At 32.2% G+C, this 288,358-nt stretch overlaps 5 protein-coding genes and 1 pseudogene across 9 annotated transcripts; 4 read left to right on the top strand and 2 right to left on the bottom strand.

Moving 5' to 3' along the window:
- The first annotated feature begins 3,614 nt into the window (after positions 1-3,614).
- Positions 3,615-9,556, top strand: LOC139502777 (mesotocin receptor-like). Of its 2 annotated transcripts, none has more exons than XM_071292362.1 (5): positions 3,615-4,444; positions 5,615-5,955; positions 6,723-6,858; positions 8,498-8,562; positions 8,842-9,556. In XM_071292362.1, the coding sequence occupies exons 1-5, from the start codon at positions 4,387-4,389 to the stop codon at positions 8,848-8,850; spliced, it is 609 nt and encodes a 202-aa protein (XP_071148463.1). In that variant the 5' UTR covers positions 3,615-4,386; the 3' UTR covers positions 8,851-9,556. The 2 variants fall into 2 exon arrangements, with proteins under 2 accessions (XP_071148463.1, XP_071148462.1); XM_071292361.1 differs by having other exon boundaries at positions 8,498-8,566.
- A 94,527-nt stretch (positions 9,557-104,083) lies between these two features.
- On the top strand, positions 104,084-108,446 carry LOC139504051 (putative nuclease HARBI1 pseudogene; annotated as a pseudogene).
- Positions 108,447-117,199: 8,753 nt separating this feature from the next.
- On the bottom strand, positions 117,200-124,089 carry LOC139503383 (uncharacterized). Its single transcript, XM_071293156.1, has 4 exons — positions 123,623-124,089; positions 121,019-121,214; positions 120,073-120,234; positions 117,200-119,699 (listed from the first exon to the last, which is right to left on the bottom strand). Exons 1-4 carry the CDS (start codon positions 123,896-123,898, stop codon positions 118,756-118,758), a joined length of 1,578 nt encoding a protein of 525 aa, XP_071149257.1. The 5' UTR covers positions 123,899-124,089; the 3' UTR covers positions 117,200-118,755.
- Positions 124,090-139,872: 15,783 nt separating this feature from the next.
- On the top strand, positions 139,873-146,815 carry LOC139504050 (uncharacterized). Its single transcript, XM_071294109.1, has 8 exons — positions 139,873-139,975; positions 140,805-140,967; positions 141,206-141,517; positions 141,879-141,945; positions 143,542-143,600; positions 144,590-144,625; positions 145,629-145,682; positions 146,541-146,815. Exons 1-8 carry the CDS (start codon positions 139,952-139,954, stop codon positions 146,813-146,815), a joined length of 990 nt encoding a protein of 329 aa, XP_071150210.1. The 5' UTR covers positions 139,873-139,951.
- A 6,150-nt stretch (positions 146,816-152,965) lies between these two features.
- LOC139504049 (uncharacterized) lies at positions 152,966-229,490 on the top strand. Its single transcript, XM_071294108.1, has 10 exons — positions 152,966-153,219; positions 158,035-158,292; positions 163,769-164,029; positions 164,607-164,858; positions 174,977-175,186; positions 176,875-177,011; positions 184,935-186,113; positions 186,522-186,546; positions 228,159-228,177; positions 228,740-229,490. Exons 2-10 carry the CDS (start codon positions 158,037-158,039, stop codon positions 229,488-229,490), a joined length of 3,090 nt encoding a protein of 1,029 aa, XP_071150209.1. The 5' UTR covers positions 152,966-153,219; positions 158,035-158,036.
- A 19,502-nt stretch (positions 229,491-248,992) lies between these two features.
- On the bottom strand, positions 248,993-271,154 carry LOC139503920 (cytochrome P450 3A24-like). 4 transcript variants are annotated; one of them, XM_071293934.1, is made up of 15 exons: positions 271,044-271,154; positions 267,258-267,352; positions 264,468-264,564; positions 263,874-263,926; positions 263,265-263,361; positions 261,434-261,550; positions 260,319-260,407; positions 258,641-258,789; positions 257,653-257,780; positions 256,956-257,070; positions 254,247-254,404; positions 252,499-252,587; positions 251,186-251,323; positions 250,542-250,704; positions 248,993-249,306 (listed from the first exon to the last, which is right to left on the bottom strand). In XM_071293934.1, exons 2-15 carry the CDS (start codon positions 267,329-267,331, stop codon positions 249,232-249,234), a joined length of 1,542 nt encoding a protein of 513 aa, XP_071150035.1. In that variant the 5' UTR covers positions 267,332-267,352; positions 271,044-271,154; the 3' UTR covers positions 248,993-249,231. The 4 variants fall into 4 exon arrangements, with proteins under 4 accessions (XP_071150035.1, XP_071150036.1, XP_071150033.1 ...); XM_071293935.1 differs by having other exon boundaries at positions 267,258-267,349; positions 271,044-271,153; XM_071293932.1 differs by lacking the exon at positions 271,044-271,154 and adding an exon at positions 268,724-268,911 and having other exon boundaries at positions 267,258-267,349.
- Positions 271,155-288,358: the final 17,204 nt, after the last annotated feature.

Below are 288,358 nucleotides of genomic sequence, written 5' to 3'. Positions count from 1 at the left end.
GCGAAGTCCTCAAAACTAAATGTAGATAGTAATTCAGGATTATTTTCTTTCAGTTCTGCGTCATAAACAACCAGTTACCTTGCATTTAGTTGATACTTAACATATAATAACATAACGCTATGATGAGTAATCCAAAGTGAGCAATACAACTAACTTTAAATATTGAAATTGTTTTAAACAACAAATATAACGTGAAGCTTCAACAACTAATATTTGTCTCCGTATTTAAAATGATAAAAGTTTTGATAAAATTGTAAATCAATTGCTTAGAAAGTAAATCAATTCGTTTGGAAAATTTACAAAGGCTCGTCAAATCATAAATATATGGTAAAAAAGGTTTCATCAATCTTAAAATTATAATGCAGCACTATACTAACTGTAAACTTTAAGTGTATAATTATTTGAAAATTGAATAAACTTAAGAGCTAACATTTATTTTACAGTTGACATCATTAGTTTTACCTTTTTGAAAAAGTAAGGACTCACAAGGGAGTTTTATTTGAATTAAGTATAGAACTAGTCACCTAGAGCATTAAAATCGTGTTATTGATACAATAGTACTGGAATTTTGAAATCCTGAAAATCAATAAAAGGAAGTTATTCAAAATGAATTGTTTCAGTTCAAAATATTTTGCGTCATCGACAATCAGTGACCTTGAATTAATTTAATACTTAACACGAAATAACATATCGCTTTGATGGACCAATCCAACGTGATTTTTTTTCTGTCTGAAGTTAAACGAATAAACGAAATCAAATACTGAAATGTTATTGAAAGAAAATAGAGCGTAGTTATATTATATATGGTGCTTTAATTAATTATCATAGTAGTAATTCATGTTCAGAATGGTGATCAAAGTATTCTGTAAAGATATTCTTGACTCGACCATTACCGAACAGACTTTAATTGTCGATATGCGCATCTGAAGCATGTCAATTGTTTATGGTCTGTCAACTATGCTATAACAACTAATAAATGTTTTCTGCAAAAAAAATATTTCCTGGAGTAATTCAAAACAGGATCATCAAATATTCTTAAGTAACACAAAAAAAGTAAAATAAAATAATTCAGCACTAACTTCAAAAAGGACAATTCTTTGCAACTTGAATAATCTTTTAGCTTATATTTATTGTACTATTACATTTAATATTTTTCAACACAATTTCATATATATTTTTGACTCACAAGTGAGCTTCATTTGTATTTAATATAAGAATCAACACACACAAAGATCATTGTAAGAGTTATTAATATAAAAGTATAAGAAATGTCAAATACTCAAAACTACATATATTTTTCTATTTTCTTTCAGATCTGCGTCATAAACAACTAGTTGCCTTACATTTATTCGATTCTAAACATATAATAACATAACGCTATGATGACAGATCCAAAGTGAGCAATATAACTTAATCAAATACTGAAATTGTTTTAATCAGAAAATAAAATGTAATTATATAATATATGTAGCTTCAACAACTAATATAGTTCTCCGTATCTGAAATGATACAACGTTTGATGAAATTGTACATCAATTGATTAGGAAGTTAATCATTTGGTTTAAAGTTTTTTAAACATGAAAGTCAAATCATTATTATATGATATAAAAAGTGGCATCAATCTTTAAAAAAAATAATTCAGCACTACCCTAACTGTAAAGTGTATAGTTTCTTTGCAAATTGAATAATCTAAATGGCGTACATTTATTGTACTGTTGACATTAGTAAATTTTGTTTAACACAATAATAAAAAATGATATTAGAGTAAGTACTCACAGGTGAGTTTTATTTTAATTAAGTATAGGAATCAACATACACCTAGAACATTAAAATCGTGTTATTGATACAAAAGTACTGAACTCGTGAAAATCAATTAAAGGAAGTTATTCAGAACAAATTGCCACAGTTCAAACCATTTTGCGTCATCGACAATCAAAGACTACAATTGTATTGAAAGAAAATAAGTCATAGTTATAATATATATTTTGCTATAATTGATCATAGTCATCCATGTTCAGAATAGTGATCGAAGTATTCTTTGTGTGTGCAATACTAAATGATACAGTAGGAAATACTTTAGACATGTATCTTGAATATAAAATAACAAAAGTACGAAATTCCGAGGAAATTTAAAAGGGAAAGTTCCTTATCGCAAATTCAAACGGATAAACACATATCACGAATATATATAGTTTACAACTGACATATGCCTGACTCGGTACAGGCATTTTTTTTATGTGCATGGAAAATGCTGGATTTCACCTCTCACATGTATATGTTGTATGTTTTAAAATAAATATTGATATCAATCCAGTCTAACACAGTTTTTGTGAGTAAAAAGCCCGAAGCAGAATGATGTACTATTATTTTCTAAATGCAAAAATGTTAAAAAATATTCTTCTTTAATCGATGGTACAACAAAAGGATCGACAATAACATTCAACATAACATTAAAATCAAACTATAATGTAGAGAAATAATGATTAATAGATAAATGTAAAACATTGGTGGTCCATATGAATCGCCTTATTTTATTCTGTCTGTTGTATTAGTCATCAATTTAGTAGGTGTGTTTCTCCCACATTTTGTCAAGCCGGGGACTTTTAAAGCACCCTAAACGATATTTGTTCATCGTATTGTTGACATCTGTGCAAAACCTGGTAGACGTTTTTTACATTATCAACTGTGGTTAACATGTCTTTCATCGGCGTTTGTATCACATGTTCTTCATTTTATTTCGAAATTTTATGTCATACTTTGACGTATCAAACGCCTTCCTGATTTGATTTTCTTTTACAATTACAGTAACTACTCATCCTGTTCTAAACAAATGATGTTATTTCATTTAAGGAATGACTGTTTTTTTTTTCTGTATATGAAGAAATAACATCAAACATGTGGTGCATACTGGAAAACATGCGTAGCAGGTTATTATAAAGTGTGCACCAAATATTTCATGTTATTTCGAATAGACAGAAAAAATATTACAGTCATTTCTTATAATTTAATTCTAAATTTCATTTTAAACCGGTGAAAACCATGAAAAAGCGTTGTTGACGTCATGGTCACATGACAAAATTATGTATATGTGCTGATAAACATAACGACGTCTGCCAATCAGAAAACGCGTTACATCCAAAATTAAATTATTTTCTTATGTTTTTCAGCTAACATGTTTAACAACCATGAATGAAGACAATACAACGCAGATTTATACCAACAAAACCATCTTCACCAATGATGCAGCAAATGAATTAACCAGAAAAAAGAAAGTAAACTAAATTAACTAACTTAGTTTTCCCCACGTATTAAAACACAATAATAAGCGTCCACATATTTCAAATAAGGCTGTTCTATGTTTTAAGTAACCTTAATACATATTAATTATCTTTTTCCATATAATTATAATGAGTTCAATTATTGCAAAAGAGTGTCGAAAGATAACAGAGGGACAGTCAAACAGGTCGAGAATAAACGGACAACGACACCATGGCTATACAATAAAATAAAAACAGAAAAATAATAGTACACTACACACAACAAAGAAAACTAAACACTAAGCAACACGAATCCCCAGAAACACTTGGGGTGATCTCAGGTGATCTGGAAGCAGATCCTGCTCCACATGTGACATGAAAAGAAATATCATAAACTATGGCTTGCCAATCATAGTTCGACTAAATAATAATTGGAATGCAATGTAAGCAGTGTGTACAATGTTAGGGACAAATATGTCTTGATTGTCTTCTATCTTCTTTAAAATACAAGTTCTAAAATATGGTTGTTAGAGTAAAGAACAGTATACAAAAAAGTATATCAAAAATACTGAACTCAAAGGCAAATTAAAAAAGTCCAAAAAAAAAAACTGACAAAATCAAACGCTATCAATCAAAAGACTAAACGAAATACAGCTTTTAAACTCCTAAATTGATACATGCTTTGTCCGAGGAAAATGGTAGGTTATACTTTGTTACACAGAAGGTTCAGCCGTGTGACAGTCGGGTAAAGTTGCGTGATATTGATAACATTCGGTGGTCAACTAAAGAGGACAAAATTGAAAAATGATAATATGACAATAAGTAGGATTCAGCAGCTAAAACTGTAGATATACATGTATGGTGAAAATTAGCACCGGAAATTAAAATACCTGTCAGCTGAAATAAATTCTATACCTCATTTTTTATAACTGAATTTCTAAAGGAATATTTAAGTGGATCTTCTTTAGTATATTCATAAGAAAAGTATGAACTGTCTGTCCTATCATGTGTATTCCATACGCTATGTTTAATAACTTTACCTTAGATTTTTGAAGGAATATTTAAGTGGATTTCCTTAAGTATATTCGGTGGAATTGTTATATTGAATATTATTGTTATTGGTTTATTGATGAAACGAAAGGAAAAATCAAGAATGGGATTCTTTGTCACTAATTTAGCCTATGCTGGTAAGTAGCATTATTATTAAGAAATAGAGAAAAAATATTTCTTTATAGCTTTTTATATAGATAGATAAAGGAAGATATGATTGTGAGTGCCAATGAGACAACTCTCCATTCAAATAACAATTTAAAACAAGGTAAACCATTATAGGTCAATGTACGGCCTTCAACACGGAGCCTTGGGTCACACGGAACAACAAGCTATAAAGGGCCCCAAAATTACATGTGTAAAACCATTCAAACGGGAAAACCAAGGGTCTAAGCTATATAAAAAAAACGAAAAACGAGAAACAAGTATAAATTACATAAACAAACGACAACTACTGTACATCAGATTTCTGACTTAGGACAGGTGCAAACATTTGCAGCGTGATTACACGTTTTTAATGGAGCTAAACCTTCTCCCTTTTTCTGAAACAATAGCATAACATCACAACATAGAAAAACACACGATAAAATATCAATTGGCAGGCTTAACTCTATCAAAAAACTTAAATTAATACACTATGACCTTTTATTGATTTATTTATTATTATCAAAACTGTATTTTTCATACAAAACCTTCACATTTAATCGAAACAGGTTAAGAGTCAATATGATTAGCAATGTCAATAATTAGTACAATAATTACCAATTTGGTAAAATAATTATTAAATATATATGAATACATTCATCTTTAATTCCAAACAGTTATACAGATACAAGATATTTTATCAGCAGTTAGTTAGTTAATTAGACTTTACCATGATTGCTATTTAACAAAAATATGTCCTAACTAATTAGAATACATATCATGTGTACAAGTTATGCTTACAATGATCTGACAAAAGATAATTCTACCATCCGTTAATTAAATCAATCAATAAAAATTCTGCTTGCATATTTTCTAAGGTGTCCTCATTCGGACAAACTCATTGGATCCCGGAAGACCTTTAAAACAAAAATAAGACATAGTGTTTACAAATACTTGTAATCATACAAATCTATAACATTTTATCAATACAAATACACTTTACTAGAGTAACTATACTATATCATATTTCAAAGTTTTTAGATATTCGTTATACAGATTTTCTCACTCTAATTATCAATACTTCAAAATTTCTATTTAATTTGTATGTTATGTAAATGTTTATTTTTGACACTATGGTTAAACAACTAAATATATTTTTTTAGATTTGTGTGTCGGACTTTTTCATGTTTTGCCAGAAACGATTCATGTTTGGTTCGAGGTTGATTGGAATGAGTTCACCTGTCATATATGTTATGGATACCTCGCAACGTTCTCATTTTATGTGTCAACATATGCCATAGTTGTTCTCTCTATAGACCGAATGAACGTGGTAGTGAAACCATTATCACCCGTGACTAGATTTAAGATATATAAATATGGATTAGCACTGTCTGCATGGATACTTGGGTCGCTCCTTGCAATTCAATATTCTTTGCATACGACATACTACCCACCACAAACCTTTGGCAAGGATGCATACCGTCACGAATTTCCCTACGACCTAGTAAGCAAGATAACATTATAAGTCACATTTACTTGTTCAGTAAACTCGCCTCCTACACTAATATGTAGTCCCCGGTATTTTTTTTTTATGATTTCTTGGTCTGTAACTCTATTCTTATTTTAAATCTAATCCTTAATTCAGAAAAGACCAATTTATAAGAATTTGAACAGCTTTTAACAATAGCTTTGTTTTTAAAACCATTTAGTTCAGAGTCAATGTGCTGATCAAGGCTACTTGATACATTGTTTTTCGTCCAAATGTATTATATGTCATCTAGGAGTATAGTTGAACGTTGCATGAATATGAAATAGACTATTTTACCAATGAATCATTGTTTTAACCATGTAAGAGCTACCAATAATCATTATTTTATAACCACAGATTTATTCAATCAAATTTATATATAAATCATTGGTGAAGGCAACACCATTCAATACATATATACCAAAAACTTTTTTTTCTAATTACAATTTTGCATTAAATCAAAGTCACTAGATGTAAACATGCTTTATAAGACTAAAAATGCATGTCTGCCTTGTATATTTCTTTCGGATAATTTCAAAAAAATAATAGAAGGACCAATTTGAATGAATGCAACTTATCATATCTAAAAATGAAATTCCTTATTGAGTTATCAATGATCACCAAGGTCCATCGATATATAATATTGCGCTTAAAGTATTCAGTTATTAATTTGCAATTCGGTGGTATCTAAAGTCATTTACTCGTTATGTCTTCTCAATAACACCAAGAATATTTTTTTGCAGGAAATTCGATATTTTGATGTGTGTGTCCTCATTATAATACCGATAATATTCATTATAACTTGTTATATAATGATTTATATGGCGATCCGCAGAAGACATACGTGCACATTAATGACAACAAACTCCAATAGCGACGGTAAGAATGAACTATTTATAACTTTTTTGATAAATGAGAATTGATACTAGCAATGGTTTCAACTCATACCTCATCATATAACGCTAACATGATTTATCGTAAATATTTTATACTTGAATCTTTCTTTATTCAACTACATCACGTAAATTAGAAAACAGCGAAAATGAATATCTTGTAAGTGGACTACAAAGCGTAAAATGTGAGATCAAGAATCTGCGAAAATAAGTCGTTCGAGGTTACATTATTCAATTCAATATTTTGACAAACTAACCGTTTGCAAGTTTATAGTGTATATTGAATCTAAATAACAATAGTTTATCATAATGTTGATATTACATATACTAATTTTCTATCAGCGATAAATAATGTTCTGTAGTTGTTAATTTTATTTTACTTCTAAAAGGTAAACATACCTAATGATATTAGAATAGTCCATACAAACAATTTTTAGTCCTTTGCAAAAAATGGTAAAACGTCGCGAGTTAACTTTTAATTTCATGCATTCTATTATGAGTTATTATCCGTTATTTGCATCATAGGTTGAAACATGTTATTTTTAAGCAAACAACATATATGCTCTTCAAAGTGTTATTTTGGTTTGAATATTTTTGCTGTATAACATGTTGTTTTAGGGGGTACAAAAATATGTAATTAGGGCCCCGCCTTTAGGCGGGTCGCCCTATAGTGATCAGTCTGTCCGTCCGTCCGTATCTACAGAACCATTATGACTTTATACTTTACATGTTTATTAACCACCACCAGAGGGCGTGTCATGGCCCTATAGTCCGTCCATCCGTCCTTCCGTAGGTGGGTCGCCCTATAGTGACCAGTCTGTCCGTCCATCCGTCCGTCCGTAACACTTTAACTTTCGGTCCGCTCCATATCTAGAGAACCATTATGATTTCATACTTTATACTTTACATGTTTATTAACCACCACCAGAGGGCGTGTCATGATGTATGTATAACTTCCTAGGTCAAAGGTCAAGGTAAAAAAAACTTTGGTTTCAGTTGACAACCCTGTGTCCTGTGGTGAAGATCGTGTCCGCTCTATATCTTGAAAACCGTTATGGTTTCAAAGTTTATACTTGACATGTATATGAACCAACACCAGAGGGTGTGTCATAATTTATGAACGACTGCCTAGGGCAAAGTTCAAGGTCAAAAACTTTGGTTTCAGTTGACAACCCCATGTCCTATGGTAAAGATCGTGTCCGCTCTATATCTTGAGAACCGTTATCATTTCAAAGTTTATACTTGACATGTTTATAAACGAACACCAAAGGGTGTGTCATAATTTATTACAACTTCCTAGGTCAAAGGTCAAGGTCAAAAACTTTGATTTCAGTTGATAAACCCATGTCCTATGATAAAGATACAATTTTTTAATGCACATTATTCAAAGCGGGGCCCACAGAGATGGCTCCCATCTCAATGATATCTAGTTAATTCAATTAAGCGAGTAGTTTATTTTCTTTTTAAACCTTGATCGGTTTCAAAATCAGCTGTTAATTCTTTTTTTAAAGCAAATAGTTTTCACGAAACAATTACGAAAAGTAATTAACGTAAATTTTATGAAGTAAGAATCATCATTTACTGTTTTAGACCTATTTCAAATACATAGTGTTTTGTTTTTGCAGGTATGCATGCACGTGTTAATTTCTACGCCAAGATGAGAACTGTAAAACAACTGTTTGTGGTTTCAGTAGGTATGACTTAAAGATTTTAAATTTGAATCATAAGCAATATTTTGGATTCATGGTTTTTCGTTGGATACCAATTTTCGTGGATTTCAATCACAAAGAGTCAACCACAAAAAAAGAAACTAATAGATCCACAGTACATAAGCTGATTGTTATTTTCAAGCAGCATTAATATTTACTTAGTAATACACAACGATTAATTTTTTTGTCACACAAATGCGTTATTTTGTTTTTGATAGAGTTATGCTGTACATATGCATTTACACCATTTTGTATTTCAGTGTACGTGATATGCTGGACTCCATTATTCTCTGCATCACTGCTAGCGTACTACAATGTGTTGAGATTTGGAATAACGTACAGATTACTAATTGGACTAGCACCATTGAACAGTTTAACAAATCCAGTTGTTTTTCTCTTATTTAATCATAACATGTTCTGCAAAGGTCGTAAATCTTCGAACAAAAATACCATTGTTTTAAAAACCAACAGTTCATCTACTAATGGTAACATGGTTAATGCTACGCAACTGTGAATACAAATTTTAAAAGTTTTCACTTTGAAATCGTTCACCATGGTATTCCATGGTACTTATTATGGTCATACTTGATAGGGAGGTTGTGTCTGGTAATTGACTTTGACTTTAACACTACCACAAACAGCTCAAATACATTTGTTTATATTGGTTTAGTGAATTTGACGTCTGACCACTTTTAAAAACGCAGAAGAATGCTTTGAAATCCGTTGTTTACATAACTTTGTCACCAACGACAAAATTCACTTTTTAGTTCAAATTTTCGAAATTAAGACAACACATTGAACATTAACTCTGTGACTGATATTCCAAAAATAAACGTTTGGCTCGATGGCACGTAAAACAAATGAAAAGAAAAATACCAACAAAACATTATAAAGTCAATTGTTTCTAATAAATAAAGTAATTTATTTATAGAAGCTAACATTTAGTTATAATATACTATAAGAAAAAAATGTTTACGCGGCTACCAAAGATGCGGAAAACTAAATTGTTTTCAGCTGCACACAAAATAAAGACTCCATACGCTGGCAGTCGTTTAATTTCATCAACTTTCTAGCGGAACAAGACTGCTTGAGAGATCGATAATTAATAGCAGAAATTGATAGAGCAAAAGTCAAACCTCTAAATTTTTTTGATAAGACAACTAGAAACCAAATTGCAAAACGTTTACTGCGCAGTAATGGATCTACAAAAAAAACAATAATGAAAAAAACAATCAAACAATTCAAACGAGAAAACAAACTGTTTGAAGTATGTATAAAACAAAGTTAAAAAACAACAATATAATATACATAAAAAACATCAGCTTTTTTTACCTAAAGTTTATCTTACGTCAGAGATATATAACGGACATATACAAATTATACCACTAAGTAACACAGTTGTCTCTTGAGTACTGACTATTTATTCATTAATTTTTAAGTTCAAGTATAGAAAGTTGATCGGTTTAAAAAGTTGAAAATGAAAGTCATAGCGTATACTTTTAAAATAATTGATCTGGTTAGCTGGAGTTTCCTGTCTGATTTATTAAAGCTGAATTGTCACTTTGAACAAAACACTACAGTTGAAATTAATTGACATCCGTTTTGTGATAATGAATGATTAAACGTATTATGACAGTTGGTGACATTGAGAAAATCTTTTCATATACTCCGTTGTTCAAAATGGGTTTCGATGAAAAACGCACAGAAGTAAACGAGAAAAAATATAAAAAAATTGCTAGCTCTTTCAAATAAACACTGATATAGTAAATGAATATATATAAGACCTTGAGTGACTTGCTGTGTTTAACAAAAACTTTTAAAATTTTCTAGATAGGAATGTGATGTTCAGTAGTTGTCGTTTGTTGATTGGCTTCATAAGTATTTCTCGTTTCTAGTTTTTTTATATGGATAACACCGTTGGTTTTACCGTTTGAATGATTTTACACTAGTCATTTTGGTGTCCCTTTATAGCTTGCTGTTCGTTGTGAGCCAAGGCTCCTTGTTGAAGACCGTACTTTGACATATAATGGTTTATTTTTAAAAATTGATACTTGGATGAAGAGTTGTCTCATTGGCACTCATACCACTTCTTCTTATATCTAAGATAAATTTACAACATATTGTATTTCACATTCATGTACGAGTGTGCTTCCCTGAAAGGGGTCAAATGTCAAAATATGGTACTAAACGAAAGTCCATGTCTTAGAGGGGTATATTAAGTAGATGGATATTTTATATCAACATGAGTTGCTTGTTGGTGTTGTTTACTTGTTATTGCGAGCGCAATGTCAACTCAACTGCTTAAAAAAGACTGTACACAAATGAAACAACAATAAGGTATATTAATCGTCTAATTTATTAATCTTACAATGGTGTAATGTTGCTTACACATTGACATATACACAAAATATTCGTTTATTCAGATCGATGTTAGCGATAATACTAGTAACATAGTGTGCAAGTGACATATTACGATATATATGGGGTCAGTAAATTCCAATGTCAAAATCAGAAGCTCAAACACATTAATCGAATAAAAAACAGTTGTCTTATTTTCAACTTTGTAAAAAACTTTCTCTATGTGGAAAATGGTTGATTTAACCTGGTGTTATAGCTAGCTAAACCTCTCGCCTGTATAACAGTCGCGTATAATTCCATTATATTTACAACAAAGTGAGCCCAACAGATAAATGAAATATTTGGTACATCGTTAGAATTTTAATGACATACAAAATGGCCGTTCATGCCATTATGTGCAATAGTTTCTTACTTCATACATTCATTATAGAAATGTCTTTCTATTGAAATATGTCTTTAAACACTGCTATGTTTTCTATAAATACACCATATGATATATGTGCAATACGGAGTACAATGTATATTGGATATTTTGATCAATGCATTGGATTTTAAGTCTTTCGCTCAGATGAATTTTAAGCATTCATAACTGTCAGGTAATATACACAAACATACTTTGTAAGTGTGTTGTTCGACGGACAGTAGGTATCAGTATGGGAAAACAAATATGGTTCTTCCTCGTTAGCTTCGAAATTCTTATGAGAAATAAAAGTAGCTAATTTTAGTCTATAACTTGTGCTTTCGCTAGATAAATGCTAGTTTTGACTGATTATTTTAGAGTTTGGTGCATATTTCATTTCTATTGCATGTTATTTTATGTTAGCTGCCTGACATAAGTGTGTTTCGAAGTGAATAACTATGCATTGAAGCATCTTACTCATTTTTTATCATTTCTTTTAAACTTTTCTGAATTATTTAGTGCTTAAAAGTATTATAGTAAAATATCAAAATTTTACAAAAATATACATTTAAAGGTGTTATCTTCAAAAAGAAAATATTATTTACGATTATAGTCGCACGTCCTCAACTTTCAAAGACAGAACGTCAGAAAACGAACTAAGAATTGATTGAGAGTGTATACATAGAAGTAAGTAAACATCTTAAAAGTAAATAATACGTTCTTCTGTTGTTTATATTTCAAAGTTGGATATGATAGCGTTTAGATTTAATCAGAAATGAGAAATCTTACTGAGAAATGTAGTTTTTTCCACAAATTGCTTGCGTACAATTCTGTATCATATCACGAAATAGATGTTACTTATTCTTCTTTTACTATCACTAGTTAATCATCATACACTAATGATCAAATGCCTTCTTCCGTCATCCTTTAGGTATACGTGATTAGATATTACTTACGCTATGAATAGTTTAATTGAATAATTTAGAGACTGCAAGGGTATCATAACCTGTCACGCTATCAAACTAATAAGAAAGTATTGCCTTGTCAGCACGCAATTCATGTATATCCATTTTCGCGCTATATGACATCAATAAAAAGTTAATCAACTTAGTCTTTAGTGTTGATTGCATTTGTTATAGAATATGAGGTTTAATTTACTGTGGCTGTTCTTTAAAACACAAGTAAAGACACTACATGTCCCACTTTATAAATCAGAATGATATGATTCTTAAGTGATTTTGTATCAATTGTTTACATGTTCAATTTTAACCTAGAACATCCGCTGAAAAAGATATCAATAGTTTTGTTGTGATGTGATACTAAAACAGTTTTGTTCATTGAAATCCTAAATTAGCAATAGAATTTGATAATTTCTCTGTCATTTTAAAAATAAATTATCTTAAAAAGTTGGCGTTTATTCATATCAAAACAAAAGTTCTGATTACTGGACTGGTGATATGCAAATTCGTGTTGATCCAAAAATTGTACAGGGGTACGATATTGTGGCAACAAGTGTAATATATCCGCAGTAATTTGTGACACCGACAATCCTATAATGGCGATTAAAATATTGTGACGAACTTGACTTACAATTTCTGATGCATTCAACGTTTAGAAGGATGCAATTTTAGCAGACGATTCTTTCCATTTAAGTTTGTTTTACGCTTACCTGTTTTATTTTTTTTCCCGACGTACGGTATGAAAAATTGTATAAAACGTAGCGTTATACTTTTTAAAAAACCAAGCTTTTTCGACGCTATTCAATAACTCACTAGCGACATGTGTTCGTGGTCTTAAAATCTTCATAAACCAGAAAAGTCTATTAATTTGTAAAATGTTATTGATTCTGTCATGTTGACCCAGTGCGGATACACATGAAGACTGATGCATTCTTGCTTTTATTATTGTGTGTCCCTCAGGTTTTGCATGTAACATTGTCTTTATCATCGATGTTTAAAATGTTAACATATGTAAAATAGCATTGTCGATATTTACGTTCTGTCCTTTTTAAAAGAACAAATACATAACGTATTGAGTGAATAAAGTAATAACGGTATGTCTTTCGTCAGCAGTTCGGTGTCTACTAATTATTAAAAAGAAAAACCAATTGTTATATTTTTCATGCACAGACTTTGTTTCATCGGTGACCTATAGAAACTGGTAGATGGCTTGGGTGACAGGAAAAGAACTGTGTATAATTATGATATTCTTGAGACATAGGTGATATTTTCACTAAATTCTAAACCGTTCTGCTCCAACAGAAAGTACAAGAGCTATTCTTAAACCTTACTATGTATTTTAGAATTTGTTTTAAAATATTGAATAAATTGTAAAACATGAGGAAATCTCCAAAAGAAATTTGTTATTCAAAATGTTTTCCCGCTTTTAAAATGATGTTGGGTATTATCTAGACATGCTAAATATTGCCTGGTGGATTTTATTTGGATATTAAACCATTTACCTTTAAAAACAAATATGATATTAGAGATTTAAATGTTTGATATCCATTTTTAATCACTTGTTCAAATGTACGAAAAGGCATGCTAAGACTAAAATGATGTATACCAGCTGCGCGTTTCGTCTAAAAAAGAATCAGCAGTGACATAAATTAGACAATAACGACACCAACAAAAAATAAGTTGTCGTCAATAGAACATACCGGTTCAAGTATACAAGTTCTCGATAAAGTGTTGTGTTAGAAAACATGAACTACAGATAAAGAAAACGAAAAAAACCATAATGTATAATCTCTATTCAAGGAAATAAAAATGTTGCTAACGTCAAGCTTGTCTGTAATAAATATAGCTATGATCATGTATGTAATGGTTGTTCTTTGAAATTCTTTCACGTGAGTTACATATTCGATCTTTATAAGCTTAGAATTGCATGTCACTAATATATTTAGTTTTTTTTTTTCATTTACTATACATCTCAAAATTTATGTTTGTACCTACCTCCATTTTTGAAAATGAAAAATATTTAAAATTCTGAATCATTGCTATGAGCGCCATCTTTGTTTCCATGACAACCAACCTCATTCCTACACAAACACGTGGTCCAAGTCTGAAAGGTTAGTAGCTATACATTGGTCTCATTTTCTTGTGTGAACCTTTTTAAATATAAACATAACATGCATTCAATTGAACGACACTCGTTTCTTTTTCTTAGTTTGCATTTTGCTTCGTTTTGAGTTGTTTTTAGTCTTTTCCATATTGCTATTTTCGTTTAGACTTATGTGTTTGTCTAATCAATCATTTAATTATATTTTTATTTGTTTATGTGTCTAGTTATTACCTTTTTGGACTTTCCCAATTGATCTTCCTCTAAGTTCAGTATTTTTGTGATTTTCCTTTTTTGTACGACAAAATGGTTGGATTCTGTTGTAAACTAGAATCTATATGCAAACTATTCCAATGAATTTCAAAATCTATTCTAATCCATATATCTTACTGCACTAAAATATTCTGCTGAACAGAATGAAATAAAGTAGAACACTAAGCAGACTCCGATAAATGCATACATATGGACGGGTAGGAAGTCCCTATTGTCGTCGAAAATGTAGAGACAGAAGGACTATGATGTCACATGACTTACAAATATCTTGATTATGGGGAAATGGTTTACTCTGTAAAAACGGTACTTGTTTAAACTAAACATCTTATACGTTTGGAGGTAAATACTGTCTAATTGGGTGGACATATTTCCCAACAGTCCATTTTCATTTCGACAAGCAACAATGGTTCACCATGCATTCGTTTTGTATATACATGTATTTACTCGTATCAGCAAATTCATACAACGGTTATCGTGGAAAAAACGGTCAGCTGTTTGTCCAGTCTTTTTAAGTTTTCAATATTATGTGTTTTTATACAACAATGTTTTATACCTAGACTTTTATCTGTAAATAAATAGCAATGAACGTGCGAAAATAACCTTTTTATAAACAAGATAAGTTAATAATTTGTCCACTTTCTAATATAAGAGACAATACACCTGTGTATAGTATGTGTAAGCCTTCCGTTTCAAGTGCTTATACCAACAACACAGATAATTTTCAAGAGATAATAATGTCTGTTTCATAAAAAGATAAGTCAAAGCTTACATTGATGCAGCTATCAAGTATACATCATGACTCCCATCATCAGCAATAGGTTTGATCGTTATAAGGTAGTTGAGTCACAATTCATCGCCGTACTCTAGCTTTAACAATGTTTCACCTTACGCGTATATGACTTATAGTTGTAATGCCAGGATTTGTATAAGTTCGAACCGGGATTTGAACCCATGCTACTGTGATATCGTGACACCAAATCGCCTGCACTGCAGCCATCCCGCTAGACCAAACGACCACCTGGGCTCTCATTAAAAGAGCTTTCGCTGGCCGTGTGTTACCTTTCCTCGTCAGTTTTAATCTAGCGGCGTAGTACATGATATATAAGGCATGAAGATGTTATTGTTACAGATCAGCTAAATTATCTATAGTAAAGGATCCTACAAATTAATGTAATATACAGTCACAGAAAATAATTATATTTATAAGTACGTCTGAGTCAGTGACAACTCTACAACAGATTTATCCATCGGATCGCCATCAATGATGGTGATACATGGCTGTGTACATAATGTATATACAACTCGTCTTAACATCAACCCAACTATGTTAGATCTGTAAATTTGCTTTCGCAAATTATTGGTTTCCCTCGTCGGGATTCGAACCCATGCTTGTGTGATATCGTGACACCAAATCGCCTGCATTGCAGCCGTCCCACTAGACCACACGACCACTTGGGCTCTCATTAAAAGAGCTTTCGCTGGCCGTGTGTAATCTTTCCTCGTCAGTTTTAATCTAGCGGCGTACTACAGTTCATGGTATATAAGGCATGAAGATGTTATTGTTACAGATCAGCTAAATTATCTATAGTAAAGGATCCTACAAATTAATGTAATATACAGTCACAGAAAATAATTATATTTATAAGTACGTCTGAGTCAGTGACAACTCTACAACAGATGTATCAATCGGATCCCCATCAATGATGGTGATACATGGCTGTGTACATAATGTATATACTCCTCGTCTAAACATCAACCCAACAATGTTAGATCTGTAAATTTGCTTTCACAAATTATTGGTTCTTCCCTCGTCGGGATTCGAACCCATGCTTGTTTGATATCGTGACACCAAATCGCCTGCACTGCAGCCGTCCCGCTAGAACACACGACCACCTGGGCTCTCATTAAAAGAGCTTTCGCTGGCCGTGTGTTACCTTTCCTCGTCAGTTTTAATCTAACGGCGTACTACAGTACATGGTATATAAGGCATGAAGATGTAATTGTTACAGATCAGCTAAATTATCTATAGTAAAGGATCCTACAAATTAATGTAATATACAGTCACAGAAAATAATTATATTTATAAGTACGTCTGTGTCAGCTGTGACAACTCTACAACAGATGCATCCATCGGATCGCCATCAATGATAGTGATACATGGCTGTGTACATAATGTATATACAACTCGTCTAAACATCAACCCAACAATGTTAGATCTGTAAATTTGCTTTCGCAAATTATTGGTTCGTCCCTCGCCGGGATTCGAATCCATGCTACAGTGATATCGTGATACCAAATCGCCTGCACCGCAGCCGTCCCGCTAGACCACACGACCACCTGGGCTCTCATTAAAAGAACTTTCGCTGGCCGTGTGTTACCTTTCCTCGTCAGTTTTAATCTAGCGGCGTACTACAGTACATGATATATTAGGCATGAAGATGTTATTGTTACAGATCAGCTAAATTATCTATAGTAAAGGATCCTAGAAATTAATGTAAGATACAGTCACGGAAAATAATTATATTTATAAGTACGTCTGAGTCAGTGACAACCCTACAACAGATGTATCCATCGGATCCCCATCAATGATGGTCATACATGGCTGTGTACATAATGTATATACAACTCGTCTAAACATCAACCCAACAATGTTAGATCTGTAAATTTGCTTTCGCAAATTTTTGGTTCTTCCCTCGCCGGGATTCAAACCCATGCTACTGTGATATCGTGACACCAAATCGCCTGCACTGCAGCCGTCCCGCTAGACCACACGACCACCTGGGCTCTCAATAAAAGAGCTTTCGGTGGGCATGTGTTACCTTTCCACGTCAGTTTTAATATATATATATATATATACTGAAAAGATTGCAAGAAATGAACGATGCATGTTCAACAAAAGAACATAGAGACATTCTAGCTCAAAGCAGATATTGTTTTTCAAAAGATCCATTTCACATGTGACAGTTTTCTATACTAGTTTCAGTGTACTTTTTAAAAATGTTTCATATGTGAAAGTTTTCCATACTAATTTCAGTGAACTTTTTAAAATTGTGTTTTCCAAACATTTTCAAAGACTTTATCAGGCCTGAGGAAATTTATATTTCTCATGAAACATGCAGAATTTAATAGAAGGGGCTTCGGATAAATGTGATATTTTCTTATCAGGAGAACCATTTTAAGAAAGATTGTATTGCCGTTCGTCATCTTAAAGCCGTAAAAATCTTATGAGAAATGAAATTAAGTAAATTAGTAAGTTAATTTTATTTAGAGTCATCACACATGTAGAGTTAGGAATAAACATGAGGATACGAAAGCTATTACAAAGCATATTTTAGCTATAGTGTCCCCCCTTTTTCCCCCTCAAAACATTCATATCCGTCGTTATCTGTGAAACAGATAAACTTACTTTTAGGAAATCAATGCTAGCACTGCATGCAATAATCCTATATCTATTAGTCATCAAATTGCAAAATATGAGAGTATAAGAATAAAGGCTGTGGATTTTCTATAAAATTTCCATATGTTTTGCATTGAATCAACACAAGGGTACATAATCCTTAAGAACATTCACAGTCATCTACATTTTCCGTGAAAATAGGTTTATGTCTTATTAATGTGCCAGTGAAACTTCGACGGTTTTTTTAAAAAGAGATTGCTAATAACAAATAAGTATCTATCATTTATGTATTGAAAATATTTAAAGAAATACGAAAAAAATGTTTAAACTTTACTGTCGAAATTGTAAAAATAAAATACAGTTCACACTTGTGCAAGTAACTCTAGTGTCAGTAGAGTTTTAACTATTGAAACAGAAAATTATCATTTGGATAGCTTGTAAAGTTATGTCTGTATTACTTGATTTATTTCACTTGACCGTGCGGAGTATAAACAGTTTGGTCATCATATACTATTCCATCTATGGCATGTATAGACATGTGTTTTGGGATACACTCATCAAAGAAATGTCCAGTTATGGTCATTGATCCGGTTTAAATATATAAACACTATACTTGAATTCGCAAAATAAACAATTAGACACAGCCGTTGGTTTTCTTGCAAAGCAAAGATTAAAATCATGTAAAATTTATCACATTTTGGAATTTGCAGATATGAAACAAAACTGTGACGACATCTGTTGCATAATATGCATATGGCGTCATTCAATAACGTTTTGAAATACTTATTTTCTTACTTGTATTGCAAATTCGTTTAGTTTTTTTTTTTTGTATGTGTGGGTTGGCGCGGGGTTGCATGGGGATAAGTTGGAAATAGAATTGATCATATATAAGAAAGGAAAGAAAGGGTCTAAATATTTAATTTCTTATATATAATTTTTATAAATCACGATTAAAATAAATCTCACAATCAGAACAGTTTCAAACATAATCAACAATAGTTGATACTTTAAAATACACTACTTTTGCACATATGAACGCTCTAAATCTTAAATTATTTTATTCGTCCCAAATTGTACATTCAGTTCTTTTGTATATCTGTTTGGTGACAATTAAAGATGAGTATAAATCAGTAATTAAAATTATAACGGCAATCATCCTTAACACACACATCTTCGAATATACTGTCGTTATGAAAACTGAAACGTAAGTTTTGCCCGATCAGTTGAAATAACATTGGTAATACAATAACCAGAAAAGCCCCGCGGAAACATGAATTTAATAAACGAGTTGTTTTCAATTTTTTATGCAAATGCATAACGTGTATAGTGTTTGTATTTTCAGACATTGGTATTCATGTTGATAACCAAACTTTAAATGCATCGTATCCAATATGTAAAGATTTAGCAACAGTTGGATTCTTTTTAGAGCTGTTGAAATGTGCTAAATGGAAATTTAATTTTTAACATTTCCATTAAAAGATTAATAGAAAAAAGATTCAAACGAAAACAAAGCATAATGAGAAATATAATATTTGCATTTGAATAAATACCATAAACGAAAACTGTTATAAACTTGGAAAAGCTAGTAAAGGTTCAGTTGAAGTAAGGGACTTTTATTCAATTAGTTTAATATGTTGTTACAGTGACGTATGTATTTATTAAAACCCAGGGCGGCAATTAAAAATAATAAATGAAATTTAGAATGGAAATGTGTAATATTTGAAGATGAGATGCATTTTATTTTAAAATGTCCTACTTATCAAGGTCTTAGATCTTATTTTATAAAACCATATTATTGGAGAAAACCTTCTGTGTATAAATATATACAATTAATGAGTTCTAATAATCTTAGAGAATTATGTAATTTGGGTAAATTTATATTTCGTGCACAAAAATTAAGATCTAACATGATGTTATATGTTTAACACATTACCTTCTGCTAACTATGTATACTTTGTGTAGTTTATATGTTGTATGCCTATAGTTGTTATGACTTTGGTAAATAAAGATATATAAGTATAATATGTCAAATAGACTACAACCCGACAATAGAGCAGACAACAGCCGAAGGACTAAGGGGTCTTCAATGCAGCGAGAAACTCCCGCCGCCGGAGGAGTCCTTCAGCTGGCAGACAAATATGTATACTATTTCAGTGATAATGGACGTCATACTCAACTCCGAGTTATACAAAAGAAACTAGAATTGAAAATCATACAAGACTAACAAAGGCCAGAAGCCTGGGACAGGCGCAAAAATGCGGCGGGTTTAAACATTTTTTTGAGATCTCAACCAACCTTTATTCATCTAGCCAATGTAGAAAAACAAAACACACAAAAATACGCACAGTAAAACTCAGTTTAAGAGAACTCCGATGTCAGAATAGGTAACAAAAGAAACTAAGCAAAATTACAATGATACATACATTAACAAAGGACTACTAGCAGTCACTGACATGCCAGCTCCAGACCTCAATTAAACTGATTGAAAGATGAAGTTTGTTAGTTTGACATATTTTTTTTATTTTGTATTGTTTTTCCCGTTTTTTTTCAGAATATATTGACTTCTGGCTTGATAACATACATTGCTACTGTACAGACAATAATAATACATCAATGTAATGCAACGAAGATGGGAATCTGAACCCACCTGTTATAATAGTTGGTACTGGAATCGACAAAATACCTCTTGTACGTTTACGTTAATATTGTAGGGTAAAGGCATGCCTCAAAAACTGGCATTGGTCGTTTCACGAAAGGGGTATTACGCATTAGAGCATTTACTTCCCAGCTTAAATTTGTTAGGAGTTACACGTCAAATTGTTAGGAGTTACACGTCTGTTGTCATGTTGAGCGAAAAAGGGTATGGATAGTATCCTTCTGAAGCTTCTGTCTTATACTATTAATTTGGATCATTATATAGAGAATATCATATGGCTTTTTCAATATTGCATCCGTATCAACCCGAGACACCAATATAATCCCAAGAGCTCTGCTCGAGGGATTATATTGGTTGAGGGTTGATATGGTGTGTGATATTGAAAACGCCATATCATATACACTTTATTATATACATATACCTCAAGTAGATGTTTTTTATGTAACATGACGTCATACATATAAGGAGGTTTGACGTCATAAAGATTATAGGTTTGACATGACATCATACAGATAAGGGATTTGATAAAGCCTTTTGCAACAGTGACTGCAATCGATGACGTGACGTCATACAGATTAAAGGTGAGATAAAGCTATTGCAACCGTGCTGATATCGATATCATCACGGGTGGCTGACACAGCACGCTTGCCATTGATTGTATTACATATACAATTTATCTGCATTTACTACTAAGTATATAAAAACATAGAATAACAAATTTCAAATCTTATAGAGAAAGAGGAAGAAAACGTAATTAAACGTTACTAGGTCTGCGTCCGTGTACATTTACGCCAAACATTTTTCATTTTAAAATGAAAAATAAATTTTCAAATTACTCTGAAAATTTTAAATGTAGTTGGTTAGAAAAATGTAACAAAAATCTATTCAAATCACTTTCGAAAAACCAATTTCTCTATAAGATTTGAAATTTGTTATTCTCATGAAATTACATTTTTGATTTTACGAAGATATTAAAACAAATAACAATAAGTTTGTGTAAAAAATGATTTTATTTTGTCAAAAGTTTTAATATATTTAAACATTTGCATTTGCTTGCTTTAGCAAACAAAACATATTTCAAACTCATTCTTAAAAGCAAATATTGAAAATACTGACCTTTAGTATTTTTCAATTTAGTTTACAATTTTGAAAAATGAAAAATGCTCTAACGTGGAGCATTTTTCAATTTGACTTACAATATTGAAAAATGAAAAATGCTCTAACGTGGAGCATTTTTCAATTTGACTTACAATATTGAAAAATGAAAAATGCTCTAGCGTGGAGCATTTTTCAATATGACTTACAATATTGAAAAATGAAAAATGCTCTGGCGTGGGGCATTTTTCAATTTGACTTCAAATATTGAAAAATGAAAAATTCTCCAACGCGGAGCATTTTTCAATTTGACGTTTGAAAATGAAAAATGAAAAATGATTCAATTTCTCATTTTTCATTTTACAGTGCAATATGAAAATTTGAAAAATGTTCATTATTTAAATGTTTAATAATGAGAACGAAATGTAATTTGTTTCAATATAGGCGTTTCGAATGTTTCAATTGTTGACACTTTTTATTAAATGTTTTACTATTTCCGTTCTCTTCTTTCTTGTTTTAAGTCAATATATCTTAAAGATCTTTTTAAGGTGTGTGTCACTGTGTGTGTGTGAACTATGTGTGGTATCAACAAATTCCCAAAAAGAATGGTACACTGACAAGTACGATAATGACCAAAAAAAAATCATTCTTTCTTTTATATTTATATAACTAGTCGTCTTTGTAGATACATTTTCATATTTCTTTCGATCTAGCAATCTGTCATTCATTGTATATATCTATCTGTCTATCTATCTGATTTTTTTTTCTTTGTCTTTTCTTTCTTTAAATTGTCGGGGTCGAAATCTTTAATTCAGTTCTCTCGAAGTGAAAAAATCTCTTGCTCACATACATGTACATGTTGTAAGAATGGTAGAAACTTTAGACCATTGATGTTTGATTCAACAAATGATACTTGACGAAAGAACACACAAAGACATTTCTCAACACTTGACTTCTATAGGAATCAAACATGCATCAGCGCGAACAATAAGTCGATTTTTGTTCTGAAAATGGAATAACTAGCCGATGAGGAGTAGACGAAGGAGTTTTAAACCATATCGTGGCTGAATGTGTCAAACATGTTAGGAGAGAAGGGAAAATATTAGAATATTAGATAGTGTCCATGTCAGTTTCTGTACATGCTCAAGGAGCAGGGTTCGCGGGTGGAGATGGATGGGTGTAGATGTTATAGTATTCTGATCACTTCGCTAGTATTTGTCTTCAAATTTGTATTTTTCTGCATTGTATATCATTTCCTAATTTTAAATCTGTTTAATACAAACTTGTTTTCCCAAGCTTATAATCTTCACAAATCTCGCAGAATATCAAATAAGCAGTATCTTAAAATAAAATATGAACTTAACTTGCATGCATGTAGGTGTGGTAAATGTATATTTCGAAGGAGGAATGACTTTTTATATTTGCTTTTACCGAAACAAAATGTAGCAAAGACTATATCATAATTATGTGAATAGTATTTCAACAAACATAAAACAGTTCCTATGAGGTTCTGTTTTATGTACATTCTATTACCTTTTATTCAATATGATTTTACATCTTTAATATGTGAAAGCAAAACGAGTGTTATAGGACAAATATGTCGACACAAAAAATGGGTCTAAGTCAATAACAATATTCTTTTGAAATAAAAAAAGTAAGAAAAAACAACCAGATCGACACTGATCGACACACACGTATTCAAAGCCATATGCATCATGTACAACTGTTTTGTTTTTTTACAGGGATCACGCAACTTTAATCCTGTTCCAAACCATGCTGATAATTTTGGGCATTAAATCCATCTTGATCAAAATGAATCTTGCAAGTAGCCCTCGGAATATATAGAGGGGTCGTGTTGAGGTTACAAAAAGGGGATGTTGGATATAGGATTATAAAAATTGGGGTAGTGAAATCAACGGGACATAAAAGGTGGGATCTGGATAACAACAAAAAAAGGAACTTAGGAAAAGGCGCACACCGAGTAAATAAGATTGTTGTGTTGTTTACTGTTTTTTGGAGGGGGAGGAGGGGCGGGCATTATGGGAAGATCTCCCGTCTCTGACTCAAAATATGGATAATTTAATGTCAAGGGTTTTATAATTCTCCCTGACAGCTTCAGACAAAATAATTGTGTATCTCCTATCTTTCTAAATAGACAATACCCTTTTCTAAAATTGAGAATGGAAATGGGGAATGTGTCAAAGAGACAACAACCCGACAATAGAACAGACAGCATCAGAAGGTCACCAATAGGTGTTCAATGCAGCGAGAAACTTCCGCATCCGGAGGCGTCCTTCAGCTTGCCCCTAAACACACATATATATATACTTGTTTAGTGATAATGGACTTCATGCTAAACAAATTAAACACAAAAAAATAAAATTAAAATTAATCCAAGACTAACAAAGGCCAGAGGCTCCTGACTTGGTACAGGCGAAAAAATACGGTGGGGTTAAACATGTTTTTGAGATCTCAACCCTCCCCTATACCTCTGACCACTGTAGAAAAGTAAACGAATAACCATATGCACAGTAAAATTCAGTTCAAGAGAGGTCCGAGTCCGATGTCAGAAGAGGTAACAAATTAAAATAAACAAAATGACAATAATACATAAATAACTACAGACTACTAGCAGTTACTGACATGCCAGCTCCAGACCTCAATTAAACTGATTGAAAGAGTATGTCTTCACCATGGGAATACCAGGCAACTTCCGTTAGGGGTTCAGTATTATACACATAAAATATTTAAGAGAAAAACATAACCCGTGTCATGCCAACAAACGGTTTTGTAATAAATGTGTTTAATTTCGATGTAAAGACTCTATAAGTGAATCAATATTAAAGCCAAAATATGAAAACTTGAATGACCTGACAACCGTATCGTAACTATATCCCTTCTTAATAAGTCTGTTTAAAGGTCTTGTTATCTTTTAATGTTCCTTGTTGTCGTTTCTTGATGTGCTTCATTAGTGTTTCTCGTTCTGTATATAGATTAGACCGTTGTTTTTCCCGTTTGAATAGTTTTACACTAGTCATTTTGGGGACACTTTATAGCTTATTGTTTGGTGTGAACCAAAACTCTGTGTTGAAAACCGTACTTTGACCTATTATGGTTTTTATTTTAAAAATTGTGACTCAGAAGGCGAGCTGTGTCATGGCACTCATACCACATCCTCTTATATCTAGAGAAACGTAAACTAGCTTCACATTTGAAGTTGATTTTTAACTGAAATGCCACCTTACGTTCATTCCAAATAATAGAGAAATCTGTCTCAAAATGAACAAAGTGATCAGCAATATCAGTCTCAAACCTATTTTGACTATACATTTACCAAATAAACCATACAATAAAAATAAAAGACCACAGGATCAATTAAACACTTAAATTTTCAAAACTTGTCTCCTAGAGACAGTCGTATCTAATTCCACCAAGCACTGACTCAAATGTCTGCTTCTGTTTTTCCAAAATAAAGTATTTCAGTTAAAAACAGAAAAATTTCTGTAAAATTCAACATCAACCTCGCGGGACCAAAATTTAGCATGGGTTATTCTGATTGAGATGCGGAGATGTAGACCACAGCTTGTTCTAGTTGTAAACAGAGACGAAGGATGCCAAATGTTAAAGCAATTGGTATCTAAATAGCTAAGTAAATACCAACCAAAAAAAACATAAAAAAATATAAAATTAATTTTAATCTAGTTAAGAAATGGAGCATTCAATGACTTCCAAAATAAGCCGTATTTAGAAAGAATGTGGCATATTCATCAACTTATACAGGGAGACTGGGAAAAGAACAGCTTTCCTAGGTGTTGTTTTTATATTTACACCTTTGCTAGGTTGTCAACGAGGGTATCATCAAACCCGTAGCCAGTGCATGAAAGTACGAAATTTTCCTGTTACAATATTTTTTATTTACTTTTCATTCAGGAATAACTCTCTCGGCTTCGGTTACACTATTCTGTCGTTGAGTGCTTTATAGGGAATATTGTAATTGCTTTCAGCTATGCATAATCCTTTGTAAGGCCACAACTAATACGTGTTATGAAGAACGGGCATGATTATGCTTTGATCAATATAGAAGCATGTTGCTCGGATCTTATATAATTAATGTACATTAACTTTTTAAAGAAGTTTACAAATGTTTTGCAACGATGCTATTACTAATCTTGGGAGTAAAAATAAATATCTCTATCAATGAATTCAACATACCAATATCTATTTCCGTTAACAAATATATAGAAAATACGTAGTTAACCTGAATGTAAATAACAAAATAGGGAAATATAAAATTCATGGTTTTAAACAAGGAAAATAACAATTGCATAATAATCCTGCGCCACATCACAAAATTTTGCTGGTGCGTTGTTGTTCTCCTATCTTTTCGGGGTTAGGTAATAAATGTGTATTTACGGGTTCACACATACACACATGTGTATTATATTTAAAGCATAAAAACAAAATTTCTAAAGTGTAAATAATGAATGAAAAAATAATTTGATTATCTATTTTCCAATATCTTTTATATCAATATCTTAATCCTTTTTAGAGCATTTTTCATTTTGTCAAACGATTACAAAAATGGAAAAATGCTACACACAAAAACATTTTCATTTTTGAGAAAATTTTCTAAAAATGAAAATTCAACCCATATGGGGCATTTTCCATTTTTCAATATTTCAAGGCAAATTGAAAAATGCTCCACGTTGGAGCATTTTTCATTTTTCAAATTTAAAAGTAAAATTGAAAAAAGCTCCACGTTAGAGCATTTTTCATTTTTGAATTTTTTAAGGCAAATTGAAAAATGCTTAAGTTAGCAATTTCAATATCGTGATTTTAAGAAGGAGATTGATTTTTTTTTTTTTTTTTAAACTATCAAATTCAAATGTTTTAATTTATTCAAAATGTTGATCAGATGAAGTTTTTTTAACACAAACTTATCATCATGATCATTACTTTTTATATTATCCTCTTGGAATAAAAAAATGTAATCTCATGAAAATAACAAATTTCAAATTTCATAACCAAAGTGAATTTTAAGAAGTGACTTTATCAAATTTTTGTTACATTTATCAAACAAATTAACTTTAAAATTTGTAGAGTATTTTGCAAAATCTATATTTCAGTTTAAAATGAAAAATGTTTGGCGTAAATATACACGGTCTGTAAATGTGATTGTAATTTATTTTCCTACTCGTAATATATAACAGTTGCAACGAACTTTTTTATAGCTTATTTAATCCACTTTTTCATTTAATCAACTGTCTTTGGGTAAATTTTAAATTGTTCACGTACTCTTTAGGCCATGAATTAAAGGAATTAATCTCTTTAGGCCATGAATTGAAGGAATTAATTTGAAAAACACTGTAATTTCTTCTAGGATGAAAGGGAAAAAAGAAAAAGTAGTTTTCTGCAACATCTGAATATATCTATGTCTAAACAAGAAAAACACAAGAGACAATAAAGAGGAATTTGAAGAGCTGCGACCAGATATTCTCCTCAATGCCAAAGTTCTCTCTGATTGGGAAGAAATCTTCCAATCCGATTGATAGTTCTTGAAAAAAGAAATGCACCGTAAACAAACAGAAAGAACCATTTTGTTGAGTGAAGCTGAAGGAGAAACACCAACATGTGAAAATGAAAAAGTTATATTATATACTGAAGCTCAAAGCTTAGCTAATGAGTGTACTTTTCCTGATGTCCAAAAAGAAACTTCTGAACTAGACTCTTTTCTGAAGTATGAACATGAGATCGGTAATATCGTATTTTTCAAAGAAGTAAAAGAATATATTATACTAGATCCGGAATGGTTGGTAGACGTTTTCAGATGTTTCGTATCGCATGATTATAACGGCGAGGCGTTGGGTATGCCATAATGGGCAGTACTAAACGAAACAGGCAAATTAGAAGATACATTAATAGAAAAATTACTTGAAAAGGTACCGAGTCTGATATTGACAAAGCATAAACAATATCTTTTAGAACTAATGGAAGAATTCGGCATCATTGTAAAACCGAAAAATGATGACTTTAAAAATGACATTTTTATGCCATGCATGATCAAATAAACCTAGGCCATTAAAGTAAATTTGAAGAAAGGTTTATGTTAAAAGTGGATATTGAAAAAAAGTCTTCTTGGTTCTGTTTTTTGTTCAATTTTTTACCACCGTCATATTTCAATCATATTTTAGTAAGCTTTGTGAAAAAACCCAGTTACTTCATGTTAAAAATGATAGTAAGCTGACTATATATCGCAATGTTGGAATATTTCAGCTCAATGAAACTGGTAGAGAAATACTTGTCATTTGCCTGTCAAAAAATTTAATTGCTATGCAAGTAATACAGTTGAAAAGTGAAAATGGTTGTTACGGTTACGTTAAAAACCGGCTAATAAATCTTGTTGATTTAATTAAACAAAGATATCGTATTTATACAACATGTTTCAAACATAATAAATACACATCAAGCGTATGATCCAAAGTTAATACCGACACAACAGACCAAAGCCAATTAACTAATAAAACCTCAATGCGTTGACCTTAATAGACCTTTGATAAGAGAATTACAGGCGTGAAAAATGATTAGAGATGTACAAATAAATATAAATTAACCTTGACCGCAGATAATTGATAGCTTTAAATGACCGATCACAGACAATATACCATAATTACGAAAGTAGTTATTGTTGATATAAAGCCTGTAAACGTTCAGCAGGAAGTATTTCAAGATACCCAGTCTGATTTGTTCGAGTACTGAAAAAATATAAAACATAATAAAATAATTATTTTTATTATACAAATATTTGGGCTTAATGGCAACACGTTATGTTACAGAAAACTTCCTTGGCGTCAGTGAATAAAAAGCGATGAATGTAAACTAACTGACGCCAACATTATACTTAACTATCCGAGCAGTGTGCGCGGCACACTGTGTGAATGCTTGAGGATATTTTTTCTCTAGTATCATGTAATTCACTCAGTTCTGTCATATTGTAAATCAAGAACAAAACAAATTACATGCTACCTGCAGTTGACACAAAACACACAGTATGTACATAAAATGATAGTGTGTTCTCAGATAATTAAGGATAATTTGCCGCTTAAATACTGTGCCTGAGCTAGCCACATATCTTTGACAGAAATGCGTCACCATAGGGGTATTTGCATACACGTGTGTGTACGACTACCAGTCTACTTGTCTCAGAGTACTTTAGCAAGCCGTTCCCGAGATGTATAGCCTTACTTGATTTTCCACGTGGTACCGCATAAGAGTAAATCTTTGTGGGCATAGACCGACGTGAAATAGAGCTGTTGAGCAATCAAGATGAGACTATTCCTCGTTAAGGGGAAACGATATTATATTTGGCCAAAATAAAATATCATAGCCCAAAACGAAATATGTAACGTTATGTTGCCTGCCCAAGTTGCATATTGAGTAACCCCAAAAAATTGAAGATGTTGTGCCTGATGAAGCCTTGTGTCTTGTTAAAATAAAAGTTGATCTAGGGAAAAATTAATGTCAATATAAAATTCCTTAACCACAATATTGAGATCAACGTGAGAAGAAAAGACACAAGGCTAGGATGGAGGACAAGTTACAAAGTTATAACCGATTGTAAAAAACGTTTTCTGCATTGTATCTTGTTATTTAATCTTTTCAAGCGCGGATTTAATATCCAATTTAGAAGTTCTAATGTAACGTTTAAAACAATCTGATTTCCAACGTCCCAGTGTTTGTATCATGCTGTCCTCAATACCTTGAGAACTAGCACTTGTGGCCGCACCTGATCGAAAAGAATTTCCGCTATAATCCTTGTCACTATATCCTAATGCTATGAGTATTGTTTTCAGCTTGCTTATAAAATAGTTCCGGGAAAGTGGTTTTCCGGTTTCTTCAACGAAAAACGAATCATTCTGCTTTGCGTTTAGGTTTAATCTTACACTCATCAGCTGGGATAGCAATTTATACGGACAAACGACGCCCTCTATCTTGAACAAGGAAATTATAATACCTTGTCGGAATATATCTGTCTTTGTAGCTTTTAAATTAACAGTTACTTCGGATTCTGAAACGAAATTTATGTCAGAAACGCATAAATTTGAATCTGGATCAAACACAGTTCTACATGTAAACTCATTGCATCTCAGGAAACCATAAAATGCCTGAACACACGCTGTTTTAAATGTTAAATCCATATAATCATGATTGAAAAATCCACATTGCAAACAAGTTACTATTTCCTGTAAAATTTTAAACGTTATTGGCAACTTTTGTCGTAATGGCTTACTCTCAGATTTTTTAACTCCATTTAACACATTTTTGCAAGCGTTGGTATGTATGACCAAATTTATCACAAAGTGGGTTCACATTATCAAAATTAACTCCATGAAAACGAACTCCAGCGAGATATAATTTGATTGTTGAATATTTCAGTTTTAACACTGATTGGCAATGGGCCACGAAATAGATCAATAAATCTTCCGAAACTTTAGACATGTTGAAACTCCTCGAGTTGAATCCAGTGATATGATTGCCACAGAATTGAATAAAACATTTATATCCTGTTGAATAAACATTGCGGGTATTCACATTGATACTTTTATTCCATAAGCTGTCGACTGCTTGATCTAACTCCGCAGAATTTTGGAATGAGGAGGGCAGGTGCATGGATTTGGCGAAGCGTCCGGAGCCAATTGTCGAAACCGCTTCATCTGGTAACGAGAAAGAGCATCGGCTATGTTATTTTCTTTCCCTGGTACATGTACCGCATGTACAACAAAATTAAATTTAGCCGCACACCAAGTTAAACGGCGAACAAGAATCATAATTACGTTACACTTTGAACGACCCTTATTAATAATGTACACACTAGACATATTATCACAATGAAAAAGAATGCGTTTAGTAGACCATTCATGCCCGCATGAAATAGCAGATATAACAATCGGATACAATTCCAAGTAAGCCATTGAGAAAGACTCCTCATCGGGCCGAATAAAATCGTCGGGCCAAATGCCTTGAAACCACCTTTTCCTAAAATAACCTCCGTATCCGATTGTTGATGAAGCATCCGTAAATAAATGAAAATCGGACGCATTAATAACGTTATCGCTGATAAAAAATGATATACCATTCCACTGACTTAGGAATTTAAACCACATTGCCATGTCATCTCTACATCCCTTTGTAATTGTAACGTGATGATACAGTTCTATAACGGAGTGTGCTAATGTCAATAAATACGACACAAACGATCTCCCTGGTATAATTACTTTACATGCATAATTGAGATGACCCAATAAACTTAACATTTCACGCTTAGTACATGAACGTCTATTAAGATAGCTGTATAAAATATCCTTAATTCGAACAAGCTTCTCATCAGGTAATTCAGCAATCATATGCATTGAATCGAGAATGATGCCGAGATATTTAATGAAGTAGATGGACCAACTGTTTTATGAGCGCTGAGAGGAATCTTTAAACTATTAAATACATATAATATTGTGTTCATATTCCTTGTAGCATCTACGTAAGGATTGTTAATCAGGAGAAAATCGTCTAACAAATGTAACACGTGCCGCAAACCGTAATTATTTTGTAAGATCCAACATATTGCCACTGATAATGTATCGAATATCTTGGGACTTGAACGGCAACCAAATGCTAAACGAGTATAAAAATAGTACATGTTATTCCATTTTAATCCATAAAATCGCCATAAAGAATTATGTACAGGTATTAATTTGAATGCATCGGTTACGTCACACTTACATAATTGACTTTTAATTCCTAATGACTTAATTATTTTTATAGCGTCGTCAATTCTTACATAGGTTAATGAATAGTCTTCCTTATTTATCAAATCATTGATGCTGTGATGCTCATCATTGTTGTGAGGAGCCGATAGGTCTAGAATTAATAGTTTCTTTTTTGAATATTTTCCTTCAACAATACCTATCGGACTAATTCTATAAGTATCAAACGGAGGTTTTGTAAATGGTCCAATAAGGTATCCTTTACGAAGTTCGTCATCTACCAGTTTCGTAACATCATCGGGAAATTTCTTGGTAGACAATAAATTCTCACATTCCAAAGATTTACTTGGTAGTACGTTTATGCCTGTGTCAAAACCGTATCGAAGTCCATTAATTAAATTAAAAACAATTTTTTTATCTGGATAATGTGTAAGTTCAAATTCAAGTTGATCGATATCAATAGGCGTAGACACTAGTCAATTTTTTGCCTGCGCTTGTTCTTGTGACGGCCTACTGTTCGTAGTAGCACCAGTAGATGATCTAGTATTGCCATGGGCGAATGAACATTTTGTCCCCTTGAAACATTTTCCTGATAAGAAATTGTTACACACTTCCCGACCACGAAAGAAAAGAACAGGGCGTCCTCGTATATCTGTATTGGAATCAACACGATCGTTACTCCCAACTTGTGATTTCTGAAAATGAGTTTGATTATAAGTTGGTTTGGATCGATTATTCAATTGACCAAAGCTTGGTAACGTTTGACAAACAGCTGTGAGATGCCCAAGACTACCGCATGTTTCACATTCCTTAATTATTTGTCCACTTGTGATGGATGAATAGAGTTTTTCGTCTCTGATGGACCAATCTACAACTTTACCGTGGGTCAGTTTGATAGCAGCTACCTTATTTGCGAAAGCCTTGTGATACTCGTAGAAAACGGGACCTTTATATCTTGCAGAGATATCAATGACATCTTGAATATACATATCGAATTCGATTCGTCGGTCTTGCTTTTCACAGATAATATTTTTGTAAATATTAAAAGCTTCTAGAAATTCTTGTATAGACAAGTTTCTTTGAAGGCGGGGATCGCGATGTTTGATTAACAGAACGGACCCGTCAGATTCATCAACGGTTTTGTAATCTTGTACGTTTTCTTGATTGTTAAGAAGGGTAGCCAGATTAATGTACTTGCCTTCTAAAATCTGCTTCCGAACGTTCGGCGCCACTGCTTGAACATGCGGAAACATGCCTGAGGAAACCTTGGTAGTGTGATAAGATCCTGCATCATGATGTACTCCATTATTTATATCACTAACGACTGCAGGTTGACTAATGATATTTGATTCTCGAACTAAAAGCGACTGAATTAAAGTTCCTTGATTTTGAACAGTTTGCTCCATGTTGTTTAAACTGGTGGTAAGTTGAGTTAATGCTGGAATTTCGGGCATAACTGTATTATCCTGGCCTGAATTCTCATTTAATAGTTCCAATAACTGCTCTTTTGTGAACGTTGATGGAGCCCTGATGCCTTGCTTCCTTAGTTTTTCTTTAACTTCGTCAAATGTCAATTCTGTATTGGAATTCTGTACAACTGGTGTGTCACTTTTCTTACTTTTCTTACTGGAAACACGCTTTTTACGAACTGGCGGCATTTTAAAGAAGTTGTGAAAAGTTGTGAAATAACCAAATAATATTGATTTGAATTTTGCACTCTATACTGCTACTAACTATCAATGCAACTGACTGAATAAACCTGACAAAGATTGAAATATTAACACGTGCACCAAGTCATGAGAAGGTTAAGAAAACATTGCCGTCTCTACCACAGACATCATTAATCTAGTAATGAAATGTGTATCGTCCACCTAAATAAATAATGATTTTAACAGAAGCCGAGTCGGACAGAACATGAAACATTAATATAAACATCAATTAAAAATTTCTAATTAATGTAATCTATAAAATAAGATTTAAATGTGCAGATGGAAGTCTTTTAGATAATGAGGGAATTGGCTATGACGAGGCAATTGTGAAAGGTGAATATCGATGCACAGATCATGAAGAAATGCATTCAAGTAAAGCCATTTACAGATCATGGTTGAAGGTGTTCTTTAATTCTTAAAGTATGAAGTGTTGTTTGTCACAGTAGAGAACGTTCCTAAACCTAGAACTTTTTTTTATCGTAGGATAAGAATGAACGTAAAGAGGGGATGTATGACGTACTATACATCTATATATGCATATGAAAATCATTCTTGAAAAAAAACATGAACCCGTAGGTCGATTTTTTTTCTTTTTTGGTTTGTTTGTTTGTTTATTTGTTTTAGTTTAATCAACACATATTCATTATGTCTCTAACTTGAACTATTTTGTTGATGACTCTTCAATATTAAACCCTTTTCCTAATTAGAAGGCATTGTGATTGCATCAATTATGCCCCTCTACTTGCCGACTTGTTTCTTTATTATTATGAGGCTGACTTCATGCAGGAACTTCTTAGGAAGAAAGATAAGAAGTTAGCAATATCCTTTAACTCTACTTTCCGCTATATAGATGACGTTCTTTCACTAAACAATTCAAAATTTGGTGACTATGTGGAACGCATCTATCCCATCGAATTGGAGATAAAGGATACTACAGATACAGTTAAGTCGGCTTCATATCTTGACTTACATCTAGAAATTGACAATGAGGGTCGGTTGAAAACAAAACTTTACGACTAAATTTCAGCTTTCCAATTGTGAACTTTCCATTTCTAAGTAGCAACATTCCAGCAGCGCCTGCATACGGGGTATACATCTCCCAATTGATACGATAGTCCCGTGCTTGCATTTCCTATCATGATTTTCTTGATAGAGGGTTACTGCTCACAAGGAAACTATTAAACCAAGAGTTCTAAATGGTGAAGTTGTAATCATCCCTTCGTAAATTTTACAGACGCCATCACGAGTTGGTTGACCGTTATGGAATAACCGTTTCACAAATGATATCGGATATGTTCCTTACGTCGTAACTACAATCCCCTTCCCTTTCATGAATGTGACCTACGGAATTAGACTATTTACCGGATTTGTAATCACATAAGCAACAAACGGGTGCCACATGTGGAGCAGGATCTGCTTACCCTTCCGGAGCACCTGAGATCACCCGTAGTTTTTGGTGGGGTTCGTGTTGTTTATTCTTTAGTTTTCTATTTTGTGTCATGTGTACTATTGTTTTTCTGTTTGTATTTCTCATTTTTAGCCATGGCGTTGTCAGTTTGTTTTAGATTTATGAGTTTGACTGTCCCTTTGGTATCTTTCGTCCCTCTTTTATTCATGTTATCAGGTTCACGATCTAAACAATACATTTATAAATTAAAATTCACAAATAACTGGTTAGAGAAATACATAACAATACTAACATAACCTAAAATGTCTGTCTTTTAATGATAAAAATACTGTTTTCCGTAGTTTATAGAAAAAGATTTTATTTGAATTTATTACGAAGTATATATAATAACAATGCTACCGACATTCCTAGCAATAAAGCTAATTATATGTACATCCTGATTTAATCGTATACGGATTTGCGAAAAAACATTTGTGAAGATATGTAGTAAAAGAGATGTAGTAAAAGAGACGAAATCATACTATATCTAAAAAAAAAAATAACAGAAAGTAATCATTAGATACCAAAAGGTTTCGTCGTTCTGTTGATATCAGTCACACATTACACATTCAGACGGGATTCGATTCCCAGTGAAAGCATATAAATTTAAAAAAAAAATTAAAGGTAAATTTTAAAATTATCCCATAAGTAAACAAATCAATTAATACGTTATAGTTTGTTCGTATGTGACCAAGGTTAAGTCAAAAAGTCTCAAAAGAACTTTTTTGTCTGATTTTGTACGAACTTTTACTCGACATTCTCTTTTTGTATGACATTTGTATAAAAATTCTTGACAAAGTCTAAATGTGACTAAAATAAGTACCTAGATTCTCGACATATGTCTTGACAGTATTAACATTGGCTAAAAACTTCTCGACAGTCTGAAAAGTGTCTTGATTAGTCTCGATCCATTCTCGACTGTCTTGAATTTGTCTCGATAAGTCTTGACATATTCTTGACATTCTTAATGATGTCCAATTATATCCCGAGACAATATTGACGGTCTTAAAGATGTTTCGACACTATCTCGACAGTATAAATTTGGTCGGAATTGTGTATCTGCACATTCCTGATAATCTAAACACTTTTTTTATGTTGGTTTATACTTATTTCAATAATCGTTAAACTAAACTTAGAAGAATTAGGATACATTAATGCATTGCTAATAATGAAAAAAAAATTCACAAATAACTGGTTAGAGAAATACATAACAATACTAACATAACCTAAAATGTCTGTCTTTTAATGATTATAATACTGTTTTCCGTAATTTATAGAAAAAGATTTTATTTGAATTTAATACGAAGTATATATAACAATGCTACCGACATTCCTAGCAATAAAGCTAATTATATGTACATCCTGATTTAATCGTATATGGATTTGCGAAAAAACATTTGTAAAGATATGTAGTAAAAGAGATGTAGTAAAAGAGACGAAATCATACTATATCTAAAAAAAAAAATAACAGAAAGTAATCATTAGATACCAAAAGGTTTCGTCGATCTGTTGAAATCAGTCACACATAACACATTTAGACGGGATTCGATTCCCAGTAAAAGCATATAAATAAAAAAAAAAATTAAAGGTAAATTTTAAAATTGTCCCATTAGTAAACAAATCAATTAATACGTTATAGTTTGTTCGTATGTGACCAAGGTTAAGTCAAAAAGTCTCAAAAGAACTTTTTTGTCTGATTTTGTACGAAATTTTACTCGACATTTTCTTTTTGTATGACATTTTTATAAAAATTCTTGACAAAGTCTAAATGTGACTAAAATAAGTACCTAGATTCTCGACATATGTCTTGACAGTATTAACATTGGCTAAAAACTTCTCGACAGTCTGAAAAGTGTCTTGATTAGTCTCGATCCATTCTCGACTGTCTTGAATTTGTCTCGATAAGTCTTGACATATTCTTGACATTCTTAATGATGTCCAATTATATCCCGAGACAATATTGACGGTCTTAAAGATGTTTCGACACTATATCGACAGTATAAATTTGGTCGGAATTGTGTATATGCACATTCCTGATAATCTAAACACTTTTTTATGTTGTTTTATACTTATTTCAATAATCGTTAAACTAAACTTAGAAGAATTAGGATACATTAACATGATTAATGCATTGCTAATAATGAAAAAAAAACTTTTTGGCACAATAATTGTTTATTAACCAATGTTTATATTGAACCTTATGCATTAAAAATGAAATGTGTTTACAGTCTGATTTACAATTTGGTTTATTTCAATCATTTATTACTTATTAATAATATTTATAGATCAAAATCCATATATTATATTGGTTGATATAAACATACTGACATTTGTATTTGTTAATATTTTCATTTCCCATATTTGTATTTATAAAAAAATACTTATATGACCAATTTGTTGTAATAAATGTAACTAGAAATAACAGTTTATGCTGAAATAAAGCAAAATATAAATCATGTATATTGGGTCAAACAAATTCAAGAAACACTCCAAAATGTTCAGAATATCTCAAGCTATACTGAGAAAAAAAACAATGTCGAGAACATCTCAAAACATTTCAAGACAGTTTTCAAATGTCAAGATGTTTCCAAGAAATTTTAGGACCACATTAAGGATGTTTAGAATGTCGAGAGTAAGTCGAGTAAATTTCAAACAAATTCGATATAAGTCATACTTTTTGAGAATGTCGAGTAATTGTTCATGCAAAGTTAGACAAAAATTAGTCTTTTCAGACTTTTGGACTTTTATAGTGATTATAGCTATGTTTATTCCATAGGAAGAAGAGGTTGAAGAAGAACGTTTCTTTTTACTTTGCAATTTTGAAATGATAAAAGTGTTATAAAAGAAAACATTCCATCAGCTCAATTTTTGTCCAAATCTTGAACATTCTTTTGGCAAATTAAAATCATTGAGAACCTATGTTTCTAGGGAATGGTAATCATTGACAATTTTCATTATAAACAGGTTTTTACACTTCCTGAGAAAAAAAAGAACACCTTTAGCCAAATTGATCAGGCCTGCATTTTCTTTTCTTTTATGTCTATGTTGTGTCGTGTGTACTATTGTGTGTCGGATTGTCTTTTTCATTTTAAGCCATGCGTTGTCATTTCATTTTTTTCGATTTATGGGTTTGACTCTCCCTCTGGTATCTTTCGTCCCTCTTTATCAAATATTTGAGTTTGACGTTTTTTTTATAAAAAAAATATCACGAAAAGCACTTCGGACGAGACAGGAATCTGATGTATAGGATGTTGATGTGGTTCATAAGTTTTTCTTGCTTCTCGTTTTTATAGATTGATTTCATGTTTGAATTTTTCACACTAGTCATTTGTGAGGTCCTTTATAGCTTACTGGTCGATGTGAGTCCAGGCTTCATGTCAAAGGCCGTATTTTTACCTATAATGGTAAACCATTCATATAAAATTAAAATGTTTGTGGTACACATGAAAATATTGTAGCAGTTTGTACCTAATAACAATCTTTTAATCAATCAAAACACTATAATCTGAGTTTGTAGGAAAAAAATGTTTTTTATAAATAAAGGTATGAAAACTTGAAGGTCGCTTTGAGAATAATGAATTCAGGTTCTTTGAGTAACTGTTTTAGAATTTAAAAAATAAAAGATTATATAAAAAGATTAACTGTAGATATATGTTAAAATGTACCATTATGCTAAACTTTTCATTTAGGCAAATTTGGAAGTAATTTTCTACTCTTTAAAATGAATCTAATGTGTAAATTCTATGCTATACATACGACAGAATCCACAGTTTTATCCTGTATGATGAAAGCATGAATACAAAAATATATTAAAACTTAATATAAAAAACAACTGACTTATTCGTAGTATTTGATCTAAAAAAAAATAGTTATTAAACCTAAGTTAAAAAAATCAAGTTCTTTAAATTAAGAGAAGCTAATCCAGTAGAACGGTATTATTTATTAACAAAAAAAACTAATGTATTAACAAATTGTACACACAACATATTTGACCAGAATAACTGCAAAAATAAACCAGATAAACTTAAACTAGTTAAAGGGGGCTCGCGGGTCTAAACCATTTTTTTAAATATAAGATTTCGCTATTTTTTTTCTGTAAATGAACTTTATCTTGTATTAGATTGAAAAATTAAATAAAAAAAATATGGTGTCACCGTTCATTTACGCTCACAATCTGCTTTCGAAAGAAGCATACATTTTTGTAAAAGATCTTTTTTTCTGTTGAACTAATAGACGAAATAGAGGTTCTATTGAAATTAAAAAAAAACTACATTACAGAAATCGTTCAAAATTAACAAAAGTTCAGTTTGAGTTCAGATTATTTGAAAATGCATTTTTAATAATAAAAAATATAGGTCACCGATAAGTTAAAAAAGATATTTCAATTTTAATGCCAAAAAATTGCATTTTTTCACCAAAGGGAGATAATTTGGAGCTGTATTCAATGAAATTTACATTAATAAAGTCATTTGGGGCCAAAATGAATTGATTGTTTTGAATAATATATGTACTATATAAAAAAGTAACAAGTAGTGGAGTTATAAATAAAATTTGAATGAAAAAAAAATGTTTAATTTTTTTCTGAAATTTTTATACGTTATACATCTTAAATGGATTCTTAGTTGTAACAGTAACACAAAATGAAAAACAAACTTTTAACGGTTTGTTTTATCACTTATGGCCACACAATTTAACGTGAAATATGAAGGTCATGTAAACTTGTACATATTTTCCTCTCCTTTATCTTATATGAAATAGCACTGAGATGTGAAATATTGCTAGTAAATGTTTGTTGCTGATGTAATACATGCATAATAGTTTCAACTGCATTTATACATGTATGTTCATTTCTATAAGTTATGTTGCATACGTTTGTAGAAAACAAAGGCCACAGAAAGTAAGTTTTATTTGTTGTTACTTTCAATTATCAATGATTATAACATAATAAAAAATATTCCAGAATTAATGGTATTTTCTATGAGTTGGAACCGAAGACATGTTATAGAATAAATAGAAAAAATGTGATAATTACTGTAGTGGACACAAATACTGTTGCGGTGCTCTTTGGAAACTATAGTATGGTTTTAGTTGACGTTCAACAAAACCATGTTAAATACATTCGGAGTAAGACAATACCATTTATTTCAGATACATTAATATACATAGAAAACGAATTCTACATAAGTGATGAACATGATATTGTCGTATTTGATATGTCAGGAAGTGTAAAAAGACGTATTACACTTAGTTTTAAGCCATATGCCATGTGTTACGATATTGATTCACAACATGTCTATTGTATCGGTAGAGAACATAGTAAGCTGTTCTGTATTGATCGAGATGGTAATGATATATTCACATTTACTGATCCGAGTATGACATATCTAGAAGATCTTACCATAGATAACGAAGGAAATGTGCTCTTGCTTTGTGAACCGGAAGATGATAATTCGAGATATGTTATCAAGGTAGATTCTAATGGCGAGAACAGTGAAGTACTGTAGTAATTACAAATATCGACGCGTTATATTATGACCCTCGTATTTGTTACGATCACTCAACAAATTCAGTAGTTATTGGATGGAATAAAAAAGTTTACATTTATAAGAAAAAAATAAAAGTGTGAATATATAATGAATACAATTACGTTTTTCTAAAAAATAACAACTCGAATGAACTTATGTGTTGTGTGGCCTATATTGTGTGCAAAACAGAACAAATTACTACACATTCCTGGTGTTGTTAAATATAACTTTTTTTGTTCTGATATGTTGTATATGTTCTACCTAATTTAATGAGTAGTCCTTAGTGAAATTGTTCCTTTTAATGAGTGGTGTCACCGCATACAATATACGTATCAATTTGACAACACTGTGCATTGTTTTTGTTACTCTTTTATGTCCCTTTTTGTTAATTTTTTTTAAAAAGTATCTATTCGTTATTGTCATATTAACTTTTCTGAACTATTTCAAAAACAGTGTAGTTTTGTTCACTCTGTTATCATCAATCACTTGTTGTTGGTTTTTTTTCTTTTACATTAGAGTAAAAGTTAATTATTGTGTTAATTTTTTTGTGTGTGTGATGTCTTGTTTATTTGCATTGCATGGATTGAAAAACATTGTGCATATGAAATTTTCTTTTGTCTTTTTAGTGTGTGATCATAATTAAAAAATATTTCCTAAAACTTGTTCCTATATCATTCATGCCAGATCTTCAAATAATTCGGAATCTTCGTGTAAAGTTATCATACTGTAAACTTTCAATGATTTATACATAGTGATACGCGTGTCATGTAAAACGGATAGTGCGAGAAATATAGATCCAATAATGTATTTTGTGTTTGTGTCAAGGAATCTGCAACCCTACGACAAGAAGAAACAAAGACGATCGATGGATTGATTTATTGGTTCATTGATTAGTTGAATGAAAAAATAAATAAATATATGAAAAAATGAATGAATGACTGACTGAATGAATGAATGAATAAATGAATGAATGAATGAATGAATGAATGAATGAACGAATGAATGAATGAATGAATGACTGAATGAATGACTGAATGAATGAATGAATGAATGAATGAATGAATGAATGAATGAATGAATGAATGAATGAATGAATGAATGAATGAATGAATGAAGGAACGAATGAAGGAAGAAATGAAGGAAGGAAGGAAGGATGGAAGGAAGGAAAAAAGGAAGTAGAATAAGGAAGGAAGGATTAATTGGCTGAGTTATTGATTGATAATTTTGTGCTTAACGTCAAATGACAGCTAGTTCATTCGACAGACTAAGGATTTTCTTATCCCAGACATAGATAACCTTATACGTATTTGGCACAATTTTTTGGAAGTTTAAGTCATCAATGCTCGTCCACGTTGTATTTGTTTGGCTTTCTTACTTTTTTTTATCTGAGCGTCACTGATGAGTCTTATGTAGACGAAACGCGCGTCTGGAGTATTGAATTATAAGCCTGGTACATTGGATAACTTGTCATGAATAACTAGGACACATTACAAAAGAAAATTTAGTAAAGGATGTCGTCGGCCAGTCTGAAGACAGTTGATTATGACTACTGTTTAAATGTATAGGCCAGTATTTACGATATGGATAGACGTTATGGGTTGCTAGGCAACATGCAGACTCATTAGAAAAGTTAAGTGTGGATGCCTAACTTTTTTTAGAGCCTGTCACTTTAACTATAGCGTGCGTTATATTTAATGACATCATTATCATTTAAACTAATGTCTCTGCTTAAGCTAGCGTTTTATATACGCACTAACATTTCAAAAAAGGTTGATGCGATCAGTGTAAAATTGTTATGTCGAATGCAAAAGTATGTTTATGTATCTTCAGTTGGGCATATTAAGGTACAAAATTATCTTTTTAAATCACACTTTTTTATAGATATTATTTCTAGAGCATGAAGGTTAACTTCTTTTCTAAGTTCATATCAAGCCACGAAGGTTTACAAATATATCAGATCAACATATGTAATCAAAGACTGTCTTATGAATGTAAGCCAACAAAAAAAATATCTAAAAAATACTGAAATAAAATACATAATAGTTAAGAGGGATTTGACACCATCAAACATGATTAACCCCTCCACATTCTGTATGTGCCTGTTCCAAATCAGTAGCCTGTAGTTCAATGATTGTCATTTGGTGCTATGTATCATAGATCAGACATCAACCTGAATGCAAGCGACATATGTTACCAGCATTTTATTCAGCCTGATAATTAAATCGTTACTCAAACCCCAGTAGTCAGCACTTGGGTGTTGACGTGAAAATTAAATATATGGTCATTTTTATAAATTTCCTTTTACAAAACTTTCAATTTTCCAAAAAACTAACTATTTTCGCATCCTAGGAAAAGACTACCTTAGCGGTAAAGGCACAACTTTTTGGAAGTTTGGGACATCAATGCTCTTCAACTTTGTACTATTTTGACTTTATAACTATTTTGATCGGAGCGTCATTAATGAGTCTTATGTAGACGAAACGCGCGTCTTGCGTATTAAATTATTATCTTGGTACCTTTAATAATTTTTTTCTATGACAGTCCGCATTATCGAAAAAATATACCACAGGACTAACAATCCTCATCTTGAAACGCCCTATGTAGACAAAAAAAAAAAAGACGACTATATTCGACAATTGGGAACTGCGACACCATATGGTTGCAATGATAAAATTGATGGTATAGGTTTTCTATCTAGTCCTGCCAGTAGCTCGTTGAATGTAATGAATATTTTCAACTCTACTCCTCGAAGTAGACGCAGTCATGGTCATATCAATTATACATCACCAGTGACCTACTCTACATGATGTCTCTATTAATTACTTGCTGCCATTAGTACAAAAGCCGATTTCATTGCATTCTCACAGAACTGTATTCATTACCCCTTTCAAAACGTCATTATCTGTTCAATTTATGTTTGGAAACCACTGTCTATCCCAAACCAATTGCTTAAACTAAAATTGGCAAAACTAAAATTTTCTCAATTACTAACATGTTTTGCATGATCTCAATATTGATGACTTCAAGTCTAAACTTCCTGATTGCACGTTCCCAATTCATAAATAATCCGGCTGGCCACGTTATTAGCGGTGACTTAAACATTGTCAATAATGCTTAGCTGCGAAATGTGTTATCCAAAGGTCCGAAATATCGTAACCCTAAATCCATATAAACACGGAGCTGTAATCAGAACGTTGTTTGATAAAAATGACAGTAGTGGGGTACACGTCAGCACAGAGGGCGCACAAAGAATTAACAGTAAACTGTGTGAGTTTCTAAATAGCCCAAACACAAACGTCGTCGTATCAAACACTCCGATTGATCGAAAACGCAACAGAAGTGACAAAACTACTCCAACATCTGCAGACCGGACATCCAAAGTATCAAGAAAAGAGACAGGAATAGATCATGATTAAACCCATGTGAATAAACACTCTGACTACTTAATCTGATTTTAATGTTAAAAAACAAATATTTAAAAAAAACAAAACAAACAAAAACAAACAAAAAACACAAATGTATCACTGTAAATATTATGTCCACTTTTTTAAACATATTTTTCGTATGTATATGTTATTTAAAAATAATTCGTTTATATGCCTATATGTATATATTGCAAAAAGTGCAAACATTGCTAAGCTATACCAAACTGTATTGTTAAATATTGAGAAGATGAATAAGTATCTGTTTATTATACCTTTTACGGTTTTTAAACGACGCTTAGTATTGTTATATGATGAGAACATGAATGAGTATCTGTTTATTACACCTTATACGGTTTTTAAACGACGCTTTATGATTAAAGTTTTACCTGATTTGTTTACACAAAGGTATACACATAACCGATCCGTTAAGTTTATTGTTCCAAATAGATATAATCAGGTTCAAAGCATTCAAGTGAAACATTTAAATGACGAAAGAAAGAAACAAAAAACTATTCGATCTTAATATGTCTTTGTCAATTGCTTCTATAAACGTAAATGGTTTACGAAACAATAAAAAACGAGATATGATTTTTAATTGGTTAGTTTTAAAAAAGTTCGATATTATTTGTCTTCAAGAAACACATTGTTCAAAATCTGATATTGATAACTGGGGTAATGACTGGAAAAAATTTGGGGGAGGGGAATCAGTTTGGAATTGCGGAACTTCTGATTCAAGGGGAGTGGGATTCCTTTTGCAAAAGAATTTTTCCGAAAATGTAACTTTTATAAATCACGATGAAAACGGAAGATGTCAAATGTGTGACATAAAAAAAGATAATGCTGTATATCATATTATTAATGTATATACACCGAACAACGGTTCCGATAGAAAGACTTTTTACGAAAATTTGCGCAACTTAAATAAAGTGTATGACGATGATAGCGTTGAACACTACACCGTATTATTAGGAGACTTTAATTGTACTTTAGACAAAAAAATAGACAGAATGCCATCACATCAAAATAATGACGTCGGTACAATTGAATTAAAAAATCTTTTATTGAGATATGAATTAGATGATATATGGAGATCTCGATTTCCAGATACAAAACGTTATACGTTTCAGAGAGGAAACTCTAAGTCTCGTATAGATTTTATTTTCTGCAGCAAATCTTTGAATAGTAAAATATTTAACACTCGTATATCTCATTTCCCATTTAGTGATCACGAAATAGTTACATCAAATATTAAGTTAGATGATATAGAAAGAGGGCCGGGTATGTGGATTATGAACTTAAATACAATTAAATCTGAGCAGTTTTCAAATGCTTTTAAAATCTTTTGGGAAGGATGGAAAAATAGTAAAGACAAATATAATGATATACAAGAATGGTGGGATATTACCAAAAGTAAAATAAAATTTCTAACAATTGATGTAAGTAAAACACTAAATCGAGTATATAATAACAATCACATTAAAAAACTTGAAAAACAACTCGAAGGATTAAAATTAGTAGAGGAAAAAACAAGTATCACCAATTCTAGAATAACCGAAATTGAAAGCGAAATTAAGGATATTTATACAAATTTTACAGAATCTGCGAAAATTAGGGCAAAAATTAAATGGTCAGAAGAAGGTGAAAAATCAACTAAATATTTTTTTAGTTTAGAAAAGAAAAATGGCCAAAATAAGTTATGGAATCGTATAAAAACAAAAACGGGTGAGTATAAATATGATATTGATTCGATATTAAAAGAACAAGTAAATTTCTATTCCACACTTTTTACGGCTGAAGGGTGGGACAAAAATAGCGGTGAAAAGCTTTGCCAATTTATTGAAAATAGGGTAAGTTCGGACGATAAGGAGATGCTTGATAGTAATATAAATATGGAAGAATTAGAAAAAGTGCTCAAAGATCTCAAGACTAACAAATCACCAGGTGAGGATGGCATTATATCTGAATTTTACATACTGTATTGGGATATAATAAAAAATGATTTTTTCACACTCCTTCAAGAAATATTTGATAAAAATGTCTTAAGTAAATCACAACATAAAGGGGTTCTTACGTTATTACATAAGGGTGGTGAAAGGGAAAATATTAAAAATTGGAGACCTCTTACATTACTTAACACCGATTACAAAATCATAGCAAAACTTCTTGCAATGAGACTGAAAAAAGTCTTACCAAAAATAATACATTCAGATCAAAAAGGGTTTGTAAAAGGAAGAAACATTAGTGATGCTAACAGATTAATTCAAGATATAATAGACTATATTGACAACGAAGATGAAGATGGAATAATAATATTTCTTGATCAACAAAAAGCTTTTGATAGAGTTGAATGGGAATGGGTGGATTTTGTATTAGAAAAGTTTAATTTTGGGGGGAAATTTAGACAATGGATAAAAATGTTACTCTATGATGCTATTACTTGTATAAAAACAAATGGACATGTTTCAAAATATTTTTCGATAACACGTTTGGCCAGACAGGGCTGTCCAATAGCACCCCTTATATATATTTTGCAAGCGGAACCAATGGCATGTGCAATACGAGGTAACAAGGAAATTGAAGGGATTCAAATACCTGGTGAGGGGGGTAAAAGTATAGAAACTAAATTATGCATGTTTGCTGATGACACTCAGCTTTTTAACAAAAATGAGAAATCAGTAGAAAAATCTTTTGATGTCCTAACGCTATACGAAAAAGCTTCGGGATCTAAAATTAATTTTGATAAAACCAAAGGTTTACTTATAGGATCTCTTAAAAGGAAAAAACTAAAATTTAATAAAATTAAATGGATCACAGGTAGTGTAAAAACCCTCGGAGTAAATCACGGATATGAAATTGATAATGATGCTATATGGCAAAGTATAATAGAAAAGATTAAAAACTGTGTCCACGTTTGGAAAAGCAGGAAACTTTCATTTAGTGGTAAAACCTTAATTGTAAAAAATTTCATATTGCCCATGTGTAGTTATGAAATTGAAATGCGGGGAATTCTTGAAAAATATTCAAAAGAAATAAACAATATTATTTGGAATTTTATATGGGATGGGAAAGTTAACCAAATAGAAAGACAGGTTTGTTGTCTTGATATAACAAAGGGCGGAATGGGCATGATTAGTATAGACTTATTCATTAGAAGTAAACAAATAAAGTCTCTTTATCGCATTCTCCATGAACCATTAGAAAGCTGGAATGCGATTGGCAAGTATTGGCTTCGACACTTTGACAACAAGTATAATGATCAGTATTTTTTATGTAAATGTTCAAATATTAAAGGACTAAATATTAAAAATATTCCTTTATTTTATCAGAAAATGATTTTTACATGGTCTAATTTTCTAAAAATTGGAGATAATCCCAAAACTAAGAACGAGGTACTTAATATGAGACTATTTGGTAATTCAAAAATTTCATTTCAAAATAAGCCATTGTTTTTTTCTTCCTTTCTAAATAGTAACATGAAATATATCAAAGACATATGGAATGTAGAAACCAACAAATTTAACAGTTGTTGTTCTATATTTGAAAAACTTGTAGATAAAAGAAACTGCATATCGGAATTTTCAAGAATTAAAAGTGCAATACCAATTGACATGTTACAAATATTAGAAATTGATAATGAAATTAATAAGAAACCAAACATAGAAATGAAACTTTCTAATGAAATGGTTATATTAGACAGATCTGGGAAAACAATCAAACCAAAAGAATTAAAACTAAAATATATTCGAGACATGATTAATAAGAATATATATCCAAAATGTCAACTTAAATGGCAAGAATTTTATGGCCACGAAATTAAATGGAAAATAGTATGGGGCAATTTGAAAAAAGTTAAAATCACCAATAAAATAAAAGAATTTCAATGGAAATGCATTCACAATATCATATATACGGAAAGTAGACTTAAAAAAATGCAATTGTCAAACGGAAAATGTCATATTTGCCAAACTGTAAATAATACTGAAAATCTGCAACATTTATTTTTCGATTGCAATACAACAAAATTAATCATTAGTAAAATCAAAGATATTTTTACATTATGGAATATTCAATTAGATGATGATAATTTAAAACAGTTTATGCTTTTGGGAGATAGCAGTGGTCACTCGAACCAAAATTTACTTGTAAATCTATTTTTTATTTTGACAAAATGGTCCGTGTGGAAAATAAGAAACAAAATTAAATATGATGGGATAAAAATGTCCTCGACATATATTTTAAATCTTTGGAAATCATACATGGTAACACATCTGAAATCTGTACCCTGTTACTTATCAATTAATACATTAGACAAAGAGAAAATAAACACATTAATTAATTTCATACTATAAGTACATACCTTGCAGGAGATAGCAGTCATGTTGTCTGTTTTTTTTATATCTCTTTAATTTATATTGATTACGGTAATCCATGGTTTAAAGATGCACTCGATTATGTTAAAATATTATGTGAATCTGGTTTATAGGTGCACTCGTTTATGTTTTTATAATGTTATATTATTTACCACTAGTAGTACATTCTATAAAGATATTCCTTTTTCACTCATTGTCATATAAAAGAATATAAGTATTATTACATGTATACTATTTTTTTCGGATAATATAGTACACATTTTTCAACCTCCTGCTTCCCGGACAGTTGGCTTAAATGTAAACGGGAATCCACAGTTTGCATCCTGGGCAACTGAGGAAATTGTAAACAGGAAATATTTGGAATAAACAAGTATCAATTTAAAAAAAAAAAAAAAAAAAAAAAAAAACCCTAAATCCATCAATTGGAAATACAACTTCAAAATACTGATTGATTTAGTCGAAGATTGTGCTACGCAATCGGCTTAACGCGAGAAAGAAGACGCATATACTCTTTCCGAATGGCTAAAGACTGTGAGGTCGTTGATACAAATCAGTTCTTACAGAGGGATAAATCCTCCTTTGTAAAGAAGCAATCTGATTAAAAAAAAAATCTGTGAAACTGGCATTATCAAGATGCTTGATTTCTTGATTGACAACATATTTGTAACGTTTTGAGGATCTGTTTTTCAACAGACTGTCGGTATTCTAATGGGAACCAATGTGTTTCTTTATTATTATGAGGCTGACTTCATACATGAATCTCCTTGGAAGAAGGTACTAAATTAGCAATATCCTTTACTTTACGACAAAAGAGATGATATCAGTTTCTCAATTGTGAACTTTTCAATTCTATGTAGCAAATTCCAGCAGCGCCTGAAGACGAAGTGTATATCTCCCAATTGATACGATATTCCCAGGCTTGTATTTCCTATCATGATTTCCTTGATAGATGGTTGCTGCTTACAGGGAAGCTATTAAACCAAGAGTTTCAAATGGTGAAATTAAAATCATGCCTTCGTGAATTTTACGAACGTTATCACGAGTTGTTTGACCGTTATGGAATAGCCTTGTCCCAGATGATATCGTTGGTTTCGTTTTGTCGTAACTACAATCCCATTCCCATTTTAAGAATGTGAATTAGACTATTTACCGGATTCGTAATAACATGAGCAACACGACGGGTGCCTCAAGTGGAGCAGGATCTGCTTACCCTTCCAGAGCACCTGGAAATCACTTCCAATTTTTTGTGGGGTTCGTGGGGTCAGATGATACATATCACAAAGATATATACACTGTACACTCATTTCATACACCAAATGTATTTGACCTACTGCTTATAGTTTAAGACCGACCGACTAAAACACAAAAACATTGAGCATTGGACCGTGAAAATAAAGCCAAGGTAAAATAAAACATGCCAGACTAACACATACATCGTAAAACATTTCAATACACCAAACACTATTAACTTATTGCATACAGTATAAGAAAAAAATCTTAAGGATTCAGGAACCCAGTGGCTCGCCTACTTTTGCTGTTAATCGCAGGCTCAACAAAAATGAGAAAAAGAAACACAATGAAAATATTCCTCATGATACTATCTTTTGATTCTTAGAAGATTCTGTCCAAGTTTGGTAAAATCCAGGATAGTTTATGAATCTAAAAAATGTTTCAAAAACTTTAACTGCAGACTGTATGTAATGTTAACTGGAATTAAAACTAAGTCCTTTAATAAGTTAAATACAGATACACAGGTACAAAATTTTGAAAAAAACTTCCTTCTATATACTAGCTTTTGATCATAAACAAGTTTCTGTCCAAGATTGGTACACATTTAAAATACTCTAAGAAAGTTATTAATATTTTAATAACTTTAACAACAGAGTGAATTTGTTGTTTCCTGGCAGAAAAATTTAAGTCCATTTATAGGTAAAATACGGAAAAATGGAACTTTAATTTTACAATATTTACTTCTGGATACTATTTTATGATTATAAACATGCTTCTGTCTAAGTTGGGTAGAAATACAGTGTAACAGATTAGTGTAATGTTTTCCCAGGTTCTCTAATAAACTGACGATTATTAAAGTCTATATATGTTTTATTACGTGCTTTTTACATGCATGTATTTTGAAGTTCACATTTGCAATACATTTCAATAAGATATAAATACTTAGAATACGAATGGTCAAGTTTACGGTTAAGTCCTTACCTGGTTAGTAAGATATATTGTTTTAGATAAAATGTAGAATATATTAAAGTCAACTATTTACTAGCGTTCAAATCCCAAAAGTGCACTCCCCCAAACCCTAGAGCTTACGTACTTCTATCCCCAAAATGACGTCATAGGCCCGGCCGGGCTACCGGGACACCGGAAGTGGCCCGGTGGGGGAAAACAAAATGGCCGGATCTACAAGAGTTATTAATAAAACGGAGATAGAATAAAAGAAAAGAAAGTTAACCAAACCCCTGAAATATTTAAGGACTAACAGTAAAGTGACTACCGTCACAACAGTATAATTTAAGAAATTTATCAAAATTTCAAAAACTTAACCACACTGAAGATAAACTGACTATGCAATGGAAAAGACAAACAAAATAAAAGTACAAATAACAGTCTGCAAAACACAACATATAAACCTGAAGAGCAACAAGAACACATAAAGTATACTTCAACTTTCTTGATCAGTTCAACATGATGATGTTAAGCAACAGACATTCTATGAAAAATTTCATGTCACTTAAAGCCAGGAAAAACTAACAAAATCTAACCTCAATGGCACTGAACATACATTTAGAAGTTACTGCCTAGCAGATACTAAAATTGATCACATAGTGTAAATGAACCTACCGAATTCCAGGATGACATTAAAGCAAAAATTACAAGGGATTACATTATTTGAACCATTTCCTTCAAATTTTCACCAAAGCAAATGGATAGAATTAAAATCCTATCCTTTAAATGTCCCTTCTGACCTCTGTATTGGCAAAAAGTATTCCATCGTTGGCAAATATCAAATGGTCACACAACATATATGTTAGCGGCAATCAGTGAAATAAGCCATTAAGCTTAAATCCTAGGCAATAAGCTAACTCCTAGGCACTAAGTCTAAATCTTGAAAAATGTGTCCAGGCATTAAGCTTAACGCCTAAAATATAAATGCGAGTAAATAAAAGAAATTTATTCCATTAAATAACAAAAATATACATTTGGTACATAATAGCATTACGAGAACTGAACTTTAAAATTTCATCTCCTGGAAATAAAATCACAGATAATCCTGGCTATCATAGTGTTTACCTGCTTCAGTTGACTGGCCATGGCTCCAGAACAATGGCGAACTCTGTTTGTATCAATTGTACAATTTGGTCATAACACCTTCCAACCGTATCCCTCTTCACTAACAGTAGTTCCACATATATCATGAATGTGTTTGTTATTCTCGTGGGATTTTGTCTGATGCTTGGTCCGTTTATGTGTGTGTTACATTTAAGTATTGTGTCGTTGCTCTCCTCTTATATTTAATGCGTTTCCCTCGATTTTAGTTTGTTACCCCGATTTTGTTTTTTGTCCATGGATTTATGAGTTTTGAACAGCGGTATACTACTATTGCCTTTATTTACTTCACATATGAACTCCCAATGTATCTTTTTCGTATACATAGAACTTTAAGACATCATGAAAAATAGTTTGAAAAAAAAAAATAAGAGAAAAACATTTAATTTGTAGTAACTATAAATATTTATCAAGCCAGACTTAAATAAATCTGTTTTTAAAATTTAGTTACAATATTTTGATAATTATGTTTTTGTTGATAATGATTGTTCGACTTAATACTCGATCTAAAAATATGTTATACATTAAATTGTACATGAAAATACTGTAATACTTTGTTAAAGCCCTCCAAAATTAAAGAGTCGCTTTAATATTTTTAAAAATATTTCTTATTACTTTTTACAACTTACCCTTTGCGTTTCATCAGTGACTGAAGTATAAGGTTCCACATTTTGGTTTGAATTTGATTCTGGTATATAAAGGGCATTGTCAATGTTTTCTGTAGTATTTGAAGTTATAGGTTGGTTATTTAAAGGCTCGGTCTGGAGCTGAAGTAAGTCCTCCTCCTTTTCTAAGGTCACCAATATACACCTTATCGCTATTCCCGGCTGACCCGTCCGCTTGAACTTTTGACGTCAACAACAATCACTTTTCCATTGTGGCGTCAGACATTTTGTTTTATGACGTCAAAATTTTACGGGAACCTGTGTGATTTCCAGCAATGGCGGACAAATAGCGATAAGGTGTATTTCTTTCGGAGTTTTGGTTTCTGATATTAATCCAATTGGAGCACATTTACCAAACATGGCTTCAAAGTCCAATGCCTTTGTTTAGAGCTGAATTCTTTTGAATCTGGACGAACTTTATACCAATCGACCACTTTGTTAATTCATTGTCCCTCAGCCATGCAGTTAGCATGTCATGGATATCTCCATTCGATCGCTCAAAGCTACCCTGTACTTGGGAATGTCTCGGTTTCCCATGAACGATAACAAGTTCTGGCCACATTAATTTTAACTCGGATATGACCAAAGCTGTGAATTCCCGACCATTGCCTCTTTGCAGTATACAGGGCACACCAAAAATTTTAAAAATATCAATTAGATAAAAAGCCACCTCTGATGCACATTTTTAGGTAAGAGCTTTAATGTTACAAAATTTTGTAAGGTGGTCTTGAAACACCATAATAAATTTATAGTTTCCATCTGGGTTTGATTGAAAATCCATCAAATCAACCTGTCCTCTACTGTTCAAGTTTTGAGATAAAATGGTCTTTACTACTACTCCTTTCCCTATATGTTTTTTTCATATTGCAATTTTAACAAAGTGGCAGAAATAATTCAATTGAATCACGGGAAATATTAGCATATCCATTATTAAGTTGTTTTATCATGTGATCTCTGTCGCCATGACCTGTTTCTTTATGTGCCTTTTCCAAAATACCACAGAGTTCCTCTAGGAAGACATAAATTTTGAAATTTCCCTCGTCATTCTCGCTGACTTTAGTTATCAACCTCTCAAAAACACCAATGTAAAAAATGTCATACCTTCTTAAATTATCATGATTATAGTAATCTTTTGTCACTTTCTTTTCTGATGATTCCAAAAGTTTAATCTTTGCTAAAAGATCATGGTATTTTACTCTAAGATAATGCTCCTTGTTTTCCCTGATTCAAATCTAGACCTCATAGATTCAAGATGTTTTTCCTCTATAGACATGGTGTCACGTAATGCAAATGATCAAGTTAAAGAAGTGAAAAAGATAAATATCTTAATTTGTGTCTACTTTTGACCAGCTTGACCATTGAAGTGAAAACATTTTCAAAAAAATATTATCAAGATTATGTTGAGTCTCACCCTTTTTTTTATTGGATACAATCACTTTTTAATTTTTTTTTTTTAATTTTTATACTTCCACAAAAAAGTATGAGTTAATTATATTTTGAATAAGAAAATTACTAAAATTTGAAGACTTGTCAGATCAGATGAATATATATTAATATTTGGAATATAATTAGGAAACTACTTTATTTCAAGAAAAAAATCACTAAATATACATAAATTACAGATTTCACTTATTGCCTAAAATCATGTTCGGCAATAGGATGAATAATCATCATCAGATTTTAGGTAATAAGCTTAATGCCTGAAAATTTCAGGCAATACATTAATGCCTAGGCGTTAGTTTATTTCCTAGGATTTAAGCTTTGCCTAATTTCACTTATTGCCGCTAACATATATACTAACCTCTGGAATAAGAATTCCCAAAGCAAGAAATATATGTCAGAAAAATTTAACCCTAGACTCTATCTAAATTATAACTGACATAACAAGGTCCATCTATTATTTAACCAGGTGCTCCGCAGGAAGCAGCTTTATACGACCACAGAAGTCGAAACCTGAACAGATGGGGCAAGTATGGACACAACATTCAAGCTTGATACAGCTCTGAATTTGGATTGCGATAAAATTGACATAATATGAGTTTCTGACACAAAACAAATGTCAAGATCTTACAAATCTATTTCGCAATATTGTGAAATTAAAATTTCTTCTTTTAACTTTTCAAAAATTTGCAATTTAAGAAATTTGAAGAAAAAAATTGAAAACACCTACCCTCCCCTTTTTTTGGCAAATAGTCCAAAACCTGACATTTCTTTATACAGAATATACAAGTAGAGTAAGGGAGGTAAATCTGAACATACCCAACATTGTATGTTAAAAGTGTTAGAAATACCTCCCTGACACTGCTTTTAAATTGTCTTAATTGTCCAGTGACCAGAAATACCTAGGTTTTCCTCTTTTTTGCTCCTAATTCCGAAACATTTTGAGCCATAACCCCCCAAAGTCAATACTAACCATCCGTTCATAGTATGAAAACTTGTGGTCTAATTTCAGAAAGATTCATACACTTAAAGTTATTGTTTGAAAACTACAAAAATTATTATTTTGGGCCCCCTATTTGGCCCCTAATTCCCCAAAATCAATCCCAACCTTCCTTTAGTGGTATTGAACCTTCTTGTGAAAATGTATAGAGATTCATACACTTAAACACAAGTTATTGTCTCTTTTGGCCCCTATTCCTACATATTCGGAAAAATTAACACCAAACTGAATCCAAGCCTTCCCTGTGTTATATGGAAACTTGTGGTACAATGTCAGAAAGATCCATACAGTTATACACAAGTTATTGTCTTAAAACAAGAAAATGTTTGTTGTGGCCCCTTTTTGGCCCTTAATTCCTAGACTGTTTTCCCAATCACCCCTTAAAATAAAACCCAACATTCTGCTTATAAAATTAAACATTGTGGTACAATTTCAGAACAATTCTAATACTTATACATAACTTTTTGTCCTGAAACTAGATAAATTTTGTTTTTGACCCCTTTGGGCCCCTAATTCCTAAACCTTTGGGGCTATAACCCCCTAAATCAACCCAAAGCTTCCCTTTGTGGTTATAAACACTGTATCAAAATTTCATTGATTTCTTTTAACTTATTCAAAAGTTATTATCTGGAAACAATCTGTCTTCGGACGACACTGACAACGACGACGACATGATACCAATATACTACCAATTTTATTTTATTTTTTGCGGTCGTATAAAAGACAATTTAAATGAAATATTTAAATATTTTGTTCTAGATACGGTCTTTTGATCAAGATAAAGTCTCTGTCCAAGTTTCATAAAATTCCTTGATGTTGGACAAATGTTTGACTGATCCTTAATCAGGTATGACAAAAATTTCATTTATCAATAGAATACTATCTTACCTGACAGGATGTCCACGTCTGCCCGTCTAAACTATTTTGATAATGTTTTTGTTATTGGTCATTTCTTCTGCCAGTTTTCTATCCAATGTCGGAATATTTAAATCAGTCTCAGGACAATTCTGCAACAAAGAATAATATATACATGTAACAAGATAACATTAATTATCTATCATGTGTATGTTATATGAGAATACCTGCTTTGTACTAGGCAGAAGGGCAGCTTTAGAAGATTAACTTGCTCACCAATGTTCTTGTGTAAAAGTAACAAACAATAATCCTAAAGTCTTTCCTTTGCATTATAATTAATCAATTGATAATTATAAACTGTTTTAATAGCAACATATCACTCATATATCCTGAATTCATACAAAGGGTAAAGACAGGTCAATTCAAACGTTGTTGAAATCAAATACAGTGAAACCTGTTTAAACCAAACTTGTTTGGGACTTCACAGATTTTTGGCTTAATCAGGTTCATAAGAAATAACATTTGATATGACTGGACTTAAGAACATGTATGGTTAAGAAAGGTTTTCAGTTTATGCTAGATCCGATTTATACAGGTTTAACTGTTGTCAACTTTTCAAATACAAACAGTATACTTACAACAAGAATTTCTGTGCATTTTCTTCTTTCTAACTGGTAGGCTAAATGTAAAGGGGAAAATCCTGAACTATTGCGAAGGTTAACAGTCATATCATTGGGATCTATTTTTAGTAACAACTCCATTATTCTGAAGTTGTCTCCCTTGAGTAAACAAGTATGTAGTGTAGTGGAACCATCCATGAAATAAACAGCACATATATGATTGATGAATCCATCTGTTTCAAACAAAAATAATATACTGTAAATTCAGAAATTATTCTGTGCATTTATTATTTCAATGTTAGAAGAACACAAATGCGAGTTTGATTATTGTGATTTAAGAAATCAAAGTGTGTGTAAGCACTGAACGGTAAAGATTGCTTCATTTTTGTTAGTGGGAAGTAAAATTAAATATTGCATTAATTATAGTTGATTTGACAGCTATTCTAGACAAAGGAAGATAACTCCAATTTTTAAATTGAGATGACTTTAGCAATGACATCATTTATAATTTTGGAGCAGATATTAGATTCCTGCACCTTGCAAAAGATATGTAATTTTCTTGACAAATCTAACATTATTTTGTGCCTTGAATATCTGAGCATATATAGCATCGATAAATTTCTGGAAATGTTCATGGATAGGATGTATAGAATTTATGAGCAATGCACTATAGTTTATGTATCAAAAAGGTAGTGATAAGTCTTGGAAGATTTAGATATCAAGTCAGTCCCATAAGGTTTTGATTGCATTTCATGCAATCTTTACTTAAAAACTACGCACAGATATATATGTATTGGATATCAGAATGCAATTTACTATTATTGCGGTACCTAAGTTGTCTATATTTTTTTTTATTATACCAAAAAGGACATTTACAATCATAGCTATACCAAACTCTAAAACCTCTAAGAATTGTAAATGAATCATGCAAATTAACTGATTGATTCCTGCAACAGCTAGTAACAAATAAATGGCATTTGTATTTTAAAACTTGGTGTACCATACCATGATATATGGATAGTCCTGATGGGTGGCTAATATCCTGCAGTAAAGACTCAACTTTTCTGTTTTTTGTCATCTCAGATCTACAACATGTAAGTTAGAAAAGATTAGAAAAAGTGTAGCCATAGCAACCATTGAAAATGAGCAGTGCAAAAGAAGACCAACCTATACTGAAGTAAAATAGACAACAGTGCAATTTCAAAACAATTATTTTAACTAAAGAATCTGTTGGAAGATAAACATAAACAGGAGTATGTAATCAAAGTGCCTGTTAGCACTGAAAAGGGAAATATTGCTAAAATATATCAGTAGGAAGAAAAATTAAATATTACATTGAGTTTTGGTTGTAGTTGATACAATTATTAACATAGGAAATCAATTCCAATTTTTACAGATGACTTTAAAAATGACATCATTGATATAATTATTAGAACATATATTAGATTCCTGCACCTTGCAAAAGTTAAGTGATTTTTTTGACAAGTGTAACATCATTTAGTAACTTGAATAATTGAGCTGATATGTCATTAATAAATTTCTGGGAATGTTCATGGATAGGATGTTATGATCAATGCACTATATCCGGTGTATCTCAAAAGTAGTGATAAACCTTGAAAGATTTAGATATCAAGCCAGTACCATGCACAAGGTTTTGATTGCGAAAAGAATGTGAGTAATGACTATGTTTTGGCATGGTCATCTTTATTTTATGTAACATAATTTTATTCAAAACATGCATCTGTCATACTTCTCATTATATACATAAGTATTTTCTTTCTTCTGTTTTTTTAGGTATTTCTTAATGTTACTTTCTATCCATATTTTTTGTGTAAGAAAATTACGACTAGGTTTTTTAATTTGTTGGTTTACGGATTTTCCCCATGAAAAAGTCGGGGCAGTCGGTCGGGAAAAAAAGAAAAAAAAATATCTTTCAAGACAGAAAAATATGCAAAATAAATATATATTTCACCTTTCTAATAATATGTTTTTTCTGCTATTTTGTCATAATTTCTTAAATTTAAGTTTAATGAAATATTATTGCTCAGCTGTCATAAACATCGCATGACATTGTCTAATGATTTCCCGTAAAAAAGAGGGATTGGTGCACGAGCAAAGACAAAATTAAATCGTCATTTAACAAACAAGAAAAACAGATCTTTGTAGCTCTTGATTAATTCCAGAAAACTTGGTGAATAATGATCTTCAAGCACGATAACTGATAAAGAAAAGCAAAATCGGGTCGGCGAATCCGTAAACCAACAAATTAAAAAATCCTGGCCTTATGTATCCTTGGTTAAGAAAAACACACTGATTTAAAATGATTTATGTTTAATGCCACTTTCACTTGGCTATATCATAGCTGCCAGCTTTATTGTTGGTTGTCCAAAACAATTTCCACAAATGCATATTTATAATATGAAGAGGAATGGTCAATATTGAAAGAAGATTCTCGAATCTTATAACTGACAGCAAAGAAATAAATCTATAGGCAAGCTCAGTGGAAGACAACTGTCTTACCTCATTACTGGATATTTTCTCACAACTGGATAACAAGAACAATGAGTTTCACCTACAACAAATAAAACAAAGTACTTTATGTTGTACAGTTAACAATAAAAATATATTTCAACAATTTTTGTTTTTTAATTCTTACTTTTATATTGTGTTCATTAATTCAGCAAACCACCATTTTCTTATACGAGCCACTTTTACCTTCAAAGTTGAACATGAAATTAACCAGTCATTGATAGAAAAATATTAGGCTTTATGTTGAAAGCTGTCACATGTGTGGTCTTGACTTTTTCTGAAAAAATTATTTGCATTTCTTTTTAAACATGAAATTGAATGAAAAGGTTTGTTACTATTGTAATTTTATAACTTCCCTTTCTGACTATCAATTCTTACAGAGTCAGTATCCAGAACTCCAGAATTATTATCTGAGTTGTCTTCTCCGGAAAAATAAATCAGTTTCAGTTAATTCTGATATATTTGGTTTTCCACTATTTTCACTTTCCCAGTTAAAGACAAGTTACCGTTAGTGTAAAGTGATTTCAAGTTGCAGAATTTCTTGAAAACAAGAGTGCACACACTGAAATGTATCGCCTTCTTTACTAATCATTGATATTATTTTGATAGTCCTAGAAAACTCCCAAAATCAATCCCAACCTTCCCTTTATGGTCATAAACCTTGTTTTTAAATTTCATAGATTTCTATTCACTTATACTTAGAGTTAGAGTTAGAGTTAGCGTGCGAAAACCAAATGTCTTCAGACGTCGACGCCACCAAAGTCATACCAATATATGACAACAAATTTTTCAATTTTTGCAGTCGTATGAAAACTTAACACTGAGCAATGAACCAGGAAAATGAGGTCAAGGTCAAATAAAACCTGGTCTACTGACATATGGATCATAAAATATTTCCATACACCAAATATAGTTAACCTATTGCAATAAGTAATAAAAAAAAACCCTCATAAACTTAACGTTGGCCACTGAACCATGAAAATAAGGTCAAGGTCAGATGACATCTGCCAGCCAGACATGTACACCTTATAATCATTCCTTACACCAAATATAGTAGACCTATTGCACACAGTATAAGAAAAACAGACCAAAACACAAAAACTTAACTATAACCACTGAACCATGAAAATGAGATCACGTCAGATGACACCTACCAGTTGAACTATACACCTTACAGTCCTTCCATACACCGAATATACAAGACCTATTGCTTAAACTATCTCAGATATGGACTTGAACACCAACACTTAACCTTGTTCACTGATCCATGATATGAGGTCAAGGTCAAGTGAAAACTATCTGACGGGCATGATGACCTTGCAAGGAAAGCACATACCAAATATAGTTTTCCTATTACTTATAATGAGAGAGAATTTAACATTACAAAATATCTTAACTTTTTTTTCAAGTAGTCACTGAACCATGAAAATGAGGTCAAGGACATTGGACATGTGACTGACGGAAACTTCGTAGCATGACGCATCCATATACAAAGTATGAAGCATCTAGGTCTCACACCTTCTAAAATATAAAGCTTTAAAGAAGTAAGCTAACGCCGTAGCCACCGCCGCCGCCGGATCACTATCCCTATGTCGAGCTTTCTGCGACAAAAGTCGCAGGCTCGACAATGACAATTAAGTTTTCTTTTTATAACAAAACTGTGAATTTCTCTATAAATAAAATATTCATCTCTTTCATAATTTGAACAGAGGTTTCAAAATCCTAACATATTTACATTAGAATATATTTCTCATTTGATAAAATGCTTTTTCCTAAAACAACAAGTTGTCCAGCTTGTCTGAAATATTAGCTTAATTCTTTGACGAAGATATTACAAAGTACAACAATATTACATGAGGCTATCATCTTCAGCAAAGGATTGTGGGTAAACAGCAGAATGTAACAGGAACAGAACTACATCAACATTACCAACTTTGCATGTTACCATTATTGGAGTGTTGCCATGGTGATCTCTAAGGTTATGATCAAACCTTGCTGTAAATAAAATTTACTATAACATTAGCATTTCCAAATAATTGACTTTTATCTGACCCATATTAAATAAGGCAAGTAAAATGAGTCACTATCACCATTAAGAACAGTCCTAATAATAACATGTCGACAAATGTAGGAATTATAACTTTCTTCTGCTATCTTTTTCATTATAAATACCATGTACATGTATCTCAGAAATAAAGACATATTATTTTTTTACAGATAATCCTGTTATATGTTTACAGATCTATTTCAAACTCAGAACATGATCGATTTCTGTAAACTTTATCCCAATCCATTCACAATTTCCTAGTCGACGATTTTACAAACATCATGTATATCACTTTTTATAAATTGTGACTTGGAAGAAGTGTTGTCTCATTGGCACACACACCACATCTTCTTTAATATCTATATACAAGTTGTATAATTAATAAAGCCTTTGTCAAAACACTATCAGGTTTCAAAAATTGCAATTCATCTATATTATGAAAGTAAACTCGCCATAAAAACAAGTTGTTCTTATTCAACACTCACCATCCAAGCCTTTGTCAGTGCTTCAAAATTTAGTTTTGAAACTTTTTCTATCAAATTCATGATCAGATCTGTATGTCTTTGTCTGTGTTACTGTGGATTCATTTATTTTCGTGGGTACTAATTTTCGTGGATTGAGCAAAATTTGCAAGTTCGTGGATATTTGATTTCGTGATTTTGCTGAATTCTACATACAAGCCTAAGGAAAATTTATTATTCGTTGGACATTTGAATTTGTGGTTCACCTGTACCCACGAAATCCACGAAAATTGGTACCCAACGAATAATAATGAATCCACAGTATAAGATTTCACTCTACACACCTTCATATTCTGTTACAGAAAATAAGCTACCATTGGAATCCAGAAGAGCTGTTGTTAATCCGTGATTCAATAAACATTTGACAGGTTTCAGAAAACCTAGAGAGAGGGATACACATTGTATATGTATATAAAATTATAATGCAATAAGTTTGTATCAATGGTTCTGATTGGATGACAGTTACATGTAGCGCAAAATTCTCTATCTCCTTGTATGTAACTAAGGTAGCCGTCATTTTGAATTGCTGAATGTATTGACATGTAACTTCTACAATAATAAGCCATAAAACTCACATGTTGCACCTAAAAATCCTCTTTTTAACAAATGTTATTACATTCTGAAGCGGCACAGAAGCCAAAAAACGCCCAGGGTTTATGTTTGACGCCGGAAGCATACCTATGACGTCATCTAGTGTTGGGACCAAAGAAGATAAAATCTGTTCTTGGAATTTTCTTTAAAAGAGGGACGAAAGATACCAAAGGGACAGTCAAACTCATAAATCTAAAACAAACTGACAACGCCATGGCTAAAAATGAAAAAGACAAACAGAAAAACAATAGTACACATGACACAACATAGAAAACTAAAGAATAAACAACACGAACCCCACCAAAAACTAGGGGTGATCTCAGGTGCTCCGGAAGGGTAAGCAGATCCTGCTCCACATGCGGCACCCGTCGTGTTGCTTATGTGATTACAAATCCGGTAAATAGTCTAATTCGGTAGGTCAAATTCATGAAAGGGAAGGGGATTGTAGTTACGACGTGAGGAACATATCCGATATCATTTGTGAAATGGTTATTCCATAACGGTCAACCAACTCGTGATGGCGTCCGTAAAATTTACGAAGGGATGATTTCAACTTCACCATTTGGAACTCTTGATTTAATAGCTTCCTTGTGAGCAGTAACCCTCTATCAAGAAAATCATGATAGGAAATGCAAGCACGGGAATATCGTATCAATTGAGAGATATATACCCCGTATGCAGGTGCTGCTGGAATGTTGCTACTTAGAAATGGAAAGTTCATTAATTTAGGTTTCACACTGAAGTAATGATTGAAATTTAATTATGAACTTATTTTGCATTAGAATAGAGATAACTGTGGTTTTACTGTCGCAAATACCCGTTTACCTGTCTCCGAAACGCGTCGCCAGGTAAACTAAATTTGCGACAGTAAAACTAACGATGGACGTCCGAAAAGCTTCAAATACAATACATTTATCTCTTAATCCTAACTTGAATAATAAAAAGCAAATTCCAGATGACTAATTTGAAGGAGGTACTGCTATCACTTGCATATATAGTAGGATATAGTTAGAAGTTTACTATTTTTGAAATTATGAAAATTGTGGAAAGTCTGTTAACAAGATATAGGATTTGGTATAATATTTAATATCATTAATTCGTATATTTAAACAAATTTGATTCGTTTAGGGATAGTCACATGTTTAACTATATTTTCGAAGGTAGAGTGAAAACGGCGGATAGCAAAATGCATATTGACCGGCAAAAAAGCATATTGCACGGTTATTATTAGAATATCTAAAAACCGATATACTTTGTGACGTCATGTAATGAATTTTAGGATATTGTTTTAAAAACGTTTTGAAACAAATGATATCTGTGATCGAATATTTGACGAAAAAAATCTTCAAATACATAAGATGTAAAAAAAAAAGTAAATGAAATAACAACTATTATTCCATATTGGTATTATTTTAGTAGGTTTCTCTATACGAATTGGATTTTGAATAAAAAAGCATATTCACCTGAGAAAGTGTTATTCACCGCGCTTAACGTCACATGCTTTTACCTGCAACGTTACGTTAAAACGTTTCATGTAAACTTTGTTTTGGTATAATATGTTTGTCATTAAATCATTTTCTTTTCTCGGAATAGGGAATAAAACAATTACTGTCTTTTGTTTCGGTAAATATGGGGTTTAATTGACTTTTGAAAAACTGATATTCACTTCGGCCGTCGGCCTCAGTGAATATCAGTTTTTCAAAAGTCAATAAAACCGCATATTTACCTCATCAAAAGACAGTAATTGTATAATATGTTGTTATTGTCAAGGAGACAATGTAATATCTATAAAATTCCAACAAACCTAAAGACGATTTGATACAAATATGGTCGGAAATTAATAATATAACAAACACAGCCTTTGTATGAGGTCAATACAGGATATATCGACCCAAAAAAGTATATCGACCTCGGACTTCGTCCTCAGTCAATATACTTATTTCAGGTCAATATATCCTTGTATCGACCTCATACAAAGGCTATATTTGTATAATGTTTGTTTGATTTCCATAATTTGATACCATGATTTCTATGGTTTCTGATTCCCTGTCTTTTTTTGTTAATCCTGTGGGGATTATTTTTTGGGGGATTTTATATAAAGGATAAGTTTATCAATGCTGTATATATATGATGGTTAAATAGTATTACATTTTTTTTTATAATAAACCATGAAAAATCATATAATTAGGTATTCATTTGAAAATAATCAAACAATTACATGAAAAGACTATGTGGTTAGAAAAATATTGACTTAGTAACGATCATAATAACTCAAATCTTTGATGACCTATTCATTTACCTTTGTCTGCTGTTAACTGTAGAGCTGTCTTATCAGATACATTCAAAGCATTGACACTGAGCCTCTTTTTGGAACTCCCTGATAATCTTCCAACATCAATTCCATATTGAGGCTTACAGAAAATAAACAGGAATTCTAAAACATCTAAACGACCTAGACTTGCAGCTAAATGTAAAACAGTATTTCCTGTAGTGAGGTGACGTTTTCTCAGATCAGCTCCTTTCTGAAATTACAAATTAGTATCTGTGTTTGTTCTGAATTTCAAAAGAATAAGCAACAATAGTAATTCAGTTAAAGTTGAATACAATGTGGCAGTATATAGAATCCCTTTAAATTTTCTATAATACAAAAGCTGAGTGACATATGTGCTGCATCAGATAGAAATTGACCATGGTGCACATATAAATGATCATGTATTTGATTGATTTTGGAACATTCGAACACGAAATAAAAGATGATTTTTTGTTTATTTTGAAGGTTTCTTATAAGAACTCAATGTTCAAACAATATCAAACTTTCCATAGAGATATTTCAACCAGTAATAAGTAAACAAATGTTATTGATACGCATTTGCATCAGGTCGATTTTTATCTGGCACAGCTCATTATAGAAATATCAATATATTACAAAATTTGATATTTGTCAAATAGGGCGTGAATGTCTGGCAGATCTAAAAATCACATACATTGTACACATCATTATATAAAAGTTCCAAACCCTAAAGTCAAATAATTTCAGAATGCAGAATCTATGATATTATGTAGCCAAAACAATTGAACAGATACATGGGAGGCTACATGATTCAATATAGTATTTAAAAACAGGTTAATATATAATATTCAAATCCTAAATAAATTTTCTTCCGTTATATGTAAAAAAAAGATAACAATAAAACATTCACGGGGCAGCAACCAACAGTCATTAAAAGGAGGGAAGCACATGGTCTTCAACAAGAAACAAGTCAAAGAGACTCCATGTACAATATATTTCAAGGCATAAATTGACTATAGTCCAGGGCAGTTGTCAAAAGACGTTACAGACACTTAATCATAAAGATTAGCCATTCATTGATACCCCAGATGACAAAAAGAATCTAATAAAGAAAAACATAATCATTGACATGTTTCCTGACTTGGACAGATAAATTAACTTAATTTCTGGAGCCTTTTATAGACTATTTGGTATAGTCTTTACTCATTGTTGAAGGTGGTCTCTTGTGGAGAATTGTCTTATTGGCAATCATACCACATCTTCTTTTTTATATCTTTAAACATAACATGTTTTGACTTACACATATTGCCTACAAAGAAGTTCAACAGTGACACTTAATGCCCTTTCTTTCTAAGGCTGGGGCACAGTATATACTTAACATATTTAGGAGGAATACTTTTTTCCCAGGAATATAGTTGCAATTGCAGGGGTGTGGAAATATTTGTTGTGAACTTGTCCCTGGGCAAGTAAAACGAAGAATTTAACTTGTCCGGAATTTTTTTTACTTGCCCTGATGATCCCAATAAATATTGAAGTATTTCTTGTTAGCTAATATATGATTCTTACTTAGCACTATTGTGCATCACAAACAATGAAATCCATTTGTTTATATGTGTCAAAAATTTAGAAAAGCAGGAAATGGGTAAACATCAATGGGACAGAAACCTAACAGCAAACCAACCAATGAAATGACATGTAAAGGACAATTTTGCAGCAGTTTGGGAATAAAAATTGTAGCCAGTAGGTACATAATAATTATATTAAATTTGAGGACAGTGATTGAAGAAATGTAAACTAAATAATAGATTAACTACTGATTTTGTGGTGTTTCTCTCAACTGACACTTGTCTTTTCTTGATTATTTATTATTGTCTTGATGTGCAATTAAAGCGTCCCTTCTATTTACAAGTTTGACAACATATTATGTTGACCTTTCATCTATAAATAAGACAAAAACTTAATTTATTTTCCGAATTTCCATCTATAGATATCCAGGGGCAATCTGATATCCACGATGTCTGAAATTCTCGCTTCCGCTATCTTTTTTTAAATACTCTGTGTCCTCCGTTTGCATTTAAGGCTTTCTACTCGACTCATCAGGGGTGTGGAAATGCTATGTATGCCCGACTCGCCCGACTCGTACATTTGCCTTGCTTGCCAAGCTTTTTATTAAGTATTTGTCAATCTGAATCTCGATACAAAATTTAAAGAAATGACACTTCCAGTAAATGATGGATGAAACTTAATCGACGATCCCGGGTCAATGGACAAAGCCAATGCTATGTAACGCGACTCGGGTTCGCATACTTATTTTTATTTATTTTGGTAATCGATCTATTTCCGGTATCATGTAATATTTATCGTTATGAACATTGATGTTTTTACTTGCTGAACATTGGTTTATTTTACATCAATTAAACATCTTTATACGTTTTGAAATTCATTTTATGTTTTTGTTGGATTTGAACTTTGTCTTGTATATTTTTTTACTTGTCCACGGGCAACCAAGACATAAATAATTACTTGTCCGGTTGTTCAAATGTACGACTCGGGCGAGTCGGGCATAGCATTTCCACACCCCTGAATTGTGTCATTTTGGATGTTATCGAGGCAACAATTTCTATCAAATTTCATAGTAAAGGAATTATCTGTGTTCCATCTAACACAGACCTGTTTTAGATCTAACAAAATATTCTGTCACATTCATTCAAATTTATTTTGCCTTAAAAAGGAAAAAAATCTCTATAACTTGTCTTCTTGTATTTATTCTTACAAATTTTATTAGCATTTTTTTAACTCTGTGAAAGTACTTTTATTCATGGGGAACCAATTTTCGTGGTTTTCTTGGATGAATTATTCCACAATTTAAGTGTCAAACAAAATAAAACAGCTGTTGTCCAAATCAAACATGTAGGTTTGACTACTGACCTGATCTAGAGAATACATTGCATATCACCAAATCTGAGAATAAACGTATTTACACTTGTATAACAGTAGTCACAGGGCAAACACAATATGAACTACAACAGTTTTACTGCAGACAGGATCATACCTATTAAATGTTTAAAAACCTAAACTTTAGGTATTTTAATGCTCATAAAAATAATTTTGATTGATGAATGTCAGATTTCCGGTAATATATGTATGTTAAAGTGTTCATTTTATATCCTCATAGTTCTAATACGTATGGGAAATAATAATTTCATGCTGGCCTTGCTTTTGAGTTATTATTTTACAATGCAATATACGTTTATGGCATTTGATTATGTTACTGATTTTTTTTAGGTACCATGTTTATGACCTAATTGAAACCTTTGATGTCTTTCATCTGTTGCTCGTAATAAACAAGCATATTATTATGAATTGAACAAATGATATACCTGATATAGCTTATTGTTACAACAGGGTGTTTGTGTTTCGTCAAGTGTTGGTGATTTAAAACAGACAAATACATTGTGCACCAATCATTTAGTCATAAGGCACACAGTAGTGTAACTTGGATTTTAAAACTTCAGTGTTGATATGTAGTTGAAACAATTCATATTGTACTTACATAATCATGTTTTAAAGGATTCTATAGATCTTCAAGTAAGTGTTTTATCTTTTTTTTCTTGACATTATACATGCAAATATATGTGAAAAAAAGTCAAGTTATCTTTCATTACGTACGCTGGAAGCACACACAAGAGAAAACTTACTACATTTTACAAAATTGATAAAAGCATTGGTAGTATTGATAGCATAAGTGGGATACTTTACACAAACTTATATCAGCATATTAAAGGAGGTTATATGCAGGTAGTTCGGGACGAAAGAAGCATATTGCAGCAGTTGGCATTGAGGGTGGATGGGCAAAAAAGGCATTGCACCCTTATTATTTAGATCTTTACATCAACAACTTCTCTTGTTAACAATTTTCTAATTTGTTATTTTCTGTATGTTCCCTATTTTTTCCTTATAACTATGTACTGCGTTTGGTTTTTTTATCCTTTCTCTTGTGCGTGTTCTACTCTGTGCTGCATTATTTGGTGTTTATCTCCAATATCATTGTCAATATCTTTACAGAAATGGCAATTTTAAATATGCACTAATTAATTAAAGTTCCTACTGATAAAAATCATTTTATACGACTAAAGTATTGAAGATTACATTTTGCAGAAAACATATTTAAAAACAATTTGCCTGTTCTGTTAATGATTTCATTGATTTTGATTAGGCAAACTTTTGTCTTCAGCATACTATATTCTCTCACCTTTTAAAAACCGCTTTTCGAGACCATTGTACCCCGTATCAAACGTTGACAGTTGTATTTACACTGTAATCTGTTTTTTTTAATACATTTTGAACCTAAACACTAAGTCATATTATTGTGTTGCGTCCTATACTATTATTGACTCATAGGAGATAAAAATAAGGAACAACAGCTCTCAATACGTTTGAAGAATTATTACTGTTAGTTGTTGATTTAACATTTAACAGGGGTTTATCGTGACGTGCAGACGAGTCAATAGGAATATTATAATAGAAAATTGACGGTATCAACTCTTCAAACACGGCTCTACCGTGTTTAATAATTGAAAAAATGTCATAAAGGCTTCTAAAATATTACGGAAACGTTTATAGCGATGGTCCAACATTGTTGCAAATTACTTCGAGCATCAACAGTTGAAATAACAGATAATTTCATTTGAACAACCATAAGTGGTGTTACATATTATAATAATAATTGATATCAAGTTAGGCTTTGTTCACATGTTTTTTTTTTCATTTTCTTCTGCTGGTGTTTTTCATTGTGAAGTCATTATAATTGAATTGATACTTAGCACTGCATAATAAGTAAAGGGTTTTATGAAAATATAATAAACTTTAAAGAACTAAAGTACGGCTTATTTAGAAATTCATATTGTATCGATCCAACGTCACTTACAACTAAGTATAGTGCACCTTGGTTGCCTGCCTAGTCTCAGTTTAAAGCATATGAATAATGTCTCTTTCATCACTCAGACTGTATCTATTGAAATAATAAAGGCTATACAATTGGTTTGTGAAAATATGTTACCCAAGGCGAATTGGAGATGTCTCATTAAAAATGACTTTTATCATTATTTTGTCTTTACACTTTTCCTTTGAATGACCTACAGTGTTTGGTCTGATAATTAATATCTTCGCTTTCGCTATAAGGAAAGATCTTACTGTATTTCTTCTGATTATTATTATTCTTCTTTCCGCCAAACTTTAACGACATTTCCCTCCAAAAGTAAGCGACATGTTAAAATGATATTAGGTATTCAGCATCGGTTGACCAAAAGCTGTATTGTGGTAAGGGCACAACCCGATAACATTTCCTTTATATCGGTTATCTCCCCTAACACCGACAAATTGTTATCATTCCGACTCCATCACCATAATAGTAAGAAAAAAAAAGAAGGGTGAAATTTGTTCAGAAACAGACCCTGGTTCTTCGTTACATTTGAATTGAAAAGATTAAACGACTTATTGGAACTCAGAAACCGTCAGTTGTAGCCACCTAGTATCTTCATCAATGATCATCAATTCACGTGGCCATGAAAATTGACATAGGGTCAGTGGTCAAGATCATGACCTACATTTTGACCTTAGCTTGTTATTGGATATACTCATTAACGGTAAAAGATGGCTGATATAATGTAACGTAGAAAATGTGTTTCTTGTCCAGATCTAAATTTGTTATGCGAGTCCAAATTTATTGGATCCTTTATAATTGACCTTGGGCACCAAAACTGTGTTTCGGGTTCAAAATGATGAGTGTTTGCTTGTAACTCAAAAGAGGTTGGAGATACTAGTAGTAAGAAACTTTGAAATGAAAAATGTTCAGCATAATAAGTTCTATAAAGTTAGATCAAGGTTAGAGGTTGAAGTCCCAAGCAATGTCACAAAACACCTTATCAGTCATATATTTTGAACAATGAAGGCTATGAATAACATAAATATGATTTTTGTAATACTGGAAATGACATTTTTGTCGCTAGCAACGACATATAAGTCCTTAGAAATCTTTTTTTTTCAAAATTAAAAACTATGAACAATACATTTGTATTACTGGAAGTAATATATTTATCTTTAGGAATGATGTTTGTCCTTATCAAGCACTTGTTATGAACCAAAAAGTCCTTAGTAACCATGTATTTTTGAAGAAAGAAGGTTATCGAGAAACGAATACAAAGGAAAGCCCTTTAATTATCAATATCATTATAATTTCAAAGAATGATCAATAATGTTATAAAAGATTTAGGCTGTTGTTATTCTTACATTGATGATCTTATTGTATGTAGTGATAGCTGGGAATAGCATTTAACACTACTCTTATTTCTTGCATAGTATTTTGGTTAGCGCAATGTTTCGCTATTAGGTATATGATATCGAACAACCATTATACTTTTGGGAGTCACTTTTCTTTGTAAAAATTATCTCCCAAAATATTGTTTTTCGTGTTATTGATACTTCCTCTCAACTGTAAAATATATCTTCAATGATTTTTTTTCCAAACTGCTTGTTAGATCCTCAGCATATAAAAGAAAAAATTGTCCAAGCTATCTAGAACTCCATTCGAGAGCTATTTACTCTTGTGTATTTAATTTAAGAGAAATGTATAGCAACTGACAAACCATAACTGAAAGAAACCTAAGTTCGTTTGATTTGGTCCACATGCAAGAGAATGACATCAAGATCACATGTCACTTTCATTTTCTAAATTTTAATTATTGTTTCATTCAGAAATCATATAAAATATTGACAAAATATTTGTTAGCTGTGACACCGTGTTGCATATACATTTCAGTTGAAAGGGTACGCTAAAATTCACACGCAGTTTTCTCCCCCTTATATTTCAAATAAGTTATGTATAGTAGACCTAAGGTATTTTGGTCGTAGGTCTCTGTTGTATGCTCCCCCTTTATAACGTTCAAATTGAGATCTTTTATGGCCTTTTAACTTTTTTGGATTGAAACATCACTGATGAGTCTTTTGTAGACGAAACGCGCGTCTGGCGTATATACTAAATTTAGTCCTGGTATCTATAATGAGTTTAATTATAAGATATATAATAATAGAACTTTTAATTAACATGACGAAGTTAATGGGTTCTTTTAATTGTATTGCAGACATTTGACCCTAAAAAGGCTAAAAAGGGTCAAATCGAAGGAACCTTTTGTGAACTAATTTTTTGCACTTTCCTGAAGTTGAAGTTACCAAAACATATAAAACCAAAAGTGATAGTTTTTAAACCGGAAATAGAAACTTATCTCCATTTTTTCATTCTAAAGTATGAAGAAACAATATATTTTTTCGAATCAGCATTAAGTGAGCTTTCATTTGAAACCAGCAATGTCATTTTAAAAATTTCCTATCTGTACTTTTGAGGCGGAAAGAATTTTCAGTGTTCTCTGAACATACGTGTTTAAAAGATTTATATTTTTATTTTATCAAAAGCCTCTTGAAATACCTTTGTGAAATATTAAACTTATTTTGTTCTCATATACCAAAGCTTGCAATGCTTGATTGGCTATACAAATTAAAACAAAAGATGTCAAAGATAAGTTTCGTGTTGTATAATGACTTACTGAATTATATCTTCCTTAATTAGATAACTATAGAAATTTAATTAAACATCTTATCATTGATATCGTGCGTTTGTAAGGTTTAAAGGTAGACATCATTTAAAGTGATTCGGATTGACGTCACAACATGTATTCAAAAGAAATATCTGCAAATCATTATTCGTTCCGTTGGTATGTTTTATATCAAATAAGACTTGTGAGGCGATTGACTCAAATATACAAAAGATAAATACGCGTCATGTTACTACGATATCTCCGGAATTTAACCTTGACAAAAGTATGTCGACTTGCATTTTACAATCATATTCCTAAGCAAATCATTTTGTCTGTGTAAAATTAAACAAGTGAATATTTTACAAAACGTTTTTAGTTTCCTAAAACCTGAGATTTTCATAACAGAAATATGTGAAAGTTGTTGATACATTAAATACTAGTAAAGGATAAACATACAGAAAATGAAAGGAGCCGATCAAGGGTAAAGCTTAAAAAAAACGATGTCTACTTCGATATAGAGTCTGATTTTTTGTTCGGTCTACTTTAAGGTCGAAGTCAAATTTGATTCGAAAAATTAAAAAAATAACTTTATCAATTTAATGCGTTCGAAGCGCTTTTTTTTATTAACCTTCTTCAAGAATGCTCAAATTAAAAAAATAATAAAGTAAGACAGCCTAAAGTAATCGCTAAAGCACAATCCGTTAAAGTGTAAACCACAATATATAGATTAATTCTAATCGACGAATAGTTTGTTGTACATTGGTAAAGATAACAAAAAGATACAAATTTATCTGATAGTTCCACTTTAATCAGATATGATGCTTGTGTATTTTGTTATGTTAAGAATAAAAATTAATTTAACTCTTTCCTTTACGTAAATACTAGTAATCGAAATGAATATAAAAAAGAAGAGGTGGTATGATTGCAAATGAGACAACTCTCCACAAGAGACCAAAATGATATAGACATTAACAACTATAAGTAACCGTACGGCTTTCAACAATAAACAAAGCCTATATATACCGCACAGTCAGGTATTTAAGGCCCCGATATGACAATGTTAAACAATTCAAACGAGAAAACTAACGGCCTTATTTATATATATAAGTACGTCTGAGTCAGTGACAACTCTACAACAGATGTATCCATCGGATCGCCATCAATGATGGTGATACATGGCTGTGTACATAATGTATATACAACTCGTCTAAACATTAACCTAACAATGTTAGATCTGTAAATATTGTCAAAAAATAGCAACAATCAACATTCAGTCTATCTAGGTGTGGATCAGTTTGTAAATAAACTAATTCAGTTACTAAATTAAATTATATAAGTGTCTAAGAATGTAACTTTAACACACTAATGAGTGTTATAAAATTAGTTGTTATATTTTATATACTCCTGGAGCAGTGTTTCGGGTGACAACTTTTTGGAGAAAGGAACTGGTGTTTATCAGTTTTTTTTTGTGTGGAGATCAGTTGTCATGACCCCGGTAGATGCAATTGTAAGTGCTGTAGAGCCGCCAACACTGCAAAGTAACAAAGCAGCGATACAACATCTATGTTACATCTAATTGCAAAACGGAAAATAGTATTTATTTTCTTACTTGTGGAACTTGCAAGCTGCAGTATGTTGGTGAAACAGAAACTAAATTCAACATCATACTTAACAATCACCGGTCGTTCTATACAAAAGGAAGAAACTTTCCAATTACGAGACACCTCTTAAGAACAGGACATACTTTTGATAATATCACCTTTCGAATAATTGAGGTAAACCAAAATTGGCACTCCGAAAGGAGAAAACAGAGAGAAAGGTTCTGGATGCATCAGCTACGTACTCTTGAACCTGATTGACTTAATGAGAGGGATGAAAAACAGTTCTACCCAAAACCAAAGGAATAAATCATGAATGTCATTCTATTTAACTAAAACAACTATTTGTTAAGATTTAAAAAATTGTTATGTACAATAAACGGCAAAAATATGTTTTATATACCCCATCAATCAATATGTTAAACTTTTACACAAATTTTGTGTTGCCGTCAAGCTACAAAGATATTTTTGTTCATGCATCCGATTTTACCTAGATAGATGCACACGCCCGATGAAGCTAATTTGTTTAACGAAATATTGCGTGAATAATATATAAAATATAACAACTAATTTTATAACACTCATTAGTGTGTTAAAGTTACATTCTTAGACACTTATATATATATATATATATGAACGAAATGAACGAAAAACAAATATGTTACACATAAACAAACGACAACTAATGCATTACAGGCTTCTGAATTGGGACAGGCACATACATATATAATGCGGCGAGGTTTAACATGTTAGCGGGACCCCAATCCTCCACTAACCTGGGACAGTGGTATAACGATGCAACATAAGAACAAACTATAAAAATCAGTTGAAAAAAGCTTAACTCATCAGATGGATCAACATACAAGTAAACGTGGCCGGGTACTTGTACATCCGAAGTACAAAAAGACACTAGGAACAGATCTGAGAGTACTCGCAGTTATCTGACCGCTAGTTCAAAGCCACTAACAACTAATAAAAAATCATGCATCTTAGACTGAATAGTTTAGATTAGATTCCCTGTTGAAAAGCTAATCATCGATGTTTATTTACTTATACTGGTTTCGTTGTTAAAAAACTTTTATCGAGTTACTACTGTTAGTTGCTGACTAAACAGACGTTAAATAGCGACGTGGAAAGAATTAGTAGGACTGTTATATGAGACTGTCAATTTTTTACTGTGGCAACTCATCAAACACGGCTTTATAATTTTTCATACCGTTAGTTTAAACATATTGCATTGTTCGAATGGACAAATGGATCAGATACAAGTTTAACAACTTAGTAACGTCTTCTTTCATACTGCTGAATTTATATATACTGTCATTCGGTCAACAATAAGGGATGTATCATATCACAACTTATTATTATCATTATTATCAAGTTCTTTTGATTTGTTGGTTTTTTTTATTCGTTTTTGTTTAGTTTCTTTGCTGGTGTTTTGTTTTAATTGTACAGTCATTATAGTTTATTTTTATTTTTACACCAATTTACATTTGTACAAGTATTTTTTAAAAACTTAATTGAAAAGACTATATAACGGCAAATGCGGAAATTCGATATGAAGTCAACGTCTTTCACATCTAAATATACCTCTTTTGTGCTGCCTTGTCTTATCTATATGAAAGTCTTTCCCCACTTTGAATGATACTGGTGAAGATGGAAATGGGTAAAACATTGTTTTGTAAAATTGTGATTCACTTAAGCAAACATGAGATATCTAAGTGAAAATGCCTTATATTGTGATCATTGCATTATATTTTTATTATGCCATAACCTCTTAAATTCCGTTATGACATATCATACCTTTACTTTTTCATATATACCAAAGCTGTTAAGGGTTGGTTATCTATATTAATATTTGAATTAATAAACAAAATTACAACAGATATGACTACAACACCAATATTTCTTCATGATATATTAAAGGAATAATACTTTAGCTAGTTCGAAATCTCGTTGTTTAAAAAAATCGCTATAGGTAAAATATATCGAATAACAAAAACTTCAAATGCAGCAAACCTGATAAATCGAACAGGTAATTGTCTTATGTTATGCATGTATCACCCGCCATGCACATTAGCAATAAACTTATTAAATCATAGCTGCTATATATATAAAGAAAGAAACAAATATATGGTGCGTATTTGTACAAGTATTTTTTAAAAACGTAATTGAAAAGACTATATAACGGCAAATGCGGAAATTCGATATGAAGTCAACGTCTTTCACATCTAAATATACCTCTTTTGTGTTGCCTTGTCTTATCTATATGAAAGTCTTTCCCCACTTTGAATGATACTGGTGAAGATGGAAATGGGTAAAACATTGTTTTGTAAAATTGTGATTCACTTAAGCAAACATGAGATATCTAAGTGAAAATGCCTTATATTGTGATCATTGCATTATATTTTTATTATGCCATAACCTCTTAAATTCCGTTATGACATATCATACCTTTACTTTTTCATATATACCAAAGCTGTTAAGGGTTGGTTATCTATATTAATATTTGAATTAATAAAAAAAATTACCACAGATATGACTACAACACCAATATTTCTTCATGATATATTAAAGGAATAATACTTTAGCGAGTTCGAAATCTCGTTGTTTAAAAGAATCGCTATAGGTAAAATATATCGAATAACAAAAACTTCAAATGCAGCAAACCTGATATGTCGAACAGGTAATTGTCTTATGTTATGCATGTATCACCCGCCATGCACATTAGCAATAAACTTATTAAATCATAACTGCTATATATATAAAGAAAGAAACAAATATATGGTGCGTATTTTGATGAATTATGTTAAGATTCATAGTTTTTTAAATTGTTTTAACGACAGTTATATCTCATTAATTCCATTTCATGTGATTTATTTTTCTCTTTTAATTGATTAATAAGATGTAATTATCAATACTAGTACACTACTGAAATTACTGAATTACTGTTTTGTTTTCAAAATACATTGACTTTGAATGCACAAGTTTTCTTGCATTTTCATATTCTGTTTCATAGGTTGATGACTTTAATTTGTCTTTCGAGAAATCTTTGTGTAGTAAATTGTCAAACATGTTTCTTTTCATATATGGCAATTAAAAAATTGTAGTTTTTCACTTTGTTTAAGCATTTTTCTCTTTTATTTATATACTTTTATTTAAAAAAAAAGATTAATAGATGTATGTCTTGATATACTCTATTAACTCTTAATATAATAAACTATCCATTAGGGAAAAACAAATAAAACCAAATACAAATGTTGCAAAAAAGCAATATTAAAACACGATGACAAAGATTCGGTGTAATCTCAATAAATATAAAATTTGACCAAAAACTGTAAAAAATCATTAATATTTTTGAGTTTTCCATGGCACGTGGTTGCCGACTAACCAATTCCAATAAATAGTTCTAATGGCAAAATCAATTTGTGTATTTATGGTATTTTATAAGGGTGCACAACTGCATGTTCAACTTAACGGAACATCAATGCAAGTTTCCTGAAACTCTGTCAATTCGTTTTGAAGAAGTCGCGGCATTCTGTATTTATAATAGAATTAAAAGGGTTGAGCTGATCAAGGTCATGACCGTTTTTGCAACATACATGACTTTATTTTAAAAATTAGGCAAAACCAACACGTTTTATTCATAAGCAAAAAAATGACAAACTTTGTTTTCTAAAAATCAATATCCGTTTCAAATTGATTTCCGATGGCAAAATGAAAATCAGGATGTTTGCAGTTCGTACTAGACATGAGCTGTATGTGATGATTTGGAAGTTCCTAATTTATTGCAAAACGACAATAGAACGTTTGAGAATTGATACTACATTTTGAATTTCTGTAATTTCGATATGGTTCATTTGCAGTATAGTATTTCTGTATTTTAGAAACTTGTAAATTTGTTATGTGTACTTTTTTAATCATCATGCCTTTGTGTACTATGGTACCATGCATAGTGGCATTTGCCATTTTTTATTATAATTACTCTCGTTCGGTTATTTCAGGAGGAGAACGAAAATAAAGGCGTCCGGATAATGGTTCTACCATCGGACGGAATTTTAAGTCAAACACAAGACTTCCGTTTAGACCTGTTTAAAATTACACATTATGTTGATAGGAAGTTGGGGACAGAACGATTATTTTCGCCTTTTCTGTATACTATGACAAACATATACTTTAAATAAAGTGTATTTGATATTTACTATCAATTCCAAGTTTACTTTCAACGATGGTCATATATTATGTAGAGATTATAGTATAGATATGTTCATAGTTTAACGAATAACGCTAAAATACTTGAAATTAATAGGAAACAAGGAAATGACGGATTTTGTATACAAAAAATTGGGGAGGGCTAAACAAATATCCTGTCCCTAAGAACCCTTTTTATACCTTTCCTCTTATCATAAAATCTTTTACAAAAACTTATCCTACAACAGTTTACATACGTTCAACCACGCTCTAACTGTCGATTTCGAAGGTGTGTTCTAGTATACTTATGATTGAAAATGGAAATGGGAAATGTGTCAAAGAGAACAACAGCCCAACCAAAGAGCAGAAAAACAGCCCAATGTCACCACCCGGTCGTTAAACATTGTGAGGTTTACAGCAGAGAGGAGTTGCAGCTGCCCCCTGAACAATATTATATACAAGTATTTTATACTATTCGAAATTTGTAATATGGCGATTGTCGTCTTGCATTTATATTATTTGAGACTTGTATTCTTCAATTGAGAAATTTGAAATGACATTAAGCTCGCGAAATCACACAGGCATGGATAAACAAGCAACATTTCTTACTACGATAACAGACGGTGCCGTCGTCGGAACTTTCTGGATAACTTGGCCTTTTACAAATCGGGACAATAACACATTATGTATACAATTATACATTAATGTATATTGATTGATTAATTGATTGTTTTCTGGTGTTTAACACGGGGTTGCGACAGTTGTTCTGTGTTTTGTATTTTTATATTCGTAGGCTTTTTTCAATATAATATTTCTTAATATTTAAGTAATCCTTTTTCTCTTTTTTTAATTTTGTATTGTGACACTCATTTATTATTCCCTATTTGTCAATTGTAACAAACAAATATAATCTTCTTACTAAATCGTGTTCATGCTTTGATGCACATAATGCCGACACTAGCTCTCTCCATCAGACTCTGTCTTGTGCTTTGTTCTCTACTTCTCGACTTGACATCATAACCTCCTTCTTATCGCTTTTAACTTTCTTTTCATGTTTCTGTTGGCCTTCCCCTTTTCCTCCTGTCAGTTGGAGTCCATCTCAGTGACACTTTAGCGATGTTTGCTAGTTCCTTCCTTTAGACATGGCCTCTACGTTTCCATCTTCTTGTTTTTTATTTCATCTCTTATGTCACTTTGTGCTGACAGTTTGAATTGCTCCTGATTGTTCAATAATATTTTGTTGGGCAAAAGATTTTACATGTTCTTCTCAAGCAGGTATTGTAGAATGCAGCCAGTTTGTTGAAGTCAGTTTGAATAATTCTCCAACATTCTGAGCAATAAAGCAGGACAGATTTGGCATTGCCTTTGTAAATTTTCAGTTTTGTGTTTCTTGCAAGGGATGACGATTTCCATATTAGTCTGAGTAGACAGAAGGTTGTTCTATCTTTACTTAGTCTTGCTTTGATGTCTTTTGTGGTCCCATTATCACTGCGTATTACACTGCCTGGGTATGTAAAGTCTTCTATGTCCTCGATGTTTAAGGATCAAATCTTTATTGGAATTTTATTTGATTGGTCGTCGACTGACATGATTTTTGTGTTCGCGATGTTTATTGTGAGCCCAAGTTTGTTTGACATAGTATTCAGTGTTCAAGTAGGTTTCGTTTGTTCTATTGCTGGGAAGTGAGCGAATGTCATCTGCAAAGTCTAAATCTTCAATAAAGGAGTTGATTGTCTATCTTATTCAAGGGTTTCCAATTCCTAAGGTTGATCTAATGCACCAGTCAACAACTATAAAGAAGAGAAGAGGAGAGATTAAGCATTCTTGACTACTTTTAATGGTACTCCATATGCTCTTAGTATTTCCCAGGTATTTAACACTGTCAAATGCTCTTTTGAAGTCTATTCATATGTTGGTAAATAGATAATGTAGTATCTCGCTTGTTGACTCTATGTCTCATTTTAGTAATTCTGCACTGATGTTGTGTCGTTGTTCTCCTCTTATATTTAATGTGTTTCCCTCAGTTTTAGTTTGTTACCCCGATTTTGTTTTTTTTGTCCATCGATTTACGAGTTTTGAACAGCGGTATACTACTGTTGCCTTTATTTATCTATGTCTGGTGTTTAACCATTTTTTTAGTTGTCTTATTGACTTTTGGATTTCGATTTTGCATACAGCTTATGTGTCTATTTCAATTGCATCTCCAAACCTTTAAATGTCAGGTATGTCATCGTTTGTTACAGCCCTATTCAGGATATGTTTGAATTGTTCCACCCAACGGTTTAACTTTTCTTTGTCTGAAGTTAGTAGCTTCCCTTCTTTTGATGGTACTTGGGCATCGTTATTCCTGGACTTTCCATAGAACTGCCTAGTGATTTCGTATAGTGCAATGAGCTCTCCACACTTTGACGCTTCTACAGCTTCATTTGCAAGTTCTTCAACATCAGTTCTCCTATCATTCTTTGCACCTTTTTTAACTACTTTGTCTTTATCTCTATAGTCTTAATGCAATTGGGTTTTTAATCTGTTAGATTAAGCTGCATTAAGTCTTACTTGTATGGTTTTCGTTTCTTCGTTGTTTTTCCATGTTTTGTTCCAGGATCACCTGAACCTTATCGTAATAGTTGTCAACTCAAAAAAATGTAGGGTGCTTTTCTTTGTGTATACGTTATGTTTAGTAAATTTTATAAGACATACAATTACATTCAAGTATGGATGATATCTTTTATGATACATGTATCATGCATCTTATGTTAGGAGAGGGCTTGGGCTTATTTGGTTTCTTAAAAACAAAATGTTGGATTCCATTGAAAATTACAATAAGAACAACATGAACAAATAAAGCAATGAAATGTTATGTACATTTTTGCTATAGTACTGGACAGGATAAAACTTTACCAAGTCAAGTATTTCTTTATTTGAAACAAAGATATATTCTGCACAATTTTTGGAAAAGTGCAAATTTATCATAGACAAATAGGAGTAAATCAATTGTGGTCATACACCTGCAAGGAATTATTTTATAAACCTGGTCTTGCATACAATTTTACCACCTCCTCTGTACTATCGTAGTTCATTATTATATCATTCTTTATTCCTCAATCACGGTGGTAGTTTTTTGTTGTATATGTAACTTTATCAGGCATTTCCATGTCGATATCAACAAACACAATACATTTATACATGTGCAACTGACACTTAATAATATGTTATACCTAATACTCTAAAGTTATATTGTGGTTTGCAGATTTGACACGCGGTAATATTCCTGAAACATTTGATTAGAAATGAATAAAAAGTATTCCTAATCGTGTGCTTTATCCTGAGTTCAAACAAGAATGCCTGTGCTAACTCTACAATTCAAAGATCTAATTAGAATAACTCCAATTAGAAATATGAGTATCTTACTGCAAGTTAAGCCTCTAGTTGTAACTGATTTGCCAATGATACAGAGGGTAAAACATAAAACCTTCGTTTATATCAATGGAAAATAAAAATTCTCCACACCAACAATATAATCAAATCAACAAACAATCATGTGCAATTTTTGTTTGCATGTTTTTTGGGAAAAAGCGTGGTTTACAAAATACATACAGTAGCGTTAAAGTGGAGGCGATGCACGTGTGAATCACGAAGGACATATGCATGTCCGTTTATTTATCGACACAAAGCTGAGTTTCAGGTATAATTAGACAATGAAGATTTTAGCACACATTTCATTTTTTAAGGAAAGAAAGAAGATGCTAACACTGGCAAAGTGGATAATCGGATATTTACAAATACAACAAAGAACCATCACAGTCCATTCTAAAACAAAACTGATTCTAATCAAGATAAGAAAACTTGAACATGAACACGAACCCCACCCTTCCATTTATTTTAAAATAAATAAAAGCTAAGTCATATAACATTATATAAATCAATGCTCGTTATAGTCAACATTAACATCACCCTCACTTGGTCAACATTACACTTATATAAACAGTCTCTTTGAATTTACAATTAGTTAGTCGATATTAATTAAATCCATTAGATAGATGTGATCCTCTCGAATATGCATAGCATATGTTGCATGGGAAGTTCTGTACTTTTTTTGTTAAAATGTTATTTTCGGATTCTACATATGATTTATTATAAGCATAAACAATTTAAAAAATAATATGCAGTTTTTAGGCCGTGCACATTGGAAAAATAATGGTTCAAAACTATTTCCGTTTGTTACTGCAACTCCATTCATCCAGTAAATTTTATAGCGTGTTTTGTCATGCAGAAAGACCAAGCGATTGAGACAATTTGGTGGAACAAAAATTCCGAGTTGTGTTTGAACATGTGTGTTAACCATTCAAAATCGGTTTATAGGTAGACTAAATTGCGAGAAATATCACAAATTTATAGCACCGGGAATAATAAGAATTAAAAATGTTATAACTGATTTCAATATAAAGGTTGGTTATTCTGTAAACGGTACAAAATCAAATTCGATCAGAAACTTTTAATATTTTAGTCGTTAAAATCAGCACAAAACAACCATTTCAAAAAACTGTACGGGTAACTGTTTACTTTAGTAAAGATAATAGTGTAATGTTAATTGCAATTGACTTTAAGAACCGACAGTATTTTTTTCATCACATGCAGAACATTTTGCTGATTTTGCAGAATTATAAATTATAAAAGTAGTCAGCTTATGTTGTACGCTTTACAGTAAGCATTAGTAATATATAACAACATAGCCGATAGAAACTCGCATTTTTCATACGTCAATGCACAACAGAGTATTAGTGTCATTTATATATAGCGTAAAAGTTCACTGTTGTGTCTGGCGACGTCAAAATTAAAACAATCACGTCGCTAAAATGTTTCATTATTCCGTTAAACATTTGACTCCCACTATGTACAGTTTGATAACTATCACGGTTGCAAGGGACTTTATATACATCAATCGATTCGTCGCTCACTGAAAAAACATATGTCTTTTTTTTAATTTATGTGGACTAATAGAATATAATAACTTGATCATATAGAACTTTTTGCAAAATTTTATGATTTTCCTTATATATGTATTTTTGATATATCATGTTGAACTTCTTAATTTCAACAGCTCGGAACTCAAACACGAAGACTGTTTTTAGATTTATTTTTTGACGATTTTTTAAAAAAAAAGGATCGATATGTGAAATTTATGAAATTTTTTTGGAGTAGTTAATTACGTACATTATTTGTCTCTCACACATTGTATATTATTACCTTAGCCGTATTTGGCACAACTTTTTTGGAATTTTAGATCCTCAATGCTCTTCAACTAATTTATAAATATATTGATATGAGCGTCACTGATGAGTCTTATGTAGACGAAACGCGCATCTGCCTTTCTAAATTATAATTCTGGTACCTTTGACAACTATTTACACCACTGGGTCGATGCCACTGCTGGTGAACGTTTCATCCTCGAGGGTATCACAAGCCCAGTAGTCAACACTCCGGTGTTGTCATGAATATCAATAATGTGATATTTCATATAAATTTCCTGTTTACAAAACTTTGAATTTTTTGTAAAACTAAGGATTTTCTTATCCCGGGCATAGATTACCTTGGCCGTATTTGGCACAACTTTTTGGAATTTTGAATCCTCAATGCTCTTCAACTTTGTACTTGTTTGGTTTTATAAATATTTTGATATGAGCGTCACTGATGAGTCTTATGTAGACGAAACGCGCGTCTGGCGTACTAGATTATAATCCTGGTACCTTTGATAACTATTATGCAATTGTTTTTTGTTAGCCAACAGACGAGTTAAACTCTAACAAAATTGTAGAAAAAATATCAAGTTGTAAAACTACCAAAATAACACTATGACCAAAAGCAAGGAAATGAACACTCAATGAGTAGATTGCATATTGCTTAATTCTTTATTATCCTTAATATGCTTGAACTATTTTGTACTTAACACTCAGTCAATCCTATATGATGTTGCTCCTTTTCTTTTGAACGAAGTGGGCGTAAATGTCTTATCCTGTTTCTCATTTTTATGAAAAAATATAAAAGAGAAAACTACTGGAATTATTTTTTTTCAAATTCTAAAAAAAGAAATTACCACATAACATTTTAATGTGATAATTAAAATAGGGTACAATTTGCACTAAATCTTTTCTAAAAGTAATATATTTTGACGGTGCATAAGGCATGTTATGAATATTTAATGGTTCTTCTTGCCATGTGTTATACGACAAAAAAACTTAAAATATGCTGCATCTACATGTATTACTTTAACATTTTGTCTAAGTTTATGGTCTATTAAAACTCGACCATATGTTTAACGATAAAAAATCCACAAAAACAAAAAATAAATATATTTTCATTATTGTTTTATCTAAAGTGCGGCAATGTCTATAAGTGGGAACACGATGTTTACCGACATTGTTGAAAAATTTTTTCATCTCATAATCCCACCTTCAAATTGGTATAATAGAAAAACGTATTTTAATATTCAATAGTTGTTGAATATTAAAATACGTTTTTCTATTATACCAAAGCCATTTAAAAATGGTTTATTGCCAATAATATGAATTATTATTTGTTTTTGAATAAGCGATCGCGGAGATATGGTACAAATTTGTACAATGGCTACTAGATAAGCATCTTGCTTATTAAAATAACTATAGACATTTAATCAAGTATCCCATTTTTGCGATTTACATTGATAACCTGTTTTCGTAAGATATATCTGCAGGTCATGTTTCTTTGTGTTTGCATGTTTAAAATCAAATAAGACTAATACTTTAAAGATAGATATATTTAGCCGTGTGGTTGTTGTAATTGAATATTTCTTTAGATCTTTGCTAGCCGCAAAAACAGGTTCAACCAACCATTGTTCTTAAAGTGTCCTGTACCAATTCAGGAAAATGGCACTTGTTATCTCATAGTTCGTTTCTGTAAGTTGCATTGTTGTGCATGCGCTGTGCACTCCAGTGTGTCTGTTGTTTCGTTATTTTCCTCTCATAGTTGATGTGTTTACTTACGTTTTAGTTTGTAACCCGGATTTGTTTAATTTCAATCTATTTATGACTTTTGAACAGCGGTATACTAATGTTGCCTTTATATTTCGCACATAATTAAATTAAAAGGTTATTTGACTTACAACATGCATTTGTGTTATCTTCAATTAAATAACCAACCATCGCTACATTTTGTCCTTGAATACATTCAGCAGCTCATAATATGTGTTGATAATTCATTTTAAATTTGATTATATAATTAGTAGTAAGAAGCCTTAGATGTTCTAAAATATGGCCATGTTCGAATTCTACAAATAGTTCGATTTTATTAAATTCGATGATTTGTGTGGTTTTGATTTATAGGTCAACTTAAAGGTTGACTACAAATGTGAACTTAAAATCTAATTCATGATTCATTTGGCATTGATTATTGTTAAATATATTATGAACCTGTATGAAATATTTCAACTGCAATTTAAAGCGAATGTCATATTTCAAGTTTCACTGGATGTTATTACAGAAAATAAATAAATATATATATAAAGCAAATTTACAGATCTTACATTGTTGGGTTGATATATAACTCGTCTAAACATCAACCCAACAATGTTAGATCTGTAAATTTTCTTTCTCAAATTTTTGGTTCTTCCCTCGCCGGGATTCGAACCCATGCTACTGTGATATCGTGACACCAAATCGCCTGCACTGCAGCCGTCCCGCTAGACCACACGACCACCTGGGCTCTCAAAACAAGAGCTTTCGCTGGCCGTGTGTTACCTTTCCTTGTCAGTTTTAATCTAGCGGCGTACTACAGTACATGATATATAAGGCATGAAGATATTATTGTTACAAATCAGCTAAATCATCTATAGTAAAGGATCCTACAAATTAATGTAATATACAATCACAGAAAATTATTATATTTATAAGAAGGTCTGAGTCAGTGACAACTCTACAACATATGTATCCATCGGATCGCCATCAATGATGGTGATACATGGCTGTGTATATAATGTATATACAACTCGTCTAAACATTAACCCAACAATGTTAGATCTGTACATTTGCTTTCGCAAATTTTTGGTTCTTCACTCGCCGGGATTCGAACCCATGCTACTGTGATATCGTGACACCAAATCGCCTGCACTGCAGCCGTCCCGCTAGACCACACGACCACCTGGGCTCTCAAAAAAAGAGCTTTTGCTGGCCGTGTGTTACCTTTCCTCGTCAGTTTTAATCTAGCGGCGTACTACAGTACATGATATATAAGGCATGAAGATGTTATTGTTACAGATCAGCTAAATTATCTATAGTAAAGGATACTACAAATTAATGTAATATACAGTCACAGAAAATAATTATATTTATAAGTACGTCTGAGTCAGTGACAACTCTACAACAGATGTATCCATCGGATCGCCATCAATGATGGTGACACATGGCAGTGTACATAATGTATATACAACTCGTCTAAATTTGTATTGTAGTCCTGTAATATTATGTTGTCATTTCTATGTTATATTTAACATTGCCATTTAAGTGCGAGGTTTGGCATGCCACAAAACCAGGTTCAACCCACCATTTTTTTCCTTTATGCCCGCGTCACACTGTCCCGATTTTTATATACGATGGACACCCGAATGCGAAAATTGTCAGTTCGTACGAAGTTGGTCCCGATCTCGTAAAAATACCAAAAAATGACCGAAGCAAGTACGATGAATAACGAAGTCTATACGATGGTGCCGAAATTATATACGATAGCAAAAGATGGACATACGAAGGTTAACCGAAGACGGGTATTTAAGCTTCATATCTCAGCCGAGGCCTACACGATGGATCACGAAGGCTACACGATGGATTACGAAGGCTACACGATGGATTACGATGATGGCGCGATGGCCATACGATGTGTAAAAGTCGTCGTGTACAGCTTACGATGCATTTAAATTATATGCCAAAGGCATCACGCGTTTTAAATTGTTTGATCAATACTGAATATATATTATATTGTACATTTAATTTCTGCATTAATCATAAGACGGAAGACCGTGAGCTATTGTTCCTCCTTGTAATGATCTGACATTTTTTACGTTCAACGCCAAAGGTCAAGGTCATGCAAATGGACTTGTTTTTTCTCCTTGAAATAGCATAATACACAGGAAATTGGTTGCTAATTTTTTTACCTGCTGGTTCTAAAGACAATATTAAAGGTATTTCCAGTTACTGAATATTTTGGTTGATTTCTGAAAAAATGGTTTATGTATCAAATATGCATACTCAATTTACCATTTTCTGCATGTGTCATATACAAATATAGTGTCCATATTTGTCTGTATGTTACATACGAGTGGATGCCACGCTTGGCATTGCCGTGTTTGAACTGTAAAATGTGTGCACTAGTCTGAATAATCACCCATAACTATGCCCATGTTTACTGATCTATCTTAAAGGTAAAGTAATGGATTCGTTGATCCTTTTTATTCAAAAAGAGCTCTTTCCAGGAGAATATCATAATAATATAGACAAAAGGAAGGATGTGGAGAAAGCAACAAATGCGGCAAAATATGACATATAGAAAACAAAATGGTTATGGAGTAAACATTCGTGTGACAACAACTCAGACGATATATAAAAAAATCAGAATAATGAAGAAAAAGTTGAGTTCCCTATATAGGTGTACCTGCAGTGTTGGTGTACGAGGCGCGTTTATGATTTTCATTATGTTATTTGATATAAAACATTGACAAAAAATAATATTTTACTTATACTGAGCCTGTAATAGCTGCCCTTCTTGTTCCATTTGAATTAATAGAAACAACGCTGTCGCCTTTCTTTTTCTCATAGAATCATATGATATGAGCTCCATGTTTTGTGAACGTCTTTCTTAACTGTCGTATTAGACTGACCAGTGCATATCGCGCCTGGCACTTTAAATGTATTTTAGCGCGAAAATTAACTTACATTTAGCTGGATTTATTGCCGTCGTAGTTCCATCTTGTCGCCTTCGTACTTTTATTCGATGGCAACACGACGGGATTACGAGGTCTTCACGAAGTCGTGTTGCCATCGTAAGACCTTCGGATAGCTTCGTGATTCATTCGTGTAGACATCGTAATTTCAAAACTGCCCGATGGAAACGATGGAAACACGAATGCAATACGATGTTCAAAGATGCATTCCCGGTGACATTACGATGGTGATGATGGTGATACGAACTCAATACCAATTGCAGTTTTGAAAAGGTATTAATTGCGCCACTGTCTTTTATTTTGATGGTATTAATTGCGCCAATAAATGAAATGAAATTGCGCCAGATTTACCTGTAAATATTTTTTACCTATATCATACATGTACATGTTTTACCAATATCATACATGTATTATAATTAATCTTTCCACTTAAGATTTAACTGAACACTTATATAATTTAAGAAAACTCACCAAAAAAAATTGTTTAGTAAAAGAATATTTTTTCACAAGTCAAGATGTCTGATATACCATAAAAAAAATTGAGTCTGATAGAGGATAACCGGTCATCATTGTTGAAGAACACAAATTCCGTCAGGCATTTGTAGTGGAGAAGTAAGCAGAAAATATGTAAATAATTGAACTTTTCGTCGTGATCTCGTCTTTATTGACTGTCTCTGTGTAAATCATAACTCGTGTTGTTTGTATATGATTAATTGTAATTGTCTTTGCTTTGTTTCATACTCTCCAATAGGAGGCAATTAAATTATATATATATACGGGTGAACGTTTTAATTCAGCATACATTTCGTTATTAAAATGACTTTAACTCCGCCAGTCGGTAAACTGCCGGTTCCTAGCCCAAAAATAGGAGGATGGAAGTCAATCATTTAGTTGTTATATATAAATAAAAATATATAAAATTGGCGCAATTAGATGATTATTTCATTGGCGCAAATGATACCTATAGTTTTGAAAATTATGTGGCGCAAAAGAAGTATTGGCGCAATTAAGTTGTGGCGCAAATGAGTTACTTTTTGGCGCAAAAAGATATAGCCCCTCAATACGAACTCTCAACATCGGACGCACCTTCGGGGATTTTTTAACATGTTAAAAAATTTAGAACCCTTCCCGAAGTTGTCCCCGAAGGCTAGAAAAAGTGGCCGATGGTTAAAGATGGTTAAAGATGGCACTACGAATAGCCCGATCTGGATACGATCAGTCCCGATTTTGAAAATTTTCATAATCGTGTTGCCATCGGCGTAAAAATCGGGACAGTGTGACGCGGGCATTAAAAATGTCCTGTACCAAGTCAGGAATATGGCCATTGTTATATTATAGTTCGTTTCTGTGTGTGTTACAATTTAACGTTGCGTCGTTTGTTTTCTCTTATTTTTGAGTGTAAATTGACATTGCGATAAGACGTGTCACGGTACTTGTCTATCCCAAATTCATGTATTTGGTTTTGATGTTATATTTGTTATTCTCGTGGGATTTTGTCTGATGCTTGGTCCGTTTCTGTGTGTGTTAGTTACATTGTAGTGTTGTGTCGTTGTTCTCCTCTTATATTTATGCGTTTCCGTCAGTTTTAGTTTGTTACCCCGATTTTGTTTTTTGTCCATGGATTTATGAGTTTGAACAGCGGTATACTACTGTTGCCTTTATTTACTAAACATCAACCCAACAATGTTAGATCTGTAAATTTGCTTTCGCAAATTTTTGGTTCTTTCCTCGCCGGGATTCGAACCCATGCTACTGTGGTATCGTGACACCAAATCGCCTGCACTGCAGCCGTCCCGCTAGACCACACGACCACCTAGGCTCTCAAAAGAAGAGTTTTCGCTGGCCGTGTGTTACCTTTCCTCGTCAGTTTTAATATAGCGGCGTACTACAGTACATGATATATAAGGCATGAAGATAATATTGTTACAGATCAGCTAAATTATCTATAGTAAAGGATATATATATATTAAATAGAAGAATTAAAATTGTATTTTTTCCCTCAGAAACAGGTGTGGCAAACGGTTGTATACGTCAATAATAGTATAAACATCTGCCCGAAACTTGACAAAATAGGCTTTGTACTTTCTGAAAAATAAGGTCAACGACAAACATTTAGTTTAAACCATCTGAATGTTTGTTTCGGATTGATAACCAGTTAGTGTGGGCATAAAGTAATTTCATACGTATTCAGTTCTGTTGATGAAGGGCAACATCAGTTCTTAGAATGACCACTTTAGAATGACACAAATCATCAATCTTCTCATTATTTCTATTTAAGTAAAAATTAATCTTCTTTCTTTAATGTATGCTTACAGATTGATTTCGTTGATAATCGGCCGTATTATAGTACATACTTTCATGAAATCATTGTGTTGGTGGTACAGGGAAATATCAGTCAGAATTACAAGATATAAACTCTGATATAATATTTGGAACATACAGTCTTTTGATTAAACAACCTGGACAGGGCCCAATGTCGATCACGGACATATGCTTAATTGTATGAAATGATGACCCTGTATTTACCCTGACTAGAATGCAAACTTCAGCTTGATGAGACATTCAATTCATTTGACTTTACATATTGCAATCATGCGCTGTGGCTAATTAAAAAAAAATACTGTACAATTTCCTATTTTGTATTCTTTATGTAATTAGGTAAAATTTTAAAAATCTAGAATTTAAGTTGATACCATAAGTCGAAAGAGCATTAGTTCAGGATAAAAAAAAATATATTTATAAGTTATGAAGCTCCTTTTCGAGATATTCTTCTTTTTGTAAATGGCAAAGAAAGGCTGCCTCATACTTTTACCTTACATTGGCATTGGTATTTTTGGGGTCTCATATCGAAAGAAGATGAACTTCCACTTGTAGTTCTGTCCACCTGATGAGTTAAGCCTTTTTCAACTGATTTTTATAGTTCGTTCTTATGTTGTACTGTTATACCACTGTCCCATGTTTTGGGAGGGTTGGGATCCTGCTAACATGTTTAACCCCGCCACATTATTTAATTATGTGTCTGTCCAAAGTCAGGAGCCTGTAATTCAGTGCTTGTCGTTTGTTTATGTGTTACATATTTATTTCTCGTTAATTTTTTTTATATAAATAAGGCCGTTAGTTTTTTCGTTTAAATTGTTTTACACTGCCTTATCTGGTCTCTTGTGGACAGTTGTCTCATTGGCAATCATACCATATTCTTTTTTTTTTTATTATAGAATTTTAGAATCTGCTTAAACTTTGGTAAATTACCTTTAAGGAGATAGTGAAGTCTTTTTTAAAAAAGAAGAAAAATGAGTGTTATAGAGCAAAATGTTATACCCTGTATCATAGAAAAAAAAACAGGAGTCCGAACATCTGTCGCAAATTCCTAAACATGATCTATTAACAAATGATTAAGATATATCCTTAAATGCTACATACAGATTTTATCACTTTATTCATTTAAAACACTGAAATATTAGCGCACAGTAAAACTTTCGACACAAATAATGTAAGTGGAATAAAACTTACCATACAAAACACTTTTAAAACAAAGCACATTTTATCACATTTATGTGAAAGGTTCTTCCAAAAGACAAAAGTATTAAGTCTTGTTGAATTTACACCGCATTAACAATGGATCGTCGATATATTAAACATATTCATTACAAAAAAAAAAATGAAAACAACACCTTTCATAATTTCTTGCGTCCGAAGCGCTTTTCTGAATTTACCTTCATCAGGAACGCTCAAAGCCAAACATTTAAAATCCGAAGATTTAAGTATAAGTACCGAAACTGTCGAAGAGCTATATTTCAAACATACCTAAAATAAATAGCCAAATCCATGAAGTCTGCGGGACGTTTCCTACTATTTAAGCAATATCTATATACCTGGTACAACCCCAAGTAACACCAAACATAACTTTTATAGTAGAAAAACCATGTAGTTTAATGAGGGGAAGGGTTTAATATTAAAACTTGATTCTTATTTTTTTCCTAAAGGAATATGTAATGCTAGACGAAAGAGAGAAAAAGTATTTTATTTCTGAATATTTAAAACAAAAATACACATTTTGCTTTTCCATGCCATCTTTGCAGAAACAAGAAAAAAAGCAAATATCCTTATATCTTTTTTTACCGTGGTGACATATATTTTTATACACCGAAATATTCTTTTGTTTCTTGTTTTAGTGTTTTTACATGTACCCTTTTAGTGTAACTTAGCTGTCGTTACTATCGATTATATCGAGTTTGTTGGGAGTTTTCACCTATCATTTAGCTGATGGGTTGAATAGTTTGTTTTAATAATTGAAAGACCAGTAACTCAATAATAAAACTTGCATTTTAAATTATGATAGCATCATTTGTATGCAGCATTTACTATAAATTAATCGCAATATAAATTTCGTTTGTCGCTTCAAAAAATGGTTTAATCATGCCCATGTCTTCTAAGAAAAATGTTAGTATGTGTGAATGCTAAAATTGAGAATGGAAATGGGGAATGTGTCAAAGAGAAAAAAAAACGACCATAGAACAAACAACAGCAGAAGGTCACCGATGGTTCTTAAATGCAGCGAGAAATTCCCGCACCCGGAGGCGTCCTTCAGCTGCCACCTAAACAAATAGACATAATAGTTCAGTGATAATGAACGCAATACTAAACTCCAAATTATACACAAGAAACTAAAATTAAAAATAATACAATTAGTTCTACTCATGCAATCAATTGTTTTTTCTACTATTATAATATTAAAACTTCTCACTCGATTTCGGCAACATGGTAAATTCAAATACCAAAGGAGGGTCGGCGGGTTGTTACCTCCATTGTTTTGGACGATCAAAACATTTGAATGGTTTACCCCCTTCCCCCCTTTTCACCCTTTATCCTGTGTTAGAACCCTCCTTAATTTTATTGAAGCGTGAAACGTATACCCCTTCCAAATTAATTTCTCCATGTTTAATGCCTCAAATTCTAAGTAAGGGGGGGGGGGGGGGAATTACACTGTAAAAAAATTTGGGTCCAGAATTTTAAAGGAAAGTAGTGATTTGGTCCAGCTGAAAAAGGTTTAAAATTAGCACTTCGGAAGCTGTCAAAAGATTTCAAGACGCCATAAACATAAAATTGCATATTTGAGTTAGAGACGATGAAGTTTTCTATAATTTTGATACAATTTGCCCCAAAAGTAGTACAACACACTGTAAAAGTTTCTTTGAGAAAGCGCAGCCAGGTGGGATTTTTTTTTTTATTTTCATTTATGTTCTAAAAAAAATGCACTACGAAATAATTGTGGTCTCGGACCTAACGTTGTTAATATGTTGAGTGTTCACATTTTATTAGTTATCGATAAAGTAATACTTCTATGTCGATGTCACTGCACATTTCCAAATAAGTAGTATTCCAATCATATCATTACAGTATTCAGGATTATAACTCTTACAATTTTTCTCCTAATCTATTGCGAAACAAACAATAGTGGGGGCTTTATAATGATTGTCTTGATTGAAACTTGATTCGTAAACAATCATAAATGATAACGTATAGAACACACGGGTATATATTGTTCAGTTTTGTAGCAGTTTCACGCTTGCTTCAAAAACAAAATAAATGTATTGTTTCAAGCCTATAATCATCATGACTAAAAATGAAATTTGTAAACATTTATAAGATTATATTTCTAGTTCTTTTTACAATGTGAGGCACTTAAGGGTGTCATATTGTAGACGAACTTGCTTTGAATGGTAAACGACTTGTATTTCATCTAAATATTTGATAAACTGATCAAAGTATTTGCTTTACATTTATAAAAAAAAAACGTTAGAAGTTTGATGAAAAAAATGATATTAATACGTATTACTTTGATTGCCCTTTTGGTTCACTATTATCCTTCAAATTTGTATACACGCAATTTATTTTATCGCAGGACTGAAGCTTGACATGACTGTGGTAAGTTTGAATGTTTTAACAAACATTTTAAGATATTGTAGAAATGTTGCTGTTTTAATCAAATAGTTTTTTCCAAAACTTCTTAATGTTGATATAAAAACGAACATATTTTCTCTCTCTCGTTTTAAAGTAGTTTTCTTTAATTCATAGGTTTTCAGGCACCTTTTCATTAGACTTTTAAAAAAGGTTAATCAAATACGATATTTAAGAAATAATTCATGGGGCTTAAATATATCGTGATTTTACCACGGGTTGGCCTTTTATGACAAATATTTTACCCTGAGCGATAGTGAGGGGTAAACTATCGGTATAAAGGGACAACCCGTGGTGAAATCACGATTTATTCAACCCCCCTTGAAATATTTCGTTTCTAATAGGACAAATACGGCAATTATTTTGGATCGAAGCGCTCTAGCTGAAGGCATTATTTGCCGTTTCCATAAATAAACGCACTATGAAATTGACGTTAAAAAACGGAGCAAACTGAATCAGTGACATGCTTAAATCATTTACAATAGAATATTTAGATATGTTTAATGAAACTAAATGACGCCCATGCTAAGGCGCCGTACTAAATGCGCAATCTATGTTTTGATGGATCATCTCTTTCGGTAATATCAATGGATTTTACGTAGCTCATACGGTTATTCTGAGTTAAAAGGCTTACAAACTACTGAAAATCACACTTTAATAAAATAAGGATAGCATACTCTTTTATTCACGTCCCAAGTCAGGAGCCTGTAATTCAGTGGCTGTCGTTGGTTCATGTCTGACACATTTGTTTTTCATAAATTAAATTGTTATAAATTATGCCGTAAGTTTTCATGTCAGTTTTACATTTTGTCATGTTTGGGACTTCCTTAGCTGGCTATACGGTAAGGGGTAAGGGCTTTTCGCATTGTTTGGATGATTCTTGCTACTAACGGTTTTTGAATAACTCCATAGTCAATACTATCTATCAATTTTTGCACATAATAATACATAAAAAATATTCAAAAAGCTGAATGATATTTTATGCCTGATTTACAATTCGTGTCAGTAAATTAATTGTAGACTCATTTATTTTTTTAATTCGTTCTTTAATTCATTTGTTTTCAAACAAGTAAGAAAATCAAGTTCAACACTTAGTATATATATATATCGGTGTCCCTTCTAACATTTGTTTAAAATTTTTATTTATTGTTGGGTTCAAAACCTAAAATATTTTTGATTGTCAGTATCGCTAAATGACTATTTGTTCATAATGGTGTTTTTTTCTGTTTCATACTATGATTCTATGTTATCTGAACTTATCAATAAGAATCAATAAACTCCCATTCTAAAATGTTATAGCGCTATCTAGCCTTCAACCCAATTACGACGTCAAATGACGTCAAATAATATATGACGTAACGATGACGTTCTATGAAAAAGATGAATACAAAGAAAACAACAAAATAACAACCACATAATAAAGTATATAAAATGTATTCAATAATTGAGGGAATGGTGATTTATTCAGAAATATTACGAAATGGAAAAAAATAAATATTTTTTCACACAAAGGACATATATGTCCTTCCCGCAGTAAGCCATGGGAGGACACGTATGTCCTTTCCGCAGTAAGAGGGTTGACTTTGTACTTTATTTGGCCTTTTTAACTTTTTTGGATTCGAGCGTCACTGATGAGTCTTTTGTAAACGCGCTTCAGGTGTAAAAACAACATTTAATCTTGGCATCTACGATGAGATTATTTACCAACCATCATGACTGAAAAAAGTCTGAAATATAGTGACATGGTGAAATATTGCGAAAAATAAGTTATGAATCAGAAAAAAAGTTGTACATACTTCAAAGCCTTCTAACTTTTACTTAATATAGTTACATTAAGTTTTGAGATGATTCAATTATAAATGGTATTAAAGATATAAGGTATTCACATACGTAGGTGAAATAAGAAATTGATAAAAAAAAAACACAAATGCATAAAATAAGATAAAGAGATAGATAGATACGTATACGTGTACTGTGAATTGTTTATTGAAAACAATTTACGGAATAAACATGATAAAAGCACGAATAAAGGATTTATCTTTTTTGAATTATTGTATTCCTCGGATATCATACAGAGAGATTGTATTTCTCTATATTTTTCAAAATTCGTAGCACCTTTGTCCAATTTAGGGGGAAAGTTGTCCGCCCACCAACATTCTTAACCCTGTCAAATGCTATACGCGTCTGCTCCAAGTCAGGAGCCTCCAATTTGTTGGTTATCGTTTGTTGCTATTTGCATATCTAAACAATGTTTATTGTCTTTTTACATACATTAGGTCGTAAGTTTTCTCGTTTGCACTGATTTGCATTTGTCATTTATGGGTCTTTTATAGTTGACTATAGATTTTCTCATTGTAAAAGGCCATTCAGTGAAATGTAGAAGCTAACTTCCATGTTAATTAGTATCTGGTCGGGAGTTGTCTCGGTGTAAATTATACCCCTATTTTTATACAAAATGGCAATGTAATTATGTTACATGTCATTGCTTGGATATTGTTTTCAAATGACCCATCAACTGCTCTATTTACTTGATAAACATTTACCTAGAAAGTATATATGTATGAGGAAACAGCATGGAAGCATTATTTTACTGAAACTTTTGAATGCCTTTTATCAATGCCCAAGTTATCATTTCTTTTATATTGATATATACGAAATTAGTTTTGACGAATCTTTAAATGTTTTTTTTTTTAAACTGAACTGTATGTACGGTAATTTGTTTTCTTAAATTTATATACCAGATATAATATGAAAATATTTTTATTGAACATTATCATGTGTTTGATCGTGCAAAATTTGAAAGTTTAGAAATAAATAGAAACCTTAGAACACACATTGATTTTACAGACTTGTTTTGCGATTGTTGAATTGCTTAACCATCGTCGCTATAGGGTCGACTATGAAATATAAATATGGACTCTTTGACTGCTCCCATATGGCGTTATTATTCATGCTGAGAGGGACGTTTGTGGAACAAACGATTAAAATACAAACGTTTAATCCGTTGTCCAATATTTGAAAAGCTTGATATGAAAAGAATTTTATATATAATTACTTTGGTATTCATAGAAATAAGTAACGGAAGCTTTAATAGTAATTTTTGAATTAAAAGAATATTATATTATATAATGACAAGGCTGGTAGAAGTAATCAAGAACAATATATAAAGCTTGCATGCATCTTGACAAAAACACTACGAAGTATATAAGAACAGGCAACACGAGCCTATCAATTAGTCGATATTTTATTTCGAAGGATATCTTTTCAAGTATTCAACCCCATTATTATTTGCCTTACGAATAATTGCATTGCAAAATAAGTTTCGAAAATGAATCGAAACTTTAGAACATCCTGTTCTACATACAACTAATCATTCGCTACAAGGTTAAGACAAAAAGGGAATTTGTGCGTTTTGAATTTAAACTGAACGTCTAACGTTTAGAAATATAAAACAGTAACGGTTAGATAAACAGCTAAACATTACCATCCGATAACATAAGTTTTACTTTTTGACCTTCGACCACATAATGAAACACATACTTTTATTTATGTTCTACTTTTATAAGAAAAAAAGTCCTCACATAGTCATATATAAGACATTAGTTTTTATTATATCCTTGCATTATAAAATCACAAATAAAAAAATAAACATGCAGTCTGCCAAAAGATTCACTCTTATTCTATCTTGATGAATGATTTTGTGCTAAAGTAGTCAAGTTACAATGCTCAAAGGTACATGTACCAGCATTATAATTTAGTTTGCCAGACTGGTCAAGCTACAATGCTCAAAGGTACATGTACCAGCATTATAATTTAGTTCGCCAGACTAGTCAAGCTACAATGCTCAAAGGTACATGTACCAGCATTATAATTTAGTTCGCCAGACTAGTCAAGCTACAATGCTCAAAGGTACATGTACCAGCATTATAATTTTGTTCGCCAGACTAGTCAAGTTACAATGCTCAAAGGTACATGTACCAGCATTATAATTTAGTACGCTGGACGCGCCTTTGTTTTTACATAAGACTCATCAGTGACGCTCATATCAAAATATCAATAAATCGAAACAAGTACAAAGTTGAAAAGCATTGAGGATTCAAAAATCCAAAACGTTGTGCCAAATACATTCTGTTTGCTTTTTCTTTTAAAGAAAAACATTGTATTACAATTTTAATATATAACTCTTTTAAAAGCTTTTAATAGATATAGGAAGATGTGGTGTGAATGGCAAAGAGACAACTCTCCATCCAAATAACAATTTATAAAAGTCAACCATTATAGGTCAATGTACGGCCTTCAACACGGAGCCTTGGCTAACGACGAAAAAAAAAACTATAAAGGGCCCCAAAATTACATACCCGGATCTGAATCAACCCCTCTGATTGGACCATACGCATAATACCCATAACGTCAATACAATATTTTCCCGCTTTACTTCGAACCGCGAGAAAATATTAATATAAAATTTTAATTGTTTTTGCGATATAAATATAAGAAGATGTGGTATAAGTGCCATGTAGACAACTGAGGGAGACAACTATCCATCCAAATGAATGTTCTTGTGTGTGTTTGTGCTGTATTTCTGACACGTTGTGTTTAGCCGCGCAATACATGTATATATATTTTTAACATTGTCATAAAGCGGGAACCGGTTTGGCATGCCATTTAACCAGGTTCAGCCAACCATTTAGTCATAAAATGTGCTGTACCAAGTCAGGAATATGTCAGTTTTTTATCAAATAGTTCGCCGTTTCTATGTGTGTTGGAATTTATCTTTGTTGCACTCAGATGTTCCTGTTGTTCTTTTGTTTTCTTCGATTTTGGTTTATAACCCGGATTTACAATTAGTCTATCAATCGACTTATCATTGACTTATATGTATATGTCCCATTGAACTGATTTTAGCTGTAAACGCACAATCAAGAAAACAGGTAGCAGAGAAGTTATTCAGAACAGAGAACATTTACTTTTGAAATATTAGATCGTTATACATGTAATATTGTTTTGATTAATTGTTTAATGTTTACATCGCTTATATGGTCATCTGAGGTCAGCTCGATATTTAATTAGATGGAGTCTAGACTAAAATACACACGAAACGAAACTACATATTATTGACCCTATTCTCTGTAAACTGTTTATTTCATACTTTTCCAATCTTATAATGAACACTACAATGTTTTGATCAACAAAGAAGCCCAATTTCCTTGTATTTAACCAAAGAATTTAGTGTTTGTTATTGTCTGGGTTTTTTCGAGATCAACTGCGAATACGTCCGGGTTTTCTTTTACAAAACATTTGAATAAGAAAAAAGATATTCTAGACTTAAAAAATGACTTTTTTCTAGTTTATAACTGTAATTACGTGAAGGACAATATCATATATTCCTAATAAGTCAACAAAAACATATTACTACGTTTATCAAAATGAAGCTTTTTTTCAATTTAATGCAAATTTTCTGTTTGGAGAGCGTTCTACAACTACTTTCCAGTGTTCATTTAGAAGTTACTTGATCCTATAAAAAAAAAATAGGATCAAGTAATTTCTTTAGTATATTTATGTTTGGGAATATATATATGATATTGTCCTTCACTTAAAACGGTTTTTAGAACATAGTGCATGGAACTCATATTCATTTTAGCTTCATTTCATACTACTTTTGATTTTACAGTTAGTAATATTTCTTGTGGTGAACTCCGGACATTAAAAAAAAGAGTAAGAAACCTAGTTGACAGAAGTGAAGAATCAGAAACATGCTATGTAGTAAAAGATATTCTACGAAAAAAAGCCTGCCCCCAACCCCTTAAAAAAATCCATTAATAATTTTTTTTTTTAAAACCCACACATACTTAATCCACCTCATTTTTAATGCCATTGAACACAACATTTTTATCAAATTTCATGTATTGTTAACAATGAAATGAATAGTTCATTAGCCTTAATATGATCCTTCATAAATGATAGAAAAATATAAAATGTGTATATTATAAGCTAACATCAGCTCTATTGTCCTGTGCTTCGAACGACACCAGGGCCTTGTTTTCCATTTTAGGCACTTTTCTTTTATTTAAAGGAAGTTCTCATGGGGTTTAGTTGTTGTATGACCAATTGTTACATATGCATATGCAGACTCCTCCTCCCAGTTGTAGTATTTAGTAATTTTCAGTTTCCATTTTTTGCGCCTGTTTCTGTGTGTATTACATTATAACGTTGTGTCGTTTGTTTTCTCTTATCTTTGAGTGTAAATTCACATTACGATAAGACGTGTCTCGGTACTTGTCTATCCCAAATTCATGTATTCGGTTTTGATGTTATATATATATATATGTTATATGTGTTATTCGTGTGGGATTTTGTCTATGTGTGTTACATTTTAGTCTTATGTCGTTGTTCTCTTATATTTCATGCGTTTCCCTCGGTTTTAGTTTGTTACCCCGATTTTGTTTTTTGTCCATGGATTTATGAGTTTTGAACAGCGGTATACTACTGTTGCCTTTATCTTAAACTATAAAATAAATAATACAAAATACAAGACAAATAGTTAATGAAATATCTCGGATGTATACTCATATGGTCCGACCATACGCGTATGGTCCGACTGTACGCGTATGGTAGGACTATATGAGTAAATACTCATTTGGTTATTATCTGACCGAACCATATGAGTATTTTGACCATATAGGTATATATTAGAAACGATTCAATAAAACAATAAACTTATATATAACAATGACAGTTACATGAAATATATTATCAATCTTATAATTAAAAGGTTACCCACAACAGCTCAAGTTACAAGTCGAAAGCCACTGTCTTTCAATCAATTACCTTAATCTGGGTGTATCTGTTTTCTGTCCATAGGTTCAAATACTTATATGGTCCGGAACACTTACATTAGATTGTTGACATAACGAATATATACTATACATGCAATTCATAAGATGTGAGAAAAAGAATATATACAAATGAACGATACTTGTTTATAAAATGCAAGTGTTAATACACCATGTGCCTTGAAAGTACTAAATTTGAGCCTTTATTCAGTATTTTGGAATAAAGGCATTATAAGGATAAATTTAACCTTTTAAACGAAAAGCAATGTCAAAATGATAATATTTTTATATCTCAAATACTAACATACCATGTATAACCTTGTTTATCTAACTCAAGCTTCTATACCACGTCTTTCTAGAAAAGAATCTTGATCATATATACTCGAAAAAAAGTGGTCACACAAAGCAACCAAAGCATCAATATAAAAACACTGAGGGAATTTGTTTGCAAGCATCACATGCCATGAGAGATTAAATATGTATTTCATGTGCGATTGTTTATAGATCTTGATTATTTTGCCTTTTTGAAGTCTTTTATTTTTGTATGACTGTAAATTTGTCATTTGTTTTTTTTGTCGTTTTAAAAGTTTTGAATTTTTCCTTGGTATGTAATGTCTCTGTCCTCAAACATTTCTACGTATTAAAAATAACTTGTTTACCTAGTATGATACACGTAAGCCAGTTATGACCATGTCATTGTAATCTAATGAAAAAATTGCAGTTTAAAAGATAGATTTGATTAAACTAGATTTGTAAAGACTAAACTATTTTATCAATTATAACAGAACCGAACAAATACAATGCAATGTATTGAATAAGTTAAATTGTGTTGGTTATATTTGGTTATATTCATAAAAGGCGAGAACATTCTTTCCTATTATTTCAAAAGTTAAGGTACTACCAGGGAGTATTGATAAAAAAAAAAGCATTATCTTTTTTTTTGTCTTTTATAATGTATTTACAAGAGTCATCAACTGATTAATTTGTTTGGTGAATATCTATCAGAGCAAAATAATATCTAAATATTTGACAAACCTGTTACAAAGTTTCCCTTTATTTTTACCCTTAAAATGCTCTTTTCCATGAATAATACATAAAATTGAGAATGGAAATGGGGAATGTGTCAAAGAGACAACAACCCGACCAAATAAAAAACAACAACAGAGGGTCACCAACAGGTCTTCAATGTAGCGAGAAATTCCCACACCCGGAGGCGTCCTTCAGCTGGCCCCTAAACAAATATATACTAGTCCAGTGATAATGAACGCCATACTAATTTCCAAATTGTACACAATAAACTAAAATTAAAATAATACAAGACTAACAAAGGCCAGAGGTTCCTGACTTGGGACAGGCGCAAACATGCGGCGGGGTTAAACATGTTTGTGAGATCTCAACCCTCCCCCTATACCTCTAACCAATGTAGAAAAGTAAACGCATAACAATACGCACATTACAATTCAGTTCAAGAGAAGTCCGAGTCTGATGTCAGAAGATGTAACCAAAGAAAATAAACAAAATGACAATAATACATAAATAACAACAGACTACTAGCAGTAAACTGACATGCCAGCTCCAGACTTCAATTAAACTGACTGAAAGATTATGATTCCATCATATGAACATCAGGCACAATCCTTCCCGTTAGGGGTTTAGTATCATACCATCATAACATATATGAGAAGAACATAACCCGTGTCATGCCAACAGCTGTTTTTAGAATAAATGTGTTTAGTTCCGATGCAATGACCTTATCAGTGACTCAATATTAACTTATATATGCAATCTTTAATGACTTGAACAACAGTATCGTAATTATTCAAAGGTTATGTAAGTTTCTGAGGTGAATACTGACACCTTTGTGCTTTATAAAGAATATTTCCATAAACAATTGGATGTGAAATACCTGAACGTATTAGAAGTCTGCATGTTGAGCTATATTTACGAATGATGTCTTTATACCGATGATAAAATTTAGTAAATGTTTTGACTAGTTTGTGATATCGAAAAACCTGGTGATATAATTTTTCAGTAATACATAAATTTCTCTCGTTAAAATCTAAAACATTGTTACATACACGAGCGAATCGTACAAGTATATATAAACACCATAAGATGGTGACAAGGGAACGTCACCATCTAAAAACGGATAATTAACGATAGGAAATGAAAAATCATCCCTTTTATCATAAATTTTAGTATTCAGCTTTCCATTAGTGATATAGATATCAAGATCGAGAAAGGGGAAGTGGTCATTAATAGTATTAGCTTTATTTAAGGTAAGTTCAACAGGATAAATTTCATTAATACTAGAACACACCCGTGATATCACGGGTCCGTGACTGAATTAAAGTATATAACTATGCGCAAGCCTTATTTTAGTATTAGTATTGTCATCTGATAAAGTCATGCCAATTATAAGATACACAGTTTTTCTCTGCTTTCAAGTCTTTCTGTTTGAACCCGTCGAACTGGAACTTATAAATTATTGGTAATATTAATTATTTGGAAAACAAAAGGTCCTGGAATGGAGTATTTTTAATCAACAGCATTGTCCTATATAAGTTATAAATAAAGTTGAATTCTTTGCTTCGCTGTTTTACGTCATGCCCACTAACAAATTGAAAACTGTACCTATACGCCTTTTTTTTTAGTCCAGATTTTAGTATTCGTATTGTTATCTTAGAAAGTCTTACTGATTAAAATACTACAATAGGTAACAATTTGACAATTTAGTAGTGTCAACCCTGTGGTTATGACCCGTGTATATAGCATATTAATCCTGAATACAACGTTTGGTGGTGCGCCTGTCAGATGCGGAACGTACAGATAAGGTAATAGGAAACAGTTGAATATACTATTGGTATCGGCAGCGGACTCGACCCGGAACTTCTTAATTATTGGCAATATTAATTACGTGGAAAACAAAAGGGCCTGGAGTGGTGTAATTTTTAATCTACACCTTTGTACTTTATTAGTTATATATAAAGTTGAATTCTGTGATTCGTCGTTTTTACGTGATGACGGCTGACAAATTGGACCTCGTAATTTTAGTATTATAGATACATACTCTCTCGAAGTAGTCATTATTGAGAGCCAAAATATCATCCAAATATCTAAAAGTATTATTAAATTTGTTTATCAGATGTTGTTTCGATGGGTCTTTGCTTATTTTTGTCATAAATTGTAACTCATAACAATACAAAAACAGGTCCGCAATAAGTGGTGCACAGTTAGTCTCCATTGGAATTCCGATAATCTGACGATATACGGAATCCCCAAAACGAACAAAAATGTTATCTAGTAAAAATTCAAGGGCATATATAGTATCAAAGCATGTCCAATTAATAAAGTTTTTTTTGTTTATTGCTACTAAAAAATGACCTAAAAGAGTTTGAACATATATATTCACATTCTGATTTTTTGAATGCCCATTTAATTAGATATGTGAATTTTTTCTTGATGAGAATGTGAGGCAATGTGGTATACAGGGTAGACAAATCAAAACTTACACAAAGCTCTGGACTATTGTCATAATTTCTAAATCCTTTGGAATGTCTTAAACTCATATGCTTTTCTAAGAACTACATTACACGACATACTATAAGGTAAGTTCGATTTTTTTTCAGATTTGGAAATTGTGTATGAATGAGAGGGTTTAACTTTAAAAGTTGGGGCTATACACTGAGTGATATCAGAAATATTAAGACAAAAAGGATCGCAGTCATATGTTGCTTTAATAGGAATGTTTGCCTTTTTTTTTTGACGGTTTTTTACCTTCATTATGATCTCCTTTTTCAGTAAACCCATTTGCGGGCCAGGACTGGGTTGCACAAACGTTATTTAAATTTAAGTGTCATTTAAATATACGTTAAACCATAATTAAAATTAAGTAACCGTTATTCCTGTTGCACAAAGGTTTATTAGAGGTAAGTAACACTTAAAGGTTACTTAAACTTAAATGTGGCAAAGGGGTACTTTTAAATATTTAAATATCGATTAAATATGGAAGACATGCTGCTTTTCGGCAACCTTGCTGGTAATATAAGGCCACCATTGGCACCTAGAAAGTATAGAGAAAGGCTACTCACCCTTAATGATTTGACAGACAAGCAGCTTCGTTCCAGATATAGATTTGGGAGACAATCTATCCAAAGGATAACTGATATTGTTCGTGACGATATTACACACCCGACCCAGAGAAGTCACGCACTAAGCGCAGAAATGCAGGTACTAAATGTAGATTTTAAACTCGTGTAAACATGGTTTTGAAAAACAATCACATTCTCCAATGTTTGTTTCTATTTTTGTGTGTTTACGAACATAACCACCATTTGCGACATCCTTTTTCTTAGAATAAAAACAGCTACACAAGATCATCTGCACACTGAGTATTAAATCCTTTCATAAATGCCGAAATCCAAAATATGTGTCAAACATTTCCCACCATCAACTTTGTTTACATTTTTTCAAAGGGACGTAATACATTTTACGGGATTCATAGAGGGATACAGTTTCTTATAAAATTTAACTTTTTGTAAAGTCATTGGGGGAGGGGAGGGAAACCCGGAAACGTGTTATTTATCTATGAAATTCGTTACTGTTCGTGTGACATATTAATAGTGATATCATAGAGACACGCTGTTAAAAAACAATAATTATTATTTTCAGTGATTTTTTTAAAACACATAATTTCAACGTGCACAACTTTATACCTTTGTTATTATTTTAGAAATAATACGAATTAATATGAAGAAGGGGCAGGACCTTTTTCGGACGTCGGGATCGGATGTTTTTATGATCGGGATTTCTGGATTGATCCTTTCGGGACCCGGGAATTCTTGTTTCGAATTTTAGGATGCCGATATTTTTTTTTTTAATTCTGGACCTCTGGATTTAGTTAGTTTAAACATATTTATTTAGAGTGGATTGGGAAACAAGTTTTGCAACTTATATTAATCCCTTTCCACTTTGCGGGTGCGAGTGCTGCCTTGTAGCGGCATTAGCGGACCTCTGGATTTCATTAGTTTAAGCCCGGGATTTCGGGATAAGAACCCTCTTTTAAGTATCAATATATATATATATATATGTATGTATAATAATTAATAATTAACGATTATTCATTTAATCGCTAAACTAAGAAACGCCGGTTCCTGCATGTTAATAATCTTGAAAATATAAATATCTAGATATTAAATTAAATACATATATTTTTGTATGAAGAGATTATGTTTCGAACATCATATACGGTTGTGTGCAAACGTGTCAAATGACGAAAAGGACCCGATACTTGTACCTTATTTCGGGGTTCAGGGATAAATTTTTGCAATAAAATGCATGTAATATATGATTTTTAAATTCTGTATAAGCAGCGTTTTAAGTGTATAATCAGTGGCGGATCCAGAAATTTTCATAAGTGGGGGCCCACTGACTGGCCTAAGAGGGGGCCCGGTCCAGTCATGCGCCAGTGATTCCCTATTTAAGCAACCAATTTTTTTCTCAAAAAAGGGGGGCCCGGGCCCCTGCCCCCCCCCCCTGATTTCGCCTCTGATAATGTATATATATATAAATGGTTAATGAACTGTTAGCACGCAAGTTTTAAAAATAAACTCATCATATATAATGTTTTAACAGGTGCTTGTTGCTTTGAGGTTCTTTGCATCTGGTAGTTTCATGCAGGTCATAGGAGATACTGTGGGTATAGATAAATCAACAGTTAGTAGATGTGTTAACAAAGTATCAAAAGCCCTTGCTTCTAAATCTGACCAGTACATCAAATGGCCGTCAGAACAGAGGAAACGAGATATAAAGCAAGGTTTTTATGACAATGGTGGATTCCCTGGAGTAATTGGTTGTATAGATGGTACCCATGTGAGAATTGCAGCACCCTCAAGCGACGAACCATCATTTGTCAACAGAAAGGGCTTTCATAGCATAAATGTGCAGGCCATTTGTGATAATGAAGGTATTTATCAACATAAATTAATTTTTATTTTCCATTCATGCCACGCATATATATACATAATGGTTTACTTTTTTAAATTGTTGTTTAGATGGAGTGTTGTCTCATTGGCACTCATACCACATCTTCCTATATCTATATAGAACTATAAACATGCATCCGCAATGAATATATAACATTACTTTATCATTATTCGTTCCTGCAAAAAAAAATGTCAATATTTTTTGAAGTATATCAATTTATCATAGAGTGATTTAGTTAAATATTCAAGCAGTTATAAGCATAACAAAATATGTAGATCGTTTGTCCATTTCACTGATAAATGCCAGAAAATAAACCCACTTTTTAACTTGACCAATTAAGATTCCGCGTAGACTTCTGCATGGCTGTTTGATCATCTCTGATAAAGTAAAATCCAGACCAGCGCTTACAAAGAAAATTCTATGAAAGGTATAAAGGACGACATCAAATGATAAAAAACTGAATTCACATAGTTTTTTACCGATCCCCACCCCACCCCCTCTTCACCTAATTTGGAAAAAAATCGATTTTATATATACAAAATTTGCGAAATCTTAAACCCCCACCCATGCACCCCCACACTATTTGATCTAAGTTTTTTTTATCCTACATGTTTATCCTACAATCAACTTGTACGATTCGCTCGTGTATGTAACAATGTATTAGATTTTAGCGAGAGAAATTTATGTATTACTGAAAAATTATTACACCAGGGTTTTCGATATCACAAACTGGTCAAAACATTTACTAAATTTTATCACCGGTATAAGGAAATAATTCGTAAATATAACTCAACATGCAGACATCTTATACGTTCAGGTATTTCACATCCAAAATTTTATGGAAATATTCTTTATAAAGCACAAAAATGTCAGTATTCTCCTCAGAAACTAACAAAACCTTTAAATAGACTTATTAAAAGGGGATATAGTTACGATACTGTTGTCAGGTCATTAAAGATTGCATATTTTGGCTTTAACATTGATTCACTGATAGGGTCTTTGCATCGGAACTAAACACATTTATTTCTAAAAAAAAAGTTGTTGGCATGACACGGGTTATGTTCTTTTCATATATTTTATGATAGTATGATACTAAACCCCTAACGGGAGGGATTGTACCTGATATTCATATGATGAAGACATAATCTTTCAATCAGTTTAATTGAGGTCTGGAGCTGGCATGTCAGTTAACTGCTAGTAGTCTGTTGTTATTTATGTATTATTGTCATTTTATTTATTTTCTTTTGTTACATCTTTTGACATCAGACTCGGACTTCTCTTGAACTGAATTTTAATGTGCGTATTGTTATTGTTTTACTTTTCTACATTGGCTAGAGGTATAGGGGGAGGGTTGAGATCTCATAAACATGTTTAACCCCGCCGCAATTTTGCGCCTGTCCCAAGTCAGGAGCCTCTGGCCTTTGTTAGTCTTGTATGATTTTAAATTTTAGTTTCTTGTGTATAATTCGGAGTTTAGTATGACGTCCATTATCACTGTACTATTATGCATATTTTAGGGGCCAGCTGAAGGACACCTACGGGTGCGGGAATTCTCGCTACATTGAAGACCCATTGGTTGCCTTCGGCTGTTGTTTGCTCTATGGTCGGGTGGTTGTCGCTTTGACATATTCACCATTTCCTTTCTCAATTTTATGTATTGATCTTTTAATATCATTCCTAAGTTCCAACGGTACCGTTCCGACAAAACATTTGAAAAGGCAATTTTAAAACCTTTGAATGGTGTCATAAAATTCTCAATTCGGAATTTGCTATGAAATAAAATTGTGTTGTTTTAAAAATCAATAAAAAATCAAATAAGCTCTCAAAAACTAAAAGATTTTGTTTTTGTTTTAGTATTTCTTGATTTATATTACAGTATACAATTATTATTTTCGTAGGTAAATTTACAAACATTGTAGCGAGGTGGCCTGGAAGTGTTCATGACAGTCATATCATGAGATGTTCACAAATATCTGAACATTTGGAGCAAGCTCATAAATGTGTAGAAGATGGATTAATACTTGGTGACAGCGGCTTCGCATGTAGAAGTTTCCTGATGACGCCTTATATCAGACCGACAGAGCCTTACCACGAGAGATTTAATACAGCTCACACGCGCACAAGATGCTGCATTGAAAGAACATTTGGGTGGTGGAAGAAACGATTTTATTGCTTGCACGCAGAATTAAGACTGCAACCAGAGAAAGTATGCACCTTAATTATGGCATGTGCAGTTTTGCACAATCTTGCAATAGAGATGAGAGAACCGATGGAGGATCCTGACGATGAAATTCAAATGTTTTGGAACATCAGCAAAGATTTCCAAGGACCAGACGAAGGACGTGTTGTGAGAGATCACATTGCAAGGACATTTTTTGCATAATAATTTTATTATATTACACTGAAGCACATTAAAGAATAATATCACAGATAACATAAATGTTCAAAAATTGTACATCATCTTTTTCTTTGTTTCATTGTTCATGCATTTAATGCATCAAGAGTTAGTAGGACGTCGTTCTCTTGTATTTCCCACTGGTTCAGCCTTCTAATTTCAAGTTTAAGCTTTTCGTTTTCCAGTTTAATTTTCTCTACCTCAAGTTTAAATTTTTCTTCCTGGACTGTTAATACATCATATTGTTTCCTTGCTAGCATTTCCTGAGTTATTACATGTGAAGTCTTCACTGAGTTTTTCTTAGAGTATGGAGTGCTTGTGTATCTTGGTAACGAAATTGCAGTAGCGGGAGTGCACGTAATAGTATCATAGGTATCATTGTTTACTAACAAACAACTTTCTGGTTGAACCTCAACCTCACACCCTGAGAAAGATTCAGCTGGAGATATATTTGGTGAAAAGATTGAGTCTGAATTATCTGAAAATATAAAGATTGAAAATGCATGAATTATACGGTATCGATTAGACTGGCATGAAGAAGGCAGTGTTTGAATATATATTACAGAAAGAAAGTAAAATACTTATTGTTTTAACCTGCCAAAATATTTACATAGTATATACAATCTTCAAGAAAATGTTAATATGTCAATTAAAATGTTGATATACAATGTATATAAATATATTGAACTGCCGTCAGTAAAATTAAAATTAGATATATCATGGGCCATAGTTCATTCTGATTAAAATCAAACCTCTCACGGTTTGTTTGTATATATCGTGTGTTGGAGGCAGGGGCGGATCCAGCCATTTAAAAAGGGGGTCCCAATCCAGGAGAAAAGAGGGGCCTGATGGCGGAGCATCACATTGTTCTAGTAAAAAATAACCAATAAAGATGCCGAGCAAAACGAGCCAATTTTGTTTGGGTCTAAGCAATTCATTTCCAAAAATGTGAGAAAGAAAGTTTTTTCCGACTAAAAAGGGGCCATACTATTCTATTCCAAAATAAACCCACGTGAGACCCCCATCCTAAATCTATATAACGTTACTCCTATTAATTTCTGACTGTGGGATATTTTGAGGAAGACGCACTGTACGAATTCAATGTTCAATGATTAGAGTAAAGAGAGGTGGTACAATTGCTAATGAGAAAACTAACCAGCAAGGTTTGAACAAAGTAGATGTATGCACTAATGGGCAACCGTGCCGCGGCCTTTAATAATGACGAGAGAGAGAGAGAAAAAAAATACAATGCAAATGCCCGACAGGAAAAATATGAAGCAATATATTAAACTTGGGAAACTAATGTTGTTTAGCCTAATTGACAATAAAACAATGATTCAGGGAAATTGATCGAATACACGACCTCTGGCAATGTAAGCAATGATATTATATAGTTCTTGTCTAAATTATAGGACTTTAATTTATATTTGTCTCAGAAAAAAGGTAACTGCAAATTACCAGTTTTGTGTCAATTGTAGCAATAAACTAATAATAGTTATCAACATCTAAATTATGTGTTAATGTTTATTGCATAGATTTCTTTCTATTAGCATTAAGGATCATAAATATTTTCCACGACTACATTGTACATTATTTTGAACTAAGATCAACTATGGCTACACAAATGCTCCTCGACGAAAATATAAAAAAAGATGTGGTATTATTGCCAATGAGACAACTAAGAAAGCATTTATTATTTGAAAAAAAATGATATATGCTCCATTTAATTTTTGCGTAGTGAAAAGGTGGGGTAGGAGCTAGGGTCCTGATTCCGAATTCCCGGGCTTAAAGACACAAAATCCCGATCGCGGTCCAGATTTTAAATAAAGTTAATTCCCGTCGATCCCAAATTAGAAAAAAAAAGAATTCCCGGATCCCGAAAGGGTCAATCCTGAAATCCCGAACTTAAAAACACCCGATCCCAAAGACCCCTCCCCTCTAGTATGAAAATACTTTTTAAATTAATAAAAACAATCATTTATCTCGGAACAAGTCGATTGTCTTTTTTTTAAACTCAATGTTGAAATAACGTTTACCCAAATTATTAATTGTGTTTATGCAAGAATTATCACGTTAGACATGTTAGAAATGATACAAAAAATTCAAGTACTGTAACATAGAATAAATCGATAATGGTGTGCTTTAAAAACACCCATAATTGTACCTCATTACTACCGTGACGTCATGTTAAAAATCGAAACGCTAAAATATTTCTCTAAGAGGCAATAGTGCAGGAGAATTGAATTAAAAATAATAATATTTGTGAGAGTAAGAATATTGGGAAATATTGGATTATTACACAGAAACCGGTAAGGTTTTTTTTCTATTTCTGAAGTAAGCTCGAGTGAATATCCGTTCGACTTTGTTGACGGTTGCGAAATGTGCTTGGTCACAGTCATATGGTTTCATTTTGACTTATAATTGAGAGGTCAGAGAATAAGAAATCGTAAATATTGAAAAATTAGAAAATAGCGAATGACGATATTCATTCCACAAGCAGTGTGTGAGCGTCCTTATATATACAATTAATTTTATTATTATACAAATGTGGACTACCCTTCAAAAAGGCCCCACAATTTATTTTTAAGGAATGTGTTTACAAATATTGATCAGCTGATGCGTATTCGTAGACAAAGCAATCGGTAGCTAACTGTTAACTTACATTTTGATATTTAGTTTCAAATTGACGTAATTCAACCATATAAATGATTTGTTTTAAAAGATATAAGATCTTTCAAATGATAAATGAAGGAATAAACACAGCCGAATTAACAAATACATTATTCGTGTATATAAAATATAACAACCCTTCATTAAGTGCCATTATTATATTTAATTCGCATAATAGTCTTTTTAAAGATAGCTTTAATTAAATTGGATTTAAAAAGATAAAAACCAGATATTTATCAAGTGCATGTGACAAAACAGAACATAAAGTACACAATTGTCATATTATATTGTATTGCTTTTAATATATATGAACCACACATTCTTTTTTTAATATATATGTCGTGTACATGTTATTATTTTGTACGCGTTATTACCTGTCCAATTTTTATTTCTACAATTCAGGAAAGTCACCATTTGTAAGAATACAGTTAAATATTTTACACATATAGGTGTAAGAAATTTCTACTCATAATAATGTACTCGTTCATCATATTATCGTATCCTGTAGATTTTTATCGTTTTAACTTTTTAATACCACCATCAAAGTAATGGAGAATCAAGCTCATCGAACACAGTACCTGTATTTTCGCCTTGTAAATCCTGCTGTTGTATATATCCTGGTTTGAAGTTAATTTCTTAAAATGTTCTTCAAACTGCTCTAAAATTATGTTATAATGTATATCCTGTTTACGTTTTTTAAATTTCCTATAGAATTGTTTCGGATTAGTCCTTCTAAACGAACACATCATGTTACCTCTTTGATTCTTATATTGTCTCTTCAGATTATTTTCTAGCCACTTATATCTCTGTTTTGCTAAATTTAGATTGAGTCTATTTTCATTGGATCGGAACTTATTTAAAGTTCCAAGTGCTTGTTGGTAAGCATTATATATGTTTTTGCATTCATCTGTAAACCAGGGTTTATCTGTTATAGTTTTAAATTGGGTATAATCATTAGTACATATATCACAGTGTTTTTATGCCTAATTTCTGTCTTTGTATACTGTTCAACAATTTCAGACAAAAGTTTATTTAAATCATCCACGCAGATATTGATGTCACTATTTTCATCTATATTGGTCAACATATCCTCAAACTGCTGGGCGTTAGACAACAAACTTTCCTTGACGTCATCTTCACACTCGTTTCTCCATTTAAAAGTATTATAAACAAGATTACTACATGTGCTTTGATCTTTGACCAAATTTATTGTATTGTCCCTTAGGTGGAATTGAAGTAACAAGGGAGCGTGACATGAAAAACTAGTAAACATCCCTACGTTAAAAGTCTTTACAATCTTAAACATATTTTCAGATAATAATAAATAGTCAATTACACTACAACCATTTTCGTTATTAAACATATTTTACCACTATCTTCTCCAAAACGTCCGTTACAGATGAGTAACCCAGAGGATTTACATAATTGTAAAATTCTTTGTCCGAAACTATTTGGCGCTTTTGTATCCTCGGAATGTCTCTGTACAAAATCTTGCCTATCATTTACATAATCAGTAAATGAGATATTGTCTTGTAATAATGAATCTAAGACATTGTTCAATAAATAGTCCGGTTTCAAACCAACACGACCATTTAGGTCTCATAAAACAGCTACCGTACGATTATTATACAGAGATTCTATTTGTTCTGGCAAAATAATCACAGTTATATGTACATCACAGCTATATTTACGATAAAACACATTTTTATCTGGAGGCATATATATATAGAGCATATGTATAAATCTAAATTATCAGGTGTTATACCTTTATCAATGTTCAACCAAATCATACCATCCACACAACATTTCAAAATTTCAATAAATTGGTTAATCCATTTTTAATAAAACACTACTATTCCACCCCCGTTACATTTCTCTCAACATAAACACTTTTTGTCGTAACCTTTTAGATCGAATTCACCAAGGAATTTGACCCAGAATTCATTCAACACAGAATATCGTATTTCTTTATAATTTAAAAAAAAGTTCCATCTTTTAGCTTTCATATTATTCCTTTTGAAATATTCCAAGAACATACATTTCAACACTCATGATTTCCCGTTTTCAATATCATATCTGTATTGTTTAACATCCAACATCGCTGATCCCTAATCCTTCTACAATTGACCGTTAACAAATAGCTTATTGCCGACAAATTTTGCTTTCTTTTGATTTTTGCGAACTGTTGCACAATGTTAACGTTTATTCGTGTTCGACACTTAATAAGTTGAGTATTTTGATTCTTTTCATTGCAAACTAAAATAAAATAAAATATGTCATAATCAACAACAAAAACAATAACGATAATACGAAAAGAAGTACACAGGTTTGATGAATCAATGGATTACAAATGTATTTCACGTGCCGACTGTTTATGTACTATTTTGTCTCTTTGAAGTCTTTCATTGGTGTATGGCGGTGGATTTTCAATTTTTGTCGTATTAAAAGTTTTGAGTTTTTCCTTGGTTTTCTTCTGCCTCTCTGCCCCAACATTTCCTCGTAATAAAGTTAGTATGATACACGAAAGCAATAACATGACCTTGGCCATGTCATTTAAATTTAATGAAACAATTGCCGTTTAAAGAATAAATTTAGTTAAACTAGATTTGAAAAGACTATACGGTATTATCAATTGTGACAGAACCTAACATAAACAATACAATGCCTTGTGTTAATTAAATTGTATTGGTTTAATTCATTAAAAGACGAGAACATTCTTTCCTATTATCTCAAAAGTTTAGGTACTAATTGACAAAAACATACATTATCTTATTTTTTTTTGTCTTTTATAATGTATTTACAAGACTCGTCAACTGCTCAATTTCTTTGGTACATAAAAAAATAAAATAAAATCTAAATATTTGACAAACTTGTTAAAAAATTGAAAACAACACATTTAATAATTTCTTACGTCCAAAGCGCTTTTCTTGATTTACCTTCATCAGGAACGCTCAAAGCCAAACATTTGAAATCCGAAGATGTATTAGTACCGAAACCGTTGAATAGCTATATGTAAAAAAATACCTAGAATATCTAGCCAAATCCATCTAAAGCCAACTTTGCCTTGAGGGTGTTGAAACCTTAGTTTTTTTAATAATTTCAAAATTTATAAACGGACACTTTTTAGTAAAGTTTGTTAATACCATTAACGGTACCAATTTTCCTGCACCAGATGCGCATTTCGACAATACATGTCTCTTCAGTAATGCTCGTGGCCAAAATATTTGAAATTCAAAGCTTATATAAAAGATGAAGAGCTTTCATCCAAAAGGTCCAAAAAGTATAGCCAAATCCGCGAAAGGAATAAGAGATATGCACGATTGAGATACATTCCTTAATTTATAATAATTTCTAACATTTTAAATCATGTCAGTACCGAAGTACTGACTACTGACCTGATGAGGTTCACCGTTATTTTTCACCCTTAAAATGCCCTTTTCCATGGATGAGACGACTTTTGGAAATATATATACACACAAATAATTGTTTTCATAATTTTGACCCTTTCCTGATTCCTTAAATGTTTTTTTTTTAAACGACATGACAAGACAGACTAAGGTAAGTTGGATTTTTTTTCAGACTATCAAAATTGAATGTTCTTACACTGTACAATAATTCATTATTGAAACTTTTACTCACTTGAACTCATAATGATATTAATTCTAAAATTCCAAAAAAAAAAAAAATATATTATTTTGTTGAAAAGTGAAAGTTTTAAAATAGCCAAAAGCAAATAAAAATCCGATTCAATCAATATAAGTTGTAGGATTAAATATTATTCGGCATGACATTTGTATGATCACCAGACACGTAGTCACCGTAAATTGTGTCCACAGATATAAGGTTATAGTGTAATATCCTCACACCTCCGTTTGAGTAGGCTATGTTCACGGCCGACACTCGGCTAACCGAGAGATTGGTCGGTTAATCTATATTGAGTATGCGGCTATATGGGCGATTAGTCTGTTAATCGGGTTGGTTATATGTCTTTGTTAAACTCTATTAAATATACAGATTTTTGGCATGTTATAAGAACCAAATCAAAAAAAGAAAAGTGTCTGACAAAATGATATCTATCATAGAACATTTTGCACTTGTAAAAACATTTCTTAGTCTGCGCAGTCTTCAGTAAAACTAAAAGGCGTCGCGCAAGTATGTAGTATGTATGCTTATACGCATAGCAATTGTTTTAATAACAGGCGAAACAAACAAATTTAGTTATCATTTAAAGGACAAAAAATAGTACTGTGGTTCTAAAAAATAAATTGACATTAGTAAATATTTCATAATTGTAAAATAACGTGAATAATACCACGTTTTAATGAAAATTATGGGAATAAAGTCTGTTAATGGGTTGGACAATTGAAATTGTGTCAGTTAAGAGTTATTTAGCAACGACAATAAGTTTGCTACCTTTATATTTTCCCCTTGAAAAATTTATGAATGAGATGTTCCTGAGTAAACAAAAATGACAATACGGTGCCACAGTATCCATGAAAGAGCATTTTTATTTTGACTTTTTTTGCATTTTATTGAAGGGTGTGTCACTTCAATATAGCGTGATATGGATTGGCCTCTGGAATATGCATGAATTTTTTATTGACGTTTTCAATCATCCTTACTTTTTGAGTCTGTTCGAAGTAGCACGTTCTTAATTCCGACTGAAGTGTCTTTCTAATCCAACACAGGGTACATATAACGTGTTCTCGTTCACATATGAAGATGATATTTGTCACTGGACGTTAAACCCTAATTCGTCAGCATCATCAAGTTGGTTCTTTTCTTCTGTTACTTAAGTACAGCTATTTGTAAGATCCAGGCAGGGGGTGATTCATGTATGTCTCAGAACTGCTTTATTCTTTTATATAATAGGCAGCTAAGATTGAAATAAAGTTTGCAAGCTTTTTTTTTTAATTTTGTTGAACGGTTGCTATGGAAACATGCAGCCATTTTTTTGAGGAATTTATGATGAAATCAGGCATAAAAATTGGAAAATGTCTACTTTTTGGTTGCAGCAATTTTATGATAATGACAATTTCAAGAAAAAAAAAAATTTCAACATATAATTAGGCATTATTTGAAGTATATATTTTGATGTTGAGGTTGTGAAATTTTGTTTTGATATTAGGCTAAAATGGTATTTAAAAAGGTGCAAAAATCTGCATTTTGACATTTTCTGAAAATAGCTTAAATATCATACTTTAAATCAAGAAAAATTGACATTGAGCAGACAAGTTCATTATAAACTATGATTGCATCTTAAAGATCATACATTGAATTATTAAAAACAGGAAAAAAACATCCGTTTTTTTTTAAATTTTTTGTTACCATGGCAAAAAAAATTGGTAAAATTCATAAAAATGACAAAACACAATACTTGTTCATTATCAAAATCTTTGCTATTTTTTTTATATTAATGTAATTTAACAGACAATAAAACTTATGATTTGTTTGAAAATGATAAAAAATATATAAGGTTTAATTGAAGTGGCTGAAAGACCATAGCAACCAAAAAGAAGCCCTAGCAACCGGTCTGAAATTGCTGAATTAATTCAGAATCAGCATCAAATACATGGTTTTCTAGGTATTGGATGCATATAAATAATGGAGTTTGAATAATATACTCAACAGTAAGATAGTTAATTTACACTTGATCTGATTTTGGTTACCATGGGAATAAAAAAGTACAGATTTGATACAAACCATTATGTACCTTATAATATCTGTTTTGCAGCCCTGTAAATGGACTTCTTTCAACTATAATCAGCAAAAATCATATTTTTCTATATTTACCACTCATATCTCTTGATTTCATGAACGGGTCATTTGTTTATTGTGATAACAAAGTATGGCAATGAGTGATACATGGGGGTCAACAGATTATCACCAAATTTGGTATGTTATCTTGCCTTCAATCAAGATTGATGAAAAAATATTCATTTTTGTTGCTAAGACACTTTGGTTGCCATGGCAACCAAGTGTCAGATTGTGGGTTCTGGTTTAGACAAATATACACAAATTACAGTATCTTAAACATTCATTCAGAAACAATACATAAAAAAGCAGACAAATTGCTGTGATATATTATTTATTTTCAGATATTATCTAAACACAATAACAAAAAATAAAGAGATATTTCAAGTTTTTTTCATTGTTACCTCTGTACCAAAAAGGGGTAAAACACAAATTTCTTAATATTGGAATTTTCTTGTTTTTGACCAATTTTGAAGTAAAATTTTTTCACAAAACCCAACAAGTAACATCCTATTATGTATATACAAATTAAAGAATACTTACTGGAGTTAAACCAGAAATAAAAAAAAAGATTGTGCAAATTTACAAAATTCGAATAGATGAATGGCTACATAAGGGAGATAATCCATTTTTCCGTTTTTCCTTATTTTGACCAATTTAATGATAAAAATTCTACAAAACTCCTTAAGTAAAACTGTATTACTTTTAGGCAAATTAAAGTTTTTTAAATAAATATCTTTCAAAAAGAAACGAAAAAGTATGCAAGTTTACTAAAAACCAGTAATTTCATAACAAAAAAGGGAGGTAATCCATTTTGTTGCTTTTTCAATTTTGACCAATATCAAGGACTTAAGTTCTAACAAAACTCTTCATGCTAAACAATAATACTTATATGCTTATTAAAGTTTTTTAACTGAAAATCATTCAAAAAGAAACAATAATGTGTGCAAGCTAACTAAAAAATCAGTAAATTCATTAAATAAAAGGGAGGTAATCCCTTTTGTTGCCTTTTTCAATTTTGACCAAAATCAACGACTAAAATTCTAACAGAACTCTTCATGTTAAACTATAATACTTTTATACTTATTAAGGTTTGTTTAACTGAAAATCTTCAAAAAGAAACAATAATGTGTGCAATTTCACAACAAATCATCAAATTCATTAAATAAATGGGAGGTAATCCACTTTGTAACTTTTTTCCAATTTTGACAAAAATCAAGGTCTTAAATTCTAACAAAACTCTTCATGTTAAACTATAATACTTTTATGTTAATTAAAGAGTTTTAACTGAATATCATTTAAAAAAAAAAACACCAAAAGCTTGTGAAAATTCTCAAAAAAATAATTAAATTTTTGAAATAAAAGGGAGAAAATCCATTTATTTGCTTTTCCAAATTTTGATCACAATCAAGGACTAAAATTCTAACAAAACTCTTCATGTAAAACTATAATACATTTATGCTAATTACAGTTTTAACTAATTCATTCAAAAAGGAACAAAAAAATGTGCAAGTTAATAAAAAATCAGTAAATTCATTAAATAAAAGGGAGGTAACTACTTTTTTGCTTTATCCAAATCTTAACCAATATCAAGGATTAAAATTGTTCTTGATCTATTTCAGAGAGGAAATAATTTTTATTGAAAGTTTACATGATTCAAAATGATAAATTGACAATGCAAGTAGGTTATCTGTTTCAGTCTGAGTGACTTTCTTATATTTTTCAAATTATTAAAGATAAAATTCTATCAAAATTATACAATTAAAATCATAAAACTTATAAATACATGAAAATAAATGGATAAAATTGAATTTTGTATTTTTCATATATTTTCAAAATTAACAAGCTTTAAAGTGAATATATGTACTATATTCTAACAGTCATTTGTTGGATTTGTAGAGTTAACTGAATCAATTAATTCAGATTGATTTATTGCAACAGCAGCAGCTACCAAGTCATCATCTTCAGGTACTATTTTCTTGTTGTTACTTGCATTAGCTGATACCAATCGAGAAAAGAAAGATGTTATTTGAGTACTATTTAAGCATTCGTTTAACTGAAAAACCCGTCTGCCCTCAGTATCCTTCATAGATTTCATTTCTGATGCTACATAATCTGGACTGCATTTGTTTTTACTTTTCTCTCCTTCATTGAATTTCTTAATAAGGAAGTTTTTAATCTTGGAAGGAAATCTATTCACCTTTCTGGCCCTTTTTAATGCCCAACCCATAGGAAGGGTTTCTACAGCTTGTTGATTATCTGTACATTGGCTGACAACATTTTTTTTCCTTGTAACAATAACATTGTTGCAGAGTTCTGCCCATTGCTTGCGAATGATATCATATACCGATTCTCTTTTTAATCTTAAATCATGTGTACCTAATAGAACATGATTTTCTATAGTTCTGTAAGAAGCATAATGCTTAATACAACCTGGTTCTGGGCATTCAAAGGAGAGTGTTGTCTGCAAAGCAGATGAACTGACTGGTCTTATTGTTGAGGTCTCAGTACTCATTTCATTTTCTACAGCATTACTTTCAGCTTTTGTTAACTTGATCTTTCCTTTGACCTTTGATGGCAGAACAAAATCTGTTACAAGAGTACATCCAGTTTCATTTTGACAATGACCTGATAATTTAGTTAACTCACTATAAGTCATTGACAACCCATCCCCAATACCATAAGCTTTTCTGAATACAACACCAGATTCTGTGTACTGAACATCGTTGTAATGTGTGATATTTTTTGAATTATGAGTCGTCAGAACATGTTTTGACGTTTCAACAATAACAGGGGCCACTTGACATCCAGCTACACCTGTAAGAAAGGGAATTGAACTTATTATATAAAACTTAACAGATACAATGATTATGTGTTGACCTCCGACATTTATGTAACACATAGTTTAAGGTGATTTTGTTTATAGAGATGGTAAATTAAAATTGTATTCTGTACACCTATTAATATTTTGAAGTCAACTGTCAAGTAAATGATTGTCTTTTGTGCTGTATTTTATAATTGTTTTTCTTTTATTATAGTTTTACTCTGCTATTGAGTCAAGGTCTCACTTTGAAGCTACACTGTGACCTATAATTGCTTAAATTTACTAATTTAAGTCTTGGATAGAAATATGTCTCAATGGTAATCATACCACATCTTCTTATGTTTATAGAATAAATTCACAATGTACCTTTTCCATAATCAATTGCAGTTTTCATGTCATCTGCATTCAAAATGTTATTTCCAGTTGCCACAAAGAATCTCATCTTGGTTCTTATATGAGCAATTTTTGAGTCACAGTAGGACTTTCCAGCCTGAGCCTCTGAATATGAATATTGCGTTATTTGAATACCTGCAAAAAATCACAAAATAAACATGAACAAAGATTTGAGAGAGACAACTTATAAATATCTTATTACATTGTGTAATTCACTTTTATAATAAAGTTCAGATATCACCAAAGCTTATATTTTGAAGTATTTTATTTATTTTAATATATAGCTTTGAACTAGGTTTGTTGAAGTTTCTGTTTGTATTCTTAAATATTTTTTGTGTCTTTTTTTCTTGTTCGGATAATTTTATGATCTGTCAAATGCTTTTTTTATATTTAGCACTTATGATTGCAGCATATCAAGATATTGTTTTAGATTTGTAATGTGATATAGTGACCTAATAGCATAACGTTTTTTGTTTTTTTTTTATCATAAAAGTTCTTTCTAAGTTGCACTGTTTTTTCCATATAGAAATTGTAGGACTAAAAGGATAATTGCAGTATAAAACAAAAATGTGTCCAAAGTACATGGATGCCCCACTAGCACTATCATTTTCCATGTTCCATGAACCGTGAAATTTGGTCAAGTCTAATTAAGCTTTAAAATTAGAAAGATCATATCATAAGCATCAAGTGTACTAAGTTTCAAGTTGATTGGAGTTCAGCTTCATCAAAAACTACCTTGACCAAAAACTTTAACCTGCGGACAAACAAACGCAAGAACCAATGGAGCCACAGACCAGAAAACATAATGCCCCTCTACTATCGTAGGTGGGGTAACTATCGTAGGTGGGTCATAAACATAAAAATTCCACTTTACATTCAGTTCAGCTCTGTATTAGTTGATGCAAATTATATCTCTTACCTGTTCTATTGCTAATTTGAGGAATAGCAATCCATGAATGTCCACAATGGTAACAGCCTGCGTTATCAGAACGAAGAAACATATCTGTCACCTGAGGTAGTTGGATTTTAACTGTTTGCAGCACGTGTTCTAACAGTGATGCCACTGCAAACCAATCTTGTTTAACATTCTCCAGAACATGAGTAAATGTCCTATGCTGAAATAAATTATTGTAATGTATTTATCTGATATATCTTTCTTAGTATCCATAACATGTTTGTCCCTAAAATACTGTAACAAATGAGTTGTTGTATTGTCCATTGTCTTTGAACACTTATTGTTTACTTTAAGTAATTGTTACATTTTATTAGTATCCAATATTTGTAAACATACAATAACAGTGTTTGCCACCTTAAAATCAAGTTTAACATCGGACTTTTATAAGTTTGTGAGTGAATTGGTCCAGTTTATACAACAATAAATTCTTAAAGGCGTTTAATCCTACAGTATTTTAAAGAAAACATTTTTGTTTATGAGTTACATACAGACTTGGGGTAATTGTAATTGTAATCATTAATCAGCTGTAATTGATTACAATTTTTCAAGTAATCAGTGTAATCATTAATCAGCCAAAAATCTGAATACATGTAATTTAATTTAAACAATAACTTTTCAAAATACCCTGTAATCATGATTACTTTTTGATTACATTCTGATTACAATGAAAAAAATCTAAAATTGTGTTTTTGGTCATTAAATGAACCTCTTTGTTATTCATATTTGATAAATTTTAAACATACTAAAATGGTTTGGTTACTTTAAGCATGTCTACTTCAGTAAAAAAAAAATAAACTGTTACAGTATTGAAAAGTCACCATTAGCCTAAGCAGAGACATATAATACAATTATTTACCTTTTATCTTGGTAAAATATATTGTACGTACATGTATATTCATCGTTTAATAATGATCTTCATATTAATATTTGATAATAACTGTTATATATTCAAGTAATACTTTTCTTTAACCCTGAATTATAATCTTTTGTTAATTTTTGTGCTTTTGTCAACTTTGAATTGACAGGTAGGAGACTAATTAAGGTTTGTTTTTATTGCAATTACCAATTCAGTATAGCTGTAGGGAAATATATATGATAAAAGATAAATCAGACATGAAAATTTATCTAATTAGCACAAACTAAATTAAAAGTTGGACAAATATGTTGTTTAATTTTTTTTTGTATTTGGACTGGACATGTAAAATGCAATGATTTTTAGTACTTACATATTGTTTACAATTTGATTAAACATTTCTATTAAAATTAAACATAGTTTTAATTGGTAACTTTATTTCATCCATATTTAAACTTCCATAAACTGCAACTTGGAATACATATAAATTTTGAAAGAGGTCAGAAGACAAACAAAAAAACTCTTGATTATGATATATCTTTATTAAATTTAATTCAAAATAATTCAGAGATCATTGATGATAAAGTGTAATGTATATATATTTTAGTGAAATTTGGTGTTTATTTAAATAGGTGAAGTTTAATTTGAAGTTATTATTTTATAATTGAACCAAATGAAATACTTTCTCAAAAATGCTATAGTTATATTCAACGTTTATTCATTCACATCATTCAAAATGTTTTGTTTTTAAATTCATTGTAATCAGATGTAATCATGATTACTTTGCCAATGTAATCATTAATTTAATCAGATACTTTCAGAAATGATGTAATCATTAATTTAATCAGATACTTTCAGAAATGATGTAATCATTAATTTAATTTAATCATACAAATGAAAAAGTAATTGTAATTTAATCAATTACATTGAAAGTAATCGAACCCATCTCTGGTTACATATTTGTTTTCCGTTCATTTTAAAAAAAAATAAGGCCGTTAGTTTTCTCGTTTGAATTTTGTTTTACATTGTTATATCGGGGCCTTTTATAGCTGACTATGCAGAATGGGCTTTTCTCATTGTTGAAGGTCATACAGTGACCTATAGTTGTTAATGACTGTGTCATTTTGGTCTCTTGTGGACAGTTGTCTCATTGGCAATCATACCACATCTTCTTTTTTATATTGTCCAAATTTACACTTCTGTTAAGGCCAAATAAAAATATATGTGTGGTTCCAGTTACACTTTTAAAAAAATAGGGTCGATAGGTCGGCAATTTTTTTTTTTAATTTTTACTTTTGAATTTAAAATAAACAGTCATGATACGTTTTAAGCTAATTGTGTTGCATTCTGTTATGAATTGTTGCATTTTAGCCATAACAGATACTTGTGATGGAAATTCAGATGACAGAAATCTGTGAATTTAATTATTTTAATTCACAATCCTCAAAATTTGATCGTTTGAAAATTTATTTTTCAGAAATAAAAAAAAAAGTTCTAACCCTAGGGTCGTTTTTTTTTTTTACCTAGGGTCGGTCGGGTTACTGGAACCACACATATATTTTTAGTTGGCCTAAAATCATTAGTCATACTAAAAAGATTTGTGTTTCATATTGATTTAAGAATATAGTACAGTGAATCAGGCAAATGTTTGTTATTGTTTTAAAGATAAATAATATAATAAGGTTGTTTTATGATATTATCATAAAATTAGTTACCCCAATTTCACCACTTTCATCTCTATAAATGCAGACGCTGACATGCCAATGTTTTCCCCTTTGGCCAAACCAATCTGTTTGTTTCTCTCTGTATCTCATTGGTAGAAATTTCATGGCCCAGTCCATCACCAAAACTCCTTCAAATCGCTTTAAATTTTCCAGCTTTGGAATTCTAAAAAGATCTTGATTCACTTCTAGCAATATGAGCTTTCCAGTCATTGATTTTCTGTAATGCATCCTGGAAGTTTTTGGTGGTATCCTCTTTGAAGTCATCATCTATCATCTTACCAATACATTTGAACACATCATGCTCTATGCCATGTAACATTTAACACCTATCTCACACTAATGTATGAATGTGCTCACAGGGACTTTGAAAATGACAGTTTTCAGGGTCACTCAAACGCCATTGAAGACAATGGTCAGCACACAGGCAGTCTTTTTCCAAATGAAGTTTATAATCAGTTACATGTGGGAATAGGAGGAAAACTTATGCAAACAAAGGATTATACTCAATCAACTTTTAATTGGCCAATGTTTTTTGGGATAGGAAATTTATATAATAGTTATTTTTGTATATGTTTGAATTTTGTGTTTTTAATTCAAATAAAAATGAAAGAAATGGAATGAGATTGAGATTTGAAATTCTGAATAAGTGAAAGAAACAAAAACGTGACCTTATAGCATAAAACAATCGAAATTAAGAAATATAGCAAATTATCTAATATTTCTTTTATAACACAAATTCAAAAGTAAAGTCACACAAGCATTATAATATGAAACAAACAATACAAGTAAACAACACTTAAGCAAATCACACATTGTAGCACACACATCAGAAGTCCACCGTATATTAGTCTATTAAAGTTTATAAATCTACTCAATGTGAATAAGGTGGGTGGCTGCATCGCTAAACTGTACTGTTGTTAATTCTTGGTGGGGCATTAATGCTGCCGAGTGAATCATGATTGAGGCCTAGCAGATTTACCTGAACTTTTTAAAAGAAAATATAGTTGATACACTGTTCAGTGGCGGATCAAGCCATTCAAAAAAAGGAGGGGGTCCCAACCCAGAGTAAAAAGGGGGGTTCCAACTATGTGTTCCCATTCGAATGCATTGATCGTCCAAAAAAGGGGGGTTTTCAACCCCGGAACCCCCTCCCCCCTTTTCCCTCTGGATTCGACACTGAACAGTGTATCAACTATATTTTCTTTTAAAAAGTTCAGGTAAATCTTAGGTGAATTTTTAATTAACCTTGATTGTTATAAAACCAATTTATAATTAATCAAACCATCTATTGAAGGAATAGTGATTTTTAAAAGTGTGAATTAGGAGGAATACAACATTTACAGTTACTGTTTAGACACGTCCCCGTTTTTCTTTGATATGCCGAAGAAATCAATAAACCGATTGACATGTGCCAAATAACATAACAACAGTTACTGATTAAACAATCATGATCTTTTTATTTTAAGTAATTTTTTTTTCAACTAGTTTGATATCTGTTTACAAAGCCTTCATATGGTACTATGTGGTATGTGCTTTACTTGTGAAGATTTGTCTCATATCATAAGTTTCACCCATGTCCGTCAGTACTTTAGTCGTCACGAAGTTGTTTTCCATTTTCTAATTTTAGTTTGCCTCAACCAAATGTTATGAAACATATACATAATGCTTATTACCACAAAACAGATTGATTAATTGTTGGTCGCTTAACGTCAAGTGGCAAATATTTCATGCATATTCAGGACGAGAACAAGTTCACAATAAATACAATAGTTAGGTTGGTACAATAGAGGCCATATATGATGATGGTTGGGGAAATTTGGACTGCCACTGGAAAATGATGGTATATTGGATAGGGACAGAAATGTTGCCTTGCAACAGACCACCTACGGACCCCTCAAAGAGTTGTTGCAAGGGTTCTTAACGTGCAAAGAGCGCGGCACTCTCTTTACACGAGGCATCGGATTTAAAGTCCCCCTTATGACCGGACGTGACTGCGAACTTGATACATCCCGAACAGCCAAACGGACGCCCCACTTCGGCAAGCGTTTTACTGCCGGTCAGGAGAAGACCAAGTGACCATATTTCTATACCCCAGTCACCCTTGAGGGGACCACAAAACAGAGATCAATTTGAATTTAGTTGGCGTCACTTTAACTGTTCCCGAGTTATGCCCGTTTTGCGTTACTTTTCTTTGTTTCATACTTTAGTACTTTAGTCGTCACAAAGTTGGTTTCCATTTTCTAATTTTAGTTTACCTCAATCAAATGTTATGAAACATATATACAATGCTTATTACCACAAAACAGAGATCCAGTTTGAATTTAGTTGGCGTCACTTTAACTGTTCCCGAGTTATGCCCGTTTTGCGTTACTTTTCTTTGTTTGATACTTTAAATAATTGTTAAAACCGAGGACCAGATCAGGATCCTGGGGGGACAGCCCCCCCCCCCCTTTCGTGGGAAAAAATTGGTTGAATATATCGGAAATCACTGAAGTGTGACTGGAGCCCCCCTCCCTTTACACAGAGTTCTGGATCTGCCACTGAGTTTAAAACTGTATAGTTTACCTTAAATGACCTCGTTAAGTGAAGAAATATCTAAAAGTGACCAGTTGATATTTAAGGAAAACCTTTCTGAAGCCCTTTTTTTCTGTCATACATACCATATAATATTTTTTCGACTTTCATGCATTTATTTTTTATCATTTCTGTTAAAATTAAAATAAAAAGATGTGGTATAATTGCCAAATTGAAACAATTCTTCACAAGAGACCATAATGACACTTTCCAATCTTAAACTCTCCCCATTTTATTCCATTTTTCATTCAATAAATTGTTTATATTTATTGACGGGAGTTCACTGTATACATTTTAGGTCACGGATAAATGTGATTTTAATCATAAAAAGGGTGAATATTCCAGTTTTCAGACAATGCTTTGAGCAGTTATGAAACTTTGGTGACGCCAGGTTTATATCTATTAACATAACCTCCCGTTTTTCATGAATTTGTGAAATGACATTGATAAGTTATTAAACTTTTTTTATTCTTTGAAAAAGCGACGGGCGTAACATGCGCTCATGGCGCAGCTGTTTATTTTATTTTATGGAATTACACCCCTTTCAAAGTCTAGGATCAGTTTTCGGAAAAACACACGAGGAAATTTGATAATTTCACAATATTTCATGATTTCGAAAAAAATGAATGTTTTTTAGTATTTTTTAACAAAAAATCTAAAAGTCCGGGTTGAACTGCAATACTAACTAAGCTCTGAAGCTAAAACCAAGTTATATCGATGTTATACATGCATATGCAATTTCTGAAAATAAAATTGATTCTAGTCATTATCATTATTCTATTCATAATCAGGCTCTCCGACCAAACGTTATCTTTTCAAGAATCTACATGTATGATTTTTTTTTTAAATAAACCTACCCCCCCCCTTTTTCCCCCTTACCTTCGGTTCTAACCTCAATGTTTCATTATATATTATATACAGATAAGACTGTGAGTGAAGCAAAACATGCAGTCATATTCCAATATGAATATAAACACCGTCTTTATATAATATATGTATTTTTTTACATAAATTTCTATTGATACATTTTAAAATAGATGTTACTATGGGTAATATGTATTTCCATGGTAACTATTGAAGTCAGCAACTATTAACGATGGTAATCTAGAGTAAGCTTATGCTTAAATCTATATTTTTTTTTTTATCAGTTATGGAACAATTCAGTACATTAAAGCTCTAAAACTGCAATATTCTGCAAATAATAACACCGTTTCCAAGGACAAAATCGGTTGCTATGGTGATAAAACTAAAGAAAGTCCCAAGCTGTTTTCTATTTAATTTGGTAAAGTAGTATCCAAACTTCATAACTAAAGTGCTAACTATGCCATACACAGTTGCTCTTTTCTGAAAAACACCACAGAAAATTTGAAAATTTCGCAAAAATCCCAAATTCAAAAAAAAAGTGGAAAATATGCATTTTTTGGCAAATTTTTTGAAAAATTTTACAAATTTGGTTTACATGCAATCTGAACTAAAATGATGCGAAAACCAAGTTGTATCAATGTTACATATGAAAATTAATGAAAAATGCTTGATTCTATTCCTAATCAGGCTCTGAATTGTAGTGATTTAGCAGATTTTTGGAAGATTTTACTATGCTTCACAACCAAAAAATAGAGTGTCCGTTACCATGGCAACCACTCGTATTTTCCCACTCATGTTTATTTTTTTAGCAGTATTCAGTTACTGCTTCTTCTAGGCCATTTATAGATAAAATCTGCAACCCGTATAAATCACATGTATATGGCACCCTGCCTGGTTCTTACAAAGAGCTGTACTTAATCATATGTTGTTTACAAATCACTCTAAAGAAAAAAACGGAAAGGGCGAATGCAGCTACATTTGGTTATTTTAAGTATCAAATAATTTTATTCCGTTTAGTTCCTTTCTACATAAGTGCAGAGGAGAACTACACTTGTCTATGGTTGCCGGTGAAGTCCATACCACGTTGTTGTGAAAATTATGGGAATAAAGTTTGTTAATGGGTTGGACAATTGAAATTGTGTAGCAACGACAATAAGTTTGCTACCTTTATATTTTCCCCTTGAAAAATTTATGAATGAGATGTTCCTGAGTAAACAAAAATGACAATACGGTGCCACAGTATCCTTGAAAGAGCATTTTTATTTTGACTTTTTTTGCATTTTATTGAAGGGTGTGTCACTTTTGTTAGACATGAATACTTTTTATGATGAAACTATATTTAGAAAGTTATACAATGAAGCATGCTGAACTTTCAATGATTTTCTCGATAACACCTGATTAACAGACTTTAGCCAACCCGATTAACAGACCAACCGCCGATATAGCCGCATACTCAATATAGATTAACCGACCAATCTCTCGGTTAGCCGAGTGTCGGCCATGATGTCAAAATAGAAGTTTTTTCGTAATTGAGGTTCTTTTAAATAAAATGTCGCGTTTGACTAACCATAACATGCATACGTAAATGTTGGAACTGATTTACAGTACCGTTTATACTGGATACCAATTATATTACAGAGATCAGACGAATAGAAATATAAATGTTGTGTATGCTTCTTTGCTTTACAGAAGACTTAAATACACATTTGCGCAAAACAGACACCGAACCGTTGCAAAATGTTAACGTTTATTCGTGTTCGTCACTTAATAAGTTAAACATTTTTGATTCTAAACTAAAATAAAATACAATATGTCATAATCAACCAAAAAAGTAACGACAATACGAAAAGAAGTAGACAGTTTTTGAAGAGTCTATGAAGTATAAATGTATTTCATGAGGGACTGTTTGTGGACTATTTTGTCTTCTTAAAGTCTTTCATTTTCGTATGGCCATCGATTTGTCAGGTTTTTTTGTCGTATTAACAGTTTTGAGTTTTTCCTTGGTTTTTTCTGCCTCTGTCCCCCAACATTTCTCGTATTAAAATTAGCTTGTTCAACTAGTTTGATACACGTTAGCCATGGATAAGACAACTTTTTAAAATAAATATACACACACAAAGCTCTGTCCTCTGGTCATAATTTCTAAATCCTTTGGAATGTCTTAAAGAATTACATGAAACAACATACTAAGGTAAGCTCAATTTTTTCAGATCTGGAAACTGTATATGAATGAGAGGGTTTAATTTTAAAAAAAAAATGTGGCTCTACAAAGAGTGATTTAAGAAATGTTGAGACAAATAGGAACTAGGTAAAATGTTACTAACCTTCAATATTTCCCTTTTCGGTAAATTAATATGAGTGACTGAAGTATAAACTAGTATCACAAGATCCTTTAGCTGAGTTGGATGTTTGAATATGCTACAACTTCAACGTTTTCCTCTCAAAGTTAAATACTTCGAAAAATATTTCAATATGTCTAATCGTTGCCTGTTGCAATGTTATTCAAGATCCCAGCAAGAACTTTTATTTCATTAGGCAATTCAAAATTTTGTTTTAAGCCGTTAAATTGATAATATATATTGCCTACATTTTTAGACAAATATAATTTGTTAGCCATGTATACCATGTTTGTTTAATTACTTACCAATATGAACTTTTAAAAATAGCTTAAACGTAACTTTGATTTGAAAATATTGCCATATAATATTACCTTTAATGCATTGTGATTGATTCGCCGATATAAAAGCGGTTATGTGAACTGTATTGAAGATAAGTGTTTAAAAAGTATGGAACATGTATGCATTTACTGTTAGAAAGGGTCACAATACATTTTCAGAAGCATATGAATTGTTGCATGCCATTTTTTTTCTTATCATAAATCCATGTTCTATAAATAGGTTGTGTAGGGTTTGATAAATCTTAATCCTAATCAGCCTTTTTTTTAAGTAGTTATTCGAATGTCATAGTATGTCTAATGGTCAAATGTTTTTATAATGAACTTTGATTTTCTTTTTGGTATCTTCGCTCACTTTTTAAAAACTAATTCAATATAATAAAATATGTTAACCTTTTTTCACTCTGCAATTCTAAATTGAAATAATAATGCTTGAAATTGCAGCATTTAACGATTAACAAGTGGATGCTTCCCAATTATCGAAAATTCAAGTTTTAGAAGTAATACCAATAATAATAAAAAATTTCTCACATTAGTTGTTTTAATCATGTTCCAGTATCTCTTTCGCTGGTGAGCTTAAGCTGTCATTTGGCGTCCATTTCTGTTATCGTTCATCATTCGTTATATTTTTTATGCCCCACCTACGATAGTAGAGGGGCATTATGTTTTCTAATCTGTGCGTCCGTTCGTCCGTCCGTCTGTCTGTCTGTCTGTTCGTTCGTTCGTCCGTCTGTCCCGCTTATGGTTAAAGTTTTTGGTGAAGGTAGTTTTTGATGAAGTTGAAGTCCAATCAACTTGAAACTTAGTATACATGTGCCCTATGATATGATCTTTCTAATTTAAATGCCAAATTATACTTTTGACCCCAATTTTATGGTTCACTGAACATAGAAAATGAAAGTGCAAATTTCAGGTTAAAGTTTTTGGTCAAGGTAGTTTTTGATGAAGTTGAAGTCCAATCAACTTGAAACTTAGTATACATGTGCCCTATGATATGATCTTTCTAATTTAAATGCCAAATTATAGTTTTGACCCCAATTTTATGGTTCACTGAACATAGAAAATGATAGTGCAAATTCCAGGTTAAAGTTTTCGGTCAAGGTAGTTTTTGATAAAGTAGAAGTCCAATCAACTTGAAACTTAGTATACATGTTCCCTTCGATAAGATCATTCTAATTTTAATGCCAAATTAGAGAATTTATTCCAATTTCACGGTCCACTAAACATCGAAAATGATAGTGCGAGTGGGGCATCCGTGTACTGTGGACACATTCTTGTTTTATAATATATTTCTCCTCTGATACTTCTGGGACAAATGTCGCCAAACTTGGCCACAATAACAAATAAGATATCTATTTTCAAAATGTGTCCAAATAACTGCTCCGTCAACCTACATAGTGATATGTCTTAACACAGAAAATACGGATAAAAAAGTTCTGTCTAATATTTTGAAAAGCGCTTAAAAAAACGGTAGGGGTAAAACATTTCAAAATGATGAGTGTCATTAAAACTGTAAAACAACATTATTTGTCCATGGCCATAATTGACAAACATTGTTTTGTATTTGTGGCTATTTTTCACATATAGTTAATAATTAGCAGGCGAAGATATCAAATAACTTTTCCATGTCGCTGAAATTCTCATGATTTTGTGACGGATTGACAAATTATCAAGTACTGTCGGTTAGACACAGCAAGCATATAATATGTACTGCTATATCCTCTACAACCCCATAATATAACCAAGCCAATTTTTTTCTTGAGAATCCACAAAAGAGACTTTAAACATAAAGAAACACTAAGAAACAAAACGTTAACGGACACGCCAGAAAGTTATAAGTGAACTTAGAATAAGACCGTCTTAAGGTATTCTTAAACGATGTTAAGAGAAAGAAAAGGGGCGAGCAAAGCATGGTTCTAGTTACACTCTTCAAAGATTCTTAGCGCACTCTTTATGTTATCGTAAACTATGACTTACGAACATTTTAAGAGATGTTTCTTGTTACTGGCCCCTGGTCTTTAAAATAAAATACAATGAAAGAATTAAACAAAGACACAGACGAAATAACAAATATACTATCCATGTATATAAGCGTGATAAGATATAAAAACTCGTGATTAAATGTCATTATTATATTTAATTGACATAATAGCCTTTTTAAAGATAGCTTAAATTAAGTTGTATTTAAACAGATAAACTACATATTTATCAGGTGCATGTGACATTCGACAACATATAGAACACAATTACAAAATATGAGAACACAAACAAAATATTTCTAGAAATATTTTTAGAACAAATGTTCTATCAGAGAGCAATGTTGAAAACATTTAAATTGTTTTCTAAAAAATAGTATCCATTAAATTTACGAAGTTCGTGCTAATTTCTGTTTCTTTTTACTCAAATTAAAACTACCTTTCGCGGATGAAAGATGACATTGATTTAGCAATATATAGAAAGATTTTTTTTATACACTTGCATGATTCTTTTCAAAACTAAATTTTGAAAGAAATTGGAACAGATAAGATAGGTTTACAAAATTGAAGATCATCAAGAGATTGCAAACAAAAATAAAAAGAACAAAGAAAAAGAAGGGTTTCGTGTATGAACAAATTATTAAATAAGATGTATCGATACAAGTGAGATTATACTATTTGAAACACAATACATATTATATTGTTAATGGGAGACAATGAAAAAAACCCACTCCTTATATTTAATTTTGTTATTGATTTCCTAATAGATAAATATCCGTGGTATACTAAATTGTGGGATGTTAAAATACTGCATACCAGTCTGGACATTTTACAAAACTAAGAATTGAAATAATCAATGTATTATTGTATAATAATTGTAAGATAATTATCTAGTTAAAGAAAACATTTGAACTTTTTAACATTTTGATGGTCTATCTAAAGCAAACTACAATTACCTATTATAGTTGTAATGGTATATATATACATCGTTCCTTTTTTTTTTTAAAGAAGATGAATAACCTTCTTTCAAGATATTAGGGAAAAATATCAAAATATCAAATACTTGTAGTTTTAAAATTCCGACAGGTAAATGTAAACAAATAAACTGATAAATCTCTATATAAATACATTCAATAAAAAGGTGGAAAACTAAGATGAAAATATTAGTAGATATGAAAAAAGTAATTATATAACTAAGCTACAATTTCTTAAATTGATAGTTAAAAGCTTACATCAAATGATGAAGACATAACTGTTCAACCAGTTTAGTTGAGGTTTGGAGCTGGCCTGTCAGTAACTGCTAGTAATTTGTTTTTATTTATGTATTATTGTCATTTTGTTTATTTTTCTTTTGTTACCTCTTATGACATCGGACTCAGACTTCTCTTGAACTGAATTTTATTGTGCGTATTGTTATGTGTTAACTTTTCCATATTGGCCCAAGACCACAATTAATGATCCCGCTTTTCGTTGTCCACGAATATAGTTCCTTTTAATTAGAGTGTATTTTTCCTTCATTTTTTTTCTTTCCCTTTCTCGCTCATTTCTTAGATTTTTTTTGGTGGAAATGAACGAAGAGAGGTGAAATGAATTTTTGGATGTTGTATTTTAACTGATTTTGATTTGGAATGAGTGATTAGGCCAAGTGCAAAAAGGTAATATTTACAGTTTTCGGAACATCTCTTGACTTGTCAATAGGGGTATGGATGTGTATTGGCTAAATTTGTAAAAGTGATTGCTACAATCTTTCTGAATTTTGGATATATATTTGGACTAGGACTATACATTACACACACAACATTTTTTACAAAAGTGCATGGTGCAATTTTTTTAATGATGTAAAAGGTTATAAAGAACTGATAGAGGAATTGATTGTGGTCTGTGGCCTAAGAGGTGCATTTCAGCAAATTTTGAATTTTTACTTTGGCATCTTCTCTGAATGATCTATTGGTATTTATTTGTCAAACTACATGAGAAGAAATGATTTTACTTTCATTTGACAGAAATTTTTTGAAAAAGTAACTTTTCAGGTTAAATGCCCAAAATGTAGCTTTTTCACTTTTTTCAATATTTTTTTCAAAAACAGCATGCTTAATTTCTCTCTGACAGAATTATTTCTGATATCTATTTGTGTTTGTGGTATTTATTTCAGTTGTTTAACTTATATATGAACTCTGAACACAAAAAAGTAGATAAAAATATAAAAAGAGTGCAAAATGGGCTGTTTTAATAGTCTAAGTCTAACGGTCAGTATACGCAGCAGGTGAAATGTGAAGTTCTATGCACTTAAAAGTTGTATTCCTAAAGAGATTTCACTGAATCTATATCAACAACACTTATTACTGGTTGCTTAACCATTTCTGTTTCACAGATTACCTTTACTTTCTTCTGTTGGATAGCTAGTGGTTAAAATATTGGCCTTTTGAGGCTGAAATTTCATTCAGGTTTTAAACAGTAAAGTTAATAAACTTTGCATCAGACCATACTGTCTACATTAAAATATTTGAAAAACGCTACTGAAAAATGATCGTCAATGTCAAGCGTCTGTTTTTGAAACTATATGTAATTCTAACTGGTAAATATATTAAAGGATTTAATATTTCCCTTTATGAATTCACTCAATTGAAAGTAGCAAAACATGAATGAACATGATTATATATAATTAAATAGCCATAATAAAAAGTGCTGATGACATTGAGGTACAATCAAGCAGTTTAAATTGTGTCCTTAATTACGCAATTTATATAAACCATAGTTGATAAGCGGATGATGGTAACTAAAGTTACCATGATCCCAGTATGACGGAGGGGAATCCCCGTAAGAAATTTCTCTCTTAATGTTCTTTGTTTTTACATTAATGTTGCTAATACTACTCAGCCGTCGTTAGGTTATTAACTTTGCAATGAGTCTGTAAAATATTAACTCTAAGCAGCTGTCCGTTTCTGAAAAAAATTGAACACAACAAAAATGCGATGATGATGGTAACTCCATGATGAGATGGTGGTTACTGTCGGTGAAAATAGTTAGGAGATTATGGTAACTTTTATACTACACTAGGTTTCTTTTAATCATACAGTGTAAAACGTTACTATACATGAAAAGAACCACAATTACCCATCTTAACTGAAACCACTATATTGGAGTATAGACCAATACTAGCACAAGAGAAAACAATGTGTCGGCGAAACATATTAAAATGTTTTGTTAAATGAAACTTTCATTAATGCAACAATTGCACAAACAGTGTTGCAATAACAACTAAATATATATATATATATGACTCAACAAAGAATTAAATAATTTAACAAACGAAAATTCAAAACACTAAGCCTTAAACAGATTTATATGCAATTCATGTTTCTTTTCAAGAATGAATAGAGAGATATAAGAGTTTTATAAATAAAAAAAAAGAGAAAAAACCATTTGACTTTCAGGTCCTGAAGGAAAAATCAAAAGTTAAACATATTTCACGAAATGCTAGTTATAAGGGTATGCCTTCTTAGGGCATCAAAATATGGGTTGGGGACTTTTTTCGGGACTCCGACATTGGGCCGTTTTATCTTCCAATTTCGGGATTGATTTTTTTGTGATACGGAAATTCCTTTTTCATATTTCAGAATGTCGGGATTGCAATTTCTCCCCACCTCAATATAGTAGGTTTGGGAAAAAGAAACAGGAAATAAACATAAAATTGTGTTCGGTTTCAAAGTGAAACCAGAGAGGAAAACATTTAATACCAAACAAACTTGTCAGACACACATCCTTTAAATCGATATCATATTAATCACAATTATCAGATATATACAATGTATGTAGTTAAATTCGCAAATTCCTTAAACAAAATGTTAGCTCCAATCATTTCATACAATCTTTTTTTTCTAAAATCATTGCCGAAAGGGTATTTTTTCCCTATTTATATTTAAAATTATATCCACACACATTCTCATTTATCAAAGCATAAAGAGAATAGAAGGAATCGTTTACACATTTACATAAGTAAAACAAAATTCTTGATGTTCATTAATGAATATATTAAAAGAATGTCAATTGTAAGGACTTTAATTGTGCAAATAAATAATTCTAAATTAATTGTAGACAAGTGTACAATATAAAACATCCTTACCACAATCAAGCTTCTTTTACTTTCAAAAATTCAAAAATATCAATGGTGAAAATATATTATGAAATTGGTTGTATAAAGATCCAGAGCGGTACTCATTGGCGGAATCAAACAGGGGAGTGCCGAGGATTGTTTCGAATTGACAAAAAATGTTAAATGTATAAAGTAATAACATTCTCTTGTTTCTTAAAAAGACCTGGATAGCATACCCTTATTTTTCACAGTGTCTGGATCCGCCCCTGATACCGATACGTATACAATGTAGTACTCAACTTTGGGTCACAATATTGGACGAAATACGTAACGTAAATTAATTAAAGGTTAGGGGGCCATATATCACAGCTAAAGTTGTACTTAGTTTGTCGTTTCATACAACATTTTCAGATACTACCATCCCTGGCCAGTAATCAGTTACAACGATCTACCAAAAATAACATGAACAGTTACCATCATCAACGTACTTTTTTCAAAGAAATTAAGAGGGAAAGATCTTACGGGGATTTCCCTCCACCATATTGGGATCGTGGTAATCTCAGTTACAATCATCCAATTATCAACAGTGATAAACAATGAAAGTTACAAATCTTAGTCTACTGAAGTCAGTAATAGCTGATAAAATTGAACGATATGACGATACACTAAAAGGAAATATAGGCATTGATTGAAATAAACGACAAACCACTTAAAGGGCCACCATTGTGATGTTCTGGCAGAAAGATCTACAGTGCGTTGAAAATTATTATCTTGGACTGATAAGAACTGAACATAAATAATATTGCGTACACAGGATGTCAATGAATACTAGTATTCTACAATAAAACATTCAGTATATAAGTATGTACATAATTGCAGACAATTTTTCGTGGAAAAAGTATGAGCATGCGTAGCTTTGGATGAAAAATTATTTTTCAAATTGCAAAAAATACTTATCCACCTGAATAACAAATGGTCGTCTCTTTCCTACAGAAGAAAAGTATGTTATCAATCGCATGCACTTGTCAAAAACAAGAAGATATAAGAAGTCAGATAATTTTATTTCACATTCAGATACAGGTATATTGATGATGTTCTTTCCATTAACAATCCAAACTTTTCTTATTGGGTTTTATAAATATATCCCCCAGAACTAGCATCTAATAAATAAACATCAGACACGATTTCATCCGCGTCAATTTAGATTGATATCTCGATTTTTTTTAAAATAAGCGGTCATCTTAGTACCAGAATCTATGACATACTAGACGATTTTCAAAATCTTTGACAAAAGGGACGATTTTATTTAGGGGCCATTCTGATTTTTTGTTTGTTTTAAATGTTAACATTTAACTTTCAATTATAGAAACAGATCAAAAAGGATTTGTTAAGGGCAGAAATATTTTTGATTCTAATAGAATACTGCAAGATATTTTCGATTTTATAGATATGGAAGACGAAGAAGGATCAATCCTTTTTCTTGATCAAACAAAAGCTTTTCACTATGCAGAATGGGAATGGTTAGATGCATGTGTAGAAAAATTTCAATTTGGGGATTGGGTTAAAATGTTACTAAAAAATGCTAAAACTTGTTTAATGACTAACGGTTTTCAATCAAGATACGTCCCAATTTCTAGATCAATCCGTCAGGGCTGTCCAATATCGCCGATGCTACACATTTTACAAGTAGAGCCGATGGCAGCCACAATTAGGGCTAATCCGAAAATTCAAGGAATAAAATTACCCCACCCTGACATAGAAAATGAAAAGAAAGAGGTTAAGATTAACATGTTTGCAGATGATACACAATTTTTTAATAGAACAAAGGAATCAATCGAGGAAACATTCAAGGTTTTAGAAATATATGAGAAAGAATCGGGTGCTAAGATAAATTATGAAAAGACTGTAGGGGTATATTTGGGTCGTTGGAAAAATAAAACACCAAAATATAAAAAAATTAGGTGGTCAAGCGAACCAATTAAAGTATTGGGAATCATGCATGGATACAGTGTTGATATAGAAGCTATATGGTTAGAAAAAATAAAGAAGATTAAGGCGTGTTTGGAAATCTCGTGACCTAACATTGAAGGGCAGGGTCTTAATATTAAAATCATTGATTATATCTAAAATAGGGTTCGAAATCGAAATGCGAGGTATACCTGAAAAATATAAAAAAAGAAATAAACAATGTCATGTGGAATTTTATATGAGAGGGACAAGTAAATTTAATTAAAAGGGTCGTGTGTTGCTTACCGGTAGAAGAAGGGGGGATTGGTATGATTAATATAGACTCGTTCATTAAATCCTACAAATCAAAAGTATGCAAAATATTTTAAGATCAAAAACCGATAACTGGAATACAATAGCCAAGTGGTGGCTATAGAAGTTTGATATCAAATATAATTGTGATAATTTTTTAGCAAAGTGTTCGGACTTATGAGGATTACAAATGGAAAATTTTCCAAAATACTATCTTGAGTTAATTAAAACGTGGTCAAAATTTTTAAGTATACAAAGTCCAATAAATAAAAACGATATCCTAAACCAAAAACTTTTTGGAAACATAAAAATTCAATAAAAAAAAAACCTTTTTTTTTCGGTAACTTCGGAAAAGTGGAATTCATACAATAAAAGATATTTGGGATGAAGAAACGAAAAACATCAACAGCGACAACTTTATATACAATACTCTTAAAGATAAGAGAAACTGGATCTCGGAATGGACAAGGCTGAAATTAGATTTTCCAAAATTGTTCCAGGACAGACTAAAAAACGTCCACGTTGATCCAGAACCCCCCAAAAATGGTTATTACATTAAAAATACATTTGAATTTTACGATAAACAGAATAAAGTAGTAATCCCAAGTGAGATATCTTTGAAATTAATCCAATATTCGTTAAATTGAGATATAGTTCCAAACTGTCAAATGAAATGGAATATTCAGTTTAATTCGGAATTACCGTGGAAAAAGATCTGAATAAATTTAAATAAATGTATGTCCTCTAGGAAAGCAAATCAAATTAGCTGGCAAATTGTTCATAACATTATCTATATGGAGCAAAAACTATTTAAGAGGCAATGCCAGAGAAAATCAGGCAGAACTTTAAAAATCGGCAAATCAAATAATACCAAATGCCATTTTTGTAAAACAGAAAACGAAACTCTCACACACCTTTTTCACAGCTGTAACATTATAATGGTTGTTTGGGAACACATTTAAGATGCGCTTAAAACATATAATGTACTTAATAACACTGTATATATTCCATTGAGCGAAGAACTTATCATACTAGGAAAGTACGATTACAACAAAAAGTACAATGTCATAACTAAGACGATTATGAATACAGTTAAATGGATTATTTAGAAATGTTGGAATATAATCAAATATCAGTCTAAAAGTTTTACTTCCAGTCAATTGATAGCATATGCAAAACGGGAACTGTGCAGTTTAATTCAATCCATGTCCAAATCATTATCATCTAAAAATGAAAATTTTGCAGCTGAAATAAAACTTATAATAAATCTTATACATTAGTAAGTGACGTAATAATTTGTACTTACTTTCCTTTCCTTTTTAGAGCATAATACATCCAACGATAGAAATATACAATACACGCATTTACAAGGTCGAGCATGTGACCTATAAAATCACTGACCGACACATGACAATGTAATCCAGGTGTTAAAAGTACAAAAAATAAAATGTCAATTATATAAGTAAAGGTAAATTATTGTGTAGTTTTTTGTGTGTTTTTTGGGGGACTTTTGATGTATTTTATTTACTGGTAGAATATTGTGAATAATTTATACACAAACTCAATCTGTGTAATTAATATGAATGTATAATTATGTATGGAAAAAATATAAAATAGATTTTTTTTATAATAGAGTCCACCGTTTATCCCTGGACGTTGGATCATTGTAAACACAGGGCCCCTTGTGTATTCTTCCCTGGGTTGTACAAGGAAAATTGTATTCAGGTGATAATAAATGTATTTCAAGTCTTAAAAAAAAAAAACATTTAATTTTCAGAAAAGTTTTGCTTAGCTGTACAGTTCGAAAGTCTTGTATTGATACTGTTATGTTTTATAGGTGAAGTGTCTTTGTGAAGGACTTTTGTAATTGACAGACATCAATGTTGTTTAGATTCCTGATTCTGGTAAGTGTCGCTTTAAAAAAAACAGGAAAAAGGAAAATAAAACTTTTAAATTTCATGTGAACGAAGTGCTTATTTTTAATTTACCTTCATCATGAACGTCAATTGTATACATTTGATTTGAGAACAATGTTGCAATTGTCTTTGTTTTAGCTTACGCAGCATCATTGTATCATCGAAATATACCAAAGGAAACTAATGCTCTGATAATCAGCATCATTTTTCTTATTACACTGTTGATTCATTTGTATGCATGTGGCCAAAAGTACATACGTGTTTAATTTTCTATGGTATTGTTGTTTGTTTGCATGCTTCCTGTATAATTAAAGGGATTTGTCTTCAACATACTTATTTTTTTTCGTTAAGTCACGTTACACTCTTTCCCTGCCCACATTCCATGAAGTTCATCTTAAAGAAGTACACACTATAATTGGTTGCATACTTTCTATCTCTCTGGTTGTTGTAACTGTTTGCTGTGTTGTGATTTGATTATTTATTTGTTCTATTTCAAAAATTAAATCACACCTCTTTGTTTCAGTATTCGTTTTAAATCATTAGGTTACGAAACTACGAAGCATTTCATATGTTGGCCTTATGAACATTGTTGTACCAATTGAAATTCATAAAAATAAAAAAAATCTTATTATTGTAGTAAGCAATATCATTTTTCAAAATTCAAAGTTTAGGCGATGATGAGCATTTTCAAATGTTTTACGGTCGACACAAGATACTATTAATAGAAAAGTGTCACATGTTTGAAAGGAAATTTATGAAATATTTTGAATTAACTTTGTTATTTATAAATATTTAGATGACAAAATATATATTTCAGGTACACGTTTGTGCTGCATTCCCATTAAAATGTCCAGAACCAGCGCAGTGGTCATTCCGTGCAAGAAGTCATTGTCCTGATCCGTCTAAGTATTTCTGCCTTAGAAATGATCTCATAAACGAATATTCTGAAAACTGCACAGTGTACGATTTTCTACAGCCAGGTACATTTCGCTTCTTAGGGAGACATTGACAACAAAAAAAGTCTTCTATAAATGAAATTATATCTCAAATAGATTTATCATAATTTGGACCGAATATACTAGCACAATATCTTTTTTAAATACAAAGTTTGTTTTGTTAATCTTTTACGAGAAAAATGTGCTGTTTAATAAATAGCAATATTAAACGTATCTAATTTCAATTAATTACCGAATGAGGGCACCCTGATTTTATTTACAGGAAGAAAAAATGTTCTTCGTGGAGGATTAGATGCTGATGTTTGTTCGTCAGAGCGCTACCAGCCATGGCCAATAAACTTTTACACAAATGTCAGTACAAACTGTATTTTTCTAAAGTCTTTATGTAATGAGGAAGGACAAGTTGTTTATAGTAAAGGAAACCGTAACATTGATACCACTTGTAGATGTGACTATACAAGAGGTTATGATTTCCTTGTCAAACCTCGAAATCCATGTTTTTGTGTACCACCAAAAGAAGATTGTTCGTGTTTTTTAAAGACATGTTCAAAATCAACACACAAGTTATCACCAGGTAATTCTAAAGCTCCTTTCTAGTAAAAATAATCATTTGAACTAAATTGGTTAAAAACCCTTTAATTCTGTTTTTTTTATCATATCTTACACACAAACGTTTGAAGTGCTATGATCAATTAAAATATTTTGTAATTGTTGTACATGTGTAGACATTCATGAAAAATGGGTATGCCATTTTTGCAATTGCTATTCCTTTCTTTCATTATACTATGACGCAATAAGACTAGTACTATTCTAACGCTAAACGTTTAGACTGATGTTTTGTATGATACTGGTGGTATTGACTAGAATGTAAATCGGCTTAAACACGAATATCGCTTTTACACTTGATCAGTAAGATGTATTCCTTATTTTTATAGATTATGAATGCCTTCATGATGATGAGAATATAACTGTATCTGAATGTAAACCAATTCTCCACAAAAGGTAAAACCATTCTCTTGAACACTTTCCTGGACAGTTTCAACGGCATCTTTCAGAAATTAACAGCTAGTTAACGCTTATGATGTTCTTTGTCAATTAACTACATTATGTTTCTATTTTCAGGATCTCTGTATCAGAATCAAGCTATAACACGAAGCAATCCATTTTTTAACTCGTTCTTATCTACAAAATTACATGAATTGTTTTTGGTTTTTTTTCTTGTAAAATGTAAAAGATAATATACCAGGTGGCATTCTAAAATCATGACCTACAAAAACAGGCAATACAATGACCAACAATTAAAACATCGAACGAACAAATAACAAAGACCTACACAACAAAGAAAACAAAAAGCACTACCCAAGTGCGCGAAGAAAACGCAGGTGATATAGAAGATCGAGCATTTCCTGCTTTATACGTGGAACACATTGTAGTGTTCGAGCAAGTAAACATTCAGTAAAATGTAAAATGACGGGGTAGTGTTAAGAAAAGGAACGTATTTGTAGTCATAAGTGTCAACCAAACCATGAGAGCGTTCTAAAGGAATGACTTCAACTTTACCAATTGAAACTCTTGGTTTAACAGCTTCCATCAAAGTGGACCTTCAAAGACAATCATGTAAAGCAATTGCAAGTCATTTAAATCGGATCATTTTAGATATATATTCTACGTATACAGGTACAATTTGACAAACCGAAGGCCACATTAAGTTTCCATTGGAACTCAATGCTCTTTCAGCGGCATAAATTAATTTACATATATAACTGAAAACAAGTTCATATTCAAATGATCCTTATTTTTTTTCCACATTTTTCTGAATGAGAATGCATACAGTTGAATGTTAAAATACTAGTCGTTGTTCTAGTTTTGCAATATAAAAGCTGCTTTCTGATTAGGTATTTTATTGTTCTTGGAAAAAATACATGTAATATGTCACTATAACATGCTTTAACAGATTATGCTGCACACAATTGTATAAAATAGATTTAAAACACTAGTGGGAACTCAAAAGTACAAATTGAACCGACAAGCGGATGAGAAAGCAGGTGTGCCAGTAACTACTCATTTTACTGAGGTTGAATCTTTCAAATTATGGATTATGACAACAACTGATAAAACAGCGGTATATGTCGGTTGCCTTTAAAGACGTTCATTATTTTAAATAACGTTACATATTTAACCATTTCTTAAGTTCAAATTGAGCTAAAGTCATATAATTTTCCATATGAGATAGGTATGAGACAGGAGTAATTGTGTTCAACAACTTATAAAAAGGGGACTGGGTATGCTTCTTTTGTTTTGCTTCATGTATCGTTTTACGGATTTGTAATTTTCTACTTTCTTTTGTAATCTTATGTCACTAACCCAGATATCAATTGGATATGATTCATGGATTTTTATAAATCTTCAAAATTGCTTTAAAATTTTTGCTTAAACGATTCGTGCTATGTTATTGCAATAATCCTAAATTTTTGGCGCTTATTATTCGAAATTATATGTGTCATGCACATTAAGTTAAAAGAACATAAATGTAAGGTGTAGACATTTTCGTGATAACTGCATGGATCATGTAAGACTAACGTTTTGAAAATATTTCAGGGCTCCAAATAAAGATAAGACAGACAGAATTTTAACAAGACAGAATCTCTCAAATAAAGGTACGAATTTAATTTAAACAATCCAACCATATGAGCGTGTGTTAAAATAATGTTTTTTTGAAACATTTTTTGTTAAACTTCAAAGTTGTTGTTTCTGGAAGTTCTGTTTGAATATATTTTGACATAACGCTTGGAATAGTACAATAACATTTCTGTATATCATATAAATAGTTTTTTAAAATAATTTACAAACAAGCCCACATGTGATGTCGATGATAGCTCCAAAAAGACATAAAGAATAAATGCTGTATTGAATTTGCTGAACCGTAAAAACCATATAGCTAGTTTGAAAACGCAAAACAACGAAATGATTTCTGAATTGAACTGGTTTATATATATACATTAAATAGATATAACCGTATGTGAACCTCTGTCTACGTAAATCATGGTTATTACTATCGCAATTATCAATTTAGCAACTCCAATACGATTCAAACGGTAAACTTGGTTTGTGAAACTTGCACAAACTTCAAGTACACATGTACAGTTTTCTCGAATTCTTACTCGATTTATCGTTTTCCTTTTTTTTAATTGAACAACGTGTGGTAAGTTTGCCCTCAGCTCTTTATTGGTCAACATTGTATGTTGACGTCAAACGCTCTTGCTTTTCTCTGAAAATCATATTGTGACGTCTTAAAGGCAACCACGTCTAATGACGACGTATAAAGAACACATATTTTGTATGACTTTCAAAACAAACAGATGTAGGTTGTCTGCATATAGCCTAAAATTCATTAGAAAAACATATTCTACCACACCAAATCTCGTGCAATACGATATTGTTCCACTCTTGACAGTTAATTTTTTTAATATTTGATGATTTAACTGTCTCGAGTGGATAAATATCGTATCACACTCGATGCATTGATAGAACCTATATATATATATATATATATATATATATATCTTAATTGTTGTTATATTTGAATCCAATTTTGTAAATATAATCTAGTTTAATGAGGTAAATGTTTATAATATTTTTTCTTCAGTGCAACGGAATATGATGATATGCTCTATCTGTATTGGTAAGTGTTCTACAGTTAATATGACAGAGAGGATTACCTCTTCAAAAAGAGAAAGTATGTAATTTTTTTTCATGAATATTGACCACATTAATATGAAACCTTTTGCACGGTGAAACAATTTGCACCTACAGTAAGTTTTTGTTGAATTTAAATGTGTTCACGTGTTCAGGAAAACGAAGGCCTTATTTACGAAGATATAAATGAATAAACTGAAATATGAAAACAGAGTTTTTGTTTTGTTTTGAGGAGCTTTAAATGGAAACACAGTATTTCAGGATTTCGTTGTTACTTGCATTATATTGTGTAATGGTACAAGTGATTATCGGATTATTTTATGTATTAAAGCATCACAGAGAAAAGTCATTTTGTAATCGAAATACTTTTGTATGAAAATAAAGAAATGTGATACGATTCCAAATGAGACAACTAGCCACAAAAGTTAAAATGAAGTGGATATAAGTAATTCTAGGAACCTTATGACCTTCATTAATGAGAGAAACCCATCCCATAAAGTCGGCTACTAAAGGCCCTGACTTGAAGAAATATAAAAATTCAATTGATATGACAGCACGATAAACCAAAAAAAGAAATACGACAAACATGAACTAACAATACCACTGATACACATGCTCCTGATTTTGGACAGGCACATAAATAATATGGCGAGGTTTTACTCCTTTGTGAGCATTCAACCCTCCCCTAACATGACAGCACAGCATAAAATCTAACTATAAAACAGGTCTAAGGTTTTACTCATCAATTTGATAAAAGAAGAAACAGAGAATTTGATTAATGACAGCTCTGCAAGAAACTAGAAGTTGTAACGAACAATTGTTTTTGACCTAAATCGTTTACACATTGTTTTACATAAGGAAATGACTATTCCAATTTAAGAATATGACAGTTTCTATCCATTTGTTTTATCTGTTTGAGCTTTTGATTTTGCCAATTGATTAAGGATTTTCCTCGGAGTTCTGTATTTTTGTTATTTTACTTTTTATAGGTTTAAACATTGCCTTCTGCATTGGAGTTCTGATGATTGAATTTTGTTGGCAAGGTAAGAACAATGATAAACAAATAAATGTCTTTTGTATGACAAGATCCACATTAGAGACTGAAAATTGTCATGTTTGTAAACGAAACATGAATTGTTTTCTTTTCGAGCTACATTTAGAAATTGTTGTAGCATTATTCAAAAAATAATCAAACATTTCTAGTTAATTGAACTTGTCTTTTTCTACAACATGGTCAAGGGGAATCGTAGGTATAAATTTCTTGTTTGGGTTTTTAATTATTCTTATTTTGTGAAGAACCACTCTGATTAAATCAGAAAATATATTGAAGAATAGGCTTTATACGTGACCTTAGACAAAATACCCATATTCAAAACCATCCCACATTCACAATTAACGATAAAGATCGATCAAGACAATGAAGAATTGTACATCAAAAAAGACAGAAAGGTCAATTCCAAAAATTGGTAACAGCTAAGGTGAACTCCTTGCGTTGGATCGCTGGATGTAAACGTTGAAAGCAAAACATAAAAAAATACAAGAACCGTCAATGTTAAGTCGTTATTAATTTTACGGTCACATATGCTGTTTAACTGGTGATGTGTAGTGAAACTAGTTTGTTCCAACTAGGGGAAAGGCGCTCCATAACTAGGGTCACTGGAATGTTGCTTAGATCATAAATAATCAAAATAATTCATATTTGTTATAAGTGAAATCAGCAAAAAGTTTCTTAACTGAACAACTGTAACAGCACATTTGGTTTTATAGCAAATGGATAAGGAGATAGTATTATAGTTATAAAAGGCTAACTTGAAATGTCACGAATGTAATTAATGTGTTCCATAACATAATTCAATATATTTCAATCTATTCCTCTTCCTTTTAATTTATTCTTTTGATAGCATTTTTCTATATTGTCGAACCAAGTAGTGTCATTGAGCTTACTGAGGGAGAAGATGTTGAACTAAAGTACAAGCTGTTGATTAACAAATATCCGAGTTCCGTTTTGAAAAACGATCAAGTTTTACCAGCAATGCTCACAATGACTAAAAAGGTGGACGGTCGATGGATAGAACTATTGATAAAAAATGTTACTTTACACGATGCTGGAGACTACTGTATGGAGATTGCAGGTCTTAGAAGTAGACTTACACACTTGGTTGTTCGGCGTATGTGAAATTTCTTTTATTTTATTTGCATTATCACACACCTATGCACATACATTTGTATATATAAATTGATAACGAATATCTATTATAGTTATTAAATATGTGTGTGGGTGTTAAAAATTTCGATTTTTGTTTACAAATTTCCGCTACTATATTGAAGTTCATATTAAGAATTGTAGAACAAACATTCATAACATGCTAGCTGTTGTGCATTCAAACACATAGTACATAATATACATGTATTAGACCGACAGTACATTCCAAAATGTAGCTATCTACAAAATGACTAGTATGTTACTACATGCATTACTCACTAAGTATGTTATTACACAGTGTGCTCGGAAACTATTTGTTGAAATATGCAACTTGAGATGTAAATGTGGTACTGTTAATGTTTTTACTATTTCTCTATAACGCATATTTGGATACCTAAACTACATAAGTGTCCTTACAAACAACGGTATATTGCTGGGTCTTCCAAGTGCTCCACGAAACCTCATTCTAAATTATTAACATCTATTTTATCAGCAATCAAAGACGGGCTTCAAAGTTATTGTGAAACTGCCTATTCTAGAGGTGGCGTGAATCAGATGTGGATACTTAAAAATTTCAAAGATCTTTTAGAGTACATACAATCTAACTCTCTTTCATCTTGTAACAGTATTAAAACATTTGACTTTTCTACTCTTTACACAAGTATTCCACATTCCAAACTAAAAGACAATTTGAAAGAGTTGGTATTACTTTGCTTCATAAAAAAGAATGGCCAACGTAGATACAAGTATCTTGTCTTAGGGAGGGATAAATCAAACTTTGTAAAGAATCACTCTGATTCAAACAAAAAATTCTCTGAAACCTATATTATCAAGATGCTTGATTTCTTGATTGACAACATATTTGTAACGTTCGGAGGACGTGTTTTTCAACAGACTGTCGGCATCCCAATGGGAACAAACTGTGCCCCTCTACTTGTCGACTTGTTTCTTTATTATTATGAGGCTGACTTCATGCAGGAACTTCTTAGGAAGAAAGATAAGAAGTTAGCAATATCCTTTAACTCTACTTTCCGCTATATAGATGACGTTCTTTCACTAAACAATTAAAAATTTGGTGACTATGTGGAACGCATCTATCCCATCGAATTGGAGATAAAGGATACTTCAGATACAGATAAGTCGGCTTCATATCTTGACTTACATCTAGAAATTGACAATGAGGGTCGGTTGAAAACAAAACTTTACGACAAAAGAGATGATTTCAGCTTTCCAATTGTGAACTTTCCATTTCTAAGTAGGTACATTCCAGCAGCACCTGCATACGGGGTATATATCTCCCAATTGATACGATATTCCCGTGTTTGCATTTCCTATCATGATTTTCTTGATAGAGGGTTACTGCTCACAAGGAAGCTATTAAACCAAGAGTTCCAAATGGTGAAGTTGAAATCATTCCTTCGTAAATTTTACGGACGCCATCACGAGTTGGTTGACCGTTATGGAATAACCGTTTCACAAATGATATCGGATATGTTCCTTACGTCGTAACTACAATCCCCTTCCCTTTCATGAATGTGACCTACCGAATTAGACTATTTACCGGATTTGTAATCACATTAGCAACACGACGGGTGCCACATGTGAAGTTACCCTTCCGGAGCACCTGAGATCACCCCTAGGTTTTGGTGGGGTTCGTGTTGTTTATTCTTTAGTTATGTGTACTATTGTTTTTCTGTTTGTCTTTTTCATTTTTAGCCATGGCGTTGTCAGTTTGATTTAGATTTATGAGTTTGACTGTCCCTTTGGTATCTTTCGTTCCTCTTTTATGTCGATAATAGTTTGCATAATTTGTTCTGATTTTCAAATATGTTGAACTCGAGTATCATTGTTGCGTTGAATGTGGACATGCACATCTTCAATATTAAATTTAGACCGTTAATGCTGTCAACCGTATTATCTTATTTAAAAAATAAGTTCAATATGAAACATATTTCTTGATTTTTTAATAGAATACCTTCACAACTTAACTGCATACTTCCTGGCATGATCATTTAAGTTAAAGAATGTTCTATGTCATGATTGTTCTTGTAAACATGGCCGAATAGAAGTTCAAAACCTAAAAAAACACATTACGCAATATAGTCTATGCGTTGGAGGCGCTTTTCTGGATTTACCTTTATGATGAATGCTTTGCCTAAGGAAGTTGAAACCTAGGTTTCTAACAATTTCAAAATTAATTAACGGAAAAATTTAGAAAGGTTTGTAATAAATAATATGACGAATATTCAAAAGATCATATATACAACTTAATCACGGGTAGTGCATGTAAGGTCGTCATATCGAGGAGCGTTTAGTACAGTGATTTTGACATATTTGGTAAAGTTGGTCATGGATAAGTTATGTTACTTCCCTAAACGATTGTCTCAGTTCTTTACAAATGGGGAAATAAAAAGCAAATTTAATGTTTGAATCTATATTGTAAGTCAAACTATCTAAATTAAAATTGTCATTTTTTTAAGAAATGAACGCAGGATAACCAAAATATCCAAATTGGTATGGTTTGGTTAAGCGATTGATATGGTTTATTTAAAAGTCTAGAAAATCGTCATGGTTTTGGTTACATTTGTCATGGTTTAGATCTAAATTATTACATATTTGTGGCACTTTAATATTGCTAGTTTGTTTGAAGGCGATTGTGAAAAAATTAAAGGAACACAATTAACTGATTGACTAAAAAGGGGAAAAAGCCTTTTGACCAAATTTGGTGGCGTAAACGGCAAATCATACATTTATATTTTTCGTAATTCGCGTAACGTATTGCGTGGTGAATGGAAATATCGGGTGTCCGTTCTAACGTCCGTCCGTTCGTTTGTTCGTCCGTCAGTCCGTCCGTCTGTGCGTTCATCCATCAGGTCTCGCGTTTCTAATTCTTGCCTGATTATTTATGAAACTTATATCATAGATTTATAGTAATAATTTGAGATAGTTCGAAAATCAGTGACGCTCATTTATTTTTAAAAGGGTTATGCCCCTTTGAAAACATTAGCTATACTAGAATTGCACTTTTAGCACTCTCAAATGTACAATTCTTACCAGAATTTTATGAAACGTTGTGCACGATGTTCCTACAACAGGACGTTACACTAAAAATGCAGTGTCGGTACTACGATCGCACTACGACCATTACGTTCTCACCACGACCAATCTGCACTTCCACTACGACTATACCACGTTTACACCACATCAAGACCATATTACGATTCTAGAACGCCCATGCCGTCCTCATCACGCTCTCCGTATGACCTGGCTATACGTTCATACTACGACCGACATGCTCATTGCAATATTTTGATGAGGTCGCAGAATAAGCGCGATGCGAACGTGTTATAATCGTAGCGGGATCGTTGAAGAAGCGTAATGAGCTATGTAGCAATGTGAAAGCAACGAAAACGTTGCCGCTCATACCGCGACCTCATCATGATCTGAATTTATTTTAGATTGCGATGAGCATGATGCAATCGTGGTCTAGTGGGACTGGGGCTTTAAGTAGACGTCATTAATCTTTTCTCACGGTAATTATCCTCGGCAGAGTCCACCTACTTAGAAATGATTCCGTCCGTGATACCATAAGTCAACTATAAAATTAAATAATCGATATCGATTTAGTATATGAAAAATGAACATTATTGAATGTGATTGAGAAACATAATTAAAAAATTCATCGATACACATATTGTTGTGCATAGTACAAGTTCATTTAAACTGTGTTCAGTCTCATTTCTGACCCGACAAGGCGATAAATCACAGACAATAAGATGAATATTTGTAACAGTATTCAATTCTGAAATAAAGAAAAGAAACTTTTTTTCTTAGATTTATGTCTTTTTATTAGTTGTTATTGGCTTGGAATGTACTCACAGATCAGTTCTTTCTTTTGTGTTTTGTTTAAGACCTGATTACTTTGCTTTGTATCGATCTGATCAGTCAAGTCCTTTTCAAAAAAATATCTATTGTTTTTTGTACGGTAACCTGTATGCCCTGATTAAGGACATTAAGACAAGGGACTGGTTGGGAGCCCGCACACATTTTAACCACGTCATATGCTGTATGACATTGTATTAATTCTACAGTCTGTTATGCACTATCTGTCGTGCTTTTTTTCTGTAAATCATATTCATTTTTTGCTTATTGTTCTGAAAATAAGTCAGGCTGTAGGTTTTCTTATTTGAATTGCTTTATCCTTCATTTTGTTGGAGTCTTTATTTACTTGTTAAGAGGTATAAGCTCTTAAGTGTTGAAGGACGTACGGTGACCTAATATTTACTTCATCTGGTGTAGGGTTGATACAAAATGTAGTTGTCTCATTATAAATCATACTGTATTTACTCCAACTTTTACAGAAATTTGCTATAATTGCATCAATATATTTCTCTAGTGATCTCTGTTTACGTGCTTTAATTATGGTAATTATAATGAAAATATCTGAGCTTTACTGTAGACGACTTCTTTTTTAGAGCGATGTATTTTTGCGAGTAGAAGATCCTTTATATCTAAAACTTAGATCTACTCGTCAGGGAACAAAAAAACAACGTAAGAACATAACGACACTATGTTGACTCAAAAAAGGATAGAATAGGTTTAACACGAAAAAAATCAGCCAAAATATTGTTAAACCGTATTTTAATAGTTGTACATAATTTAATGTTTATTTTGGTCGTAACATCTCTATCATTCACGAAAGGAATCTCTTAACTGAACCATGTCCAACATGAACTAAACCATGAACACTAATGAACCAAACCATGACACTAATGAACCAAACCATGACACCGAATTTTCTGTAATCTTAAAATGTGTGCAAATGTAGATTTTTTCGGAATAATTGACGGAAGTTTCATACCATATCGAAATATGGGATGTAACAGACAATAAAGAAATAACTGTACTTAATTCATTAGAAACTAACAGCAACTTATAAAGTTTGACATACGCAAGCACTATTCTGTGTCAAATTATAACTATATGATGAATACTTTTACGTACTTTCATATTAGCAATAAACATGCAAAGATACTTACCAACTTGAATTTACATTCATATGTTCCTTTAGCGAAACATCTGAATGTTTATATTGTGTCATTTGTTGTCATTAAAAACTCGTAGCACAACCATGTCTAACTTAACCAAACTATGACAAAATCACTGTACTAAACGCCCCTCGACATGACGACCTTACTACCCGTGTTAATCTAGAAGAGACGTTTCGATATTGACGGTAATCTTTACCGTTTAACGATCGATAGTAGATCGAATAAACAACGTATGGACGATGATATCATCAACTCATTAGTCAATTTTGCGGTACTGGCGATATTTGCATTCCAGCACCACCTGCATACGGGCTATATATCTCCAAACTGATACGATATACCCGTACTTTCGTGAATGTGACCTACTATATTAGACTATTTTTCCGGATTTATTATAACATGAGCACACGACGGGTACCACATGTGGAGCAGGATCTGCTTGTCTTTCCAGAGCACCTGAGATCACCCCTAGGTTTTGGTGGAGTTCGTGTTGCTTATTCTTTAGTTTTCGTTGTTGTGTCATGTGTACTGTTGTTTGTCTTTTTAATTTTTAGCTATGTGTTGTCAGTTTATTTTTGTTTTATGAGTTTGACTGTTCCCCTTGTATCGTTTGTCCCTCTTTTCAAGAATCTAAGAAACGAAAGTTCCAACTTCCTGAAAAAATACTAATCTTAAACGGGTTGAGGAATTTTGTCTGCTTGTCCCATTCACTTTCCTTGACGTCGGCCGTAAAAATAAACACGTGTTATACGCACGTATATCAACATCACACATGTTCTTTAAAACATGTTGGTATTTGGCCTATTCCATGAATTCATTAACTGTTGAAAGACGATAGCAATTGGTTGAAACCAGAAACTGCATGTCCGCAATGAAATTATCAGAGAGGTATCAAAATAACAGCCGTAAAGTAATAATCATAATAGCAACACAACGAAGGCTAACATCCAAACCCTTCCATATAATGTTACAAATTAACTCATCAATATTTTCTGTAAAATCTAACATTTGAAAATGTACGATTAGAAATCCATTCATTATCATTGATACGTTCAATTGCAGATAGCTGTATTCAAGAACCTCCAAGTGACATACAGTTAGTTGAAGGACAATCTATCGAACTTGAGTACACGTTGTGGAATGCCAGACTTACGAGTTCATTTTTGAAAAACGGTGTTTTTTTACCAGCATTGAAAAATATTGAAAAAGTTGTAGATGGTGTCTGCAGAAAATTAAAGATCACCAATATTACTCAAAAAGATGTTGGATTATACTGCTTGGAAGTGTTAGGTCACAGGAGTGGTTCAACTGATTTGATTATTCAACGTATGAAACTTATTTTACAGTACATACCTGTTTGCTCTATCTCGCCGACCCAAACAAACAAACACACACACACACACACACATACACAATTAAACACACACGATAACGGAGTGCATATAAGTAGTATTAATAACATCACAAAAACCACAATGTGTTTATGCTGTATTTGTGTGTTAAATGAACTTGCATTCGGAATTTAACCTTGGCTATTATATCAAAACTTTCATTTTGTGGATGATATTATTATTATTATTATTATTACAAGGCATTTCTATAGCGCAATTTATAATACATTTAGCAGTAAATACAGTAGTTTTGCATATTTGATAAATAGCCTGCTATTTAATCCATATCGCGCAACTTTTATGTGTACCCTTTCTCGCATACCCTTTATCACACCCTTATTTTTAAATTTATTTCTTTTACATTAATTCTGTTTTGGTTTTTATTGCTTAAGAATTTTTTTTCTAAAATAGGTAAATTTTTTGAATTACGTCATTATTTGGTATGTGACGTCAAGAACGTCAATTTTTCATTTTTTTTTAGCACACTAAATGAAACTTTAAAAATACAAAACACACAAATAAATACAATAATAAACAAAAGATTTTTTAAACAACAGCACGCAAATTGTAAGGTAACCCGGTTGCTTCAGATAAATAATCGAGTAGTTCTTTTAAGGCCCTTGAAACAAGAAAAAAGTAGAACTGAAGGTAATCCAGTGCTATGGATTCAGAAAACAATTCATATAATATAATACTCTTCTGTTGAAATATATGATGCAGCGTATAATACATGGCAAAATCCGTATCACATGCCGTATCACCCTCGACCAATATCATCCCTCGGGCCGAAAGGCCCTTGGGCTGATATTGATGTCTCGAGATGATACGACATATGATACGGAATTTGCCATGTAGTATTCTCTATTTATAACACTACACTTACTGTAGACACTTAAAGAGATAATGATACCATAATCGTTAAAAGTATTTAAAGCGTTATCACATTTTTTATAATGCGCTATAACAGATTAAATTTGTGATAAAAAATTGGTGGAAATTGTTAGAACAGTTTTTGTAATTTTTTAAAGTATTTTTAAAAATTCGTTAACACAATTTTGTTGTAATTTGTGATAACGAACATTGTGTTGTAGTTCAATAACATTTGGTTGAGGCAAACTAAATGTAAAGAACGGGAATTACAGATTCAGCACTTTGTCTTTCTCCATTTGTAAAGGAGCATAACTCACGAACTGTAAAAGAGACGCCATTTAATTTAAAATTTGATCTGTGGGTTGTGATAATAAGCATAATGTATATAAGTTAAATGTATAACAGTTGGTTGACGCAAACGGAAACCAGTTCTTGGAACGTACGCGACAAATGGAATGGATTGACGGACAACGGCTAGACTAAAAGCCCCCATCGCCTATCAACAGGGGTATACACACATGTGTTTGATATCATAATTCGTAACATATACATTTGTATTCCTTATTTTTTAATTGAAAGTCTTTTTAGACCGCGATGTCCTTCATGTGTATCGCCAATGAATATAATTTACACATATGCAACAGAAGTAGTTTCGGCGACAGGATTTATCGAAGTGAAAACCTAAGGAAAGAGGGACAAAAGATACCAGAGGCACAGTCAAACTCATAAATCGAATATAAACTGACAACGCGATGGTTAAAATTGAAAAAGACAAACAGGCAATCAAAAGTACACATTACACAATATAGAAAACTAAAGAATAAGCAACACGAACCCCACCAAAAACAAGGGTGATCTCAGATGCTCCTGAATGGTAAGAAGATCCTGCTTCATATGTGGCACCCGTCGTGTTGCTCATGTTATAACAAATCCGGTAAATAGTTTAAATCGGTAGGTCATATTCATAAAAGGGAAGGAGGTTATAGTGACGTAAGGAACAAATCCGATATTATCTGTGAAACTATTATTCCATAACAGTCAACCAACTCGTGATGTCGTCCGTTAAATTTTCGAAATGAAGATTTCAACTAAGAATCTAACAGATCAATTACGTTGAAGTATTTGTTGATATGCTTAAATTTTGAGAATTACTTGACAATGACTAAAAAAAAACAGGAGTGCATGTAATTCAAAAAACAAACAACAGCGATATAGAAAAATAGAATATAATGTGCAAAAGTATATAAAGTTAGCCTGGAGTGAAGTGAAGTCAGAGAGAAAACCCTACTGTTCAGAATGTGACCGATGTCAGAGTCCGCTCGGAGAACAACATGGCCATAAATAAAATACATTGGTGAAATGGGTCAATTACCGCTTTCAATCTATGGAATTATGTGTTGCCATTGCTCTTTGCTTTGTCGGTGATGATTTTCGCTATAATAATTGATTGAATATTCTCTCTATCTATATTAATTTTCACAATAATAGACAAAACACAAAATAAAAAAAACGCCAATAAAGGAAAATTATTCCTATAGATAGTCATCAAACAAATTAATGTTGTGATTCTAAACAATTCTTTACCTTAAGCGGTTTTCAAGATAATAGAAATAAAACTTGCATTTTACCCTTGTGTGTTATTTTACGCCGTGTCAGCAATTTTGTTACGCAGGAGGGTTCATTGCACAAATTCTTTAAGGAGGCCCGAGGGAACTAAAAAACTAACAAAAATTGAAACATTTGCTGGTTTTTTTTATTTACAATTCTAATTTATAACACTATTAGTTGTAACTTTGTAATATATATGGTACAAAAATCACCCAAGAAAAATCAATACGTTTTGGACCTAGATTACTTTTAAAATGTTTATATCATGAAAAAGCTCCAAATTATCTCCCTTTTAAACTCATTGGTGACCTATATCTTTTTCCAATGAACTGCATTTAAACTAAACTATTGTAACATTTAATAGATTTTTGTAATTTAGTTCTTTCTTTTTTTTTGATGTTACCTTTTTTCTCCTATTTGTTCAACCGAAAAAAAAAATATCTTGACAGAAATGCATGCTTCTTTCAAAGGCAGATTGCGAGCTTAAATTAACGGTGACCCCATATTTTTATCCAATATTTCTTTCAAGTACATGATAAATTATTTATAGAAAACATAGCGACATTCTTAATTAAAAAAATCATTTAGACCAGCAAACCTCCTTAAACATGATTTATTTTGCTCACTTTACTTCATTCCAGTATAGACGTATCTACTTTTGCACTTATATTCCTTTTTTTCTTTATCATTTCTTTTGTTTGTTTTTAAATTACATGCACTCCTAATATATTTTCGGCAATATTAAAAAATTCTTCACTTATTTAAATATCAGCAAATACTCGTATGTGATTGGTCAGTTAGATTTTCATTCTTAGATAAACACTTCGATAACCTATGTCTGCGAAACTATTCCGTTGTCCCATTGTAAAACGTATCCAAGAGCGACAAAATCAAATGATATTCACCGTTTAAAAGAAAACTTCAGATTGAAAATAAGGAATACAAACTTATCGGTCAAGAAATATGAGGGTTCGTCACATTTTCCCCACAGTGTTTCGGTATGTAAACTGGGTCGCTTGGCTAATAACCCACGACAAATTACGTGTAAATTACACGACAAAAACTTCTATGTATAGTTTAAATTTGTTAAAACTAAGTTAATTGTAGTCAATAAAAAAGAAGATGTGGTATGATTGCCAATGAGACAACTCTCCCAAGTCAAATTTGTTTCAGTTTGGCAAACAAGTTTGTAATGAAGAAGATTGTTGTAAAAGTAATGAACACCAAGAAAAGCTCATTTAACCATGTGTGCCAGGTGAGCTTAAAATCTGTGATAATGAATTTTAATCAGAAATCACAAATAAAAAATCCAAACTGTGATAACAAATTTCCACAAATTCGTCATTACGAATATAATCCGTTAAAACCAATTATACAATTCGTTATAACGATTTTAATTCGTTATAACGATTTTAATTCGTTATAACGATTTTAATTCGTTATCACAAATTACAAAAACAAATGTGATAAGGAGTTTAATTTGTAGTAACGAATTACAAAGTCTGTTATCACGATTTCCAACAATGAATTATCCCAAATTTATCTGTTTAACTAATTGAAAAATTCGTGATACCGAATTCAATTTATATTTTTGGGATGTTCTAAATGGGCTTCCGTAGTGAGCAGTGTTTTGGTACTGACATAACTAGCAAGACATTTTCTTTAATTCTTTGTTGATGAGTTTAGAAAAAATAAAATTAAATACAGTTTAAACTCCTGCAGTATAGTTTACCATAATAAATTTTTCATGTCCATGTTTGTCCTTTAGCTCTTCACGTATTAAGTATTATGCTTTTTTTTGCCTACTAATGTTTAAGTTTGGGCGTTTCTAGATTGGGTTAAATCCAGAAAAGTGCATCGAATTCAAGAAATTGATAAGTTGCTATTTCATTGAACATCAATTGTGAATTAAAGAATATTTTTCAAAAAAAAACTCGTTAAAGGGTATCTAATCATGTTCAAGGTGAGCAGCAAGACAAACAACATAACATAACAACAGATCTTTTAACGAATTGTTTGCTTAGATATTGTTAACATCGCATTTATTTGCGATTTTTACTCGATTTAAGAGGCATATGTACTGGATACCCATAACCTGATTTGTTTGCGTATTGCTATTAAGGTTTAACTTTTTAATTAAACTTTTTTTTTTTCTTTTTTTTAAATAATCAACATTTGAAATAGATACATTTCAAAAGTAATGTAACCAAATAATGGAACGTTTTTATACAAAACAAGCGTTTGTTTATTCATTAACATGTTATTTCAACAGCAATGTTTACCTCGACGATCGATACACAGCATTGTACCGTAGGTGACACAATTGAATTGTCGTGCTCAGTTCATACAGCTAGCATTGTAGTCAAATGGTTCAAAGAGGAAAGGGAACTGCATCAGTCTAACAACATTCTGATTACCAGCAGTGGTAATAAGCATACACTTACAATCGTAGAAACAACAGTCACAGATTCAGGGACATACTGTGTTAAGGCAGAAAACGTGGAAATGGAATTTTCAATCACAGTGAAAGGTAATTATATTGCAAATACTCTTTTTTATCAACGACTGAAGAAATATCGGTTCTAAACATATTAGCGGTTTACCAGTGATGTATGGCTTACATGTAAACAGAAAACATGATACTCTTCATGGTGTTGATTTCAATGATTAAAATACAATAATATGGATGCTAGTTTTTACGGTTCCAGACAATTATGCATACAAATAATACTATCAAAATTTACATCTCAACCCTTTGTTTTCCAAATCATTGTCCATCTAAAAGAAAACAAGACACGAATTGTTTATATGCAATAACAAGTAGAATTTATATTTGTTCTATAATAACAGTTGGATGCAGACCAATCATTACATGTAGACGGGCCGAAAATGTTCACGTATTGTGAATTCTTAATTTGCTCTATATAAACGCAAAAACATTTGTTTGCGTTCTTCAATGTTTGTTAACAGTTTCATGTTAATCGTGTCGAAGAAAACAAGATATGCCTTCGATCGTTCTCATGCATATTGTTCATAGTTTTTCGGAATAAGTTTTTTACTATTCTTGATAAGCACTACAATTATGATGCATTTTCCACTTCATATATTTGACATAATCTGTGAAATACCTTTCAAAACTATTACAATCAGTTTTATCAGGTATTTGAAACCGGACTTCATAGTACGAATGAAAGAACCTACTATGGAGGCGAAGTGAATCAGAAGTTGATACTAAAAAATAAACCGATTTGTTACTGTACATACAATTTTAGTCTCTGTCCTACGGAAGCCCATTTATGACCTTCCAAAAATATAATTTGTAATTCGTTATTTCGAATTATATTCGTTATCACAAGTTTGTGTAATTTATGATTACGAATTTAAATCACTTTAACGAATTTTATAATTGGTCATAACGGATTTTATTCGTTATAACGAATTTGTGGAATTAGTTAATATCATAATTTTTTTTTTTAATTGTGATTTCGGATTTAAATCCATAATCACAGATATTTAACTCACCTTGACCACAGGGTTAAGTGAGCTTTTCTCCTCACTTTGCACCCGTCGCCGTTCATAACTTATACGAAAATCTTCTTCACTGAAACCTTTTGACAAAAGTAAAACAAATTAACTAGAGGCAATTAAATTGTAACGAAACTTATTTAAAAATTTTGCAAAAGAGATTGGATACTTAATTATGGACTTTGTTAGTTTTGTGTTTTTGTAGATCGGCGATAAAACTTCAAACGGTTATTGTTTTACCAACCAATTGCAGACTTGATCTGTGTTTGGTGTTAACAAATCATTCGTAGCATGGTTCAATAACATTTGGGTGAGGCAAACTTAATCTAAAGAACGGAAATGCCAGGGTATAAGGGTATAACTCAAGAACGGTAAATATGACACCATTCAATTTCAAGTTTGATTAATGTTTTGTGGTAATAAGCTTAATGTATAAGTTAGATTTACAACATTGTGTTGATGCAAACGGAAACAAGTTATTGGAACGCAGAAATATAGACTAAATGCCGGACAAGGGATAGACTAAGTGCCCCAATCATATAGCGACGAGGGCATACACAACGTGTTCAATAGTCATAATTCGTAACAGATTTTTTCTTTTTTTTTATATTTTTAGTCTGTTATACTGGCGATTTCCTTCGTTGTGTATCGCCAATGAATCCACAGATGCAACAGAGGTAGTTTCGGCGACATGGTTTATCGATTTTGATAAAACCTTAATTTTTTATCGCAAATTTTTAAAAATCACTGTTAAAACGAATTCCACAAATTCGTTATTAGGAATAAAATCCTTTATAACCAATTATGCAATTCGATATAAGTATGTTGCATGTCAGGACATTTACAAACTGACATTCAAGGTTGGTTAAGAACGAAACTCTTTACGAAAGTAGTGAACGTTGCATTTCTGTGTGGCGACATTTCAGCAGCTCGTACATTTTGAGTTCAGGGCTGGAATTTTCTGTCGCGATTTCCTCGGTTTATGGTTTACAACAGAAACATCGAACCAAGGTATCGAAGTGGTAAAGTGGAAGTCATTCGTAAGACAATTTTTTAGCTCACCTAACCCAACAATGGAAAATTAGCTTTTCTCGTCGTCCATTGTCTGCATTCCGTCGTCGTTCGTCCGTCGTCCGTTGTTAACTTTTACAAAAATCTTCTCCTCTGAAACTGCTGTCCTAATTTAATCAAACTTGGCCACAATCCTCATTGGGAAATCTAGTTTAAAGAATGTGTCCGATGTAGCGGCAGAGAGGCTGCCATGTTTAAAAATAGAATATAGGATTAAACTGTAGATTTTGGCTTCGCTCTATGAAACAGCAGCATGAAGAGCAAGTCTGACATAATATTAAATTGTTTATCAGGTCAAGATATATCTCCAATGAAATTATCAGACTAATCAAACAACTCATGTTGGGTTGCTGTCTCTGAATTGGTAATCTTAAGGACGTTTGGCAGTTTTTAGTTTTTATCCTCAATCTACTAATGGAAAGAATGAAACATTACACATGATGACAGTAATGAAAAACGAAAGCTACCCGGGGGACAGTCAAACTCATAAATCGAAAAGAAACTGACAACGCCATGACTAAAAATGAAAAATACAAACAGACAAACAATAAAATTGAGAAAGAATATGGGGAATGTGTCAAAGCGACAACAATCTGACCATAGAACAGACAACAGCCGAAGGCCACCAATGGGTCTTCAATGTAGTTAGAAACTCCCGCATCCGTAGGTGTCCTTTAGCTGGTCACTTAAAACATATGTATACTAGTACAGTTTTATTGGACGTCATACTAAACTACGAATTATACACAAGAAATTAAAATAAATAATAATACAAGACTAACAAAGGTCAGAGGCTCCTGACTTGGGACAGGCGCAAAATTGCGGCGGATTAAATATGTTAATGATATCCCAACACCACCCCCTATACCTCTAGTCAATGTAGAAAAGTGAACACATAACAAAACGCACATTAAAATTCAGTTCAAGAGAAGTCCGATTCCGATGTCAGATGATGTAACAAAAGGAAATAAATAAAATAGTACACATGACACAACATAGGAAACTAAAGAATAAGAAACACGAACCTTACCAAAAACTAGGGATGATCTCGGGTAAACAGATCCTGTAATAATGTTCAGCAAAGTAAGTTCTACAAAGTTCACAAATAAGTTAACATTACCAAAACAGCAAATTGCCCCAATAATGAGTCATTGTCCTTAAAAGTAAACTTTTATCATTTTTTTGAAAAATTTTCGAAGCGTACAAAATTCTTCTCCTCTAAAACTATTGAGACAAATTCAACCAAACTTATTCACAACCAACATTCAGGTATCTAGTTGAAATGTGTCCGATGTCCCGCCTGCAAACCAACATGGCCGACATGGCTCAAAATAGAACATAAGGATAAAATACAGTTTTCTCTGAAACTAAAGCATTAAGAGCAAATTTGATATAGCCAAATGTTCATCAGGTTAAGATCTATCCGTCTTGTGTTTTTTAGACGAATCACATAAGCCGTTGTTTGGTTGCTTTCCCTGAATTAGCAGTTTTAAGGAAGTTTTGCAGTTTTTGGTTATTATCTTGAATATTATTAAGATATTGTTGATAAGTTCTTAAGTGGATAGACCTCGGTAACACCTTTAGGATATCTAAACACATGGAAAAAAGTATTGTAACACCTTGATTTTTTAAAACTTATACATGTTATATGATAAAATATTTGTAAAATAATATTGAAACTAGTTATTGATAACATTGGCATCAAAACGAACAAATTTTTTTATAACAAAATGAAGTGTTTTTTGTACAAAAAAATACGTTTTACAACTTTTACTTTAGTCGAACTTTACAATGTCAGACATTTCAAAAATAATCTTTGGATGATTGTTCACATCATGGTTGATCGTTATACGCCAAAGAATTAGCACTTTGTGCGCAGCCTCCATTCAAATGGATAACCGCATCTTAACGTCTACTGATTCCTGCCACAAGTCGACTAATTTGTTGCTTAGGAAGCAGCAATCATTCCTGACGAAGGGTATTTTTTTATTTCATGACGTGTTAGAACTGGGGTGTCCTTTCGTGAACGTTACGCCCAATTGTGTCCAATATATGGTCGATATGGTTTAAATTCGGGCGAGAATCGGGCCAAGGAAGATAAAACGAATCCCATTGGAACAATGGAGACTCCTCCTAGATGCTAATTTCCAGCTTTGATGAGCTCTACACTATATTGGATACGGACAACTGTCTGTCTGTTAGTAGGCAAAGGTCCACGAAATGGTCTTATCGCACGATCATCAGTAGCGATGAGCCGATCTCGAACAGTTCTTCTTTAAAGGTTCTTGTATGGTCATCACTCTCTTTTTAGGATTGTATTGCTTGCAATGGGTTATCTTCTGACCAACCTTCATTATGCTTGATTTTCCCTAGCAGATATTAAAGGGGGTCTTCTTGATCTCGGAAGGCCTTTAACATCGTTTTTGCCTGATTTTTATCCTCAAACTGACTTATATTTGATAGGTGATGACAATCAATACGTGCAATAGTCACAACGACATACCTGCTTCTCTCTTGCTGATTATCTGCCATCTTGCTGCTTGCTTTATGAGTTATTGATGACCAATTACAAGGTTTCAATGACATAACTTATTAAACTGAGTTATTTAAAGTGTTGAAAACAATGAGGATAAAAACATCTGTTTTATTGTTTATGAGTACAGTAGCTGCATGTGCAGATAAGAACTTGTCGAGTCGATATTTATTGATTAAATTCAGGTGATATTTAAATAATGTTTAACTAGTTCTATTTCAACATATTACATCACAAAAAAATAAAGAGTGTTTTTTTAATTTGAATTTCATTTTGGTGTTGCAATACCTTTTGCCATGTGTATAGTTTAAAAATTTTGTCCGATGACACTACTACCTACCAGCCAACAAGGCAGACATGACCAAACAGAAAATAGGGGGCAATGCAGTTTTTGACTTATATCCCTAAAACAAACGTTACAGTTAAACACTTGCATTATTTCATACATCAATATCAGATGAGCGAAGCAGGTTCCATGGAGCCTCTATTTTACAAACGTCATCATGGGTGTATTCATAGTAGTGAATTATCAGTGTCATTGATGACCACGAGTTGGTACAAATGTTGCAAACGAAATACCATTCTCTTTGATTCGATGTCAATATCTCCAATGAAACTCAATACGAAATTTTTATTAACCATGATCTACTCGTCGAATGTATCATGAGGAGTATGGTCTGCTTACGTACTGTTGCGGACTACTTTAATGAAATGAAATGCTTTTTATGGTTTATACTAATCATTCCATCAGTGTTTTTGTTCAGATTTGGTTTGTCTTTTTGTCTTTATATTCGTTATATCATTATCGACTGATGCAACTTTTTTTAGACACCTCAAGTGTTAACTGCACTAGTTTTTTTTTATCTCTTTTAAATAGCTATATTCCAACGACGTCTAAAAGATATAACAACTATGAAAGGCATAGATATAAAACTTGAGTGTGAAACAGTAGAAGAAAACTGTCATGTTCTGTGGTCTAAGGATGACAAAGAAATAGATTCAACAGCGAGGATGACAATAGAAAGGACACGGGGATGTTTACATACGCTATCCTTAGCACCAACAAGTCTTGAAGACAGTGGAACATATAGCATTAAGATTAATGGGGCTACGAGTGTATGTAAAGTATACGTTAAAGGTAATACATTTAGGAAAGTGCATAGTTCAGTTACAGTTTTAAGCACAACGATTACTGATGTGTATGTGTTACAAAATGTAAAAAGTATGTATCATTAAATGACAGCTTAATTCCTATGTGTAATAAGGAATAATGCGACACATCATTCGAAAAGCAAGACAAGGATGCCCTAGGTTAGATTCTTTTCAGGTACAATGAATGATATTTGTTTTGAAAATCCAAACATGATAAAACTGGAAGAATAATTTCTTAAAAAGGAACTTTTCTACCTACTTTTCATATACTTTTTCGTGTGTTATTTAGTAGACGCTCATTACGACCTGAACTAAAATGCGAGAAGCTGTTGTTTTGTTAGTAAATGTGATCTTTCTTGTTGAACATAATTAATCAGTCGCTATTGTTAATTAGTTCTTTAGGGGGTAGGTCTTGGAAACACACAATTTTTCCTCCCATTTAACATTTCTTATATTTATATTATCGAAGCGGCTGGGGTTCATGCTTGTTGTTTCTTTATGAGACTCAACATTTAAGACATTTTTCCTGTTTTTACTATGCATCATTTTTTTTATATTGATAGAAATGCCAGAAGCAATCAATCGTATGTCAATTCAAGACAGAGAGGAGTTTTTGAAGGCAGCAAAGTCTGGTATAACGAAACGACATACCATCAGAGTTATGATTGTGGGTGAAAAATCAGCAGGAAAAACATGTTTATTAAGACGATTGATGGATGAAGAAATAGATGATGTTCAAAGCACTGATGGGATCAATATTGAAAGGCGGAAATGTCAAATTGAAATAGAGACTGGAAAGTGGCATTTCCGTACAGGTAAATAATAATTTGATTCTTTATTAATTGAATTTATCAATTATATTCTACACACCCTTTGCTTGAAAGCATCTAATAACACAAAAGTGTTCCGGACGCACGAATGTATCTAGCCGAATATTTGATATAAATTAATTAATATTATTACTTTTTTACTTCTAAAAACACAAAACTTCTTACTTATATGCTTTAGTATAGACAAATTGTAGTGATATCTAATATCTCTTTCCTTTTTAGCCAAAAGGTATTGAAGTGGTCGTTGTTAAAAGTTATGTAGTTTGACACTACAAGATGTGAATAAGATGGTAATTTTCTACTTCCTTCCTCGGTCTGTCATTTAAGAACAAACTGTACGACCAAAAAGATGATTTTAACTATTCAAGTATAAACTTTCCAATATGTAGATATTGTAGCAAAATGTAAGCAGCACTTGCACTTGTAGTACAGTATATTTCTACCAGTATGAACAATTGATATAATTTTCATGATATATAAAAAAAAATTCACACATTCATAATTACCATCTATATGGTCATTTTGATAACTTTCCTGTTACAAAACTTCGAAAAAACTAAGGATGTTCTTATACCAGGAAAAGATTACCTTAGCCGTATTTGGCTCAACTTTTTTGGAAAATTTGGTCCTCAATGCTCTTCAACTTTCTACCTGTTTGGCTTTATAACTGGTTTGATCTGAGCGTCACTGATGAGTCTTATGTAGACGAAACGCAAGTCTGGCGTATCAAATTGTAATCTTGGTACCTTTGATAACTATTTACACCACTAGGTCGATGCCACTGCTGGTGGACATTTCGTCCCCATTTTTATTAATTTCCTGTTACAAAACTTTGAATTTTTCGAAAAATAAGGATTTTCTTATCCCAGGAACAGATTACCATAGCCATACTTAGCACAACATTTTTGAATTTTGGGTCCTCAATGCTCTTCAACTTTGTACCTGTTTGGCTTTATTAATTTTGATCTGAGCGTCACTGATAAGTCTTGTGTAGACGAAACGCGCGTCTGGCGTATCAAATCATAATCTGAGTACCTTTGATAACTATTTACTTCACTGGGCCGATGACACTACTGGTGGACGCTTCATCCCTGATGGAATCACTAGCCCAGTAGTCAGCACTTCTGTGTTGACATGAATATCAATTAAATGGTCATTTTTATAAATTTCCTGTTACAAAACTTTAATTTATTCGAAAAACTAAGGATTTTCTAATCCCAGTAATAGATTACCATAGCTGTATGTGGCACAACGTTTTCAAATTTTGTGTCCTCAATGCTCTTCAACTTTGTACCTGTTTAGTTTAGCTTTATAACTATTTTGATCTGAGCGTCACTGATGAGTCTTATGTAGACGAAACGCCCGTCTGGCTTATCAAATCATAATCCGGGTACCTTTGATAACTATTTATTCTCTTAGATTATAGATCACCAGCGATTTTAAATTGAGAATATCTGTTCTCTCTATGTAGTCATATATACTAATCCACGTAATATCTATAAACCGCAAAGAAAGAAAACAAGGAGGGACTAACCCAGTTATATTGAGTGTCGGTTTCTTGTCAAGCGTGCGGTTGTTTTATCCGACAAGTTATTGACAAAAGAATAAACAGTTTTCTGGGTCACAAGAAAGGGATTGTGTATCAGACATGGTTGTTAATCTTTTCCTTACCACCTTGACACAAGAAAATGTTTAAATAATTTAGATTATGAAACAGGTTAATATATAGAGGAATGAGTTCAGAATGATTGCTTTTATGGAGTCTTTCAAAGTTCAAAGTCATAATTAAGGGTTCCGTGTAAAATTGTTTTCGAAAATCTAATTTGCTCAAATTCCATTATATTGTGAACTAATTTAAATGCATTCGGCCTTTCCCTTGTTTGGTCACCAGCATGGCTAAATGAGTTATCCCCAGAGGTACTGTGAGGTACTCAAGCGATTTCCTGTATGGCTTAAACACTTCTTACAAAAATAGTAGTAGGTTCATGCATCGCTTTACTCTGCAGTATGCAAGACCAGTAACTTGTAACTTTTCATTTAAAAAACTGTCAAGTGTTATATACATGATATGTATATATTGGTTGTATTGAGTCAGAAAATAATATACTAGTTATTATTAAACTCTTACCTGTATATATTCCGGACCATATGAGTATTTGGACCATACGCGTATGGTCATAACACTCTGTTACGGTTTACTTTGAATACTTCTAACCTCTTCACATGGTATGACCGTTCCTCCGTTAATAACCATACGATAAAATAGAGAAAGGAAATGGGGAATGTGTCAAAAAAACTCAGCATAGATACCAGGACTTAATTTTGTATATACGCCAGACGCACGTTTCGTCTACAAAACACTCATCAATGACGCTCGAACCCAAAAAAGTTGAAAAAACGACAAAGCAACAACAACCCGACCATAGAGCAGACAACAGCCGAAGGCCACAAATGGATCTTCAATTAATGTAGCAGGAAACTCCCGCACCCGTAGGCGTCCTTCAGCTGGCCCCTTATGTATACTTGTACAGTAATAATGGGCGTCAAACTAAACTTCAAATTATACACAAGAAGCTTTAATTAAAAATCATATAAGACTAACAAAGGCCAGGCCATAATTAACAACAGACTACTAGCAGTTAACTGAAATGTCAGCTCCAGACTTCAATTAAACTGATTGAAAGATTATGTCTTCGTCATATGAATATCAGGCACAATCACTCCCGTTAGGGGTTTAGTACCATACCGTCATAAAATATATGAGAAGAACATAACCCGTGTCATGCCAACAACTGTTTTAAAAAAACAATGTGTTTAGTTCCGATGCAAAGACCCTAAAAGTGAATCAATATTAAAGCCAAAATATGCAATCTTTAATGACCTGACAACAGTATCGTAACTATATTCCTTCTTAATAAGTCTGTTTAAAGGTTTTGTAAGCTTTTGAGATGATTACTGACATTTTTGTGCTTTGTAAAGAATATTAACGTAAAAGATTGGATGTGAGCTTCCCGTTAATGATGTAGATATCAAGATCGAGGAAAGGGCAGTGGTCATTGTTAGTATTAGCTTTATTTAAAGTAAGTTTATCAGGATACATTTATTTAGTATACATACTGAGGTCGTCAAATGAGAGCCAATATATCATCCAAAATATCTTAAAGATAATCAGGTATTTTGCCACCACGTCCTCCCCCAAACAAATTTCTTTTCTGTCTCAAACTATTTTATCATTCTTTCGATTTGTTGTTACCTGATACTGAGAACCGATGAGAACAAAATAAACTGGAGTAAAGATCAAAAGATTAAAATTACACCTTGCTAATCTTTTAATGGTGTCTTCCTCCAATGCCAACATTTTATATGATACCTATTCCATGAATGCCAACACAGATATTTCAATGGATGTTTACATAATAGCAATAGGTTTTTTTAAAACTGGTAAATAATAATTGGTGAACTTGATAAAATGTACATTTTTATAAGATAAATAGTAGATATTTGGTTTAAAATAATCATAAATTTTAAAGAAAAAATTAACATGAAGACATTTTTAATTCTTTTTATTAAAAAGAAAGATATTTTGAGAATGTGAATGTTTTTAACATTTATTTGAAATTAAACAAAAATATATTAGAGATTTATTTATTATTCTAAACATTATATACTTAACCCATGTCTTATATGAACTATATGAAGATTTCAATTGAACCAGTCATTCAACTATACAAATCATGAAAACAACATAAAAGTTCATGTGTTCTAAGCGCTTTTTTTATTTACCTTCATCAGGCATTCATAAAGTTATATATTTGAAAAGCCAAGAAGTATATAAAAGCAAAAATGTAGAACTTATTGCTGCCCAAATTAATAGAACTGATACCAAATCCTTAATTATTATTTCTGCATATAGACCACCAAATAAAAATGATTTAGACTATCTAAAACAGATGATCATTGAAATTAATGAACTTAAGTTAAAATTTAAAAATTCCACCTTCTGGCTTGGTGGTGACTTTAACCTTCCAGACATATAATGGCCGGAGCAAAATAAATCTGGCTCAATGTATACTAAGGAGCTGAACGAAGCATTTATAGATATGCTGAATAACTTAGGCATTGAACAAATGGTTGATTTTCCAACTAGGAAAAATAATATCCTTGACCTTTTCTGCACAAACCAACCTGCATTGATAACAAAAATAAAATCTATACCAGGTATATCTGACCATGATATTGTATTAGTGGATGCAATCTGCAAGCCCCAAAGATCTAGTAATCACAACATAAAATGTATTTATGGAAAAAGGTTGATATTAAAAAGATAAAAGACATAACATCTCATTTTATATCTGAACTTATATCTCAGGCTAATGAAAATTTAAATATTGACCAATTATGGAATAAATTCAAAGAAGGTGGTAATAAAATAATAAACGATAATTTATCAAGCAAAATAACTAAATTTAAGTACACCAACCCTTGGGCAAATAGGGATATAGACCATTTATGTAAAAAAAAACAACGTAAAGCTTACAACAAACCTAAAAAAAAAATGGTAAACAAGAACATAAAGATAAATATAAAAAGTTAAAAACTACTGCTCAAAGAGAAATAAGACGAGCCCAGAGCACGTACATGCAAGAAATAATTAGCCCCCAGTTAGAATAAAAACCTAAATCTTTCTGGCAATTTATAAAAAGCAAAAAAACAGAAACATCTGGAGTGTCACCATTAAGAGGAAAAGATGGTTTGTTATATAGTGAGCCAAATACACAAGCTAACATCCTAAATGAACAATTTAAAAAGGCTTTTACTACCGAAGATACATCCTCTATGCCAAATAAAGGTACTAGCCCCCACCCCACTATGCCAGACATATTTATTAGTAATAATGGCTTATTAAAGTTACTTAAACACTTAAATCCACACAAAGTCACCGGCCCTGATAATCTGCCAGCATATGTTTTACATAATTTTGCAGAAGAATTGTCTCCATTTTCGACATTCTTTTTCCAAAAGTCTATTGATACTGGTATAATCCCAAATGATTGGAAGCAGGCTAATGTTGTACCAATATTTAAAAAAGGTGACAAGCATAACGCTATTAATTGTAGACCAGTTTCATTAACTGCAATATGTTGCAAAATTCTAGAACACATTTTAACAAGCAACATCAGGAAACATCTTACAATTAATAATATATTAAATGATAGTCAACATGGGTTTAGAAGTAAAAGGTCTTGTGAAAACCAACTTATCATCTTGCAAAATCATTGGGATATGGTAACCAAATAGATGTCATACTTTTAGATTTTTCCAACGCTTTTGATAAAGTCCCCCATCAAAGATTAGCCCAGAAATTAGAATTTTATGGTATTAGAAATCAAAATTTAAATTGGATAAATGACTTTTTAGCTGGCAGGCAACAGCAAGTACTATTAAATGGCGTTAAATCTCTCAAAATTAGCTGTTGACTCTGGTGTGCCTCAGGGAACAGTTTTAGGTCCAACATTATTTTTACTCTTTATTAATGACCTACCCGAACATGTAACTTGCAATGGAAGACTTTTTGCAGATGACTGTTTATTGTATAGAAATGTAAATAATAGTTCTGATGCACAATTACTTCAAAAAGATTTATCTAGAATAGTAAAATGGGAAGAGGACTGGCAAATGAATTTTAATCCTGAGAAGTGTTATGTAATTCATATTTCTAAAAAAAGTAAACCTTCCTCTTTTGATTATGTATTGCACAATCATGTTTTAGAAGCAGTAAAAGACAGTAAATATTTAGGCGTAAGTATAAGCCATGATCTTGATCGGGGAACACATATAAACAATATTACTTGTAAGGCAAATAAAACCTTAGATTTCTTCGTAGGAACCTGAAAAACTGCACACATCACTTGTCCGTCCAGTCTTCGAATACTCTTATCCTGTCTGGGATCCGTACAAAAAATAACACATCACTCAGGTTGAGCAGGTACGCGCAAGGCAGCCAGGTTTGTCTTCAATGATTATAAAGACAGATCACCTGGTGCAGTTTCAAATTAAATTAAATCTTTGGAATGGAAAAATTTAGAAATAAGAAGGGAAAAAGCTAGATTAACTATGCTGTATAAAATAAATTGGGGGCTAGTTGAAGTTCCTAAGGACAATTTAACAATATCTGATAAACGTACTAGGGGGAAACATAAATATAGGCAAATATCAACAAATAGAGATTTCTATAAATTTTCTTTCTATTCTCGCACTATTTCGGACTGGAACTCACTACCTGAAGCAATTGGTATGTCTGACACCCTGGAATCCTTCAAAAGTGGCATATCCACTCTAACACTTGAAGGATCCACAACAACTTATTAAACTACAAAGCCACTGTACATAATGTATATATGTTATTGTTAACGATTTTTCTTTGTCATATTATTTTTAATTTAAGTCCATATGTACATAGCACACAAGTTGCGGGTAGTTTTACACTTCTACCTAGGAGTCTACTCCCGTATTCGAAAGAAGAAGAAGAAGAAAAAGAAGAAGAAGAAGATATAAGGATCATTAGTGGTGCTCGAAAATATAAAAACAGTCAAAATCAAATCTAAAGTTAAAGAGCATTAAAACCATATATGAAAAGTTGAGCCAAGTTTAGATAAGGTTCTACATGCCTGGGGATTAAACAAACCTCATATACCGATTAATTCAAGAGGGACGAAAGATACCAAAGGGACAGTCAAACTCATAAATCTAAAACAAACAGACAACGCCATGGTTAAAAATGAAAAAAGACAAACAGACAAACAATAGTACACATGACACAACATAGAAAACCAAAGAATAAACAACACCAACCCCACTAAAAACTGGGGATGATCTCAGGTGCTCCGGAATGGTAAGCAGATCCTACTCGACAAGTGGCACCCGTCCTGTAAATAGCCTAATTCGGTAGGTCAAATTCATGAAAGAGAAGGGGATTGTAGTTACGACGTAAGGAACATATCCGATATCATTTGTGAAACGGTTATTCCAAATCGTGATGGCGTCTGTAAAATTTACGAAGGGATGAGTTCAACTTCACCATTTAAAACTCTTGGTTTAATAGCTTCCTTGTGAGCAGCAACTCTCTATCAAGAAAATGCAAGCACGGGAATATCATATCAATTAGGATATATATACCCCGTATGCAGGTGCTGCTGGAATGTTGCTACTTAGAAATGGAAAGTTCACAATTGGAAAGCTGAAATCATCTCTTTTGTCGTAAAGTTTTGTTTTCAACCGACCCTCATGGTCAATTTCTAGATGTAAGTCAAGATATGAAGCCGATTTAACTGTATCTGTAGTATCCTTTATCCCCAGTTCAATGGGGTAGATGCGTTCCACATAGTCACCAAATTTTGAATTATTCAGTGAAAGAACATCATCTATATAGCGAAAAGTAGAGTTAAAGGATATTGCTATCTTCTTATCTTTCTTCATAAGAAGTTCCTGCATGAAGTCAGCCTCATAAAAATAAAGAAATAAGTCGGCAAGTAGAGGGGCACAGTTTGTCTCCATTGGAATGCCGACAGTCTGTTGAAAAACACGTCCTCCAAACGTAACAATTATGTTGTCAATCAAAAATTCAAGCATCTTGATAATTTCAGTTTCAGAGAATATTTTGTTTGAATCAGAGTGATCCTTTACAAAGTAGGATTTATTCCTTCCTAAGACAAGATAATTGTATCTACGTTGGCCATTCTTTTTTATGAAGCAAAGCAATACCAACTCTTCCAATTTGTCTTTTAGTTTGGAATGTAGAATACTTGCGTATAGAGAAGAAAAGTCAAATGTTTAATACTGTTACAAGATGAAAAAGAGTTAGATCGTATGTACTCTAAAAGATCTTTGGAATTTTTAAGTTTTCACATCTGATTCACGCCACCTCTAGAATAGGCAGTTTCACAATAACTTTGAAGCCCGTTTTTGATTGCTGATAAAATAGATGTTGATAATTTAGAAAGAGGTTTCGTGGAGCACTTGGAAGACCCAGCAATATACCGTTGTTTGTAAGGACACTTATGTAGTTTAGGTATCCAATACAGTGATGGAAGATCCAGTTCCTCATCTTTGGTTGAAATTCCAAAAGAACAAAGAACAGACCTATGATTATCTAGGATTTCCTCTTTGGTAAGAGTCGTGAGGGTATATGTTGAGTTTCCAAGTGAATTGTCAATACCTAATTCGTTTATCAAGCAGTTAGTGTAATGACTTTTACACACAAAAACGATGCTATTTGGGGCTTTGTCTGCGGGGACAACAACATATTTATCATGGAGGTCAGATAGGTGTTTAGCAACATTTGGGTCTTTAAAGATTGACGAAGCATGGGCATTGATGGACCCATTCAGTTTCTTAATTCTGATTTGTATTAACAACCTCACTGCCTTAATCCATTCGGATAGAGTGTCCACGTCTTCATTCTTGCGCTTAGCCTATTGCCTGGCATAATCCTCAACTGAGTCCATCAAAATTTTAAAGTTATATTTCCAATTGATGGATTTGGGCTCACTATATTTCGGACCTTTCGATAACACATTTCGTAGAGAAGTGTTATTAACAATGTTAAGGTCACCGGTAATAACGTGGCCAGCAGGATTATATATGAATTGGGAACTAGCACAAGTGCAATCAGGAGGTTTAGACTTGAAGTCGTCAATATCGAGATTCTGCAATACGCGTTAGTAATTGAAAATTTTAGTTGCAATAGGCTTGGTATAGGTATAAGAAATGATTGGTACAGACTGGTCTTTGAAATAAGGAGGTATTTTCGATTGACCTAATTCATGATGAAGGATATTGCCTAAGTTGACGCCATCGAGACCTTTGTTGGCAAAGGAAAGATTAAGGAAAGATCATTTCTCTTTTTCATCTTTTCCAATGCGGACTGGCTTGAAAAGTCTATGACTTGCAATATCCGAAATTATAGCTTCAAGTTTGTATTGGTTTGAATGAGGGTTTGTAACAGTGGACTCCGAACATAAATTGAACAGAGAATGAAGTTTTGTAAGGGGTAATGAATAAAGTTTCGTGCGAATGTGATGAATACCCTACGGCTTTTGTATAAATGGCAGCAGGTCATCAATAGAGACATCGTGCAGATAAGGTGATGTTTAATGACGATGACTATGACTGCGTCTACGTCGAGGGGTCGATTTGAAAATATTCATCACATTCACCGAGTTACACGAAGGACTAGATAGAATACCTATACCATCAATTTTATCATTGCAACCATAAGGTGTCGCAGTTCCCAATTGTCTAATCCAGTAGTCTTCTTTTTGTCTATGGAGAGTCGTTGAAAGATTAGGATTGTTAGAGCTATGGTATATCTTTTCGATAATGCGAACTGTCATAGAAACGATGGAATGATCGGGCTGATTGAAATGCTGGTATAGAATGTCGTTAGCATTGAGTTAAATGTCTGATCTATGACCGCGCATACGTTTGTTTAGCTTTCCTTTTGTTTCACCGACGTATACCAATCCGCAAAGGTTGCACTCTAATCCGTATACGACATGTATCGATTTACAATTCAGATCATCGTGACTTTTGGTAAAATATGATTTCTTGGTCAAATTGCTAGTGAATTCAGCATATGTTATCAAAATTGGTCAAGTTTTGCAGCCTTTGTTCTCACATTTCGAAATGCGATAGTGTTGTACTGTGTCATCAAAAACCAAAATGTCTTTAAGGAGAACTGAACATGGCTGTATATGTGTAATATTGCTATTTTTTACACACAGTTAATTTACAAAAATGAACTAATCAACAATATTTCATGTTAACATAACTGTGTTGACTGATAGACTAAAGAAAGATTCAAGAATAATTCTATAAGTGAAACACATATCCACAATTGATCCCTTCAACTAAATATGAAATGGTTAATTTCAAACATTTTTATCAAATAGTTGAAAAAATCTGAACTAAATGTAGCTTTTTAAAAATAGTTATAGATTTTCTTTCACGAGACGTATCGTCGGCACCTACTTTTCAATTTATTACAATTTGATGACGTCAATAGTTTCAGTTAAACCAGTGGAATTTTTTTTCCTTTCTTATAGCCGGTCAAAATCCTCATGGATCGCCGGATCACATGGAGCAATTTGCAGACTGTGGATTTTGGGATTTTGCCGGACAGAGGGAATTCTATGCAACACATCAAACCTTCTTAAGTTCAAATGCTGTTTACCTGTTGGTTGTGGATATATCTAAAGATTTTACAAATAAAACATATGATAAAATGATAGAAAAAGAATTCGACAGCATTGGAGGTATGCAAAATAAATAATAATGACGACTGTTATGTTTATGAAATGGTTGGTCATATATACCAGAATTTTCTATGACAATTTAAGAAGCAGATTTACTTAACCTTCCTTTAAAATATCAATAAACCGGGTAACTGCATTTTATGGGTATGTAGGGTCATATATTCCATTCATCTTGGGTTTCAATATGAAGACCGAGTAACCGTTCTGGTGGCCTTTTTCTTTGTCATTACTATACATTCTGCCTTTAAAATATCAATAAACCGGGTAACTGCATTTTATGGGTATGTAGGGTCATATATTCCATTCATCTTGGGTTTCAATATGAAGACCGAGTAACCGTTTTGGTGGCCTTTTTCTTTGTCATTACTATACATTCTGCCTTATAAATACAATGTAACAATGACATATTTACATGTTTACCATTATTTGTTGGTGTATTTACCTTTCTGGATTTATAATTTACTTGATTTTACCATTTACGGTATGTACTTTCAAGGACAAACACTTTTTAATCGGCGTATATTTCTCAATCTACCATCAAATGAAAAAAATCATTGTAATCGTTCATGTTAATTTTTTCTGTGGAATTTTAGTCAGTTCTGTTGTATTTAGATATAAGAAGATGTAATACGAGACAATGAGACAATCCTCCTTCCAAATCACAATTTATAAAAAGTAAACCATCATAGGTAAAAGTAAGGTCTTCAACACGGAGTCTTTGCTCACATCAAACAGCAGGCCATGACAGTCCCAAAAATGGCTAGTGTCTATTGTAACGGAGCAAACATCGGTATAATCTATATAAAAACGAAAAACACTTATCAACCACATCAACAAACGTCAACCACTAAACGTCAGGTTCCTGACTTAGGTCAAGTGCTAAAAATTGCTAAACATTTTATATGTTTTATCAAGTACCAACCTTCACCCTCACCTAAAACAATAGTATAACATCACAACATAGAAAGGCATACTATAAAATATATATTAAATCTGTAATGTATATATACATAATTTTGGCTGTTGGATCCTAGTTTTTTAGTGTCTCACAAGTCAGTATTTATGGCTGGATATTGATTGTTTTATGTGCAAATATCATAATTGCTGTATATGTTTTATGGCAATCAATTTGTGACACTTTGATAAACAAATTTATTTATTATTAAACTTTCAGCCTATTTTATTTTTTTGGCTCACCAAATGTTGTCAATATTATTCACCTATAAACAACAGCAATAAAAGTGACTGGTTTTTACATGTTGCTGGCTATAAAGCACCGTTTTCTTCGGAAAATGCATTTTCCAAGTTGATAATATGAGTGTTTTTATGAACCTTTGATTTTGTCAGTTTTGAAAGAAGTCCCTTATTATGAAATTAACTTAAAAGTTCTTGTTTTGTTACTCTTTTGTTTGCAAGTTGCTGTAACAGTTACACAGTAAGTCTTAAAGACCAAAAGTTATGAGATATGAGGTTATTGATTCATAAACAAACAATTAAGGTCAAAGTCAAAGGTTATGGTCAAGTTTTATTTGTTCATATGCCTGAAAAGATTTGTTTATCAATTGAAAATGCAAAAGTATCTTATAGCTCATCAATATATTCATCAATAAAATGTATCTCATAAGCGTTTGAATGTAAAAAAAATCATATTTCAACTTTTATACATTCATGCTTCCCCATCATTTCAGAATATATTGACTTCTGGTTAGATAACATACACTGTTATAGCAGAGACGATACGAATACATCAACACACCACAACGGAAATAACTTACTAAATCCACCTGTTATAATAGTGGGTACTGGGATCGACAAATTACCAGAGGTATGTCATATTTTCATGAAGGTGGAAAATATCCTTAACGAATTTCAAATAGCTGCTATCTAACCATACACACAGATTTTTTTATCGACTGGTCAGCTTGAACTTACATGATATCTAGTCAAGGTGACGTTTTCATTGGAATTAATGCAAAGTACTCTTTCAAAACAAATACTTTGGATTACAAAAAAAAATTATTAATCCAATAATAAAAGTGATATAACGTTTGCACCTGTCCTAAGTCAGGAATCTGATGTACAGTAGTTGTCGTTTGTTTATGTAATTTATACGCGTTTCTAGTTTTTTATATACTAGACTAGACCGTTGGTTTTCCCGTTTGAATGGTTTTACACTAGTAATGTTAAGGCTATTTATAGCTTGTTGTTCAGTGTGATCCAAGGCTCCGTGTTGAAGGCCGTTCATTGACCTATAATGGTTCACTTTAATAAATTGTTACTTAGATGGAGAGTTGTCTCATTGGCATTCACACCACATCTTTCTATATCTATATAAGTCTAAATTATTGATTTTTTTTCGTAAAGACTAGTATGTACTAGCAATTCATGAAAAAAATAAGTTATAATTCAAAGTTGAATTTCTAATTTTTCCGATTAATGTTACTTTGTTATTGATAGTACCTATACTATTAAGCGAGAAGACCTCATTGTGTGTGTCGCTTCCTGTCTGCCACAATATATTAATTATCATAATTTGTGTCTTATAGGTACAATGCATAGTCGCAATTGTCATCTTTGCTTATGGTTATTCTGTTTGGGTTATTTTGGGAGAAAAACGATAATAAAGGCGTCCAGATATTGTTTTCGCCATAGGTTGTACTTTCAAGTAAAAAGCTAGACCTCCGTTTAGAACGGTTTAAAATTGCACATAGCTTTCATGTTGTTCATAGTAGCTTGGAGGACAGGACATATTTTCTCCCCGCTTTATCTGCATACTTTGAACAAACATAATTATACTATAAATAAAGTGAACATTGGCACTCACACCACATCTTCCATATTATGTACTATGCTTATATGCATATCTATTAACATTTTCCTCCCTTTTTGGCTGTTTGTTTTTTATCTATATAATCCACACTTGCATTAAGATTCGTTATCGACATATTCTTTAAGAGCTTATAGTTCTCATTAATCTTTTTTTTATCTCATTGCTTGTATTGTAAAGAAAATTATTGATGTTGTAATGTTCATAACCTATGGGCCCATAATTGGAAAATAAAATATCTTCTTCTTCTTTTGTATAGAGATTATAATATATGTTTGTTCATAGTATGTAGAAAATTATTAGAAAAATAACATAAAATAACGGATTAGGGGAAAAGGGGGAGGGCTGAAATGAATTGCTCTACCACCATGTACCTTTGACTTTCGATACCTTTCCTGAAATCCTCCAGTCATAAAATCATTTATAAAAATTTACACTACAACAGTTTTCATACTTCAAGCAAGCTGTCAATGCCCGCGATTTTGCGGGTGTGTTCTAGCTTAGTATTAATATTAGATAAAAACAAGTTATTATTGAGTATTGATAAATTATAACTAATTATAAAGTATCCAAAATTAATTACCGAAGTATAGTGTAGTGTTGTCATTTTGTGTTGATATACAATTATTGTCTTTTCAAATGGTCAATGCATTTATTAATCAATCAAAAAATTAAGAGAATTCAGTACGAAGGTAATATTATTTACGCAGCTTATAAATATGTGCATATATATATATATATATTTATTGATCTGTATCTAAAGTCTACACTGTTTTACAAATCAAAAGATAAACCAATCTTTTATATATTAAACATGTTTTAATCAATTTCTGTTTTCTCCAATTTGTCCATGTTTACCCTGACCTCATTTTCACGGTTCAGTGACTACTTAAGAACAGTTATGATTTTTTGTAATAATTACTTACTTTTATTATGAGCAATGGGATATTCAGCCCAACGCAACGACGTTGAAGAGGGTATAATGTTTTTGATCCGTCCGTCTGTCTGTTCGTCCGTCAGTCTGTTGGTGCTTTTTTTGTCATCCCATAAACCACACAACAGAACTTCATGAAACCTTTTTAGATAATAAGGCAATACTATGTAGATATGCATATCGATAGGAAATTATTATTTAATTTATTTTCTAGGAGTTAACCCCTTTGGACTTATTTGCCACTGCATTTTTATACTGCTGCAAAAGTTTGTCAGGGCAACTCCTCTGAAACCACACAACAGAATTTTATGAAACTTTGTAGATAATAAGGACATACTATTTAGATGTGCATATCGACAGAAAATTTCAATAAATTTTTTTTTCTAGGAATAACGCCCCTTTGAGCTTATTTGCCTCAGTATACTACTGCAACATTTTGTCATCTCAGCACATCACAGGAAATTATGATTTTTTTTCTAAGATTTTTTTTATTTATTCAGTGACAATGTGAGGGCGTGGGATATGTGAGTGCGCGTACTTAGGTTCTTTAATTATGTTTGGTATGTACGTAAAATTTCCTAGCAACATCCCAGCGGCACCAGCATATGGAGTATATGTTTCTCAATTGATACGTTACTCTAGAGCTAGCTCAACGTATGTTGATTTTATTACACGAGGAAAAGTGCTTTCTCAAAAGTTACTAAGACAGGCCTATGAATCAATTAAATGAAGGTCATCACTCAAGAAATGTTGCGGTCGCAATCATGAGCTGATTGGCCGTTTATGACAAAAATGTGTCAGAAATCATATCTAATATTCTTCCTCAGTCATAATAACCTTCCATCATTACCGAACTGAACTAAGAAATAACATGACGGGTACCATATAAGGTGCAGGAAATGCTTACTCTTCGGGGGCATCTGATTTCAGTCCCGGTTTTAAGTTGAGTTCGCGTTGTTTCTTATTTATTATTTATAACTGTTGATGTAAATGTCTTTTGGTTTTTTTAGTCTTTGTTTACTCCTTGGTTTCGACTGTTATTGTCTTGTAAGGTCCCCATGCCCGTCAAACAGTTTTTACTTGACCTCGACCTCATTTCCTGGATCAGTTAACAAGTTTAAGTTTTGGTGTTCAAGTCCATATCTCAGATTCTATAAGCTATACTTCTAGTATATTTGTCGTATGGTAGGTGTCATATGACCTTGACCTAATTTTTCATAATTCAGTGGTTATATTTTAGTTTTTGTATTTTGATTTTTTTCTAATACTGTATTTAACGGGTCTACTATACTTGGTGTATACAATGATTGTAAGGTGTACATGTCCAAATGGCAGGTATCATCTAACCTTGACCTCATTTTCATAGTTCAGTGGTCAAAGTTAAGTTTTTGAGTTTTTGTCTTTTTTTTCGAATATTATATACAACTATATTTGGTTTCAGGAATTATTTTATGATGTACATGTCAGTCTTGCAGGATTTAGTTAACCTTGACTTCGTTTTCATGGTTCATCGATCAATGTTAAGTTTGATGTGTTTTAGACTATTTTTCTTAAACTGTATCCAATAAGTCAATTTTTTTGTGTATGGAAGGATTGTGAGCTGTATATGTCTGTCTGGCAGGTAAACTCGGACTTAGACCTAATTTTGGTGGTTCATTTGTCAATGTTAAGTTTTCATTGTTAAGTTTGTTTCTTAGATACTATAAGCCATAGTCATTTATATTTCATGCGTCAAAGAGAGAACAACCCAACCATAGAACAGACAACAGCAGAAAGTCGCCAACATGTCTTCAATGCAGCGAGAAATTCCCCAATCATGCAGTACGAAGTACGGCGCAAACATGCAGCGGGTTTATACATGTTTATGAGATCTCAACCCTCCCCTATACCTCTAGGCAATGTCAAAAAGTAAACGCATAACAATACGCACATTAAAATTCAGTTCAAGAGAAGTCCGAGTCTGCCGACTGCAATGTTACCAAAAAAAATTAAACAACATGACAATAGTACATACATAGCAACAGACTACCAGCAGTTAACTTATATGCCAGCTCCAGACTTCAATTAAACTGATTGAAAGATTATGTCTTCATCATATGACTATCAGACACAATCCACTCCCGTTAGGGGTTAAGTATCATATCATCAAAACATATATAAGAATATGATAACCCGTGTCATGCCAACAACCGGTTTTTGAAAATAAATGTGGTTATTTCCGATGCAAAGACCCTATAAGTGAATCAATATTAACGCCATCAAATATGCAATCTTTAATGACCTGACACTAGCTTCGTTACTATATCCATTCTAAGTAAGTATATTTGAAGGTTGTTTTAGCTTTTGAGGTGAATACTGACATTGTTGTCTTTTATAAAGAATATTTCAATAAAAAATTGGGAGTGAAATACCTGAACATATAAGAAGTCTGTATATTGAGCTATGTTTACGAATGATGTCCTTATACACCGATGATAAAATTTAGTAAATGTTTGACTAGTTTGTGATATCGAAAACCCTGGTGTAACAACTTTTCAGTAATACAAAAATTTCTCTCGTTAAAATCTAAAACATTGTTACATACCTGATCGAATCGTACACATTGAGGTATATAAACGTATAAACACCGTTAGATGGTGACAAGGGCACGTCACCATATAAAAATGGATAATTACCAATAGGAAATGAAACATCATCTCTTTTATCATAAATTTTAGTATTAAGCTTTCCGTTAATGATATAATTATCAAGATTGAGAAAAGGGTAGTGGTCATTGTTATGCATAGATTGATTGTAAGTGTCTTTGTGACATTGGTCATCTGACCTCATTTTCATGGTTCATTAGTCAATGTAGTATTGTCTTGGTTACGTCTGTTTCTTTGAAGCTAAAAGCAATAGGTCAATTTATTCAGTGTATTGAATGATTGTAAGGGTACATGTATGTTTGGTTAATCTGACCGTGAACTCATCTTTTTGGATCATGTAAAGTTTATGTGATGGTTGTAGTAAAGCGTTATATTTAGGACGATTAAAATAATATCAATTATAAGTAAAGAAGGCGTGACAATTTAGCGTGTGCACTCATGTTCAAAATAGCTGACTTAGGCCAAATGAAAGCTTTGTTTTATATGGATGAATACTTCCTATTCAAAACTAGAACTGATGGTATGTTTCAAACACCCGTATTCATTTTAGTAAGACAGGGCTGATCGTAAAAACTTTGTATTAAAATAAAAATAATATTGCTATAAGAAATTAAACATAACAATAGTATACAATTATTGACTTTTGATGAGGTTGATACAATGATTTATCAACCCCAGAGATGTGATATTCACCAAGGCCAACGGCCGAGTTGAATATCACATCTGGGGTTGATAAATCATTGTATCAACTGATATCAAAAGTCAACAATTGCTTTATTATATGACTCTTTAGTTCTCAGTGTCATTTTCATATTTTTAGATTGTGAAATATATCCTTGGTTAGATGGTATTTTGCCTAGACTGTTTTCATTTTATTCTCGAAATCTTCAGGTAGATTTTTCTCTCTTAAATAAGATTTAAATGTCCTCACGCTAGAATCTGTTGATCGGCGAGTATTTTTAGAATCCTTTTCTATCAAAATCTTCTTAATGTCCTCATTATTTAACGATGGAAAGCGTTTTTCAGTAGCTACTTCTGCTGCTCCAGCCATACTTTGTTGCCGGAAACATGTAACTGTTGTCTGTTAGATCGAAACGATTTTATGTCGAGAGCGCTGATTGGTTGATATTTATTCGGTCGTCCAATTAAAAACCATTTTATTTATACATCCCTTAAATAGCTAACAAGAATTCCCCGTTTCTATATTTAGGTACACGGACGCTGTTCCAAATCTTATATTAACCTCTCGTGATTTTTGCCGCGGTGAATATAATGTTTTACCAAAGAGGATTTCCTATGCTTTTAGCCAATGAGAAAACAGAAAATTTATAGTCATATAATAATTTCAGTAATTCAAAGGAATCATTTTTATCACTTTAATTAAATATTCAAAGTATCATCAAGTAATCCAAAGCAACTAGTTTAAGTAATTCAAAGTAGAATCATAAATACATTGCTAGTTATTCAAAACGTGTGCCATTCCATGACACCTAGCATGGATTTAAGATAGTAAGTCATTAATTACAACACTGAGATACAGAAGATTTGAAACAAACTTCCCATCACATCATGAAAATTATAGACAGACGAGTACCAATTTTCAAAACATGCATATTTGATCTGTTGACACATTTTGTAATGCATTTTTGTTATTCAATGTTTACTTATTTGGTGCTATATCTCGTCTCATTAATTTTGATGTATGTTTCACCTTTTGGTAAGTATTTGGTATGGCGATACATTTTTACTTCTGTACTCGTACTGTGAACAACAAGTTAATTTATTTCTTTACTTCTGACACCAAAATTAGTACATTTAAATTTACTGTTGAATGTTATTTAATTAATGCCATTTTTTCCACAAATAAGGTTGTCTTTTTGGCATGTTCCATAATTTTTCTTTTTTTTTTTGTATTGTGTCATAGATCAAACTTATACGTACAGTGCATGTTTACCTGGGTTTTTTTTATTTGTCTTTGGATCGAGGTAAGCTATTTCAGTTGATATTGCATAGTGTGTATCTTTATATTGTTATATTACGGTACTGTGTCGTGTGAGGGTGAAGAATTCATCCTGTTGTAATGTTTAAACTCGATGCATTTGTATACTCCTGTCCTAAGTCGAAAGCCTGTTATTTTAGTGGTTGTCGTTTGTTTATGAGGTTTGTGAGTGTTTGTCGTTTTTTAAATCGATTAGACTGTTAGTTTTTCTGTTGGAATGGTTTAACACTAGTGATTTGTCGGCTCTTTATAGCTTTACAAGGCTACCTGTTGAATGCCGTTCTATGACCTATAATTGTTCCTATTTTTATTCATTGTGTCTTGGACATGTTGGATGAATTGTTGTTTTATTGGCACTCAAACCGCATATTCTTATTTTAATATGTGAACTATTCATAAATATAACTGAGTTATATATATAGTTGAATCATTTATATAAACTTACTTTAGGAATAAGACAAATCTAAAAATTCATTTCAAACCAAACACAAAATTAATTCAGGCTTAAGAATCCACGTTAAATCATGGGGCAAAATATAATAGTACGCATTATCTGTATTTAACCTCCTGCTACTCAAGAGACAACTTGATGGGCTGAAGTTTATATTAGTTAAGCGAAATAGTTCTAGAAGGTGTTATTTCAAGTAATCAGAAATAACATCAATATACTAATGGGTTTTCTTACAATTATTGATTTGAGTTTCAGTAAATACTTTCAACAGGTAGTTATACATTACACGTAGCTATATATAGTCTAAGTGAAAAAAAAATACCGATCAAATGAACATGCACGTCGTTTTGGAAATGATAAGCCCGTATTTGGTATAGAAACATTATAAATATTTAACCTTACAAATGTGCTACAAATAGTTTTTCTCTGTTTGATAAATTTGTTTTTATAGTGACAAGCCAGATAAGCATTCTTTTGTTTGAATAGTACTCTTTTTAGCTTGATTTAAAACCTCTATGTCCTGGCCATTCAGTCTATACAAGAAAACATAATACTTGAAAGCAATGAAGCATCATATAACAAGTAATTTATATAACTACATTATGTCAAATCAGCTGGTGGACCTCTCGAACCATAATGTATTATATAACTGTAAATATTATGTCATATGTATAGTTTATATGGCTTCTAACTTATTTTCTTCTTTTTCCATGTATAACGAATGGTAAAATATAAAATCTTATACTCGTACGATTAGAAAAATAAAAATAAAGATATTTTGAAATATTAAGCAGATATAAAGCTTCTAGTGTTCACACAATACGTTAATTTTTCATTGACCAATAATTGAATCTATCTAAATGAAATTGTCAAGTACTGATTCTTACTATAGTTTCAGGTTGAGGAAAAGAAGAATGATTTTGAACATTATCTGAGTAAAATCCTTTCTAGACATGCAAAACGAAGACATCTTCGAAAACCACACTATGTTTCAAATACGTTTCCATCGGAAGATAAACATGAATTCAAAAGTCTGCGAAAAGATATCTTTTGTCATGCTCAGGACTTAAAAACTTGGGGAGACACTCTTCCAACTCGTTGGATAGTTCTTGAAAAAGAGATTAACCTAAAATTACCGGAACATGTAATTTCGTATAATGACGCTGGAAAGTTAGCAATAAAGTGTTCTTTCCATGACGACAGTCGTATGACCATAGAACTAGACTCGTTTCTTAAGTTTGAACACAATATTGGCAATATAATTTTTTTTGAGGATGTGAAATTTTTTATTGTATTAGATCCTGAATGGTTGGTGAACATATTTAGATGTTTTGTTTCACATAAGTATACAAATGAGTCTATCGGTATGCCAGAATGGGGTGAACTTGAACGAACGGGCAAATTGTCAGATACATTAATTGAAAAATTACTCGAAAAAGTTCCGGATCTGAGCACAGCAGAGCGTAAAAGATTTGTTTTACAAATAATGGAAAAATTTGATATAATTGTAAAACCAATGAATTATGACGCCAGGAATGACTTTTATATGCCATGCATGATCAAATCGGAGCCATTTGAAAACCTTATAGAAAGATCTGAATCTGAAAACTACAGAAGAACCTCGTGGTTTTGTCTGAAGTTTAATTTTCTACCACCGTCATATTTTAATCACATTTTAGTAAGTTTTGTGAAAAGCAAAGAACTTTTGGTTGAAAAAAATAGACGGTTGCGCATATATCGCAACATTGGAGAATTTCAACTCAACACATCTGGTAGCCAAACACTTGTTATTTGCCTATCTAAAAATGCAATAGCTATGCAAGTCAGGCAGTTAAACTGTTATGAAGATATTTGTTTTAGTAGCGTTAAAGACATACTAAAAGACCTTGTTAATTCAATAAAGCAACGATATGGTATAAATATAACATATACAATAAAATTTAAATGTGCAAATGGAATTCACAATAGTAAGAGAATTGATTTAGAGACTTTAATGGAAACTGGTGAATATCTCTGTAAGGAACATGCAACAATGCATACAAGCAAGGAAATATACAGCAGCTGGTTAACAGTATGTATATATTATATTGATAAATAAATATAAGAGAACATGTCAACTTGACAACAGAAGATAAAAGCGCCTTATATACTATAAAAACATGCTTTTGTATTATATAAGAACATTTAAAATCACCTGCATCATTCAGAAGTACACTTTGATAACCTTCATATTGATTATGGTTCTTACGACACGCAATTTCCCTATGAAATTATATTGCTGTATCTGCTGCTAGGTTTAATTGTTCATTGAGATATCAGAGTTCGAAAAAAAATGATGATTAATGTTTTTCAAAATTCTTATGTGCATTTGATATTGTAAATGATATATCTTTTTTGTGGTCTAACGAAGTAACATCCAATGCAAGCTGATATAGTTCAAGAATTGGATCACATCAATGACACTATGATTATTTTGCAGGAAAAAGAGGTTGATTTAGAAAGCAGTGAGTACAAATTTAGCTCTTGTACATATTTCCCCTTTACAACTGTTAACACACATGAATTCTATTCCTTTCTATGTTGTGATAAAACTGTTTCTTTCGATATTAACTTCATACTTTAATTCTTATATTTGTAGGTATTTTATAATATATCCTGTAAAAAATCTGAAAACACAAAGTTTACTTGAGCACCATATCATAGACATATCAAACAAATATCACTGACGCAAACCCTTACCTTTGACATACTCGTTAATCATTATATAACGTTCTACCTATTTTTTGATTGACGAATTGTTCAACTAAAAATTGATAGAATGACAATTTACAGAAAAGGACAAGTATGATCCATTATAAATATTATCCTGTCAAAGATTATGGTTTTTGAAAACATCCTCAGAGTTTTTAGCCTCTTGAATTGGTCAATTTCCAATAGCAAAACAAAAACAGACATGAACCTGATACCATGTAAAAAATTTCAGATAGCCATTGACAAACAAATATGTATAAATAATATTTCAAGGAGACATATCATGTGCATAAATACCAGTTGAGATAAGGATTAAATTACTGCACTATAAGGCGAAGGAGATTTCCTCTCAAGACTAAAAGAGGGACGAAAGATACCAAAGAGACAGTCAAACTCATAAATCTAAAACAAACTGACAAAGCTATGGCTAAAAATGAAAAAGACAAACAGAAAAACAATAGTACACATGACACAACATAGAAAACTAAAGAATAAACAACACGAACCCCACCAAAAACTAGGGGTGATCTCAGGTGCTCCGGAAGGGTAAGTAGATCCTGCACCCCATGTGGCACCCGTCGTGTTGCTTATGTGATTACAAATCCGGTAACAAGTCTAATTCGGTAGGTCACATTCATGAAAGGGAAGGGGATTGTAGTTACGACGTAAGGAACATATCCGATATTATTTGTGAAACGGTTATTCCATAACGGTCAACCAACTCGTGATGGCGTCCGTAAAATTTACGAAGGGATGATTTCACCTTCACCATTTGGAACTCTTGGTTTAATAGCTTCCTTGTGAGCAGTAACCCTCTATCAAGAAAATCATGATAGGAAATGCAAGCACGGGAATATCGTATCAATTGGGAGATATATACCCCGTATGCAGGTGCTGATGGAATGTTGCTACTTAGAAATGGAAAGTTCACAATTGGAAAGCTGAAATCATCTCTTTTGTCGTAAAGTTTTGTTTTCAACCGACCCTCATTGTCAATTTCTAGATGTAAGTCAATATATGAAGCCGACTTAACTGTATCTGTAGAATCCTTTATCTCCAATTCGATGGGATAGATGCGTTCCACATAGTCACCAAATTTTGAATTGTTTGTTCCCATTGGGATGCCGACAGTCTGTTTAAAAACACGTCCTCCGAACGTTACAAATATTTTGTCAAGCATCTTGATAATATCGGTCTCACAGAATTGTTTGTTTGAATCAGAGTGATTCTTTACAAAGTGTGATTTATCCCTCCCTAAGACAAGATACTTGTATCTACGTTGGCCATTCTTTTTTATGAAGCAAAGTAATACCAACTCTTTCAATTTGTCTTTTAGTTTGGAATGTGCAATACTTGTGTAAAGAGTAGAAAAGTCAAATGTTTTAATAATGTTACAAGATGAAAAGAGAGTTAGATTGTATGTACTCTAAAAGATCTTTGGAATTTTTAAGTATCCACATCTGATTCACGCCACCTCTAGAATAGGCAGTTTCACAATAACTTTAAAGCCCGTCTTTGATTGCTGATACAATAGATGTTAATAATTTAGAAAGAGGTTTCGTGGAGCACTTGGAAGACCCAGCAATATACCGTTGTTTGTAAGGACACTTATGTAGTTTAGGTATCCAATACAGTGATGAAGATCCAGTTCTTCATCTTTGGTTGAAATACCAAAGGAACAAAGAACAGACCTATGATTATTCAGGATTTCCTCTTTGGTAAGTGTCATGAGGGTATATGTTGAGTTTCCAAGTGAATTGTCTATACCTAATTCGTTTATCAAGCAATTAATGTAGTGACTTTTACAGACAAAAACGATGTTATTTGGGGATTTGTCTGAGGGGACAACAACATATTTATCATGGAGGTCGGATAAGTGTTTAGCAACATTTGGGTCTTTAAAGATTGACGTAGCATGGGCATTGATGGACCCATTCAGTTTCTTGATTCTGATTTGTATTAACGACCGCACTGTCTTAATCCATTCGGATAGAGTGTCTATGTCTTCCTTTTCACGTTTAGCCCATTGCCTGGCATAATCCTCGACTGAGTCCATCAAAATTTTAAAGTTATATTTCCAATTGATGGATTTAGGCTCACTATATTTCGGACCTTTCGATAACACATTTCGTAGAGAAGTGTTATTAACAATGTTATGGTCACCGGTAATAACGTGGCCAGCAGGATTATATATGAATTGGGAACTAGCACAAGTGCAATCAGGAGGTTTAGACTTGAAGTCGTCAATATCGAGATTCTGCAATACGCGTTTGTAATTGAAAATTTTAGTTGCAATAGGTTTGGTATAGGTATAAGAAATTATTGGTACAGACTGGTCTTTGAAATAAGGAGGTATTTTCGATTGAACTAATTTATGATGAATGATATTGCCTAGGTTGACGCCATCGAGACCTTAGTTGGCAAAGGAAAGATTTAGAAAAGATCTTTTCTCTTTTTCCTCTTTTCCAATGCGAACTGGCTTGAAAAGTCTGTGACTTGCAATATCCGAAATTATAGCTTGACGTTTGTATTGGTTTGAATGAGGGCTTGTAACAGTGGATTCCAAACATAAATTGAACAGAGAATGAAGTTTTGAAAGGGGTAATGAATAAAGTTTCGTGCGAATGTGATGAATACCTAACGGCTTTTGTATGAATGACAACAAGTCATTAATAGAGACATCATGCAGATAAGGTGATGTATAATGACGATGACCATGACTGCGTCTACGTCGAGGAGTCGAGTTGACAAAAATTCATCACATTCACCGAATTACACGAAGGACTAGATAGAATACCTATACCATCAATTTTGTCATTGCAGCAATACGGTGTTGCAGTTCCTAATTGTATAATCCAGTAGTCTTCTTTTTGTCTACGGAGAGTCGTTGAAAGATTAGGATTGTTAGAGCTATGGTATATCTTTTCGATAATGCGAACTGTCATAGAAACGATGGAATGATCGGGCTGATTGAAATGCTGGTATAGAATGTCGTTAGCATTGAGGTTGGTGTCTGATCTATGACCGCACATACGTTTGTTTAGCCTTCCTTTCGTTTCACCGACGTATACCAATCCGCAAAGGTTGCACTCTAATCCGTAGACGACATTTATCGATTTATAATTCAGATCATCGTAATTTCTGGTAAAATATGACTTCTTGGTCAAATTGAAAGTGAATTCAGCATCTGTAATTAAAATAGCACATGTTTTGCAGCCTTTGGTCTCACATTTTGAAATGCGACAGTGTTGTAATGTGTCATCAAAAACTAAAATGTCTTTAAGGAGAACTGAACATGGCTGTATATGTGTAATATTGCTATTGTCACTAGGACGATGATCTGAATGAGTCGTGTTTGAGATATTTGTCATGTCTGGTGACGAGGGGACACCTGCCATATCAGACGACACCGTGCCCATAGTGACGTCTGTGTCGGACCTTTTTATACTGGGCAACGTCCGAGCCAGTTTCCTGTTTGATCTTCGTAAGTTCATGCAATTGTAGTTTGCTATTGAGCGGATGATGTCCTCGGGGACAAAATGGACTAATATTTGTTTCATTAATCTGAATGACCTTCACTGATCCTCCAGAACCAGAAATTAAGGAAGCAATAGACACGGCCCTCTAATGTTATTATTAGACTAATATCTAGAATATGGCATCGAAGATCATCTCACTACCAGTAATTATGACAAAGGAGGCGTTTTCAACTTAAATATTATCAATGTCCCTCACCCACGCAGCAATTTATCAACTTTACCTGCATATGGGTTTACCTTTCCAAAGTCATGCTTTATCAAAAATATTGTAGCTCGGGCTTTTTAAACTGTCACCAGTGTCTGATCAGAAGGTTGATGAATCGAGGTTATGTCTAAGAAAGTCTCGTTTTTTTCTTAAAAACAAAGGTTCATCTAAGATACCAAGATCTTGTTGATTCCGCATCAACTTCACAAATAAAGCATGATGGTTTATAAGTATAGATTATTGGTACTGACGTTGTTTATCATCTAGATTACATGTTTTTGATTTCTTATTTTTCTTTTTTAAATTATTAACCATTACTGTTTAGGCCTATTTTGAGAATATATTTTTGGCTAGTCTCGGTACTTATGCATTCCGTCATTTTGTTGATGCGCTGTGGCCAATTTGTATCCGTTGTTATTCTATAGTTAGTCACCACTTCGGTTTTATCATTTGAATCTGTTATATTTGTTATATGTTCTTATCCCAAGCAGAAAACCTAAGCCGTATTGGTCACAACTTTTTGGAACTTTTGGTCTTCAGAGGTCTGTGCATCGGAATTAAACAAATTTATTTAAAAAACATTTGTTGGCATGACACGGGTTATGCTCTTCTCATATACTTTATTATGGCATAATACTAAACCCCTAACGAAGTGGGATTGTGCCTGCTCTTCATATGATGACGACATAATCTTTCAATCAGTTAAATTTAGGTCTGGAGCTGGCATGTCAGATAACTGCTAGTAGTCTGTTGTTATTTATATATAATGTCATTTTGTTTATTTTCTTTTGTTACATCTTCTTTTAATGTGCGTATTGTTATGCGTTTACTTTTCTATATTGGCTAGAAGGATAGGGAAGGGATGAGATCTAATAAATATGTTTAACACCGCCACAGTATTGCTCCTGTCCCAATCTCTTGCCTTTGTTAGTCTTGTATTATTTTTACTTTTAATTTCTTGTGTATAATTTGGAGTTGAGTATGACGTCCATTATCATTGAACTAGTATATATGTTTGTTTAGGAACCAGCTGAAGGACGCCTCCGGGTGCGTGAATTTTTCGCTGCATTTTGAGAATGGAAAAGGGGAATATTTCAAAGAGATAACAACCCAACAAAAAAGCAGATAACACCAAAAAGCAACCAATGGTTCTTCAACTCATCGAGAAAACCCCACACCCAGAGGTGGGCCTAAGCTGGCCCTTTAATAAACATGTGTACTTGTTCAGTGAAAGGAGTAGGTTCAGTAAGACCTCTTTTTGGCCCCAAAATATAGCAGTTTTACAAAATTCTGAAAAAAGTAGAATGCTTCTGCTTCATGAATATGGGCTGTTTGTGACAATACAATGCACATATACCGGGAACTAGCATCATTAAGTCGTGCTAAATTACTGTAAACTTCACAATTTTAGCTTTTTCGTGTTCATTCATAATATTGAAATGTAAGTTGTATTTGATGATAATACATAACATATGTAAAAGTTGAGGATGAACACTTTTATTTTTGACAAAAAAACAACTGAAAATTGACGTTTTTTTGCATATTTGATGGATTTTTCATTTTTAAGCTTGAATCGGAGCATTTGTCATGACTAAATATTTCACATAAACTAATTGAATCAATTGAAGTAGACACTTAATTGTTTAAAAAGTGTTCAAAATCCTTCGTTAGATAAACCTGAAATGTTAGGCCAAAATCGTCCCTTACCGGACCTACTCCATTGACGTCATACTACACTCAAAATATATACATGAATTAAAATTAAAAAAAAACGCAAAACTGCAGGGTGTTTAACATGTTTGTTTTTATATTTTAACCCTCCTTTTATACATGTAGTCAATGTATAAAAAAGAAACACACTGCAATATGCACATCAAAACTTAGTTTAAAAGAAGTTCGAGTCCGATGTAAGAATAAGTAACAAAAGAAACTAAGCAAAATGACAATGATACATAATTCAACAAAGGACTGTTGGCAGTTAATGATATGCCAGCTCCAGACCTCAATTAAACTGATTTGAAGATTATGTCTTCATCATTTGAAAATTAAGCACAATCTCTCATGTTAGGGGTATGGTATTATACCACCATAAAATATACGAGGAGAACATAACCTGTATCATGTCAGCAATTAGTTTTGATGCAAAAAACTATGAGTGAATGAATATTAATACCAAAATATGCCATCCTTATTGACCTGACACCAGTATCGTAATCATATTCCTCAAAATAAGTCTGTTTAAAAGTTTAGTTAGCTTATGATGTGAATGCCGAAATTTTTGTGCTTTGTAAAGAATATAACCCTCGAAGTTTGGATGTGAAATACCTGAACGTATAAGATGTCTGCATGTTGATTTATATTTGTGAATGATGTCCATGTATCGATGATAAAATTAAGTAAACGTTTTGACTAGTTTGTGATATCGAAAAAACCTAGTGTAATAATTTTTAGTCAAACAGAGATTTATTTCGTTAACATTAAATACGTTGTTACATACACGAGCGAATCGAACAAGTTACGATATATAAACACACTAAGATATTGACAGGGGAACGTCACCATAAAAAACGAATAGTTAACACTTGAATATGAAAATTCATCTCTTTTATCATAAATTTTGGTATAAAGCTTCCCGTTTAAGATATATAATGCATGATCAGGACAGTGTTCGTTCTTAGTATTAGCTTTATTTAAAGTCAGTTCGGCAGGATAAATATCTTAAGTGTAAATACTGAATTTGTCCTTATCGAGAGCCAATATATCATTCAAATGTCCTTGCCTGTTTAAGGTCAAAAGATGATGACAATAAATATAACATAACAGTAAAGATACTTATCGCTTGTTTTGGGTTGATTAAGATTGCATTAATTTCCTTATTTAAATGGAAGTCATGAACCGTCTTTGAAATTTATTATTTTTGCGAATCAGGATGTCTCGTTTTTCTTATACAAATATTAATACATATCAGATGATGATGGATGACTGCTTAACGTCCAGCGAAAAAGTAATATGCATATTAAGGACCATAACATGTGATTGTAATATGAATATTTACCCTGCTTTGTACAAGTCCAGCACACTGAGCCGGATTTGTAAAGTACTCGCTCACAAGGTAACAATCCGCAGGAAGACAAGTCACCCTATCCGAACACATTATTCTGATTCCGAGCCGAATGCCGCGTCTTTGACTCGGCCGGGGTCGGAACCCACGACCTCCCGCACAGTAAATACATATCATGGTAAAGCTACCAAAACTGTGTACGCATTGTTTAAATATGCCAATGCTTATTCTTTTTATCCAACTAATGTAATGTTATTTGCAACCAGTCATATGCAATGCTCCTGAATATCTATTTTTATATAAAATGTGAATAATTTATGGATAAACATGCATAAGCTTTTGTTTAAGTTGAATGAGAATGCAACAATTTCTTTATTTCAATGGAAATCATTGGACCGCCATCGATTTTTGTTTAAATCCGGATGAGCTGTTAACATAATATATATTAAATGTAGAAGAGAAAAAGATACTAAAATTGTGTTTGCATTGTTTGATAAAGCCCATATTTTATTTTGCACTGCTGTTTGCAAGCAGTTACTTTAAATACCATAGGATACGTAATATTTTATAAAATTTGAATAATAGAAGTTAAAAAAATTATGTTTTTTTATTCGAATGGAAAACTTGAACTGTCATTGAATTTTAGTTCTTTTTGATCATCAGGTTGGATTGTTTTTCATAAAATATGATGAATATCAGAGAGAACAAAAAAAAGATGACAATGTTTCTTCTCTTTATAGAAAAAAATGAACTATTGTTAGTATTTAGCTATTTCAAATACCTCGGCCTAATTTGGTATTTTTTAAAATATGTAGAAAACAAGGATAAAGTTACCAAGTATTTTGTTTGTGTTGAATAAAAAATCATTCTTTTATTAGGAATCATGAACCCTCTATTGAATTTATGTACTATTTGTACATCAGGATTAATTGTTTTTCATAAAATAAAATGGATATCAGAGAAAGGATGCTAAAAATTATAAGCCTTCTAAGAAAATGCGAATAATTCTCCTTTTTCTCAAAATTAATGCATTGTTGTTAGCAATCGGCTATTTTGAATTCAGGCTAACTTATATTCTTTTTTTTTTTATAGAATATAAAAAAAAGATATTCAATCGTTTGTCTGTGTTGAAAAAGAATTTATTTCCTTACTTTAATTTAAATAATAATGGCCATTGTTTTCAAAAAAATAAATAGATAAAGAATTAAATGAATACCAAAGAAAAGGTACCAATGTTTCTTCTTTTTTATCAACATTTATATACTTCAACCTAACATTCAGCACTATCCTCCACGTCATCAAACTACAAAAAAGGACAACTGATTAATTTAGATTATATTTTATTTTTTGACTCACTAGTAAATCAAATTATATGTCCACACAATATGTTTTACTGTTTTTATATAAACTTTATGTCAGTAATATGTGCAAGACCTTAGCCTGAAGTTAGGGTAAATAAAACAGTGATAAACGGAACCAAAGAAACTGTGCTTATTTTATCTAATTATGTAAAAGATTCCCAATTTACAAATATAATGTACAAATAATAATGTGGACAACATTACAATTTGTACACAAAATATAAAGTTTTATTTTTTTTCTATTTCCCGTCCTTGAGAGAGCCTTTTGGGCACTCAATGTCGTTATAAATATCCGTAGTTGCTGCATGTAATATGAATTTTATGATGAAAATATTGTAATAACGGGTTACCTGATAAACAGGACGCAGAACAAAATGTAATTCGAAACCCTACCCGAGTGACGATACACAACTTGATTCAATTATTACTGTACTTGTCACCTTAGGCCTAATATTTGAGCGATCAATTAGCGGTCATCGATCAGTCACCGATCAGTCAAATTCACTTAAAACTGACGTCACAAATTCGTCAGACTTATAGGACGATTAGGACTGATGAAATGATTGAAATAAAGAAATAAAGTTGTGAAACAAAGCAAACGAAATTTACATGTCAAAATAGATCAACAAATTTTATTAATTGATATATTTCTTGTTTCTATAGTAAGACTATAGGAAAGCTTTCCTTAACATTGGTTTAACAAGAAATCCATAGAATGACCTACTACCGAAAACGCCACAAACTTGTATTAGAAAAAGCAGATTAATTTTAAACAGGTTTCAAAGGTCAAAATTACTAAACAATCATAAGAGTTTTTAAATTGTATCTTCTTGAATGGACTTGTTACTTTCAGAATATGAAAAGCAGGGATGCACATAAAACATAACGTCAAAAAATTGGATCATGAATATATGATCATGTAGCTATTGTCAAACAAAACTTCATACTTCACAGTTTAAAAAGATATATCAGAAAATCGTTCCCATGATGTTTAAGATGAATTATCATGGACGTATAAATTGATGTTCTTAAGTTCAAAGACTTTTATTTTCAAATGGATTTGTTGTTGTATGGGAAAATCAAGGTGTTGGAGATACAAAACTATTTATGCATTTATTTACACAGAGGCTCAAAGATATAAACTTACAAACTTGGTCAGATTACATTGGTAACTCATCAAATTAAAAGTTAAGGATTATATTTGTGCAAATGAAAATATACATAAACTGTCATATAACCTTAGATATGAAATTATTCCAATTATATGTGCAAACCATAAGCTAGACATGAAAATCAACCAAGGGAAAATAGGTTGTGTAAAATTTGTAATACAAATGAAATAGAAGATGTATTCCATTTTGTACTAGTTTGTCCAATTTTGACTGATATCAGGATTTTTTACCATTATGGAGTCAAAGTAATTATAATAGAGACACTTTAATTAGTCTTTTTAGAACAGAAAAATTAATTACTTTGAAAAATCTTGCTGTATATTTGAAAAAAGGCTAAATGCTGTAGAGGAGAAGTTTTGTCAATATGACTTTATGAAAATGAATATACTTGATAAATAAATAAATTTATTACAAAAACAAGCTTATTTAAACATTTTGAAAATTAACAAATATATATATATATATATATATATATATATATAGTCACAGATATATACAACTCGTCTAAACATCAACCCAACAATGTTAGCTCTGACTCAGACGTACTTATATATATATATATGTGTGTAATATGTTTGTGTTGTATTGTTTAATATATGTTATTATTAAACTGTAGTTGATATTATATTGTGAATTTATATACAAAATGTATGTACCGGGGGCTGGAGCCTGTTTTTGTACAATAAACTTGATTTGATTTGATTTGATTTGTTCCCATTTTTTGTCTCCATTTTCCGATAAAGCTTTGACGTACCCCCCTCATGAGATCAATGCTGGACTTGCACATGTTGCAAATGGTTTAAAACAACGTTATGTTTTGTTGTCAGAAGTTTATTTAAAGTGATTATTAAGATACGTTTTATAACTCTGCTTCTACGGTTATTTTATCCTTAACATGTTCTTGGATTAATTTGCACTTCTCATAAGTGCAAATTGGAACCACACTTTTTTTTGTCGTAGAATCATCAAATTTGGCAATAATGTACCTCTGGGGATAAATAACACAATACAAAAATAAATTTGATATGGCTCGCCCGGTTCGGCAACTGGAGCGAAAACAGTGACAAAATCCTGTAGGATATTTTTTTCTCCCATAGGATTTTTAAAAATCCTACAGGATTTTGAGAAATCCTATAGGATAAAGTCATAATCCCGTAGGATATTTTAAATATCCTATGGGATATATAAATCCTATCGGATTTATTTATCCTATAGGAAAATTTATCTCCTATGGGATTAAATTAATATCCTATGGGATTTAAAATCCTGTAGGATTTTCAAAAAAAGTGTTAAATCCGATAGGATTTTTTTTATCCTATAGGATTATCATGAAAGACTTTTTGACAGAAACTAATGTCCCTTAGGATATTTTTTTCTCCTAAGGGATTTATTTTGTCCTGTGGGATGTTTTTTCTCCCATGGGATATTTTTTTCTCCTACCGGATTATTTCTCTCCCTTAGGATAAATTTTGTCCTGTAAGATATTTTGTTTTCCCTTAGGATTAACTTTGTCCTATAGGATTATTTTTTCTCCCATAGGATTAAATTTTGATACGTTTTGTCATCTAAGATGGATTCGTCAGTTTTGTTGGTATCTTACAAACGTTAACAATTGTTGCTACATAGATATTGATCACTACGTAACTACTACGATATTGAACTCAACTTTTGTATTTAGCCTAGCTGCTACATAGATATTGATACCAGGGATCAGTTCAATATCGTAGCAGCTACGTAGCGACTATGTAGCTGCTATCAAAATCTAAGTAATATCTAGTCTATAGCTACGACGGTGTGCACAAAGCTGAGTCCACAAACGTAACGTCTTCAAATTACTAAAACCATTAACGACGTCGGCATTTTCCTCCAGAAAACAAGCGCGTAACAAAAACACTGGACACTTAGTTTATCACATAACTTTAAATATTTACGTTCAACATATTTCTTTTTTCTTTCGAACAAAAATGTGCAGCAAATGCACATTCTGGAAATATAAATAGATATATGCTAAGAGCAGTGAAATGGAAATGATTAGCGATTATGTCGTGGACCCTTTTCAGATAATAGCGTTAAAACGTCATTTCTTAAGATTGTAACATACTAGCTGGACATTAAAAAAAATCAGGTGTTCAGTCTGGACTATGGAATCATTCATATTTTGAGGATTATTTTAAACCTCTGGTTATGCACATTTGGAATACCAAGTTTTTTTGAAAATAAAAAGATTGTAATTACATATTGTTCTTGTCGATTCTTTCATTTCGATTATTAATCCTTCCAAATTACTACTTCTTACACATAACGAAGACCATTCCAAACTTATCTACCATGATCGTTTTTGATTTTTTTTGCGATGAATTTCGTGTGATGTCCGAGTCAGAATCCGAACAATTCTGTAATACGAAAATGCAGGGAAATTTGTTGAATTTGTATAAGTTTTAGGTCAAAAACTCTAATTTATGCTTATTTAATGTTACAAGTTACACCGTATTTTGCTGTTTTCTATATTCCGTTTCGTGCTTTATAGATTAAATTTTAATTTACCTTACTAATAATGTGGATTTTAATGGCATGCATTCATCATTTTATCATAAAAAAATTCTTATTCCTATTCTTATTCAAAAATATTTTAAACACGGTTGTATAAAACTATCTAAAAGGCGCATTTTACAGTTGCCGTCAACTTTGTACACGCTGTCTACACGTTCAATAGTCAATATCTACGTAGCACTACGTAGCTGCTACGATATTGAACGCGTCCCAGGGTTGGGTTCAATATCGTAGCAGCTACGTAGCGGCTACGTAGCTGCTATCAATATTTATGTAACAACTAGTCTATAGCTACACATTCAATAATCAAAATCTACGTAGCACTTCGTAGCTGCTACGATATTGAACTCGACCCATCTACGTAACCGCTACGATATTGAACACGACCTTGGGTTGTGTTCAATATCTTATCGGCTGTATAGGGCTATGTAGATTTATGACTTTTGAACGGGTGGCTAGCCTAGCTGCTACATAGATATTAATAGCAGCTAAGCTAGCTTCTCGTTCAATAGTCATAAATTTACGTCGCACTACGTAGCTGCTACGATATTGAACGCAACCCTGAAAAGGGTCGTTATAGTTTCAATAATTATCGAAACGGATACATGGAAATATTACTTTATAGGATTGTGCAAATCTTGCCTTCGTATATGGTTTTCATGATATTAATTATTAATGAGTCTGTTTAATAAATGTTGTTTGTTTTACGTCCTGTGGCAAATATTACATGTATGTTCATAACGAGAACACAATAGGTAGGCTTTTCATAGCAAATATAAAAGGTCGACTGAGAGAATGGACATGGAACTTGGAATTATAATGCAAAATGAGGATATATTGAATAAAAAACAGAGCTGCCTCAATTAATTGTGCAAGAGTACCAAATGTGCAGAAGTCTTCCGTGCATGAAATCTATGCTTAAATCGACCATCGTTTTTCAAGTACAGTTTTTAATAATATCAACTGGTTAAATGCATTTTGATGGCTTAAATAAAAGGGAGAGTTCTTTTAGATTGGATTATTTATAGCACTTTAGTTTTTTTGGTATGATACTATATTTCAGATTTCTCTTGGTTATGTTTTTGCACTTAGTGCGGGAAATCGTGGGTTCAAATCCCGGCCTGGTCAATCCAAATACGTCAACATTTAAAATTGCTGTTCCTCCGCTAAGCAAGTGGAATTAATAATTTAATTACACGTCTCCTCCATTACATGATATATCTGTAAAAAAAAGACTGGTATGCTCGAGTGGCTAAATGATGTCCAAATGCGGAGTGTTACCTTGTGAACTAGCACGTTAAAAATCTTTCTCGACACTATCAGTCTAGAACAGGGTTCATATTCAGTATAACATTTGGAACTTGAATTTGTCTCTGGACAGGTCTGGATATAAGGCATATTCAACGTTCATTATATATCTACTAAATCGTTAATAAATAGAGAAGTATTTTCCTTGTACTGATTTTTATTTCATGTACTTGGTTTGATTTCCACGAATTGATATTATAAAAATGGTATGGTTAAACTTTTCACAAAATATGTATGTGCCTTTTGTGATATTTTTAATGGCAGGTAATATGAAATTAGCTCCTTACTTTATTTATACATGGAACGTTTTTGTTTGGCTTGATAAGGTGTATAGGGATCTCTCTATAATAAAAAAAAAAAACCAAAAGACTGTGGAAATATAAGATTTAAAGATTTGGAAATAAATGAAATTGGTGTCACAAATGGTATGTCTGCTTGTATTTGATTTTTTTTTATAAATATATATGATGCTCTTATACACAATTATTAATGGTTGTTTTACTTCGCTTAGTTATAGCATTTAACAAATAACTTTTCGTATTCTTATTTTCGGCATCAAATAAAATTTATAATGGAATATTTTTTAAAAGACAAGAAAAATTAAAAAAAATATATACAACAAAAATAAGCAAAAGGAGATGTGGTATGGCTGTCAATGAAACACCTATCCACAAACGTTGAAATTGAAGTAGCTGTAAGAAATAAATAAGTCATATTTACAGTCTAAAAATGTGTTTAGCCGGGGCCTGAACATCAAATTACACATATCTATACTTGTAATGCATTTGTAAACAAGTTCGTACCCTAAATATGTTCCTCTCCTAAACATGTCGAGGAAAGTGTTTAACCCTATATGTATTTAACCTGACCACATGTTAAAGATAAACATGTTTGGTACTGCCTCTTATAAATAAGTGAAACATTCTCAGTAAATCACATCAGAACTTAGATCAGACTAAAACCTCACTTAAACTGAATATATTTGTTTTTGTAGAACAGGAGTTTAGTATCCCATAAAACATAAATCATTATATAGAGACCTAGGCAGCAAAGATAGTCATTAGAATCTTTTTGCATTTGCCTGTGTTCTGTCCTTTTAAAAACCTTGCGGTGAGGCATGGTTTCTGACATCTGAAAAAAAAGTGAAGTATAGGCCACTGGACGTTAAGCAACCAAGTATTAAACCTCACCTTTCCGTGAAGTGTTTACAATTATTTGTATTTTTAAAATAAAAAAAAAAGGATAAACATTTCCAAAAACTGAAAATATTTGAGAAGACGCTATTACCTTAGAAGTAAAAAAATTACCAGACAGAATAAACACGGCAGAAACAAACAAACGAAAAAAAACCAAGAGAACAATTTGAAATACCATATACATGTTAAAATCGGTATATATGTTAGCGGCAATAAGTAAAATTAGGCATTAAGCTTAAATCCTAGGCAATAAGCTAACGCCTAGGCATTAAGTTATTGCCTGAAATTTTCAGGCATTAAGCTTATTGCCTGAAATCTGATGATGATTATTCATCCTATTGCCGAAGATAATTTTAGGCAATAAGTAAACTCTGGAATTTATGCATATTGGGTGATTTATTCTTGATAAAGAGTCGTTTTTTTTATTATATTTCTAATTCTACATTTATAAATATACATTCAATTGACAGATCTTCAAAATTAGTAAGTTTATTTAGTAATTTTGAAAAACAGAATAAACTCATACTTTTTTTCGTGTTTGTGTGGTATAAATAAGTATCAAAAAGACTTAAAAAAAAGTAATTTTATCCAATTGAAAAAGGGGGGAGATTCTATAGAATAATTATAATTATATTTATTTGAAAATTTGTACACTTCATTAGTCGAGCTGGTTTGAACTTGTCAAAAGTAGACCAAATTAAGATTGGATTTTTTTTTTTATCACACCATTTTCTTTTTCTTTTTTTATTGGATAAGTAAATTGTCTTTGTTAATAGTTCGACAATTTGTGATAACAAAATGATTTTTTAACACAAATTTCTATCAAGTTTTTATATTTCTAAATTATTATTTGATGCATTTTAATATAAATAACATATTTTATTTGTTAATTTATTTCTGGTCTCTTGTGGAGATTTATCATATTGGTAATCATGCCACATCTTCTTTTTTATATTTAGGATGACACTGGGTCCTGTACTTTTGCATTGTTAAAATCGGTGAAATTTGATTTTTTTTTTCTTTTCATTCTCAAACGTATGTTATTTGCAGTTATAAAATAAAATAGTTGAAGTATTCAGTATTTATATGAAGATGCACGAGATTTTCCTATGAACTTTTAAGTATGAAACCGTGACGCTTCGAATTCAGGTCCCTCAAAGCATAACATGATTTTACCGATTATATATTTAATTTTTACTATTTACAATTATTTTGTTCAATTCTAATATAAAACGTAGTTATATTTTTTACTTATATTTTGTTTCAAAGAGTTTAGATCTACAATTATAATATAAAAAATATTTATAACCTTTCATTTAAAACTAGTAATTATTTTCTAATAATTAATCGGTGTGTGAATTAATGTTTTTGGTCGAATTTGATACAATATTTCATTTTTTTCATTTGCTATTTTCTTTTACGCCAATACTTAGGACATCCCAGCTAATGAAATCCTCAGATAGCTTTCGATGTGCAGAATGCTAAGAAATGTCGTAAGTCGATCCTAACTATATCATATTTTCTGTCCTAAGAATATCTTATAGGACTAATCTTAGGACAGTGTCGATAAACAGGCCACAGTTATCATAATATTATTATGTAACAAAAATATTTTAATTTAAATGAATAAATGTCTTTTATTTACTCGCATTTACATTTTAGGCATTAAGCTTAATGCCTGCTCACATTTTTCAGGATTTAAGCTTAAATCCTAGGATTTAAGACTAATGCCTAACATCATTTAGGCAATAGACTTACTGCCTAGGCGTTAGCTTATTGCCTAGGATTTAAGCTTAATGCCTAATTTCACTTATTGCCGCTAACATATACAAGCGGATTATAAACGGGACAGGGTTGAGCGAACATGAATTTCTACTGATTACACTAAAGGTGGCAATCAACCGATTGAAGCACGTGTCGAGAAAATATTAGATAACTTTCTAATTAAAAATGACATAATTATTAAATTTGATTTTATGATTTTTTACAAAGTCTTTTTCTAGATGCCATATCCGTTGTGATAGTATCTTTCCATCAGGTCATTAGTGTACAATTTTGTTCTTAGTGCACTAAAGAGGTTCTTTGAAGTATTTCTACGAAACCCATGATTTACATGTATGCTGAGGGAAAAGTCGCACATGTTTTTATAAGTAGGACGAAAGTCACAAAAATGTAATCAAAGTGTACACGTTGGGAAAAAGTCTATGAGAAAGGTTTAAATAATTTTATTTAACATCTTCATATTTTTTTCTGCGAAATCATAACTTTGCTAGCCGTTAAGACGGAACGATATTCCATACCGCAGATACCATTTAATGATAGACTTTGTAAATTTTGTAGTTCGAACTGTGTGGAAAACGAAATACATGTTTTAATGGTCTGTCTTTTATATACAGACTTCCGATATGAACTTTTTAAAACATCACGTGAACATATTAACTTTGACAGAATGAACACAGAGAAAAGATGTATTGCTCATATGAACTGTAAATACAAACAAAAGTTTTTAGCTCGTACAATAAATAGTTTTTTTATTAGAAGAAAAAAGTTTTTATGAAATTATGATTTACAAACAATATATCTTCAGTATTATTTTTGTCTTTCTTTGTTTCTTACATAAAGGTTACTGTGATGTGTTTCAAATAAAATCCCAAGTTTATATACCTTTATTTTCTTTTGCAAAGATAATTTCAATTGACAATTTTATTATAATATCCATCATCAGAATATTAGCATTTTAATAAAGATTTTATTCGTTTATTTTGTTACTTATATCAAGGACATATAATACATATGTATTATATGTCTCTGCTTATATCAAATGTGGATATTATTTTAATTTCATCAAAGATTTACTAAACAAATCCTGGATTTCATTGATAAAGATGTGTGTGTAACTATACAAATCCTTGTTGTAACTAATTCATTATTGTATATATTTTAATTAATTTTATTGTAAATTTAGTGTCTCGTAATTTTATGAAGGCTGGCTATCGATCTTTGTTTTAACTGTAAGACCAATGTGCGACACTATAATGAAATAATCATAATATTCATCTTTTATATTTAATCTCAATTACCAGATTAAAATTTCACACCTAATTGAACATTGCAGATGTACGCTGACCACTATGTGTATATACCAAGAAACTGCTAGGTGTGAAAATAAGATGTGTCAATTGTATAAGGACCTGTACGGGGGTCCTTAATTCTATAATTGTTCAGTCTTTTTCTGTGTTCTTTATATATATAAGCACTTCGTCATTCTCTATTCCTTATCTTTTTCTCTATGTTTCTGTAGTCATTATTTATTTTCCCTTATTCGGCACTTTTAACCCATTATTCACTATTCATCGACCCCATCCTGTCCCTCTTTTTTAATGAACCGTTAGCAAATACGTCTCGAAGGTGGCAGCATACATCACAGTCCACGACATTATAAACTAGTAAGGCACACATACTGCTGGTGATCAACCTTTGATTTATAAACTAGAATAAATATACTAAAAAATTTTAAAGATAATATATATTTTTTACAATTTCGTTCGTCCGTTTTTTATCGACAAATGGTTCATTTTTTTTTTCGCAGTTTTAAGTAACGTTATAATATATATATTTTATAGAATGGCTTAAAAGCAGATACATATCTTTATTTCGTGTCAAACCATTTCTTGGAACTTGTGAAGCTTTTTATGATAAATGGAATATTTTTTTCCCCGATTGACCTATTGATATCCATAATTTGTTTTATAAACCAATTGAAATACCAAACACATGACGAAAAAACAGTCACCGAAAAAACATATTCATAGTCAAACTGTTTGTACACACGTGCGTGATTAGCGGTCCATGGTTGAATGATCATGAATTTCAATCGATTACACAGATTGCAATCAATATTGAACGTGGCATGTGTCGATAAAACATTAAATTTTGTAATTCTTAAAGATGTTATTAATATAAAATATTGAATTATTTATTTTGAAATAGTTTACTTCTATAATTCATTCCCTAGTGCCAATTATATCATATCGTCTGGTCCCTTGTACTTGCATCACTTTTTATTAAAATTGTCATAAGAATCTTTCGACAATTTCGATCACACAGATGAAGCTTTAAAAAGTTGAAAAATATTTTCACGAGTCCAACAGTTGACGTGCTTTCTTTATCATGTTTAAGCATGCGAAAATGTATTCTTAAAAAATCTAAGAGACACAGAAAACGTAATACTACTAGTATACGAAATCATTCAATTTTGCATAAAGATGATAACTCTAACTTAAAAAAAAAAATACGTTCAGAAATATGAAAAGGAAAAGATGGACTTCTTTCTTGACCAAACTACAAAACTAGTAAACGGTGAATGTATATGTACTACTGTAGACTTTGTTATGATGACCTTTAACTTAATAAATATTTATTTTTTATTATTTCAATCAACAGGTATACTTTAATTAAATTTTTTCCGGAATAGTAATTTCTTTTTCTGGAAAAGTAATACCAATTTGCGGAAACGTAAAAACGCCGCTACTTATTTCGGAAAAGTAATGCACGAAAATGCGGAAACGTGAAATTGGACTTTTGGAAAAAAAAATAACTACTAAAGGACATGTTAGCGCCGACATGAGTTGTAAGAAAAGATTTCCAAAACAACCATATCATTAAGAAGGAATGTTTACATGCTATACTCTCATACTAGTATTACAGGGTTCTTGTGGCGTTCACCTTAGACACACATCTTTTTAACGATGTTTAACAAGAAAATCCCTATTTAGCGGACAAGCAATTTTTTTTTCTGTTATTGAATATCGAGAAAGAAAATAAATCCCGAAATTAATTTGGAACTTTGATACTCAATAGTTTCCCATCAAAATATTCACAATTAGTGTTCGTCCAGTGGCATACATAACAATCTTATTTCTATATGCAATCAACAATGAGCAAAACCCTAACCTTGTAGTCATTTATAAAAGACCCGAAATGATAAATGTAAAAACAATTCAAACGAGAAAACTAACGGCCTGATTTATGTACAAAATGTGAAAATTCCTTGATAACCTGAATTTTCTTAATTATTTGCCTACAATATATAAGTCACTGTTTAAGAAAAATAAAAAATAAAATTCTGGGACTATTATATTAACGTTAGTATAATAGTCCAAGAATTAAAGTGTTGATAAAATAAGAGCCTCACATTTGAAAGTTTTAAAACATTTCGAAGATACAAAAAAAAAAGTAAAAAAATATACAAAACAGACTTTTTCGTTCATTTTGTAACATGAATGAGGCAGTTAGTTTTCTCGACTGAATTGTTTTACATTGTCATTTCGGGGCCTTGTAAAACAGACTATGCGGTATGGACTTTGCTCATTGTTGAAGGCCGTACAGTGACCTATAGTTGTTTATTTTTGTGACAATTTGGTCTCTTGTGAAATGTGGTCTCATTGGCAATCATACCACATCTTTTTTATATATTTAAATCATTTTTCAAGACATCAAATTGTTATTTTGTGTTACTGTTGCAGACAATTCTTTTCAAATATTAAAAATTATTTTAATTAAATGGAATTTTGCATTTGCACCCGCTTGAAAAAAAATAAAAACATATAAAGAAGCAACATCGAAATTCTCTGTACTTTAAGCGGCATTTTCACATGAGAAAAATATAAGGTCAACGTTTGAAACTTTTTCAGTCTTGTTCCGTCTTGTTCCATAACTTTCAGTCTTGTTCCGTCTTGTTCCGTATTTTTCAGTCTTGTTCCGTAACTTTCTACCCAGTCGTATAAACGAATCGTCGACAAGTGCGTACATTTTTTGGAACAACGTCAAAATCGTTGTTTTATTAGGAACGTCGTGTAACGCTAAGTGGCACCAATACCGTGCGTAACGTCAATATAAATCTGTGATTTTACTATGTCCACAACTTCGATGAACCATAGCAAGTTAAACATCGACCTGTATCTAAATCAAATTGGTTCTCTTCTTCTTCTTCGTCTTCTTCTTTTGGTATACAATAGTCTATCGACATTCGATGATTACATACTGTTGGCATACGTGGACTAGTCTATTTACCAAACTTTTACCCCAATTTATTCAAAATATATGTTTTTTTCTTATGTTTAATGTATACATGTATATATTTTAAATTGCGCTATAGTTCCGTAACTTTCTACCCAGTCGTATAGACGAATCATCGACAAGTGCGTACATTTTTTTAAATCAATATTTCTGGTATGTTCCAATCTGTCCTTCACTATTGACATCGAGTATATATTACATTTTCCCAAAGTCAACCTTGGAAAAAATATTTAAATAGATTGTAATTTCATCAAATCTTATTTTTTTGGATATTATTTATATTTTTATTTTACACCAGAAATGTTATTTATAAACAAGCGTATGAGTTTAGTTATGACAAGTAAGACAGAGTTGTATATTATACATCTGATAGTTCAAAATGGAAAGTTATAAGTTATCGGCCGTGTACACTGAATATTACCTGCAGAAGTGAAACGATGCATGAACTTGCAAGTCCGACAGGAAATCGCTTGAATACCTGGAATTGTCACCTCACACCCCTTACAATACCTTTGGAAGTAATACCTTAAGCCATGCTGGTGATCAGATGAGGGAAGATCAGAATTTATTTGAAAAAAGTTTATTACTTTAAAGAATTATGAACAAATTATATTTTTGAAAACAATTTTCACGGAACACTTATTCATGATTTCAACTTTGACTCTTTACTTAATTCCAATATTAACAGTTTAAAAACAACAGACCATGGTAATTTAAAAAAAATGCAAAAATTTTCCGTATAAAGTTAGTTAGTCGAATAAAACAACAGTACGATTGACAAGATATCGACACGCAATTACGACTACATCCTTATTCTTTAAAAAAGAGATTCCCAGGCAACCTCAGAATATAAAGTTTCAGGTTTTGTAAATATTAGTAGACCTGTTACTATTCTTGCGGCCTCTAATTGCAAATTTTCTAATTTCCAAGGATCCGTGTTGAAGGCTGTTCTTTGACCTATTCAATTTTTAAATAAAATATGTTTAAACTAAACGCAGCCTTGGCTATAAAAAGCCTCAAATGTTGAAGGCTATTCTTTGACCTATTAAATTTTTAATAGTCTTCAAATTTCAACAAAATTCCGCGTAAGGGACCACAACTTGGAAATGGAGATAGGTTTTTATAAAAAAAAAAAATCAAAGAGAACACAGAGTGTGTAAAGTTTTAAAATTTTTGATGGATACGAACATTTTTCTCCATTGCCAAATCAACTGTAATATTAGCACTCATACCACTAATTATATTTATATCTATTTTCAGCATAGAATATCTCAGTTTGTTATTGTCGACATTTCTATTACATTTTCTTGATAAAACTTTTTAATACATGTATAAAAACATTTTAACAAGCTCACCATATTCTAATTTAAGAGTTGGCGCCCATCAAAGCCATGCACACGAAAATATTTATAGGAAGAGAAATAAAACAAAAGCAAAAAGATTTGTCCTTTTAATCTCTGAAATTATCAGCAATAATGATTTTTTTTTTTTAAGTTTTAGTTACGAATGATATTCTGGGTGTGTCTAAACACTGCTAAGGAGTCCTTAGTGCACTAAGGACTGATAACATGCCACTAAGAACTAGATGGAGAGCTGTTACATGCAATTTCTTTTCAGATTACGGTAGAAATTGATATTTAATGCATAAATTTCAAATTTAATAGAAAAATAATAATAAATTAAGGAGATATTCAACATTATTTAGACACGTGCCTGTTTTTCTTTGATATGCCGAAAATCCAGAAACTTCGCACGCTACTGGTGTTACTTTGGTAAAATCACGGACAAGACACAGTCATCTTCTTAATTCTTAAACATAAAATTTGATATTATAAAGTGTTGTATATCATCTTAAAGCTTTTAAACTCTTCTTTCAAATTATTGCAATTTTGTATATGTAACAGACCATTTTCATTAATTAAAACTGAATAAAACCTTTATTTTGCAATATGATTTCCTTGTCCCACGTTACACTTTTAGTTTTGTGAAATTCTGAATACCGTAAAAAACATATAAATTTTATTACCAACCGATATAAAAGTTTTGTCTAGAACAAGCAATTTATAATTGGGCAATGACGTAATGTCGATTTTTTTCTCTCGAAAAGACGGAAATATAAAAAAAAAAGGGATCAAGATGATGCAAATTATTTGTCCCATGCACGAAAGGTTGCCGTAATTTTTGCTAAATTGTCTCAAAAAAGGGAATTTCAGAGTAATCCCCATGTCGAAAGTAAATAATTCTTATACTAGTATTTTGTACAAAGATCACACTTTCGCCTCATGCAATAATCAGGATTTTTTAAAATAAATTCTTATTATTCGAGTTGAATAGCAATGTCCGACATTTTGTCCCCTTCAAACTAAATTAAACGTATGGTTACGTTTTCTGTTTTTTCATGATGTTTATTTAATACAGTGCCATTCGCTACATAAAACAAATTATAATGGATAAAAGTACAAAAAATTAGCTCTATTTTGATATTAAATTCCCATAAATTAAATATAATATACGAGATTTCAGATAAAACTAAAATGTCCGATACAATGTCCCCACATACGATTTTGACGTTATTTAATAAAATATACTTCTAACGTTCCGTCTAATTGTCATTATTGCGGTTTTCACAGACGATTTGGAATACGGCTATTTTATTTTGTTGCTTAATAAGAAAACTTTGAAATTAATGTTTTATGTGGAAGCTCTACCGATTCATAAAGAAGGGGTTGGGAGAGATTTTCTCGCGGAACTGAAGTGTTTTCCGGACTATAATAGTCGGATCCGCTATAATACAAATTAATAGAAAAAAAACAGCAATAATAATTGTTCCCGCTAATTCCCTTGCATATATTTGTGCAGAACTAACATGCTAGTGTGATGATTTTGTATCTATGGTTAAGTTGTTTATATTGGTTACTGTTCGACAGAAGCCTCATTTTATATATTTATATGGTACTTTGATAAACATAGAAAAGAGTTAGATGTTTCGCGGGTAAACTTTGGGTCAGGTTCAATATAAAGGGGTGTTCCTTAGGAAACTCAGATACGAGTAACGAGACACTTTGGTAGAACACCCCTCCTTCAAGAATGGTACAGCTCCCATCGGGGTATATAAGCAGGAGAGAATCCTAGCTCGGGGTCGATTGTCATACGTTTTGAAGACGAAGACCTGAAGTACGGTACGTAGATATTCGAGATCGCTGTCTCGTATATATTATATGTTGTGTTAATATTACTAAATGTAATAAAGAACAGGTTGGTGCCTGTAATAAATACGGACTTGTACGTTTACAAGCTGAACCATATTGTACCGTATAGGACAAGTGTGAGTCTGTGTGACCACCTTGTAAAGTACATAATTGTACCAACAGAACAGAGACAAGTGTGTAAACTTGTAGGGTACATTATTGTACCAGGAGGACAAGTTTGTTCCTGACCTAGGACAAATTTGTATCAGTTGTATATTTATATTTAAGTAGAATTGTTTATAGCTAGTTTATTAAAGATTGCAAAGAGCAGTTGTACATATTTTGGTTCATTGATGTTAATTTATAAATAAAGATTGTTTGTTGTATATTTTGTAAAAAGAACAATTTTGGATCCAGTATCAAACTGGTAACGAACACATTCTAGATAGAAATAGACACGCTTACCCTGTGTACACGTTACATAATTTGGTGGCTAGCGTTGGGATCCAAATTGTTCATTTTTAAATCCATAGTGAAAGATTATATCCAAATTTGATCATCTAATAAACTTATATCCAAACTGTCTTGTGAGTATTTACTGTTCACTTTTGCACAGATCGTTTTTGTTCAAACTGTTCACTTTTGCACAGATCAAATTAAAATTGTCCTGTTTACGTTTTAAATTTCCCACGGTTAAGTTACGATTATTATTTACATTGGGGATTAACGATCGATAGTGGTACAGGCAATATATTTTGATTGACATTTATTACGTTGTACATTTATGACATTGTGTTGACATTATTATATTGTGTATGCATGGTTAAACCGCAAATTAAAGTACAAACATGTCTTTTGATGATACAATCGACGAGTACACAAAACAAATATATGATATGGAAGAAGGAACAACTTATAGAAATAGTTTTGTTTCGTCAACACCCAAAGATCAAGGTGTTCGTCAAAAATATAATATTGTATCAAGAAATGATTCGGGTCTGGGATCAAGAGGGTCCTCATTGTCAAGAAAGGGAGATAATGAAAAAGTTGATTTACCAACATTCAACAACCCGAATACGCACAAAACTGTAAAATTTTCCCAAATTGATTTAAAGGAAGGGGATGCTTTGCCTTTACCCATAAATAATAGTTATGATAGGGAAAGAGACAAAACTGACAAATCAAAGTATCGACATACTGATCACACAGATAATTTTGGTGTAAAAGTTAAACCGTGTAAATATGACGGTAGCACATCATGGATGGACTATTTGTCCCATTTTGAAATGTGTGCACTTGTAAATAATTGGTCAGAAAACGAAAAAGGGTTATATTTGGCGGTATCGTTAATGGGACAAGCACAGGCTGTACTTGGAGATTTACCAAGTGAGAAAAGACAAAACTTTACCGATTTAGTCAGCGCACTTGAAGAGCGATTCGCGCCTTCTAGTCAAACTGAGTTATATAGAGTTCAGTTTAAAGAGAGACGTCAAAAAGCCAGCGAATCACTGCCCGAATTAGGCCAGTCAATTCGGAGATTGTCCAACTTGGCATATCCTACTGCCCCATTAGACGTACGCGAAACTCTCGGGAAAGAGCAGTTTATTGACGCGCTCGTTGATTCGGAAATGCGACTCAGAATAAAACAATCGCGACCGAAAGGTTTAAATGATGCCATAAGACTTGCTGTTGAACTAGAGGCGTACAATAAAGCCGAAAATAAAGTAAGAGAGGGACGAGGTTATTTACGGCAGACTATGAATGATGACGAGTTCGATAGGGAAGAAAAGATTACAAAAAGTGACTCACCAACGAAAGACATTGCATCATGGATGCAAACAATGGAGAAAAGTCTAAGTACTCTTACGACTGAAATGGCAAAATTAAAAACTAGTGGTACAAATGTGGGGTCTTCTTATGCTAAAACTAGATATACCCAAAGTAAGAGGACAAATAAGGGTTGTTACAATTGTGGCAAATTTGGTCATTTAGCAAGGGACTGTCGCCTACCCCGAAGAAATCAGAACAATTATAATGGAAATAAGGGGGATGGGTCTGTAAAAACATTAATGAAAACTAAGAAACAAAATAACCGTAAGACAAATGAAGGTGCGGTTACAACAGCATCTGAAGATGCTGGTATGTATGTCAAACTAAATGTAGGAGACATTGAAGCCAAGTTTGTGGTTGATACAGGAGCAACTTTGACATTGGTATCTTCCAAGTTATACGATATGTTGACTCCATTAGATAAATCATATCTAAGTGAAGTTAAGACAACTGTTAGGTCAGTGTGTGGCAATAAGCTAGAGCTTCGTGGAAAAGGGAGGTTCAATCTGCATTTCGGTCCAAATATGTTGCAAACTGAAGCTGTTGTGACTGATCTGCAAGTTGACGGTATACTTGGTTTAGACTTCATGAAACGACATAATTGTTTAATTGATGTTAAGAATGGGCACTTTTGTATTGGGGATTTTAAGGTAGATTTGTGTTTTCAGGGATCAATAGGCTGTTACCGAGTGGTTGCTTCAGAAGTGGTTGTTATACCGCCAAGGTCAGAAATTGTCATTAATGGCACGGTTTGCTTAGCAGAAGGTCAAAAATTACCTGCTGACAATGCTTTGTTAGAAGCAAATGAGCATGCAGGGAAAGACTACATTTTGACTGCTAGAACGTTGGTAAGGTCAGGCGAAAAAGTCCCTGTTAGATTAATGAACACAGAACTAGATCCTAAGACAATCTATCCTGGTACAACTATAGCCCAAATGTCTGGTGTTGAACAAGTACTAGATGGTAATATTAGTTCAAATGAACAGAAACATGACGGACTTAGACCAGATTTACAAGATCTGTTAGACAGGACATCAGATGAATTGACTTCGAAAGACAAACAAAAAGTAGAATCTTTGTTGATAGAAAATCAGAACTTGTTTGCTTCTTCTGATGTTGACTTGGGAAGGACCAATCTCGTAAAACACGAAATCAATACGGGAAACGCAAGGCCATTTAAAGAACCACCTCGTCGTACACCTTATCATTTGAACAAGGTAGTAAATGACAACCTTGACAAAATGTTACAAAAAGGGATTATTGAACCATCCCACAGTCCCTGGGCGGCAGGGATAGTCTTAGTTAAGAAAAAGGACGACAGTTATCGCTTTTGCGTAGATTATAGACGCTTAAACAGTGTGACCCTTAATAAAGACGCGTATCCTTTACCGAGGATTGACGATTCGTTAGATCATTTAGCAGGAAATAAATGGTATAGTACTCTGGACTGTTGTTCAGGATATTGGCAGGTGGAGCTGGCCGAAAATGACAAACACAAAACCGCTTTTGCAACGCGAAGGGGTTTATTTCAATTTAGAGTCATGCCGTTTGGGTTGTGTTGCGCTGCACAGACATTTGAGCGATTGATGGAAACCATACTAGCTGGTTTGCAGTGGGAAACATGTCTGGTTTACATTGACGATATAATCGTTTTTGGAAAAACACTAGATGGTATGCTTGGTAATTTAAGAGACGTTTTTGCTAGACTTAAATCGGCTGGTTTAAAGCTGAAGGCGAAGAAGTGCACCTTGTGTACCACCAAGGTTCGTTTCTTAGGACATATTGTCTCTGAGGAAGGAATTTCCACTGATCCCGATAAGATTAAAGCTGTTAAAGAGTGGCCCACCCCTACAAATATAACCGAAGTTCGTTCCTTTTTAGGTCTCTGTGGGTACTACAGAAAATTTATCAAAAACTTTGCCCACATTGCTAAACCATTACACAAAATAACAGAGAAAGAAACAAAATTTGTTTGGAAGTTAGAATGTCAAGAATCTTTTGATCAATTGAAAGGCAAGTTAATAAACGCACCAGTTCTTGCATATCCAGATTTTAATAAAGAATTCATTTTGGATACTGATGCAAGCAATTTGGCAGTCGGAGCTGTCTTGACTCAGAAATCTGATGAAGGGCTTGAACATGTTGTGGCTTATGCTAGTCGTACACTTTCAAAATCAGAACGAAAGTACTGTGTGACACGCAAGGAATTGCTTGCTGTGGTTTGTTTTGTTAAACATTTTAAACCATACCTCTACGGTAGAAAATTCACGGTTAGAACTGATCACGGATCATTAAAGTGGTTGTTTAACTTTAAGAACCCAGAAGGACAGATAGCTAGATGGATAGAGACATTAGGATCATTTGAGATGCAAATTCAACATCGACCAGGAGTACAACATAGGAATGCAGACGCACTTAGTCGCATTCCTTGTAAACAATGCGGCTATCATACCGGTTTAGAAAAAGAGACTGTTTCTACTGAGACTAAAGACCAACATGACACTGTTAATGCTATCACCCGTTTTGATGATAGTAATGACAAAGATGATGACAGTGACGATCATGATCTGTCTTTAAAGGAAATTCAAAATAATGATCATGACTTGAAAATAGTGACAGAATGGGTAGAAACAGACGAACGTCCGGATTACAAAGATATTTCTGATAAGGGATTTTTCTTGAGATCACTTTGGAATCAATGGATCAATTTAGAGTTAAGAGACGGACTTATTTACAGACGATTCGAAGACCCTGCAACCAAAATTGTTAAAATGCAGGCTATCATTCCTTTATCAGAACGTAAAAAGGTTTTACAATTTTCACATGACGATAAATGTTCTGCTCATTTGGGTATCCATAAAACTTTGGCAAAAATTAGACAATCCTATTATTGGCCTGGGTTACAAAACGACGTCAGGACTTACATAAACGGATGTGACAAATGTGCAAAGCGAAAAAGTCCACAAAAGTCCAAAAGAGCTCCAATGGCTTTAGTTGAAGCTAATGGACCAATGGAAAGGATAGCTACAGATATCCTTGGCGAGTTGCCAGAAACAGAGAGTGGTAATAAATATATCTTGGTAGTTTCTGACTACTACACAAAGTGGACGGAATCTTTTGCCATGCCAAATATGGAAGCTAAGACTGTAGCTAAGATTATTGTTGAAGAAGTTATTGTAAGATTTGGTGTTCCTCATTGGATACATTCAGATCAAGGCAGGCAATTTGAAAGTTTGTTGTTTCAAGAGATGTGTCGTATTTTAAACATAAAGAAAACACGTACCACTCCATATCATCCTAAATCTGATGGTATGGTGGAAAGGTTCAATAAGACTCTTGCAACAATGTTAAGTTCATTTGTGGACCAGAACCAGAGAGACTGGGATGAATACATTCCTTTTGTCATGATGGCATATAGGGCATCAGAGCACGAGACGACTGGACAAACGCCAAATAGTCTCATGTTAGGTAGGGAACTATCAACCCCTTTAGACATCATGTATGAAATGCCACCATCAGTTAAAGATATACCTGCACATAAGTGGGCTTGGGAGCTTAAGGAGAAGTTAGAAAACTCCCACAGCTTTGTCAGAGGTAAAATAAAAGGACAAATGCGAAGACAGAAACACTATCACGACCTCAAATTGTCACACCAAAATTTCAGAAAAGATGACGAGGTGTATGTTTATTTCCCAGTTAAGAAACCTGGGATGTCTTCAAAATTGACTAGTTTCTGGAAAGGTCCTTTCAAAATTCTCGACAAATATGGTGACCTTACATATAAAGTTGACTGTGGATACAGAGGGAAACCACAAGTCATACATGTTGACAGACTTAAGAAAAAGAACAAACAGACATTAAGGACAGAATCAGATATTAACACTTTTGTTCCATTAGACACTGAAAATGATACAGCTGAAAACGACCCTATAGAGACTCCTTATGTTCAAGACATTGCTGTTCATGAGTCAACGTTGCCTGAGGAAGAAACGCAGGAAAGTAGTCGCGAAGGGCGCCGTACAAGGCGAAAGCCAGCTTGGATGGCAGATTACATTGTAAAATAGTTTTTGTACATTTGACTTAATTAAGATGTGTATAGTACTTCTATGTTTTATCTGTTTTAAAGTTAGTTTTAGACATGCGGGACGCATGTGTTTTTGAGGCGTGGGTTATGTGATGATTTTGTATCTATGGTTAAGTTGTTTATATTGGTTACTGTTCGACAGAAGCCTCATTTTATATATTTATATGGTACTTTGATAAACATAGAAAAGAGTTAGATGTTTCGCGGGTAAACTTTGGGTCAGGTTCAATATAAAGGGGTGTTCCTTAGGAAACTCAGATACGAGTAACGAGACACTTTGGTAGAACACCCCTCCTTCAAGAATGGTACAGCTCCCATCGGGGTATATAAGCAGGAGAGAATCCTAGCTCGGGGTCGATTGTCATACGTTTTGAAGACGAAGACCTGAAGTACGGTACGTAGATATTCGAGATCGCTGTCTCGTATATATTATATGTTGTGTTAATATTACTAAATGTAATAAAGAACAGGTTGGTGCCTGTAATAAATACGGACTTGTACGTTTACAAGCTGAACCATATTGTACCGTATAGGACAAGTGTGAGTCTGTGTGACCACCTTGTAAAGTACATAATTGTACCAACAGAACAGAGACAAGTGTGTAAACTTGTAGGGTACATTATTGTACCAGGAGGACAAGTTTGTTCCTGACCTAGGACAAATTTGTATCAGTTGTATATTTATATTTAAGTAGAATTGTTTATAGCTAGTTTATTAAAGATTGCAAAGAGCAGTTGTACATATTTTGGTTCATTGATGTTAATTTATAAATAAAGATTGTTTGTTGTATATTTTGTAAAAAGAACAATTTTGGATCCAGTATCAAACTGGTAACGAACACATTCTAGATAGAAATAGACACGCTTACCCTGTGTACACGTTACACTAGATATGTCGTAGTCCTTTCGCCTTGACATTCTGGAGTGCAAAGATGAGTGCATTTGCAGTGCATAGTTTATCCATTAAAAAAGTAATCGATTGCCTTTATAATTAAAATGTATATAAAACAAATGGTTTCAATTCAAGTTACTTTTTTATTTTTAATTTGTTAATAAAACTAAAGCTTAACATCTTTTATCTAAGAAAAAACAATTAATCCTTTCTGAGGAAAAAAAAATCAATCCTTTAAAATTTATAATAAAAAGCCATCTGAACAACATGCATTCCAACGTTTTTATTTTGGCTTACGTCTTTGAGTGTGTAACGTTAGGTGACACCAGTATCGTGCGACGTTTCCCACGAACCGTTTGACACGTGTCAAATTACATATTAATTGATTACACGGGAATCCTTTTGGTAAAGTTGGATACTAATAAATGAATTGTTGTTGAAATTTTATTAACAAAAAAATCTGAATGAAGAAGTATTTTCTCAAGTGTATATTTCTTGTAAATAATAAATTTGTCACCAGAGAAATATATCTAATGTCGGATTTTTATTTGATGTTCATATTAATAAGTGACTGAAATACAAATTTTTATAGATATTTAATTCACATTTATATATATTTTTTTTAAAGTACGTGTTGAAGTTTGGATAACCGGCAGATGCTTGTTGCGTTTTCATTAAATTCATCTTGTTATTGGGCTGTGATAAGCCCGGTAGTACCGAAAAATTAATCTAATATTTCGTAGCGTTCTTTGTCTCTTGAACCAATTTTATTTTTCAGGTGGTCGGACACATTATCTATAATGTGTTTTGTACCCGTATCTCTATTCTGTTTATTTTTTCTTGCAAGCGTGCTTTAATGTGGTGACAGTCGACGACGGACATGCGTTTGAACAATAGACTGGTTTGGAGCTGGAACACTTTAGTTTGTTTCTTATGGTGCACTGTTCAAAATTTATTTTCATATATGAAGACATTTTAAGAAATGTATAACTGGACAAAACGAAACCAATAAGATAATGCATTTTTACTACATGCAACACACTAAGTTCATATATGACCCGTTTGAGTAATATATTTCGGGCCTTCAACAGTGAGTAAAGCGCATAGCACATAGTCATTATTTCATAAATTATTTCGTACGATATGTTAAGCAGACAATTTGTTAAAAACAATACAAATCGGATTTCCTTCTGACATACTTGCCACAGGCATTTGTCTCAGAAAAAAAATTCCTATATACCTTTTCTGAGACAAGTGCCTGTGATACTTGTTCTTCTTTAAGAAAAGTAGATTTAAAGAAATTATAGTTGAAAATATTTCTGTCGGCTTTTTCTTTTTTTCGCGTGATATATTTAGGTTTAAATATTCTGATTATATTGCATTACAAAAAATAATTATTACACATCATGTGGTAAAGGCATATTTTCAAGGCATTCATACGAAGCATTCTCTTTCTCTGTCAGAATTATATCTTTAGCTCTAAATTTACACATACTGAAAAAAAATTCGTGAATACTGTACTAAAAACTGTGGAACATTTTTAAAACATTTGTCTCTTTTATATATTTGAAAATGAAACTTAATCTGACTTAAAATCGGGAAATGATTTTTTTAACTTCTTTTACTTTTAGAAGAATAATAAAATGTCGAAATATACAAACAAATAAGTACCGTATGAAGCCTTTGTAAACAAATATCAAGCTGGTTGAAAACTAGTGGTTTGGATAAACCCCAAGAACGACACATAATTTTCTCTCTCTTAATTCCATCGTATTGTTTTAGTGAAACCATTTGTATATATACACGCATCTTTGTCGAAATTAAAATAAAAACAAAACACTTATCAATATATATATTTATTTTGTCTTCATATCTCTTACATAACAAGCTGACCACACTCTAACTTATTAGTCATTTAGTAGGCGCACATCAAAGTCGTGCACCTGTGGCAAATAACTTTGTCGGGAAAGAAGTAAAACAAAAACAAAATTATTTGTTCTGTAATCATTTTTCATAAGAACAACACATTTAATTATAAATATTAAGCATACATTTTTTTTAGATACAATTGTTTATTACATTAAATAAAAAGATTATGATTGTTTAATGAATTGTTTTGTCATTTGGCACGTGTCAAACGGTTCATTGATTTTCGGCATATCAAAGAAAAACGGGCACGTGCCTAAATAATGTTGAATATCTTGTTTATTTATGATTATTTTTCTATAAAATTTGAAATTTATGCATGAAATATCAATCTCTAACATAATATGTAAAAATAATACACACAACAGCACTCCTTCTAGTCCTTAGTGGCATTGTGTAGTCCTTAGTGCACTAAGGAGTCCTTAGCAGTGTATAGACGTACCGTGATATTCTAGCCTAACGTGTTGATGTGTCTGTTGTCAGAGATGCACATAGACCTAGGTGAACAATACTGTCTTTAGTTACATCTAGTGTTTAGTTCCATAAAATTTCAGTTATTATCAAATTTTGTTGAAGAATTTATTGGTGAAAGTTAATGTAAATGTTCAGTTGCAAATACTACATGCATATTGAGGACACAATAGAAGAGGTATGGTTACTGGCAAATCTATCCAGGCATCTCCACAATAAAAATATCTTCACGGAAAGCAAGCTATACTAAATAAAAAAATCAAAAACACTTATGTTCGATTTTCAAAGTTGTTTAAGTAATTGTAGTGTATTGGATATACCCGTTGGACGCATGTTTCTGTCTTGTCATTACTTTCAATGAAATGCTGGTGGTATTCTTAGCCCCAACACCATGTGTTGTTTTAAAATTGCTTCTGATTTTGTTCACAGTTTTTGTTCAGATGGTGTCACAGTCATGTCTCAGTACCCAACAAGTCGGTTGAGTACAGGAACCCTGATGAGTCCTCTATGCCGAAAGAAAATTCCGCACATAGAGGCGGGCCTCTTTTGGTCACTAAACAATAATGAATAATAGTTCAGAGAAATGGTTGCTACACTAAACGCTAAAATGCACTTTTGAACTTAAATTGAAAAAAAGCACATGAGATTACCAAAGGATAAAGGTTTCTGCTTTGAGACAGGCGATGGATGTATACTCATGACTTTTGATATCTCAACCGGCCCCTATTCCTTTAGCAAATGAGGAATAAACAACCACAATGCATTAAACAAGAGAAAACTCGATTTAAAAGAAGCCAGAGTCAAATGTAGAAATAGGTAACAGAAGAAACTACGCAAATGGCAATAATAAACATAAAATAACAAACGGACCAGTAGCAGTAACTCAATGCAAGCTCCATGTTTGAAGTACACTTATCGGTAATTTGTGTCATTGGTAGAAAAATTAACAATTCTTAAACAATAATATCTGGGAATATTTGGTCTGCTCCAATAAAATAATATCCTTACCTACTACAAAAACATATAAAACTATTCTCTGTTCTTTGGTTGAGTTCACAAATAGATTTTTCTCTAAGATATTTCATTCTCCCATAGGATATTTGTTTCTCCTATAGGATATTTATTTCTCCTATAGGATATTTCTTTCTCCCTTAGGATTTTTTTTCTCTTATGAGTTGCTTTGATCTCCCATAGGATTTTTAATCTCCCTTAGGATTTTTAATCTCCCTTAGGATTTATTTATTACCCTTAGGATTTATTTATTACCCTTAGGATTCTTTTTTATCCCACAGGATATTTTTTCTGTTATAAAATCCCTTAGGATATTTATTAATCCTATCGGATATTTTTAATCCCATGGGATTATTTTATTAGACTAATATCCTGTAGGATAAAAAAATATCCTATAGGAAATGCTTTTATTTTTCCTAAGGGATTTTTTTAATCCTAAGGGCGAAACTATATCCTATAGGATATTTTTATTCTCCTAAGGGATTATAAATCCCTTAGGATTTAAATATCCTGTAGGATATAAAAAATATCCTATGGGATTATGACTTTATCCTATAGGATTTCTCAAAATCCTGTCGGATTTTTAAAAATCCTATGGGAGAAAAAAATATCCTACAGGATTTTGTCACTATTTTCACTCCAGTTGCCGAACCGGGCGAGCCACACCAATTTTTTTTTATGTATTGTGTTATTTATCCCCAGAGGTACATTATTGCCAAATTTGATGATTCTACGACAAAAAAAAGTGTGGTTCCAATTTGCACTTATAAGAAGTGCAAATTAATCCAAGAACATGTTCCTTGATCAAGAGAAAATGACAACTTTATCCGCTTTCAGGTTGAGAAAATTTTGTCAGATAGACTACTTGTGTGTTCTTCAATTCAGGTTAAACATTTTTGCTCAATATATCACCGCCTTTTTCATGGAAGATTTCAATAGCTTATAAAAGGTCATTACCAAAATTTAAAGGGAGTCTAGATTTATTTTCTTACGAATTTAGACCAAAATAATATTGATAACTATAAGGTATAAGTCCGAGTCAGTTTTACCCGCCATTAAAAGAAAAATAAAATATCTCGAAAGGAGTTCCATAACCTATCAATATCCAAGCTTATTTTGATCCTGAAGTAATTATCTTCTAAATTTTTATATAACTTCTAAATTCAAGATTTAAAACTTCACCTGACTACATCCTTTAATAGATGGTATTAATCACAGGAGCGCAGAATAAGAACTGGCATTACCTTTTTTAACCTTTGTTAATTCACAAATTGACCTAAATAAGGCAACAGTAGTATACCGCTGTTCAAAACTCATAAATCCATGGACAAAAAACAAAATCGGGATAACAAACTAAAACCGAGGGAAACGCATTAAATATAAGAGGAGAACAACGACATAACACTAAAATGTAACACACATAGACAAAATCCCACGAGAGTAATATATATAACATCAAAACCAAATACATGAATTTGGGATAGACAAGTACCGTGACACGTCTTATCGCAATGTGAATTTACACTCAAAAATAAGAGAAAACAAACGACACAACGTTATAATGTAATACACACAGAAACGAACTATAATATAACAATGACCATATTCCTGACTTGGTACAGGGCATTTTTTAAGGAAAAAATGGTGGGTTGAACCTGGTTTTGTGGCATGCCAAACCTCGCACTTTTATGGCCATGTGAAATATAACATCAAAATGACAACACAGGACTACAATATAAATAAATTGGAGAACACAATTGACAAAGAATCACACGAACAACAGCCAACAAAAGGCAACAAGTTCAAAATTTTATTACGCCAGAAGTGTATTTTGTCCAGACAAGACCTATGTGTGACGCAGATACAAAAGTTTGAAAGCCGAAACGAGTACAAAGTTGAACAGCATCGAGGACCAAAAGATCAAAAAGGTTGTGCCAAAAACGGCAAGGGTTTTCTGTTAAGTTACCAGAAAATCCCTATAATTTAGAGTAATTTATACTTTTGCAAACAGTAAATTTAATAAAATGAATATTCAAAAGATGTACATGATAAAGCTGAAGTATTAACTAATTACAGGAAACAACTGAAATACATTTACATAACCAGACATTTGAAACACAAAAGTAGACACATCCGAATACGTTTAAACCTCTACGCCAAGTGACGTCCTATTTGAAACTGAAAAATGACGAAAAAATGACGTCATTTGAATTAGTAAAACAGAGCATCAAAAATGAAAAATGACGTCACATAAGAATGAATAAGATAGAATTAGGATTAATTTAAGATTATATATTTGAACTAAATACTGATATTGCATTTAATAACAAAGCACATTTTAATTCTTATTTATATAAAACTGAGGTAGCAATTAACTATATTATAAAACTATGTCCGGTTTGCTATAAATCTAACTTCAAACGTAAAATATCGTATTGATTACTTTGAACGAAATCAAATCTGATAAATAAAGGCGGTGATTAATTTTCTTTATCATAACACATAAATATAATAGAAAAGACGTCAACACATTTGACAAAATCCGATGAGAATTACAAATATAACATTAAACATTTGAACTAATTGGCCCCGTTGTTTGTTTTTCAAGTATATACTATAGGGCGTTCTACACGATCCCCTGGTCGGTCTACGGGATCCCCTGTTTTCTCAACATAATAAAGGGCGTTCAATGGGATCCCCTAGGCAGTCTACAGGATCCCCTTTTGTCTGAACATTATATATTTACTATAAAACATTCTACAGGATCCCCAGTTGTTTGTTTATCATGTATATACTAAAGGGCGTTCTACAGGATACCATGGGCGGTCTACAGGATCCCCTGTTGTCTTTACATTATATATCTACTATAGAACATTCTATAGGATCCCTATATTGTTTGTTTATTATTTATATACTAAAGGGCGTTCTACTTGATCCCCTAGGCGGTTTACAGGATCCCCTGTTTTCTCAACATAATATATCTACTATAAGACGTTCTATAGGATCCCCTATTGTTTGTTAATCAAGTATATACTAAAGGGCGTTCTACAGGATCCCCTGGGCGGTCTTCAGGATCCCTTGTTGTCTGAACGATATATATCTACTAAAGGTCGTTCTATAAGACCCCCTGTTGATGGTTTTTCACGTTTATACTATAGGGCGTTCTACAGGATCCCCTGTTGTCTTTACATTATATATCTACTATAGGACGTTCTATAGGATCCCTATATTGTTTGTTTATTATTAATATACTAAAGGGCGTTCTACTGGATCCCCTGGGCGGTCTACAGGATGCCCTGTTGATTGTTTTTTTATGTTTATATTATAGGGCTTTCTACAGGATCCACTGGGCGGTCTACAGGATCCCCAGTTGTTTGTTTATCATGTTTATACTAAAGGGCGTTCTACAGGATACCATGGGCGGTCTACAAGATCCCATGTTGTCTTTACATTTTATATCTACTATAGGACGTTCTATATGATCCCTACATTGTTTGTTTATTATTTATATACTAAAGGGCGTTCTACTGGATCCCATTGGCGGTCTACAGGATGCCCTGTTGATTGTTTTTTTATGTATTATTATAGGGCTTTCTACAGGATCCACATTTGTTTAAAAAATATATATCTACTATAAGACGTTCTAAAGTATCCCCCGTTGTTTATTTTTCATATATATACTATAGGGCGCTCTACAGGATGGATCCCCTTGGCGGTCTACAGGATCCCCTGTTTTCTCAACATAATATATCTACTATTAGACGTTCAATAGGATCCCCTATTGTTTGTTAATCATGTATTTACTAACGGGCGTTCTAAAGGATCCATTGGGCGGTCTAAAGGATACCCTGTTGTCTTTACATTATATATGTACTAAATGGCGTTCTATTGTTTTTCATGTTTATACTATAGGGCTTTCTATATGATCCCTTGGGCGTCTGCGGGAAACTTTGGGTGGTCTGCAGGAATCTCTGTTTATCAACATGATATATGTACTATACGTTCTATAAGACCCCCTGTTGATTGTTTTTTCATGTTTATACTATAGGGCGTTCTACAGGATCACCTGTTTTCTCAACATTATTTATCTACTATAAGACGTTCTATAGGATCCCATGTTGTCTTTACATTATATATGTACTATAGGACGTTCTATAGGATCCCTATATGGTTTGTTTATTATTTATATACTACAGGGCGTTCTACTGGATCCCATGGGCGGTCTACAGGATCCCCTTTTGTCTGAACATTATATATTTACTATAGAACATTCTACAGGATCCCTATATTGTTTGTTTATCATATTTTTACTAAAGGGCGTTCTACAGGATACCATGGGCGGTCTACAGGATCCCCTTGTGTCTTTACATGATATATCTACTATGAGACGTTCTATAGGATCCCTATATTGTTTGTTTATTATTTATATACTAAAGGGCGTTCTACTGGATCCCCTGGGTGGTCTACAGGATCCCCTGTTTTCTCAACATAATATATCTACTATAAGACGTTCTATAGGATCCCATGTTGTTTGTTAATCATTTATATACTACAGGGCGTTCAATAGGATCCCCTAGGCAGTCTACAGGATCCCCTTTTGTCTGAACATTATATATTTACTATAGAACGTTCTACATGATCCCCTTTTGTTTGTTCATCATGTATATACTAAAGGGCGTTCAATAGGATCCCATGGGCGGTCTACAGGATCCCCTTTTGTCTCTACATTATATATCTACTATAGGACGTTCTATAGGATCCCCTATATTGATTGTTTGTCATTTGTATACTAAAGGGCGTTCTACTGGATCCCCTGGGGCGGTCTACAGGATGCCCTGTTGATTGTTTTTTTTTATGTTTATACTATCGGGCGTTCTACAGGATTCCCTGGGCGGTCTACAGAATCCCCTTTTGTTAAAAAAAATATGCATCTGAGATAGGTTCCACTGGTCTATGTTTTTCATATTTATACTATAGGGCGGTCTATAGAATCCCCTTTTGTTAAAAAAAAATATGCATCTGAGATAGGAAATTCCCCTGTTCTTTGTTTATTATGATAGGGCGTTTATGATCCCTTGAGCGGTCTGCAGGATGCCCTGTTTTCTCAACATTATATATCAATCATAGGACGTTCTATAGGATCCCCTGTTGATTGTTTTTCATGTTTATACTATAGGCCCATCCACATGATCTCCTGTTGTCTGAGCATTATATATTCTTCAGGATCCCCTGTTTGATTTGTATGCATCTAGGATAGAACCTTCTATAGGTTCACCTGTTTTTTTTAAACATGTATCTACTTTACGTATATACTAGAGGGCGTTTTATAGGATCCCCTGTTGTGTAATAGTCGTGTATTTGCATGCTGAAGGGCGTTCTATATGATCTCCGAGGCGGTCTTTAGAATAACCTGCTGTTTGTTCATTATGTTTCTAGTATACGACGTTCTGTAAGATCCTCTGGGCCGTCTATATGTTCCCCTGTTGGTTGGTATTGTTTAATAATCATGCATATGCTATAGGGCGTTCTTTAAGATCCCTGGGTCGGTCCATAGAATCTCTAGGTCGGTCTATAGGAGCCCTGTTGTTTGTTCATAATGTATCTATTGGAGGGCGTTCTACAGGATCCCCTGGGCGGTCTATAGGATTCCCTGTGGTTTAATAATTGTGTATCTGCTATAGGGTGTTCTAAAGGATCCCGTTGTTAAGTAATCATGTATCTAATAGGGAGCGTTCTATGGGATCCCCTGTTGGTCTATATATATATATATAAATACATGAATTTGGGATGGATAAGTACCGTACCACGTCTTATAGTAATGCGAGTTCACACTCGGCAAAACAGTCACAATCGGGAATAAGTCACGTTTGGTAATTAAAAGATTGGACGACATTATGACAAAACACAATCTACCATGTGGTAAAAATGTCCTTAGCTAGTTTGGTCAACGAAACATCGTATGGATCCACCAAATCGTGATGGTGTCCATAAAATTTACGGAGTGTCAATTTTAATCTGTCCTCCTCATAACTTTGTTGGAGCAGTTTCTGCGTAAGGAGCACACTCCTGTATATGAAGTCCGTATAGTGTGAACAAGCACGAGAATAACGTATCAATTGTGATATGTAAACACCATACGAAGGGGCAGAGGGTATGTTACTGCTGAGAAATGGGAAATTGATAATTGGGAAGTTGAAATCGTCCCGTTTATCATAGATAGACCTAAACTCGGTGTTGTGTTAGTGTAACTCACACATAAACTAATCATATTTATGTTCACATGGATAAAACTCAATGTTTACATGTAGTTTAAATCATGTTTTGTCTACATGTAGTCGATAGTCGATGTAGGCCTTGTGTAGGTTAAGTGTACACAAAACTAGGCATTCAGAACTTTAATTTTTCCATGTATATTTGAAAAGGAAACGATTTTTATATAAATTGATACTTATAACACTTATTAATAAAGTTCTTTTCAGAAATATTTTTCTAAACTTGATACATTTAAATTTGTTATAAAACACTTTACGTAGCCTTATTAACCCCTTATCAAGACTCATCCATCATCATTGCCGAACACATAATTCATTTGAAAAGGTCTCCCCGAATCGACTGGTTGTACACACTGACAGAACTATTTGCCACTGGTCTTTACGCAAATAACGATTCACTCATAAATGCATTACTCAAAAAGGGCGGGGTTAATTGTTTGTTTGTGTAGTATCTCAGATTTGTTAAAATATAATTAGAAATAATAAAAAAAACATTACCCCCTCCCTTTGCCAAATCCTCCTTGGAGAAAACAACATTTGAAACAAACAGAAAAGAGGGAAATGTAGTGATCTTTAACATCGCAATTATTTTTCATCGTCTGTATGCACGCTGATGCAGCTTACGTTTTTAATGAGTAATACAGACATCTTTAAAATACTGCAAATCATCTAAAATGTCTTTCTTAAAGGAGCAACCACTGTACTTTAAAAAAGAGGGGTTGTGAGTCAGAATTTTTTCTCGCGTGAGAGTTTATCTATAGTGTTTTTTTTTCGATGGTACCAATTCAATATTTAACACTATAATGTATGGGGAAACTTTGGATTCAGAATATTTGTTCATTCTAATCACCTGTATGACCCAACTTGTTTTTTTAATCATATTGTGGAAACATCCATCCCCCTTTTTTAAAGTCTAATGGTCGTTCCCTAACTGCTAGAAAAGCTGTTCGAAAATTTGAATTCGGTTCTACGTAAAGAACATTAAAATGACGTATAGTTTAATGAGAAACTAGTGTACATTACATTAAACCAAATGTAAACATGTTTACTGGACACGGCGTTTAATGTGAACACTGCCTTAGTCGTATACATGTTATATGGAATAGTAATTAAAGAAGCATTTCTGGTATAGTGTTTGCGATTTGACTTTATACACTGGTCTTAGTTTTAAATATATATATATATCTGTTCATTTCTTTAAGTTCTATTGTATACTTTGTAGAAAAAAAAGACCACCGAAAGTAAGTAAAGTTTTCATTACTTCTGATTATAACGGCATACATCTATGTTTGTTAACATTAAAATGTTAAAAAAAAAAAGCCCAAAATGAATCAACAAGCTCAATACAACATTTTTCAATATTTTGTAACATATAAATAAATACTAATTTCATGGCTGAAAATGCATCACTATATTTCTATATTTTGAAAGAAAAAAGAAAACGGTCTCTATTGGAAAATGTAAGTTGCAAATAGTTTACTGTTTTCTTGTTCTTTGACCATTATTTCATTGCTTGTTAAATATTGTAATGCGTGCATTAAGACGTAAATGTTTTTTTATAAATATATCAAATTCAATTCAGTTATTTGTAAAATTAATGTATTTGAAGAAAAAGATAGATTTGATACCAGTATTCATGTTTTCTCTCTTAAGGTGCAACTATTGTGAAAACATGTCCGTGTACAATTGCTATCAGTGCAAAACAGTTTTATGTAAAGACTGTTTCAGAAAACACGAAGACAAATATTATCGTCACTCCATCCAACTTCTCAGTGATATATTCATATTGAATTCTATGTACAGTTTTAACATGACGATATGTGATATTAAATGTTTATCCAATGGATTGGTTATTGTAGTTGGTAATAAGTATACAAATCATGTTCACTCTGCAGTAATAACAATTTCTGTCAGTGGAGAAAAAAGACAGCGTTTTAATTTAAAAGAAGCTTCGCTTAAAATGGATGTAATTGACAAAAATACTGTTGCAGTGTTACTGAAAAATAATAGTGTGGCTATAGTTGACACTCAACAAAACCATGTTCAATACTTTTGCGATACTGCAACAACATATAAACCCCTTTCATTTATATACACCGAAAACCAATTCTATATTGGTGTAAAATTCGGTATCACCGTACTGAATATGACAGGAAATGTTCAACGACATATTGCACTTAGTTTTACAACATATGACATGTGTTACGATGTTGATTCACAACGTATCTACTGCATCGATAGAGAACATAGTCAGCTGATCTGTATTGATAGAGATGGTAATGAAATATTCACCTTTGCTGATCCGAGTATGACAGATCTACAAGATCTTACCATAGATAACGAAGGAAATGTGCTAGGGTTATGTACAAAAGGCCATGTGTCCGGATATGTTATCAAGGTATATTCTAATGGCAATTCAAGTGACGTTGTGATTACAAACATACAAGTATCACATATGTCTCAGTTGCATACTTATATCTGTTTCCACCATTCAACCAATTCAGTAATTACTGGGTCAATTACTGAATTAAACATTCATAAAGGGAAAGCATAGTGTGAATATGTGATGAATAAGACCATTAGGCCCGAGAACACAGTTTTTGGTAGTGCATATCTTTCAGACAATACATAAAAATTAAATCGCAACAGCGCTTTCCAAAAACAATATTCTTACAGTGTGATATACTACTTTTGGGACAAATTATATCAAAATTATAGAAATCTTTAAACACAGACATACGTAGTAGAAAACCATCGGATTATTTGAAATTACAGAAAAACTGGAAAAAAACAAAAGGGACATGAGAAATAAACCATATCAATCTAAAGGAACTGTCGCATCGTATCGGAATTAAAAATAAACAATAAATATTTTATTGTGTCATTTTTTAATAACTTGACCCGGCATGTTTTTACTGCTGAAAAAAAATAATATCTTTTGTTTTCTATTATTTGGTAATTTGGAATTTAAAATATCCATTAAATTGGTATGTATTGAAGTATTTGTTTTGTCTTAATATAATTGGAGAAGAAACTCAGCCAATGGATTCTGTTTAAGCAAATACACCACGCCTCCTACATTTTTGTTTTGTTGATATTGCATTGAAAATAGCTTTTCAGCCAGTACTAGTCTATGTGATCACAGAAATGGCTAGACATTATAATAAATATGCTAAAAGAAATAAACATAAACGATGGTTGAAAAATAAAGCTGCAATACAGCAAAGTAAGCTAACATTTATGTTATCACAACCGAGAAAACAGGTTGTTAATCTTTCGCATAGAAATTTAACTGATGACGAGTATTTGATATTATCCAGGGGTTTAAAATGCATTCCTTCATCGTCAGTCAAAAAAGCAAAGCATGATTTATTACATGATTTCGAAGTTTTGCTAAGAACTTATATCATGGTAGTTTGGATGAAATTCATCCTTTCAGAGTTAAATCTGGACACACATGACACACACACCACCTTTAACCTGCAACACCCTCGAAAATTACCTGTTTAATACAAAGTATGAATTATCTTCAATGCAAATTCGAAAAATTCCAAACAAGTTAAGTGTCTCACAAAGGTCTGGCATTTCTTCTCTGTTAAATGATGAGTCATTAATTATTAAGAAAGCCGATAAAAGAAATAATGTTTTTATTTAAGATAAGGTCAATTAACTTCTTGAAGGCGATCGCCTAGTAGAGATTTCCAATAAACTGACATACGTACCTAACTCGACGTACGCACGTTACGGGACCGGTTATTTCTAACCAATTAATTTTGTTAAATGCGTTACTCAGGTTTTAATTAAGTATTCCTAAACTATGATACCCATTCGTAATACAGTTCATCAATATCAAATATTTCTTAGATGATGAAAAACGAAAGAAATCATGATTTTTATGTATCACGTGATTATTGAGTTTCCCGCCGAAACTTTACTGTCATAAGACCACGTATATATACGCATCTTTACCTATCATACAATTCATTTGAGTTGTCTTTCATGGTTTTGACCATGACTTTGTTTTTCCTTTATACTTTTGCAAAATTTAATGAACCTTTCATTATTTGATATTTATATTGCTTTTGTTTGTCGTTATAAGATTAATGTCTCTTCTTCTTTTCGTTTTTTACTGTTTTATAATATTTAACTTCCGTGGGTCTTTATTATAAGATCGATTTTTTTTTTAGCAATTTCAGAAAAAAAAGAACTCAAAGTGTTAATCAGAGTGCGTCTCTGTTAAAGTTGATAATCGGGATGGCATCATACTTTATTAAGCATTATTTTAAACGCTCGCTTTTTCTGCAGTTAATCTCCTTAATTTACCATCTCCGATTTGTTTTTCGTTAGGGAAAACATACGTCAACGGGAAGTGTATATTTAAAAGAAATTAATACAGTGCTTGTACTTTTTTAAATTTTAATAGTTGACATACACTTCACTTTCAAATGAAAGTCAACGAACATTAAAAAAAAGGATATTGTAATTGAAAATAATATGTGTTAATACCTATGTACATCAATTTGTTATATAGATTGTAATTTGGAAGGTGTACTTGATTCGCAACTGATAATTAATAATCCGCATATAAACATTGACCACTGTGGATAGTAAACAATAAATTTATAGACCATAGTAATTGGCTTAAAAATATCATATCCCCAAGTATCTCTGATTAAAAATGAATGAAAATGCCAATTTACATAGTTGCTACATTTTTCAGTCTTTACGGGACTTTTCCTGTACTCTTACTTGTCCAAATAGAAGTAGAAACTATAGGGGTATATATATAGACAGCTATGCCACAGTTCCATAGACAGGATCACCAGTGAAGGTGTCACACGACTGAAAAAAACATTTTATATTCATAATTATATACTTGTACATGGGATTGACTGGTAGCAGGCTGGCTGGTTTACTCGTAGAAAGACAAGTGTGTCTTTATAGTGGTTACGCTCTCTTGTTACCTAAGCATATGAAAATGCGGCTCTAAGTGTTTGGCATGTATAAAAAGGGATATGCATTTATCATTATTATTTCATCATCCTTAATATATATTAATATGTAACATGTGTCGCTGGATAAAAGACATACATAAGTATGATCATCCTCATAAGTACTATAGCTTGAGGCTAATTCTCCGTCGTAAGTACATGTATTATATATATAGCTTGAGGCTTCTTTGTCGTAAGTATTATAACTTGAGGCTTAATTCTAATCTGATATTTCAGCAATTTAATGTCGAGAAGTTATTTTATATTTATAAATATCAAAGTTAAAGCCAATAGAGATCAGACAAGTATGTTTAGCAAATGGTCATGTTACAATTAAAACAGTAAGAAAGGGCTGACTCGTGAGACTGAAACGAAGCATAAAAACAGCAATTTCTAGTATTTCCAAATAAACTATGTATCGATCTGATAGTATCCAGAGCTTCTGAACACTATCTTAAAAACAACTACAACTTATAAATAAAGAATACTTATCAAGTTTATAATACTCATCAATTATTTCGTACTGTTACAACATTGATCTAGTACGGATGTGACTGTCCCAAGTCAGAAACCTGTAATTCAGTGCTTATCGTTTGTTGTTGTCTTTTCGTTAATTTTTTTGACATTAATTTGGCTGTTAGTTTTCTCGTTTTAGGTGTTTTACATTTGTCATTTTGGGGCTTCTTATAGCTGACTTTGTTGTATGGGCTTTGCTCATAGTTGCTACATTTTTCAGTCTTTACGGGACTTTTCTTGTACTCTTACTTGTCCAAATAGAAGTAGAAACTATTACGTATATTGATTGATTTTGCGGAAATTTTTAGTTTCCATTTTTGTTTCGCTTTGGGGGTATATATATAGACAACTATGCCACAGTTCCATGGACAGGATCACCAGTGAATGTGTTACACGACTGAAAAAAAAACATTTAATATTCATAATTATATACTTGTACATGGGATTGACTGGTAGCAGGCTGGCTGGTTTACTCGTAGAAAGACAAGTGTGTCTTTATAGTGGTTACGCTCTCTTGTTACCTAAGCATATGAAAATGCGGCTCTAAGTGTTTGGCATGTATTAAAAGGGATAATTATTTATCATTATCATTTCATCATCCTTAATATATATTAATATGTAACATGTGTCGCTGGATAAAAGACATACATAAGTATGATCATCCTCATAAGTACTATAGCTTGAGGTTAATTCTACGTCGTAAGTACATGTATTATATATATAGCTTGAGGCTTCTTTGTCGTAAGTATTATAACTTGAGGCCTAAGTCTTATCTGATATTTCAGCAATTTAATGTCGAGAAGTTATTTTATATTTATAAATATCAAAGTTAAAGCCAATAGAGATCATACAAGTATGTTTAGCAAATGGTCATGTTTCAATTAAAACAGTAAGAAAGGGCTGACTCGTGAGACTAAAACGAAGCATAAAAATAGCAATTTCTAGTATTTCCAAATAAACTATGTATCGATCTGATAGTATCCAGAGCTTCTGAACACTATCTTAAAAACAACTACAACTTATAAATAAAGAATACTTATCAAGTTTATAATACTCATCAATTATTTCGTACTGTCACAACATTGATCTAGTACGGATGTGACTGTCCAAAGTCAGGAACCTGTAATTCAGTGCTTATCGTTTGTTGTTGTCTTTTCGTTAATTTTTTTAACATTAATTTGGCTGTTAGTTTTCTCGTTTTAGGTGTTTTACATTTGTCATTTTGAGGCTTCTTATAGCTGACTTTGTTGTATGGGCTTTGCTCATAGTTGCTACATTTTTCAGTCTTTACGGGACTTTTCTTGTACTCTTACTTGTCCAAATAGAAGTAGAAACTATTACGTATATTGATTGATTTTGCGGAAATTTTTAGTTTCCATTTTTGTTTCGCTTTGGGGGTATATATATAGACAACTATGCCACAGTTCCATGGACAGGATCACCAGTGAATGTGTTACACGACTGAAAAAACATTTAATATTCATAATTATATACTTGTACATGGGATTGACTGGTAGCAGGCTGGCTGGTTTACTCGTAGAAAGACAATTGTGTCTTTATAGTGGTTACGCTCTCTTGTTACCTAAGCATATGAAAATGCGGCTCTAAGTGTTTGGCATGTATTAAAAGGGATAATTATTTATCATTATCATTTCATCATCCTTAATATATATTAATATGTAACATGTGTCGCTGGATAAAAGACATACATAAGTATGATCATCCTCATAAGTACTATAGCTTGAGGTTAATTCTACGTCGTAAGTACATGTATTATATATATAGCTTGAGGCTTCTTTGTCGTAAGTATTATAACTTGAGGCCTAAGTCTTATCTGATATTTCAGCAATTTAATGTCGAGAAGTTATTTTATATTTATAAATATCAAAGTTAAAGCCAATAGAGATCATACAAGTATGTTTAGCAAATGGTCATGTTTCAATTAAAACAGTAAGAAAGGGCTGACTCGTGAGACTAAAACGAAGCATAAAAATAGCAATTTCTAGTATTTCCAAATAAACTATGTATCGATCTGATAGTATCCAGAGCTTCTGAACACTATCTTAAAAACAACTACAACTTATAAATAAAGAATACTTATCAAGTTTATAATACTCATCCATTATTTCGTACTGTCACAACATTGATCTAGTACGTATGTGACTGTCCCAAGTCAGGAACCTGTAATTCAGTGCTTATCGTTTGTTGTTGTCTTTTCGTTAATTTTTTTAACATTAATTTGGCTGTTAGTTTTCTCGTTTTAGGTGTTTTACATTTGTCATTTTGAGGCTTCTTATAGCTGACTTTGTTGTATCGGCTTTGCTCATAGTTGCTACATTTTTCAGTCTTTACGGGACTTTTCTTGTACTCTTACTTGTCCAAATAGAAGTAGAAACTATTACGTATATTGATTGATTTTGCGGAAATTTTTAGTTTCCATTTTTGTTTCGCTTTGGGGGTATATATATAGACAACTATGCCACAGTTCCATGGACAGGATCACCAGTGAATGTGTTACACGACTGAAAAAACATTTAATATTCATAATTATATACTTGTACATGGGATTGACTGGTAGCAGGCTGGCTGGTTTACTCGTAGAAAGACAAGTGTGTCTTTATAGTGGTTACGCTCTCTTGTTACCTAAGCATATGAAAATGCGGCTCTAAGTGTTTGGCATGTATAAAAAGGGATATGCATTTATCATTATCATTTCATCATCCTTAATATATATTAATATGTAACATTTGTCGCTGGATAAAAGACATACATAAGTATGATCATCCTCATAAGTACTATAGCTTGAGGCTAAATCTCCGATAATCCCTTCAGGACTTATGGAACGTCAAACGTCTAAGAATAAAAATGTCAACAAAACATTATAACGTCAATATTGAAGTATATTACAAAATGAAGTATATCATCTTTGGTACTTGGCAGTTATTTATTATCTGTTATAAAAAAAAATATGTGTACATGGCTAACAACGATGTGAAAAATCAATGTTATTAGTTGCATGTTAAATATAGACTTAAAGACCAAACAGCCTTTTGTTTATGCGCATTAGCTAACGCAACTTAATTAAAGCTCTATGACGTTGTGTCCAGCTCTGCAAAAAGCGGCAGATGAGAACGTCACATTTCGCGTTTTTCACGGATTCTTATATGTTGTACGCGTCAATTAACGTTTTTTCAAGACAAATGAGATACAACAGCAACAACAAAATTTTAACGCTTAGAGTTTTGAACTTTTGTGATCTGCACAATTAAACTACCAGCAAAACTAGTTCTAGTAGTTTCGATCTACTGGCACCAATTTTTAATTTAACTGCTTCCCGTAAAACGTTGTTCGATCTTGTAATGAAGTTTAATTTTATCTATACTGCTAAATTAACAAAACATTTCAAGAGATACATTGTATTTTGCCATAGTCGATGATTGGTATTATTTAGATCTAAAATAGTTTTAAGGGATAGAATAATAAAAATTGGGCATGAAATCAAACTAAAACAAATTTAGTTTCAAAAATAAGTTGATCAAACAATTTAATACGAGACAAAACTAATGATATATCATTATATTCATTCTCTACAAAAAAGAAGAAACAGCTTGTGAATATATATGTTCAAACTCTTTTAGGTCATTTTTTAGTAGCAATAAACAAAAAAACTATGTTAATTGGACATGTTTTGATACTATATATGCCCTTGAATTTTTACTAGATAACATTTTTGTTCGCTTTGGGGATTCCGTATATCGTCAGATTATCGGAATTCCAATGGGGACTAACTGTGCACCACTTATTTGCGGACCTGTTTTTGTATTGTTATGAGTTACAATTTATGACAAAAATAAGCAAAGACCCATCGAAACAACATCTGATAAACAAATTTAATAATACTTTTAGATATTTGGATGATATTTTGGCTCTCAATAATGACGACTTCAGTATGTATATTAATGAAATTTATCCTGTTGAACTCACTTTAAATAAAGCTAATACTAACAATGACCACTGCCCTTTTCTCGATCTTGATATCTATATCACTAATGGAAAGCTGAATACTAAAATTTATGATAAAAGGGATGATTCTTCATTTCCTATCGTTAATTACCCGTTTTTAGATGGTGACGTTCCCTTGTCACCATCTTACGGTGTTTATATATCTCAACGTGTACGATTCGGTCGTGTATGTAACAATGTTTTAGATTTTAACGAGAGAAATTTATGTATTACTGAAAAATTATTACACCAGGGTTTTCGATATCACAAACTAGTCAAAACATTTACTAAATTTTATCATCGGTATAAAGACATCATTTGTAAATATAGCTCAATATGCAGACTTCTAATACGTTCAGGTATTTCACATCCAATTTTTTATGGAAATATTCTTCATAAAGCACAAAGGTGTCAGTATCCACCTCAGAAACTTACAAAACCTTTGAATAGACTTATTAAGAAGGGATATAATTACGATACTGTTGTCAAGTCATTAAAGATTGCATATTTTGGCGTTAATATTGAGTTACTGATAAGGTCTTTGCATCGGAACTAAACACATTTATTCTAAAAACAGTTGTTGGCATGACACGGGTTATGTTCTTCTCATATATGTTATGATGATATGATACTAAACCCCTAACGGGAAGGATTGTGCCTGATGTTCATATGATGAAATCATAATCTTTCAGTCAGTTTAATTGAAGTCTAAAGCTGGCATGTCAGTTAACTGCTAGTAGTCTGTTGTTATTTATGTATTATTGTCATTCTGTTTATTTTCTTTGGTTACATCTTCTGACATCAGACTCGGACTTCTCTTGAACTGAATTTTAATGTGCGTATTGTTATGCGTTTACTTTTCTACATTGGTTAGAGGTATAGGGGGAAGGTTAAGATCTCACAAACATGTTTAACCCCATCGCATTTTTGCGCCTGTCCCAAGTCAGGAGCCTCTGGCCTTTGTTAGTCTTGTATTATTTTAATTTTAGTTTCTTGTGTACAATTTGGACATTAGTATGGCGTTCACCATCACTGGACTAGTATATATGAAGGACGCCTCCGGGTGCGGGAATTTTTCGCTACATTGAAGACCTGTTGGTGACCCTCTGCTGTTGTTTTTTATTTGGTCGGGTTGTTGTCTCTTTGACACGTTCCCCATTTCCATTCTCAATTTTATTTATATTTTTATTTTTATTCTATTGCTTTCATTTTCATACATGTTGTATTTACGGTTATCTGATTACCCTTCTTAATTCATTTTCAGATGCTGTGACTTTTTGAATGTCTAAAATCTTGTATTCATATTTTTGTTGATTACTTTGGAGGTTGTCTTTTTGTTTGCAATAGTGAGGGCAAATATTATAACTAAATATCTCCCAACATTGAGTACACATACCGGTATGCACATGTTTGTGTTCAATTAATTATGCAAAAGTCTTTTAAATGCAAAATATATTACTATCTAATAAAAGAAAAAACGTCGTACTGAAACAGGATGGTAATAACCAGCCATCTAATACAAAGAAATATTTTATAGTTCCCAACGGGAAATTATTTCTTTCAGTTCAAACAAAAACTGTTTCATTCTTAACTAGACGTCTTTTCCGGCTTATTTGTACTTTGTAGTTTCTGTATTCGACACCCATGAAAGAGTAATAACAGAAGTCTTATTTCATAATAGGCCATATACATTTTTTTAATAATTAATTACCTAGGTTTACCTATCATTTCAACTTTCTTTTATTTTTAATATCTAGAAATTACGAATCTACAGATTAGATGGAATAATTTGTACATGCCTGACTTAGTCAGAAAATTGTATCATCTGGTAAACACTATTCCGGTCGTGCTCTTTCTTCAAAGCTCTTTCTTTCTTGAATGAAATTTATAAGAAGAAATCACTGTTAGAATTTTTTAATACTTGAAACTTTTTTTTATTCCTATGTCAATATTGGCGGGAACAAAATAAATTATACTTTTAAAAATCAAAACACCAAAGAAAATTTGAATCTACAATCTTTAAGTAATAGATATAAATCTACGTTTTAATGTGAAAACAGAATTATGCTCCTATGTACTGTATTATTGGTTTATTTGAAATGTTAAAAAACAACCAAATAATGTTCATATTTCGGAAACACGACGCGAAACTGAGGTTGCTATAGTGACAAAAGGAAGTTGGTGACCCCGATATTTTCATAAAATTTTATTTCTAAAATCATGAAATACCTTCACTCAAAATTTTAAGAAAAATACACTGGTAAAAATTAAAAGGGTGTTTTGTCTTAAACACGCAAGCAGTCAACTAATTTCAACTACACTTTGCATAACGCGACTACTTGAAAGATCGATAATTGATAGAAACCAATAACGCCAAAGCTCAAATATAAACAAAGGAGATATCTGATGATTGCCAATAAGACAACTATCAACTAGACATCAAATGACAAAAAGTATACCGACTAATAGCAAGCTACAAAGGAATCAGAATGAACAAATTTGTTTAACAATTAAAACAAGAAAAACCAGGTGCCTGAACTATGTACAAAACAATAAACGAAAAACAAGTATGATATACAACAAAAACAGAAAGACGTGAATTACAACTCAGGAGATGTGACGGGTTTAAACATGGTTGCTGATTCCAAGCATATTGCTAGGAGAAAAAGTGTTCAAGAATTTTTCTTTATCTTACTTTGAAATGTAATTTGTCCTCGAATTTGTTTAGATACATTTTTTTATATTTCACATCGAAATCAGTAACTTAATGTTGTAAATTCATATACTAATGACTGAAATATAATCTATTACTTGTTGTTAACTTGTTCTTTCGTAACCCTTATGATCTACATATTTGATGGATGTAATAGTATGACACAATTAGTGAATTCATTAAAAGACAGCGATGTACGATGTTTTGCACATAACACCTCACGCAACAATACTTTGTTTCTGAATAAAATCACATTTCTCTTTTGGCTTTAAGTTTATATTACATCAGACTTATTTGACGGAAACATAAAAGTCATACTACTAAATAACACAGTTGTGTTTTGGGCACTGACTTCATATCACTTAATCTCATCAAGTTCACGGTGTTTATGTATACAGAATTGATCAATTTAAAGTGTTGACAAATGAACGTATACATGAATCATTAAGTGTTTTATGATGATTGATTACATTGTGAGAAATGAATCATTAGGTTTTTTTTTATATTCCGTCATACAAAATGCGTTTCAATAAACAATGCACAGAGGTAAACGGGAAAACATTATCAAAATGTAGCTAGCTATTTCAAATGAAGTAGATTGATATTTAATTAGAACATGAGTATTTATGTCGTGTTTTGTGAAAAACATGTACATGTGTCAACTTACCTTAACCTTTCATTTTGAAAAGAAAATATTTTCAATGAAAACTATTTCTTTTAAAGTATGCAAGATAAGTTAACGACATTTTGTAATTTACATTCATATACGAGTGTGCCTGTCTGTAAGGAATCAATGGCCATTGATCTAATTGGCAAAAAAACGGAGGTGCATGAAAGTTATATTTAATATTAACATAAGTTTTTTGTTGGGTTTTGTTTATTTGTTGTTGAGGTTGCAATGCCTTCTTTAACTGCTTCAAAAAGAAAACCCGTACGTACATCAATAAAAAAAAACCATAAGGCATATTTATCTTTCGGTTTTAATATGGTGTTAGGTTCCTGTCATATTGACATACACACCAAATCCTCGTTTATTTAGATTGATGGAAGCGATATACAAATTCCTATTTGGAAATTTAGTAATAATTCGTCGATGAATGAATGGTCATATAATCCATACTGTGATATATGGTGCTACCTTTTATACACTGGAAGCGAGTGTTAAAATAACATCCATGCAACATGTTCAGTCAAGTTTTGATCGTTTTGTATATCAATATGAATATATTACTTTTTACATAAAGTCATATTTACTCTAAAAACTAATTTACCAGGTCTTTTGAAACCCACAAAAAAAGATTGAAACCTTTTTGTTTAAAAAAGTAATGAATGAGGTTGTTAAATTTGATATATGCCATTTTGTGCTTCCTTTTTACATTTTTTTTTTTTTTTTGTAGTGATTAACATTATAACACCAATTGTGACTGCTCTACCCCTATTTTTGACATTTTTACCTATTATGTCTGTTTGTTTTCTTCACGCATCGTTGTCATTATAACGAAATTTGATGCAACTGTCATACAAGTGAGATGTTTAGCTAGCAATAAAACCAGGTTCTATCCACCATTTTCTACATAAGAAAATGCCTGTACCAAGTACGGAATAAGAAAAGAGGGACGAAAGATACCAAAGGAACAGTCAAACTCATAAATCTAAAACAAACTGACAACGCCATGGCTAAAAATGAAAAAGACAAACAGAAAAACAATAGTACACACGACACAACATAGAAAACTAAAGAATAAACAACACGAACCCCACCAAAAACTAGGGGTGATCTCAGGTGCTCCGGAAGGGTAAGCAGATCCTGCTCCACATGTGGTACCCGTCGTGTTGCTTATGTGATTACAAATCCGGTAAATAGTCTAATTCGGTAGGTCATATTCATGAAAGGGAAGGGGATTGTAGTTACGACGTAAGGAACATATCCGATATCATTTGTGAAACGGTTATTCCATAACGGTCAACCAACTCGTGATGGCGTCCGTAAAATTTACGAAGGGATGATTTCAACTTCACCATATGGAACTCTTGGTTTAATAGCTTCCTTGTGAGCAGCAAACCTCTATCAAGAAAATCATGATAGGAAATGCAAGCACGGGAATATCGTATCAATTGGGAGATATATACCCCGTATGCAGGTGCTGCTGGAATGTTGCTACTTAGAAATGGAAAGTTCACAATTGGAAAGCTGAAATCATCTCTTTTGTGGTAATTTTTTGTTTTTAACCGACCCTCATTGTCAATTTCTAGATGTAAGTCAAGATATGAAGCCGACTTAACTGTATCTGTAGTATCCTTTATCTCTAGTTCGATTGGATAGATGCATTCCACATAGTCACCAAATTTTGAATTGTTTAGTGAAAGAACATCATCTATATAGCGGAAAGTAGAGTTGAAGGATATTGCTAACTTCTTATCTTTCTTTCTAAGAAGTTCCTGCATGAAGTCAGCCTCATAATAATAAAGAATCAAGTCGGCGAGTAGAGGGGCACAGTTTGTTCCCATTGGAATGCCGACAGTCTGTTGAAAAACACGTCCTCCGAACGTAACAAATATGTTGTCAATCAAGAAATCAAGCATCTTGATAATATCAGTTTCAGAGATTTTTTTGTTTGAATCAGAGTGATTATTTACAAAGTAGGATGTATCCCTCCCTAAGACAAGATACTTGTATCTACGTTGGCCATTCTTTTTTATAAAGCAAAGTAATACCAACTCTTTCAATTTGTCTTTTAGTTTGGAATGTGGAATACTTGTGTACAGAGTAAAAAAGTCAAATGTTTTAATACTGTTACAAGATGAAAGAGAGTTAGATTCTATGTACTCTAAAAGATCTTTTGAATTTTTAAGTATCCACATCTGATTCACGCCACCTCTAGAATAGGCAGTTTCACAATAACTTTGAAGCCCGTCTTTGATTGCTGATAAAATAGATGTTAATAATTTAGAAAGAGGTTTCGTGGAGCACTTGGAAGACCCAGCAATATACCGTTGTTGAAAGTTGTCATCCATTCGTTTGATGTGTGTGAGATTTTGATTTTGCCATTTGATTAGGAACTTTCCTTTTTGAATTTTCCTCGGAGTTCAGTGTTTTTGTGATTTTACTTTTTGGTACATCGTTAGGTAGATAATGACATACAATATGTACATTCATGTCATAATGTGCAATACTTTCTTATGTTCATACATTCATTATAGAATTGTCGTTCAATAGAAGTATTTTAATTATCATCAAATACTGTACATATAAAAGCACCATATTATATCTGTGCAAGATGGAGTACAATGTACATTGCATATTTTTTTAATAAATACATTGAATTTCTATTTTCCAGCACTCATAACTACCTAGTAACATACACAAAAGTTACAAAGTAACTATATTTTATGTTTTTCAATTCCTATGCATCATGCAGTAAATGAGATGAGGTGTGCTGTTAGACTGATAGTACGTATCAGTATGGAAAAACAACTATTTTCCTCCCTCAACTGACTTTATGAAGTTAAATTCACACATTAGCTTCTTGTGAAAAATAATAGAAGCTCTATAACTTGTGCTTTCGCTAGATAATTGCTGTTTTGACTGAGTATTTCAGAGTTAGGTGCATATTTATTTTCAATTACATATTATATCATGATTGTTGACATTAAAGTGTGTTTCGAAGGGCGTAACTATGCATTAAAGCATTTTCCTCATCTCTTATCATATCTTTCAGACTTTGTCTGAATTATTTGGTGCATATACATAGATTTATGGTAAAAAAAGTACACTTCTAAAAAGAAAATAATACGTTCTTTAGTTGTTGGTATCTGACAATTGGAAATTATTTCGTTTAGTTTTCAACATTAAGAGGAATACGATTACTTTGATCATAGTTTTATTTTAGGAATTAAGCAACCTATTTTGGTTATTAAAGTAGAACCATTTTGATTGCTTAATTTTCTTAGTGCCAATTGCAGCTTTGAAAAATTAAAGTTAGCGCAATTAATTTTCTTCTTGATACATTATTATTACAGACTAGTAGCAATTTCGATTAATATTTTAAGTAAGTACGTAAATACAGCAACATATATGTCGTCCATTTCAGTGCAGGGGACACACCTAACGAAACGATTAATTACAGTTTCAGTGAATAACTCTGCACTTTGTAATGTTTCCACATGCGGGGGCTGGTATTAATCTTAATCTATCTTTTAATCATTGCAAATAATTGAAATGAACATAGGTCACGTTCATATGTAACAAAACATTTGTTCCGGCGTCACATTCGCTCCGCCGGAACAAATTTTATAGGAAACATGTTCCACCGGAATTTATATCACAGAAAATATGTTCCGGAACTTTTTTTTTTCCAAATGTGAATTATAAAGTTCCAGAAAATAAATCACAGCTCCATGAATTTTGTTCCAATATCAAAAGTTTAAAAAAAAAGTGTAATAAGTTCCTGTGATGTTAGTTTTGAACGAACATGTTTCATAAAAATCAATGAATAAGTTCCGCTCAAACCTATTTTACAGAAAATAAGTACCTTTGCAACACATTGCACATTGAAACATTTTCTTGTCACACTTAAATCATAATGCAAGCTGTATGTTGTACCACTAAATAATGTTTTACACTTTACATTATGATTTGTAATTCTGAATAATAATTCGATATTTTGTATATGCGCTAATGATTAAATATGGTGTAGCACTCTTCCTTTTTCATTGGTTATACCGATCACTTCATTCAAAAGTGTTTAAGTGTATTGGTGCTATGTTTCTATGTAAATATATATATATTTACGGTCAATATTAAAAATCTTGCAAAATACAATGAAAAATAAACAAAAGATTAGGAAGTCGATTTCCATAATACACTGCTTACATGTGTAATGTGTAAAAAAAGGACTTTCACTGAGTCAATACGTTATATATGAACCTATTTTGTAACCTCATTCATCAATATATATAGTTCGTTGGTTATACTGTTAATCTCTTTATGTTTTCCTGACCTAAGAGGATTATTCATCTTAAAACCGTATAAGAGCTGCAAAATACGATGTTACCTGTTCCCTTTCTCACATATATCCATTACAGCTAAACTGCAATGTCATTACGATACCGAGGAACATTTCGGTCATGTTGCACGTAATTTGTGGTTAACCACAGAGTGAATTACCTTTATAACATGGTATTTCAAGCCTTCAAATTGCTCTTTATATATTTGAACTTTTTCTCCGTGAAATACTGAGAATATTGGGAATATAACTGTTCTTGGAAGTATCAAATGTTTTCGCATTTAACGACATTTCGTACATTACAACACATTGTACAATTGTATTTCATTTTGTATTTAAGCTTTTTACCATTTGTTTGCTTGGTTCTTGATAAAATATAAGCACCTGATAGTCTCTTCTGCTTGAGTTCAATCGTCGGTTATACTTAATACTAAATAGTCAGGACATTACAGGATCTGTTAGATATATTGACATTCGAAATTTGTTTTTGGTCAATTTAATCTGAACAGATCCATATATAACGTGCTGACCACGACAAAAGTCTATATTTAATAAATAATTGTTTAACATGTTTAAGAGTAACATAATTCACGTAAATTTTTCCTATATTGTTTAAGGTATATGTATATATATTTCATTAATAGTCAATGTGCAGACGAAAGAAATTACAAGTGATTTACAAATGAATAGACATTAAGAAAGTAATAATGTTAGGTTCAGTATAGTCATTTGATGTAACTGTATTATAAGATATCGGTATATTATTAACTTTTAAACAAGATGTGTTTCTTAGGTTGCACTTTGTAAATACAGCTGTTCCACAAACCACGCCTCTTTTGGGGAGATATATAATATTCATAGATATTTTGTTTGTTTACGTACTGGTTACCAGTCATAGAGACATAACTTGGGAATGTTACCAGTATATTGGGCCATTCCAGTTAATATCTGCTAAAGGGGGATGGATGGTCCTTTCTGAGGGGTGTAAAATGTATACATCTTAGGGGTGAATTTTTTTTTTTTCATCTGACACGTACACTTATACGCAAAAATTTCTGAGGGTCTTGCAGCAGTAAATAATAAAAAATAATTACATCTTAGGGGTTACAAAAAATACCTATTTCAGATCTTAGGGGTGCTTTGGAATGTAGACAGTTTCGTATCATGCATTATCTGGTATTGTATTTAAAATTCTGATGGGTACAATCCTTGCAGTAAAAAATTCTGATAGGTCAATTTTTCCCATGAAAGCCCATCCACCCAATATGAACAGAAACTCTACATCTGATAGGTCTTAATTTATAGATCTGATAGGTAGTTTTTCATGAGGTTTTTTTCTGATAGGTATGAAAAGAAATCTCCCCATCCATCCCCACCTGTCAGAAATTAACTGGAATGGCCCATTTACACGTGGTTGCAGGGAATTTTGAATTCTGAGGGTCACCTAAAGTAAAGGTAGGGTAGTACAGACTTAAGAATAAGTTCGGGGCATATAAAAGTTGAAAATATGCCGCACAACCCTATGTTTTGACCTTTGAATAACATAGCAGTGCATATCAACTTTCCATTCTACGAGATAATTTTTCAAGAAACTTCATAGTAAAAGTGGCAATGTTTTAGTCGTAAAGGGAGTTCCTATGGAAAATTACATTGCCTACATTTACAGATATGCAACCTATATATATTCGTAGTATTTTAATTCAATGTAATCCACAGATGCATTGAACTTTATCTAAAATAAAATTAGTTTCATTATCAAAACTATATATATATATATGTTATCGGTTCCATTTCAATTGGTAACAGTATAACTATTTAAGTGTATATCCTTCTAATCATATTTACGAAAATGTGGTGTGATTACCAATGAGACAACTATCAACTATGTTTTAGATATGACCAATTAAAGGTCACTTGTCGGCCTTCGACAAGGAGAACCAACCGGCTATAAGAGGTCCTGACATTAAAATTATGAAACTTTTCAAACGAGAAAACTAACAGCCTAATTTATAACGCTACAATTTACGAAAATCAGATATGACAAAATCCATCAATGACAAGTACTGAACTACAGGCTCCTGAATTGGAATAGGCACATAACAATGTGGCGAGGTTGAACATGTTTGTGAGACCTCGACTCTTTCCTTCAAGTTATGACCTCTACCACAAAAAAAGTATTTGTTACAATGGAAATAATATTACATAATATTCATAACATATTACAGAACTCACAATTCCTTTAAGCTAGTTCAAAGCCAACTACATAATAATAAGTCATGTTCTCACAACCTAACGTATCAATCAGGACACGTCCAACGGATTTATTAAAGTCTTCATAAATGTGTGACTTTTTTAATGCCAAAATACAAATAAACAGTTGAAAGAGGATGTAGGATCATGAGTTGTTATTACTGTACATATGTATTGTTATATATTAAGTTATGTATTAATTTTTCAAAACAAAAGCAATGGAAGTACCTTAACAACAATATTTAAAGATGTTACTACAATGTTGAAGAATACGAATGTTACCTTTAAGAATAAGTTCATTCAAAGGGTAAATGCATTGACATTAATTTGACGGTTTCTATACATTACGTTCCCAAATACAAGTTTTACATACAACAGAACTACAGAAATGTGTTTTATAGAAAACAAAGAGGTACGGATAACTCTACAAGACTTCAAAAAATATCCAGTGTTCTTCTTATGACCAGACCTCTTGTTTTCTAATTTTACTCAATAGAATGTGAATGCTTCAAATCAATCTATGATATTCTTTTATGATGTCATGATATTTAAACGAGGCACAATCTAATCTGCATAATTCATTTTGAATGCGTTTTCCTAATTTGTTAATTCTGTTTTACTTTATTTGTTTTCAACTACAATGTATTAATCATTTGTCCTCCTATTATCATGCTGATGGATTAATAAGACAATTAATGTATACCTTATTGTCTGAATCTTTGTTTTTGACAGTATATTTGATACAGATAGTAATCAACAAACTATGATACGCCTTTGTTTGTTTGGTTGGTTCCTGTCTTACGTCTTAGCTTTTTAACCAAGCTGATTGAGTAGAAAAGGGTATTATACGATACCAAAAAGATACTCAAAGTTGAAAACAAACTGCAATTGACATGCAAATAAAAATAACAACAACAAAAAACAAATAACAGTACACAAAACAACACATAAAACCTAAAGACTAAGTAACACGAACTCCACCAAAAATCGGGGGTGATTTAATGTTATCTGGAAAGATAAGCAGATCCTGCTCTACATGTGGCACCGTAAGTGTTGTAGAAAATAATAAATTGGGCATTTTTGTCGTTATCACATAAGCTCTAACTATAGAGTAGCAACGGCAGATAGGTTTATTTTGCAACGTTATTAATGATAAACATCCAGTAATCGCTGAAAATCGCTTATGTCATTAGATCGGTTACGTGAAGTTAAAAGTATAATATGCAACATGCTGTGCCGAGAAAAAGTAATAATCTGGGACAAACTAGTAGAGAAAATCAGTCTTTCGTAGTCATCGGTGTCACACATATAACTACATTCAATAGCAAAACATTATTGTAACGAAAAACATAGAAAACTCTAATATACTAGTAACATGATTTAGCAATTTTATAACTTGTAAAGTTTCACTAATGTCATAAATCGTTATAACTGACATTATGAATAAATCCTGACAACCCAATTGTCAATTTATGTCAATTTTCCCTTATATGAATCAATATGATTTAAAAAAAAAACTGTCAATATATCAGAGACAAATAATTAAACTTACTAACAAGGCAACACTGAACTGAGTTCTAACAAAAAACAAAAACATTCCAATGGAGAAGTGATCTTTGGTAATACTTGGCAGTATAAAAAAGTAAAAAATAAAAATACCGAACTCTAAAGTAAATTCAGAAAGGGAAAGTTTATAAAAACTGACAAAATCAAACGCTATCAAACAGCGAAATAAGTGAAAACGTACTTCACAGACATAGAACACAACTGATCCAAACAATCTTACGAATTAATTAATGGAACAAAGACACCAACAAAAAAGATGTAATAGATAGTAAATTTTAAAATGCCTTCGTCTTTATGCTTGTTTTAATTTCATGATCAATATGACTGTTCAGGAATGGGCATTATTGTAAGATATAAAGATATGAATATGCAAAAGAGGGAGAAGATATCTTAGGGCTATCACAAATCATATGTCCAATAAAACAGACAACATCAGGTTTAAAAATAAAATCGACAAAAGAAAAAAACAAAGATGAGGATTTAACTCAATCATTAACCTAGGGTTTGCTAATTTTACAAATAAAGATCCATTTTAAAGAAAACAAGATACAACTCTTTATTCGAACTAAACACTTTAATATTCAAACTTTGAAATGCAATAAATAAAGAGCAACTTATGACTTAAAGTTGAAATTGAAAAAAAAACATACTCCTCATATATATATATATATAAAAATATACGTAAGATAGCCTTTAGACTCCAATTTGTACAAGAATCTGAACGAACACAACAATATAATCATAAAAGATAAAACAATGATAATATTTACATGATGATAATTGTTCGCTTTACATTTTATATGATATATACGAAGTGTTAACATCCTCGTTGTTTCTTAACTCTATTTTTTTCTCTGTTCGAAGATTTACTCGATATAGTGGTCTTGTCAAAAATTCCTTTTTGTAGTGGTTTTGATATCAGTTGTAAAAAAATCGACTTTTCTGTATCTTTGATTATGCTTTCAAACAAAAACAATAAATGAATATTCAAGTTTGGAAAGTTAAAGAGCAATAAGTAACGATTTGCCTTTTATTTTATAAAAATATACATGTTACAGACAAACAAGCGAAAAATATCAATATACAATAGATTAACCTAAATCGTCAATTCATACACAAATTTGAAAGAGCAGGTATTTTTCTTGAAACCAATATATAATAAGACAACACTACGGTATAAATGATTATTGTTCACTATGCATTGTTATGATAAAAATCATACGATTAATAAGATCCACTTTGTTTTTAACTCTATCGTTTCTCTACTCGAATATATACACCATTGAGTGGTCGTGCCAAAAGTCCCTTTTCCAATGGTATTGGTATCTATAATAAAGTAATTGACATTTTTTTTATGTTTCATGCATTATGCATTAACATATTCTTACATACAAATAAACACATGTAATAAGGTTTGATGGGGGTCTCTTATTTTGATATTTCTCTATTCTATTTTTTTCCCTATTTGTCTTTTTTCTTAATTTTATCCCATTTTGTCAGCGGTTTTTGCACATTATTTTATTTTACCGACTGTGTGAGACCGTTCTGAGTAGGCAAGGTCGTTAAACACCCCCGGATAGTAGTATTCTCTATTATGTAAACCTTATTCAGAACCTCATATATATACAACAATTGGTTATAGCTGGTAATTTCTAAATCTGATAGATGATTATATTTGAATACCATAGTAGTTGATTTCTACACCACACCATAAAATATCCCTTTCTCGTTTCTAATACTATGTTTCTGTAAAAGTAGCAAACTTATTAATAACGGGATATTCCGTCATAAATTTTTAGATTTAACATGTTAAATAAGATCAAATTGAACGAATGATCCATGTAAAATCTTTTTTCCATACAATTGCGTTATTAATAAGTTTGCTACTTTTACAGAAACATAGTATAAGAAAAAAAGATAATCCTCATACTTATATTTTGGCATTCCACGGGCTTAACTGTGTACTTATTGGTCCTATATATTGGGAAACAAGATCAATATTTTAGTTGCAATTCCGTTTTAAACTTTGGCTTAGCAGCTGCGAGTACACGTTCCTCTTTACCATTGTCTCTTGTGTCTTATTCTCTTACGTGACATTTTGATTATTTGACTCAGTGTGTATTCGTTGCATGCGTTGAATGAGTATCTTTTCGACGCACTCGGTCCTATTCGTTTGCTGTTCCTGCGATTCCCCCTGGTTGTGTTTTACCTTGGTTTATTTATTTTGGAATTGACAAATGAGAAATTAACATCCGTAAACTACTAAAATAATTGTCTCCAACTTTTTATTATGTTTTAAAAAAAAATAAACTACACATTTAGGAAGAGGGGTAACTGATAACCAATATTCCTTTATCAAGGACATCGTCGAGTTTACTTGTAATTAATATAGCGATGAGCATGTTTGTAGAAGGCGTTCTCTAATATGCTAGTACTTCATTCTTCATGAGTTACTTATTCATTCTTTGTAAGGTTATTTCGAATGGCACTTATATATTTAGTTTTTTACATATACTATACTCTTTTGATATATGAAAAAATAATATTTTTTTTAAGCCTACCTCTGTTTTGGAACATGAACAATATTTAAAATGCTGTATCATTGCTATGAGTGCCATCTTTGTTTCCATAACAACCAACCTCATTCCTACACAAACACGTGGTCCAAGTCCGAAAGGTAAGTAGCTATACATTGGCCTCTTTGCCTTGTTTTCTTTTGTGAACCTATATAAATATCGAACAGAGCATGCATCTAATTGAACGACACTCTTCTTTTCTGTCATTTTTGCATTTTGTTCGTTTTGTATTGTTTTGTGTTGAGTCTTTTGCTTATTATTCATTGTTATTGGTTTTGCTGTTTAGTAAAGTCTTATCTATTCATTTAATCAATTATTTAATTATTTTGTCCATTTCTTTATTTATCTAATTATTCGTTTTTTATTTTTTGCATTTATTGTTTTCCCTTCTTTTAATGCATAAAACCATTTTGGTGCTCGAGACAAGTACGCTAGTATAAGACAACCAAGGTTGTTCCAATACATTGAAGAAAGTGTTTTGGATGAATTATATATAAACGTTTTTGCAATTTTGTCATTTCTTTTTATAACGGATGCCTCTATGTTAAGCCATCTTTGTCATCAAACAAGATTAAAGTTGCGTATAGAGAAATAATTCTTATAAGTGTAAACATTTTAATAAATGATACCTTTGAGGATCAAATTTGTCTGGGTCTGGCCAGTTCTGTGAAATCCTGTGAAGGGCAGATATTGGTATTGTAACGTCTGTTCCTTTGGGTATAAACATGCCATTAACTGTTATATCATTCTTGGTATGTCGGTTAATCCTATGAAGAAAGTTATGGGTTGTGTAATATAGATATATTACAAGTAAGTTCATCTTAAAATAAATTAAATATATTTTTTTTTAAATCACTGAATGAGATGATCATTGGATTGTTGCTTCATATTCAATTGAAAATTTTCTTTGACAAAGTTATATATTACAACAAATGTTTGATGTCAGTTTATACAATGATTTATCAACGCCGTTGGTCTCGATGAATAACATATTTATTTGGTTGGTAAAAAGAAAAATCCCAGAAATACTGACATCCCAGGAAAATCATTAATCAAATTGCGAAATCAAAATCTCAAACATATCAATCCAATGGACAAGAGAAGAATATCAAAATTATCATACAACAATAACACAATAGCAGAAAGTCCAGAGCCATGTCAAACGGATACCACTAAACAATAAAAGTAACGAAGACAACACCTATAAAACATGATAAGCTACATTAGAACCCAGAATTTATACGTCAAGACCATCGTGTATTGTTTGTGAAGTTGGTATGGAATTTTTATCAACAAGGTCTTGGTACCTACCGATGAAATTTGTTAGAAAATGACGAAACATTTTTGACATACCCCTGGTTAATCAACGTTCTGCTCAGACACTGATGACGTTATACAAAGTCTGAGTTGTTGCTGCATGCTCTTGAATACCAAATAAGTTTGGAAATGTATATCCCAGATGCCGGCGAAGCTGTTATATTGCTGCTAAGGTGGGGAAATTCATATTTCAAATTAAAATCGTATCTCTTGTCATTGATTCCGGTACTGAGATGACCGTGTATGTCAAATTCGAGGTATAAGTCTAAAAATGAGTCGGAGAAAGCCGTTTCTGTTGGTTTTTTTAAATTTTAAGTTCATTGTATCAATTGAAATAAAAAGTCAATAATTCTATATTTTAGACTTCTTGCCTCACATATTGAAAATAACTTCTTGTTAAGACAAGTCAAGTTGTGTTCAAATTTGTCAACAAATTTCAAAAGCAAACAACATCAATTTTCTAATGTATATACATAAGTTTAATGTCATCTTTCAGCTGTATCTGCATGTATTTATGAAACCTCATTTGATTGCATTCCTTTTGACTATTTTATGATAAACATTTAAAATTCATTCACGTAGATATTCTGTAAGATTTGCATAACGTATACATGTGCGCATTTACCTGTGAAAAGCTGCATGAAGACGGAGAACTTCGGACAAAAACATATCTAGGTATTGTAAGCTTGAAATAGATTCATATGTTGGAGCATCCTAAAAATGAAAGAGAAAGATAACGTCGATTAATCCAACAAGGATATGTGTCTTTTTACGTCATAATCCTGCGAAATGGAAATGGGGAATGTGTCAAAGAGACAACAACCCGACCAAATAAAAAACAACAGCAGAGGGTCACCAACAGGTCTTCAATGTAGCGAGAAATTCCCGCACCCGGAGGCGTCCTTCAGCTGGCCCCTAAACAAATATATACTAGTCCAGTGATAATGAACGCCATACTAATTTCCAAATTGTACACAAGAAACTAAAATTAAAATAATACAAGACTAACAAAGGCCAGAGGCTCCTGACTTGGGACAGGTGCAAAAATGCGGCGGGGTTAAACATGTTTGTGAGATCTCAACCCTCCCCCTATACCTCTAACCAATGTAAAAAAGTAAACGCATAACAATACGCACATTAAAATTCAGTTCGAGAGAAGTCCGAGTCTGATGTCAGAAGATGTAACCAAAGAAAATAAACAAAATGACAATAATACATAAATAACAACAGACTACTAGCAGTTAACTGACATGCCAGCTCCAGACTTCAATTAAACTGACTGAAAGATTATGATTTCATCATATGAACATCAGGCACAATCCTTCCCGTTAGGGGTTTAGTATCATACAATCATAACATATATGAGAAGAACATAATCCGTGTCATGCCAACAACTGTTTTTAGAATAAATGTGTTTAGTTCCGATGCAAAGACCTTATCAGTGACTCAATATTAACGCCAAAATATGCAATCTTTAATGACTTGACAACAGTATCGTAATTATATCCCTACTTGCCGATTGTTATGAAACGTTCGCTTCACAATTAACAATGTGTACGAAGCTTCCAATTGGTGTTGCCACTTGTTTGTACACTATCATTAACCTTAACCTTGTAACCTGAAAATGTACTTCTAAAATGATATTCCTATGCAATGTTTAGTGATCCATCAAATCAAGGTAAAAACCATATTTTTATAAAAAAAAAATATTTTATGATGATAATTTGTCCTAAGCCTAAATTGATTTTGCCATAACTCAACTACCTAAACCTAGCATTTTACAGGATTACAGAACTAATGAACGTATTGACGGATGAACGAATTGACTGATGAACGAATTGTTGGACACAAAAAGAAGAAAGCATATTTGCTTATGTAAGACGTTTTCAGAGCTATAACAACTCACCAAAAGATAGCTGAAATACGACCAATACACAAACTTCATAAATTGATTGACTATAACATTGATTTGTCTGATCTATATATAATCAAACACATCAAAAGTGTTACCTTTAACATGTTTAATGAATTCAAGGAACTCCATCACAAGTTAAAAAGAGTGTCAAAAGCAAATCCCCCTTATTAAACGAAAAGATGCATCGTTAGAATCCCTAAATTAAGATAATAATAAAACGAAAACACCTGATTTTTTTTATCATGATGTAACTAGAACTAGAATATCGTTAATACATTTAACATTCATTAAATAACAATTACTTTTAAAGTCATTTCTAGAGCTGTCTTCAGTAAATCTTGCTTGTTCGGAATAAATAGTTATTTTAAGTTAAATTAATTATATGACTCTTTTCCAACAATACCAATAAGTACAGTACTGTAAGAGAAGCAAAATCCGTTCATACAATATATTCTTACCTTTCCTATTTCATTGTTTATTTCTTCGAAAAGTTTCTCCTGTATTTCAGGATGTAAGGCGAGTTCATGGACAGCAAACATAAGCGTATTAGATGTAAGATCATACCCAGCTCCGAAGAAAATCATCGCATTCATTACTATTTCATCTTCAGTCATTCCTATAATATGTTTTGCAAGACCAAATCAATGTTGTCATTTTTTACCATTTATTTATAATATATTCAGATTCAAAAATACTATCAAAATAAATGAGAAATGGATGTAATGTTTTTTTTATTATATTTAGAAAGGTCCCGTATTTTTCTCCGTCGTAGTTGGAGTGGGATAGGACTTATACACTTATTATAAATATCTAGAAGTAGTAGAAGTAGTAGTAGTATATATACGTATATACGTCGTAGTAGTAGAAGTAGTAGTAGTATACATGTAGGACTCTAAAGTGCGATGGTACTCTAAAGTGCGATGGTCACGCTTAAGTGCGATGGTCTACGCTAAAGTACGATGGTGTATCACGCTAAAGTGCGATGGCTGTTTGTTCGCTAAAATACGATGGTTTATCACGTTAAAGTGCGATGGACTAAAGGTGTAATGTTAAAGGGCTTAAAGTATTAAAGAACACGGATTTAAAAAATAGTCTTCTTGCGAAAGCTAGTACAAGGTTTTATGACATATTTGATTGGCTTTATAATTACCGGTAGTCTTAAGTGATCATTGTTTTAAATTAAGAAGAACGAAAACGTAATAATTGCTAAAATGGTAATTTAGGTGTGACAAAAATCTACATTGTATATACATGTATCCTGTATATGTTTTTTTTTAATTCAGGCCGGTATCACATATTTGGATATTTGGTGTAGCTTGCCGTACACACAGTATATCACTAATGTGAACATCTCCTCTCAAAGTCGTCATTGTAAATTACAAATACAAAATTCGTTCTAATTTTTCAGCAGACAATTTATGACTTACGCATGGAAACATGACGTACCTCTTACCGACTTTACTTTTCATTAGAATCAATATTTGAATGGGGACGGCAAAGTAAACTGTAACATAAACAATGACTTCAATGTATCCGTTAGCTTCAAATAGAAACAGGATAAAGGATATTTATGCGTATACTTTCGTATATGTATAGTAAGATGGTCGACTGCAGGACAAAAGTCCTTCTTCTAGCACCGAAAAAAACCCACATTTGCTTCACCCGACAAAACACAGTTATCATGTTTAAACTGAGTAAGTCATGGACATTTGCTTTAAAGTTGTTAATCAAATAATCTACATTAATCTTTCGGCATGTTCATTTTTTTTGTGTATAAAAGACTGTACACGTCATAATCCATAGTACGTTTATAACGTCTATATTTTCGCGGACCATCGCACTTTAGCGTGTGAAGGCATCGTACTTTAGCGTAGACCATCGCACTTTAGCGTGTGTAGGCATCGTACTTTAGCGTAGACCATCGCACTTTAGCGTGACCATCGTACTTTAGCGTCCCCATCGCACTTTAGAGTCCTACATATATACGTATATACGTCGTAGTAGTAGAAGTAGTAGTAGTATATATACGTATATACGTCGTAGTAGTAGAAGTAGTAGTAGTATATATACGTATATACGTCGTAGTAGTAGAAGTAGTAGTAGTATATATACGTATATACGTCGTAGTAGTAGAAGTAGTAGTAGTAGTATATATACGTATATACGTCGTAGTAGTAGAACAAGAAGTAGTATATATACGTATATACGTCGTAGTAGTAGAAGTAGTAGTAGTATATATACGTATATACGTCGTAGTAGTAGAAGTAGAAGTAGTATATATACGTATATACGTCGTAGTAGTAGAAGTAGAAGTAGTATATATACGTATATACGTCGTAGTAGTAGAAGTAGTAGTAGTATATATACGTATATACGTCGTAGTAGTAGAAGTAGTAGTAGTATATATACGTATATACGTCGTAGTAGTAGAAGTAGAAGTAGTATATATACGTATATACGTCGTAGTAGTAGAAGTAGTAGTAGTATATATACGTATATACGTCGTAGTAGTAGAAGTAGTAGTAGTATATATACGTATATACGTCGTAGTAGTAGAAGTAGTAGTAGTATATATCCGTATATACGTCGTAGTAGTAGAAGTAGCAGTAGTGGTTGCAATAATCCAGGAAAGACATTTTCGTTTACTACACGTACAAATAATAATTATCAATTATGCAACAATTATGTTGTATGTTAAGACATTTTGTTTTATTGGATATATGAGAACAATAAAACTAAGATACATGCATAAACCCTACTACTAGGACAAATGTGTACATTGTTGAAATTATAGATTTGTTTGTATTTATACACAAATATTAAGACAGGTACAAAAATGTACTACGTGCGAAGAGGGTAATACAAATAGGCTAACTAGTATCGCAATTAACGTTAGACTGAGACATAGCGCATTTACATTACACCATTAGAAGAACAGAAACTTATAATCCTTCCGGGCACCTGATTTTACCAAAGGAATTGATTGACGAAAAACCCAGATTTCCTTTTAACCTTAGGCGTGTCGAAAAAAATATATTAACACAAACAAGAAGCAATAATAATAACAAGAAATATTACCGTCGGTTCCACAAAAATTGAAATGGATATCAACATATCATTTACCCAAAGTAAACATTGCAAAACATGTTTTATTATTTCAATACTACCTCTGTTTTGATATGCAGAAATAATTTCTGCTTTGTTATCTTTTTGGATTGTACTGCCTTTAGGTTTGACATTTTCAGCTGTTATCATTGACTGAATGAAATCTCGAAAATTGTTCTGAAAAAAATCAAAAAGATATTTACTGTAAAAATAAAAAAAATAAAAACACAATCCTATTAATTATAATTAACAAAACTTCGTTTTTTAAGACTTGCCAACGATGCAAAGCCATTGATATTGATTCTAACAGTTTTATTTTTTGTTATTATCATTATAATTACAATTTTTTGTGGTGTTGTTGCATTTATCTTTGTATTTTGTCTGAAGTTAATATATGTTCTACTATACATGGCAACGGACATAAGTGATGCATTTAATATCATACAAAATACTAGTTCTCACATTTTTCACTTAAACATGTTCGTAAATTTCAATTTTTTATTTCATTCGGAAGAGTACAAAATTTTTTAAAATGTCGGATGTTAAAGTTTGACGCCAGAACAGGATCCATGATGTCATACTGGTATGTGCAAAAGGTTATTTAAATGCCATTTCAGGCTTAGTTTTACGTTTTATAATAACCCCTACAAGTATAATTTTCTAAACATTTTTAATTAATTACTGTCAAATTGGTTTATTTATCCAAGTTATTGTCGTATGATATATTTTATTTAGATTTACTCTTTCATTCTTACATACATTATTGTTTATCTTTCTCTCCGCCATTATCTGGGACACCACGTTTCTAAAAAACTGTTCAACACCTCTTCCAAATTTTGGAACCTTGAAAAGGCTTCCCATCACATTCTTCAAAAACGGGAATACCACTTAAAAACAAAGAACTTGTTTGATCACTTGAATGTCACAGTCGTTTCCTTTCTGAAATTGTGCTTTTATTAATTAAGAAGTATACAAAATATGGTTTGATCTTCAATTATTACTATTATTATACACTCTTTCCTTTTATATGTTGCGTTTATAAGAGTTCCTGTTAATAGTATTCCAACAAAGCGTTTTGAACTATTTGGTTATTTAAGATGAAAATATTCTAAAGCATTTTCGGTATGAGAAGTTGATGATTTAAAGATAATGTGGAAATTAGAATAACATTTACATAAGATAAAAAAAGCTATTGACTTGAGTTATTGCAAGTAAGAGCACGGCAACGGCTTTTAAAGTCGAGTATGTCAAGAGAAAGATTTAAATCTCAGTAATGTTTTCAACATTCAATTTGATCAATGCAAAAAATAATTAAACAATGCATACACTTTATCAAGAAAAAGCTATATCTTTTCACCCCAAATTATAGTTTTCAATTCGATATTTGAAATATCTAATAACAATCCGTTTGCCAATTAACAACTTATTTCTGTTAATTATACTTTATAAATACAATATGCTGCTCTTTGTCAATCGTAGACTGTTTCGATATCGGACAAAACTAGTTTCTTCCTACGTAAATTAAAAGTGATATATCGGGTGTGTATCAATTTTTGATTAAAAAAAATACTGCTAGTATTGAAAGTTTATAGCTTAATAAAACAAAAAACAGTAATTTGCAAATAAACTTTTTACAATATAATATCCTTCTCGTCAACTTTATTAATAATGCTGCGTTTGTCTATTACGATGGCTGAAGATTATACTGTAATATATTTTCGGTGAAATAAAATATATTTTTACGTACTACAAATAATAAAATATGGCCTAACAAGATTAGACGTAAGAATCCCCGTGGAGTATGCCACAAAATCATTGTCGGGTTCTTTAAGAGAGTTTGAATTAAGACCAAAAGCTGTGCTACAAATCACATCCATCGTATATCCACCGCAAATTCTACAAATAGAAAAAAAAAACATTTAAGGAGTAATCATTTCAGATCCAAGAGTTCAGATCGAAAATGCCTGTATTTCACAAGTATTAGGGATAATAGTAATAATTTGGTTCGTCTGATTTCATGAAGCAACGACACCTACCCTATCCAATTTGTCTTTAGCCTTTTTTATTATTAGTTCTCAGTCTTCAGCTAGCACTAAAACTAGTCTGTCAACTAATTCGAAATAGTTTACAAATTATTTGACAAAGGTAATGACCAGGGAATTACATGTGGTAATATCAAGTATAGGGAAATTAATTGTAACTTAAACATGTTAAAAGTAAAATAACAAAAAAAAAGATCTCCAAGGAAATTTCATAACGGGAAGTCTCTGATTATATGGCAAAATCAAAAGCTCAAACACATCAGACGAACATGTATATAATAACTGTCATATTCCTGAATTTTTTTTAAATACTAAGGATTTTCTTATCCCAGGCATAGATGGTGGATTTAACCTGGTTTTATAGCTAGTTAAACCTCTCACATGTATTACAGTCGCATACAATTCCATAATAATGACAACAATGAGTGAACAAACAGACATTAGAACAAATGTCGAAAATAGGGAAACAGCAGTTAAACAAACAATAAGTCAACAACGAAACACAACAAGGCATATATACAAAGCACATTATGCTCAAAATTAAAGACAAAAATTGACATAATAATTAGTAGCATTTAATTCAGCTACCTATAAATCAATGTGGTATTGAAATTTTATGTTGCTGCGGTTACTGTAAACCAACTAATTTTCACGAGCAATTTATTTTCGTTATCCTTATCTTACAACTTTAAGTGAATTTGAAAGTTGCGAATTTCAATCGCCGCGAATTGTGATAGAAAGAGCTGACCGCAAAATAAAGTATCCAAGAAAATAAGTTGGTTTACAGTACTTGTTCCTATGTACGTTAACAAAATGCCTTATAGTTTTAAAGATTTGGAACTTCTTTTCTATCGAAGCAGACTCAACTGGGTTCAATTCCAATTTGTGGTCTGGATGCCGTTTGTAACTAGTCAAATCAATATGTTACCATCGTTACTATACAAGGATGAAGTAATTGCTATTACCATTAGGCAGGTCATCTTATATAAAGATTGCAAATGGATGACCAGTAAATCAACTGAATGTGTGCCACATGAAAAAACAATTACAAACTTTAGCCATATATCTTGTTTTTTGTTGTAAATTTCGTTTTTGAGATACTTTTGGTAAAGCAAAAATTTTCATTTTTCACATGTTTTTTCCAATTATTTTTTTAAATAAACACTAACTTAAATTTAATCTGAATCAAAATGTGAAAACGACTGATAAGCAGTAGAGTGTACAGTGTAGAGAAAAGTTGATTTGTTTCTTCCTTATCGGTTAAATTAAGAGATTTGAACATTGCTAAATTACTGTATTTGGACAAAATAAATTTTAAAAATCATAAGAAAAATAATCAAGCTGTTTACAGAGTACTTAGACTATAAAAAACGATAAACCCACTTTTTCATTTCTATGACGGCACCACCTGCAACTCTCTGTGCAATTACATTGACAAGATCATCACAAGACTTCTGTACCGTTGGTAGAATCTATCAAATATTTAAAATTAAATTTCATCAGGAACTTTTGATCTACAACATGAAGTATGTAAGTTACACCACATATTTTAAATAACAAATAATTCTCGATATCAAAAAGTAAAATCGTATCAAAAGATTCGATGGTATAAACATATTTATTGTAGAAGTCAGCTGTTAATGGAAAAGAGATCCAATGACAAACACCGACCTTTGTCAAGAAAATCGGAAAATCATAGACAGTAAAGAATGGGAGTCGAACGCATCTGCCAATTGAAGGGTTCGAACTCACAAATTCGGTTTTTGTATATGACAGGATATGATAACATTAGATGAAATTCTAATACCACTCAGTCAACGAGGACCCAAATCGTGGTTCGATTCAATTGTTGTGTTTAAGATCAAAACATGTAGTGGTTAGTGCATCGGACTACTAACACAAAGGTTCCTGGTTCGATTCCCGTTTGGGATGAAAATTTCAGGAACTCAATTTTCGGCTCTCCCTTGACACCATTTGCGAGTATGGTCTTGAGGAAACGATGATAGTCCGTCGGACGGGGACGATAAATGGCTGGCCCGTGTTAAGAGAGAGCCATATCTCTTGCACGTTAAAGACACCCTTGTAGATTTCGAAAAAGAGTAGGCTAATGCCGCTACAAGGCAGCACTCGCACCCGCAAAGTGGAAAGGGATTAATATAAGTTGTAAAACTTGTTTCCCAATCCACTATAAATAAATATGTTTAAACTAAGATCAAAACAACATTAATTTGCAATGTGCATAATACCGCTCAATGAAATGGGAAGTACGAAAAAGAACTGATATTGCAACTTGGTACGTAATCATTTTGTATAAATGAGACATTATATCTATACTTAGAGCAGTCAATTAATAATGGAAATTTAATATTTGATCATAACTTTACTATCAAAATCTACAAAATAGAGGCTTAAAAGTTGAATGGATTTCCATGACAAAAAGTAAAATTCAGAAAGATAACTGTATACAATAATTTGTTTGACACTTGTTTTAGACATACATGTTTCAGATTTCCTGAAGTATACGTAGGCTGCATAATGCTTCTAATGAATTTCCAGTGTTCATCTTCAGATACAGAAATCTGACCCTGGAGCACCTCATCGGCAGGAAATATAACCTTTAAGATAAAATCATCGTTTTAACATGTGTATATTGATGTGCATTCGCAACATGCAGTAAATTTGATCATGTTGATATAAAAGTCAATTTAACTCTTTGTTCGTTATTGCCATCAATGAATAGTGCATATGTTTTGCGATCCTGATTTGATCATTGGAACGTAAACGAACAGTGTATGAACTATACAAATAAGGAAACAAATTACAAGCTATCTTTGATACAATACAAAATAAACATGCACATAAAGACAAATTATGACGGATTACACATGGTCTGAAAAACAGTCTTATTTTTCACAACGCCATATCCTTCTCCTATTGAGGCCATGTTTGTTAAAAGTTAACAAGAGTGTACACGCTGAAATGTCTTGCCTTCTATACTTATCATTGATATTATGTTGATAGTCCTGAGTATAAAGCTAAGCTTTATTACAACTGTCACATAAACTTAACATTAACCAAGATAACTCAACAAAGACCAATGAACCTTGAAAATGAGGTCAAGGTCAGATGAACCATGCCAGGCAGACATGTACAGCTAACAATGCTTCTATACAACATATATAGTTGACCCATTACTTATAGTTTAAGAAAAATAGACCAAAACACAAAAACTGAACACTGTGCAATGAACTGTGAAAATGAGGTCACGGTCAAATAAAACCTTCGCGACTGACATAAAGATCATAAAATATTTCCATACACCAAATATAGTTGACCTAAGGCATATAGTATTAGGTAAAAAGACCAAAACTCACAAACTTAACTTTGACCACTGAACCATGAAAATGAGGTCAAGGTCACATGACATCTGCCCGCTAGACATGTACATCTTACAATCATTCCATACAACAAATATAGTAGACCTATTGCATATAGTATGAAGAAACACACCAAAACACAAAAATTTAACTATAACCACTGAACCATGAAAATGAGGTCAAGGTCAGATGACACCTGCCAGTTGGACATGTACACCTTACAGTCCTTCCATACACTGAATATACTAGCCCTATTGCTTATAGTATCTGAGATATGGACTTGACCACCAAAACTTAACCTTGTTCACTGATCCATGAAATGAGGTCGAGGTCAAGTGAAAACTGTCTGACAGACATGAGGACCTTGCAAGGTACGCACATATCAAATATAGTTATCCTATTACTTATAATAAGAGAGAATTCAACATTACAAAAAATTTGAACTTTTTTTTCAAGTAGTCACTGAACCATAAAAATGAGGTCAAGGTTATTGGACATGTGACTGACGGAAACTTCGTAACATGAAGCATCTATATACAAAGTATGAAGCATCCAGGTCTTCCACCTTCTAAAATATAAAGCTTTTAAGAAGTGAGCTAACACCGCCGCCGCCGCCGTAGCCGCCGCCGCCGCCGGATCACTATCCCTATGTCGAGCTTTCTGCAACAAAAGTTGCAGGCTCGACAAAAACACAATTGAAAAATGTAGATATAAAAAGTAAAATAACAAATATGCCAAAATCCGTAGAAAATTATACACCGAAAGTCCCTAAGCAAATGTCAAAATCAAAAGCTCAAACACATCATACGAATAGATAACATTTGTCATATTCCTGAATTGTTACATAAGACAAGTTATTGTAAATAAATAATCACGACCTTCGAAAGCTTTTATAAAATTACAGGCCTTGGATATAACCTTGCACCGTCTGAACTCTTTTGCAAATACTCACTACACGATTTGTAAATGTTTCGGATTCTCTAATGAATATTTCTTTGATTAGATCTGGATCAGTTACTAATAGTACAGGGATCGTGCCATTAAATATTCTGAAAAATTCAAGCAGTACACGGTCAAATATTGTATAACATTAAAGCTTGTGTCATGTATCTTTTTTTAAAAGGTGTAACTATGGATATTTATTCCATGCTTAAAATCAAGGTTTAATTTTACCATAAAAGGTGAACTTATCAATGATAAAATATAATACATGTTATATAAGCATGTAATCATACACATTTTATACAACAAATACATTGAATCTATAAAAAACTAGCCACTTCTAAAAGAAGTACTTCTGAAGATCAAAGATGAGTACAATGCTGTTATATTTCATTTGGAAAATTTGGAACAATCCTAAAAGTCTTACCCTGTATAATCTGAAGTAAGCAAATCATAGGCTTATTTGTCAAACCTTGCTCTTTATATAAGGTAGAACGAATCCTTTGTAGCTATTTATTCCATTACAACCTGATATTAAAAATATTGAACTATATTCTAAACGCTTTGAGTTGCAAAAAATGTTGATAAGTATAAAGATGTATTATAGGTAATATTTTACCCTACAACACCACCATACTTTGGTACTAAGTCTTGATCATTCTTGTTTACGCCCTGCAACAAAATGACATCTACATGTTTTAATTCATAAAGTAATAACATTCATAATGCAAAAGGATATTTGGTAAAATTAAGGGAACATTCCGAAATGACAGGAGATGATGGAGGTTGACATAAAACGGAATTTGTTCATGCAAAATCCAGGAAGGGAAATACTTCCTGTCCTTGGTAGTTCATCAGCTTTTGATAAAACTTGACGAGAGAGTAAAAACACTTTTGTCATGTGACCGTTACGTCATTAACGTTTTTTCATGATTAACTCCGGCTTGAGATTGAAATTTAGAATTAAATTATAAGGAATAACTGTAATATTTCTTTTTGTCTATTCTAAATATCATAAACAATGGGGTACACACTTCCATTTACGCGAGGTATTAAGTGTGCACCACATTTTTGATGTTATTACTTCGTAGACAGAAAAAATATTACAGTCATTCCTTAAATATCCATAAAATCTATATATATACTATTTAGGGCTGAACATGTTTTTTTAAAATCTGTTAATCAATGAAGTAATCCACCATTGCAGTATTACCTTAAGTGCCATTTCTTTAAGATTGCCAAGAAAAGGGAATGGTATCGGTCCTGGATAACCTAACCTTCTCCATAACGAATGCTTCCATGCGGTGAATCTAAAAATAGAACTGAGAATGGAAATGGGGAATATGTCAAAGAGACAACAACCCGACCAAAAAGCAGACAACAACCGAAGGCCACCAATGGATTTTCAAAAATGTCAGTACTTCCCAATCATATATATATATATTATATATTAAGTATTTAGTCGATAATACTGTGTATTAGAGACTTTTGGAACCTCTTTTTCTGTCGCAATAAAATTATAAAAAACTGAGATTTCACTGACTGATATGTAAATACCAAAATATAAGGTAGAATGTGGTGAACATTGAAATCGATGCTGTAACAGAAAATTGACTTTATTCTGATTGATCAAATCACTATTAAAATTTTATTGAGTTTTTGGAAAAAAGCTGACTTTTCTCATTTTCCTTATTTATCTTGTTTTTCGCCGTTTTTACTCTTAATTATTAACAAGTTAATGATCAAACGACTTTTATATATTGTATTTAACTTATTTTAGAGGTTACTGACCGTTTGTATAAAATTTTAAAATTCAAAATATATTAATAATCGTTCGTGCAATGAATAAAATGATAAATATAATCAGCAATCGACTGGCATACTAGTCATTATAATCAATACTTCAATAGAAAAGTGTAAATCTGACTTATTGAGATTAATTATATTTATATTTATTGGCTATAATTTTAATTTGATAGGTAAAATGAGATATCATGATATGAACTTTAGTCTGCTTTGATTTTAACAGGTACACGGATTACATATTCAGTTATATTTGTTTGTAAATTAAGTTCAATCTCCTTTAAAACTTTACAATATGTATCGCAAAATGAAAGATGAAAATGTATTTCCGACATACTACTTGTAACGTTAAAGGAAGTTTTTATCCAAATTATTTGTTGGTCTATATGCAAATTGTATCCATTACTTACAAGTAATGAACGACGAAAACCATGATGGCTAGTAAACGAACTCAGACAACATGACAGGAAAAAAAACACATACAGCACGAACCATGAATAAATCGATAGCAACGAACCTTGACAACGTTGGTATCAAGCTAACTTTGCCAACAAGGATATCACACAAATCATGGCAACATACATAGCTCACAACCTGAGTAGCATAAGTACCGTGGCAAAGAGGGAAGCAATTGATCACTGGCAATATACTAATAAGAAAACAAACCCTCGCAATATCACTAGATTACGAACATGAGCAAACAAAACAAACCGGATGACAAAGGGAAGGAACTGACCAACAATCAGTCTATGTAAAATGAATAAGCTTTGCTGCATTTGATGACCATGACTTAATGAATGATCAAAGAATTATGTAACAAAAATATCGAACTACCAGGAAAATTCAAATCGGAAAGTTCATTATCAAATGTCAAAATCAAAAGCTCGTACACATCAATAGAATGGAATACAATTGTCATATTATTGACTTGGTACAGGCATTTCCTTTTGTATATCTAGCTAAACCTCGAACCTGTATGACAGTTGGATAAAAATACATTATATTAACAACGCTGTGTGAACAAAACAAACGGACATAATTTAGTCTTAGATGCATGATGTTTTTATTAGTTGTTAGTGGCTTTGAACTAGCTGTCAATTAACTGCGAGTACTCTCAGAACTGTTCCTAGTGTATTTTTATTGTTGGGATGTACAAGTACCCGGCCACGTCCACCTGTATTTTTGTCCATCTGATGATTTAAGCCTTTTTCAACTGATTTTTATAGTTCGTTCTTATGTTGTACTGTTATACAACCTACAGTTGTTAATGTCTGTGTCATTTTGGTCTCTTGTAGAGAGTTGGAAATCATACCACATCTTCTTTTTATATATAATTGGTAAAAGAATGTCAAAAAAGGAGTACATCAGTAATAGTTATAATATCAATCACTATAAGATAAGATGAGATAAATTTTATTTTTCCAAATTAGGTCCCAAAGGGGGGGGGGCATATATACACATAACATATATAATTGATACAACATACAGTATTTTACATAACATTATAAAATAAACTATTGAAATAAAGTGATACAGGTATTATTTGTTAAATACAAAAAATATTTAAGAGTTGCTACTCGAGAGTTTTTTTTTATTTTTTTATTTATTTAGTTATTATTTTTTTTATTTTTTTTCTCACTTGATTTTAATATATTTTGCTGGAAATGTATAAATATAAATGATTGTTTAGCTGAAACAGACACCAAGGGACGATGCTCTAGGATTGTGATCTTAAAAGCTCTAAAAATCCTCCTCGTATCTGATGCAGAAAAGCAAACAGAAATGTAAAACTTTCATGTATATTCACAGCAAATACAATATACTGCAGTAATAGGTATTGAAAATATTGAAGGTTTCCCTACTGCAACAGACACCAAGGGGCGGTACTCAAGGAGCTGTGTTATTTACACAGTCCTCCTCGTGTCTGAAGCAGACAAGAAAGCCACATAATTAACAATTTTTCGAAATAAATTACCATGCAGCAGTGAGAATAGACTTATCTTCTGTGTTCATAAGCCATATCAGTGTATCTCTTGCGTTAAGAGTTAAAAAGTTTGGGCAACTTTTAGTTATCTCTTGAAATAGATGAATGCGGTCATCATTAAATTTAACACATTGGAATAGAAATTGATATTCATCCTCCACATCTCCACTTTATAATCTTAATTTAAAAGTATAATAGAATAAAACATATACATACATATAAAGTGAGCAAAACAACAAAATCAGGATAAGCATCGGTACAGGTATGTCTGGCAAACCAAATATCTCCATGGCAACGTCGACTTTAAACTACTATAGAAAAGAGAGGCATTATATAAAAAAAAGGTAAGGGAATCCTTGGAACCCTGTGTCTCTCTTACGACTGCTGCTGTCAGTATCAAAGTGTAGTGGTGACTTGAAAGGGAGTCCATTTATCCATAAAATACAGAATTAAAAAAAGAATCAAACTTAGATGATTTTTTTGGTCTTGGAGATAAGGTTCTAACCAATTTTCATACAAAAAAAATCCTCGAAGGTTTACGAACTAATTATGTCCAAAACGGTTAACACCAGACTGTCTGTAAATTTTAACCACAATCACTAGTTCACTGCTGAAGTCCGTACGGTGATCTTTTGTTGATAATTACTGTGTCATTTGGTTTCTTGTGGAGATTTGTCTCATTCGCAATCATACTACATCTTCTTCTTTTATATATAACCCCTGACGTATTTGCTGGGAAATAGTACTTTTTTTGTGATTTTACTTCTTTCTTTTAATACCAATGAGACAACTCTTCACAATAGACAAAATGTCATAGAAATTAATAACTATAGATCACCGTACTGTCTTCAACAATGAGCAAAGCCATACCGCATAGTAAGTAATAAAAGACCCAAAATGACAAATGTAAAACAACCCAAACGAAAAAAAAATCTAACGGTCTAATTTATGTACAACAAGAATGTGTCCCTAGTATACGGATGCCCCATCCGCACTATCATTTTCTGTGTTCAGTGGACCGTGAAAATAAGGTAAAAAAACAAGTTTGCATAAAATTAGGAAGATCATATCATAGGGAACTGTGTACTGAGTTCCAAGTTGATTGGACTTCAACTCCATCAAAAACTACCTCGACCAAAAACTTTAACCAGAAGCGGGACAAACAGACGGACTAACGAACGAACGGACGCACAGACCTGCAAACATAATGCCCATAAATGGGGCTTACAAAATGAACGAAGATCAAACCTGTAAAACAGCAACAAACGACAACCACTGTATTACAGGCTTCTGACTTGGGACAAACATTCATACAGAATGTGGCGGGGTTAAACATGTTAATAAAATTGCAAAAAAACAGGTAGTATGATTTTAAACGAACACAATATTCGTAAGGTATTGAATTTTAAAGAAAATTTAAAATTTAAAATTTAAAAAAAAAAAAAAATCTATTCCAAGGGGCAGAAAAAATACTCGGCTGCAGCATTGACTAAGACACATTCGATTTTATCGAACTATTGGGAGAAACATGTTGCTTTTGGTGTATAAACATTTGATTTTCTGTTCATTGAAAGAAAATAAAATATTCTGTTTCAAATTGATAAGAAACATTGATTTGGTTCGAATGCAATTGAGAAAAGAAAAGAGAAACAAATTATAAAATAGGAAAAAAATGCACATACCCGTCCCTTTGACGTCAACTGGTTTTTCCTTAAGCATTCAAACATGCATGAGCAATTTAAAAATGTGTTCAATAGCCAAGTCAGCAATTGCTTAATATTTCACAGTGGTTGGGTATACCGGTATATGATGAGAAATGAATTGATTTACAGTATAAAGTTACTTTTATCCACACTATTACCCATGCAAAACTATGTTTAATGGTACGAATGGACTTGAATTGAACAAAAACAATTTTTTTAAATTTCTTTTTGATAACCATTACACACAACCAGTCAGAACTCTCTCTGTATAAGTTGTAAACAGTTCTGAGCAGTTGGATAGCTTTGATGAATCTCCTTATGATGATTACATAGTATCGTATGATACGGTGCTTTTTGTCCGCAATTCGCTTTTTGTCCGTTTTTGCTTTTTGTCCGATTACTTTGCTTTTTGTCCGAAACTTTTGCTTTTTGTCCGTTGCTTTTTGTCCGTTTTGCTTTTTGTCCGATTATTTTGCTTTTTGTCCGACACTTTTGCTTTTTGTCCGTTGCTTTTTGTCCGTTTTGCTTTTTGTCCGATTATTTAGCTTTTTGTCCGACACTTTTGCTTTTTTGGCCAGTGAATCTAATGGCGAATGGTCACTATGTCTAATGGCAAATGGTCACTATGTCGCTAATAGCAAATGGTCCCTATGTCCAATGGCAAATGGCCCGTGAATCTGATGGCAAATGGTCACCATTTCTAATGGCGAATTGCCAGTGAATCTAATAGCAAATGGTCACTTTGTCTAATGGTCAGTGAATCTAATGGCAAATAGTCACCATGTCTAATGGCAATTGGTCAGTAAATCTAATGGCAAATGATCATTATGTCGGATGGCAAATTGTCAGTGAATCTAATGGCAAATGGCCACTATGTCTAATGGCAAATGGTCAGTGGACCTAATGGCAAATGATCACTATGTCTAATGGCAATTGGTCACCAAGTCTTGTGGCAAATGGTCAGTGAACCTAATGGCAAATGGTCAGTGGATCTAATGGCGAATGGTCACTGTGTCTAATGGCAAATGGTCACTATGTCCAATGGCAAATGGCCCGTGAATCTGATGGCAAATGGTCACCATGTCTAATGGCGAATTGCCAGTGAATCTAATGGCAAATGGTTACCATGTCTACTTAGATTCACTGGTCATTTGCAATTAGACTTTGTGACCATTTGCAATTAGATCCACTGACCATTTGCCATTAGACAAAGTGACCACTTGCCACAAGACTTCGTGACCAATTGCCATTAGACTTCGTCAAGTCTGTAGGACGGAAAAAAGTAGAAGTTATTGTTATTTGTTTTCTTCACTGAAATGCACTACTTTTAATACTAATCCGTAAATGGGATAAAGTGTTCGGTATATTTTTTATAAATAGAGTATGCATGTACCATCAAAGAAAGATGAATGTAGTCCGTACTCGGAGTAGTTTTTTGTACTCTAAACACAGCAATTTTTGTCCATTTGTTATAATGAACCTTAAACTCGCAAAAAGCATTTAATATAAAAACGAAAGCAATGCGCATGTATGGAATCATATATGATTGTTTGCTTTGTCTATATGCCATTTTGTTTTGAAAAAAATCCGACACATTGATTAACAACACATATATTATTCCATGTAACCCCGTAAAATGTTTTAAGTAGTGTGTGTTGATGTGTAAAAGATAAAAGAAAATTGATTTCCGAAAATAAAATGATAATTGTGAACAATTTTGATATATTTAACAAAAATATACAGTCAGTAGGAAAAGAAAAATATGAATAGAAAGTTACAGTTTTGTTTGTAATAGCAACATGGTACACTTTGTTTTGCACATAACATTATATCCTCTGTAAGCTGAGAGCTGGACTTTAATGTTTATCATATTGCTCTAAAAACCCTGCGTAAATTATGTATTATTTTTTTTAAACTTGATATGTATGAAACATATTCTGCTAGTCTGTAAACCAATATTTTTTTACTTGGAACAACGACCCCAACACTTACCCCTTTTTCCAACAAAAATAAAACTATAAAACAATCAAAGTAAAGAATAAAAACAAATAATAATTAGAACTCAGCAAATATCGATATATGCAATAGTTCATAACCGATGTTTAAATTTTATACATCCTCTATTCTAATTTGACCTTTATTTTAAGAATAATTTTGATTTTATTATTATATGATCATTGAGTGCAAAGGCACAAATTTTCAAAAGTATTTAATTTTAAAAAGGAAGTAAAACTAACAAACCTTTCGGATATTTACATACAGATAATATTTACATAACATCTTTAAAATTTCAACTTACCAACTACTGTCTGTAGGACTGTCACAAGCAAGAAAATGAAATCTCCCAGTCGTGCATCATAAACCCACGTGTGGACACGTACATTGATCAGATATATTGACGAATTCGGGTACGTATTTGTCAATCGAAGTCAATTTAATATTATCTTTCCAATTTGAAAAAAAAGGTTTTAAAAGAATTGGCGAAACAAGTTGTGTTGTTTACGCACAAGATATATTAAAAAATTGACAATAATTACACTTAAAGATTGATGATTGTATCAAAATAAAAAAAAATAAAAAAACTTGTATGTATATTTTTTTGATATGTTATACATAATCATCAGTAAATTAAATGAAGTAACATGAGTTGTTGATTGTATCTTCTAATAGGGTATAGCTAGGCTATCTATATTAAAATGATACTATTGTCCATCCGTAAATATTAATTTAAACATTGTAATTACATGTCTAATATACCTTCTCATATATCTGAAATTATCATTATTTCCGAATATTGCATCTCCTTGTTTTGTCTACGTAACACATGTTTTAATTGTACTAAATACAATTATATTTCACCGATGTGATAACTCACACCGACGCATGTTGAATTTGAATAGTGTATTGCTTCTTTTTATTCGAAAAATAATTTTTGGAAGTTACACATGTAGAATAAGGCAAAATGAAAATTTTTAATAAGTTTAAGCTTGAGAATATTGTTTGAAATTGAAAAATTCCATGCAGTTTTCCAAAAATGAAAATTTGTTTTATTCATCTTTATAATCTGTGTGAACTGTGCTATATACATTTAAGTCTTTGTAAACGTCAGGCAATTTAGAAGAATTTCAAATTTGACCGAAAAAAAACCAAACCAACTTAATCATCCAATTTGAAGTAACGTTCATCTTGAGGTAGGAATGGTAGCTTTTTCGTTTCTGTGTGTCTGGTAATTCGAGTAATCTCCAGATAACTTTTGGTTAGAATGATAGCAAATTACGGAGTTAGTTCCCCTCAATTGGTAATTTCTAGTGCATTTCAACCAAATATATCTTGAATTACCAGAACAGGAAAAGGAAATGAATGTTATATTTCTGCACTATTATACATTGTATTATTATTTATTCATTTTTTTTCTCGTCTTGAATAAGTACGATGTATTTTAAAAATACCGCTAGTCGGCATTTCATTTTTGAAATAGAATGCAGTATGTTTTTATGGAAATTAGAAAGCCAAGCTCCAATGTATTACGCTAGAATATATTCATGACTAGAATTTCAGTTGATTGATCTTTTACTGCTGCTGATTTTGTTTCCCTTTTTTTTTCTTTTGTTATTGTTGATAGTTTCTCTTTGTATCATGCTTTTTACCCCAACAACACAGACATGGCTAAAAATCGTAATTCAAACTCCAGTACCTATTTAAGAATTGTACTTTATTTAAGAAATAATTGATGCCAGCTATACTTTATTGTAGTTTTAACATGGGTAGGCATTATACTCGTGATTATTTTTGCCAGAGTGATAATCAATTATTTCGATTATGATTAGGTCATTTACGGTAATTTCTATGTTCGCTGTGTATAAGTGTACAGTATTTGTGTAGGATCTTCCATCAACCTCCCTGTCGATTTGTATCCAACTGGTTCAAACCAGTTTAATTTCGCAAAGTTGTTTTTTCTAAAATTCAAAATTGAAACAGAAATTAACAAATTTATTAACTAAAACGACATTTGTGTCACAATATAACAGAAAAGTTATAATTCAACCGTCTTTTCGTTTGAAGTCAATTTCTGACACGCACATGTTCAAGTCAGTTGTCAATAGCGGTGGACGCACAAGGAGAATCGGTAGGTCTATAGTTACTAAATTAATCGTAAATGTTCCGCCGGTTATGGTAGCATTGGTAAATATGTTCATATCTGATAGAGGATTCCTTGATAAAGTTGTGCTGACATTCGAGACTTGGCAGGAGGGGCCTTTTGACAGAGATTCATTTATACTTGCGGTAGTCCAAATAATTACGACGTCTGGCAAGGCTATCTTAATTTTTTTTTCTGGGACGCCTTCCTAAGACGGCGTCCCAGAAAAAAAATAAAATAGCATTGTTGAGTTCCAGAAAAAAATTAAAATAGCCTTGTGGCGTCCCAGAAAAAAATTAAAATAGCCTTGCCAAACGTCATAATTATTTGGACTATACTTGCGGTAGCTACACCCTGTAAAGTTGATAAAAGTGCACGCCATTGTGCATCTGAAGATTTAAAATGCTGTATTACATGATGATTAAAATTAAAACTGAGTGACAATCTTGTTGTATTTGTAAAATGCATTGGAAACTTCGGTGGTATATTGGTAATTACGCCTATTTTTTTTTAAATAGGAGAATGGGGTTCGATTCCCTGCTAGGATCAATCCATTTTATCATAAATATGAAACAATTTTGTCATTTCAGTACAACAGTTATAATAACCTATACTTTATTTTATATTTATTGTCAGATCATATGTTTCAATGAAATTATTATATACATGCCTTTTTAACAGGATAGATGAAACGTGTTTTTCAGAGGGAGGGGTTTTGAAGTTAGAACAGCCAACATGAACGTTGCGGTATCTAGGTCAAACATATCAATTTCGAATTGTAACACACTGTTGTCATTGTAAAAGTATTAGTAACAAAATGTGTATCATTTTAGTGTTTGAAAGTGTTTTAAGTTAATGAAATACATTAAATGCATACCAATTTAATAAAATTCATTTTTCTGCCGTAGTCAATATACGCATGTGAAAACTAATTTTATTGGATAACAGAGCATGGGTTTTTTTACAAAGCTAAAGAATACTTATTTGTACATGTTGTCTTGCCGCAAGTTATTATTTTTTCAGTGGGTAATCTAGTGACAAAACATTACCTCCCTTGAAAACTGAAAACTGGATCTCGTCAATGAGAAAAGCAGGCTATAGAACTTTTATGTAAATTTGATTTTGATATTGATATGCGAATAAATTGCTCGCGTATCAACCTAAATTAATTTTTTTACTGGCTGAATGCTATATATGTAGTTTACTTACAATTCAGTGTTTTATATTTTCCGTGGGTTTTTTTTCGAGAGCAACATTTATTTAACATGTTTATAATAACCGGGTTTTTCAACAAATGCTCCGGTTTCCTTTTTTTAATGAAAATGTGATAAGAAAAAAGACATTCTTGGGCTTAAAAAACTACTTATTCTAGAGTTTGTAAATATATATAAAATTGCAAAGGACAACGTTATATATTCTTAATAAGTTACAAAAGCATATTACTTTGTTGATCAAATTTTACTCATTTCAATTTAATGATAATCCCTATTCTGAACTATTCTGAAAACATTTTGCCATAACCTTGCAGTATTAAGATATATAAGAAATCAATGTGTCCTTTTTAAAACGGTCTATAGAACCGAGTACAGGGACTCATAATCTTTTCCACTTCATTTCATGCTACCTTTGTTTTTACAGTCAAGAATATTTTATGAATGATATATATGACCGTGACATAGGAGCAAGAAAACTAAGAAAAAACAGTAAAAATTTTTAAAAACTAAATGTTAACCCAATAAATTGAAAAATAAAAGAATATTATTTGAATTGAATGGAATATTTAATGAAAAATGAAAACAACAATTCATTCGTCCGAAGTGCTTTTCTGGATTACCTTCACACGTAACGCTCAAAGTCAAATATTTGAAAACCAAGGATGTGTAAGAACCGAAATATTTGCAGACATATGACCAAAAGCACCTGATAAATAGCCAAATTAATCTAAGTTCAACTTTGCTTGAAACCTTAGGCTCTTTATAATTTGTAAATTTGTAAACCGACAATGTTGAATTATTGATTGTTGGTTTCTTGAACGTGCAGTGAAAAATATTTCATGCATTTTAATGACGAGAACAAATCAACAATAAATCCAATGGGTAGGTCCCGTAACAGAGGACGTTCGGGATGAAGGTTGGGAAATTTAGACTGTCACTGAAAACGAGGGTATATTGGATATTGACAGAAATGTTGCCTTGCAACAGACCCCCTTACGGAACCCTCAAAGTACTGTTGCAATGGTTCTTAACGTGTAGTGGTGTATTGAGCGTGACATTCTATCTACACGTCCCATTCTGATCAGAGGTGGCTGCGTACTTGAAGCAAGAGTTTTACTACAGGTCGGAAGAGGACCTAAATGACCATATTTCTATTCCCCAGTCCCCATTGGAGGTAAATAATTTTGAAAAGGTTTTTTATAAATCATGCCAGCACTAAATTACTGACTACTGAGCTGATTTTAAACGCGGGGACTTATCCAATGAAATATATAATCTGTAAGCTTTAAAACTATCTTTTAGAAATGATAAAAAAATAAAAAATGTGTATATAATATGAGTACACCTATTAAATACATGAATTATACATTGTAAATTTTTATTCTTTGTGTTTATGATGAAAATGAAGTACGGTGGTGCTTTATTTCTGTGTGACCTCTTCGCGTAGGAGCATTTGAACATTATTCTAGATTTCAATTTCTAGAACGATTAAACATGTTACCATCAAGATAAATAGTAAATGAAACACTTATGATGTACTTTCTGTTAAAAAAACACACATTTACCCGCGTTACACAATATGTGTACGTACGTCTCAATCCAACATGTCTGAACTCGCACAAAGTTTAAAATTGAGAATTGAAGTGTTTGTTTTGTTTTGGCTGTAATCTATATTTTGGAATAAAGCTCACAAGACTAAATTAAACGTTTATAAAATAAAATAATTGAGGGTTGATAATATATTTTTATCACAAATACTATGTTATCTTCTATGCTCATGTATATAAGGTTCTAATTTTGTGTCGTTGTTCTCCTCTTATATTTAATGCGTTTCCATCAGTTTTTAGTTTGTTACCCCGATTTTGTTTTTGTCCATGGATTTATGAGTTTTGAACAGCGGTATACTACTGTTGCCTTTATTTCTAACATCTTTTTAAACGTTTTACAAGAAAGGAAGTCTGTTTGTTTACATTTTTGATAATACTCACTCGAAAAAAAAGAGAAAATGACTGAAAGTAAAAACCATCCCAACCGGAGACTAAACCTACTGTGAAATACATGTACAAAAAACGAGATCACTTATTCTCAATATTGTCAAATGAAGTAAGATTACACAGATAACCTATTTTAAAGATATTTTCTTTTTTTATCTTAATTTGCACAGACACATCTTTAAATCTTGTATTTACGAAAAGACAATATTACTATATTGAAAGTTCACGCGGCAACAATGAGCGGATTGGCGTATTCTAAAACGTAGATGTGTAAAATGGGTATATTTTGGGAAATTGTTACATGGTAAAGATTATGTGGATCACTCCGAAAATTGTTGACTTGAAAGAGCTTTAGATTTTGTAAGTACATGATTTTTTTCCATTTTTTTTTATTAATATGCTGCAAAGGTTAATGCCCGCGTCACACTGTCCCGATTTTTATATACGATTGACACTCGAATGCGAAAATTGTAAGTTCGTACGAAGTTGGTCCCGATCTCGTTAAAATACCAAAAAGTGACAGAAGCAAGTACGATGAATAATGAAGTCTATACGATGGTGCCGAAATTATATACGATAGCAAAAGATGGACATACGAAGGTTAACCGAAGACGGATATTTAAGCTTCATATCTCAGCCGAAGCCTACATGATGGTCACGAAGGCTACACGATGGATTACGATAATGGCGCGATGGCCATACGATGTCTAAAAGACGTCTTGTACAGCTTACGATGCATTTAAATTATATTCCGAAGGCATCACGCGTTTTAAATTGTTTGATCAATATTGAATATATATTATATTGTACATTTAATTTCTGGTTTAATCATAAGATGTACCTGTAGTGTTGTTGTACGAGGCGCGTTTATGATTTTCATTATGTTACTTGATATGAAAAATTGACAAAAAATAATATTTTTCTTGTAAAAGTAAATTCTGAGCCTGTAATAGCTGCTCTTCTGGTTCCATTTGAATTAATAGAAACAACGCTGTCGCCTTTCTTGTTTTCATAGAATCATATGATATGACGTTACGCGCGATGTTCGTACCTCATTAGAAATTCGGTGTAGTTGGCAAGATGCAAGTCCAAAATATATAATTTTGTGATATCATATTCATTGCTATTGTACCTATTTTTAAAAATAACGATTTTTAAAATAAAAACGAAAGAAATAATTGTTGAAACTATGTTTTATGCTGCATGCGACAAGCTTCATTTAAAAAAAAACGGCCATTTTTAGGTTGTCCCGCGTAACATATTTCATTTATTGTAACCAATAAACTATGATTTTTGTCAAAACTGTTTAATATTTTGAAAAACGTGTTTTCCATTAATAAACAGAATGGTTCATTCAGTCTTTTATGCATTTGTTATGACGTTATGATGACGTCATAGAAAAAAAAACGCGTTCCATACTACAAGGGCAAATCTGTCCAACGGTGAAAAAAAAATGGGATTCCAGATTTGAGAATCAAAAAACATTTATCTAAAATGAAAAAAGTTTATTATTTGTACTAGTGTACTACATCAATGTTAATTTGCTTAATTTTATGAATTTAAAGACAAATATCCTGAAAAATTATATATAGTAATTTATGAGCGATTTTTAAAGGCTTACAAGGTTGTCGCACCGCCATTTTTTGACGTAAAAACGAACTCAACTCAAATTTACGTCAATTGTTTGCTTATCACTGTTCTTATAATGGTAGAATTTTATAATTTTTTAAAATGTTATTTTTGTTAATTTTTCAAAAAACTAAAATGTATCAATTTTCAATAAGTAGTTAAAAAGCACCGTCGATTTTGCGGAGTCTTACAAGAATGTCGCACTTGCTTAAAAAAAACGTTTCAGTCCAATTTTTTGTTTGAACGTTACGAAATATTCGCGACGTTGTGTTACGCTTTCATGTACGAACATTGCGCGTAACGTCTATGAGCTCCATGTTTTTTGAACGTCTTTCTTAACTGTCGTATTAGACTGACCAGTGCATATCGCGCATGGCACTTTAAATGTATTTTAGCGCAAAATTAACTTACATTTAGCTGGATTTATTGCCGTCGTAGTTCCATCTTGGCGCCTTCGTACTTTTATTCGATGGCAACACGACGGGATTACGAGGTCTTCACGAAGTCGTGTTGCCATCGTAAGACCTTCAGGTAGCGTCGTGATTCATTCGTGTAGACATCGTAATGTCAAAACTGCCCGATGGAAACGATGGAAACACGAATGCAATACGCTGTTCAAAGATGCATTCCCGATGACATTACGATGGTGAGGAATGTGATGCGAACTCAATACGAACCCTCAACATCGGACGCACCTTCGGGTATTTTTTAACATGTTAAAAAATTTAGAACCCTTTCCGAAGTTGTCCCCGAAGACTAGAAAAAGTGGCCGATGGTTCTACGATGGTTAAAGATGGCACTACGAATAGCCCGATCTGGATACGATCAGTCCCGATTTTGAAAATTTCCATAATCGTGTTGCCATCGGCGTAAAAATCGGGACAGTGTGACGCGGGCATAACAATTAAAAAAAACAAGCTTCTAATGCATATATCAAGATAAATAATGAAATTAAAACATTGTGCATTTGTTTGTATATTTCTATGTACGTACGATTGTTGTTTAGAAATAACTTTTAAGCAGTATGGTCATCGGCATTGTTGTACTATTGCTTTTGTCAACTTTTTTTTATAAGAGACTATAGAACACACCCGCGGGTCCCTGACTGAATTAAAGTACCCATGCCTTATTTTTGGCCTTGATTTTTAGTATTGTCATCTGATAAAGGTGGAAGAAAACAGACTTGTTAAATAGTGTCCTAGAGTTTAATAATATAAATTCAAACAACTGCTAGAAGAATTCCAGGTTCTCCTGATAGAAAGGGTTTACAGAAGACAACAGGTAACGGAAACTACATGCGACATATACTAATGGTATCGGTATCGGATTCGACCCGGAACTTGTTAATTATTGGTATTATTGATTATGTAGAAAACAAAAAGGCCTGGAATGGTGTAATTTTTAACAACACCATTGTCCTATATAAGTTATATATAAAGTTGAATTATTTGATTCGTCGTTTTAACGTTATACCGGCTAACAAATTGGGCCTCGTCATTTTAGAAGTGTAGACACTTTTCAATTGCTCTTGCGTCATCAGTTTTCCCACAGTAAACGCCTAAATAGAGCTCTATTTTGGCCAGGTTTTGGAAATCTATTTATATCTCACCCAAAATGTATGAGAAAGACGTCGTTTACCGAACCAAAAATCTTTTGGAAAGTTAGAAACGTCCATTGATGTAAAATTTGACAAAAACATGTGTGATTTACAAATGTGTATCCAGATGCCTTCCACATTAATATGTAGCACTGGATACGTGTAAATTTTTCAAACCATATTTTAATCGTATGATATATACTTTTCAATACTCATTTTCAAACAGGATTTGACAACTTTATAATTCTGATTCAAAACAAATACAGACCAAACTTGTCCCTACCTCTTTGATCTATTTATTTTTGCGTAAATAACTATTTCTTACATTTTCAGAAAACATTTCGTTGTAATGCAACCACCTTTCACACAGCTGACTGTTTTACAAGCGATAGTTGAATATCTGAACCTCATTTTTTGCCCGGTCGTAAAAATATCGTGCGGGGCAATTTTTGTAAAAATTATATCAGAGTTAAGAAATATTTTCAATTCTGACGAGTAATATTGTGTGTGTGTTTTTTTTTATAGAGAAAACAACATTTTTGTAACAGTTTTATCCTTACTTCAAAACATGACCCATTTTTTGCAACATCTGTTAGATGTTTTTGAGTATCTGATTTGATGGTTTTTTCAAATCAAAATCATATCTAGTACTTTCAAGTTCATAACGCAATAAAACATATTGTTATTACTGAATTATTCTGGATTTTTTGCATTTTTACGCACTCATGAATATTCCAACGCAAATACAGACCAAATTGTCCCTACCTCTTTGATCTATTTATTTTTGCGTAAATAACTATTTCTTACATTTTCAGAAAACATTTCGTTGTAATGCAACCACCTTTCACACAGCTGACTATTTTACAAGCGATAGTGGAATATCTGAACCTCATTTTCTGCCCCTTCGTAAAAATATCGTGCCGGGCAATTTTTGTAAAAATTATATCAGAGTTAAGAAATATTTTCAATTCTGACGAGTAATATTGTGTGTGTGTTTTTTTTTTTATAGAGAAAACAACATTTTTGTAACAGTTTTATCCTTACTCCAAAACATGACCCATTTTTTGCAACATCTGTTAGATGTTTTTGAGTATCTGATTTGATGGTTTTTTCAAATCAAAATCATATCTAGTACTTTCAAGTTCATAACGCAATAAAAACATATTGTTATTACTGAATTATTCTGGATTTCTTGCATTTTGATGCACTCATGAATATTCCAACGCAATTACGGAATTCATTTTCGCTGTAATCACTTCTTTACCTGTTTATGATAATGTCAATTTATCATAAATATGCATGATTCACATGCACAGTTGAACTATACTTTCGCTAAAATTGTTTCGAAGATTGATATTGCCTTACTAATTGCATTCAATAAAAAATATAGCATTTTATAATGATATTTTAAGAAGTATTATTTTGAAAAATAAATGGGATCCATAGATAGAAAACTCTTTACGGGAATGACTCGAGGATTTTTCCGGACAAAGTCTAACTGGATATATAGTTCTGTCAAACTACCCTCTCTCATCCCTGCCACTTAAAAGGACAGAAACTCTAACGTTATATCGTTATTCAAGTATGTATAGAAGAGCGGTTAAGTTTTAAAGCTGTAAAGGGAAAAGCAACTTCTCTTTGAACTTTGACTCAGCGAAAGAATGAAGTTGATATAAGGCGTATTCATGAATATATAAAAAGATCGAGGAAGCATCAATTGATAGGATCCAAATGATAAAACATGTCAGAACTGATGATCTGAGCACTGTGTCAACACCTGATTGTGATGAAGATCTCGTACTACATAAAGCTGTCGGTATTTTACATAATTAAACTGGCGATCTCGTCATACTTTTAGTTACATAGTGTGCTTGTGATTTAATACGATATATATGGGGTCAGTTAATACAATATGGAGTGATAACGAAGCTAGAATCCCCATATGGAATTGAATGACCCCATGTAGATTGTATTAGGTCAGTAGCACACTATGTAACGAATTTATATTTCCGACTATCTTAACATGTGGTAATAAGACTAGTGGCCTTTCAAAGAGTCCAAGTCTTTAATACTTAGTATTTAGAACCTACATGCATTGGTCTATACATAAACAAATGCCAACAATAACAATTTGTTAGCTTTACATGATTCGGTTGATTGTCATGAGCTCTATGTTACTAACAACGAGCTGAGATGATTTCTTACTAGCGTAGCAGCTCATGATATTGACAAGATGGAACATATGTTCCTCAATGTATTATATCGTGTCCTGGGGAAGTTAGCCTCATTCAAGGCAGAGCAGTCAATGTTTAAATTCATACGGAAACAACAGGAGTCGATTTCAAAAAAAAACTTACGATTAAGATTGATCGTAAGTATACTGAATTGTTCATGACTTACGATCAATCTTAGTCTTAAGTATTTTTTGTGAAACTGTCTCCAGATGGTAAAGATACGTTCCATGTAATGGCTATGGCGGTGTTTCAGGTTCAGTCTTTGTCTCCTACCAATTGCAATGAAGCATATTGAATAATATGAAGATCATACGTAGCCAAGTACGTTCCCTTCCAGTGACAGAGGACGCGTCTGCTCTGGTCAGTTGTCTAATTAACGCAAAAAATCAGACACACAGTAGGCCAGTTCAGTGCAGCAATGCAAAAGAGATGAAGCTTGGTTACTGTTGATAAAAACACACATGATGAAAGTAGACCTGCAACTATCAATCGGGATGAACATCATGTCAACAACTTAATCAGTCATTTGCAGGAGTCAATAGTGAACCCATTATATATTTAACAACATCCTCGTGGGTTGGTCAATATAGCAAGTGGCCTTATAGCACCAAAATTAGTCTAGGAATTCCGTTTGAAGGCAATTGACAGGGGAACTGCAATGACCAAAATGTTTGTTGATTTTATCTTGTATGAAGGTATGTCTGAAAGCTTCTGAGAACCCATTCGAAAGAAATGAATACTTTTTTTTTAAATCCTTTATTCAACTCGTGAGGTATTTCACTAACAACAGATTGTAAAAAGGTACTCACTTTACTATTGAAATGTGGACCAGTATCGTCGTATTTTCCATCTGGTGAATTATTAATAATTTAAACTTGTACACTCAAATAAAACTTAATATTGTTTTTTAGTAGCTTGTCCTCTATATTTGCACAAAATCCACTTGATTTTCTATGAAAAATAGCATCAAGTCATATCTCTCTTCATTGTTGCTGGGTTGTAAACGGATGTTATCCACACCATCGTTCAGAACTGCTGTTGTTTTGTATCTTTTCTCTCGTAATCGTTCCTCGAAAGGTTGGTCAATACCATCTGTCCTCTGACGTTTACTTGGGGGTTGTTGTAAATCGTCTTCCTTCTGGGCTCTTTTCTTTACATCATGTCTTCCCTGCATATACATATGTTTAGATAAAACACATTTCCTTTTCGTTGTTAAACCACTATGTTCACATTCCTAGTTTATATTTGTATGATTCTGTTGGTGTCGAATGAAATGATCTTTTCTTGCATACCTCATGGCTCATGTTCGGCTCTCAAAATTTGATACATCATCTTTAAAAGAGGGACGAAAGATACCAAAGGGACAGTCAAACTCATAAATCTTCTGTAACTCTGTCATCTTTTCATGTAGGTTTTTGATCAAGTTGTTTTTCGGTTGGATTTTGTTGTTTAACTGAATGTAAGCCTGCAATGTAAAGTCCTGTGCTGACATCTGTTGTAACTTCTGTAATACATCTTGTGGAATAACATATACCAGTTGGTCAATCATATGTTGGTTATAATTTTCCATCTTCAATGAATGATTGATACTAATTTACATTGCATTATACATGTTATATACTGAGAGATGTAAACGTGGATAGGTCAACGTGTATGGCACGTTTACAAGATCATACGTAGGAGGGTAGAGTATTAAAACCACTTCCTTTAATTTTCCACAACCGGATTTAAAGTAGCAGTTAGGAGAATTACGAGATTACGCATTGCTTTCGTTTTTATATTTATTAAATTATTTTTGCGAGTTTAAGGTTCATTATAACAAATGGGCAAAAATTGCTGTGTTTAGAGTACAAAAAACTACTCCGAGTACAGACTACATTCATCTTTCCTTGATGGTACATGCATACTCTATTAACAAAAAATATACTGAACATTTTATCCCATTTACGGATTAGTATTAAAAGTATTGCATTTCAGTGAAGAAAACAAATAACAATAACTTCTACTTTTTTCCGCCCTACAGACTTGACGAAGTCTAATGGCAATTGGTCACGAAGTCTTGTGGCAAGTGTTCACTTTGTCTAATGGCAAATGGTCAGTGGATCTAATGGCAAATGGTCACAAAGTCTAATTGCAAATGACCAGTGAATCTAAGTAGACATGGTAACCATTTGCCATTAGATTCACTGGCAATTCGCCATTAGACATGGTGACCATTTGCCATCAGATTCACGGGCCATTTCCCATTGGACATAGTGACCATTTGCCATTAGACATGGTGACCATTCGCCATTAGATCCACTGACCATTTGCCATTAGGTTCACTGACCATTTGCCACAAGACTTGGTGACCAATTGCCATAAGATATAGTGACCATTTGCCATTAGGTCCACTGACCATTTGCCATTAGACATAGTGGCTATTTGCCATTAGATTCACTGACAATTTGCCATCCGACATAGTGATCATTTGCCATTAGATTTACTGACCAATTGCCATTAGACATGGTGACTATTTGCCATTAGATTCACTGACCATTTGCCATGGTGACCATTTGCAATTAGATTCACTGGCCATTTGCCATTAGACATAGTGACCATTAGCCATTAGATCCACTGACCATTTGCCATTAGGTCCACTGACCATTTGCCACAAGACTTGGTGACCAATTGCCATTAGACATAGTGACAATTTGCCATTAGATTCACTGGCAATTCGCCATTAGACATGGTGACCATTTGCCATCAGATTCACGGGCCATTTGCCATTGGACATAGTGACCATTTGCCATTAGCGACATAGTGACCATTTGCCATTAGACATAGTGACCATTCGCCATTAGATTCACTGGCCAAAAAAGCAAAAGTGTCGGACAAAAAGCAAAATAATCGGACAAAAAGCAAAACGGACAAAAAGCAAAACGGACAAAAAGCAACGGACAAAAAGCAAAAGTGTCGGACAAAAAGCAAAATAATCGGACAAAAAACAAAACGGACAAAAAGCAACGGACAAAAAGCAAAAGTGTCGGACAAAAAGCAAAATTATCGGACAAAAAGCAAAAACGGACAAAAAGCGAATTGCGGACAAAAAGCACCGTATCAATCGTAGTACAATCCATTCAATTTGTTGTCGTTGTATTCAACCTTGTTCCACTTTCTAGCAATTAACCTTGATAATTCACAGACATATTCATAAGAGTTGACATGTAATATCATATATCATATCAAATATAGTCTACAAAATAATCCCATGAAGCAGAACGTATTCACTACCATCATGTTTTTAAAATACATTAGTATACATATAACCTACCAACTTCCAAGTAAGGACCGAAGCTCATAAGCTCAGCAACGGCAAGAGTGTTAAACGCAAGACTACGGAAATGTTGGAGAGCCGACAACATTGCGTCGGACATTGATACCTTACGGTAATCGGTGCCACCTAGTGAAGGGATCTGATTACCATTTGGAAGTCCCCGTGATCACTCCGGTTTTTCTTAAGGATGTTCGCTACTCCGTTTTTTATACTGTTATAAATTGATAGTATGTATAAAAAAAACTGAACTAAACTGAAGCATCAGAAAAAAAATTAAGAGTCTGTGTGTTTATTTTCGGAGATATATAAGGCCATTGAAAATTTGGCGGGACATATGATTCTCTCTAGATTTTTCATAAATTTAACATTGACACTTTTTTCCTTTCTAAAACTTTGTATTTTATAAAGTTTTCAAACATGACTTTTTAAATTATATGTACAAAAAAATTATGAAAAGAGAAGTAGAGGTTAGCGGGCAAAATTGTTGAATGGGACTATATTGATAAAATCAGAGAATTCGGAACATCTGGCAAAAAGTCTTTACTTTTCTAAGGGAACTACCATTTGATTTTTACCTAAATTGTCATCCTGCCTTTTTTTGGCAAAGTGTCTTATCCTGCCTTTTTTTTTAACTCAAAACTCCTGTCCTGCCTATTTTTTTCAAATTTCATCCTAGCCCCCCCCCCCCCCCCCCCCCTAAAAATCAAATGGTAGCTCCCTAAGTTGTGTTTGTGAATTGCTGATTGTATTGTTATCGTTTATCGTTCTTCTGCAATGTCATTGCCAGTTTATCTTTAATTTTAAGCATAGGTTTTTATATCTCTATGCTCTTTTGCATAATATATATTAAAATAAATCTGTTTTTATACTCCAATTGACTCGTCTACAAAAGAAAAAATATACAAATATAAAATTACTGAAAGTAAAAATTCGTAAGGAAACGGACATTCAATATATTGCGTAAAAGATGGGTTCATATTTGTTTAAGTAAAATGAATGATGCATCATGGTTTTAAATAGAATTATTCAGCGGGGAAGTGAAAAAAAAAACCAGTTTGTTTTAATTATGATATTATTCCTAGTATTGATTGAACTTGAACATTAATTGAGAGAAGAGGATAATAATCAAAAGACATCAATTAAGAAAAATGGTATTATACCTGTGTTTCATGTATTTATTTGTTTCAGTCGCACACATGTCGTCCTTAGTTCTCGGTTATTTAGCGAATAAATGTAGTCTAGACAATGATAAATGACACATCAAGAATGTTTATATTGAATGACTACACTAGTCTGAAGTTAGATTACACTTGAAAAGTCCGCTCTATATTACATGTTATAAGGTTCTGGAAAAGGGATCCTATAATCTTTTTTTTTGTATGTGATTTATTTTTGGTCATTATCTTCTATTCGTTATGTTTAAAACCCCATTATCCATAATTCTCTATTCTCATTTTTTTCTTTATTTTGTTGGTCCATTTTCTGCAGTATTGGTTTATTATTCTCTACTCTTTTTATCATTCTCTACTCTGTTAAACCCCATTCAGGCCCGCAGATATTTCATATAAAACCACATTTAAAAGAAATGTCAAAATTTAATGTAATTCAATCTTGATGAAATTTTACTTTAAAACTCATAAATTTCTACAGGTTTTTCTTTTTACAGTTTTGCACGAAATAATTGTTTTGACTTAAATATGTAAATTAATTTGAAGTCAGTAATGGTCATTGCTCTCTATACATGATATGTACCCATGCGCACATGCGTGTAGACTACTAAATGTTCCCTAAAGAGTGCTCAATTTAAATTAAAATTATTAATAATACTAATATTTAAAATCAGTACATCTAATTCACTGCAGTCATTGTGTATTTGTATGTTAATTATTCGTTAAAATCCGACAAAAAAATCAATTTCAAGATATAGAAAAGAAGATGTGGTATGATTGGAAATGAGACAACTCTCCACAAGAGACCAAATGAAATGTATTATGGAAAAATGGGTTTTTAAAGAGTACTTGATTCAACCTAAAGTATTAATAATACAAATATTTAAAATCTGTCCAAGTTAGTAACTGCTACCATTCTGTATTCATGGTATTTGTTCATGAAATGAGGGGGTGACCTTTTTCGGGTCGTCGTGGTCCGGTGTTTTTAAGCTCGAGATTTATCCTTTCGGGATTCGCGGGAATTCTTTTTCGAATTTCGGGATGTCGGGATTTAAATTTCTTTAAATTCGGGAACTCGGGATTTCATGTCTAACTCTTTAACCACGGGATTTCGGGATCAGCCCTCCGACCCCCCTCTTTCCCCCCTTCTTCCCCATTCCTCTTAAATATATTCATTCAAATTAGACAAGGAATAATTTAAAGATAGAAAAGAAGATGTGGTATTATTGAAAATGAGACAACTCTCCACAAGAGACCAAGTGAAATGCAAAATCAGCACTATTTGAAGGCTTACAAATTATATAAGTATAAGATAAAGACATTGTATTTCCTAATCATAGGGCTCATAACAAGCATGTAATCACATACAGTAAAAATAAAAAGCCTTTCTCTCACACTCGCATACACTCACACATACAGCTATCGTTCTGCAGGGGTGGTGTTCTCGAAGCTATCTTAGGATTAGGACATGTCCTAAGACCATCTTATGACAAGTCTTTGTCCTAAGTCGTGTTCTCGTAGCTCTCTTAACTTAGGTTATTTCACATTTTTCTACCTAACTTTAGGACACCTAATTAGGTGTCTTAAGATCATCATATCTTCATCCTAACTTTTTGCATGCTTTTTTCTCATTTTTTTACGTGAGGATGAACATGAAATGAAACTCCCCATCGGATATTAACTCGTATACAGAAATAGTGCATGATTTTAAACTTTGAACTTCGTGTTTAACGATACGATGACACTACGAATTCATTATTCTCATTTCAAAACAAATTGTTTTCCAGTTTAAATCACGATCCGTTTTGATATTATTTTATAATTACATTTAAAATCATGCATTTTATTAAATACATGTTATTACGAAATTTCGTAAACAATTTCATAATATGGTTTCGTCTTTAATAAATGTTTTATCAAACAATTACTTTAACTATTTAGAATTTCGTACATAGGATATGTTTAGGACGTCTTAACATAAGATGTGTCTGAGATAGCTTCGAGACACAACTTAAGAGTGTCCTAAGTCGATCCCAAGTCCATCCTAAAATTGGTCTTATCTATGACTAATTAGGACGAATCTTACTAGGATACTTTCAAGAACACCACCCCTGATTAAGGATGATTGATTTAACAGTACAACATGCATCAATGTACTGTATGTTTAAATTTAACTAAACTTATCACAGGGCGAAACGAGATCTATAGATAAAACAATTTCTTGCAACGGTACCTATTAACTAGTTGGTTTTGTTTTGTTTTTTGTGTTATTGAAGGTATACTTCTTACAAAAAAATATGCGGTTTTAGGATTTTAAAAGGTG

The sequence above is a fragment of the Mytilus edulis genome, chromosome 14 (genome assembly GCF_963676685.1).
Source record: "Mytilus edulis chromosome 14, xbMytEdul2.2, whole genome shotgun sequence".
NCBI classification, from domain to species: Eukaryota; Metazoa; Mollusca; class Bivalvia; order Mytilida; family Mytilidae; genus Mytilus; species Mytilus edulis.
This window is presented reverse-complemented; position numbering and strand designations above follow the sequence as displayed.

Bases quoted from the DNA above. Each gene is read 5' to 3' on its own strand.
- LOC139504050 (XM_071294109.1), top strand. From the start codon at position 139,952: ATGTTGTTTAGATTCCTGATTCTG. The intron at 140,968-141,205 runs GTACATTTCGCT...TTTTATTTACAG, and splicing joins GTACGATTTTCTACAGCCAG to GAAGAAAAAATGTTCTTCGT. The intron at 143,601-144,589 runs GTACGAATTTAA...TTTTTTCTTCAG, and splicing joins ACAGAATCTCTCAAATAAAG to TGCAACGGAATATGATGATA.
- LOC139503920 (XM_071293932.1), bottom strand. From the start codon at position 268,768: ATGTTTGAATGCTTAAGGAAAAACCAGTTGACGTCAAAGGGACGG. The intron at 260,408-261,433 runs GTATGTCTAAAA...AATATTTGATAG, and splicing joins CTTCAGGAAATCTGAAACAT to ATTCTACCAACGGTACAGAA. The intron at 251,324-252,498 runs GTAAATGCGCAC...CTTTCTTCATAG, and splicing joins CTTCATGCAGCTTTTCACAG to GATTAACCGACATACCAAGA.
- LOC139502777 (XM_071292361.1), top strand. From the start codon at position 4,387: ATGAAACGAAAGGAAAAATCAAGAATGGGATTCTTTGTCACTAATTTA. The intron at 4,445-5,614 runs GTAAGTAGCATT...ATATTTTTTTAG, and splicing joins CACTAATTTAGCCTATGCTG to ATTTGTGTGTCGGACTTTTT. The intron at 5,956-6,722 runs GTAAGCAAGATA...ATTTTTTTGCAG, and splicing joins ACGAATTTCCCTACGACCTA to GAAATTCGATATTTTGATGT.
- LOC139504049 (XM_071294108.1), top strand. From the start codon at position 158,037: ATGTTTACCTCGACGATCGATACACAGCATTGTACCGTAGGTGACACA. The intron at 177,012-184,934 runs GTATGTCATATT...TTCTTACTATAG, and splicing joins GGATCGACAAATTACCAGAG to TTTCAGGTTGAGGAAAAGAA. The intron at 186,114-186,521 runs GTATGTATATAT...ATTATTTTGCAG, and splicing joins TATACAGCAGCTGGTTAACA to GAAAAAGAGGTTGATTTAGA.
- LOC139503383 (XM_071293156.1), bottom strand. From the start codon at position 123,898: ATGATGACTTCAAAGAGGATACCACCAAAAACTTCCAGGATGCATTAC. The intron at 120,235-121,018 runs GTAAGAGATATA...GATTTTTTGCAG, and splicing joins TCAAATTAGCAATAGAACAG to GTATTCAAATAACGCAATAT. The intron at 119,700-120,072 runs GTACATTGTGAA...CCTTTCTTACAG, and splicing joins TGCAATTGATTATGGAAAAG to GTGTAGCTGGATGTCAAGTG.